Raw genomic sequence first — 288,358 nt, 5'->3', positions numbered from 1 at the left:
GTAATATGTTTAGAGACTTAAGTTTTGGAAACACAGACAAAAAGGGGGATATTTTCAAGGTTGTCTAGGACAGCCCTTCATGAGTTCCTTTGTTTTGTTTTTTTGTTTCCAGGAAACAGGTTTTCTTGTGGCATATTGACAGGCTGTTTTGTCTTTCCTCAGGCCTCTCATTATCAGACGTAGCTCTCTATTTCTCACTCACCTGCAGTGTGAATTATTATACTATGTAGAGTTGTGTAAGGATACTATCACCAGTCTGTCTTTAAGAGACTCTTGGCTTACAAGAAAAGGGAGGTAATGGATTGGCTGCTATATATACAAGTTTTAGACTGCTAGCTCCATTCCTGTATCTTTGGGCAGGTTTTGGCTCTGAATTAATAACCCTGCCCCCTTTTACACTATACCTACAACCCACTAAGGGAAACTGGTTACAACATGGTTTCTGTGTAGCTGGGTCCTAGCTGTGTCTCCGTAACCAGCTCAAGTCTTGGGCCGCACGTTTACAAAGCCATTGCTAGGTCCATCTACACTACAACATTTGTTTTCTCTGGGTCAGAGACAACTGTAAGTGTGCCCCCTTATTCACTTTGCTTAATAATTTCAAAGCCACCCTCAGCTGTTGACTGTGCCATATGTGTTTTTGATTAATAGTGTCAATAGAATTAATCTTTTCTCTGTTAACTGCAATTTTTTTTGTTACGACTAGGTTTGGAAACCTTTGCTTCCTTATTTGGATTCTGGGGGTAGAGGTGGGAGTTCTTCCACAAAGAAACACTTATGCTCCCCCAACATTTGTTGCATCTTGTCTTATACTTACCTTGTAAGTTCTTCAGAGCAGGGACTGTCTTTCTTCTGTACTTGTACCATGCCTAGCACATGTCATGGTACAGGTCTGGGGATCCTAGATGCTACTGCAGTCCATTTAATAATAAATGACTATCTTGGCTCTTGGATACCACAGTGATCAACAACCTTAAAAACTTGGATTGGTAGATGCATTAGTGTATTATTATACTTCTGAACTCCATATTAAATCACTGGGTATGACTCTCAGTTACAGTAAGGACTGCTCTGGCAGCATAAAGAGGTCTAACTGAAACTTAGGTGCATAATGAAGAGATTACTCCAATTCCTGAGCAGGGGTAGTGGGGAAAGAAGCCCACAGATGCTTCTACAAATGAGAACTGAGTGTCTAAGAGGATAAAAGTTAGTAACAAGCCTATACCCAAGTTTCAGTGGCTGGCTATCTAAAGGGGAGTGATTCATTATACATATATGCTGGGTGTTCACAGTGAAAAAGTTAATCACTTAAAAATTGGGTGGGTGATATAAGATTAATGCATAGATCCACCAGGCCCAGGCCTTCAATAACAATTCTTTTAAAAAATGAGAGATAAAAATCTTTATTTCCTGTCTAAAATAGAGTATTTCCACCCTTTCAGCCCCAGTTATCAATAGCAACAGTTGACCTCTCTAACACTGATCAGTTAAAGTGTGTTAGTCATCTGATGGACAGCCCATTAAGAGATTTCTAGGATTCTTACACACCAGCCCACACATGAGAAATTTGGACACACTTGAAAATATGGGCATCAATATAACAGAAAATTTCATTGGTCAACATGCTGACAATGCTTCAAACGTGAGTGGAAAATATTGCTGTCTCCAAGTATGGCTGAAGTACGATAAAGTGTCTGACTAAAGGCCCAATCCAAAGTCCATTGAAGTCCATGGAAAGACTGAGTTCCACTGAGTTCAATGGGCATTGGATTAGGTCCTAAGTGCTTCAGCCTAGTGATTACGAAATGTGGCGAATCATTGCACACAGAGGCAACATGTGACGGGGGCATGCAGGGTCATGTGCCCTCCACCAAATTGCTTCTTGGCTTGTACTGAGCATGCTCACACTGACTGAGTGTACCCATTAACATCTGCTGAAGCCATTGCCATCACTCTACCCCGCCCCCGCAACGGTCGACAGGTATGGGTCATCTCTGATTGCACTGCACAATGTTGTACTGTGGATTTTACGTACATAGTTTGACTCTGATCAAGACAGATACATTTTTCTGTCAGCATCCACTTACTATTGTGAAAGTTAAACAATGTTTTTTGTTGGAAGGAAATATTGTGCTTACCTTTCTTCAACCAGGTGGTTGGCAAGAGCAGATGCTGTTATGGCTCTTTACCACAGATATACAGGAATTAAAGAAGTTTTAATCAAATGTAGCCAAGATGAATCACTGCTTCCTGCAAGATTAGGAACTAACTGGTTAGCTCAAAAGCTGAGCTATTGGAAAAATGTGCTGACAATAACATGAGTTATGACAATTCATGAGTTAGAACTGCTTGTGGAAGGGAGTTCTAACATTGATTTCCATGGGAGTAGGAGCCGGCTTCATGTGAGGAAGGGTTTGTAGGATTGGGACCTAAGATTGTCTGTTTCCATTCTTATTCCTGTTCTTAAGATCTCTATATTTCATTGATTTTTATATCCCTCTTCTGACACGACAATTTATGCCAGATCGCTAAATCAAGAAGGAGAAAGTTGATTCTGTTATTCAGCTTGGACAACTGCGACAGGGTCATTCTTGCTGAAACATTGCCAGACAGTTTAGGCCAACTTTTGCCTTATTTAAAATTCTTATAATTAGTGGAAGTGGCATGTGGAGTCTAAATTCATATTTTCTGAAATATAAAAAATGTTCACTATTCCTGTCTTACTCATCTATTTCTAGATTTCATGGTATTGGCTTTTTCTTTTTTTTTCAAAATATTAACTGCACAAGAACACTGGCTTGGGGTTTTATGCAATCTCTGCTGATCCTGAAGTCCTATCTGAATAAGAAATACGCTGACTGACATCACAGGTGATTCTGATGCACAAGTGAAGAAAACACAGCCATATTGATTTTCTTCATTAATTTTGAACTGCATTATTCACATGGGTGAAATAATGTTTGTCAAATAGACAAAAACAGAGAAATTATATTTTAAAACCTCTAGAAGAGTATTTAAAAATGAGAAACAACAAAATATTTTCAGAAAAAGTATAAAGGGAGAAAGGGTAAAGGATACTGATAGTGGAATCTTGGACAAAGTTTGAACTACATAAAGGTTAAGCAGCAAATGAATAGGGCCAAATACTGAGGGCTCCTGAGTGCCTGATGTAAGAATACAAGCACCAAATACAGGTCCTTGTCCAAAGAGTTGGACCCCTGCTGATAAGATTTTATGATACTACAAAGATAGCTGCAAAATTCTGCTCACACCTGGATTAATTCCACTCACTTCAATTAAGTGATTGCTCCTGAGTGATACCAATATGACAGAGAATAGAATGAAGTGGGATTTTTAAAATATTTGGTGTGTTCATATAACAATATTATCTAATACTATTATACTTTGTTTACATAATATAAAATCTGTGCACTATGAGAAAATAAACAGCAAACCATATACACCCAACAAAAATAACTCAATTTAAGTCCATCTGCAGTAGTCACTAACTCCATTTTCAGCATCAGACTATCAACCATTTATTAAGGAAAAGCTATTCTGTATTTCACTTGTTCATATTGCTCAAAAAGACTGAAGTGTCAGAGTACATATCTAAAAATCCTGTATTTTTAGCTTCAAGCACCATTATGATACACCTATGTAGACAGGAAAATAAAACTGATTTTATAAATTACCAACTAAAAGAAAATTAATGAAAGCAAATTGCTTTTAACTCAAGGTGTTTCATAAATATAAAGGGAAGGGTAACCACCTTTCTGTATACAGTGCTATAAAATCCCCCCTGGCCAGAGGCAACATCCTGTTACCCATAAAGGGTTAAGAAGCTCAGCTAATCTGGCTGGCACCTGACCCAAAGGACAAATAAGGGAACAAGATACTTTCAAATCTTTGGGGGGGGAGAGGGGAAGGCTTTTGTTTGTGCTCTTTGTTTACGTGTTTGTTCTCTCTTGGGACTGACAGAGGCCAGACAGAAATCCATCTTCTCCAACCCATCCTAATCCAAGTCTCCAGTATTGCAACCAGTATAGGTAAGCCAGGCAAGATGGATTAGTTTCTTTTGTTTTATGTGAATTTTCCCTGTGTTAAGAGGGGGGCTTTATTCCTGTTTTCTGTAACTTTAAGGTTTTGTCCAGCAGGGGATCCTCTATGTTTTGAATCTGAATACCCTGTAAAGTATTTTCCATCCTGATTTTACAGAGATGATTTTTTACCTTTTTTTAATAAAATCCTTCTTTTAAGAACCTGACTGATTTTTCCATTGTTCCAAGATCCAGGGGTTTGGATTTTTGATTTTGTAACAAATTGGTTAGGATATTATTCTCAAGCCTCCCCATGAAAGGGTGTGTGTAGGGCTTGGGAGGATATTTTGCGGGAAGATATCTCCAACTGGTCTCTTTCCCTGTTCTTTGTTTAAAACACTTGGTGGTGGCAGCATACTGTTCAAGGATAAGGCAAAGTTTGTACCTTGTAAGTTTTTAACCTACGCTGGTAAGAATAAGCTTAGGGGGTCTTTCATGTGGGTCCCCACATCTGTACCCTAGAGTTCAGAGTGGGGAAGGAACCTTGACACAAGGTATACACGAATCCTTTAGATTTTATATCTCCAAGTCTGCCTGTCACTAATTCATTTGACATGCTTTGTGCTTTCACCAGTAATTTTTGTGGCTATCTACTCATCCTAGAGCTAGTGTCCCTTGCTAGAGTATTTTATGTGAAAGAGAGTAACTGCTTCTATTCTCCTGACTTTGGCAATTACTGTAGCATCCTCCTAAAAACAACAACAAAACACTTTTTTGCTCAGTGTCCTGGAAAGAATGTTCTTGTTCGTTTTTTTATTTTCATAAATAAAATAAATATTTCATTCTATTTTCATTCTTGACTTGTATATTAATTACTTGAAAATTCTTTGTTACTCAAAGAGATCCCAGTCCTGACATCAATGAGAGTTTTGAGTGAGTAAAGACTATAGGATGGGTCCCAAGGCTTTTCTGAGCAGGCAATAGGACTGTTTAATATAAATGGATTCATCTACATTTAACATCTGTAGGGCCCAATTTTCCTCTTTTTCAGTAGCCAGTGGCAGGCTCAGCAATCTTACATTTTCCCCATGGATTTGGATTTCTAAAGGCATCAGCCTTTATTAACAGTTGATCTCATTGTAATGATGTGACCCCAGCTACAGTTTTGTCAAATTTCTCCCCAGGAACAATACTTCATGTTCAAATTTGCTGTTTATGTCACAGAGTACTCCTGCAGAATCTGTGTGACCCACTCTTGATTTATTGCAGGTGCCTCCTGCCAGGAAGACTTGTTATATTTTGTAAATACTCATTTCTTTCTGATCTTTATAAATGAAACAATTTTCAATAAAAGTTTAAGAACATTTGCACTGCACCACTTTGACCAGAAATAGGAATATTGTGGATAAGATAGAAGTTCACTGGTCAATAACAAAATGTATTCCAGGAAACCACAGTGTTAAAAGATCAAAACTGCTAAAGAATTTTTTTTAATGCAAAAGTATAAACCTGTTAAAAAGATCATACTGAATGTAATTTCTTAAATGGCCACTATTGGGCTAGCTGTGAAAAAGATTTTTTTTTAGACAAAAGTCCCATTATAAACAATGAGAGCTGTACTCAAGTGAGGACTGTAAAATCTGACGTAAGGTCAATGTTGACCAATACCAGGGGTCTGGTGGTAAGCTTTTGTAGAACTAAAGGCATCCATGAAATATTTTTTTAAAATACCAGGGGAAGCTCTTTTTAAAAGACCACTGACAAATAGTTCGCAAACATTCCTTTGTAACACAAATGTTGCAGCATTGTGCTAGTTAATAAGAACCAACAGGTAACTTATTTTTTTAAAATCCAGATTTCAAAATCAAAAGTATATTAGTAACATAGCCAAGGGGATTTGGTTTTTAAAAATGTTTCTTTTTAACATGACAGTGTCACTTTAAATACAACCAAGATAGAGAGCATATTCCCCCAAGAAGCATTTAACCAAATGTGCTGTAAAAAGTTTGCTAGGCTAAACATACAAGTAGATTTAAGCTGCTACCAGTGAATACTGTATTACAGAATAAGGTTTTAATAATGCATTAGGGGCTTTGAAATGTATTCCAATGATATGAAAAACACACATTAGATCTCAAATATTAGTTTTAATAAATGAAGTGGCTATTAGGATTACAGACTCTGGCCCTTTTGCTTACTCACATTGAGTAGCATTAATGATGTGGGTCATCTCACCGCTTGTGTGAGCAAGTGCTACTCAGTGTGAGTAACGCTTGTAGGATCTGGCTCTAAATTAGGATGCATATTGCATCCTTGCCTCCAAAAGAGAAATGTCCTATTGATGCCAGCACTTATTGATAGGTCAGCACAGCTTAGAGACAGTGAATACTTGCTCTTGGAAATAACATAACGCTAAGTGAAGCAGCCCTTTGACCAAGGGGGGATTGATCGCCATCACAGCTGGAATGTACAGAGCTATATCTAACTCTTGTTTTTCCTTCATTTTCCAGAGGAAAAAGTACCTGATAGTGGACAAAAAAACAAAACAAAGAAAGCAACCCCAAAAACACAACAACCCCCCCCATCACAGTAAACATATATTGTGCTACAGCTGTCTCTTGTCCAGGGTTCCCTTTTCCCCCTCAAGTATTAACCTTTTATTTCTTTATTGTTAAAGAATTTTTCATAGGGATCAAAATATGTATTCTAGTTTAAAACATTCCTCACTGTAGCTTTCAGATCCTGTAGATCTCTTTTCTGACCTTGCTCATTCAAGGGCATTAGAGTTCAACGAATGACATGGGACTTTGCAAATGAGAACAGGAGTGGCTAGGGACATGTGTAAGGTAAGGCTATGCAGAACAGTGGTTTTTTTTCTTTAGGAAACACAAGTAACAGTGGCTGTGTCACAATATTTAGAACAGAATACCGTGTGGTGTCATAGAGTGTCATTAACATAATAGGTATCCCAAAGTTTCAGAAGCAACAAGTAAACCCCCAGCGGTCCCATGGCTGGGTAGGGAAACATGGTAAACTGTGATACACTCAAAAAACAAATACATATGCATGTGTTAACCGGGGGTTGGGCTCCTAAGGAAGGCCAGGGCTTTAAAAAGTCCGCTCCTAAGTGACCAGAGGAGCTAGGGAACAGGAGCAGCTAACGGGAGTTTTGCAAGGGAGTTTAGAGTGTGTGTGTGTTTGTGTGTGCTGGGGGCCGGGGGGGGGGGGGCGGCTAGATACACTTAACATTCTTTAAACTTAAAGCCAAAACTACCCCATGATAAAAACAAAACATCAACAAAGAAACCAGCTGCAGGAGTAAAAAGAGAATGCCGGCAGAAGTCCAGCAACAGAGTGGGGGCTATCCAGTTTATTGCCCCCAATGCAGCATGTATGATTACCTGCCCTATGGGCAGGTGGCATATGTGTGCATTCGATGCAAGGAGCTCCTGGCCCTCAGAAACCCTGTAGGGGCTTTGGATACCAGAGTAGCTGAACTGGAGGAGCTAAGGGAGACACACAGATGAGACTTTCTGGGACACAGTAGAATGGTCCCACCCTGGTCTCACAGCTTCTGTGCTGTTGAGGAGGATGAATGTTTCAGGGAAGAAGAACATTCAACTGGAGCAGAGGAAAATGATCTCATAGTTGGGACCCTCCTTCCAGATGATGGTGTGGTATTCTCTTACACTGAGGATACCTCTCCAGGGGAGGGAACTCCAGTTATTAGGAAGAGACAGGTACTAGTAATGGGCAATTCGATCATTAGAAACCTAGCTGGGTTTGCAATGACTGAGAGAACCACATGGTGACTTGCCTGCCTGGCGCAAAGGTTGTGGATCTCTCGAGACGTCTAGATAGACTTGAGTAAGTACTGGGGAGGAGTCAGTGGTCGTGGTACATGTAGGTACCACTGACCTAGGGAAGGATAGGAGAGAGGTCCTGGAGGCCAAATTTAAGCTTCTCTGTAAGAGATTGAAGTGCAGTGTATATGCCTGGTGGGGAGAAAGGGCCAGTTGGAATTGGGAGACCAGAAAGGAGTGGCTTGGGGTAAATCAGGAAGGGACAGAAGGAGAAAAGAATAGGTGGAAGAAGGAGGCAGAGTGTGAGGGAGCCAAGAAAGATGGCAGAGAGAGGAGGACAGAATGAGGGAATAATGTTTGGGTTTAAGACTGCTGCTAAGTCCTATGCCAAATAAGAGCTCATCCTTTGAGGCCCCTGCCTTACTCTTCTCAAAAGTGTTATGGGATCCAGTGCTGTCCAGCCAGAAGTTACCAGCAGAGGTGGGCAGACAGAACCTCGGTTTCATTACTTAACTGATCATAGAATCCTAGCAAAATGTCAGGTCTGGGCATAATCCCAAATCCTGGTACAGGTAATGGTCAACAACATTTAAATCCAACGTGCCACATTCGAAGAGTATAAAGCGTTGCAAAATCCAATAGCTAACATTGATACTTTTTCTGTGTGTGGGAGCTCCCACAGTAAAATCCTTGCTTTTTCAGCAGACAGGCTGTCTGCATGGGGTGTTTGGCCAACAGCTGAAAAAAAAAAAAAAAAAAAGAAAAGAAAATATGTAGAATAGATCTCTTGCCTTTCAGCATTATGGTCACTCAACACATCCCTTCAGCGCAAGCTCTTTTGGGTGTGTATATATATGTTTTCTTCTATCTCAGTAATTGAGTGACTGCCAGTGCAAGTGCCCACGTGTCCAGGGATGGTATCACTCAACAGTAGAGTGTGAATTATAGAGAGGAAATGTCAGTACATTTGACATTGGAACCAAGTACGTTTGGTATCATTATCTGGCATGTTTCAGAGTAGCAGCCGTGTTAGTCTGTATTCGCAAAAAGAAAAGGCGTACTTGTGGCATCTTAGAGACTAACCAATTTTTTGAGCATAAGCTTTCATGAGCTACAGCTCACTGCATCAGAACAGCATGTAAAGATTGGAAGAAATTGCTCCAATGAATGTCATCACTACCCAGTTGTCTTTGTGTTCAGAGTCTGCTGACTGCAGTCAGAAAAAACATGGTGTAAAATGCTTTTTAATCACGTTAGTACTGCAGACCCAACATAGGTATGGGAGAATGAGCTGTATTCTCGTGGTCTGATAGATCTTAAATAGAATAGTTAACTGTATTAAACTTTAACACAAGGGAGGGTGTTAGAATATAGATATTCAGGCATGCCTGTAAAGGCCTATACTTTAAGAACTTAAGTGTATTTTTATCACTTAGCTAATTATAAAGGTATAAAACAAAGAATCAAAATCCCAGTCCGCCTGTATATGGGCCTTCTCTCACTAGGATAGTCTGAGGCCTTGTTCTTAGGCTAAGGCCTTTGGCTAAATAGCAGAGGCAGCCTTAAACTAGGAAGTGTATGGTCACATCTTCACATCCCAAACCAGCCACACTGAAATAAGGTAGTATTGGGCTGTTAGGAAGATGATCCTGTCCTGATAGTGCCCATCACCACCAGATAAAGAAACCTATCCTGGAAAATGATCCCTCACTCTCACAGACCTTGGGAGACAGGCCAGTCCTCACTTACAGACAGCCCCCCAACCTGAAGCAAATACTCACCAGCAACTACACACCACACCACAGAAACACTAACCCAGGAACCAATCCCTGTCGCAAACGTCGCTGCCTACTCTGTCCCCATATCTACTCTAGCAACACCATCAGAGGACCCAACCGCATCAGCCACACCATCAGAGGCTCATTCACCTGCATGTCTACTAATGTTGTATATGCCATCATGTGCCAGCAATGCCCCTCTGCCATGTACATTGGCCAAACCGGACAGTCCCTACTTAAAAGAATAAATGGACACAAATGGGACATCAGGTATGGTAACTCCCACAAGCCAGTGGGAGAATACTTCAATCTTCCTGGACATTCTATAACAGATTTGAAAGTAGCTATACTTGAACAAAAAAACTTCAGAAACAGTCTTCAAAGAGAGACCAGAACTAAAACTCATTTGCAAATTTAACACCATTAATTTGGGCTTGAATCGGGACTGGGAGTGGCTGGCTCAGTGAGCTGTAGCTCACAAAAGCTTATGCTCAAATAAATTGGTTAATCTCTAAGGTGCCACAAATACTCCTTTTCTTTTTGCCTCATTACAGAAGCAGCTTTGACTCTCCTGGAATTGACACCTCCTTATCTGTTGTTGGGAGTGGACTACATCCACCCTGATCGTATTGGCCCTGTCAACACTGACTCTCCACTTGTGAGGTAACTCCCTTCTCTTCATGTGTCAGTATATTTATGTCCGCATCTGTAACTTTCACTCCATGCATCTGAAGAAGTGAGGATTTTACCCATGCAAGCTGATGCTCAAATAAATCTGTTAGTCTTTAAGGTGCCACCAGACTCCTTATTATATTGATAGACACCTATATACATAGTTCAATAATAGTTTTATTTTTTTCCCTGAAGCGCAAAGTTAACTTAACACAAGGGAAATTCTCTGTGAAGAGCTCTGTTCACTTAGATCCAGTGTTTTATTTGTTTTTGTTTTTAAAATAACAAACCCAAACGAATGAAATAATTCTGCTCTTATGTTAGAAATCTCGGTCTCTCATCTCACTGAAGTATCACAAGACAGAGCATCTTTATAGTATTGGAATTGATAATCCTACTGCAATGTTTTCTCTCATCATATGTCACAGATATGCAGCTTGGGAACAGAAAGCTTGCAAGGGTATGTGAGGACCTGAAACCCTAATGCACTCAGCTTACTATGGATGCACAAAATAACAAAACCATGCCCACCCCCCCAACCCTGGCTGTCTCAGAACAAAAGTGCAGCCAGAGAGATTTAGAAACTGAAGTATAAATACAAAACTGTTAGACAAAAACACAAAACAGAAGCATAAGCATCTTATTTAAATGCACATATTAAACAAAGCCAGATTGCAATCGGTGTCCTTCTCTACTGACTCATTTAACCTAAGTATTCAGGCAGACTAAATTACCATAAACAGAATACTGATTGCAAACATCTGTTACAAACATCTGTTATAAATGAAAAGCTGTAATAACTAACAATAGGGATTAAAAATTAGACTTGGTGCATAGTCCTAGTGCTGGCCTACTCTAGGGGGAATTTCACACCTTCTGAGCTCCTGTAGCTCCCACCACTGCAAGCAGAGTTGTGGGTACTTAGAATGTAGCTGAGAATGGTGCAAGTTAACAGAAAGAAAAGGAGTACTTGTGGCACCTTAGAGACTTTATTTGAGCATAAGCTTTCGTGAGCTACAGCTCACTTCATCGGATGCATACCGTGGAAACTGCAGCAGACTTTATATATACACAGAGAATATGAAACAATACCTCCTCCCACCCCACTGTCCTGCTGGTAATAGCTTATCTAAAGTGATCATCAGGTGGGCCATTTCCAGCACAAATCCAGGTTTTCTCACCCTCCACCCCCCCCCCCCAAATTCACTCTCCTGCTGGTGATAGCCCATCCAAAGTGACAACTCTTTACACAATGTGCATGACAATCAAGTTGGGCTATTTCCTGCACAAATCCAGGTTTTCTCACATCCCCCCCACCCCCATACACACACAAACTCACTCTCCTGCTGGTAATAGCTCATCCAAACTGACCACTCTCCAAGTTTAAATCCAAGTTAAACCAGAACATCTGGGGGGGGGGGGGTAGGAAAAAACAAGAGGACACAGGCTACCTTGCATAATGACTTAGCCATTCTCAGTCTCTATTTAAGCCTAAATTAATAGTATCCAATTTGCAAATAAATTCCAATTCAGCAGTTTCTCGTTGGAGTCTGGATTTGAAGTTTTTTTGTTTTAAGATAGCGACCTTCATGTCTGTGATTGCGTGACCAGAGAGATTGAAGTGTTCTCCGACTGGTTTATGAATGTTATAATTCTTGACATCTGATTTGTGTCCATTTATTCTTTTACGTAGAGACTGTCCAGTTTGACCAATGTACATGGCAGAGGGGCAGGACAGTGGGGTGGGAGGAGGTATTGTTTCATATTCTCTGTGTATATATAAAGTCTGCTGCAGTTTCCATGGTATGCATCCGATGAAGTGAGCTGTAGCTCACGAAAGCTTATGCTCAAATAAATTGGTTAGTCTCTAAGGTGCCACAAGTACTCCTTTTCTTTTTGCAAATACAGACTAACACGGCTGTTACTCTGAAACCTGTCATTATGCAAGTTAACAGAGTAGCTATATGTCTAACTACTCAGTTTACACGTGCAAATGATTGCACACAAAACCCAGCACAGGAAAGGCTGTTTTTGAAAATGTGGCCCTGTCATAAATATAAAGGGAAGGGTAAACCCCTTTGAAATCCCTCCTGGCCAGGGGAAAGCTCCTCTCACCTGTAAAGGGTTAAGAAGCTAAAGGTAACCTCGCTGGCACCTGACCAAAATGACCAATGAGGATACAAGATACTTTCAAAAGCTGGGAGGAGGGAGAGAAACAAAGGGTCTGTGTCTGTCTGTATGCTGCGTTAGTTTCAGTTTGGGGCTGGCTGGGACATGGAGTGAAGGGCAGACGGGGTTGTCTGGCTCACTGCCCCCCAAAATGGACCCAGCTGAGGGGTCCTGTTCTCTGTACCTACAGGCTCTGTGTTAGACCATGTTCCTGTCGTCTAATAAACCTTCTGTTTTCCTGGCAAACGCAGCATACAGACAGACACAGACCCTTTGTCTGAGAAAGCAGGCTGCTTCATAAAAACAGAAAGGTCCAATGCACCCTACCTTTCCCTAGGCTGGCTCAGATGACTCAGATCACACAAATTCCTCAGAGCTCCCTGCCACTTGCAAGCAGAACCAGAAAATCCTTCACACTTAACGTGATTGCTTGTCATTTTAAATACCATTTCGAATACACCACAGCACAGCTACAGCTGCTAGAGCAACGCTGGGGAATTTTTCTAATTTTTTTCAAGGCAAATGCAAGCTAACTGCTGAAATCCAATTGTTTTACCCAGGCTTTTAGGTAGAAAATAACAAACGTTTCAAATAATGTTTGAACAGAGGAAAAAGCCAGTGAAAAGTGGTGAGTTAAGAGAATTATCAGCTTGATCAAAAAGAAATAGTTCTATGATATTGCCGTTATGACACAGCTGCAGTGCAAATTATCTCTGCAAAAATAATCTGTCAACACATATACAAAAATGAATAGCCAGCAACCACAGTTATAAAACACTGCAGCTTAAAAACAGATATCTTTTAACAGTGTATTTTTCTGTTCAAACCAGCACCAGACACTGAGTCCAACTAAAATAGTCTGATTTCAATCTTGCAAATTACTTCGGAGAAACTCTGAACTTCAGAAAACCTTCCATAAAGAGCAAGTTTAATAACAGTATTTATTGTAAAAAGGGATCCTTATTATGTGGTATGGGAATAGCTTTTTTGCTACACTTAATTAGATCCTGTTTTTCTTCTTTTTTAAAAATTTGTCATAGATCCATTTTAATTTGAGCCTTTATTTACACTGATTTTAAAAATATGGGATTAAAGTGTCCTTTTCTTTATTTTTTATACGTCAGAAAAACACATGGGCAGCAGAAGCAGCATATATATATATATATAAAAGCACTATTCTTAGGGGTAATATGAGTTCCCCTTGGGCAGAACATTTTTCTACCATATAAACAAAATCTCTCTTGTTTGCAGTTCACTGGGATTGAAAGGTTATGGTTACATCCCAGGGGCTGTGATATAGGCAACTTGTAGTACTCAATAAGAGAGAAGATTTTGGATTTTTTTTTAGACACCTAAAAGCGGGCCCCCAGAATACTAGAAGGCCCTTAATACCATGACAATTAAGCATATACAGTATACTGATGCTGTTCTCACTGCAGGGGACCTGATGACCACCCTCTCCATCCCCTTTCTCAGACATATGCTTTTCTGTTCAACCCTGCTTCTCCCCATTTCAATATATTTAATCTAGAAGCTTAATTATATAATGCTACAGCATAACTTCACAGAAGTCAATGGATATTTTGCCCTACACTTTTTTCTATCATTTGTCTTTCATTTCTCTCTAACGAGAGCTTGTTATATGAACTGCATTTTCTTGTCCCTCCTCTGAGAACTTCTGTAGTGGAATGTTGATAGCACATCTGGGCTCAGCAGTTAGTCTGCTCTTGAAAGAACAAGTCTCCATGGTAGCATTTGCTTTTGTTAAGGCTACATGTAGATTTCTTTCTGTCCCCTCCCCTGGCTTCGTATATACTTATATCTATCTCAAAACATTCTTCTTTTGATTTGAAACTTTCTATATTTGAATGCTGGAAATTTGGAAGGATAATTTTTTTTAAATGAATGAATGAAATTCATGTGGGTGTTTTAAAGTTAACCAGGTGTGAGATTAATATGGCTTTAAAAGCAGCTGAAGGTGCGCCCCTCCCCATTTGTACATGGATAGCCTAAACTATGAACTTTAAAAGATGGAAATATCTGCTGGCTCTCAATGAGAGAGGATCTCTTGCATATTTGGGAAAAAAATTGCCACTAAGAGTTATTGTTTAGTTAAAATATCACTGTTTAGCATGTGCAGTATGGAATTAAGTTTAGCTATAAAACACAATAGGATTGGCTATAAACATATAACATGCCCTGCTCAATAGTTTTACAAAATTTTAATTTATATTTCCTTTTAGATTTAAATTTTAATTTCTGTACCCTTATCATTACCTTATGGTTTGGGGTAAGGACTGGGAAAATGCCTGTTATCAGAGATGGCAAACAGCTAACCAGAGCAGTTTAGATGAAACATTGTGTCCCAATAGCTGGGATGTCATATCAGGTAAATCCAAAGTCATGCGAAGATCCTACCTACTTTCCCAATGGGTCCATCTGCAGAGGGTGGAGAGGGAACAACTCAGTAGGAGAGCCAAAACTGTAGGAGGGCCTCCAGGACCAAATCTGGGGTGGGAGTGGGGTATTCATAGATCAAAATACAGTGATACCAACCCTTTAGAACACTAGAAAGCCAGAAACTGGAAAAGTCATCATCCTCTCATTAACTATTTATATTACAATTTTGTAGTTTAAAGTACACATTTAGGTCTTGATCCCAATCCCATCAGGACTTCTATTAATAATCCAGTAAATTACATTGGCCTGATCCTGAGCTATTCTGTTCCCAGGGTCTTCCCCAGTTAAGACTGCTGCCAGAGTTTTACAACAATTTCAGCTATGGCACAGTTTTGATTCACCCAGGACAGCGTGGAGGTTTTCTTAAGAGTAGTGTTTTGTATCTGTTACGGGATCCTCACTACTCTGAAACTCTGATGGTCTCTTTTCTAGAGATCATTACTGAATCTTGATGGTTTCATGCTGTCAAAAACATCAAGGAATTGTTCCGTTAAGTTGGTTAATATCACCCATCAGTGTTCCCCTTTTCATTTCTGACCAGATCAAATGCTGGTTAAGGCATTATTGCAATTTATAAATATAGCCAGAAATAGTCATTAAGGCTCTGATTCTACAAAGCGCGTAAGCACATGCCTAACTTTAAGCACAGGAGTAGTGCCATTGACTTCAGTAGGACTATGTAGGCTTCAAGTTAGCATGTGCTTAAGCATTTTGCTAAATCACAGAGGAAAGGCAAGAAATGTGAGGTGAAGAATGAGGCTTAATGTAGTGACACATAACTAGCCTTCTGTGTGCATTTGCTGCAAAGTTTATTATGCAGGGACCTGACAGTCTGGCCCATTAGCTTAACATGTTGATTATAAGTTTCCCGTACTTCTTGTTTCATGTGTCTTAAAAACAGCACTGTTAGATGTACAAGTCTAGGTTGGTGATCCATTTGACTGCTACAGGTGATGCGGAGTGGATGGCAGAGATTCCTCCAGGATATGATCATTTGGGACATCGACTGATGAGAAGTCCATTACTGAAGTCACACACAGGGTTGTGTCTCAATCCCCATTTATGAAATAGGGGCATCTACCAAAATGGACCATATTTTCCATGGGAGTGAAAAGTCATTGTGATCTCAGCGGGGTCTTTAAGGAGCTATTTATTCAGGACTTTGGCATCCTTTCACCTTGCTTGTCATTGATATTATGGGGGAAATCCCAAGTCTTTGAGTACTTGTGCTGCAAGCCAGAAAGGTTTCCGGGATTTGAGTCAGAGTCTTGGTATGTTATTTAGGTCTTCATGTATTGGAAGATCCTTGTTCTCTTGAATACGATGGATCTCCCAAGGGATTTGCATGTTTTGAAGAGTTTGGGTGGCTGTGCACCAGTATGGTTGTGGGGTTGATTTTACTGTGCTTGTAATGATCTGCACACTGTTATTAAGTTGAGAAATGACAAGTGTTGTATGGGAGCTATGTGTCCAGACAGGTGATCCTGTAGTATTCTGAGGTGTATTCTGTAATAGAGTATACTGGGGCCACTGGAATAGGGGGAGACTAGGGGGCCATGGCCCCATCACTTTTTACTCACTGTAAGGGCGAGTGACAATGGGGAGAGGGGGGAGTGGGGCTTTGGGGAAAGATGTGGTGTAGGAGCAGGGCTTTGGGGGGAATGGGAGGTCTGAGGGCAGGACCTCGGGGAGAAGGGGCAGTGCAGAGGGGCAGGGCCACTGTTCAGTCCCCGGTGGCCCCCCCCCCCCACTTTTGGGGGCTTCCACCACTCCTGGAGTATACAAGGACCAGTAAAGAGGTCTGTAGAGTTTTTACAGCAGCTCCCCAGGTCATTCCTTTGAGTTTCTGAATGAGATTTACATGCATCTTTATTCTGTCATGGGTATTTTTCAGGTGATGGTGGTATGTGATGTAAAGTCACACCAAGATATTTCAGGGTAGGAGCGTGTCTTAACTGCTGACCACAGAAATTCACATGCAGTTACTCCTCCTATGCTGACTTTACAGGTGCTTAATTTCAACTGTAACTCCAGTTACTGAAGGTACATCCACATGCATGTAGCCATGCCACAAATAATTAGTACAGTCAAGCTAAAATCTACAGTACGTTTGAAAGCATGCACATAAATAGCTATGGGCGATATTCGCATACACTTGTCCTTGATATGTGGTACCTTAACTTCACAAGTGACCCCCACTGATTTCTAGTGATGTAAGGGACTATTCATCCTGAGCAAGGGTATAAAAAAAATCTGGTTCTATATATAAACGAACCCTCTGCTAACCTGAACCCAGAAAGGTTCTGGGCAGTGAATAGGAAAATGTGTATTCAAGATTTCCGAATAAATATGTGAACGAATAGCACATTCATATATTACCATTGTTTTGTATTGGCCACAAAACTAAACTTCATAGATGAATCTTCTGAATAGCAGCACTCATTTCAAGGAAGCTTCTACAGGAAGGACAGGGTATCCTACCTTTCTTTCATCAGTGTGTCCTTTGTACTCATCCATTAGCCCGCTCACTGTTCTTGCCATTATTGTATGCAAAACACAGTATAAGATGGGTGGCACCTGAAGACCCAACAGTTACAGTGCAGCTGCTTGGTATTTTATGAATGAGCATAAAACAAAGCCCCCAGTACCGTTAGAATCTCCATTTCTCATGTTAGTATTTAACTCCAGTGACCATTAGATTCAAGTCACTCATTTTTGCTATGTCAGTCATGACTGTAGAGTGAGGGACTTGAAGGAGAGGGGTCATTTGCAACAAGGAAAGGGAGAATGTTTCAAATGTAAGGGGCAGCATGAAGGTACAACACCAAGACTGGAAGAAAGAGATGGGGTAAAAGGACTGGGAGGAATTGAGGGACTGAGAGAGGGAGAAAGCTCAGATGAGGGAGGGGGAAAATTATTTAACGCCTTGGAGGTAGTGTTGAGGAGCTTGAATTGCATGCAGTAAATAGGAATCCAGTAAGAGGTTTAAGAGCAAAGAATGAAGAAAATGATGTTAGTTTCAGTGTTTCGGATACACTGGAAGATGGAGAGGAAAAGGTGAGAGATGACTAAGAGCTTTAGCAGTGAAGATAGTGAGTAAAGGACAGATTCTGGTGATTTTAGAGAGGAAAAAGGGACTCATGAATATCCATGTCTTGCTTAAGATGTCACCAGAATGTGATAAGACCTACCCCAAGAAGGAGTCCTTGTGACCAGGAATGGTTACAAGCCAGGGACATATTTTGCACTCAGCTGGACTCTACTATAAAGATGCATTCAAAACACATGGAAATCTTGGTTCCTGTGAGCAGCTTAGAAGAAAGCTACACTGTAATGTAGGAATAGCTCAGCTGAGGGGTAGGCTTTCTGGTCACACAAGACAAACTTGTTGAAATGCCGTTCAAATATGAACTAGTTGGTGGTTTGTTTTAAATGCTAATATGAGGCTTCTGAAAAGATTCTGCCTGTTTGTTTAAATAAGGTAATGCATAATTAACTAGGAAGAGGAAGAGCAGCTGGAAAGTGTTTACAGTTGGGTTGAGCTCTTCTTCTCCCAGCCTGTAAATGGAATAATTTTGTCTTTAAAACAGACTTTTTGTCTGATGAAAGAGTTCATGTTCTCTTTAAAGAGATCTTACCTAATCCCATTTATATAATTTATTGATTTATATAGCATTAGTCGCATGCATTAAATACACTTTATAGTGATGCTGTTGGGTGCCCAAGAACTCAACTTTAAATTGTTTAAGCAGCTTTATGAGTTCCTCGTAGACCAGCCTTTCAAAACAATATGGGGCAGAGACCTAAAGTTTACAGTCTCATACACTCTATGAACTGTTTGGTTTTACTATTAAAAGATCCCCCCCTGGACTTTATACAACAGAAAATACCATCTCCATTGGCCTCCAACAAGAATGTTTAAGACCATTAAAGACACCAGTGCCAGCTGTTACTGTCAGATTCCAGGAGACACACTGATGAATGTGCTGTGGAAATACTGCATATGTAAAGGATTTTGGGAAATGTTTTCTAGGATTTCCCTCATTTTCCAAGTGTCTCATTCACTCCACAGTTATTGATATGGTGGGCAACCCTCTAAATCTCAAGGACTATCAAGAACACTGGCTTCTCCATGCCTCCCTAGAGCCTACAGAGATGGAAGACTTCAATAACCCTACCCATAGTGTACTGGATGTGTGAATTTCATGATTTGGCTTCCTTGGAAAGGAGTGCATACTAAATATTTAACTGATTCTATTTGAAAGCAGATTTTCTTTATTCCTCAGTATGGATGGTAATGATTCATTATATTGTAAACCCCAGCATCACACTTCAACCTTATGTGCTCTTCTGTCACTAAATCCTCTCACCCACCTTTCGTCTTTGCATCTTCCTTTCTTTCCCCCTTCAGTTCATTTTTTGGAAGAGCTACATATGCGCTTTGTTGGCTTGCTTATATAAAATGCAATAAAAACTTAAAATAAAAAAAATTACTTCAGTTTCTCAACTTCTTTGAAAATTTTTGCATCCTGTTTTCAATTAAAAAAAAAAATCCATGAGCACTTCTCCTCTGAGTCTTGATAAATGGAGACAGATTCATACACAGTTGCCCTCTCATTATTAATCTGACCTTTGTTTGCCAAAATGCCAGCGCTTCACCCTAGAGGGAAAGACTTGGCAGAGCAATGCTACATTTAAGTGAAATTCTCCCATCATGTTGCCTGGGACCTGGAAAGAAATAATGCTTGAAAGTTTGTAGTATGCTACTAAGAGGCTGTTCAACCACAGTATAGACATATTCTACTACAAAAATTAGACACAATTCAGAAAACATCATGCAACATCAGCTGCCACATATGTGGTGGTTTGGTGATAGATACAAACCAAGAGCTTAAATGATTGATTTGCCAGAATAGAAAAAGTCTGGGTTTCATCAGATTCATATCACAACCAGGGCAAACATTGATATTTATACAGAGGAGTGAGGAAGCTAAACTACACAACTGAGGCTCCGAATATCAGGGTTCTGTTTCCAGCTATGAAATTATACAAGAGATGAGCTGCAGCTGGTGGGGGTCTGCACAGAAACTTCTCTAGGTTGCTTAGCAAGGACAGGGCAGATCCTCAGCTGCTGTAAATTGACTTCATTGGCATGCAGAGTATTTTAACTTTTTGTTAATGTAGTGAATCGCAACACAAAGGGTTAATGTAGCTTTTTGCATGGAATATTCATTTATACAAAACCTAATTTCTAGCAGTGGTTTAGAGCTCCATGTGACCATTAGCTGGAAGCAGCAGCTGAGGAATGTATCATTCTCCCTGAAAGAAAAAAGGCTGCATAATTTAGCTCAGGTTTCTCAGCAAGAACAAGTCCAAGGAATGGTGAAATGAAGCTGAATACAGATCATTGTTGGAAAGAGCGAGACACTGAAAATGGGCTCTTTCCACTTGTGGACAGAAGCCGTGGAAGGATCCAAGAAACAGTCCTATGTTATTCTGAAGATTAAAGGACTTTTATTAACTGGGACAATTCTGGAAAATCAACCTAGCACACAATCTGTGCCTTCCTTGTTAAGTTTCCCAGGCCAGCAAAATTTATCTAAAGTTAGTGGAGAATGTCAAGTGTGTTTGGGGAGAGGCGAGGGGGGGAATTTAAGACAACAGTAAATAAATTAGGGCTAGATTATAGCCCCCTGTAACCAGCTGTGCAGTTAAGATGGGGCAGGAGAAAGGGAGGGAGCAAGGGGCATCCCACCCTTCTTGTGTGGCTCATATACTTGTGATCCAGAATTGCGGCGCCAGCAGTCAAGTCAGCACAAGACCGACTACGTACAAGAAAGGGAGCAGGGAGAAGGCAGAGCCATGGCTACACCTCCATGCACTTTGATGAGTATGTTGCATCTTTTAAAGCGATGTCATAGATTACCATCCCCCCTCCCACTGCTCCAGGGAGATGTGGAGGGTGTTCTATCTCTCTGGACTATGATGCCTCCCAATACAGCAGTACAGCTCTGCACTCCACCCAACACAGGTGCTGTGACTAAGAGGAACAATCTAGCCCTTCTTAGTTACACGACTAGTACTACAACTAGCCAAATTTTTTCAAACTGCCCAGAGCAAATGCTACTCATTATAGACAAGGGTTAGTCATTTTGTATGATTCGTACTCCCATGCCATTTAAAAATAAAAAGAACAATTCATTTGCTATGAAATAAATTCAGTTTACATCCTTTCACAATGAACATATAGCTGAAGAGATTTCACTGAGCCTTTCCAAAAATATTAACCTCTGAATAGAGATAAAGTGTAGGAAATTTCAGCCCTGTTGGTGAACTTTTCAGAAAGTTGGCAGTTTGAAACAGAAGGTGATAAGGTTGCAAATCAGCTTCCATTAACTAATGTGATGCCTGTTGGCAACCATTGTAATAACCAGCCAGGCACACCAGGAAGTACAGTTATTGCTGACAGGGCAAGAGCCCATAGATGGATTTTGTGATTAGGAGGATTGTGTCATCAAGGAGAGGTTTGAAGTATTGGGAATTTATTGTTGCTGGAGGGAACTGATAGGGATTTAATAACTTGAAAAGTGCCAGCTAGTATCACTGTCTGTACAGCTGAACCTGGTCACCCAAGCCACCTTTTACTGTACTCAATGTATTAAACTTGTGATGAAGTACAGCTTGTTGCTAAAACTGACTTGGTTAGCAGGATGTGAGTATGTATGGGAGAGTGTATTAGAGGTGGTTGGCTTTTTATAAAGGGGTTTGGAACAGGGGAAAATACTGGAAAGCGCAGGTGATAATGGTATAGTATACAGCTCCTTGGAAACCCTCTAAGTTTGACTTGAAGTTTTCTGGGGTTTATGTAGTTCCAAGGTCTCTGCTTTCTCTTCTGAAAAACCCCTGAGTGGACTGCCGATACCTAAACACTAATAAGGTGTGTGTCTATATTACTGAGTGACATTGCAGGCTGCTGTATACTCTTATGATCTGCCAAGAAAAGCAATAAAGAATTCAACATTTATTAAGATTTAGGAGCTGCTGGTTGGCTGAGCCTATTCAGAGTCAGCATGTACATATTTCAGGCAGGCCCCTCTGCTGATTCTTTTTTTTCCAGCTTCAATGTCTGCACAGGGTTAATCTAAAATAACTTTTAAAAATTATATTTTTATTCATTTTCTTCACCCTTGTTGTTGTTGTCCTGATTATTGTTGTCCATTTATGAAGTTAAATCAATCTGGAAAAGCCAGACTGAAGCAGCTACCAGGAACCAGGGGGAAGAGGACAGTGCTTTACCTGGTGATGTTGGAAGATAGTAGTAGCACAGTCTATTTGGAAAAAAAAAATGGGGAAATTCTGGATTATATTCTGCCCTCATTTATGTCCATGAAGCCACCTTGAAAGCAATGAAATTGCACTGGTCTAAGTCTGGACAGAATTTGGCCCTTAAAATTAACAACCTCACAAATAGCAAATGAAAAAAAGTTAGTATAACTTTCTTTAAATCTCAGCTATCAGTCCGAGATCCTACAAACACTTATGCATTAAGTAGTCCCATTGACTTCAGTAGTGCTGCTCGAGCAGGCAAAGTTAAGCATACAGGTAGGTGTTTGCTGTAACCATTGGTCTTCGAGATGTGATTGTAGAAGTGTATTAGGTGTACACGCATGCAGTGCGCTGGAGCCAGAGAACTTTACCTAGCAGTACCCGTGGGGTGGCACTCACACCTTGCAGCCCTAGCCCTTCCCCTGCCCATATAAGGGCAGCACCACACTGAACCCCTCCCACCAAAAACCAGAAATACAGACCTCACTGCAAAGGGGATGGAAGGTGCGTCCGAAATACACATCTGCATCACATCTCAAAGAACAACAGTTAGAGGTAGGCAACCATTATTTTCTTTTTCAAGTCGATGCAGCTGTGTATTCTACTGAGAGGACTCACAGACATTATTCAGAGGAGGTGGGATTTGGAGTCCATTCAAACAAAGACTCAGGATTGCCTTCCGAAAGTTTGCATCTGACCTGGATGCAGCAGTAATGGCACAGTGGTTTGTACAGAGGACCAAGTGGCAGCCCTGCAAATGTCCAATATAGGAATGTCACTTAGAAATGCCATCATCATCACCTGGGCTCTCATGGAATTAGCTTGCACCCTTTGAAGAGGTGTAGCCAGGGCTACTTTATATACTGTCATGATACAGATGCTATCCATCTGGAGACAGTTTGTGAAGAGACTGCGTGTCCCTTCATTTGGTCAGCATATGAAACAAACAAACAAGATGAGGAATGGAAAGGTTTGGTCCTATCCAGAATAAAACTAAACATCACCTGACATCCATCTTGTGAAGAGATTTACCCTCTAGGGTTGAATGCAGCAGACAGTTTGGTTCAAGAGAAACTGGGAAACCACTTTGGAGAAAAACCTAGAGTTTGGTGGCAAGGTTACTTTGTCTTTAGAAAATTGCATGGAAGTATCATTGCATCATTAAAGCCTGCAACTTATCCCTCTCCTTGCAGACGTTATCGCCCCAGGAAGGAAGTTTTCTGTCACAGAAGCAAGAAAAAAGAAGTTGGCAGAGGCCCTCGAAGAGCCACTAAGACACTATAAGGTCCCCACAAAGGAAATGGCTCTTTAACTTTCTTGAAAGTGACTCCTTTCAAAAACCTCAGTGCTTCAGAGTTTGAAAACACTGGATGGGCAGTTGAAATATCAAAATCGCTGCCAAGTGGACTCTCAATAAACTAAGTGCAAGACCAGAAGACTGAAGGTGTAACAGGTACTCCTAGATGTCTTGAATGAAAGCTAGTTTTGGTTGGACTCCCCAGGCTAATGACCATATCGCGAACCACTTCCACTTGGCTGTGAAAGACAGCATGGAGTCCAATGCAGTAAAAATCTTAAATGAATCAAACTACCATAGAATCTCTATGGGTAGAAATTCCATACTCAAATAATAAGAGTATAACAGTAGGAACATACTACCTACCAGGATGGTGATGGTGGTTGTGAAATGCTCAAGGAGATTAGAGAGGCTACAAAAAAAGAAAACTCAAGAATGGTGGATTTCAGCTATTCCCATATTGACTGGGTACATGTCACCTCAGGACGGGATGCAGAGATAAAATTTTTTGACACCATTAATGACTGCTTGTTGGAGTGGCCAGTCCCGGAACCCATAAGGGGAGAGGCAATTCTTGATTTAGTCCTAAGTGGTGCACAGAATCTGGTTCAAGAGGTGAATATAGCTGAACCACTCTGTAATAATGTAATTAAACTTAACATCCTTGTGCAAGGCTGGGGGAGGGGAAAAATCAAAGAAGCCTTTCCCAATAGCATTTAACTTCAAAAAGGGGAACTACACAAAAATGAGGAAGCTAGTTAAATGGAAATTAAAAGGAACAGTCACAAGAATGAAATGCCTGCAAGCTGCATGGAAACTTTTAAAAAACACCATAGCAGAAGCTCAAATTAAATGTATGCCCCAAATAAAAAAAACAGTAAGAGGACCAAAAAAAAATAAATAAATAAAAGCCACCATGACTAAACAACAGAATAAAAGAGGTGGTTAGAGGCAAAAAGGTATCATTTAAAATTTGATGTCAAATCCTACCAAGAAAAATAGAAAGGAACACAAACTGGCAAATCAAGTGTAAAAGTATAATTAGGCAGGCCAAAAAAGAATTTGAAGAGCAATTAGCAAAAGACAAAAAAACTAACGGCAACATTTTTTTTAAAGAGGATCAAAAGCAGGATGTCTGCCAAGCAATCAGTGGGGCCACTGGATGATCGAGGTACTAAAGGAGCACTCAAGTAAGACAAGCCATTGTATTGAAGCTAAATAAATTCTTTGCATCAGTCTTTACTACAGAGGACATGAGGGAGATTCTCTCACCAGAGCCATTCTTTTTAGGTGACAATTCTGAGGAACTGTCTCTGCTTGAGGGTCTATAGAGGAGGTTTTGGAACAAATCAATAAAATTAAACAGTAATAAGTCACCAGGACCACATGGTAATCAACCAAGAGTTCTGAAGGATCTCAGATATGAAATTGCAGATGAATAATTGTGGCATGTAACCTATCACTTAAATTAGTCTCTGTACCAGATGACTGGGGGGGGGTACCTAATGTCGATTTAAAAAAAAAAAAGGCTCCAGACGCAATCAGGTAAGCTTAACTTCAGTACTAGCAAACAGGTGCAGTGCTAACGCTCAGAGCACCACTGCCCCAGGGCTGACAGTTCTGGCTGTCATCCCCAGGGCGGCGGGCTCTGGCTGTCAGTGCCCCACTTAAATCAGTGCAAGTGCTCCTGGTGAGAATGTGCACCGCAGACAGAAAGAACCGAGTGTTGACAAAAAGAGCTGATTTAATTATTTTGGTGGTTGTAGATTGACTAACTTAAGTCAACTTAATTTTGTAGTGTAGACGTTGTCTGAGTAAATTCAAAGCAAAGTCTCTCTTACCACATGTTTCAGCAATCTTACTGGCTGAATTCCTTTCAGTCAGGATCCCTCTCCCAGTCCAATACTTCCTTTGTTGGGTCTGTTCAGCTTGGGAAAGAGATGACTAAGGAGGGATATGATAGAGGTCAGTTGAAAATTATTGGTCAATGAGCCCAGTCTATGATCCCAGCTGGCATTTCTTGTTATCTCTCAAGGTGAACAGGTCAATCATCAGGATGCCTCAAAGACTGCAAAAATGGTCTATAGGATGCTGGGTTTCACAGACCACTTGTGATTAATGGAGGAGTTTCTTCTGGAGTGATCCACCATGTGATTATGGATCCCAGGTAAGTTATCAGCCACAGGGATAATGTTTTCCCCAATGCAAAACTGCCAGAGCCTGATTACACCTGACACAGCAAGTTGGAATGTGCTCTCCATGGCATTGTCAGTGAGTATGAGAACTGCTGAGTCCCTGATGTGCTCTTCAAAGGTCTGACAGGCATTGTAGATGGCAGGAAGCGCCAAGACATTGATATGCAAAAAAGCTTGCTGTTCTGATCACAGGCCTTGAGCTTTCATTGATCCCAGATGAGCTCTCCAAACCCATCGGTGACTATAGTCCCGGTCAGTGGGGATTGAGTGAAAGGAATTTCCTGGGACACATTGTCCTGAATTGTCTACCACCAGAATGCATCCAGAATTAGTGGGGGGAGTTGGCCAACCTGTCCTAGGGATGAATTGAACAATAGATTAACTTCAGCCACCTCTGAAGAAGATACAGGAGCAGCCTGGCATACTGGACTACCTGTGTGGATGCAGCCATATGGCCTCGCAGCCTCAGGCTGTGGTTGAAAGTTGAAACTGCAGTTCCAGACAGAGGTGGCGAACCACCTGGAATCACTCGGTCAGCAGAAATGCTCTCAAACTTGCAGAGTTTAGCAGGACTCCAGTGAACTGAATTCTTTGAGTTGGAACCAACATTGACTTTCTGCTGTTTAGGATGAGACCTAGATGATTGAGTAGGTGTAGTGTGAAGCAAACATGAGAGAAGACTTCCTTTCTGGACTTGTCCCTCAATAACCAATCATCCAGATATGGTAAGATATCAATTCCCCTCTTCCTGAGGTATGCTGTTACCACAGTCATACACTTGGTAAAAAACTCAGGAAGTGGAAGACAGGCCAAAAGGTACGGGCCAGCTGCAACAAACCAGAGGAACCTCCTATGGTTCATAAAGATTGCTATCTGGACACAAGCATCCTGAAGGTTCAGGGCAGCAAACTAGTCACTGTGACTTAAAGCAGGGAGGATGGTTGCTCTGGTGACCATAGAGAATCTCACACATCTGATGTATTTGTTGAGATCGTGGAGGACAAGGTTAGGTCTCATCCCTCCCTTAGGTTTGGGGATCAGGAAATACAAGGAGTAGAACCCCTGTCTTCAGTGCTTTGTGGGGGAACCTTTTCTGTAGCCCATAGAGCCAGCGGAGATTCAACCCGCTGAAGGAGCAGTGTCTTGTGAGAGGGGTCCCTGGAGAGGGACGAGGTTGGGGGTGTGGAGGATAGGTGGAGAAGAACTATATAGCATAACCCAATCTAACAATGCTTAGTATCCAGTTATCTGTGGTAATTAAGTTCCAAACACTGTAAAAATGAGCCAGCTGGTTTCTGAACAGAGGGGATGTTACCCTAAGATTTTGACATCAATTATATTACCTACAAAATTGTCTAATTTTAACTAAAGGGTAAACAAGGGTGTGACCCGCCCTAAAGGAACTGCCAGAGTATTATCAGGGGGCTTGTCTCTGAACTGCATAGGGCTCCCCAGAGCAAGCTTGCCTTGCTAACCCCTGAAAGGACACGGATACAACTGTCCACTTAAGAATAGACACACAAGCAGCAATTCTTCGAAAACAAAAGAAATATTTATTTAAAAGAGATCAGAAGTTACAGGAAATTTAGTAAAGGAAGAAATAATGCATAGAACATAAGAAAACACAGTAGAATTACATGCAGTCGAATGGCACAGCAAAATAAAAGACACAGACTATGTACAGGAAATACAGTGATTTCAATGTAACAAGCATATAGAGGACCTGCATACAGAAAGGCTTTTAGTTCTAGTGATACAATCTAATCCTATACTTAACACAGTGTAACATGCTTGGCCTCTATACACACACACACAAGCACATTCACAATTTAAAACAAATACTTATTAACATTGATACTTAACATTTAATGCATTAGCTATTTACATTAATATTGACATTAAAATCCTGTGAGGTCTGATCAGGCTGTCACAGAATGGGTAGGGGAGATCTCTCATACACAGGCATCCAGCTTTATTGACAGGCAAAACCCATATGCTCTTTAACAATAAATAGGAGGAAAAAATCAGACTTACACTCTCTCAATCAAACTGATTCATCTGTTGGTCCTTTTGCTCTGTTAATGCTGCTGAGTTGGTGATCGCTGTGGTGATTGAGGCTGGGGTCTTCCCAGTTACTGCTGCTGCTGGTGGTTGCTGCTGGCTGGGCTGGTCTGGAAGCCATTGCCATGGTGACTTTAGAATGCTGCTACTGCTGCTGCTTGCGGGTAGCTGTTCTTCAGAACCTTCAGTTCTTCTCCTCAAGTGTCTTAAGGATCCCAAGCCCACAGCAAGTTCAGCCTGCTAGCTGTCAGCTTTATATACTGGTTGCTCACTCAGGCTCAGCCAATCAACTTCCAGCTCCTTCCCTATGATGTCATACCTATTTTAGGTAGGACAGCCTCACCCTTATGATGTCCTACCTATTCTTAGGTAGGAAAACACCACCTCTAGTGCCACCTTGGATTTTAGAAGATCCTGCTGAGTTATTCCCTATCAGTTAACAGAATTTTCCACTATTCCACTCAGTATCTTTCAGGGATGGAATCTTTCATTACATCATCCCTATATCCTCCATTTTGGCCAGCCATGTTGCTGTTGGATTTTCTAAATTTAAACTAACATTAATTTCTACTTAATTAGTTTGAAGATTAAGGTTCTAACTACTGTTTTATGCAAACTAACGTGTCTCAAGGCTGTCAACACTCTTTTTATGTCCAATTAAGAGAATTGTAATTTTACAATATTTAAACCCATTTCAAGGTTTTTCTGAAGACTTCAGTCAGGATGCTGCCGGGTATCCTAGATAGAAGTACCACCTTAAACCTTAGTTCCTCCTGTACTGCTGACATATCAGGCACTGCAGGTCCTCCACTGAGCATGGTCACTCTGGTGGTACTTTCCAGTTGATGCCAGCACATTCAATGTTCTGTGTTGCTATCTTCTGCCAGGTCTTCCTTGGCCTGCCTCAATTTCTCTGTCCTCTCTTGGGTACCCAATTCAATGCCTGCTTCCATACAGTGTACATGTCCCAACTACCTGAGCAGTCTTTCTTTGATGATATTTTATAAAATATCCTGTTCTGTTAGATCCCTTACTCTCACATTTATTATTTAGCCTTTCTATGAAATATGTAATATCTTCTATCACCATCTGTGCTGGGCAGCTTCCAGTCTTCGTTATCAACTGTCATTGGCCAAGTCGCTTCTCCAAACAGGAGTGTGCTCAGTACAGTTGAGTGGTATAATCTGACCTTTATTTTGGCATGGAGACCTCTGTTTGATCAGATGTTGTACATCCTGCCAAAAGTGATGTTTGCTTTTCCTAAACTTTAGCTTAGCCACCTTCAAATGTCATCACCCTCCCCAGATAGCTGAACTCTTCTGGCTGTTCAATTTCTCTTCCATCCATGTACATCTTTGCATCTGTTGTTCAGTTTCCAACCTTCATCATATTGGTGTTCTCTGCATTTACTTTCAATCCAGTATATCCCACTTCCTGTTCTACCTCTGATGTAAGGGCAGTCATGTCACACAATGTCATATTTAGTAAAAGAATGTCATTGACAAAGTCCTGGTTGTGTAACTTGTCTCCACTAACCCATTGTAAGCCACCCATAATGTATTTTGTTGCGAGAGATCTGGTGGAATATTGCTATAAGCTACTTGATACCAGACAAGCTAATCAACATAATAAGTTTATATAATGGAAGTAGAAGCACAGTAAGATTAGAGATAGGCTTTTGTGAGTGGCTCAATATTGTGAGTGGAGTTAGAAAAAAGTGTGTGTTTTCACCAATCGTCTTTTCATTAGCAATAGATTGCGTGATGGAGTGGGCAACAAAAGACACCAGGGATGGTGTAAAATGGGTTAGCAGCGATGAGTTACAGTGTTGAAGTATGATGAATGCTCTAAAATAATATTTTAGAATGCTACTTTTAAAATATGCTTTTCTTTTTCTCCTCACTTTCTATGGTAAGATAGATGCTCATTTATCCAGAATTACAGGTGATTTTCACCCTTTACAGCTACCAAAACTAAAATATTTCATCTGATATGTCACCTTCTGCCAGGGCAGGCTTATTCTGGAAAATAGGCATCAAATTAAAAAACTCTTTTGGGAGAACTTAGAGCTCCAGAAAAAATGATGTGATCTCACTGCTTGAACATTTCCTAACTTTTTTGGCTCACCATAACTCCAAAACAGCCCTGCATAGAAGCTCCAAATTGATACGTTGATTTATTCTGTTGGTCTTGGCCAGTACTGGTGATTTTGACTGGGCAATAGTTAAGCTGTTGGTGGAATTACTGAGTTGCTAAAAGCAGTTTCCATGTACTTATGGGCTATAAGAGCTCACAAACAAGGTCAGTATATCCATTGGTTATATAGTGATGGCTCCCCAAATAAACCCACTTTGATTACCCATCCCACATAGCACTCTCCTTGTGATGAGAAGAGTGGGAGGTAAGGGGCCAGGTGAAGATCAGAGGGTCCACTTTGGGGATCAGGAAGGAGGTTATCTGGGGAGAGATACGATGAGCAGTTTAATGTATCCTTAAGCAGCCTTCAGGCTACAGAGTTTCCTGGCACTGCACTATACCTAAACATATTTTTAAAATTGAATAAATTCCTGGGGGTCTGGGACAAAAGGCCCTTAGACAGTTACTTAAGGGGAAAAAAATCTTAAGAGCTCTATCTCTGTGGTTTTCTTTAAAACAGCAATTGTTAGAGAGACTGGCCATTCAAAGTTAAAGTTCCACTTAGAACTGGATAACCTAGTTTCAGTGAACAATTTTATTCAATGAATTTAGTCACTCATTCTATTTGTGAATTAACCAGACACTCATTTATATGAATTGTTTTTATTCAAAATTCTTCTGCAATTTTTTTTCTTTTTTCTGCTACTATTGCTTCCAGTGGACTTGGTGCTTCCACTATTTGCAATGGACTACTTATTGTGCCTCTTATCGCCTAACTATGTCATGTGCTCTTGTTTCTGCTTCCTGATTGGATGACTCCCAAACCCACAAAGAGCTTTCAAGCTAGCCATTGAACACTTCTGTCAGGAATGCAGTTGCAGATACAGCATGTCCTGAGTCTAAATATTTGCCAAAACTGAATAATGGGGGCTCACAGATGTCACAGAAGTGATGCTGATGTTTTTAATTTGAGCGTTTGTGAATAGTTATTTGTGATATTTGCCGTATTCTAGTTACACTTGGTGTACATCTGCACTACCAACTGTACACGTGCTCATGTGTGATTTTTTGCCATCACCCCTCCCCATTGTGCATACTGAACCCCTCCGAAGCATGGTCTCAAGGTGAATAGACAGCAAGCAAGCTAGCATGCCCGTGTGGGTAAGCACATATGGCAGTTGTGGCACAGCCCTGTATCCATGCCAGTGTGCAGCATGGACAGGGGCAAGGGGTGAGTACCAAGTCTCGAGTTTCAATAATCCTCTACCCCCAGTCCCTCGGTGCCCTGAACCCTTATCTTCCAGACCCTTACATAATCTCTAAGGGTCTCCCTGCTTGCTCTTTTCACCGGTAGTAGCATGCTACACTGAGCACAGCAGAACAACTTTCAGCGGCACACATGACAGATCAATACAGGTGACAATGGATCCAGTACCGAGAGCAGATGCTCAGCCTGCTGAGTACACCTGGGTGCTGATCATGACAGGGAGGTGAACATCAGCATCGTTCTATGCCAACGGGAGACCACAATAAAACTGCCTTCTTGAGTGGCAGAAGCTATGTCGGGGGGCAGGTGGGAAAAGGTTCTCCCACTGACCTAGCGCTGTGCACGCAAGCACTTATGTGGGTATAACATATGTTGCTCAGGGGTGTGTGGTTTATTCACACCGCTGAGTGACATAAGTTAGCCAACAGTCTGTAGTGAAAACACAGCCTAACAGTGTCTGGCCCTGGTCTCTGCCTTCTTCCCGCAGAGAGCCAGGAGGAGTAAACTGGGGGAGTGGGGAGAGAAGGAGTAAAAACTGTTTAGTGTCCCTCTCCAGTTGTGTTTAGCAAAGGCTTTTAGAGCTTTGCTTGGTCCCTGGGAACTTTCCAGAATTAGTGGTTGTCTCTGCTCTCTGGCCTATCCCCACAGAGAAACATGCTGCTAAAGTGGGGTGGGGGGAATGGGTCCAGTGCCAGTTATAGAAAATGCAGTGCTGTGTCCCCTTCCAGTTGTCTGAGGTGAAGACTTGTGCTGAGCTGGACTTTCAGGACACCTAAGAAAGTTGTGGTGTAGCTCTCCTTCCCTGTCCATTTCACCATCATTAGGCAGGCACAGGGGCAGGATTTTCTGGTGGAGGTAAGAGGGGGGGAGTCATGGGTCAGATCTCCTTTTGCATGAAGCATGCACATATGACATCCTTCATTTCCCTGGCCTGCTAGGACTTGTGTTCATGTGTGGGAGATCTGGCTGGCTGTCCAGCATTTCCAAACCAGATATGTCCTGAGCCCACTTGGGATGGAAATACTTTCTTTTTTTTCCCCTTCACCCTCACAAATGTTGTGCAGTGCACATCAGATGACAAACATATGAACTGCATTTGCCACCTTAGCATCAAGATGGGTGTGTATGTAGCACCAACAAGCCTTCAACCTATCAAACATGCATCCCACAACCATTCTTCAGCGACTTAGTTTTAAATCGAATGCCCTTTTCCCAGGACCCTTGATGCTGGGGTATGGTTTTGTAAGCCAACGCAGGAGTGAGAATGCAGGATTCCCTAAAATAACAATTGTCACAGCTCCATCATACGCTGCAAAATTGTTTCTGAGGAATAAGTCCCTTCTTCCCTCCCTTTAAGTACAGTTCTGATCTCCTCTGTATACTCGCATCATGAACCTTTCCAGTGTTCCCCACGTTAGTATACCTGAATCTGCCTCTGTGGTTCAGTAAGCCTTGCAGAATGATGGAATGGTAATCTTTTTGTTTCACATACTCACTTGGCCCTTGTGGTGGGCAAACCATTGGGACATGAGTGCCAGCAACAGCTCCTACACAGTACAGAAACCCCAATCTCTAAAAAACTGCAATTATTTCTATAACTTTTCATTTGCTAACCACCCATGAGTAAACCACAGTGTTGATTGCCTCAAACACCTGCACTGCCGCAGATCTAAAGTGCTTTGTCCTGCACCTACAGCTTCCACAGGGCAATCGCAACCTGCTTCTGAATCAGTATGGCTTTTATGAATCAAGTGTCCTGCCACTGGAGAGTTGGAGCAAGCGCCTCACAAAGCTTCATGAAGGTCTGTTTCCTCATGCTAGAATTATGAACCCACTGTTGGTCAATCCAGATTTCCAAGCCAGTGTGATCCCTCCACACTGTGCTGGTTCTCCTGCAACAGAAGTGACAGGCAACTAAAGGGCATACCATGTCAATGCCAGCATTCAACATTTGTGAACTGAATGAATTCTCATTGATTTGCAAAGGCCAACATTTCTGATGTGTCAGAAAATGCTTAACACATTCCACCCAGCATCTTGTCAAGAGCCTATGCCACTGCATAAACATTAGTCCTGCAATAATGAGCAGCAAGATCAGATCATTATACAACTGAGCCATGCGTTTGACTGAATTTTGCAGGGAACAAAAGTGAGGGAGTGACGTGATCAGGAAGTGCCATTAGTAAATGCACGGTAGCCAGGGAACAGTATCAACACCACACAACAAAATGGTTCCTAGAGCATCCCCCTTTATATGTTCTAAGGCATTTGAAAAGATGGCTGGCTGGCTGCTTGATTATAAATCCCAAATAAAGAATTTTACTAATCAATCAAATCTATAATATGAATGGTTAAGTATCTTAATACTGAAACCAAATTATTATTTAATGTCTGGAGCACAACCTCAGAACAAAGTATAAAGCTTCCTTCTTAGATTTTAATTCTTATGTGATGGCTCTCTCCAGTCTTCCCTCAACAGTGATATTACAATGCAGACTCTTGATAAGCTGAAGTTTGACAACTCTTATTAACCAGGAATTGTAGATGACAATCTCTCAGGACTTTTCGACACAGAACCCACTTAATTAATATCTTTATGAAACCATATTTAAGGCTGTTTAAACCTCAGGAACATTTCTTTCTGGCACCTTCCACATGACATGGACACACCACACTCTCTGGCACTCAGTAAAAAGGCTGGGGATACCTCCCAGTTAATAAAAAAACCCTAAGACGAGAGACGGGGAAAAGGAACAGTAAGGCTTTGGTTACACTGCAGAGCTTACAGCGGTGCAACTGAACTGATGCAACTGCGCCACTGTAGCACTGTTAGTGCAGCCTCTTTAAGCCGGCAGGAGAGAGATCTCCCATCAACTTAATTACTCCAGCCCCCTTGAGTGGCAGGTAGCTATGTCCACAGCGACGCTTAAGGCTGTGTAATTTATGTCACTCGGGGGTGGCTTATTCACACCTCTGAGCAACATAAACTTAGACCGCCATAAGCTGTGGTGCGTACGTAGCCTAAGATACTTAAGAAAATGAGGGGTTTGCAACTCTTCAGCTCTCACAGTCTTCTGGATGCCTGTGACGTAGGAACTGGACGTGCAGTCAAGGAACCACAAAGTGATGTTCTTCTTGTCAGTGCTTGATGTGCTTCTTGTCAGTGGGCCTCCTTCAGGTGCAGGGAGAGACTGGTTAAAGGCTGGAGTGGCCCAGTTTTTGATGTTGTGACTTCCTGGCCCCAAGTTGATCTGTTTTGGAGCTTCTGGAATGTTGGTGTCGGTCTTTCCTCAGGTGGTTTGTTGACAAGAAAGGTAATATGTCTTGGCCTTACCCTTGGTTCTTATGGTTTATGAATTTCTCTTCCTCTGCCTTGCAGCACCTCCCTTCAAGGTCTTGGGATAAATCAGATGCTGCTAATTTGGAGCAACGCAGCTTGGTCCAATCAGATTTGAATTAGATTATCATTAAAGCCAGTCATATTTAAGCCAGCAATTTAAATAATAGTCTGTGTTTTGCATATCAGAGCTCATTGGTCTGTGAACCCCCCATAATATCAAAATTCCACACACGACTTTGAGGACAATGGTGTGGTCTTATCTAGGTGAAAGGTTTTAAGATGATATTATGTCATCCATTTATGGAACATTTGATATAAAATCCCTATAGCAACAGCAACTAGGAAATACGATAGCACAACAAAACAAGTTTGGAACTGGACTAACAGGTCACAACTGTTTAACTTCTGAACTCTAAATCTTGTGCAGTCCTCAATGGAGGAAATGTCAAAAAGACAACCACACTGTGTCTGGAGGTGGTGTAGGGAGAGAACTACATGTGGAGAAGGCTGATCCAGGAGGCAATTATGTGAAAGGTCGGCAAGGGAGCAAGCAGCTTGTGTGATCTGAACTGTTCACTTGCCTGCGTTCTAGTGTTTGGGTATATAACTGTAACCTTAACTTTTAATTTTATGGCATTCTAATATTTGTCGGTTTTGAGAAAAGCGAAAAGCTCTCTGATAGTCTCCCCTGAACTCCAGCTTCATTCAGGTTTTTTCTTTTTGGCTGTGAATCAATGTATTTATTTTCGTACAAAAGTTGTGTTTAAGCCCCCTCCTCCCCCCAATATTGGTAACAAAGCAGTTTGGTCTCCTATCACTCACAAACACCAGACTTCATCCTGGAGATGTATGATTCAGGTGGTGGTCCCACATGTTCTAATTACAGTGGAGCCCATTTATATGTATAATACCAAGAGTGCATAAGTTTACCCAGTGAAATGTGCAGCCAACTCCTCTGATGTGGAGCAGAGACTCTTGGCTCCACAACAAATAAGATGATCTCTTTTCCAAACAACATTAAAAAACCCCAGATAAACAAAAGGGATCCTGTAATGTCTCAGACCGGTATAAAAGCCTTTATTTATGTATGTTTACACCATGTATTTAAAGGGTGAGAGCCTAGTTTAAAAGGCTATTGCCACAACTGATAGTTTCTGTTTGTAAAGTTCATGTTATAAATTTTTTTAAGAATCTTCTGATGGATCAAGTCAAAATATTCCCTGGTATGGCTGTTGATACTAGCATACTCTCCTGAAATCATTAGGGCAGAGTGGTGACTCATAACAAATGTATATTATTTTTTAAATAGACATTGCATTAGTTTTTTTAGGATTATTATTTTATTCTGCTTCTGCGTTTGTACTGTGATTTGAAGGAAACAAGATTTCCTCCTTGTTTTAAACTGTGGTGGATCCATTTTTGATGAGTGCCGACTAAAGATTTGTAAATGAGAAATTAAATCTGTGAGGAAAAAACAGTTAACTAGAGAACAAGCTGAGAGGGAAGGAATTAGGGCAGAAAATGAGAATGTGGTGGGGTGGCCTGCCTAGAGCAAATTCATAAGCAAAGGGTGGACACCCTCAGTACTAACAGAGGCTTTGTTTTAACCTGTTTTTTTAATTTAATTTCCTAGATGTCAGAAAATAAAGGTAACCAAATTAGGTGCAAAAGCTACAGCAGCAGATTATGAGTAATAAGTGTATACATGGGGTCATAGTATTTTGTTTTGTTTTTTTAATTTTAAAGACACTAGATTCTCTCTGGGATTGAATTAGCTTCCTTTCCACCAGTGTGGTCTTCTACACATGTCCAATACGACCTGAAGGCCAACAGCAGACACTCTGTTACTGTGGGCTGGGATTTTCAAAGGGGCCTAAAAAATTTAGGCTTTCAACTTCCTTAGGCCCCTTTAAAAATCTTGCCTCAAAGGCATTATCTCTGTATAGAAGTTGCCCCTGTTTAACAAAATTGATTTCTAAACTGATGTAGTTAAACCAGTGCAAATCCTTACTGTGGACACTCAAATTGGTATACTTTGCCTGTGTGCTGAATGATGCATAATGGGATTTTGGGCCCCTTTATTCTGTGCTATTTCTTTTACTCAGTATAAAGGGGCCAGAGTGAGGGTCAACATCTCACCCTGTGCACAGCTGTGCACCCACATTACATGAAGTGGGATTTTCAAAGGTGCTTAGTATTGGCTTATAGGCTTGTCTACATAGAGAGTTACAGCACAGCAAGCCAAGATGTGAATTGACAGCGCACCAGCTCGGTGTGCACTAACATCCTGTGTGGACACTACTACAGCTCACTGAGACTTACTGGGTACAGTTTAGCATACTATGCTTTCATGTACAGGATGCGAAGATACACTGTGGGACTTTCACTGAGCTGTAGCAGTGTCCACATGGATGTTACTGCCGGGCAAGCTGGCGGACTGTAGATTCACAGCCCAGTTTGCTGCATTGTAACTCACCGTATAACTATGGCCTAACTCTGCTCCCATTGAAATCAATTGTAAAACTCCACAATTAGCATCTGAAAAATAATTGGACATTCATCTACAGAACAAGGACATCCAGAGTAGTAAACGCTTAAAAAAAAGAAATTATTGTCGGGAGGGTTATAAAACCTTCATGCTTGAAGAATGAATCCCGCCTCTAACTACTGTGGATTAGCAGGAATTTTGTTTTAGGGGCAGGTTATCCTGTGAAATTTCTTATGCCTTCCTCCAAAGCATCATGTACTGGCTACTAGAGCCAGGCTACTGGACTAGATGAATCACTGGTCTGATTGAATATGGCAGTTCCTATTTCCTATGTTTCATTAACTTCAATGGGAGCAGACGTGAGCCAATGGTGAGCATTTTTGAAAATTCCACCCATAGTATCCAGTGTATGCATAGATATACACTTTTTTTAATTAAAACAACTAAGCCATCTGCAAATGCTTTGAGTTTTCCTTGCAAACATTTAGAACACTGTGAAACTGCATGACTAAGTGATGATGAAAAGAAATGCAAAACAGACATGAGATATACATAGTTTTAAAGATGTTACATAATTAAGGTTAGTAGGCCAAAAATGTAACCTGCTTTGACTGCGGAACCATCTGTAAAGCCATCACTGTAGGTGTCAGTCTTTGAGTTAAAAAGAAAAGGAGGACTTGTGGCACCCCAAATTTATTTGAAAATAAGCTTTCGTGAGCTACAGCTCACTTAAGTGGATTTCCACTGAATGCATCCGATGAAGTGAGCTGTAGCTCACGAAAGCTTATGCTCAAATAAATGTGTTAGTCTCTAAGGTGCCACAAGTACTCCTTTTCTTTTTGCGAATACAGACTAACACAGCTGCTACTCTGAAACCAGTCTTTGAGTTGTTTTCATAATTATTCCCAATAGTACGAATATATACTTTTAGGCTCAAGATTTAAAAAAATTGGTGCACTTGTTAATATACTTTAAATGTTGCTAAAATTTGTAATTAGACGTGGAATGAAATGACTTCCTAAAAGCAAGGGATCAGTTTATGGTGTATTTTATATTGACACACATGGTAAATATTATCAAAGTCAATATATATTCTGAAATTTTTATTTTCAGGATTTTTTGGCTAAATCTATTTGTCTAATTCATAATTTTCAGAACCTTTAAGTTTAGATTTTACTACATTTGAATTAAAGGAATAGTGTTCTTGTAGTCATTAACAAACCTACAGTATTGTGTTTAGGATTTCACATAAGTCGCTAAATGCCTTCACAAACACCCCTGTAAATTGAGGATAGGATTTTTCAGCAAGGTTCGGTATTTGGACATGTTTATCACTGTGACACAAATGGGTACTTTCACTCTCACACTGAAGAACTAGATCCACTGGGCCAACTGCAGGATAAGCTTGAAAGGGCTCTTTTACCAGGGACAAAAAAAATAAACAAACCTGCATCTCTACTCTTAAGCAATTTTTAGTAACTAGACACCTGCATTTTAAATATTATACAGAATATGCATTTGAATATTTATAAGCCAACTGCTGCTTAGCCTGGGTTGAGATTCCAAATAAGTTTTTTGGTTTCACCCTGCAAAAACACTAGTTGTGCAGAAGCGCTAGGGAGTAAAAATCCTCTTCCTCTCCCTCCCCTCATTTTGAGCTGTGATGAGTCACAAATCAGTAGAAATACTTCAGGTCTGGTCCACGGGGAGCAGGACAGGTTGTGGAAAAACCGCACATGAGGTCTTGGCAGCACTGCCATTAGGATGGCCTGTGGTCTCCGAACTGCATGGTGTTACCGCCCACGTGTAAGGAGGAAGAAGCTGCAGACACTTCTACAGACTACGGATTGCAGTAATGGCCACAAACTGGCCATACAAGTGCCCTGTGGCCTGGAGCCAGATTGAGCAGACCCCATCTGTATTTCCCCCAGGCAAAGCCCATTTGTTACCTTTTCCGTAACTGGTGTTCTTCGAGATGTGTTGCTCATGTCTATTCCACAATAGGTGTGCGTGCTCGCCACGTGCACCGGTGCTGGAAGTTTTTCCCCTACCAGTACCCATGGGGGGAGCATCTCCCGCGACCCCTGGAGTGGCGCCTGCCTGGTGCGGTATAAGGGGAGCTGTATGCTCCCCCCACCCTCAGTTCCTTCTTGCCAGACAACTCCGACAGAGGGGAAGGAGGGCGGGACGTGGAATAGACATGAGCAACACATCTCGAAGAACACCAGTTACAGAAAAAAAAGTAGCTGTCTTTTCTTCTTTGAGTGATTGCTCATGTGTGTTCCACAGTAGGTGATTCCAAGCTATATCTGTTGGAAGTGGGTAGGAGTTCACAAGTTCCCAGGACAAGGGACAGCCCTGCCAAACCCAGTGTCATCTGTGGTTTGGGGGACGATTGCATAGTGCGAGGTGAACATATGAACCAAAGACCATGTGGTGGCCCTACAAATGTCCTGAATGGGAATGTGGGCCACGAAGGCAGCCAATGAGGCCTGCGCCCAAGTCAAGTGTGCCCTCACAATGGGTGGCAGAGGGACACCTGCCAGCTCATAACAGGAGCAGATGCATGAAGTGATCCAATTGGAAAGCTGCTGAGTGGAAATCGGCTGGCCCCTCATGCACTCAGCTGAGGTGATGAAGAGTTGCGAGGACTTTCTTAACGGCTTGGTCTGCTCGAGGTAGAAAGCCAGAGCCTGCCGCACATCAAGCGTGTGGAGATTGCGCTCCTCACTGGACGTGTGAGGATTGGGGCAGAGGACAGGTAGAAAAATGTCCTGACCCATGTGGTAGGCAGAGCTCGCCTTCTGGAGGAACGTGGGGTGTGGGCGGAGCTGGACCTTGTCCTTATAGAATACTGTGTATGGTGGCTCAGAGGTCAGGGCCCTGAGCTCTGAGACTCACCTGGCTGATGTGATTAAAACCAGGAAGGCCAACTTCCATGAGAGGTGAGACCGGAAGCACGTGGCCAGTGGTTCAAACAGGGGCCCCGTGAGACGAGCCAACACCAGGTTTAGGTCCCACTGCAGGACTGGGGGTCTAGAATATGGAAAAAGACGGTCCAAACGTTTAAAGAACTGGCCAGTCATAGCATGGGAAAATACCGTGTGCCTTTGCACTGGCGGATGGAAGGCCGATATGGCTGCCAGGTGTACCGTGACTGACAAGGGCGCCAGGCCCTGGGCCCTCAGGTGGAGGAGGTAATCAAGGATAAGCTGGATAGGGGCGGCCACAGGAGAGACACCCTTGTCCACCTTCCACCGAGAGAACTGGGACCACTTCGCCAAATAAGCACGGCAAGTGGAGGGCTGTCTACTTTTGAGGAGAACACACTGAACCTGTTCTGAGCACGTCCTTTCCTTTCCACCTAACCACAGAGCTGCCATACCGTGAGGTGAAGAGCCACTAGGTTGGGATGGAGGAGGCGGTCCTGGTCCTGAGAGAGCAGGTTCAGGCAGAGCGGCAAGTCATTGGCGTAGCTACCGCCAGGCTTGTGAGGGACCAGTACCAATGCTGGGCCATGCTGGGGCAATCAGGAGGACCAGAGCCTTGTCCGTCTTTATCTTCTCCAGGACCCTGCTGATTAGAGGGAATAGGTCCACCTGGGGAGTTCCCCACCTTCAGAAGAGCCAGTGGGCCACTTTTGGGTGGAGGGGCCACTCCTCTTGCGAGGAAAAGTCCCTGCTCAAGCAACCCGCCCTCTCGTTCTGGGCGCCCGGTAGGTGGAAGGCCTGCAGATAGATGTCGTGGGCTAAATAGAAGTCCCACAGCCTGAGGGCTTCGTGGCAGAGGATTGGGCCCCACCTTGCCTGTTGATATAGAACATCAAGGCAGTGTTGTCCATGTGGATCCAGACTACCTTGCCCTCCAGGTGCAAGCGGAAGGCCATACACGCCAGCTGCACTGCCCTGAGCTCCTTGACGTTTATGTGTAGAGTCAGATCTTGAGCTGACCAGAGGCCTTGGGTCTGAAAGTTCCCCACATGGGCCCCCCAACCCAGGTCCGACGTACCGGATACCAGCTCCAGCGATAGGGCCCTGTCCCTGAACGGGACCACTTGAAGCATGTTGTTTGGGGTGGACCACCACCATAGGGAGGTGATCACAGAGTCTGGCATGGTGAGGACCTTGTCCATCCTGTCTGTGGCCTGGGAGAACTTTGAGGCCAACCAGAGATGGAGGGGCCTCATCCTGACTCTGGCGTGACAGACCATGTACATGCATGCCGACATGTGACCCAAGAGCTGCAGGCAAACCCTGGCTGTTGTCACTGGGAACCTTGTGACTGAGACAATGAGATCTTTCAGGGTCTCAAATCTGACCGGTGGGAGAGAGGCCCTGGCCGATACTGCATCCAGGAGTGCCCCAATAAACTCTATGCGTTGGACCGGGACTAAGTGGACTTGGTGTTGTTTACCAACAGGCAGGAGGAGCAGGGTGGACAGGAGGAGCATCACATGATCCCTCACCTGCAACCGGGAGGTGCCCTTGACAAGCCACTTGTCTAGATAGGGAAATATCTGGACCCCCCGCTATCTGACATAGGCCGCTACCACTGACATGCATCTTGTAAACACCCTGGTAGCAGTGGACAGACCAAACGGGAGGACCATGAATTAGTAATGATGCTGTCCCACCACAAAATGGAGGAAGCACCTGTGCCCCTCGAATATGTGGATGTGGAAGTACACATCCTATAGATCAAGGGCAGAGTACCAGTCCCCGGAATCCAGGGAGGGGATGATGGAGGCCACGGAAACCATGCAGAACTTGAGTTTCACCATGTACTGGTTCAGACCTCGCAGGTCCAGGATGGGCCTGAGCCTCACTTTGGCCTTCGGGATAAGGAAATAACGGGAGTAATACCCCTTGCCCATGAACTCCTCGGGCACCACCTCTATAGCTCCTAGTCCTAGGAGCCGCTCCACCTCCTGCTCGAGCAGAGCTTTGTGCGAGGGGTCTCCCAAGAGGGATGGGGGCGGAGGGGGAGGGGAGGAAGTAAACTGGAGGGTGTAACCGCGGGAGATGGTGTTGAGGACCCATTGGTCCGAGGTTAGCTGAGACCATTCTGGGAGGAAAGCACACAACCAGTTGGAGAAGAGGAGATTTATTGGGGGTGGATCCCTGAGGACGACCAGCAGGGTGCCCCTGAGCGTCCCGTCAAAAGCGCCTTTTCCCCGCCTGCTTGCCCTTGGAGGACCCAGGCTGGGGGGCAGGCAGAGACCGCCTCTGCGGGCGTCTCTTATAGTCCCGCTGCTTCTTATGGGTGGTCTCATATTTCAGGAGGGCGGCCTGGGTGGGAATCTGCTGCGGCTTGAACTTAGGTTTTCGCTGGCATCTCACCATCACGGGTGTGCCCATTGAGGCTGGGACATAGAGGCCCAGAGTCTGTAGGGTCATGCAGGAGTCTTTCATGCCGTGCAGCCTTGTATCTGTTTCTGCCACAAACGGATCTCCCGTTTGACGGAAAAACTCTTGCATGGAAGACTGAGCCTCGCTGGACAGCCCAGAGAGCAGGAGCCATGACGCCTGTCTCATGCATACCGCGGAGGCCATGGATTGTGCGGCCATGTCCGCAGCATCCGAGGCTGCCTGCAGGGACTCCCTAGCGGCTGCTGCCCCTTCCTTCACTAGTGCCTTGAACTCCTTCCTCTCATGCTCCTGGAGGGAGTCCAAACCTGGGCAGGGAGCCCCACAGATTGAATTCGTACCGGCCCAGGAGAGCCTGATGGTTTGCCACTTGTAACTGGAAGCTCGAAAACGAATAAATTTTCCTTCCGAAAGAGTCCAGCCTCTGAGAGTCTTAATTCTTTGGGGTCAGGGCTGGCTGACCCTGCCGTTCCCTGTGCTGGACCACTAGGGAGTTGGGCACCGGGTGGATATACAAGTACTCATGCCCTTTAGTGGGTACAAAGTACTTGTGTTCCGCCTTCTTAGAGACGGGGGCCAACGAGGCCTGTGTTTGCCACAAGGCATTTGAACTCTTAACCACCCCTTCATGGAGGGGCAAGGCCACCCTACCCGGTGCCGATGGGAACAGCACGTTAAACAGAGAGTCTGAGGGCTCCTCCATCACCTCTGCCTGGAGGTGAAGGCTTGCTGCCATCCTCTTTAAGAGTTCTTGATGGGCCCTGAAGTCCTACTGCGGGGCGGAGAGGGGCGGGGCCGCAATCACCTCCTCCGGGCGTGGCAAGGAGGCCAGTGCGGTGCTCTGGATATTGGCCGGCACCGTAGGGTCCACCACCTGGTCGGACTCCGGGCACGGTGCCGAGGATGTAAGGCCCACCGATTCCTTTCTCGGGGGTCTGGAGAGGGAGGCTGATGGTGCCTCCGAAGCGTCAGCCACCAAACGAGCTCCCACCAGAGGCCACAGTGCCCACTGGTACCATTGGGCCGGCCACGATGCTCGGTGCCACTGCACCTTCTGTGGCACTGGCGGGGTCGGCTGTTCGGGTGGCTGGCCTGGCCCATTGAAGGACTGCTACGCATGGAGACCGGGCTGGAGTAAGATCTGCTGCTGTCATAGAATCATAGAATATCAGGGTTGGAAGGGACCTGAGGAGGCCATCTAGTCCAACCCCCTGCTCAAAGCAGGACCAATCCCCAATTAAATCATCCCAGCCAGGGCTTTGTCAAGCCTGACCTTAAAAACTTCTAAGGAAGGAGATTCCACCACCTCCCTAAGTAACGCATTCCAGTGTTTCACCACCCTTCCTAGAGAAAAAGTTTTTCCTAATATCCAACCTAAACTTGAGACCATTACTCCTTGTCCTGTCCTCTTCTACCACTGAGAATAGTCTAGAACCATTTTCTCTGGAACCACCTCTCAGGTAGTTAAAAGCAGCTATCAAATCTCCCCTCATTCTTCTCTTCTGCAGACTAAACAATCCCAGTTCCCTCAGCCTCTCCTCATAAGTCATGTGTTCCAGACCCCTAATCATTTTTGTTGCCCTTCGCTGGACTCTCTCCAATTTATCCACATCCTTCTTGTAGCGTGGGGCCCAAAACTGGACACAGTACTCCAGATGAGGCCTCACCAATGTCGAATAGAGGGGGACAATCACGTCTCTCGATCTGCTCGCTATGCCCCTACTTATACATCCCAAAATGCCATTGGCCTTCTTGGCAACAAAGGCACACTGCTGACTCATATCCAGCTTCTCATCCACTGTCATCCCTAGGTCCTTTTCCGCAGAACTGCTGCCTAGCCATTCGGTCCCTAGTCTGTAGCAGTGCATTGGGTTCTTCTGTCCTAAGTGCAGGACCCTGCACTTATCCTTATTGAACCTCATCAGATTTTCTTTGGCCCAATGCTCCAATTTGTCTAGGTCCCTCTGTATCCTATCCCTGCCCTCCAGCGTATCTACCACTCCTCCCAGTTTAGTATCATCCACAAATTTGCTGAGAGTGCAATCCACACCATCCTCCAGATCATTTATGAAGATATTGAACAAAACCGGCCCCAGGACTGACCCCTGGGGCACTCCACTTGACACCGGCTGCCAACTAGACATGGAGCCATTGATCACTACCCGTTGAGCCCGACAATCTAGCCAACTTTCTACCCACCTTATAGTGCATTCATCCAGCCCATACTTCTTTAACTTGCTGACAATAATACTGTGGGAGACCGTGTCAAAAGCTTTGCTAAAGTCAAGAAACAATACATCCACTGCTTTCCCTTCATCCACAGAACCAGTAATCTCATCATAGAAGGTGATTAGATTAGTCAGGCATGACCTTCCCTTGGTGAATCCATGCTGACTGTTCCTGATCACTTTCCTCTCATGTAAGTGCTTCAGGATTGATTCTTTGAGGACCTGCACCACGATTTTTCCGGGGATTGAGGTGAGGCTGACTGGCCTGTAGTTCCCAGGATCCTCCTTCTTCCCTTTTTTAAAGATTGGCACTGCATTAGCCTTTTTCCAGTCATCTGGGACTTCCCCCGTTCGCCACGAGTTTTCAAAGATAATGGCCAATGGCTCTGCAATCACAGCCGCCAATTCCTTTAGCACTCTCGGATGCAACTCGTCCGGCCCCATGGACTTGTGCACGTCCAGCTTTTCTAAATAGTCCCTAACCACCTCTTTCTCCACAGAGGGCTGGTCATCTATTCCCCATGTTGTGATGCCCAGCGCAACAGTCTGGGAGCTGACCTTGTTTGTGAAGACAGAGGGAAAAAAAGCATTGAGTACATTAGCTTTTTCCACATCCTCTGTCACTAGGTTGCCTCCCTCATTCATTAAGGGGCCCACACTTTCCTTGGCTTTCTTCTTGTTGCCAACATACCTGAAGAAACCCTTCTTGTTACTCTTGACATCTCTCGCTAGCTGCAGCTCCAGGTGCGATTTGGCCCTCCTGATTTCATCCCTACATGCCCGAGCAATATTTTTGTACTCTTCCCTGGTCATATGTCCAACCTTGCACTCCTTGTAAGCTTCTTTTTTATGTTTAAGATCCACTAGGATTTCACCGTTAAGCCAAGCTGGTCGCCTGCCATATTTACTATTCTTTCGACACATCGGGATGGTTTGTCCCTGTAACCTCAACAGGGATTCCTTGAAATACTGCCAGCTCTCCTGGACTCCTTTCCCCTTCATGTTAGTCCCCCAGGGGATCCTACCCATCTGTTCCCTGAGGGAGTCGAAGTCTGCTTTCCTGAAGTCCAGGGTCCGTATCCTGCTGCTTACCTTTCTTCCCTGTGTCAGGATCCTGAACTCAACCAACTCATGGTCACTGCCTCCCAGATTCCCATCCACTTTTGCTTCCCCGACTAATTCTTCCTGGTTTGTGAGCAGCAGGTCAAGAAAAGCTCCCCCCCTAGTTGGCTCCTCTAGCACTTGCATCAGGAAATTGTCCCCTACGCTTTCCAAAAACTTCCTGGATTGTCTATGCACTGCTGTATTGCTCTCCCAGCAGATATCAGGAAAATTAAAGTCACCCATGAGAACCAGGGCGTGCTATCTAGTAGCTTCTGCGAGCTGCCGGAAGAAAGCCTCATCCACCTCATCCCCCTGGTCCGGTAGTCTATAGCAGACTCCCACCACTACATCACTCTTGTTGCTCACACTTCTAAACTTAATCCAGAGACACTCAGGTTTTTCTGCAGTTTCGTACCGGAGCTCTGAGCAGTCATACTGCTCCCTTACATACAGTGCTACTCCCCCACCTTTTCTGCCCTGCCTGTCCTTCCTGAACAGTTTATAACCATCCATGACAGTACTCCAGTCATGTGAGTTATCCCACCAAGTCTCTGTTATTCCAATCACATCATAATTCCTTGACATCACCAGGACCTCCAGTTCTCCCTGCTTGTTTCCAAGGCTTTGTGCATTTGTATATAAGCACTTGAGATAACCTGCTGATCGCCCCTCATTCTCAGTATGAGGCAGGAGCCCTCCCCTCACAGACATTCCTGCCTGTGCTTCCTCCCGGTATCCCGCTTTCCCACTCACCTCAGGGCTTTGGTCTCCTTCCCCCAGTGAACCTAGTTTAAAACCCTCCTCACTACATTAGCCAGCCTGCTCGCAAAGATACTCTTCCCGTTACTGGACCGGGAGGAGCGGCATTGACAGGATCTACGTTGGCCATGGGACAGCGATCTCGACGTGGAGGACCTGTACTGACGGTAACAGCCGCTTTGCAAATGGCCTCGATGGGTGGACCTGCGATGGCGAGACACCAGCAATCGATGCCCGGGGCTGCGGTGTCTTGGCGGAGACTTGGAGTGGGAGTTCGAGCGGGAATGGCGTCGACAACTGTGCTGTGACCGACTGCGGTACCCACTACGAGACAAGGACTGTTGGCGACACCTGCTGCGGTCCCATCAATATTCGCTCCTTGAGGACGAGCAGTGCTGAGAGAGGCCAGACAGTCTGGTCAGTGTCGAGGGTGGACTCTGGACTCTGCCCCCACATGGACTCTGCCCCCAATGGTCACTGGACAGTGAATGCATCGGGAATGTTCCCTCGTCCGAGACTGGTACCAGGCCAGAGGCGACTGCGGAGATCCCAGAGGCAACTTGCCTCTGGAGTGTGAGGCCAACATTGGTGGCGCTCCAGGCACCGGCATGGACATAACGTCCCAGGCCGCCTGGAGGGCTTCAGGTGTGGATGGCACCTGGACATCCAGAGAGGCCTGTTCCGAAGGGGCCGGGCTACTCCACTCAACATGAGTTGGAGGCCTGGGGCCCGGTGGGGATCAAGGACTGCCCAACATGGGTCTAGCCTCTGTCCCAGACTTCCCTCACTGCTGCTGCAAAGTGGGAGTCTTTGTGGCCCTCTTGGCATGCCCCGTGGACAGGGAATGGTGCCGATTGGTCGATAGCACCAGAGAGTCGCCGTGCACTGATGCCGTGGTGCTGGGTACTGGTTCGGAGCAGCGTGCTGGAGTCAGGGTCAGTGCCAACTCCATCAGGATGGCCTGGAGCCTAATGTCCCTTTCTCTTTTGGTCGGAGGCTTAAACGACTTGCAAATCTTGCACCCTTCGCTGATATGGGTCTCTCCTGAACAGCGCAAACAGTCTGCGGGCAGGTCACTTCTTGGCATAGAACGCCTACAAGAGCCACGCAACTTAAATCCCGGGATGCGGGGCATGCCCTGGCCTGGGCTCACTGACTAACTAAACAGCTAACTAACTACAGGTACTAACACTGAACGAACCAACGGATCTGGGGACGAGCGACAGCAAAGCTGGAACAGAGTAGTTTGGCAGCAAGAAGGAACGGAGGGTGGTGGGAGCACAGAGCTCCCCTTATACCGCGCCAGGCAGGCGCCACTCCAGGGGTCGCGTGGGGCACTTCCCCCCTACGGGTACTGCTAGGGGAAAAACTTCCAGCACCGGTGCATGTGGTGAGCATGCACTCCTATTGTGGAATACACATGAGCAATCACTCGAAGAAGAATTCAGTTAATCCAATGGCTTCATTTAACATACACAGATAAAGCAGATTTCCGCATTATGGACCATGCCACTGTGTTAGTACAAGCCTGTTTAAAATGAATTCTATCAAGAGGTCACCTCCAGTTCACAACATCATCATTCATCTCATGAAAGCAAGTCCAACAGGAAGCCCATTCAGACACCTGATTGTTGCAAAAATATTTTCGTAAAGCAAAAGCTTTTCTTCTGTGTCCTAGCAATGTTGGTTTTGAATTTAAGTGAAATACATTAGTTCGCTAAGGCTGCAGACCAATGTATGAAAACAGATAAGGCTAGCACTCTTTGTTCAGTCTGTAGAAATGAAGCATGTTTTGCTTTCGGAGGTTACCTTGGTTTTCCTTAAACAAAAAAGTCTTCAGCTACATATTTTAAGATCTGAAGTATATTTAAAAAATGATAATTTAACCAGTGTAGCCAAAATAGCTCTGTTCTGAAACAATTCACAGCATGATCTTTAGAGCAGAACACCCAGCTACTAAGCTGTTCAATGTCATCTCAAAACATTTGCTGAAAAACAAGCGTATAGTAGATGCATTGTTCTAGGATGAGGGTATGTGTTTTTTTTTCCTTCTTTTTTAAAAGGCTTGTTAAATAGCCTGTGCTTAATTCCAGAAGAATAGGGTCTTTTTCTCATTCCATAGGAGAAAGGTTTTCCCATGAAGGATATTGTAATTTTAGTGACACATCAGTCATTTACCTGCTGTTTGTGCTAACAATGGCAAACTCTACTGTGGCTACACAACTAGATTATCTGTATGCAAAATGCTAGGGAAAAACCTCACTACAACAGAAATTCAAACTAACAAATATGGGAATGCATTTCCTCAGCCATTATTTTTATTTCCTTCATCTGAAAATTCTAATAATCTCTATCCCAATTCTCACCCCTTCATTTCTGCCTGTGTCTAATATTGTCTCTTCTCCCTGGGGAAAAAAAAAAGCATCTCCTTTTCTTTCTACAACCTGTTTGCCGTTGTCCATTCTCTTGCAGTTCCCCCCGGTACACTCTGTCTGCACTTGTTTCCTCCCCACCTCCACTACTACTGCTTCTCTCTCTTCCCTTTGGCTCCCCCTGTAGCCTATTGTCCCCCCACAACCCTCGCCCATCTCTCTCACTAAATAATAAAATAAGTGATGCATTCCAAGCCAATTTGCTTCTCATACTAATGTGCTGCTCCCCCACCAGAGGGGCGCAAATTGGCTGTATAGTAGCAGAGAAGGTAGCTCAATTAATTAGTCTGTGAAACTGCTCTCATGTTCTCCTCCAAATAAAATAATAATAATAATAATAAATAATCAGAGTGATCATGGCCCTTGTATGGATCATGGACCCCAAAGGCTGAGGCAGGGATGCCTGCAACAGGTAGAGGTTTTTAGGAAAACTTAATGACAAAGTTTCAACCCAAGCAGTTGGTTTACACTTTCAATATAAATTACTTTATCTTTGCAATGATAGGGCTCAAAGCTTACTTGTCCAGAAATGGAAACTGAGATTAGCTTTGACATATTTAAAATAGCAAGTAGGGGTGCATCAAGGATGGGGGGCAGAGGGCCCAACCTCTCTTGGCCCCTGACTGGAGCTGGAAATTTGGCCCAGCTGCCCCTCCATCACGACGCTAAGTGGCATTACAACCCTGTGTTCCTGCTTGGCCCCTTACCTTTGCAGTCCTTCTGTCACTATGGGCACCAGACACCGCCATTTCTAGGGAGAAGCAGAGCAGGGGCACCAGGGAACTGTAGTCCCCAGAAGGGTGGGAGGATAGGATCCAGGCTTTTGGTACTTCCTGGGCAAGTGGAAATGCAGGAAGAGGTGAGGGTCTGGGGCTTGCAAAACTACTTGGCCCTTGGTAGTGATGGTGCTCTTCAGCCTGTCTGCCTCTTTGGGTAAGAGAGCTCAGGGCTGGGCGCAGGATGGGGAGACCACAGGGCTGGGTGAAGGGCGGAGAGCACAGATCTGTGTGCAGAGGTGATGGAGGGAGGCATATGTGGGGTTGCATGCAGGGCCGTGGAGGGACAGCTCTGGGCCTCCTCCTTAGGAAAATTCTTGTTGTGCACCAGGTAACAAACTACCTAAGAAGGAATGTCCCTGACCAGTGAGGCTAGTAAAATATGCTTTATTCCGCTGAAAATCTCCCTCTTGTGGAGTGGTACAAAGCGTGCATAGAGCTGTGGCAGTTTGGGAGACACTGGAACTGTCACTGGTCACTAGCATAGCTGGGCTTCTTTAGCACTAGTCTTAGGTCTTGTCTACACTACAGGGGGAGATCAATAAAAGTTATGCAACTTCAGCTATGTGAATAATGTAGCTGCAGTTGACGTACTTAGATCTACTTACCGCGGGGTCCACACTACGCAATGTCGACTGGAAATGCTCTCCCGTAGACTCCCTTTTTGCCTCTTGTTCAGGTGGAGTACAGGAGTCGACGGGAGAGTGATTTGCGGTAAATTTAGCGGGTCTTCACTAGACCTGCTAAATCGACCATTGATGCATTGATCGCTGCGCGTTGAACCCCGGTAAGCGTATACAAAGCCTTAGACTGTATACAATAAGAGCCTGGATTTTGGACCAGTATGTAATCAAGCTATATAGGGAAATAGAGTAAAACAGAAATAGAGTTGGGTCCATGTACAGGACGCATACATTGATATGCACAATTTGTCAGAAATAAACAAATACCTTCATTTTAGTAATGTGCTAATTTAATTTTAAAAAGAGAAAATAGGCAAAAACTAATCTCCGTGAACCAATTCTAAGTTTTGCTATGCTTTTTATAGTCATTGGGAAATTGTACATGAGAACACTCGTAAACATCTGTGAAATATTAGCAGACTGATGAGGACAAGAGACAATGGTTGTTTGCTGTGGCAATCTAATCTTCAGAGAAAAAAATAGTCCTTATTTCACCTTCTCCAGATCAAAATCAGCCAGATCCACTTTGTTTCCTTTGAATTGTTTTTACTCCAAAAGTGGTAAGTTGATTAGAAACAGGAGAACAAAATGCAGGGTTTGGATTGTCTCTGGGCACTGAATCCATGTCTAAGCCTGGTGTTTCAGCCTCAGGAACTTTGGACGCAAACTCTCTCTGTGGTTTTAGGAGGATAGCTGCCTCATTTCTTTGATTGAACATCTGTACTGGCATTTGTAGGGCTGAATCCTTGTCTCGGTTGAGACACTGGAAAAGGTTTCTGACGTCCTTACGGAATTTAGAGCTCATTCCCATGTAGATGAGTGGGTTGTAAAAACTGGCAGATTTGGCAAAAAGGCTGGCTAGGACATTGGTGAGTGCTGGCACTTGAAACCCACATGCTGACCACATAGAGATTACTGCATAAGGAGACCATGCCAGGAAAAAGGCAAAACAAATTACAAATGACACCTGAGAAGGAAAAATAACATGAGATCATCAAAACTGTAAACACCACATTTCTAATGTCACGATTCTAGAACTACTTCAGCTTTTGGAAGAGCGTCTGCATTTTGTAACTACTAAAAGAGCTACTCACCCAAAAGTCATTTTCACAAAGCTCTAGCCATTATCTACCAAAATTAAAGGAAAAGTCTTCCTCACTTTCTCGCAGCTAAATAGAATCAATTAAGAAGCTATGGAAGAGAGTCTGGGTCTCCTTCAAACACACTGGGACTATAATTTTGGTCATTCATTCATATTCTGATGGCTGGAAAATGGGTTTGGAAAAGGAGGACAATTTAAGTTTTAACTCCAGTGAATAAGGAAAAGCTTCCATCAGAATAATTTGCACTGTATGCATCAGTTAGATAGAACACCATTGACACTCTTATAAAGTACATTGATTTTGGTAGGCCAATGTGAATACTCAAATGTACAAGCTATTTTGTTTAAATGTACTATATTTCATAATCAAAATGATTTATCCTACAGGACTGGAAATAGTAAAACAAAATTTTACAGTGGAGACCTTTTGTTGTTGCCAGTAATGTTGTACGGCCAGCAAATTTTGCTGTCATTTAAGGAATGTTTCAGGAGATACATTAACATGCAATATGGTGGTTATAAGAGGAGAGCAAATCTTTAATCAAGTACAAAAAACATTGAAAAGTCTAATTTAAACCAGAAATGACTCTGAATGACCAGAAGTCCCTGCTTTGGCTGCTTCTGCTCCTATCCATTGGAGTCTTTGACTGGTTCCACTGCACTTTTTCCTCAAGGTCACCTGGAGTCAGGGAGGCACCAGCTGGATCCTGGTGCCCACAGAGCATGTGCGAGATCTCCCTTGAACAGTTCTGGGTCCAAGGTGGTGCTGAGAGAAGGGAGGAACCCCATTTTAATCCCTCCAACCAGTGCAACTATCCCTGCTTTGTCTGCTTCTATAGCTGCAACTACACGCTGGACTATCTGGCTGGTTCCTATTTGAAACACTCTGTGTAGTATCTTAAGAAAAGAATAGATCATAGTTAAGGCTACATTTTAGTCATGGGTATTTTTAGTAAAAGTCATGGACAGGTCACAGGCAGTAAACAAAAATTCATGTGACCTGTCCACAACTTGTACTATACCCCTGACTAAATTGGCAGTGCTCATGGGGACTGGGTTGGGGGGACGACTGTGCATGCTTGGGGGATGGCCTGGGGGGTGCCCCAAGTGCTGGGGGGGTGCCCTAGATGCACGGGGGTTACAGGCATTGCAGGGGTGGTCTGGTGCACACCGCAAGTGTTCAAAGGGGTGGTCCCGGGGGCACTGCAGGTGTGAGCCATCCGGGACCCATGCTGGTGCTACGGGGGTGGGGGTGGGGGTGGGGGTTGGTAGGCTCCCTACCCGGCTTCTTGGAAGCAGTGACATGTCCCTCCCTAAGCTCCTCGCTCCGTGCCGCGCACTGCTAGCCCTGCAACTCCCATTGGCCAGGAACAACGGCCACTGGGAGCTGTGGGGGGCAGTACCTGTGGGCAGAGGCAGCGTGTGGAGCTAGGAGCTGAGGAAAGGACATGTTGCCGCTTCCGGGGAACCCCCTCAAGGTAAGAGCTGCCCCTCCCACACCCCAACCTCCAGCTCCCCCACCCAAACTCCTCCTGCTGCTGGGGGAGAGGGGCAGTGATCTGAGACTGCCCCAGCAGTGGCAGGTACGACTGGCCCAGGGGGCTGCCCGAACTGCTCAGGGAGCTCCGGCACCAGCCACACCGGCTGTGACTTCCTTGACAAACTCGCAGCCTTAATTGTGGTATAGATCAAAAGAAGAGATAATGGCTGTCCTTCATACGGGGAATCAGAGATTAGAGACACATTAAACCATCCAGTTTATCCTCATGCAGTTAAAGGATTGTTCCGTGCATTTCAGGGTATGGCTATGCAGACGTCCGAGATGGGAGTGCAGCATACGTAGCTATACCCAAGCTAGCTTTGATCTAGCTAGCTCAAATAGCAGCAGTGAAACTGCAGAAGCACGGGCTGTATAGCCCCACCCAGGACTTTGGGGAGGTACTCAGTCATCTATTCCATGTTGTTATCCATGCTCCCATGGCTTCACTGCTCCTGTCATTTGAGCAAGCTGGATCAAAGCTATCTTAGCTCCGATACCCTTAATGTGCTTACTGTAGTTTGGTTAAAATTATGATTCAGGATAGAGGAGGGAGAGGAATATAATCATTTAAAAGTATTTGAAGAACATTAAGACCATGATAGCTCATGGTTCAAGGGGTTTACTATGGATAGGGTTGTTGAAGGGTCCAAACAATAGGAATAATGGTATCACACTTTAGTGAAGGAAAATTTAGGCTGAATACAGTTAGGAAGTTTTTCCTAATGTCCAACCTAAATCCCCTTGCTGCAATTTAAGCCTATCGCTTCTTGTTCTATCCTCAGAAGTTAAGAAGAACAATTTTTCTCCGTCCTACTTGTAACCACCTTTTATGTACTTGAAAACTGTTATGTCTCCTCTCAGTCTTCTCTTTTCCAGACTAAACAAACCCAGTTTTTTGTATCTTTCCTCATAGGTCTTGTTTCCTAAATCTTTAATAATTTTTGTTGCTCTTCTCCAGACTTTCTCTAATTTGTCCACATCTTTCCTGAAATGGGCACCCAGAACTAGACACAATACTCCAGTTCAGACCTAATCAGTGCGAAGTAGAGTGAAAGAATTACATCTCATGCCTTGCTTACAACACTCCTGCTAATATGGCCCAGAATGATGTTTGCTTTTTTTGCTTGTGATCTATTATGACCCCTAGAACCCTTTCTGCAGTACTCCTTCCTAGACAGTCATTTTTCATTTTGTATGTGTGCAATGATTATTCCTTCCTAAGTGGAGTACTTTGCATTTGTCCTTATGTAATTTCATCCTATTTACTTCAGACCATTTCTCCAGTTTCTCCAGATCATTTTGAATTTTAATCCTATCCTCCAAAGCACTTGCAACCCTTCCCAGCTTAGTATCGTCTGCAAACTTTATAAGTGTCCTCTCTATGCTATTACGTAAATCATTGATGAAGTTATTGAACAGAACTGGACCCAGGACCGATCTCTGACGTACCCCACTGGATATGCCCTTCCAGCTTGACTGGGAACTACTGATAACTACTCTTGGGAATGGTTTCCCAATCATTATGCAGCCATCTTATAGTAGCTTCATCTAGGTTGTATTTCCAAAGTTTATTTATGAGGCGGCCATGCGAGAGAGTATCAAAAGTCTTAGTAAAGTCAAAATATACCACATCTACTGCTTCCTCCCTATCCACAAGGCATATTACACTGTCAAAGAAAGCAATTAGGTTAGTCTGAATGATTTGTTCTTGACAAATCCATGCTGTTACTTATATTATTATCTTCTAGGTGTTTGCAAATTGATTGCTTAATTATTTGCTCCATTATCTTTCCAGGTACTGAAGTTAAGCTGACTGGCCTATAATTCCCCGGGTTGTCCTTATTTCCCTCTTTATAGATTGGCACTATATTTGCCCTTTTCCAGTCTTCTGGAATGTCTCCCGTCTTCCATGACTTTTCGAAGATAATTGCTAATGGCTCAGATATCTCCTCAATCAGCTCCTTGAGTATTCTAGGATGTATTTAATCACGCCATAGTGACTTTAAGACATCTATCTGGTCTAAGTAATTTTTAACTTGTTCTTTCCCTATTTTAGCTTCTGATCTTACCTCATTTTCACTGGCATTCCCTATGGTAAATGTCCAATTACCACTAACATTTTTGGTGAAAAACTGATATAAAAACGTCATTTAGCACGTCTGCCATTTCCCTATTTTCTGTTATTGTTTCCCCCCCTTCATTTAGTAATGGGCCTACCTGTCCTTGGTCATCTTCTTGCTTCTAGTGTGTTTGTAGAATGTTTTCTTGCTACCCTTTATATCTCTAGATAGTTTAATCGTTTTGTGCTTTGGCCTTTCTAATTTTGGCCCTACATACCTCTGTTATTTGTTTATATTCATCCTTTGTAATTTGACCTAGTTTCCACTTTTTGTAGGACACTTTTTGAGTTTCAGATAATTGAAGATTTCCTGATTAAGCCAAAGTGGTCTCTTGCCATACTTCCTATCTTTCCTATGCAGTGGCATAGTCTGCTCTTGTGCCCCTAATAATGTCTTTGAAAAACTGCCAGCGCTCTTGAACTTTTCCCCCCTCTGACTTGTTTCTGATGGGATCTTACCTACCAACTCATTGAGTTTGCTTAAGTCTGCCTTATTGAAATCCATTATCTTTATTGTGCTGTTTTCTCTCCTGCCATTCCTTCGAATCATGAACTCTACCATTCCATGATCAGTTTCACCTAAGTTGCCTTGCACTTTTAAATTCTCAACTAGTTCCTCCCTATTTGTTAAAATCAAATCTAAAACAGCCTCTGCCCTAGTAGTTCCACCTTCTGAAATAAAATATTGTCTCCAATACAATCCAAGTACGTGTTGGATAATTTGTGCCTTGCTGTATTACTTCCCCAACAGAAATCTGGATAGTTGAAGTCCCCCATCACCGCCAAGTCCTGTGCTTGGGATGATTTTGTTCGTTGTTTTAAAAAAGCATCATCCACCTCTTCTTCCTGGTGAGGTGGACTGTAGTAGACCCCTACCATGACATCACCCTCGTTTTTTACCCCTTTTATCCTTACCCAGAGATTTTCAACAAATCTTTCTTCTATTTCCATCTCAAACTCAGTCCAAGTGTATTTATTTTTTAATATATAAGATAAGGAAGACCTTATTTCATTTGTGTCATTTACAAACATTACAAATGTAAGGGATCAGATGGGTTAGCGGGTTTAGTAATAAGCCACCTTTCCTCTAGGTCACCAGTTCAAAACTGACCTGACTCAGTGGGGACCAGGGGTGTTCAATAGTCTAGATGAAATGAGGTGGTGGGTTTCAATTCAGGTCACAGACAGGACTCCACATCACAACTGGTGCTTATTAATATCCTTATTGGCAGGCTCAGGAGGATGGCTGAAGATGGAATGAGCAATGAGACCAAACTGTCCTCTCATCTCTAAAATGCTTAGGGTACGCTGGTAAGGAAACATGGGGGAAATTTTGCAATATCGGTGGTGTGCTTGTTCCAGGGATAACTAAAGGGATTTTCATTTTCTTTTCTCTCAAATCTAGCATTGTTCTAAGAGTTAAATTACATATATGTATATAACCTGCTATATTGTAGGCAAAGAATTGTCCGTTACCTGAGTAATATTTCGTTTCATGAGCCGCTGCCTTTGGCTAATTTTTTTACCTCTTGTGGTCTTGTGACTTGATTTAACAGTCTTTATTATGGACACGTAACAGAAAACCATGATGGAGACAGGAATAAAGAAGCCAAATATAAAGACTCCAATCACATAGGACTTATAGACAACAGAAAATGTTGCCTTGATCCAGTCTATTTCACATGTTCCATATTTGTGGTCTGGAAAAATTGAACAGATTAAGTATGAACAAATCCATTTATCCGAAACAGTTATGGATTGTATTAACTGATGTGCACTTTACAAAGTCTTTAGAGAGGTTTATACAAGAAAAATCTGCATTTCTCATCACTTCTATATCACCTATTTAAAACAAAATTGATTCCCCATTTAAGATGTACAGAAAATGTTATTTTCTACAATTGACAAATTGTTTGTAAAACAAAATTCTCATTTACGTGAAGGCTGTATTTACTCCACTCTAACAGTGTAACAAGGCCTTAAAGTAAGCATAAATTAAGTTTAAACTACCAGAGTGTTCTAGACGGGACTTCTTGCAAATGAGATTCAGACATTTCTGTCTTTATGTATAGAATATTATGTACAGAAATGTATATTAATTCCTTGTTTTGCCATTCATCAATCACATTACTCAACTATTAAAGGAATGTAGCATGCAGGAAATAAAGTAACTATTGGTTTCAGTATTATCTAGGTTACTCACTCTTACACTGTCCAGTAATATTCTGCAGAATTGCACAATGATTACTACTGTTTTTAATGGACACAGATGCTGGATAAGATTTTTCTCCATATAGGTAATTCTGTAGAAATGAACACTCACCTGTATAGCTACCCCACCCTAGAAGTGGTGCACTGGCCCAGAAAAGAGCAGTTGTCCATATCACAATCATGGTTAATGTAATATTTTTTCTATCAATTTTGTGAGCTGTAAGTAAAAGATAAAGATAACAAATTTGATCTCCAAAATAGATTAACAAGAAAGATTGTTTGCAGCTACACCTGAATTTTAGAAGAGAAAATGTTTAAAAAAATTAATGTTGTAAGAAAATAGGTATATTGATTGAATTGTGCAATCTAACAAATGTTAAGAGCTGACGGAAATATTTCTTCACTTAATAGATTATATGAAAAAGAGCAGTTCCATTAATGAAATACTGTTACCGCCTTTTTTGTAAATACAATAGTTCAGATCAATGTTCCCTCTAATTTTTTACATCTGTGTACAGAATGAATTTTGTTATGTGCACCAATATGGAGGTGATGTCTGGCAGGAGTGGGGCCGAGGGGTTTGGAGTGTGGGAGGAGGCTCAAGATGGGAGGGAAGAGGTTTGGGATTCAGAGGGGTGGGAGTGTGGGCTCTGGGGTGGGGCTGGGGATGAGGGGTTTGGGGTGCAGGCTGCCCCAAGGCTGCAGCAGGGAGAGAGGCCGCGACAGTTCCGGCGGGGCCGGGGAAGAGGCGCCTCTCCCCAACCATGGCAGTTCCGGCAAGGGCTGGGGGAGAGACACCTGTGCACTTGTGTGGCTCTTATATCCTGCTGCACGGCCACACGGCCTCTCAGTTTAGAGGAAATTTAGGTCCATATTCCCATTTACACTGAAGCCCCTCTACATTGCTTTGACAGTATAAAGAGGGCTTAATGTGGGGGTAAATTTACAATAAACATTTACAAATATTTGTTTCCTTTGCTTTACAAATAAATAAGTAAAAAGGAATTTTCTGACTGAACTTGCAAAGATTTACTTCTTAATACTGTTGCCTGATCTGTAGAATACGTATTAATTATATTGATTACTTAAGAATCCCCAGTTATCACTTTGAAAGGGTTGCCAGGTTCTTCCCCCGAGATAGTTGGGAACCCTGATGTGCACAGTTGTAACACTCACACTATAGGAACTCTTTTATATTTACAAATGTAGTTTATTAATACATTTAGCACAAACACCCCAAGTCAGTAAGGTAGATAGATATACTACAGAATATACACCTGCACACCCATATACTCACACCATCTCTTGTAGCACAACCTGAAATGTAGCCATCATCTTCCTCATCACCATCACCCATACCCGTCATTCTGGCACCTCCCAAGGACTACATCTCTCTCTTCTACCGCCCTAGGCTGGGATGCCACTTTTATATGTTACACTAGCACTGCTATGTTTGATGCATATTCAAGAGGGGATTTTCTCCCTTTTCCTTATTTGTATGCCCTTACCTTACTAATGTTGGAGTGTCTTTTTCCTATAGGTTAGTATATCAATGATCTCAACTTATCATCATATACGTCAGTTTGTTACCATGGCCCTTTTGTGATTAGGTATCACGTTTGTTATTTTTGTCCTAATTGGTTATTTCGGTTCTTTCCAAGTTCCAAGATGTGATGTACCTGTTAAGTTTAAAAGGGTATGCACTTAGGAAAGCCCCTGTGCCAACCTGCTTTAACGCATCTTCTATGTTAAAGGTTGCAGCCACACATGGACCTTATGCTTTAGCTCATTACCATGTATCTAGGTGAAAGATCCCAAACATATGTATGCTAACTTTGCCTTAGGTAACATACAGCATGTGGCCTGCAGGTTCCTTGTGTTAAAATATACTCTAATGTAAACTTGTAAATCTATTATAATAAAACAAATAATCAAATCCATAAGAAAATAAGGTAGTTATAAGAAAAGATGTATAGGGAAGTAAGCAGGCTACCCTTAGATGTATCTCATGTACCTATAGTCAGAACTTCCCCTTAAACTCTGTTTTTGGCTCCCCAAATATCTGGGTTTTTTTGTTAGACCGTTTATCTGTCCAAAGTTCATAGGCCTCAAGCCTTATGTTAACTTGCTGAAGTTAATGTCTTACAGGATACAGGCCTGTAAGTTTCTTGCATTACTGCTAAATATAATGTAAAACAGTAAATATAATAAAGGCAAGCTTGCCCACTGGCTACAGTAGCAGTGAATATGACAAAGGCAAATTAGCCCACTGGGCAACAGTACCTTTTGATATATTTAAATCTGGTATACTTGTTAGGTGGTGAGGTTGGCTGGTAGCAACCAGTGAATTTTAACTCATGCCAGCATAGCATTTAGGAGAAATTTTCTGGGAACTTGCTTGACAAAAGAGAGATTTGGCTTCATTTCCAGGTGTTATCAGTATCATTGACTACTTGAGGACCCTTTTCTTTTGAAAATGAAGGACATACTGTCTTTGTCATATATTGAATAGGAACCTTCTTGTGGTGGTGATGAGGACGAACTCAGGCTCCTAACTCTGGCAGGAAAGTATCAGAAAACTGCTTGACTCTATTTGAAAGAAAGAGTCCTCTTCTTCATTACTTCCTTTGGTAATGGATGATCGTGTAATGTTCCTCCCTCACATCTTTCCCTAAAAGCTTTACATCTTTCTCCTAGTTTTATGTCTCCATCTGTTCTCTTGTGTGCTTTCCATGGTTTCCTTGGTAACCCTGTGTGACAGAGAGGCACCTTGGCAATGGGTCCTCTGTTCTTTGTGAACAGGTTTCACCTCAGACCTGACAAACACATATCTTGCAGGGTATTTATCCATAAGGGATGTCATATGAGGTGTCTACAGAAAGCTCATTATTTGTCAAGACTCAAATCTTTTCAAGATGTGTGTATAGCTAACATCGAAGGAATAATGGGTTTATGTTGAAAGTATGCTTTATGGACTTGGAGTAGAAATTTATGACCAGGAGTTGATGTGCCTAGGGTAGGGGTAGGCAAACTACGGCCTGTGGGCTGGATTCGGCCTGCCAGCCATTTTAATCCAACCCTGAGCTCCTGCTGGGGAGTGGGGTCTGGGGCTTGCCTCACTCTGGCACTCCTTCTGGAGAGCAGGGTCAGGGGCTACTCCACACAGCTCCCGGAAGCAGTGGCATGGCCCAGCTCCAGCAAGGGAGCAGGGCTGGGGGCAGCTCCATTCAGCTCCTGGAAGCAACAGCATGCGCCCCCCCCCAGATCTTATGCATAGGGGCAGCCAGGAGACTCCGCTCTGCACTCTGCCTCCATCCCAAGTGCCAACCCCGCAGCTCCCATTTGCCAGGAACTGCAGCCAATGGGAGCTGCAGGAGTGGTGCCTGCGGATGGGGCAGTGTGCAGAGCCACTTGGCTGTGCTTCTGCATAGGAGCCAGAGAAGGGACATGCTACTGCTTTCAGGAGCTGCTGGAGGTAAGCGCTGCATGGAGCCTGCACCCCTGATCCTCCTCCTGCCCTCTGACCCCCTCAATCCCAGCCCTGATCCTCCTCCTGCAGCCCAAACCCCTCATCCCCCGCGCCCGCAATCCCAGCCGAAGCCTGCACCCCTGCCCCAGCCCTGATCCTGCTCCTGCCCTCTGAACCCCTCAATCCCAACCTGGAGCACCCTCATACATCCCAAACTCTTCATCTCCAGTTGCACCCACAGCTGGCGCCCTCACCTCCACCCCCGCTCCTCCCCAGCTGGAGGCCCCTCCCGCACCCTGAACTCTTCATTTCTGGCCCCAGCCCAGAGCCCACACCCCCAACCAGAGCCTTCACCCCCTTCCCCAACCCCAATTTTGTGAGCATTCATGGCCTGCCATACAATTTCTATTCCCAGATGTGGCCCTAGGGCCAAAAAGTTTGCCCACCCCTGGCCTGGGGGATGGCCCATGTAAGCAAGAGGGAGTTGTCACTCCTCCCTAATTAGGTGGCGAGCTAATGCAAGACTCAACTGACCAGCTTTGCTCCCTCCCAAAACTATCAATGGAAAACCATCATAGGCACCACCAAACAAATGAAGCCTCCTTGAGGTGAAAAAGGAATGTTACAACAGACAGAGTTTTGCCTTGGCTGTAATTAGAAAGTAAAGGCTGTTTTCAGTATAGCACAGAGAAGGGAGAAGCACTCTGGATCCACTTTTTGGAGGTTTTATGAACCTTGTGTTGCTTTCCTGATGTTTGGGCCCTGCTCCTTGTTAACCCAGCCAGCTCTGCAAAAGACTGAGCTTTTTCAGGAAAACCTATTTTATTACATAGACAAGGTAACTATTGATAAGTGTAGATCCAAGTTCAAGTTTTATGATTTTGTTTTGTGTTGTCATCAGTTGTTTCCATCTTTCTCTCATTTCTAGTTAAATCTTTATTCTTTCTTAAATAATCCTTTGTTTTAAAACATTTGTTTTATTGTAAGTGCTCACAAGTGCAGTTTAGTTTAGAGAAGTCGTGGCTAAAGATAAAACTGGGGTACACAGCAGCTCTGGATAGATGGTATCTGGAATTTCTGTGAGTAGCCAGTCTCAGGGTGTTGTCTGATATATTGATTATGTATTGTTATATCGATTACTTATAAACCCCAATTAACACTTTGAGGTTTGATAGGTTCTTTTCCCAAGATCGGGCCCAGTATTATTTGAATTACATTTTAGTTGGAAGCCCCTATGTGTATGGCAATGGCCACAACACCCAAACTCAGGGAAGGCCTTTTGAAATTGTAAAATGTTTATAATTACTATAACTAGTCTTTAAGTAAAACAATCCAAACAAATAAGGTGAAGTGATACAGGAATGTAATAATGCCCAGCACCATCACATATGCATACTCACTCTATCCTTGGGGAGGACTCGAAAGGTTGAGACAAATCCCAGTCTGAGTCAAGGGTCAATTCCAGTGGCCTAACCCATAACTGGATGTTTTATAGGTCTTGATGTTCATCATGCATATACATGAGAGGTTCCTCCCTCTTTTACCATATCACAACTTCCTCACCCTCATAATGTTGTGCTGTCTTATCCTATAGGTTAGTATATTCATTCATTTAAGCTTATTAGCATATGTCAGTTGGTTACTATGGTTACCTATGGTTGAAAATCTGCTGATGTTTTTCCCTCCAAAAATACCCCGAACTGGTACTGACTGACTTCTTGCAGTTATCAATCAGTAACTTTATGCTTAGTTTCAGCACTTTTGAATATTGCAAAACAAGCAAAACAATATCTTACACCATCTTGTGACTTAAGGACACTGCTGGCTTATGTATTTATGCTAATTCTATTAAACAGTGTACTTCTACTATGGCTATTGGGCCTTTCTGTTATGCTAAGTGCTTACGCTAATCTCTTATAGACTTGGTACTATAGGTTTCTTGTGTTTCTGCAATATTATTCCTATCTTTTACCATACCAGTATGTGGGCTACAGAGGCTGGATATCACAGGGGAATGATTCAAAGGGATTCAGGGATTGGGGTGCGTGACGGGATCCCCGGGGTGCAGTCTGGGACTGTGGCACTGCTGTGCACCCCTGAACTCTCTCCGGCCTGGGCTGTCTCTGACAATGTCTTGCTAGTGACCCTCCCCAGGTGCTGTTATCACTTAGCACAACCACACGTGGAGCCCCATACCCAGCTAGATTGCATGAATGCTCCCAGACCCACTCACGAATCACACAGGGAAAGGCATCAGCCAGATCCCCCCAACTCCCAGCACTGTACCCCAGGAATATACCATCTTGCACTGCTCAAAATGAGCACTGCAAATTTATTAATTGGTTCACCACTTCGTCAATGGAAAGTGGACATACACAAGCCTTTGTAAACCTGAGCAGTTTTGCTACACACTTCATACAAACTCACTGGTAAAGATAAACAGTAAAACAAATTTATTGACTACAAAAAGATAGATTTTAAGTGATAGGCAAAAAGTCCGAGTTAGTTACCAAAATAAAATAAATTATAAGCATGCAGTCTAAACTCTCCACCCTATTAGACTGGCCAAGATCTAGCTTAAGCAGTTTTTCTCACCCCACTTGATATTGCAGTTCATAGTATGCAGATTTCACCCTTGAAACCTGGGCCAGTCTCCTCTGCTTAAGTCTTCTAGTGACTTGTTGCTTGCAGCATGGGTGGGGGCAGGAGAAAGGTGAAGCATGGGCCTGCTCTGTTCGGTTTTATACCCCCAGTTTCATGTGCTTGGGGAACACACAAGTCCAGGAATGCCTGGTAGGCATTAGAGAGTCTCTAGGCAAGGTTGAGCAATTCCCCTGGTGTGGCCTCATGCAGATGAGTCATTGAATTATAACTCCCTGGCTGGACAATGGCTCTTGATGAGTTGTTTGATACCCCGCCCAGGCACTGGTTACTTTCCTTGCTGTTGCCTCTGGGGAACTAATATCTGGCGGACTCCCCAACTTACAGCATATTTTAGTGACCACCATGCAACACGATTCTCATAACTTCATATGCATTAACAATATACATATATGGATAGAAAAATCACTTTCAGCAGATCATAACCTTTTCCCTGATACCTCACACAGCCTGCTTTATATGCAAGATCACAATCATATATAAATGAGGAACATGGGGGTTACAGGGTGCTCCCCCAAAGTACAGAATGTCAGAGGGTGCACCTATTGTTAACCTGTAAGGTGAAGAAAGGGATGGTATTAGGCCAGAGGAGAATGTTTGAGTGGCTGAAGGGCTGGCAGCATCAGAGAGCGGAGACCCAGCTACCACAAGACAGACTCCCTTTTGCTAGAGGCAGGGAGTAACAAGGTGACTCTCAATTCTGGGTACCCTGAGAACCATCACACTCTCAAATTAGCCTGTACACTCTCAGGAGCAGAGACTAGGGGTTCAGATTCTGATTTCACGCTGCTATAAACTGGACTGAAATCAATACAGTTACTAACTCATAGCTTACACTAACGTCAATGGGATTAGAATCAAACTCCACATTGTATTCTGCATTTGTAAAACATCATGCACAGGTATAGTGCAATATAATTACATACCCAAAAGCCCTATGTTTAAATTATGTTATGAAAGTAGTAATATTCTAACTTTACAATGTTTGACTTTGCAACTCTAACAACAGTCTTTCAATATACAAAAATATATATATATAATTTCCCAAGTTTTTAAAAGAACATTCTGTTATGCACTTGACATACTCTGTCATAGGATCTCTTCATCGCAACCACAGATCAGCACAATTTGAACTCTGGACCTAGCAGCACTGCCGTTCAGACCTCTACCACTTGAGCTAAAAGACTATCTACAATAGATGGCAACATGAGTAGGCTGGTGTCCTATGTGGACAAGCCACTAGGAGGACAACACAACACACAACGGACTGAACGAGTAGCCCCATTTTACAGACACCAAGCATACTGCACACTGTCTGATAAGCCAGGCAGCAAACTTGATAAGACTTGTATATGATATATTAGAGACCTGGATTCTTTTTATTGACAGCTTCTATAACCTTGCACTGGAGTAGGAGACCTAGCTCAATAAATAAGGATTCTGAAGGACACAGAATTAGTAACACTGGTCAGTAGAAGAGGTGAGTCAAGAACTCATGGGATGGTGACTCCCAGCTCAGGGTTGCAAGGGTTGAAGGAATATTGTGTGTCCCCCATCTGGAGTTTCAGCTCAGGGGAGCTGCTTCAGAATGATTCAGGGAGTCACTGGGGAGCATGCTCAGTACCACTGGGGGGGGAAGTGTAGTGTAGGGAATGTTCAGAGATTTCAGCAGCAAGCCTACAATAAATTGTATTAATCTTAGGTAAATGAAGATTTTTAAACAGCTTATAACTTGGCCAAATTTGAACAGGTTTTCATAGACACAGCAAGAAGTCTCTGACGCCAGAACTATCTCCCTGGCAAATTTCGGATTCCTGTTTCAAAACAGAGGCACAAGAGCTCTTAAAAGTGGTTTGAAATTTTTTTTTAATGGGAAGTGTTAGGCGACCTTAATATATCAGTTGCTACCATAGGTCCTATAAAAAGTGTTTTTTGGGAGTGGGACAAATATTTAGATTTTCGTAAAAGAACAAAGCTTAGTATTGTATTCACAAGTGCACCTCTAATTATACTGGAAACATGAGTTTTAGTAAAGTAAAATAGACAATTGTTTGTATATTTTCTATCTAATTCTTTGGCTTGATTTTAAAGATTTCAAGTGTATAATATTGTCAACACATTTAATAAAATACCTTTGAGGTAGTGATTTGATGTTTGGCAAAGAAAGCAGACATACCTTGGTGGAGCTGGCATCCTTTAATGTATCTGATGACACTGATGGCTGTCAGGGTATTAATACTGATTAGACCAAAAAAGAGTATTATAAATCCATCCACCTGACAAGGAAAGAGTGGAGAGAAGAAGAAAAAAAATCCAAACTCTTGGTATAAAGGGCATATTTCAAAGGTAGAGAACACAGAAAAAACATGACATTTATTAATATTGAATATGTTTCTACTAAGTATTCTGAAAGAGTTCTCTTTAATATTTATTCACACTTTCAATTCTAGGCTGTGTTTGATCTTGCATGCACAGAAACAACTTAAGGACAGCAATTGAAAACGATTACTTTTTTTTTTGCAGAGGAAAAATCCAGGAGAAAGACTAAAACAAACCCAATGTCACAGGAATCTGTACATTCTCCTGTTACTAAATTAGGGTCTAAGTATTCAGAAAAAGATTAAGAATCTGGAATTGTAAATAATGCAGTTACCTTGCATGTCCATACTGAAGTGATTAGAAAGCCATCATCTCTAAGAACATTAAACAGCTCTAGAATGCCCCTTGAATAGCCGAAGAGGGAAATGCCTGCATCTGAGACAGCAAGATTGAAGGTGAGATAGTCCTGAGGGTCCAGGGAATGTCGTTGGTTGTACATGATGAAGATCACCCCTCCGTTGCCAAGCCAAGAAAGCCAACCTATGCAATTAAAGTCAGTGCTGTAGGACAACTGGAGAACAATTTGAAAGAAAAATACTAATTGGTATTTTGCACTTCCTCTTTTGCAGGACAAAATGGGTCATGCCATTGGCTCGCCACTTTCCATAAGTTGTGGCATTGACTGACACTGTCTTGGAGCCCCATCAATTTTGAACTACAGGATGATGGCTGTGACAGAAGAGGTTAGACAAATATATTGAGCAATAATGGGAGGAAATCTCAGAAGTCCGACAAGAGCATAGAGAGCCTCAGGTGGTTGCCATTATTAAAATTAAACTTTCATTGCAAATAATCTCCTAATTAATTCACAATTTGTGATGAACATTCAAAAGACAAGTTGACTGAATATGGAGAGACTGGGATAATCTCCCTAAGACCGCTGTCCTGTCAGGATTTTCCAGTAGTGCACACATCTCACCAGTAATACATGTGACCATTGTACATAACATATTTTCATAAGAATATTTTTGAATGAAGCTGGAACAGATCTGAATAGTTTATATTACATTGGACATTTCACAAAAGCGCCTGTTTTTCAGGTTCACATACAAAATAGCAGTTGATCAGACCTTGCCCAGGAATTAAGGAACAGAAAAAAATCAGAAAACTGCCATTGTCTTTCTGATTTCTGCCGTTTTGGGGCAGAGAATTCACTGCTACTAAAACAGCTCTTTTGTAACAATGAAATACTCAGAGAGGAGTTTCCAGTACTTAATGGGCTTTCCATAACCTGGAACTACCTGGAGACTCAGCACTGCAAAATACCCCGAATGGGCTTTCCACATATCTAACCTCAATGAAAGAATCAAAGCCACTTTAATCAGTTTATGAGGAATCTAGAAACAGCACAAGAAGCCTTTCCATCAGGCTGAAACATCTAGAATGGACCGTCACTCTCCCAAAATACAAAGAGAAAAGGGTTTCTAGAAGTTTGACCAAAATGAATTGGGCTTTTGAATACACAGAACAGGTTTTTACACTCTGACCCACAGCCAGAATTGCTATTGCACAACACCTGGAATGTTCCATGAGAATCTCAAAATATATTGCAACTTTGAGAGGTGGTTGTTTATATGAGAAAAGGGGGTCAACTTCTCAGCTCTTTGCAGTCCAGAAATAATGGGTAACCCCACATGATTTCTGGTGACCCATTTCTGGAGGGTAGGGATAGGATACAGAGGGACCTAGACAAATTGGAGGATTAGGCCAAAAGAAATCTGATGAGGTTCAACAAGGACAAGTGCAGAGTTCTGCACTTAGGACGGAAGAATCCAATGCACCGCTACAGACTAGGACAGAATGGCTAGGCAGCAGTTCTGCAGGGAAGGACCTAGGGGTGACAGTGGACGAGAAGCTGGATATGAGTCAACAGTGTGCCCTTGTTGCCAAGAAGGCCAAAGGCATTTTGGGGTGTATAAGTAGGGGCATTGCCAGCAGATCGAGGGACATGATTGTCCCCCTCTATTCGACACTGGTGAGGCCTCATCTGGAGTACTGTGTCCAGTTTTGGGCCCCACACTACAAGAAGGATGTGGAGAAATTGGAGAGAGTCCAGTGAAGGGCAACAAAAATGATTAGGGGACTGGAACACATGAGTTATGAGGAGAGGCTAAGGGAACTGGGATTGTTTAGTCTACGGAAGAGAAGAATGAGGGGGGATTTGATAGCTCCTTTCAACTACCTGAAAGGGGGTTCCAAAGAGGATGGCTCTAGACTATTCTCAGTGATAGCAGATGACAGGACAAGGAGTAATGATCTCAAGTTGCAGTGGGGGAGGTTTAGGTTGGATATTAGGAAAAACTTTTTCACTAGGAGGGTGGTGAAACACTGGAATGCGTTACCTAGGGAGGTGGTGGAATCCCCTTCCTTAGAAGTTTTTAAGGTCAGGCTTGACAAAGCCCTGGCTGGGATGATTTAGTTGGGATTGGTCCTGCTCTGGGCAGGGGGTTGGACTAGATGGCCTCCAGAGGTCCCTTCCAACTCTGTTATTCTGTGATTCTATGATTCTATATACCATATTCTAGCCGTGTCTGAAACTGTTGGGGTTTTAGGAAGGGTATATTTTTAGTCTTGCCTCATTATCAGCTGGCAGTTAAATCCAAATCTTTAGGCATGTATTATGTATTTTTGCAGAAGATACTGGCTTCCATAAACTGGAAATTGTCTGTTTGCTGTTGCTTGCAAAGTGTATTAAAGAATAATGGCCAAAGTATGATTCTCCCAAACCCGATCAAGTGACTGTCAAAACTGTTCCAGTTTTGGACTTCAAAAATTAATAAACTTCTTTAGAGATCATGTCCCTAGCATGACTCTGTTTAAGGAAACCAGTGAAGCCATATTAATAGCCTCGACACAAACCTTGGTCATGAAAACAGACTACAGTAAAAAAGTAAACATGGCTAGGCTAGGTAGAAGCAGCTCTAGGGAACATAAGTTATAGGCATAGAGTCTCCAGAATCAAAACAGGGCTGGTCAAAGTTAATTAAGATTCTAAAAGGCCTTCTCAAGGTTATTTCGAGTCCAACTCAGTCATATTTGGCCCGGGGGAGGCATGATGGAAAAAATGGCTTCACACATATTCCAGATGTGAAAGTATTTTTTTCACGAGTTAGACAATATCCTACAATTCCAATTCACTATTATAGACCATGTGAAGTTAAAATATAAAAGTAAACTAATTTGATAAAAAAAGTATGTCTAAAGACTATGAATAGATTTCTTCATTCAGTATATGAAGGAAGGAGACAGGGAGTTGTCCTGTGTATTATTCATAGTCTCAAAATCCTGTTAAATTTGCTGTGATTTTCACTCACTCCATGAATTAAAGTAGGTTTGTGTTTGCTATTTTATGAAACCATTCATGCACATAGCTATCATTTATTATATATAATTGAAACAGAATGTAAAAACTACTTAATTCAGCTTTAGTAGTAGGGCTTTCAGTATCAAAAATATTTGATTCATATCTATAACAATAAACAAAGATCTTTTTCCTTTTAACAGCGTTGTAAGTTTGCGGTTTGTATTTTGGACAAAAAAGAGCAGATGTTTTTGATAATCTACTCAGATTGTTACAAATAATGTGGAACAATTCCTGGAGTTGACATCTTCTAATTCTAAGGGAAAGAAAGAAATGTTGATTGTATCGTTGTGAATTCCTTAGGATGGTGTAGTACTATGCTATAAAGGGCATGTATGTAGAGAACTGGTCTTCACTTTTCATTTCCCACCCTACCCCAATTCCAGTTTCCATTTTACATTATTCAATTCATGTTTTAAATCTAGACTCTTTCTGAAAGCTACCAATTTCTCATTTATTTTTAGCTGGATTTTTATAATGATAAATTAACCTGAAATATCTTCAACAAAGTATAACAGCTGCAGCAGCAGCAACAAAAAGTAAATAAACGATCAGTGTCAAACTGTGAATTAGTCTTTGCATAACAAATATACAAGCATTATGGTAAGTAAAGTCCATTTCCTTTGTTTTTAAGTAACTGCAATTTCTAAACATACATAAGATTCAACTTTACCCTGGAGAAGACACAGGTATTCCGATTTTCCACACTCATGATGAGCCGACTGCACATCTCTCTTCAGAGCAAAGAACAGAAAATAAAATTTGAAACACAGCCTGAATTTGCTTTTCACTTACCTAGCGTGAGCAAGTAAACCCCAATGATGGTTTCCCAATCCTCTGAGACAGCAAAACCAGACTTGTTACTGTGCAATAAGCTGGAGCTGTCCATCAGCACCACTCTCTCACCTTCTGGAAAGTTCTGATTCAGAAAACACAGTCGTAGATGCAACTATTTCTCTGGCTCTCTTTTAAATAAGTGTCTCACAGAACGTCTTTGACTCTTCTTTAGCAAGACTAGGATACTTACTTCTTTAGTAAGACAGCAGGAGCGACTATGTGGGAAGTGCAAAAAAGGAAGCTGAGCAAGGAGGTAAGACAGTGCTCTACCATCTACTGAGCCTCAGCTGCCACTCAGCATCAGCATAATTAGCAGCATCAAAAGTGCTGGGATACTTGGTTTAAAGTCTCAGGGTCTGATCCACACATGGCCCAAATCTGTCTTTTACATAAAGGGCTTTGAGATTGTAAAGGACAAGGTCACTGGATGAAAACTGACTGACTTTGCCAAGGAGCTTGTGCTTTCTCTTAACCTCAATGGCCCCTAGAATGACAGAGGAGACAGTCCTGCTAAAGGTTTTCCTGCATGATCTCTTGCATTCCTTTTCTACTGCTGATCTCTTTTGGAGAAAGGCCACTTAACAGGAACATGTAATATTCCAGTGATGGTAGAAAGGACCAGTGAATGCTGTAGGAATTTTCACAAAGAGATGCCCCAGTGAAATACAGTAGAATCTCAGTGTTATGAACACCAGTGTTACGAATTGACCGGTCCTTTGGAGCTGGAAGTACACAATCAGGTAGCAACAGTCACGAAAACAAACAAACAAAAAGCAAATACTGTACAGTACTGTGCTAAACATAAACTACTAAAAAAAATATAAAGGAAAAGTTTAAAAAAGATTTGATAAGGTAAGAAAACTGTTTCAGTGCTTGTTTCATTTAAGTTAAGATGGTTAAAAGCTGCATTTTTCTTCTGCATAGTAAAGACTGAAAGCTGTATTAAGTCAATGTTCAGTTATAAACTTTTGAAAGAACCATAACATTTTGTTCAGTCATGAACATTTCAGAGTTATGAACGACCTCCATTCCTGATGTGTTTGTAATTCTGAGACTCTATTGTACTTTGTTTTGATGCTGACACAAAATATGAGGTATGGAATGTATCAAACATGAAAATCAAACTGTGTGTGTTGTGCGGGAGCTATACATTTATTTAGAAATATATTAAAGCTTTATTTAATAATAAAATATATGCACTGCTCAAGTAGCAAATGACGAAGTACATACAGCAAAGCTTTAAGGAGCCTCTAGATGCTTGGAAGATAGCAAATGAATTTTACTGAGTATTTGACAATATGTCCCATGTCTAAAGATTTAAACATTCTCCCTTTTTGAAACGTTGTTTATTATTATTATTATTATTATTATTTTACAAGCGAGAGAAACAAGTTAAGGAGAGAACAGATGACACAATAAGATATCCCATATGGTTGATTTCTATTAATCCCAGTGAGCAACCAAAGAGAAATCAGAATTTATAAGGTTGCATGAGAGATAAAAAGGTATGAGAGCAGTGGATGTAACAAGTGGAAGCACAACTATAATGCTTTATACAGTACTAGTCACTGCACTGTGGAAAGGACTTTGCAAAAATTGAAGAGGTGTAGCAGAGGGTAACCAGACTCAATTTGGCCTGCAAAAAGGGGTGGTAATTATAAGGAATGGTAAATTTGGTTGTGAAAGCTTGGTTAACTTGGTTAACCCAAGTTAACCAGAAAAAAATGACAATGTGAATCACACATGGAGCAATACATAACTCCAGAACATGTGAAATGGAACTAAATCTGCCTAAACTGTGCTTTAAATATTGAACAAACTTTGAAATCCGTAAGAAAAGCCACCTGGCACATATTAAAATTGAAAACAGTCTTAACCAGATTCAAGCCCATACATTTGACACTGAACCCAAGCAAACAGCAGAGTTTGTGCTGCTTGACAATGGAAGGCATTTTGCAGTAACAGTGCAGTGTCCTCTGAATATACACACCCACAATTGGTCAGTTCAGTCCACAGTTTAGGAGTACTCCTGGATTCCTTGCTGATGCTAAGTGCTCACATAACAGCATTCACGGATAATGCTCTTTGTCAGCCACATCACCCAGGCTCCATTATACACGTCCTGGCTTGAACACAACCACATCTACTTCTGCATGAAACCCTCAGCTATCAGGACACTCCAATTACTGTTGGATGCAGAAGCACATAGCCTCAGCAATCTGGGCTACAGTGAGCCTGAGTTATCCTCTGCTCATTACACTGTCTTCCTATAGAATAGTGTGTCCATTCAAGATGTTGGTCCTTTTTTCCTCAAGGTGCTCAGGATAGCTAAGAAATTGCCAAAAGAGCTGGGATGAAATATGTGGTCAACAACATTGCTTCTCAAGCACTCAAGTATTTCACCAGAAGGGCAAAGCTCACCTGTGCAGGAAATGGAGCTTTCTTAAAGGCTGGCCCAAGATTTTGGAACAAACTCCCACAGGAATTAAGAACTACCTCAGAACTCACTCCCTTCCATTCCAGGTGCCAGATGTACTACTTTGACCTCGTTTTCACTAATCTTCACTAGTATAAACACATAGCACAGCATAGATATAATTTATTAAAAACAGACGAACAAACAAAACCTGCACGTGCAATTTCCCCTCTGGATAGAGAATGAGAGCAAGGATGAGATACACATAACAGATGTTCCAGAGTAACAGCCGTGTTAGTCTGTATTCACAAAAAGAAAAGGAGGACTTGTGGCACCTTAGAGACTAATCAATTTATTTGAGCATAAGCTTTCGTGAGCTACAGCTCACTTCATCGGATGCATTTCATCGGATGTATTTTCCATAGTATGCATCCGATGAAGTGAGCTGTAGCTCACGAAAGCTTATGCTCAAATAAATTGGTTAGTCTCTAAGGTGCCACAAGTCCTCCTTTTCTTTTTATAACAGATGTTAGTCATGTTGCTCTATGCACTACTGGTGCTCATATACTTTAGGTGCCTAAGTAGAAACATAGAATATCAGGGTTGGAAGGGACCTCATGAGGTCATCTAGTCCAACCCCCTGCTCAGAGCAGGACCAATCCCCAAATTTTGCCCCAGATCCCTAAGTCGTCCCCTCAAGGATTGAACTCACAAGCCTGGGTTTAGCAGGCCAGTGCTCAAACCACTGAGCTATCCCTCACTTCGGATGAGGTTAGTATAAAAATTGGAATGAAACAGAGTTTTTTTTTAAGATGGGGAGTGCCAGTAGTTACCGGTACTAGACCAGAGGTGGGCAAACTACTGCTCGCAGGCCGCATCCGACCCGTGGGACCCTCCTGCCCGGCCCCTGAGCTCCTGGTCCCTCCCCCACTGTTCCTCCTCCCCCGCAGCCTCAGCGCGCCATGCTGCCAGTGTAGTGTACTAAACTGCTCCGTGTAGGAGTGTGCTATGGGTAGCAGTTACGGAGAACAATTTACTACACTACACCGCCCTGGGCGGCCGGGCAACACTCTGAGCCGTGCGGCTGTAGCACTGCCAGCCACCGGTGCTCTGTGCTGTGCAGTAAGGTGGCAGGGAGCGGGGGCGGGAGGGGGTTGGATAGAGGGCAGGGGAGTTTGGGATGGTGGTCAGGGGGCGGGGGTGTGGATGGGGTTGGAGCAGTCAGAGGACAGGGAGCTGGTGGGGTGAGAGGTTGAATGGGGGCAGGTGTCCCAGAGGGGCAGTCAGGAAGTGGGGGGGGTTGGATGGGGAAGTGGGGGGCAGTCAGGTGCAGGGGTTCCGGGGGCGGTCAGGGGACAGGGTGTGTGTGGATGGGGCAGGAGTCCTGGGGGGGCCTGTCGGGAGGGCAGATAGGGGGTGGGGGCACAGCTTCCCCTAACCGGCCCTCCATACAATTTCCAAAACCCGATGTGCCCTCAGGCCAAAAAGTTTGCCTGCCCCTGTACTAGACAGACTGCTGAGTTGAGAAAATGAAAGAGTGCATATGTTGATTTTTATTTCCAATATTTCCTATGGATAAAATGGCACTAAATGATGCATTTGTTTTCCTGTACTACTTTGTACTCATGTTTTAAGGAGTAGATGAAATGCATTACTTGTGTGGGGATTTCTAAGAATTCACTGGTATCAGAAAAGGATTTCCCTTTGAACAAAATTAATGTTACAAAAGAAGGTAGTTGAAAAATTCAAAGGTTGTGGGAAGAAGCACCCTGAAATATTCCAATCATTAAAGCAATGAATCACAGAATCTCATAGTTCTTAAATAAAAATATTAAAATATGTATGTGTGCACACACAACACACATGTGAGATAGTTGCTTCCTTTCCCCCAAAGAATTTCACTTTTTCAGGAAGTTAGAACCTCCCTTTTGGTATGTTGTGTAATTATTTCATTTGAAGAAATGTTCTCCTCTCAAACTGTACTGATTTGGTCAGAGAGCATTCATTTCTCTAAATAGGGCAGGCTGAGACTCACCTCCTGTAGAGGTATACTATTTTGGGGAAGTGGCAATATTAATCCAGCCATTACAGGGCTGCTCTAGTTAAGAAACTCCCCTGTGTACTCTCTGGCTAAGTCCACCTGAGAAATTTGCATTAAAAAAAATCCCCTGAACCAGCATCCATCATAAAGTGCTATAATTATAATGTATTTCAATTTTAGACTTACAAAGCAGTAAGAGCTGTACTGTGATTTTGTTTTAGTATTCATTTAGAAGTTACATTTGAAACAGTTTCTGCTACAATATCCCAAAAAAACAGTTACACATTTAATGATCATGCAAAAAAGATAAATGTGAGTTAAGAGGACCATGGATTCTACCAGTTTCATGCTGAAATTTTGACTGGGCAGGCAGATGAATGGGCAGGTTAACAGCTGTAAAAATTTTCAGAATCTTAAACAGCCAAGTGAACTGCAATGAAGGCTTCTGAAAAACTGATTAGTGAAGACCGTGCACAGACATAAAGAGACTTGTAGCTGGGGCTACTTACAAACAAGGAAATACAGGACTACCTGGCAAAGCAAAAGATGGAACAAAGGCACACTATAAACCCTGAAGATATCTGTGGGAAAAAAGAAATAAGCTTCTGCCTATAATGAAGGCTTCTGTAGATGGCAGATGGGAAGTAAGTAGGCACCCAAGAGGTCATGAATCTTATAAGAATGATTAGAAGCATGGGAAAGCGCCCATATGACAAGAAACTGAAAAGAGTGGGACTGCTTACCTTCCAGAAGGGACATCCTAAAATTATACAAAACAATGAATGGCCTAGAGACAGTAAATTGGTATTTTCCATTCATCCTCTCTCATAACACACGAAAAAGGGGACATTCAGTGAAACTGATGGGTGTCGTTAAAAAATGATAAAATGAAACATTTTTACTAGGGTTGTCAAGCAATTAAAAATCTCGATTAATCACACGATTAAAAATTAATCTTGATTAATCACGCTGTTAAACAATAACCAAATACCATTTATTTAAATACTTTTGGATGTTTTCTATATTTTCAAATACTTTGATTTCAATTACAGCAGAATACAAAGTGTACAGTGCTCATTTTATATTACAAATATTTGCTTTGTAAAACACAAATGAAATAGTATTTTTCAATTCACCTAATACAAATACAGTAGTGCAATCTTTATCATGAAAGTGGAATTTAAAATGTACAAAATTATGTACAAAATGTAATTATGTACAAAAAATAACTGCATTCAAAAATAAAATGATGGAAAACTTTAGAGCCTACAAGTCCACTCAGTCCTACTTCTTGTTCAGCCAATCGCTCAAATAAGTTTGTTTACATTTACAGGAGATAATGCTGCTCGCTTCTTGTTTACAATGTCACCTGAAAGCGAGAACAGGCATTCACTTGGGACGGTTGTAGCGGTGTCAGAAGATATTTAAGTGCCAGATGTGCTAAAGATTCATATGTCCCTTCATGCTTCAACCACCATTCCAGAGTACATGTGTCCATGCTGATGATGGGTTTTGCTCAATAACAATCCAAAGCAGTGCGGACCAATGCATGTTCATTTTCGTCATCTTAATCAGATGCCACCAGCAGAAGGTCCATTTTCATTTTTGGTGGTTCGGGTTCTGTAGTTTCCACATTGGAGTGTTGGTCCTTCAAGATTTCTGAAAGCATGCTCCACACCTCATCCTTCTCAGATTTTGGAAGGCACTTCAGATTCTTAAATCTTGGGTCGAGTGCTGTAGCTATCTTTAGAAATCTCATATTGGTACCTTCTTTGCATTTTGTCAAATCTGCAGTGAAAGTGTTCTTAAAATGAACAACGTATGCTGGGTCATCATCCGAGACTGTTATAACACGAAATAAACAGCAGACTGTGGGTAAAACAGAGCCAGAGACATACAATTCTCCCCCAAGGTGTGCAGTCACAAATTTAAATAACACATTTTCTTTTAATGAGCGTCATCAGCATGAAAGCATGTCCTCTGGAATGGTGGCCGAACGATGAGGGAAATATGAATGTTTAGCACATCTGGCAGGTAAATACCTTGCAAGTCTGGCTACAAAACTGCCACGTGAATGCCTGTTTTCATTTTCAGGTGACTTTGTAAATTTGAAGCGGGCAGCATTATCTCCTGTAAATGTAAACGAACTTGTTTGTCTTAGCGACTGGCTGAATAAGAAGTAGGACTGAGTAGACTTGTAGGTTCTAAAGTTTTACATTGTTTTGTTTTGGAGTGCAGTTAAGTAACAAAAAAAAATTTATATTTGTAAATTGCACTTTCACAAAAGAGAGACTGCAGTACAGTACTTGTATGAGGTGAACTGAAAAAAAACTCTTTCTGTTATTTTTACAGTGCAAATATTTGTAAGCAAATATAATAATATAAAATGAGCACTGTACACTTTGTATTCTGTGTTGTAATTGAAATCAATATATTTGAAAATGTAGAAAATTTTCCACAAATATTTAATAAATTTCAATCGGTACTCTATTGTTTAACAGTGCAATTAAAACTGTTTAATCATGATTAATTTTTTTAACTGCCATTAATTTTTTTGAGTTAATCACATGAGTTAACTGCAATTAATCAACAGCCCTATTTTTTATACAAGGCACAATTAACCAGCAGAACCCTTTGGTACAAAATATTGAGTCTAAAATTAAAAAAAAGAACTGGGTATTTATATGGATGACAAGAATATCTGAAGTTAGAAGAAGAAATATTACAGTTTTATAAATTCACATATTTCAGGGCACAAACTGATCTCTATCACAGGTTAGAAACACAAACTTTGTGTAGGGTAGATTTATGACATAACCATTTTCTGCAGAGCTTGTTGCACCTTCTTCTGAAATATCTGATTCAGGCCACTGTAGGAGAGGGAAGGTAGTCCAGATGGACCACTGATCTGATTCACTATGGCAATTCTTATGTTCTTATGAAATGCTTAAAAACATTTAAAACAATTATCATTTATAACTGGTTCTGAAAAATTAATTTGGGTTCTACAAAACATATCCATGAGGTTCTTATGATTTTTGCTATTTCCTAGTCTTGTGGCATTGTTACTGGAATTTTCCGCTGATAAGCATACAGGCCTAAAAATGCAGTTTTGTCTTCTTCCATTTTCTAACAAAGATAGTCTGGCTTTCAAGAGGAGAACATATTTCTATAAGTTAAAGCAATTTTCTCTTAATTTTTGAATTTTTGTTTAAAATGGTTGTGTCAATTACTGTAACAAGAACTAAGGAATACATATGGTACCTGATAAATACTATTATCTGCATGTAGGCCTTGCATATACTACACTTTCTACTGCACTGAAGTCCCAGACATACCACAATTACACACATTTGCAATCTGAAAATGTAAAATGCACCAACCACAGAAATGTAGCAGCAGACAGAATATAGATTAAGTTTTATTTTCTGAAATGTAATTTTGTTATTCGTATATACTATGTTAAGTACAGGCCTTCCTTCAAAATTATCAGATTAATGGAACGGTTTAAGTTTTAATGTTATAACAAGGTTATAGATATGAAGGTGTCAGCTGACTGTTGTCATGATGTTTTTCTTCACACTTCCAAATTGCCAGGTAGTTTCAAATAATGGTGTTTTTCAGTCCTATTTCTGCCCAAGTTGGGACAGCTAAATACAAAGAGAGACAAAAGAAAAAAAAATCACATTGCCAGTATTATTTTTTAGCCCAATAATTCAGTTTAAAGCGCAAATTTTTGGTTTTGTCACAATATTTGGTTGCTGTTTACAAATAAAAGCATGCTAGTTAAGAGAAAAATGTAAAGTATAAAAAGCATTGGTTTATTTTTTCCTGAAAGTACAATAAAAATGAATAGCTCTGGAATGTCTACTAAAAAAACCAATCTTTCATAAAAAGAAAAATCTATAGTCATACAGTTGAGTACAGAGCTGTCGGCTTAATAGTGTACACTAAGTACTCTCATCCCTATGCGGTAAGAATGTGCTTAGTTGTGCCAGATGTATTTAAATACCAATTGATTTGCTTTAACTACCATGAAATGACTAACAAAGGAAGAAATATAGGTGATGGGAGGCACTGAAGTGCTAAGAAATGCTCAACAATGTCAACTAGGCTGAGCAGTTGTACATCGTTGGAAAGGAGTGCGGAGAAATTGATATTATTGTTAATTAAGTCTCACTGTCATTTAAGGGCTTATTCCAAAAGGTATGGGGGACCTGCAACTCCCACTGCAGTTCATGGGTGTAGCACTCTCAAGGTCAGGCACGCTGCTGCGATTGATGCACTGGGAGTCAATTTAACAGGTCTAGTAAAGACCTGCTAAATCGACTGCAGAGCGCTCTCTGGTCAACTCTGGTACTCCACCGGAATGAGAAGAGTAAAGTAAGTTGATGGGAGAGCGTCTCCTGTCGACACAGCAAGGTATAGACACTGCGGTAAATCGAACTAAGCTATGTTGACTCCAGTTACGTTATTCACGTAGCTGGAGTAGTGTAACTTAGGTCGACTTACCCTGGTAGTATAGACAAAACCTAAATGTGCAAAGCTTAAGCCAAAGCTTTCAAAACAGTGTCAGATGAGGTGTTTACCCTCTTGGGGTATTTCAACAGATAATATGGATTGACATGCAAATTTGGAAGAGTTCTGTGAAATCAATCCCTCTTCTCCATAACAGTTTATGTTATTCAGAGACATTTAATTAAAGCATACTTAATTACAAACCATATTAATCTGTTATATGTGTACTTGCTAAATACACATTTACAACTCAGGCTTCTTAAATTTTATTAGAAGTTTTTTTTTACTTTTACCAGTTGATCTATATTTCAATTTGCGTTTAAGTGTTTAAAATAGTTCACTTTCTACAACTGAATCCAACAAAATCAGCAATGGGATATTAAGGCAATTAACTCAAAATACTGAAAATTTAAAATGATATTAGTGGTAACTTACCTGTTTTATAAACTGTGCAGCATTAAAAAGTTCACTGCAGCCATATAAGACATGTTTGCCTTGTTTGCCCTGTGCAAAGAAAAGATAAGGAGAGATCAGTTTTAATAAAACAACGTGGGTGATTAACTAGTTGTGTACAAAACAACAACTTTAGCAGTCAAAATCATTTGAGGAACTTGTTCTTCTAGTATAAAACATATGTTGCTGATCAAGGTAGGAAAAGTAAATGCCTCAAGAAAATAAACAATGCTGATTAAGTGGAAGAAATGCGGAAATGATGGGACAAAGTCAGAAAGCAGTGAAAAATGAGGCATTCTTCACACACGTAAATCAATAGAGGGCTGTCTAAACTGGGAAATTAATTTGGGTTAAGGTAGGGTGTGAATTTAAAGCACCCTAATTAATTAATCAGGACCAATTAATCAGGACCAGCCTCCCATACAGACGAGCTCAGAATCTAATTGCCACTCCTTTGTTACAACTTTTAAAAGGATATAAAATCTCCATCCGAAGGGCTTCCTCCCAAGCTCCCACAGAAAAAACATACATCCTTGTTTTATAATATTATAGGAATGGTAGCAATGCATTATTATTTGTATTACAGTACAGCCTAAAACCCCCAATCTACAGCCCATTGCATGACAGGGAAAAGTCTAATACCATAATACATTGACGATAAAATCCTTTACCCAAAACCAGAGGCACCACACTTATGCCAATCTACTACACAAGTCTTGCTCATTTAAATACAGTAACTTTGGATAAAAAATTTTCAAATTGCAGCGACTATAAATTGTTTTTGTTCCAGCAATATTTTCCTCATAGTTTCTAAGTCTGAAAAATCATCTGATTTTTTCACCTCCAAAATGCTAATATAAAACATATACGAAATATAGAAACAAAGAGAAAATATTTCCAGTATTAAACTGTTAACCAAATCCCTTCAAAAACTAGACCCACAAGTGCAGATTTGAGATCCTCCAGTATTTTTAAATAACTGTGTTGATGTTATTTTGCTTTTTCTCACTTTATATCCTATTTACAGTGACGAGGAGGAGGGGTTCACCTCAAAATGTTGTTTGCCACCTACGAAAACATGTAGGTCTACACTGGCTGTCTGAAGAAAGAGTGGTGTGCCAAACCTTAGGGAGGAGGCAGCCTGGCACCTTGCTAAAACATTTTATGTTTTTTTTAAAGACAGGGAGATAACAAAATATGTCTTCCAGAGAGAGTTAACTAGTTAAAGACACTGGGCATTCAATGTGTATTTGCATGTCTCTTTCTTTGGGGGTACTGCAAGTCTTATAGTAACGAATATAATGGAATGAAGAACCTTTTAAACTATGTCATTAGCTGAAATATAGCTCACTAGTCTGATCACTGACATTGTCATCAAATTTATTGTTATTTGAAAGCAGTTTGGTGGCTTTTTTGAGATGAGTTTGGGTCTCAACACGGTTCCTTATAGACATATGCCCACATCATAAACATTTCCAAAAAGGGCATTCTTACCAGAGAATAAAAGATTAATAGCTCTGGAGAACTGATTACTCCAGATATAGTCTCTAAGAAGGAAGAGTTGTGGATCATTGGTGAAGCACTGCAAGGAAATTTGCACGGCTTCTACCCTGTGTTGTTTCTGTTCCATAGAGAACTACAATACCTGTGAGTTTAGTGCTTTTGATCTAGCTTTCAAATAAAACGGCTACTTGTTGTAACTGCGGTTCTTTGAGATGTGATGTAGACGTGTATTCCAAGTAGGAGTGTGCGTGCGCCAGAGTCTTTTGCCTAGCAGTACCCATAGAAGGGTGGCACTCATGCCTGTAGCCCCTCCCCTGGCTATATGAGGCAGTGCCACGCTGACCCCCCCTCAGTTCCTTTGCACTGAATGTCCAGAGTCTACCTAAGCAAGGACTGCTCTTCTGATATTAGCGTCTGTTCTGGAAGAAGCAGTGATTGCATAATGGTCCATAAATGTGTGTACAGACAACCACGTGGCCACACTACAAATGTCCAATATGGAAATGCCATTAAGGAATGCCACAGATGTTGCTTGTGGTCTCATCAAATGCATCCGTATCCGCTGAAGAGGCATAGCCAAGGCCATCTCATATGTACACTTGATGCAAAACGTTGTCCATCTAGCGACGTTCTGCGCAGAGACCGCCTGTCCCTTTGTGTGGTCCGAATATGATATAAACAGATGAGGCATTAGGGGGAGATGGTTGGGAGATGTCCAGGTAATCTCCCCGCCAGAATTTAGCATTGAGAGGAAAGAAAATGAAGTAAGAGTAGATACAGCCGTGGTAGGAGGAAGGGCAGTGTAGATACAAGTCTAATAGGTTATACTGGTAATAAAATGACCGTGCCTAATAGGGTACAGAATGTGACTGAGGCCAAACAGCAAAAATTAAGATGTTTGTACACTAATGCGAGGAGCCTAGGTAACAAAATGGAGGAACTAGAGCTACTGGTGGAGGAAGTGAAACCAGACATTATAGGGATAACAGAAACATGGTGGAATAGTAGTCATGACTGGACTACAGGTATGGAAGGGTATGTGCTGTTTAGGAAAGACAGAAATAAAGGTAAAGGTGGTGGAGTAGCACTGTATATCAATGATGAGATAGAATGTAAAAAAATAAGAAGCGATGAAATGGATATGACTGAGTCCGTCTGGGCAAAAATTAAATTGGGGAAGAAAACTATTAGAGCCTCCCCTGGGATAGTGCTTGGGGTGTGCTATAGACCGCCGGGATCTAATTTGGATATGGGTAGAGCCCTCTTTAATGTTTTTAATGAAGTAAATACTAATGGAAACTGTGATCATGGGAGACTTTAACTTCCCAGATATAGACTGGAGGACGAGTGCTAGTAATAATAATAGGGCTCAGATTTTCCTAGATGCGATAGCTGATGGATTCCTTCACCAAGTAGTTGCTGAACCGACTAGAGGGGATGCCATTTTAGATTTGGTTTTGGTGAGTAGTGAGGACCTCATAGAAGAAATGGTTGTAGGGGATAATCTTGGCTCAAGTGATCATGAGCTAGTTCAGTTCAAACTGAATGGAAGGAGTAATAAAAATAAATCTGCAGCTAGGGTTTTTGATTTCAAAAGGGCTGACTTTCAAAAATTAAGGAAATTAGTTAGGGAAGTGGATTGGACTGAAGAATTTATGGATCTAAAGGTAGAGGAGGCCTGGGATTATTTTAAATCAAAGCTGCAGAAGCTATCGGAAGCCTGCATCCCAAGTAAGGGGAAAAAATTCATAGGCAGGAGTTGTAGATCAAGCTGGATGAGCAAGCATCTCAGAGAGGTGATTAAGAAAAAGCAGAAATCATATAGGGAGTGGAAGAAGGGAGGGATCAGCAAGGAAAGCTACCTTATTGAGGTCAGAACATGTAGGGATAAAGTGAGACAGGCTAAAAGTCAAGTAGAGTTGGACCTTGCAAAGGGAATTAAAACCAATAGTAAAAGGTTCTGTAGTCATATAAATAAGAAGAAAACAAAGAAAGAAGAAGTGGGACCGCTAAACACTGAGGATGGAGTGGAGGTCAAGGATAATTTAGGCATGGCCCAATATCTAAACAAATACTTTGCCTCAGTCTTTAATAAGACTAAAGAGGATCTTAGGGATAATGGTAGCATGATAAATGGGAATGAGGATATGGAGGTAGACATTACTATATTTGAGGTAGAAGCGAAACTCAAACAGCTTAATGGGACTAAATCGGGGGGCCCAGATAATCTTCATCCAAGAATATTAAAGGAATTGGCACAAGAAATTGCAAGCCCATTAGCAAGAATTTTTAATGAATCTGTAAACTCAGGGGTTGTACCGTATGATTGGAGAATTGCTAACATAGTTTCTATTTTTAAGAAAGGGAAAAAAGGTGATCCGGGTAATTATAGGCCTGTTAGTTTGACATCTGTAGTATGCAAGGTCTTGGAAAAAATTTTGAAGGAGAAGGTAGTTAAGGACATTGAAGTCAATGGTAAATGGGACAAAATACAACATGGTTTTACAAAAGGTAGATCGTGCCAAACCAACCTGATCTCCTTCCTTGAGAAAGTAATAGATTTTTTAGACAAAGGAAACGCAGTGGATCTAATTTACCTAGATTTTAGTAAGGCATTTGATACTGTGCCACATGGGGAATTATTAGTTAAATTGGATAAGATGGGGATCAATAGGAAAATTGAAAGGTGGATAAGGAATTGGTTAAAGGGGAGACTACAACGGGTCCTACTGAAAGGTGAACTGTCAGGCTGGAGGGAGGTTACCAGTGGAGTTCCTCAAGGATCGGTTTTGGGACCAATCTTATTTAATCTTTTTATTACTGACCTTGGCACAAAAAGTGGGAGTGTGCTAATAAAGTTTGTGGATGATACAAAGCTGGGAGGTATTGCCAATTTAGAGAAGGACAGGGATACCCTACAGGAGGATCTGGATGACCTTGTAAACTGGAGAAATAGTAATAGGATGAAATTTAATAGTGAGAAGTGTAAGGTCATGCATTTAGGGATTAATAACAAAATTGTAGTTATAAGCTAGGGACGCATCAATTAGAAGTAACGGAAGGGGAAAAGGACCTTGGAGTATTGGTTAATCATAGGATGACTATGAGCCGCCAATATGATATGGCTGTGAAAAAAGCTAATGCGGTCTTGGGATGCATCAGGAGAGGTATTTCCAGTAGGGATAAGGAGGTTTTAGTACCGTTATACAAGGCACTGGTGAGACCTCACCTGGAATACTATGTGCAGTTCTGGACTCCCATGTTTAAGAAGGATGAATTCAAACTGGAACAGGTACAGAGAAGGGCTACTAGGATGATCCGAGGAATGGAAAACTTGTCTTATGAAAGGAGACTCAGGGAGCTTGGCTTGTTTAGCCTAACTAAAAGAAGGTTGAGGGGAGATATGATTGCTCTCTATAAATATATCAGAGGGATAAATACCGGAGAGGGAGAGGAATTATTTAAGCTCAGTACCAATGTGGACACAAGAACAAATGGATATAAACTGGCCACTAGGAAATTTAGACTAGAAATTAGACGAAGGTTTTTAACCATCAGAGGAGTGAAGTTTTGGAATAGCCTTCCAAGGGAAGCAGTGGGGGCAAAAAATCTATCTGGCTTTAAGATTAAACTCGATAAGTTTATGGAGGAGATGGTATGATGGGATAACATGGTTTTGGTAATTAAATATTCATGGTAAATAGGCCCAATGGCCTGTGATGGGCTATTAGATGGGGTGAGATCCGAGTTACCCAGGAAAGAATTTTCTGTAGTATCTGGCTGATGAATCTTGCCCATATGCTCAGGGTTTAGCTGATCGCCATATTTGGGGTTGGGAAGGAATTTTCCTCCAGGGCAGATTGGAAGAGGCCCTGGAGGTTTTTCACCTTCCTCTGTAGCATGGGTCACTTGCTGGAGGATTCTCTGCTCCTTGAAGTCTTTAAACTACGATTTGAGGACTTCAATAGCACAGATATAGGTGTGAGGTTTTTTTTTGTAGGAGTGGTGGGTGAAATTCTGTGGCCTGCATTGTTCAGGAGGTCAGACTAGATGATCATAATGGTCCCTTCTGACCTAAATATGTCAGATAAATAAAAATATCTATGAGACGAAACATGAAACTGTTCAGATGCAAGGATAGACAGTATCTAACATCTAGCGTATGGAGGCCATTGGTGAGGCCTCATGTGGAGTACTGTGTCCAGTTTTGGGCCCCACACTACAAGAAGGATGTGGAAAAATTGGAAAGAGTCCAGCAGAGGGCAACAAAAATGATTAGGAGACTGGAACACATGAGTTATGAAGAGAGGCTGAGGGAACTGGGGATGTTTAGTCTACGGAAGAGAAGAATGAGGGGGGATTTGATAGCTGCTTTCAACTACCTGAAAGGGGGTTCCAAAGAGGATGGCTCTAGACTGTTCTCAGTGGTAGCGGATGACAGAACAAGGAGTAATGGTCTCAAGTTGCAGTGTGGGAGATTTAGGTTGGATATTAGGAAAACCTTTTTCACTAGGAGGGTGGTGAAACACTGGAATGCGTTACCTAGGGAGGTGGTGGAATCTCCTTCCTTAGAAGTTTTTAAGGTCAGGCTTGACAAAGCTCTGGATGGGATGATTTAATTGGGGATCCGTCCTGCTTTGAGCAGGGGGTTGGACTAGATGACCTCCTGAGGTCCTTTCCAACCCTGATATTCTATGATTCTAATGCAAATTGGGGAAAAATACTGGTAAATACATCACTTGGTTCAGGTGAACTGAGATACCACCTTGGATACAAACTTTGGTGTGGCTGAAGCATCACCTTGTCCCTGGAGAACTGCCCGACCATCAGGACCTACAACTCTTATACCCCCCTGGCAGAGGTAATAGCTATCAAGAATGCAGTCTTCTGAGACAAGAGGGGCAGCAGGCAGGAAGCAAGGGGCTCAAATGGAGGCCCCATTATAGCTGCTAAAACCATGTTCAGGTCCCACAAGGGGGGCAGCTTTCTGACTGGAGTAAGCAGGCGGAGGAGAGCTCTCAGGAATTTTGTCACCATTGCATTGGAGAAAACAGATTTCCCCTGGATACGGGGATGAAATGCCAATATTTGGCCCAATTCCTAAAGGTGCTACAGAATGTCCTGGATGGAAGTCTCCATTGGATGGGACTGATGGGCCAAGGACCATGCAGAAAATCTCTTCCACTTTGCCCTGTAGGTCATTCTAGTGGAAGGTTTCCTGCTGTTTAGTAGGACCTGTTGGACAGCCTCCAAACAACACCCTTCCTCCTCTCTAAGCCATGCAGCAGCCATGCCACAAGGTACAGAGAGCTGATCACTGGAGCAGGGTGCAGCCATGATCCTGTATGAGGCTACAAATTTGTGAGGTTGTAGCAACAGCCTCACAGAGCTCCGACTATACCTGACAGGAGGTAAGAAGGAACTGAGTGGGGTCGAGGCAGCGCTGCCTCTTATAGGCAAGCTACAAGCATGAGGTGTGAGTGCCTCACCTCTGCGGGTCCTGCTGGACAAAAGGCTCCAGCGTGCAAACATCTACTTCGAATACACGTCTGCATCTAGCCAAAGAACCACCTCAAAACACACTTGTTTAAAATTACGGTTGTCATGTTGCCAGTGGTGCCACAGTCCTGGGTTTGGGACATCAACATTTCTTCCGTGCTGATGAGTTCTGATTCTATAAATATTAGATTGAAGTATCAATGAATGACTCAGACAGAAGAGTAGAAGAAGAAAGTCTTAGAGAATAATACTTCCATTTACAAAGACAATTTGGAATGACTGGAAAGAAATAAATGGTATTTATGCAGGATTTGAATAGGATTCTAAGAAATAAATGGTATTTATGCAGGATTTGAATAACATTCTAACAAAATATTAGGGTCAAAATTTTCAAAACTGTAACAGCAAGTGTGACTATTTGAGGTCTAATTTGCATAGACACTAAACTGCTTGTGTAACTTCATTTGTTTTGCATTCAGAGAACCTTAAATAAGACATGTATACACATGGGTAATTGTGCAAGTGCAATTTGGAAAATTTACTCCTAATTTTGTTCAACTTGAGTCTGGCTGTAGTTCTTTAAACACACAATGTATTTAGCAATGCAACAGCTGTTTGAATGAACATACAGTAGAGCTAATCAGAATATTTTCAGCAAAATAAAGTTTTGTCGTACTGTATGCTGATCCATCAAAGCCGAAATTTTTCACACAGACATATCAGTTTTGATGAAGTTTTTGTTGGATAGGTAGAGATACAGAGGCCCATTCCATAGACTCATGTTTAGGGTACTAGCCTGGGATATGGGAGACCCTGTTCAAAGTCCCTGCTCTGTCTGATTAATCTAGGATGAAAAACCCTGAATCAGGCAGGTTCAGGGACTTAAACCTGAGTCTCCCACATCCCAAACCAGTGCCCTCAACACCAGACCTCATCCACACCTTACCAAACAGTTCATATTTTGACTGAGAAATGGACATTTCAACAATTCTGCTTTTTCAAAAACAAACAAAAGGCTTTGTTTTCATTCCAGTGCAGAATGAAACATTTCAAAACCTCCAAAGTTGCCATGAAACAGAACTGTCATCCTTCAGTTCTCCAACTACACTGGATCTAAATCTCCTGTGATACAGCATACTATTTGACAGAGTTAAGGACTTCAACTTAATGCCATTCAGTCTTGTAAACAGGGATACAGTACCTTAAAATGGCTTAAGACAAAGAGCTTTATTACTAATACCCAATGCACAAAATTTTGTCTTTTAAATAGATCATCAAGACTAGTGATCTGCAGAGCCTATGACCAGAAAGTTTTACAACAGAAAACACAAGTTGCCTTTTTATGGAGTTGAAAAAGATACTAGGGAAAATGCTGTGTTTATGCCTATTAACCTTATGCAACCTTTTCTTCCATTTCCATATATGCATCAGATTACTGTGATTCTCTTTAATCCCTGAGGGCTGATTTTAACCTTCTTTTGAAGCTTAGTAAATGCTGCTATAGGCAAATCAGAAGATGAGAGAGGCAAAGCTATCCTTTTCTGAGACAGGAACAATCCTTGTCTGGCTATGCTGAAGGGAGGACAGGAGACACTGGATGTGGTTTAATTCAGGGGCTCTCAACCTTTCCAGACTACCGTACCACTTTCAGGAGTCTGATTTGTCTTGTGTACAACTGTTTGAGAACCACTGGTTTAATTAGCCTGCAACTTTATTCCGACACGTCTGGGGGTACTCAACAGATAAATGTGTACAGTGCAGGTAATTCCAACATTGTCTTTTTTCTGGGGTACAGGATCTGTGGATTGATATACCAGCTGTGTATCTCTAAGAATCTACTCTATCTTTCAAGAAGCCTGATTGCTCTTTAACACATTTTCATTTGCTAACCATACAGAATAGTGTCTGAGAGCATTTGTGGTGATCTTCACTTGAGTTGGTTCCCCTTTAATGCTTTAAACTGAAGTGTCTAAAACTAAGTTTCTGCCAGCAGCCCAATCCTCTCACCAGACTAACTTAAGCATGGTTCCAAAGAAGCAACCTCTCAGGGAAGCAACTGCTCCCAAATCCTTCAAGTGATTGGCAGCAGTAGTTGGCCTGGCAGTTTTGGTATTAGCTGGGCTTCAGCAATCAGCTAAGAGGAAAATATACATAGTTCATTTTCTTTCAAAGCCTTCAGAGCAAAACCCCTATTTGTGGCACCTCCTCCCCTTGATTTGAGGTAAGTAGAAATGTATAGGAGAATCTCAGCTTTTATTTGAAAACTAGTTTCTAGCTTCTTTTTGAGAAGAAAGCCTTGAACACAGTGTTTTGGTAAACTAATCACTACTGTACTCTAGTTCTGCAGAAAGTGACTGGGCTGAGTCCTAAAGATCTGCTTTGCCAATTCAAGACATATTATGTAAAATGAGTCAGTTAAGTTTACATTATACCACAAAGAACCACCTTGCTAACCTTCTGAAGGAGTCCAGGCTCTTCACTGCAAAGATGAAGTATCCTCAAATAGCTTCATTTGCCATTTCTTATAATTATCGTTTACAGTATCCTGACATTCTTTTTAGTGTCTTCAAAATATTTCCTTTATTCACCTTATCTCCATTCACCACCAATTAGTTCACCAAAGATTAGCTGTTTTGGTGCTTGTTTCTCAACAACTTGTGGGACACAACTTGTCCATTTGAGATGCACATTCAACAGCATTGCCTGTATTCCAGCAAGTCCAACATGAACCAGTACTTTTACTTTTTTAAAAATTTCTCTTTTCCAACCTCAAGCAACTGGAAGCTAGTTCATGTCTTTGCAGCATATAGTACAGATGGAAAGCACTCCTATACTATACAGTTTGTTCTTTGGCAAAGCCAAATGTCATGTTGCTTGCACACAATCATACAAACAATCCAATAAAGCTTTCTAGGTAAATTACTTCAATACATTTTTTAGTGAAGACTCTTTCAAGGTGGGCTGTCACCACACTTACTGCTATACTGTTAATCCTCATGTGTATTTCAACAGCCTGTTTGGTGTTTGCAATATATTCAGCATTAGAAACTGTCACACCAAAATGAGGCTGTTGTAAAACAAGATGCCATTATCTGCAGACCCTGCTCTGAGTAGACTACAAGTGCAGAGCAGTTTGCTAATAAGAGCTTTTGATGCATGCAGATTAAAGTTAATGAAGAAGATTCCTGAGTAGCATCTAATCTTTACTCACAGGTGGCTACAACTGCTTTATTTAACTACTACCAATCCAAATTTATCAAACAATGTTGTGAAATAGCATCAAATGCGATGGGGATTGGATATGTCCTACACAGAGTATTCCAACCATATTATATGACGATTTCATATAATTCAGGAAAAAAGAAAAGGAGTACTTGTGGCACCTTAGAGACGAAACATATAATTCAGGGTCTTTTACCTAGATCTTCATATTTCCTAGTGACTAGCAAAGCTGACAGTATCAAAGCTATTTGACAGGGCAATACAGTTATGTATAAAGATCTCTGTTCCCTAAATATTTCTGACAATTACTAGGCCTCAAATATTATTTTAGTAGTGATGTATTGCAAATGAAAACTACACTGTGACTCAAAGCATCTGTGATGATGGTCAACAGTCAGCTGAGAAGAACTCTTGACAACATTGTCTGCAGTGTATATTTGAGTAATTCCTCTACAATTACAGGTTTCAGAGTAGCAGCCGTGTTAGTCTGTATTCGCAAAAAGAAAAGGAGGACTTGTGGCACCTTAGAGACTAACCAATTTATTAGAGCATAAGCTTTCGTGAGCTACAGCTCACTTCCTCAGATGCATATCGTGGAAACTGCAGCAGGCTTTATATATAAAGACTAACCAATTTATTACAGTTCAATTACAGTTACTCTTTGAGCCTTTTCAGCTGTAAAGAGTGATGAGGTCAACATTTTATCTAGAAAATACTTTTTCCTTGCTTCTGAACAGCAAAGAGAAATGAGGTTAATGATCAATTCATCTCATCTACATTTACAGATCTCAATTTCTCTATTATGTAAAACACTACTCTAAGGTGAAACAATGAGGAATGTAGAATGAGCTAATTCTCAGCTATACTGCAAGTTTAGTGGTAATAAAACTGCAGTCAGAGCTTATATGCATTCACCATTTCAAGACCAAAACCCAAATTTGCTATTGATATAATTTTTCTACATAATTTTTTTCACATCGTGTATAAACATAAGCATTCCAGGTGAACTTAATATAACAAACTCCTACAAGATTGAAAAGATAAGTTACATAGGCTAGAATTAATTAGAATCAATTAATTACAGGATATAATTGGCAAAATGTACTTAACCTTTATGTAGTCAACAAGATTTTGATATTCAATGTAGTTGCCTCCTCCAACTACAAAAACAATTGCCTAAAACACAAACACATAGAAGAGGAGATAATTAGAATATGCAATCAAATTCCTATATAGTATATGGAGTTTAATAAAAAAATGAGACATAAATCAGATTTATTAAACAGCACCCTTTTTTTACATGGAGATTTCAAAAGCAAACAAACAATGAAGCAATAAATAATTTGGGCAGCTTGTGAATCTTACAAACTGAATTCTGCTTAAAGGATCTATTACTAAGGATATTACTTGAATTACCAATACTGCAATTACTATAATTTAGGGGACAGAAAACTACTGGCTTAGAACACAAAACAGGGCTGTACAATTTTCCTTATCTAATTTAGCATTTCAGAAGCTTTTGACATTTCAAATAATTTCTTGATCGAAGAAAATGGAATACTCTGAGTCTATGAGTTACTAATTTTTACTGTTGGGCTGTTAGAAATACAATCCTGTCCTAATAATGCCTATCACCACCAGATAAAGATGGTAAAAGAAAACGTAGTTTAATAGCATCCTGTCTGGCAAGAAATCACTTCTCAATGGTTTTGTGGTTGTGAAACCCTCATTTCTGTATGTTTTATCTTTATGGCTCCCACTTTTCTATTGTTAATTTGTCTGGTTCTCTAATTGTTTCTGTCTGCTGTATAATTAATTTTGCTAGGTATAAGTTAATTAGGGTAGTGGGATATAATTGGTTAGAGACTTATGTTACAATATGTTAGGATTGGTTAGGTAAATTTCAGTAAAATGATTGGTTAAGGTATAGCTAAGAATATTACTATATAAATTAGGAACAAACAGGAAGTAAGTTGGGATTCGAAAATAAGGAAAAAGGAACTTGGATGTAAGCTTGCTGGAAGTTCACGCTGATAAACATCAAATTGTTTGCACTTTCGGACTTCAGGTATTGTTACTCTCTGTTCATGCGAGAAGGACCAGGGAAGTGAGAGGGTAAAGGAATAAGCCTTCTAACAACGATTAAAAATACTTCCACTAATGGTTAAGAATTAATTTGATAAAGACGCTCTATCTTCTAACACTGCTGTTACTATTAAGATATTTTAACCATTTTTTATTTTCTTTTAGATTCTCATTTAATATTAGTAGGTATAATAATCTAAGAACCACCTAAGAATAGCAACATTTTCTGGGCTGTGTTCAAGAACGCTGTAGAGGTGGATAAACTATGAGCCTCTTTTCCCCCACTATTCATCAATTATCCATGAACTGATTGATTTTTACTAATTTGTTCAATGTTCAAAATTATTTGAATACTTTCTGTGAACATATTTCAGTCTATAAGTTATTTGCAACATATTCACTTTGACTATTTGCTAGTTATGATGTATGGTTAGCCAAGTCACATGGTACTGTTTTTGGTCTCCAAGTGAATACAAACCAAAAGAGAAGGGAAACCAAAGACATTTCAAGATTGCTGTTCAAACATTTTCACCTCGAATCTTAGCATGAATGTGTTAAAATAAATAATCATGAGATTTTTTTTTTTTTTTTTTTAGCAAACATCACTGTGAAAATAAAACATCCCTACCACTTTCCACAAATGTTTGTGGAAAATGAATTAAAAAGGCAGCAAATGATTAAATTTGAGTTGTTATTGGAACTATTGCTTAAAAATACTGTTTTGCAGCATTCAGCTGTGTGTAAGGACTTATGGATGACTAAATTTAGAGAGGTAGTGTGTTCTAAAGGACTAAGTATAGGACTGGGAGTTTAAAACTGCTGTGGTCTAATTATGGCTCCTTCATTAAATCACTAATAATTACCTTGCAGGGGTATTGTAAGGAGTAGTTAATGCTTATACAACCCTTTGAAGATGAAAGGAGCTCTCCAGCACAACTGCTAAGTATAATTAATAATGAATATAATTAGACTAGTGATTTTGAAAACAGACTCTCCCATTTTCTGAAGTCATGACCATCAAATGACTGGAACTTTAAAAAATACTGATACTATAATACATAGACCCTGATTTGGAAAAAAATATGATTTCTACATGACTTACCTCCTGGAATGGATTTTTGTTTCTTGGAACTGAGCTGTAATAAAAATGAATTGCATTATAAATGGAATCATTATGGTTTTAACTACTGATATAAATATAAAAATATTAAACGAGTACATGTATACGCACAAAATTTGCAGGGTACATTCTGAAAGTTGGTGGTGTTTTGTTTTTTTACATATAGTTATAAAGACACTTTAAAAGTCATATTTCTCAAAAAAGATTTGATATAGAAATTTCATTCATTCAATTAGCTCAAATATATAAACCTTTTATTTCTTCAGTTTTGGAAGACAAGTGAATTTTGGATTTTTTTTTAGTGATGTGTGAACAGGTGAGAGCTCCATGGATTTTGTAAACTGTGATGCAGCTTGTGGAACTAATAAATTCTGTGACATAAATCACTAGTGTTCATAGAAATCAGTTAAATCTGTGACTGTTCGTCTCAGATGAACTGGGTTTCTGATTCACATTAGAAGGGTTAACAGGTTTTCCAGTCCATCAAAGGAAGATTTATGGGATAAATTAGACTGTCTCACACCAGAATAGCGGAAGATATTTCTGAATATTAGGAATAAGCTACAATGTGACCTCCGTATCACTGTAGATTGCTGCAAACTTGGATCACTGAGTCTCTGGAAATAAAGTCTAGATGTTGGTATCTCTGAAATGGGAAGGAGAACAGAGGAATAGAGTGTGGTTGAGTTGGTAGATCACACTTTTTGGGTAGTGGTTTATGAAGATTTATATATAGAAAATATACTTGGGCAGAGGTTGGGTGAATATAAGCAGGCTGATCAGTGCACAAAGGAGAATGTAACAGATAAAGGGATGGATTTTAAAACAGGAGGCTGCAACTTTATTAGTTTTCTAAACTTTACTATGTGTGTGAGTGTGAGAGACCAACCAACCCTCAGGCTTTACTTCAGTCCCAGTGTGTATGTTAAATGGCCTCCATGCCAAATAACCAATGTTAATGGCTGGCCCCCTTCAGCCTAATTCCTAGGATTCAGCTCACCTCATAATATTCTTGCCCTTTCTCCATAAAAGGGGATGGGGGTAAATATAAAGGGTACCTCATTCTGCAAAAAATACATGGTCTGCCCTTCTTCCTGCAGGCTAATAGGTCCTACAAGTTATTCCGAGTCTCTTGCTCAAGTTGATTTCTGGGAGTTGTCTCTTTGAGCCTCTTATCCACACCGGACACCAACTTCGCAAACTTATAAACTTCACTTATAAACTTACAACAATTCTTGTCCTTACTCTTTGTTAACCTGAAACCAGGCCTCCTGAATGCTGCAAGGAAGGCAAAAACAACTGCTAGGCATCTTGTCAATCTTGCCCTGGGGGAAAAAATTCACTCCTGATCCCTAAATCTGGTGATGTGGTCAGACTCTCAGCAAACTATATTTCCATTGCAGGACAGGGAAAGTAGGGCTGCTGCATGTCCAGAGAGCTTCAGGGACAGGGAAAGCACACAAAATAATCAACTAACTCCCCCAATTGCCTAGCCAATAGACAGCTGGGAAAGTGAAGAAATCTCTTCCTCCCCTAAACCCCCTTCCCTGTACATTGTAAGGGAAGGTGGAGGGAGGAAAGAGATGGCTCTGGAGCAGCACAGCCTACCCTACCTTTCCTCACTCTTATGTCCCCAGAGTTTAATCAAACATCCCCCTTTCTGGCTCATAGATAGGTTGTGATATGGGGTCAGAGTTTATGGAATGTTGGCCATATATTCAGTAACTATAGGCTTCTAATAATGTTCTGTATAAATGTCCTTTTTTACAACTGTACAGTAACCCTCTGTCTTTTGGTCTGGAAATATGCAAACACCACAGAAAGGAACAAGAGCCCTAACCAAAAACAGTGGAATAACAAGCATGCAGATAATGTAGTTTTCAGAATTTACAGTTTGCAAGTTATAATGATTCCAAGAGAGGTTTGAGGAAAGAAATATATGACAAAGCAAGAACAAATTAGGATAAAAGAAAAAAAGAGTGAATTGATTTCTCACTCTGTTTTTTCAGGAATTCTTCCCAAATCCCTCAAAATTGCCTAGCCAATAGGCAGCTGGGAAAGTGAAGAAATCTCTTCCTAGATAACAGTTCAATCAATATTGCCATTCCTCAGAAGAAGCTCATTCTCCTATACACTGGAATCTATCCTTTATTACAGGTGGACTGACATTCTGGCATGAATGCAGTAGTAGCCTCTTCATTTACAACGTTGCTAATATAGTTCTCCCTTATTTAAATATGATCTATAAATACACATATATTCAACTTCATCCTTTTGGACAAGTCTCACAAATACTGACAGAGGTATAACGTGGGAAGAAAAATTTAGCTTTGCTGTGACTGGATTAGGTTAACATAATTCCTGTATACTTTTAAAAGTAATAAGTAGAAACTCCAACAGTCCACAAAGCAAAAGGGTATGTTGGAATGAAATTAGTTTTGTGTTAAGGAATACCTGAAAGACAACTTAATAATGGCCTTTCAGTAATCATACTACTGAACATCAACATTTTAAAGTTGAGTTTTTGGCAACTAGCTGGACTAGTTTCTTGGATCATTTTCAGCTTCCATCCAGGACACACCACACGATCCACTGTCTACAGCCAAGCTCTAAGATACAACCGCATTTGCTCCAATCCCTCAGACAGAGACAAACACCTACAAGATCTCTATCAAGCATTCTTAAAACTACAATACCCACCTGCTGAAGTGAAAAAACAGATTGACAGAGCCAGAAGAGTACCCAGAAGTCACCTACTACAGGACAGGCCCAACAAAGAAAATAGCAGAATGCCACTTGCTGTCACCTTCAGCCCCCAACTAAAACCTCTCCACTGCATCATCAAAGATCTACAACCTATCCTGAAAAATGATCCCTCACTCTCACAGATCTTGGAGACAGACCAGTCCTCGCTTACAGACAGCCCCCCAACCTGAAGGAAATACTCTCCAGCAACCACACACCACACAACAAACACTAACCCAGGAACCTATCCTTGAAACAAAGCCCGATGCCAACTCTGTCCACATATTTATTCAAGTGACATCATCATAGGACCTAATCACATTAGCCACGCCATCAGGGGCTCGTTCACCTGCACATCTACCAATGTGATATATACCATCATGTGCCAGCAATGCCCCTCTACCATGTACATTGGCCAAACCGGACAGTCTCTATGCAAAAGAATAAATGGACACAAATCTGACATCAGGAATCATAACATTCAAAAACCAGTAGGAAAACACTTCAACCTCTCTGGCCACTCAGTAAAAGACTTAAGTGTGGTAATTTTGCAACAGAAAAGCTTCAAAAACAGACTCCAACGAGAAACTGCTGAGCTTGAATTAATATGCAAACTAGATACCATTAACTTGTGTTTGAATAGAGACTGGGAGTGGCTGGATCATTACACATATTGCATCTATTTCCCCATGTTAAGTATCCTCACACCTTCTTGTCAACTGTCTAAATGGGCCATCTTGATTATCACTACAAAAGTTTTTTTCTCCTGCTGATAATAGCTCATCTTAATTAATTAGCCTCTTACAGTTTGTATGGCAATTTCCACCTTCTCTGTATGTGAATATCTATCTATATCTATCTATCTATTTTCTTACTATATGTTCCATTCTATGCATCCAATGAAGTGGGCTGTAGCCCACGAAAGCTTATGCTCTAATAAATTTGTTAGTCTCTAAGGTGCCACAAGTACTCCTGTTCTTTTTGCAGATACAGATTAACACGGCTGCTACTTGGAAAGAATATTGTTTGATCTGCGTAGTACTGTTCAGAAGATAAGGATGACTACAGACAAAAGCCTGTACAGCCATATTTATTCTGCTGTCTCCTTCATCAGACTTGGTTTAAAATGAGTTGGAACCTTTAGTCACTTAAGAGTAAAATTTGCAGCCCCCTCTAGTCATATACACAACATGCTTAAGATTATTCCTACATGTTTTATGGGAGGAAGAAAGAGACAAGAAGTGGTCTCCAAGAACTAATTTTTTCTGAATTATGTGCACACAACCTTGCATCTGCACTGCATGTTCCAGTATGATGATGCATGAATATGATAACACATGAAAGCACATATCTTTACTAACAAATTGTAATATGAACACACAAACTGTGATACCTGTGGTAGCAAATTAGGTACTAAAATCAATGTATATTTTTGTAAGAGAAAAAAAAATCAAGTTTGGCTTGATTTTAATAAGTTAAACAATTTTCTGTTCTTAGACAAAACTGCACTAAAACGAGATGTTTCACAATAGCAGAATAAAACAGGCTGAAAGATGCTGCTATATTTAAAAAAGGAAAACATACAGCACTGCCAATTTTAACTTTGACAGCTTTCAGCACTCTTTTTTAATCCCTAAAGCTACTTTTGAAAGTGCACGTGCAATGTATAAAACAGATACTTATACTATGAAAATCATTTTTCATTATTGTAAATGTGCTCATCAGGAGTGAAGAACACTGGAAAGGGGACAGCTGAAATTCTTATTGAATGTAAATGGCCAAGGACAGTGTTGGCCCTGCCTTCCCCAATGATAAAGCCCACAAATCAAATGAACTTGCTGTTCTCCCAGAACTGAGTTGGATTTTATTAAAGTACATTAAAACCAAAGATCTTCTCTATTTCTAGAGAGTGCTATTGCTGAGATTATCAGCTACAGATATTATTAATAAAAGTAGCAGTTCAAGAAACACTTTATGACATTTTTGCTGTAAGCACTACAATTTCTTCCTTTTTCTTTTTGCAAAATGTCTAGATAATTCTCCATTTCACACTCAACAAACAAGAAATCTATATGTTACTACCACTGTAGTTTACAGAACTACTATACAATGACATCAAAATTTGAGGTTAAAAATGGATGAAAATATTTACTTCTTTAGTAATAGGTAGGGAAGTTTAAGTACATTGTTAATGACCTATGACTTTAAGAATTTAGAGTATGAAAAATTCTGAGATCAAACAGTATTTTTGTCAATGGTTCTAACACTCCAGAGTAAAAAAGTATCATGAGAAATCCTGCTGCTAAACATTAGGACCCATTCCTTTATCTGTGCTGACTATCTGTAAGGTATTAGCAGCATTCTCAGTCAGTGGAATGAGTGTATCAAACGCAGTATTACATAAATCCAGGGTGGATAAAAATCAATGATTAAAAAAAAAAAATAAAAAAACCCAGAGGTTTTTAATTTAAATTGGATTTTTTTTATAAAATGCTTTTGAGGAAAAAACCTATCTAAAGATAGTTTTAATTAAGATACATTATAGCTCAAAGATATCTCATCATGGAATAGGGATTATAAATTCTAATTCTATAGTATGAGACAATATATTCCTGTAATGTTTAAGAAAAATTTGGAAAATGAGTTCATATAGCTCATGGATTAGAGACCCAATCTTATGGGGTTCCAAGGGCTTCTGTATAGATTTAGGTTACTCTTTCTATCTACCCAATGGTGCTCAGTCTAGAAGATACCATCAGAGATGCTTAGTTTTGCAGTTCTCAAACTGGATTTGTGTCTCCAGAGATAACAGCAAAAATGTTTTTAAATAAATAAATACACAATATATAGAGGTGAGAAATAACAGACCTCAACCCTATTGTCCCTCTGCAAATTTTTGTACACAGAGTCAATCCCTTACCTCTCTGTAAAAGTGCAAAGTTTCAAAAAGTTCAATTAATTGTTGGGGGGCGGAATAGATCTGGACAAGGAGAAGTCTGGAGATAAATGTGAGAAGGGAGGGACAGGCAGTAGAAACAAAAGTGAAACTGTTTGAGCAGCATATTCCAGAAGTCTTGAGGTCTTTCTGAGTGTAGCCCTCATTGATTTGAGATCTACCATACCATTCTCTCACTAGCAGGGAAAACCTATAATGGCAGCAGGCCATAAAAAGAGACCCAGTTTGGGAATATTTTAATGAAGTTCCTCTACCTGTGGGCAAGACAGGTATGCGTGCAAAATGCAAACAGTGCAACAAAGAAATGCAAGGCCTGCTTGCCTGAATGAAACAACATCATGAGACATGTCCCTTCTCAGGAGGAAGCTACATTGAAGATGATGAAAGGAACATGTCTGAACATGCAGGATCTTCAGGTTGGTAAACTTTTTTATTTCATACTTCTTTCTTAAGGACTGCCTGTCTTCCTTCTGGACTATTCTTGAATTCTCATGTTTGAGCAAAAAATATAGTTGTTACTCTATGGTACTATCATTTAGATGTAGTTGCGATAAAAAATAAATAGCTGAAATAGGCAGATCTTCTTTTACAATTTCACCTTTAAAGTAGTACTGTGTCAGTGAATGCAATGAGTGAGTAATACTAAATGAGCAGTGTGGTAATAATACTTAAATAACTGCATTGGCTTATTTTGTTTAGGAGAATCCATCCTCAACATATCAGTGAATGCAATCAGTATATCAGTGAATGCAATGAGTGAGTAATACTAAATGAGCAGTGTGGTAATAATACTTAAATAACTGCATTGGCTTCTTTTGTTTAGGAGAATCCATCCTCAACATACAGGATTCTGAAGACCATCCACCTTCAAGTCTCCATAATTTTCTATAGTTTCAGAGTTATCTGCCAATGATAAGTGTTTCAGTCACATCATATATGTCACATAGCCACAGTATATCACTTGTAGCAAAAAGAAAAAAAATCTCCATCATCCAGAAACAACCATAGATAAGTTTGTGATAAGAACCAGCAGATTACAAAAAGAGGTAATTGATGAAAAAATTGCCTGGTTTGCTATGCAAGAAACTCTCCTTTCCGTATGATTGAGAACCCACACTTCATTAACATGGTTCAGTCATTAAGACCTGGATACAGTCCACCCAACAGAGCAGATGTCGCAGGCAAATTGCTGGATAAAGTGTATGAAAGAGAAATGGAGCAGTGTGCAAAAGGTCTAGAGGGTGAAATTGTTAACCTGAGTCTTGATGGATTGAGCAATGTCCACAATGATCCTGTTGTACGTGTCTGTGAGACAACAGAAGAAGGGAATGTCTTCCTTAAAGAAACAACTGATACATCAGGAAATGTACACACAGCAGAATACTTACAAGTAGCAGTAAAAGCTATAACAAACTGAAAAAAAATTCAACTGTCTAGTATGCAGCTTGGTCACAGACAATGCTGTAAATGAATCCAAGATAAGAAGAAATTATTTAGAAGAGAATCCCAAGCTAATAACATACGGTTGAGGTGCTCATTTGAGGCACCTCCTAGCCAAAGACTTCAGTGTTCCAGAAGTAAAGGCTAATGTTGTTGAAATTTCAAAATACTTCAGTAACAACCACTTTGCAGCAGCAGCTCTGAAAAAAGTGGGAGGAACCAAGCTAACGCTCCCACAAGACTTGCGATGGAACTCAGTAGTGGACTGCTTTGGGCACTATATCAAGAACTGGCCTAATCTGATGACAGTTTGTGAACAAAACTGTGAAAAAATAGATGGCACTGTCACAGCCAAAGTTCTCAACATCGGGCTTAAGAGAAATGTTGAACACATGCTGAGTACCCTGAAGCCTATTTCTGTAGCCTTGAACAAAATGCAGGGAAATAGCTGTTTTACTGCTGGCACTGTTGAAATTTGGAAGGAACTGAGTGAGATCTTAAAAAGAGAAATATGCAATGACAGAGTTAAATTACAAGCATTAAATAAATAAATGGGACAAGCACTATCTCCAGCTCATTTTCTTGCAAATGTTCTCAATACTCGGTACCAGGGTCAGACCTTAATTGCTGAAGAAGAGGAATTGGCTATGTCATGGATATCCAACAATCACCCCTCCATAATGCCAAGTATAATAAACTTGAGAGCTAAGGGTGAATCATTCAAGAAATATATGTTTGCTGATGATGTTTTAAAGAAAGTCACACAAGTGAACTCGTGGAAGTCACTTAAGCACTTGGATTTAGAGACTGTTGAAGTGACAATCTCACTTTTAACAGCAGTAGCTTCTTCCTGGTATAGAAAGAATATTTTCTTCCTTTGGACTAATTCATTCCAAACTGAGAAATCGTTTGGGACCTGAAAAAGCAGGAAAGCTTGTTTTTCTTGTCCAGATTATGAACAAACAGGAAAATGAAAGTGAAGATGAGTGAGTTAGCTGCTGAAGCCAATATTTTAAGTTTCTCAGGTTGACCTGACTGACATAGTCAATTTAATTTTTGATTTTTTTTAAAAATATTGCATTTAAAAACAATTTTAACAAAAACAAACCTGATTTTAAAAAACGTGAATGTTTAACTAAATTCAAAAATTCACATGCTTGTTTTGTTAAAATACTACAGGTTTGCTGTTGAATAAAAAAAATCCAGACTACATAACATTGTTGTTTTAGTTAATTAAAACAATTTAAATGTTTGTCTGCTGATGTTCTCCTCCTAACACAGCATGGCAAGAAAATCCTCCAAATATTAATGATTAACCTGTTAAATTGGAGATAGTTTACCTCCCAATAACTGCATAAATACCTGCTTCAGTTACCTTTGGTAAATGAAATAACCAAACCATCATTCATTTTCTGATATAGCTGTAAAACTAATCTGAAAAGTTTTCAAAATAAATCACTTTAAAAATGTATAATGTGTACTTTCTAAAAATCAAACCTATATCTATCTCTGAGTTGTGAAGAATATGTATTAAGGTTATAACAACCATCAAGAATGCACCTTTATGTAGAAATCCATGATTAAATTGAGTCTTCCTGGCTAGTGATTTAAATCAAATGCACCCTGCAGAAATCTCTCTGGGGAGTCCAGACTCCAGGGAATTGTTTTTGGCTGCAAATTCCTCTAATATCAGCTGTCTGACTTAGAGGTTCTGACTATCATTTCAAGCAATTAATAAGAAGGGAAAAGTTGAATTTAAAAGACAAAAAAAGTGTGCCAAACAATAAAACTTATGGTGAGCAAAACACCCCAAAATAATTTTAAAATGCATGCCTTCCTTCTAAAAAAAAGTATACTTGTGATTTAAAGCACCATGTAAGTGCACAAAACTACAGAAAGTAGCTGCAAAAGATTCTGCAGAAAGTACTCTTGTAAGAGAATATTTTCTATAAAATAATGGAACTAATGCAGTTATGTTATGATCCAAATTAAGTTAAAAATTCTTACAGTAGCTGCTCCAATATATAGAAAGTAAAAAAGAAAAAAATCATGGTAAACTCACCTGTCACTGCCTCGCAACATCTTGGGGTCAAAATACCTGTAGTCATCTGTCTCCTATTAAAAAGAAGGATTGTTCAAATCAGTACATTTTTATCTTAAACACTGTAACTTTGTTTGTGATTTTTTTGGGTAAAATTTTTCATTACACCATTTTCAAATCAATGTATTTTTACATTTAGAAGCTACATTATATAAAGTAATAAAAATTATGGGACCCATGTATATTTGCAATGTTTGTATTTCATTGAAAAAGGACTGAGAAATACTCATTCTCCCACAGCAATAAAGATGCTATGAAAAGGTGCTATTGAGCTGAGTTTTTGTTTTTGGTTCATTTGAAATTCATTGCAACCAAACTATTCAAAATACACTAGTTGCTTAATATATCCCAACAGCAAAAGCAATATGCAAAAAGAAAAACGAAGGTGTCACTAGCTTTAGGGGTAAATACTGTAGTTTGTTCCAGAAGTTAAAATTTTTCCAGGTCACAATAAGACCTACTATCTATTTATAACAAAAAAACCTTGTGGCACTGAATACTAAAATAGAGCACAGATCAAATCATCAAGTTTCCACTTGTACAATTTCATGTCATGATTTATGTCTCCTATTAAAACAAAAAGTTTGGGTACAAATGAGAGGAGTTATACAAAGGCTTGAAAAGTTTTGACTGGTTGAAGTTATTATAGGAAAGGATTTTTTCTTCATTCAAAGCATTTCCAAGACATATCCAATATTTTCATTGGCAGTGAGCAAGACTTTTGTCAAATACCGCAGGGGAAAAAAGGAAAAAACGCAAAAATTCTACTTAACTGTTTCTGACAGTTAATTGGCCTTCAACAATTTCCACACTAACTTTCATACTCATACTGCAAGGCGTAACGTGTGGATGGATAACTGTGCCCAGGCAGGACCCCATTAAACTTCACTGAGATTACATGCAGCTATAGCAGTCTACTCATGTGGTGGTATACATTGCAGGATTGGGGTCTCTGTGTCTTGTTGATTCACTATAGCATAGCAACTCCAGACCTTTACCCCCAATGATAACACAATATTTTATATACATATGCACAGAAGATATTTTAAAAATTTTCTTATTTTCTTTAAGGATCACAGAATAATTACATGAGCTTAAAAAACAGTATTTTACCCTAAAAATTAGGGCTTTCAAAACTCAATTTAGATCTAGTGTCACCCTGAGTCTCTGTATAGAGGTTTAATATATTCTACTGGGAATTTCAGCAGCACGTGCGAGGTCTCGCAAGATTCATGATTTTGGCAGGCTCATATATGCAGGTGGTATACCAACTTCAAAGTAACAACATAGTCTAGTAATATCTGTCAATGCCAAACTCTAAAATTGAGAAGAATTTATGACACTTTAACCTTGACAAAGAATTTCAGGTTTCCTGCTAATTGGAACTCATTACAGATTAATGCTAGGTAAAAAGCATACTTAAAAATCAATGCTATAAACAGTCCCAATGAGAATATTATTGTTGTATGTTCAGTGTAGCGTTCAAAGAGAAAATTGCTGATTCAAAGTCAAACATGAAAAGCAGATCAGTGGACTAGAAAACTGGCTGGCTAAATAGTTTAAATATTTACTTGAATGCTGCAGAAATCAGATCTTAGTCTGAGGAAAAAAGGTTACTCACCCTGTACCCTAACTGATGTGATGTGTGTTCCTACAGGTGCTCCACTGTAGGTGCAGTAGCGGCCCCTGCACCTAGGATTGGAGATCTTCGGTAGCCCTGCCCATTGGGCCGCACATGTGCTCCTCCCCATCTCGTGCTGTGACGTCCAACCGACCTCAGTTCCTTCTCCACATTTGAACTCCAAAGCAGAGGGGATGAGAGCAGGTAATGGAGCACCAATAGGGACACACATCTCAAAGAGCCTTAGTTACTGCAGAGGGTGAGTAACCTTCTCTTCTCCTTTGAGTAGTGTCCCTGCAGGTGACTGTACAGCAGTGCCCCTAGAGGGAAGGCTGGGGCTTCAGAGTGATGTGTACCAAGGACGATAGGACAGCATGTCCTAGTTGGGCACATGATGCCTCATCATGGGTAATGGCATAGTGTTGGCTAAAAGTGTCTGTGGATGCCTGGGTGGCCACTTTGCAAATATTAGTAATCAACACATTGTTTAGAAAGGCAACTGAATGGACAGCGAGTGAGTGGAATGTGTTCAACTTCCATGTGGGGGTCACAATTTGTGTCATTAGTAGCAAAGGTAGACGCACTCTGAGATCCATTTGGAAGGTGTTGTTTGACTACGGCTGCCCCTTTGATCTTTCAGCAATAGAGGAATAAGCGTGGTGAATGCCTGAAAGATTTAGTTCTGTCAAGGTAAAAGGCTAATGGTTGTCTGACATCCAAGATGTGTAATGTGTTGGTTGCCATGTGGCTTTGGGAAGGAGGAGGGAAGGTGGACGGGTTGGTTTTGATGGAAAGAGGAGGGCACCTTAGGTAGGAATTTCGGGTTTGGTCATAACGTGACCTTGTCTTTGTGAAAGATTATGTATGGCGGTTATGCCAGGAGAGCACCCATTTCTCCTACCCATTGGGTGGATGTGATGGTGATGAGAGATGCTCTTTTCATGGATAGGTATATGTAGGAGTACGTTGCCATGCTCAAACTGGGGGGCCAGTGAGACAGTGCAAAACTAGGTTGGAATCCCAAGGTGGGGTGAGGTCTTGTATTTGAGGATACAGGTTTTGAAGGCCCTTAAGGAATCTTTCTGTTACTGTGTGGATAAATATGGAATAACTTATCTTGGGGTGCAAAGCAGTGATGGTGGCCAGGTGTATGCGAACGGAGCTTGTGGAGAGTCCTGATCTTTTAAGTTCTACCTTGTAGTCTAGAATGAGAGGCAAAGGAGCACTCATTGCAGGGACATGTTTGGTGTCACATCAAGTTCAGAATCTTTTCCATGTATAGAGGTAAGTAAGGTGAGTTACTTACCTCTATAAAAGACAAGAGAACTATTAAACACTTTTGGTACAGTGAGTACATTATATATATATATATATATATTTAGCTCCTTTGGCAGCTGATTTTAAGTAAAGGAAGGAAATGGATAAGAAGGAATTAATGTTCATCCCCCTTGACCATGGGATACATGATTCAGACTTTAGTTATCTAATCAATTGGATAAGATATGAACGATTCACTATAAGATTTCTGCAAGATAGGAAAACTTGATTTTGGATTTAAAGTCCAGGCTTCTCTGTAGAGCTTCAAAAGCACAGCTTTTAAAACTGTTAAAAATTCCTAGAAAAGCTAACTAAACACTCCCCTTCTCCCCCACTCCCAGTTACAAGATACTTCTAGAGGAGAGGTCCCATGAGTCATAAATACTGAATGAGTGCCAGTTGCCTACTAAAAGTAGGGCTGAATCCAACTTTGAGCAACTCAAAATACAAATTAAGATTTAAAAGTAAGAATATAACACCTCAGTTTTCAAGATGTAAAAGTTTTAGTTTAACAGCACACACATTCTTCCATTCCAGATTTAAAAGATTTTTCTAGACAAGCGATTGTAAAAGCTAACATTACTAATTTGATACAAATAAGCTCTCTGTTTTAAAAATAATTATTTTAATATACATAAGATAGATATGTATATGTCACAGAAGATGCATAATAAACCTGAAAGATATCACATTCATTGCAAGGGATAATATTTCTTCAAAGTCATATTCTTGAATACATCCCATTCAGGTATATCACTGCTTTAAAAAGCCTTCATTTTAACTATGTGGGAAATCAGAAATGCAAATAAATACAGGTTGAACCTCTCTAGACTGGCACTCTCTGGTCCGGCGTGATTTTAGTTAACCAGATGTCCGCTTATCACGGGAAATTTATCACCAAGTTTCCCGTGGTCCGGCAAAGTCCCGCCAGTCCTGGCTCTCAATGTTCTGTGCTGTTATTTAGCTCTAATTTACCCCTAAATGTGTCTTCTAAGAGACCAGCAAGCAGTGGAAGTGTTGGTAATTCTGCTAAGTGTAAGCATGTGTCAATATCCATACAGCAAAAAATGGAATTGCTGCAGAAATTAGAAAAGCTCACATCGGTACGTGCCTTGTGTGAGTTTTACAATGTAGGGTCACCTGCAGTGTATGATTTGAAGAAGCAAAAGAATCAAAACCTTAAGTTTTTTGCTGAAAGTGACAGTAAAAAAGTATTAGTGTTCATAAGACATTGAAGGAGGGGAAAAGCAGCGATTTAGATAGTGTGTTTATACATTGGTTCAAGCTTCGTAGGAACGAAGGTGTTAGCATTTCAGGCGAGATGATGATGGCACAAGCAAAAATATTCCACAAAGAACTTAACCTGCAACATGAGCGTAACTATTCACAAGGAGGGCTTCAGAAATTTAAAAACAGGAATGGTATTAGTCTACATCGTGTGTGCGGTGAAAAAAGAAGTGCAGATTCAGAAGCTGACACTAAGTACGTTGAAGAATTTGCACAGTTAGTTGCAAATGAGAAGTTATCCCCACAGCAGGTATACAATGCCAATGAAACTGCGCTCTATTGGTTTGTATGCCTAAAAAACCGTCGGCTACTGATGCAGAGGGGCCACCATCTAGTATGAAGGAGTCGAAGGAGAGGGTAACTGTCCTTGGTTGTAGCAAAGCAGCAGGCACACACAAATGCAAGCTCATGGTTATTGGGAAAAGTGTGAACCCAAGGGCATTCAAAGGGGAGGCGGATTAAGGGCTGAAAACTTTCTTCTCTTTGACAGTATAACATGTTATAACCATATTACCTTTTCTTAAGATGAATATTTTAACAAACTTTATAACATTGATTAAACTTGCAAACATTTAAGCAAGTTATCCCTAAACAACACAATTAATTTCTCCGCACTAAGATTTATGAGTTAATTATCAAGAATTCTCTTAAAAAACAAAATCCTGAAGTTGTGACTTTTTATTTACACCAATATCTAGGACAGTGGTTTTCAAACTGCAGGTCGTGACCCATTACTGGGTCGCGGTGGCTCTGGTCAGCACTGCCGACTGGGCCGTTAAAAGTTCTGTCGGCGGTGCTGCCCGGCTAAGGCAGGCTAGTCCCTACCTATTCTGACACCACACTGTGCCCCAGAAGTGTCCAGCAGAAGGTCTGGCTCCTAGGCAGGGAGGGGGGGCCACAGAGCTCCGCGTGCTGCCCCCTCCCTGAGCACCAGCCAAGCCAATGGAAGCTGGGGGTGGGGGGGTGCAGTGCCTGTGGGTGAGAGCCTTGCAGAGCTGCTGGCATGCCTCCACCTAGGAGCTGGGCGCAGCACGGTTTGCGGTGCCAGGACAGGCAGGAAGCCTGCCATAGCACCCCTGCTGTGCCACTGACCAGGAGTCGCCTGAGGTAAGCCTGCACCCCAACCCCAGGCCCCAATCCTCTGCCCCAGCCCTGAGCCCCCCGAAACCTGGAGCCCCTTCCTGCACCCCGAGCCCCTCATCCCCGGCCCCACCCCAGAGCCTGCATCCCCAGCCCAGAGCCCTGACCCCCTCCCACACCCCACACATCCCCTGCCCCAGCCAGAGCCCCCTCCCACTCTCTGAACCCCTCATTCCTGGCCTCACCTGGCAGCCCTCACCCCCGCACCCCAAGCCTCTGCCCCAGCCCTGAGCCCCTCCCACACCCCAAACCCCTCTGCCCCAGCTCTGTTGGGTCGTGGGCATCAACAAATTTTCTTCAACTGGGTCACCAGAAAAAAAGTTTGAAAACCACTGATCTAGGAAATATATGGTAAGGCCCAAGACAACAGAACAAATCACTCTAAAGTCATCAACAAACGACGTTACTGAACTAATGTGTTAAAATATTCTAAGAAAAAAGTGCCATTATAGTCAACCAACGCAGGCATAAGTTAAAAATATTAGAGGGTAGTGTTACTGCCCCTAAGAACTACTCTTAAGTTCCTGTTTCCGTTGAAAGGATCAGAAACCATAGGTATGGGGCTCATTTCTCCTTCCTGGTAGCTGTCCCTTTGGGAGAGGACAATCAGCAGGGAGGAGAGTATTTGAGAAACACACAATACCATATTTGAGGAGGATTTAAGAGAACTCTATATCTGTTTTGCTCGGCAGAGTTCTGAAAGTCCACATGGCAAAAAAAACACTGCACTCTGAAATGTATTCCAGAATAATTTAAAATTACAATTGACAAAGTAATATTTGTGGACACTGATAGTAAAAAAGCTTTTACATTTCACATTACTTTAATGTAGCATTTTATATTTAGCATGTGATTTGAATGTAGCTATATAATTCACAATGATTAATGTATCATTTCTATGTAGATAGTATTTTATCTAGTTTCTATGCAAGACGGACATTTATATCTTATATGTTTCACACATCTACTACGGAACCTAGCAGGTAAGAGTCCAATGCATTAAATGGAGATTTCCTCAAGTTCTGTGGAAAAAGTCAGCTTTTCAGCTTTCGTTTCTGTATCTTATCTTTTGCCAGCAGGAGAAGTGGCTATTTTTGCCTGTTTTGGGGATGGGAAGGACCCTATGCATTAGAACATGAACAAAGGTCACACTAGTGTAATTCCATGTGTCATTAATTTTTCCTTCCAGATACAGTTTTACTTTTCTACAATTGATGCTCCTATTGCAAGCCCAGATATATGACATCCCCCAAAGGCTACTTCATGCTTCTCTTTTAATCAGCCCAAAGGGAGTACTTGTTCAGCAAACTACTGGCAGCCTTTCACATAGAGGTTAAAAGAGTTGCTTTTTGGGGCTTGTCTGGTCTCCATTGGTTTGGAGAATGGGATTCCTGATTTTGGTCCTGAACCCTAGTCTCCAACATGGAAGCAGCTCATGTAAATCTCCACGGGATTGAATCAATAGTCCCCATGTTTTAATATGATCTAGTGAGGTCAACATGAAATTATCTAAGTGATCTTTGCTATTCTCATGTCAGTACAATGTGAAAATACCAAGCCAGCAAAAATAAAGTATATGAAATGCGACCTTTTCCAGACCAGTTCTTAAACTTGTAGACCGAGGAAGCTGAATGTTTATTCAAAACTTTCCATTTTTCGTTTTAACTCACTTGTCTGTGATTTCTTAATTTTGGTTTTCCACTTTAATGCTCTGAGTGACACCTACTGGTAGATTATAGAAATATTCTATGAAGCATCTTGCCTTTAGAAGTTACTACAAGGTCACCCTATACCTTTCCTGAGACACAACCTCCTTTCTTGGTTTCTTTCATTGACTGTGTTAGCCAGAGAATTTGTTTTTATTGTTTGTGATTTAGCAGTCAATTACATTTACAACAGGCTAGTTTGTGTGTTCAATTATTTCTTGGCACTTGTTTTAGTTATTCCCTGCACATCCCCACATGACTGATATTTGGGTGTGGGGAAGGGCTTCAGAAAAGCAAAATGATGTTGTTTTCCTGGGTTTGCCCAGCTCACCACTCTGTGCAAGAGGTGGAGATGGAATGGTGGGTGAAAGTGGCCCAGTTGTGAGCATCCCCAAAAGTGTCAACTAACTAATAGAGGGGGATAAAGTTCCTGCAAAGGGTGTAGTAATATTCTACCTTGTATTTTTTAAAGCACACAGTTCTTTGGGGAATCTGGTGGATTCAATTTACAAAAATTTGCTCAGATGATCCTTAGAGAGGATGATTTAGCAACATCCAGAGGAGATGAAGTCTATCACAGGCAAGGAAATCCCCCATATCTCCTCATCAGCTTGAACAATGGTTTTTGTGAGATATTACATTTGTATTTCTGGCTATTTCTCTTTTTCGGTATGAAATCCCACCTGGATTATAGACAGAAAAAGAAGTAGAAATACAAATAAATTTGAAAACACTAGAATTTCCTGAAGTAGTTGCCTGTAAAAACATGTGGTATATATAGAAGAGAATGGTGTGGTACAGAAGTTCAATTAGCATTTGTGAGTAATATGGGGATATGTCAAACTCATGCTGACAAAACCTAGAAGTTGAATCATACAACACTATCACATGTTCGTTATATACAATAATGGCAGATTCCAGATTATAGAATTTTTTAAAGCAAATATTTTCTGTAGCGAGGGTCATTCTGGGAAGAGCAAGGCAAAGAGGCAAATCTTGCATTGCCCTTTGAACATTGTCATATATGGGTTTGTTCTAATTTTTTCCAGTACAGAACGTGTTTGATGTTTTTCTCCTTCCCTTTCTTCCTTTCATTTTTGTTTGATTGTCAGCCTTGGTTTTTTTACCTCAGTCTCTCTCAGCATCTCTCTTTACTTCTCTCTAACCACTCCATATTTACCTTTACTTTTCCATTCCTTCCTTCTATCACCTTTCCCTCCAGTCTATTGCATCATCATGTCATCTTTTCCCCAAACTCTCCAATTATCCCCACTGCCAATCAAGAAAAGGGTTGCTGGTGGCAAGAAGCTATGGTGGCCTGGACTGGATTCCAACAGGAAAGAGGCAGTCCTAACCTGAACACTGTTCTTAGACTTGGAAAGGTCAGGAATTCCAATCCCCATCAGAGGAAAGGAATGAAATAGAACCACAGAAATATACTCTCTCTTTCAAGGATGAAGGGAGTTAGGTGGTGAACCATCTGGCTCTTTCCCTTTCCTCTTACACCTTGTTAATATGTTGTCTCTCCCCTCCCCCCGCCCAGCGGGCCCCTGCATCTTCCTTTTCCTTGTAACAGTGTGTGTATTTGGGGAAGCTTTAGGCCCAGACACCTGTGTACCAACGCAACATAGAAGTCTGGACTTGCCAAATTTGTAGATATGGTTACAGTTAGATCGATGAATGGAAAAAAGTTTGTTATACTATTACATGCAAAAAAACTATGGTAAAGAACATTAAGGTTGCAAAAATCAAGCACTCAAAAGTTAGCAAATGCCAGAATTAAAGTTACCTGTGAAACCTTAATTTGGATCCCTTATGAAGATGCATTGTAATACAGTCTTTAAATACATCATAAACTACTGAATGTGATCAAATTATTTTTGACTCGGGACCCCTATAGAAATAATACAATAACTGTGAAAACTGTTATAGTTTAAATCAAAATACAGGGAGACCAGAATTAATTGTTACTACATTAACAACAGCGTGGCAGCCATATTATGTGTACCACAATTGAAAAGATCTGGTTTTCCATTTCTCTCTGCCTAAAATGAATATAATTATACTCACAGGATTTGACTTCATCTCCATAAGGTTGTCGAGGATACGTGTGACTGGCAGATTCTGTGGAAGAGAATTTGAAACTTGAGTTGCAAAAATATTTACTAAGAAATACGCAGAAGCTGTTCTGCAGCCCAACTATATTATATGGACTGTTGAATTTTGTAATTTATAGCACACTCAAATTTGTTACTTTGAGCTGCTTTACTGTAATGTTCTGCAGGGAAAATAACTGTTCTAGGTTATTTTCTGTACAGAATAGTTAATAGGTCCAGAAATTTTAAAGTAACAAATAAAATACCAATGATTTTTTAAAAGGAGTAGGTAAAATTGCTTTTTAAATAGTAACCATATACTTGCCATATAAATGACTTATTTTATATTAAAATAAAATGAAACAATGAAGAACTATACTAAAATCTCCATGGAAGAGCACAGTGCATCTCCCAGAGCAAGACTACATTTGAGAAACATGCTCCTTCCCTTTCTTTTGCTATTCTTCCCTGGTCAAATAAGCAGCTGCCTCCAGAAAACAACAGATTTAAATTTCAATGTATTTCACAACCCCCACCACCCAAATCATAACAATTACGCAAGTACATGTACCACATGCTTGAAATGGTTTGCCATACCATAGGCCTAGTGAGGTTGGTCTTATTTAGCAGTTTTCAAGCAGTGCAAGGACATGCTTTAAAAACTTGATTTGTTTAAAAAATCTGCAGTTTGCTTCTTTAGACATACAGCAATTCTTTTTTCCAAAGATTGTGGCTGAATCCTTAGCTGCACTCAGTAAGCTGAGGCAGGAGACACAAAGGAGCCATTTACAACTTCTGAATCCTAGGGCCTGTTCTATCCACTGCACGGTTTAGGACAATCCTAGCTTATTTTGGCTTGTAACAGTCCCTAGAGATTGATATGAGGGTCGAGGATGGCAACAACCCCCCTCCAATCTGGTGCAACCAGAATTTTCCTGAGGAGGGGGCCCAGAGCTCTCCCTCTACTGCACCTGCACCCAGCCCTGAGCTCTCCCCTGCCACTTCCCCATTCCCCGGTCTGAACTCTCTCATGATGCCTCTGCAAGCAAAACTGTGCTCTCCCCACTGCACCCAGCTCCCTCCTGCTGCCTCTCACTCTTCCCCACACATTGCCCAGTACCCAGCCCCAAGCTCTTACCCAGATAGGTGGTCATGTTGAAGAGCACCCTACCCACTAGGGGTCAGGCAGTTCTGAGAGCCCCAGACCCTATACTCTTTCTAGATCTCTGTTGCCCCAGGAAGCACCAAAAGCCTGCATCCAGTCCTCCCACCCTCCTGGTGCCCCCTGGTCTGCTTCTCCCTGGGGGTGCCCAATGTCCATAGGTGCTGAAAGGAGTATAAGAGTGGGGGGTGGGACGCACACCAAGCAGGTGCATGAGGTTGCAGTGACATTCAAATTTAGCCTGGTTCCCCCTCTGTCATGATAGAGGTATGGCCAGGCAAAATTTGAACAAGTGGCTTTCAGACCTGGTGCAAAGGTTTGCAACACCACTCAAATTTGAACCGGCTGCCATTCCGTCATGCCAACAGGGATGTTATTACACCCCTCATCTCCAGTTGGCGTCTCCTTGCCTTCCTCCTCCCCTCCTCTGGTTGCATCCCTGCTCCATGGGGTTAAGGAGGCTGGGAGACAGTGGAACAGAGCATCTCCTCATGACAGACAAATCCTCACCTGCCACCTTAGTATAGCCACGGGACAAGGAAAAGGCCAAAATTTTCTGTTAGGAATTACAAAAGTTAACAAAATATACTATCAAGTTTATGAAAGACATTTATTTGTTAATATCAGGTTCTTTCATCATTCATGCCACAGATGTTCTCTGCATAAAGAGCAAACAGAAGTTCCATGTAAATTTGCAACACTGGCAGAAGATATAACAACCAAGTGAAGACAATGCTGATACAATAAATGGTTAACACTTTTATAGAATGCGTGCTGCTGTTGAGCTTCTCCTGTAAGCCAAACTAGTTGAATTTCAGGAAATGTGTTCAGCCAGCTGAAGGATCTGATATCCAAGTGTATTTACAAAGTTCTTTTCTAATGGCCAACACAAATATAAGCCTTGAGCAGAACTCAACTGAGTAGCTTTAATTCTATTTGCCTGGGATTAGCTAAGAAATCAGCCTGCAAAATAAAATCCCCCAAATTCTCTTGATAGACCATTATCTTTGGTCCTAATTCTATTTCAATATCAGTGCAATATATAATGAGCTGTGTGTGTTTATTCAAATATTAATTTTTTATCTAAGTCATTTGTTAAAAAGCAATCTACTGAACTTTTTACTATTACTCTGCTACTGCTTCATTGTCTTTACCGTATCAAGTGAAAAGCTCTCAGTGAAAGCCAGAGGAGTTTTTTTTGTTTTTTTTTTAATTATTATTATTACAGTACAATATACCCAAATGAAAAGCCAACTCAACAATGTAGGATGGGATTCTCAGTGAAATCTATGATCTTTATCCATTCAATATTAAATATGCCTTATAATTCAAGTTTTAGCTGTACCTACTTTTTGTACTCCTAATTTGCCATAAACACACCACCTACAGGTGGCAATATATATGTGCCATATAAAATGTACCACATGGTTCTGCACTTTATCATACAATTTTGATTGCCTCATCTGCATTCTGCTCACTAATCCATAAAACTGAAGTATAACAAATGAAACAGAAGAGGCAATGAGAAAGCCAGGAGCAAGTGACACAGGACAAAAGATTTTTTCTTTAAGCTAAATAGAATGCAGTTTGAGACCATTCATCACTACAATGTTATAGCATCAGGAAAACAGTGAGTCTCAAGGTTAAAGATAGCAACAAGGTTCTTTCCAGATTGTTTTAACTCATTTTTTATCATGAACCTCAAAATTTGGAGAACCACTGATCTGAAGGCATGAAAAAGATGTGAACAAAGTGGTAAGATTTTAAGTAGGAGATGGGAAATCTGGAGATGCTAGATGCTTGCTCTGTAAATGAACAACAACATAAAAAAGACAAACTAAGATTAAAAGGCTAGGAATATGGTAAAACAAGCACAAAAATGTAGCCTTGTACTGTTAAAGGGTGAAAAACCAAACTAAATGCATCCAAAGATATTGTGCTGGAAAGGAGGCAATAATTCCCCTTGGAGATTTGCTGAGAGAAGGAAGGTCAGAGAGGAAGGACAGTCCAATGGCTAGGGCACTAGCCTACGACTTTGAAAACCTGGATTCAATTCCCTGCTCCACTAGAGACTCCTGTGTGATGCTGTGTGTCACTTAGCTTCTCTGTACCTCACTTCCTCATCCAGAAAATGGGGATAATAGCACTTCCCTACCCCACAGGGAAGTTGTGAAGATAAATACATTAGGTGCTTAATGACTTTGTTTCGGTTTTCACCAAGAAGGTTGGTGGCGATTGGATGTCTAACATAGTAAATACCAGTGAAAATGAGGTAGGATCAGAGGCTAAAATAGGGAAAGAACAAGTCAAAAATTACTTAGAAAAGTTAGATTTTTCAAGTCACCAGTGCCTGATGAAATGCATCCTAGAATACTCAAGGAGCTAACTGAGGAGATATCTGAGTCATTAGCGATTATCTTTGAAATGTCATGGAAGACGGGAGAGATTCCAGAAGACTGGAAAAGGGCAAATATAGTGCCAATCTATAAAAAGGGAAATAAGGACAACTTGGGGAATTACAGACTAGTCAGCTTAACTTCTGTACCCGGAAAATAATTAAGTAATCAATTTGCAAACATCTAGAAGATAGTAAGGTGATAAGTAACAGTCAGCATGGATTTGTCAAGAATAAATCATGTCAAACCAACCTGATAGCTTTCTTTGATAGGGTGACAAGCCTTGTGGATGGGGGGAAGCAGCAGACGTGGTATATCTTGACTTTAGTAAAGCTTTTGATACTGACAGGTTTCAGAGTAACAGCCGTGTTAGTCTGTATTCGCAAAAAGAAAAGGAGTACTTGTGGCACCTTAGAGACTAACCAATTTATTTGAGCATAAGCTTTCGTGAGCTACAGCTCACTCATGAAGTGAGCTGTAGCTCACGAAAGCTTATGCTCAAATAAATTGGTTAGTCTCTAAGGTGCCACAAGTACTCCTTTTCCTTTTGAAACTGTCTCACATGACCTTCTCATAAACAAACTAGGGAAATGCAACGTAGATGGAGCTACTATAGGGTGGATGCATAACTGGAAAACCGTTCCCAAAGAGCAGTTATTAGTGCTTCAAGGGCATAACGAGTAGGGTCCCACAGGGATCAGTTCTGGGTTCAGTTCTGTTCAACATCTTCATCAATGATTTAGATAATGGTATAGAAACTAAACTTATAAAGTCTGCGAATGATACTAAGATGGGAGGGGTAGTAAGTGCTTTGGAGGACAGGATTATAATTCAAAATGATCTGGACAAACTGGTGAAATGGTCTGAAGTAAATAGGATGAAATTCAATAAGCACAAATGCAAAATACTCCATTTAGGAAGGAATAATCAGTTGCACATGTACAAAATGGGAAATGACTGCCTAGGAAGGAGTACTGCGGAAAGGGATCTGAGGATCATAGTGGACCATGTGCTAAATAAGAGTCAACAGTGTAATACTGTTGCAAAAAAAACCAAACAAAAAACCAAACATCATTCTGGGATATATTAGTAGGAGTGTTGTAAGCAAGACACGAGAAGAAATTCTTCTACTCTACTCTGCGCTAATTAGGCCTCAACTAGAGTATTGTGTCTAGTTCTGGGCACTACATTTCAGGAAAGATGGGGAGAAATTGGAGAAAGTCCAGAGAAGAGCAACAAAAATTATTAGAGGTCGAGAAAACAAGACCTATGAGGGAAGATTGAAAAAACTGGGTTTGTTTAGTCTGCAAAAAAGAAGACTGAGAGGGAACATAACAGTTTTCAAGTACATAAAAAGTCATTACAAGGAGGAGGGAGAAAAATTGTTCTTCTTAAACTCTTAGGACAGGACAAGAAGCAAGGGCTTAAACTGCAGCAAGGGAGGTTTAGGTTGGCTATTAGGAAAAACTTCCTGTCAGGGTGGTTAAGCACTGGAATAAATTGCCTAGGGAGACTGTGGAATCTCCATCACTGGAGATTTTTAAGAACAGGTTAGAGAAACACTTGTCAGGGATGGTCTAGATAATACTTAGTCCCACCATGAGTGCAGGGGATTGAACTAGATGACTTCTCCAGTGCTATGATTCTATGATTAAAACTATGAGGGGGCCATATAAATAGCTGGATAGCTTCCCCACTAGAATGAGGAAGGAATGGTAGAAAAATGTTTGAGGGAGAAAGAAAAAGAGCCAACAGAGTTGGAATGGATTGATAAGGATCCTGATAGAAAACAAACATAAGGAGGTAAAAGACTTAAATTGAGTTTAGGGTGCTTTCTCTCTGCGAGGAGATGTATTCTGCATAACTCACATGAAAATGTTTGATTTTGATGTAACTTAAATAAGATCGTTTGACAACACTCAAATTCCTCAAACTCTGAGGGAAATGTTTGGGATTATAGGTGCTGGAACTAGGTTTCAAGTGGTTTCCATCATATACAGGGTTTACAGTTTTGTAAATGGCTATCAGCATCCCCACTATCAAAATTGTTCCAGCACCCTACAGTTGGGATAAAAGAAATCTAAAGTGGTTATAACAGGGGTCTTGATATCTGGGTTCTGTTCCCAGCTTTGCCACTGATTTTCTGCGGGTTTTTTTTGTTTTTGTTTTGCTTTTAGCACCTTACCAAATCTTTCTGTTCCTCTCTAACTATTTGTATAACCTTTTCTCATTTTCTTAATTTTAACCCTGGTTTGTTTTTATTATATATGCATCATTATGAGTTTCAGATAAAAATATCTGAAGTTAAATTTTACATAAATATAAAACTAGTACCAAAAATGTAAAATTGACTACTAATTAGCAAGTTGAAATTTATATGGAAAAACTGCTTCTTTTCAAATTCCTTAATGGGGTAAAAATATACAATATCACCATCAACTAGAAGGCAACTGGTTAGCATTTACAAAGGTATTATTGTTTTCTAGTTCTTCGGACACTTTTGTTTTAAAAAAGTATTAAAATTAAACAGGAAAAATACAATGATTAAACAAATAGAAAATAACCTAACTATACTAATATAACTTCAATAAAAGTGACTTCTTTTTAAAAGAATAGATATGAATGATGACAGGAACAAGCAAAATGTTAATTTTACTATCACCATATACTTTGATTTATGTTTTAAAAGCACACATCTAGAAAAGTGAAATGATTGGTAACATTTGTATGTCTTATTCAGTTATGAAAGGAAAGGATATTATTTCTTATTTATATTATTTTCTATTATTCTTTGTTTTACGTGAATTAGAAACATAACACAAGTATTAATTTTTATAAGTACCCAGTATAAAAGAAGTTTGAGAATAAAAGACTTAATTATTCACTTTCCTTACATTAACCTTACGTGAATTTTTTGTGTTATTTTAGCTGAATGTTATTTAACTGGCACTAAAGATGTTAACACTAAAGTTGTAATGAAATTTCTGCTTATGACACTAGCCAGCCTTCAAAGTTAACTGTAACTGTTAAGTGAGGTAATTTTATTAACTCATGTTTACATTTGATTACATTTACACTTGTTGTGCTTAAATTGTTTGTGAAGCTAATTTTTCACCACTGAATAGTACTGATGAATTAAATCTTGTATTTTACTTTTAGCAGCCTTAACCCATAGTCTTATCTTGAACACCGTAAGTAAAAGTGGACTTTTCGTTATTATTATTTAATATTTATAATCCAGTAGTATCCAGAAGTTGTGGTCAAAATCAGGTGCCAGGATTAGTGCAAATGAAGATAGACATGAGGGCCTGCTCTTAAGAACCTGCAGTCTAAGAAGGCAAGTAGCATATTAATCTTGGGATAAAGGGAGGCAAATATACACAATCTATGGCAGTTGCAGCCAGAGATTAAAAAACCCCCACTCATTTGTTATTTTACTTTTTTTTGTTTTACAATTATTTAAATATCAACCAACTGCCCCTGGTCCTATTCATTCCAAGTGGCTGATTTCTCGTATGTGTTGTGGCAGAAATAGGTTTCGAGTAGAGAACTGAGGGAAGAAAGGACAATAGCCTTACAGGTCAGTTCAAGGGTGATAATTATTAGTAAACATTTATATTATGTTTAATATAATTGTCCAATCCCCACTGCACTGGGAACTCTCTGGACACAAGTACGAGATCATGCCTGCCCTGGTGGGCCCTCAATCTAGAACACCCCAAAACACACATATATGTTGATGAATTGGCATAGCTTCGTTAGTTATGTTTTGTTGTTTTTATTTTACTTTTCAATTTTTTAAATTGGAAGTGGAGGTGGAGGGAATGGCAGGAATGGGGAAGTTAATAGGAGTAAGGGAGCAGGAAAAGGAAGGAAAGGGAAGAGGGACAGTCACAGCTTATCACCTGCCTAGCTATAACTGGACATCACAGCAGAAATGAGGGATTTGAAAGAGTATATGGTAAGCAGCTGTATAGATTATATCATGGAGCTTTCCATGCAAAAGGGGCATATGGAAGTAAGTGTGGAGATGTTTATGGGAGGTGCAGACAGGGCTGGCATCACTGATGGAGCAAGAAGTTGGGGTATGAGAAAGAAGCATAATACAAAAACAGGAATGAAAAAGTATGGGGCAGAATTCAAGGGTGTGCAGATACTATTGTGATGATCAGGATATAAGACCCTAAATAGAATGGAATGCTTTGAAGGTTAGGACAAGAAGCATGAATTTGATTTGGTGGAAGAATGAAAGCCAGTGTTGGAATTCTAAAAGGGAAGCAATGTTGTCAAAATCATAGACAAGGAAAATGATCTTAGCAACTTTGTTTGGGTAGACTGGAGGGTAGTGATGTGGTTGTAAGGGAGAAGCGGTTGTAGTAATCAGGATGAGGGCCTGAGCAAGAGTTACAATAAGCTTGAGGAGAATTTAGATAATGACTGAATTGACAATGTCTTGCTGAAAGAATATACATCAGAAAAGGAAATTCCAAAGTATAAGTTAGATACCAATTAAATTGAAAAAGATGTTGAACAAAAAAGAACATAAACCCCTGCCTGAGTGCTGCCCCAGAAAAAAAAAGGCTAACATTAAAACAAATGCCCCCCCCCCACAAAAAAAAAACAACCTTGCAGCATGCTTAAAAATCATGCAAAAAGGCATCTTATTTGGCTATCCCAAGGAGTCTTAACATATACAATACTGGGCACAAGAGTTAAAAGCCAGATCAGAAACCTTATAAACCTGCATTTTACAGCTTCTCAATCAGTCAATGAATCTCCAAAACAAAAAAGTCAGACAGTAAGTTCTGTTTCAACTTGTTGTCAACTAAGCTATTAGGTTTTAAAGCCAGGTATGTGTAAAAGCTTTTGTAATTTCCCTCAACAAGAGTCAGTCACAGTGGGTCTCATATGAAATATCACTATTAGACATTGTTGCAAGAAATAAATGTTTTAAACAGGTCTTTGGCAAACAATGTAAAAGCAGCACTTTTAAATTATTTTCTTAACTTATAAATATTTCATTATGTCTTACTGATCCTAACTGTATAATCTAATGCATAACCTCTATTCACAATCATATTCCTGTAGAATTAGCCTCACAAATTGCCTTATAAAAGCTATGGAAACCAGTTAAAAAGCTTTTTGTGACAGTTAATATTTTTGATGCACAAAAGATATTCTGATCATAAAGCAATAGAGTGAAAAAATACTTAAGATCAGAAGAAAAATCAAATTGATTTTTTTTTCTTTTGGCTTTTGCTCAGCTACTAGATCAGCCTATACTAAGACCTTCTATTTGGAAAAAAAAAGTTTTAATTTTATTTAGTTCTTAGGTTGCAGAACCAAGGCTATTTAAAACAAAAATAAATGAGAAATTCAATGTATTAAAATCTGTTTATTCCATTCATTCTTCTATGGCCCATCATTTTAATGGCATTACTGCAACATTTTCATCATAGGTTTCAGAGTAACAGCCGTGTTAGTCTGTATTCGCAAAAAGAAAAGGAGTACTTGTGGCACCTTAGAGACTAACCAATTTATTTGAGCATAAGCTTTCGTGAGCTACAGCCGATGAAGTGAGCTGTAGCTCAAATAAACTGGTTAGTCTCTAAGGTGCCACAAGTACTCCTTTTCTATTTTCATCATACAATGTTCAGGAAATTCAAATGAATGTTTCCTATAACAATTTAGCCAATCTAAATCCCCCCAGGAGTTGACTTTTAACTTATGATAACCATAACCTGAGTTTAAGATTTCAACCACAAGACTGAATTTACATATAAACTGTATAAAGGAGTGATGATATTTTTGAGACAACTCATGATTGGCAGAGTTACAAGTGAGTTATACTATGACATATTTTTCTTAAGTGAAGCTAAATGTCATAAGAGAAGGCAATGTGGCCTAGTCGATAGCACACTAGACTGGCACTGAGACAACCTGACTTCTATTTCCAGCTCTGCTGCTGGTCTGTTGGGTGACCTTGGACAAATCATTTCATCTCTGTGTGACTCGGTTTCTCCACCTGTAAAATATGGATAATGATATTTGACCTCCTTTATAAAGTTCTTTGAGATCTACTGTTGAAAACTGCTATATAAGACCTAGGTATTATTATTAGACTTGTTACTCTTTTCCATGCTACAGTTCTTCAAGGCTGAGGTTGTTTTATATTTTAGATGTGCTAAATTAGAAGTGCCTGATATGTGAATGAACAGAAGGATCAAAATAGTATTAGACTTTCAATAATTTTGGAATGGTTACTGACAAAATATGAGATAATCTAAGGAAAAACAGCACATGTCCACATATTCTGTGTTTATGAAGGTTATGGGTATTTATTAAAAAATACCTAAAGATGCATATTTACTCCTTTCATGGTGTTGAAATTAGTTTGCAGAGGGAACTGGTGGACCTAAGACATTTATTACACTTTTTGGGAGCAAATGCCCCTTGAGCATAGGGCCTCACAGGGATAATTTAGGATATTATTCATGGACGATAAGCTTCTCAACAGTGAAAAATAATCTGTTTACAAATTAAAAGCTATAATCGAAATATAAAAAACAAATAATGTATTTATACTATATGCATAACAAGTCTTAGAGAAGGTCTGTTATGCTTAATTTTGTATCCTTAGCACCATTCATTTTAATAAAATGTATTATATGGATAAACTATGGTCAAATATTTGTCTGAAATGTGCCATCAAAGCAGTCTAAAAATATCATTTGTTGTTTTCCATTCTTAAACTCACTTGTTGTTTCAATACCAAATTCTTCACTCCTTCCATCACAAACTGTGAGCCCGTATTCATAACACGTGAAAACAGACTGAAAAACAAAGACAACACAATATATGAATTTGACAAGTCTGCAGAACTTTCATATAATTTTAACCTGCTATCCATTAAACAAAATGGTATGCTGTAGTAAAACTGTGCCCTCAACCATTATATTAAGTTTTTTTCTTGTTGGCAGACTGAACAAAACCAGCAGTTTTTAATATTAACTTTGTGTTTTCTCAGATGCTACTCCATATGCACATCCCCAAAGCCACTTCTTTGTCCTTACAGCTCTCCTCTGCCAAGTGCTCTACAAAAAACTTGACAATAGTTAGACAGCCAGTGTGCTGCGACCATCGCTTTTCATGATGTTCAGTTTGGTCTCATTGTTACCTTTTGCTCCACCTGTCTGCTGTATCTTGTCTTAGACTGTAAGCTCTTCAGAGCAGGGATCTTCTTTTTTGTTATGTATGTGAGCAGCATCTAGCACAGAGAGACCCTGATCCATGACTGGGTCCCCCAAGGTACCACAATAAATAAATAAATAATAAATAAAACAAACAAATAAAAATAATCGGCTGATATGACTCAATGACAAGGATAAGTTCGAGGTACGTTACAGATTGTTGTAATAAGCCACAAATTCAGTGTCTCTGTTCACCCTGTGGGTGAACACTTTTTACAAAGCAATCTCTCTGTATCTGACCTATTAGTCGTTATCCTTAAAGGAAATCTGCACAAACACTTTCAAAAGATGAGCCTGGGAGCTTAAATTCATAAGTCTGCTAGACACTAAAAATCATGGACTGGCCATAAATCCAGTATCTCCATTCAGTCCATGATTTTTAGTGTCTAGATGGTAGAGCTGAGTGGAGGACTGCTTCCCCAAAGGAAGCATCAGCAGAGGAGTCCTGCACCGAGGTATAATGTCTTACAGACATGTGAGCAAAGCTCCACATGACCGCTTTACAGGTATCAAGGAGAGGCACCTCCTGAAGTGATGCCATAGTTGTTGCTTGTGCTCTTGTGAAATGAGCTTTTACCCCCTGGGACAGCTGATAGCGGAGTAGAATGCAGCCAGAGAGCCATTTGGAGACTCTCCGAGTGGCGATGGCATGCCCCCTGATTCTTTCTGTTATAGTGACGAATAGTCTCAGGGACTTCCTGATTGGTTTTGTTCTTTACAGGTAAAAGACCAAGGCCCACCAAATATTGAGGGAATGGAGTCTTCATTCCTCTGAGGAAGCATGCAGTTTTGGGAGAACACAGGTAAGTGAATCGATTGGGTGTGAATTTGGGGTATAGATGCAAAGAATCCTTATCCTTATGGAATATAGTGTAAGGAGGATATGCCATCACCGATCCAAGCTCGCCAAACCTTCTAGCTGAGGTAATGGCTACGGGGAAAGTGACCTTCATGGAAAGGAAAGACATGGAGCAAGAAACTAAAGATTCAAAGGGGGGACTTGTAAGTACAGAGAGAACAAGGTTCAGGTTCCACTAGGGAGCAGGCTTCTGAACAGGCGCGAAGGTTCTGATTAGGCATTTCCAGAATCTAGTGGTCACTGGATGTGTGAAGATCGAGTAGCCCTGAGAAAGTGGATAGTATGCACTGATTGCTGCCAAGTGGACTTGCAAGGAGCTAATGGACAGGCCTGATATCTTCAGAGAAAGGATATAATCCAAGATGAGAGGATTATCTGCAGTTTCTAGGAGAATGCTATTTTGATGTGCCAAGAAGAAAAGCACCTCCATTTAGCAAGGTAACAACTTCTAGTAGAGTCCTTCCTACTATAAGAAAGGATGTCTCGCACAGCTGTGGAGCATGAACATCCTAAGGATGACGCCCAACCAAATATCAAGCCCTGAGAGGTGGAGCAAATGCAGACCAGGGTGCTTGATCCTGGTGTTCCACTGGGTCAGGAGCTCGGCAAACATTGGGAAGATGACTGGTAGTCGGGATGCCATTAATAGGAGGTTGGGACACCAAAACTGTCTGGGCCAGTAGGAGGTGATCAGGATGACCCAGGCCCTGTGCTGCCAGATTTGTGTAGAACTCATGGCAGGAGCTGTAGTGGAGGGAAGGCATAGTTAAACTAGTCCGACCAGGGAAGCAGCAGAGCATCACCCTGGGAGTGGTGACCGTGGCCCCTCTGGAGCTATATGTTATGCATTTTCTCTTCATCTGAGTGGCAAAGAGATCCCTGGTTGGGGTTCCCATAGAGCGAAAATATTGTGCAGGACCAAGTTGTGGTGCTCCCACCCATGGTTGACTGCAAAATGTCTGTGATGGAGCCTGGAAGCACATTTTGCTTCCCCGGAAGGTAGGCTGCTGATAGGTGATTCAACAGCTCACACACCAGCTCTATAAGCTGACTGCTTCTGTACACAAGGAGATGGTGTTATCTCTCTGGAGATGGAGGGGCCCAATGAAGGAGGGAATTCCAGATCTGGGAAAGTGAAAATGTCCTGTGGAGTTGCAACAGATTCAGATCTCCCGGGTGTGAAAGGGATTTTACTTGTTCAAGCCATTGGAGCTGGGGCAGACTGTGTAGCTACCAAGGCAGAAGGTGCTGTGGTTAGGTGAAACTCACGATGATTGGTCTTTGTTGGTGCTGGCAGATCCCGGGGTTTGGGAGGTACTGACAATGATGGTATTGATGGTTCATTACTGATGTAGCCCAATGCTTATGGGCTTTCTCGTCATGACTCTGGGACTTAGTACATCCTAAGTTTTCAGGGCTCTGAGCTGATGGGTGTGCTCAGAGCCTAATCTGACTTCCTTGAAGTGGATTTAGAGGAAGAATTAGTCTCATGCTTATGAGAGTGTTTCCTGGATTCTTACCGAGATCCCCCTAGCGGGTCTGTGGGGGCAGGTTCTCCTGCACCAGGGTCAGACTTCACAGTAGAAGGCACACTCCTTGCTGAATCAGGCTGATGTATGAGGGGAGAGGCGTGTCCCTGGTCTGGGTCCAATTGAGGCCTCATGACCTTCTCCATGAGGTATTTCTGGAGACAAAGTTCCTTCTCTTCTCGGATATGGCTGGGGAACAATTGGCAGATACTGCATCTTGCTGTGATGTAGACTTCCCCAAAGCAGGACAGGCAATGCTGGTGGGCGTCGCTGACTGAGAAGGATATTGGGCAGGAAGCACAGTTTGAAGCATGGAGTCCTGGGCATAGGCTGGTACTTGAAGGGGGTACGCCGGGGAGGAGGGGTGTCCCCCGAAAAGACTAAATGTAAACTGTAAGAAGTCTATAAAATAGCAAATTGCAATCTGTAAAAACTGTACAAGATGTTAAAACTATGTACAAAACTCAATCTCATTTTGTAAGATGAAGCCAAAGCTATGAAGAACTGGAAGTTCCAACCCAGACCATGCAGCAGTGAGAAGGAACCGGAGAGAAAGTCGTTTTGCCTAGCTCTTTATCCCCTCCGGCGGAGGTACAAGGTAAACCAGGGCGCATGCGCAGAACAACAGACGCTAATTTCAAATTCTTTGGCTCGGGGTACATGCGTACACCCATGCTGAAATACAATAGGAACCATCACTCAAAGGAGAACTAAAAGATTGAGCTCATTTTTTTTTAAACTACACATAGCTAAATTTATTTCAACTGTAGTTTCAGCTTTATTATGTGGAATCTAATAAAAAACAGTCATTTTAAAGGTTATTTATTACTGAATGCTCTCAGTGCTTATAAAATAAATTAATAAATAATACAAGATTTACTAGGAATTTTGGTAAATGAATTAAAAAACTTACCCCAATGGTTTAGCTGTAGCATTTCCATAGCTGGTAGGAGCTGAAGCCATCTTGGCAAAAGCCCTATTAAAGAAATGTTATAATCAAGTGCTGAATTTGTTTTCACCGTTATACTACTACATCTTCTCTTTCTATGAAGACCATTGTGGAAGACCTCCTGGCCATCTGAGAATGGAAATGGCTCTGCCTCTAAAATCTGTCATTGGATAATTGAGCAAATTACAAACATCTCTCTCCTTTTATTAAAAACTGAATGCATCCCTTTCATAATAGCTTTTGCCATTCTCAAGCTTATAGCTATAATGAGATATAGTTAGAAACCCAAAGAAATTAGAGTATAGTACCTAGAATTAGAATTAGAATTCAGGATGAGGATGGATGAAAGATAGATTTCTCCTTTTATAAGATCTAATATTTCATACATAGATAAGCAGGATGGCCCACAAGACTGAACCAAGGATCAGAAAGCCAGGAATTCTGAATTTAAACTAGGCTCTGCTACGGAGTCACTCAGTTGCCTTCAGCAAATTACTCATTTGTGTCAAGAAAAACATATCAAGTGTATTGTTCAAAATCAAGTTTAATACCATTCTCACGTATGTTAGAGTTCGATTTAGAAGTGTTCACATGTATTGTAAAACAAGTGACAGCAAAATTATGTAAGAACCACAATTCATTAGACATTAAAATTAATACACAATTTGCACAAATCCTGGCTGCAGTAGTTTATGTATCTGTTTTCAACTTCCCCACAATTATCTGCAGTTTTATGAAGAAGAAAAATTTAACTTACTTCCATTGTTTTATATAGTTCAAGGGAGTAAGATTACATCCTGCGTCCATCAATGCTTTTTTGTATTGCTCCAAATCAGCCTGAAATCATACATAGGAGAATTACAACTGCTTTCCACTATTCTAAATCAAACTGTCCTTGCATAGACAGATGACAAAATATGTAGATATTTTTCTTCCCTAAACATGTTAAATAAGCAGTATAAATGCAACTTATTTTGCTTTTGAAAAGAAAATTTAAAAAATTCGAACTAACTTTAGGAGCTGGCAAATAAAAACTACGTTTAGAGATAGTTAAGATTATGGCAGGACACATCCTTCAGATTTTCACTTCCATCTCCAAGGGACACCCAAAATCAATATGTACTCAACTTGCTTGAAATGTAAATCCTTCACAGTGAGTGACCTCATATGTTTTTCTATCAGTTAGATCAAGGAGCATGTGACTAACACATTCAATGCATTTGCGACGTTATTTGGTGTCAGGTAACTATTACGGTTTTGAACTAGAGTGCAAGTTGTATGGGAATCTTATGCAACTACTGTACCATTTCCCCACACAGACCAGAACCCCCTAATCTTCATATTCCTAGCATAAGCCCTTACTATTTGAACAACTGGAGTAACTGCTAGCTCTTTTGTTGACCAGCCAGTGGAGGAAGACTAGCCATACGCTTTCCCAATGGGTTACACAATTGCTTGCCAGTATTCTATTCCTGACTCATAATCTTGGATTCTATCCATGGATCGTGGAGAGGAGTGTAGTTTATAGTGGTTAGAGATAGGATAACCACAAGTAATTTAGTGACTGACAGGCAGTGCGGCATACTGGATAAGATAAGGGTTGGTAATGTTCGAGACCTGAGTTCTGCACGTTCAGTGACCTTGCAAAAGCTCTCTGTTAACTTATTTAAAAGATGGTGAGAGGAGACAGGGCTCAGCAGCTCTTCTATAACTGTCACTTAGATTAGGGTTCATGGCTGTGTGTCATAAATATAAAGGGAAGGGGTTAAGATGCTCTGATACAGTACTATAAAATCGTCTTACCTGTAAAGGGTTAAGAAGCTCAAGTAACCTGGCTGGCACCTGACCAAAATGACCAATAAGGAGACAAGATATTTTCAAATGGGGAGGGGGGGAAGAGGGTGAGGCTTTGTTTGTCTCTGTGATACCTCTACCCGGAGACAGATCAAAAAAGCAAGCAATCCAAATCCTATAGAGTTAGTAAGTAATCTAACTAGAAAATGCGTTAGATTTTATTTTATTTTTGGCTTGTGAAATTCGCTGTGCTGGAGGGAATGTGTGTTCCTGTTTTTGTGTCTTTTTGTAACTTAAGGTTTTGCCTAGAGGGATTCTCTATGTGTTGAATCTGACTGCCTGTGAGATCATCCATTCTAATTTCACAGAGGTGCTTCTTTTACCTTTTTTCTTTCTAATAAAGTTCTGTTTCTTTTAAGAGCCTAACTGATTTCTCTATGATCCTAAGACCCTGGGGTTTGGGTCTGTGATCACTTTGTAACCAATTGGTTAGGATATTATTCTCAAGCCACCCCAGGAAACAGGGTGTAAGGCTTGGGGGAATAGGAACTCCAAGTGGTCCTTTCACAGATTCTTTGTTAAATCACTTGGTGGTGGCAGCATACTGTCCAAGGGCAAAAAGTTTGTGCCTTGGGGAAATTTTACCCTAAGCTGGTAGAAATAAGCTTAGGGGGTCTTTCATGCGGGTCCCCACATCTGTACCCTGGAGTTCAGAGTGGGGAGGGAACCCTGACACTGTGGTTAATAAGCGCAGTAAATTGCTGGCTAACAGTTGAAGCTAGACAAATTCAGACTGGAAATAAGGCATACATTTTTAAGGGTTGGAGTTATTAACCATTTTAACACTGTACCAAGGGTCATGGTGGATTCTCCATCACTGACCATTTTTAAGTCACATTGGATGATGTTCTAAAAGATATGCTCTAGGAATTATTTTGGAGAAGTTCTGTGCCCTGTTTCTATACAGAAAGTCAGACTAGATGATCACAATGGTCAGCCTTCTGTCCTTAAAATCTGTGAAAGTTGCACTGGTCTTTACTTTTCTCTGAAATCTGGGGGAAAGCAGAGACCAGGAGTTCAAGTCTTACCTCTAAGTGTTTTTTAAATTCACATGCAATTTACTGAGCTGTAGCTCATGAAAGCTTATGCTCAAATAAATTGGTTAGTCTCTAAGGTGCCTCAAGTACTCCTTTTCTTTTTGCGAACTGTTAGCCATTGGATCATGTTATAGCTTTCTCTGCTAAATTGAAAAGCCCATTAAATATTTGTTCCTCATGTAGATACTTGTAGACTGTAATCAAGTCACCCCTTAACCTTCTTTTTGTCAAGCGAGATGGACTGAGCTCCTTGAGTATCACTAAGGCAGGCTTTCTAATCCTTTAATCATCCTTGGGGCTCTTCTCTGTACCCTCTCTAATTTATCAACATTCTTGACATAGTCTTCCAGCAGCAGTTGCACCAGTGACAAATACAAAGGTAAAATAATGTCTCTACCCCTACTTGAGATTCCTGTTTACACATCTCAGGATTGCATCAGCTATTTTGGCCACTGCATCAAATTGGGAGCTCATGTTCAGCTGATTATCACCCCCACCCCTAAATCTATTTCAAAGTCACTGCTTCCCAGGACAGTCTCCCATCTGTAAGTATGGAGTATGTTCTTTGTTCCCAGATGTACACATTTAGCCTTAATTCAGCCCTCCTGGACATATATATGATGGTCTTTAATTACATGATCATATACTAATTGGTCCAGAGGACCCCTGCCTCATTCAAAGCCACAGAAAAGACAATGCTCACTTAATGGTCAGCTATTCAATATTTTGTTTTTTCCTCATTATTCCAGTTGTGGCCTATGCCTTATTTACTGCACACTATTCAAAACCTGCTCTGAAGACAGAATTATTAATTTCCTCATGGGCTTTTCTATGGCGCTCATCACTACAGCATCTAAGTGCTTCATAAACATTAATTTATGTTTATGACAACTATGTGAAATGAGGTAGCATTATCACGCCCATTTTGCAGATGGGGAACTAATGCACTGAGAAGATTTGTCAGTCCCATCTGTAAAAACTGCCTCCAACTACTGTCTATCTCTTCACCCATTCTCTATAGCTAGAGTGGATTAATTCACCACTAACCCACAGACTTCCTTTATCCCAAATGCTACTTTCTTCTACCATGAATCCTGGCGTTGAGGGGTAAAAAATTGCAGGTAATTACACAGTAATTATCCTGGGTCTTGCTTTGTACATTCTTACCACACCTCCCACACAGCTAGGGGATTGAAATTGCACTTGGGGCTTTGTGTCTTGGGTAGGTGGCACAAAAAAATCTTAGACCTATCAGACCCCCACCATAAAGTGTAAATGAACTTATGAATATTTGAAAGCAAATAAAGTTAACAGACTGTTTTCGGTGAAATCTAAATCTAAATCCTCAGTCTCTTCCACATCTGCCAAAGAAAAGCCATCTTCACACAATTACTCATGATCAGAATAGCCGGTAATAAAAGTAGCATATTTTATTGTGTTCATACTAAAACCAAAGCACATTCAGAAAATCAAAATCATATTTATTTTTCTTTTGTGCAGAATAAACTGATTCTTGTTATGTAAAAAAGAGCAACCAGACTTAAAACACTGGCAGAGAGTAGTTTCCATCAAGAATATAATTTATAGGATTACATTCTAAAAGTCACTGTATAACATTCAAGTGATGTTACTGAAATATAAATTACTTTCATACTAGGTAAATATCTAGCACGTGACAGCCTATTTGTCACTTGCAGGATTGTTGATAGGAGAAAGGAGAGGACAATCACCTTGTGCAGCAACTGGAGTTTTTTGAGATGTGTACCCCTATGGGTGCTCCATTTCAGGTGTGCATGCGCCTCATGTGCCTTTGATCAGAGACTTTCAGTAGCAGTGCCCATTTGGCCCACGCACAAGCTCCAAACATACTCATGGCTCACACAGAGGATATACGTAGCTGCGTGGGTGAACCACCCTCCCTACCATAAAGTCCCACAAGATGAAATGCTGAAGCAGAAGGGAAGGGGGGTGTGTAACTGAACACCCATTGAGACACACATCTTAGAGAACTCCAGTAATTGCACAAAGTGACTAACCTCTCCTTCTTCGAGAAGTGTTCCTATGGGTGCTCCACTTCAGGTGACTTCTGAGGATTAGCCACTAAAGGAAGAGGGGGCTTTGGAACTGGATCCAACACTAAGCCCTGGTCTACACTAGGACTTTAGGTCGAATTTAGCAATGTTAAATCGATTTAAACCTGCACCCGTCCACACAGTGAAGCCCTTTATTTCGACTTAAAGGGCTCTTAAAATCGATTTCCTTACTCCACCCCTGACAAGTGGATTAGCGCTTAAATCGACGTTCCCAGCTCGAATTTGGGGTACTGTGGACACAATTCGATGGTATTGGCCTCCGGGAGCTATCCCAGAGTGCTCCATTCTGACCGCTCTGGACAGCACTCTCAACTCAGATGCACTGGCCAGGTAGACAGGAAAAGAACCGCGAACTTTTGAATCTCATTTCCTGTTTGGCCAGCGTGGCAAGCTGCAGGTGACCATGCAGAGCTCATCAGCACAGGTGACCATGATGGAGTCCCAGAATCGCAAAAGAGCTCCAGCATGGACCGAACGGGAGGTACGGGATCTGATTGCTGTTTGGGGAGAGGAATCCGTGCTATCAGAACTCCGTTCCAGTTTTCGAAATGCCAAAACCTTTGTGAAAATCTCCCAGGGCATGAAGGACAGAGGCCATAACAGGGACCCGAAGCAGTGCCGCGTGAAACTGAAGGAGCTGAGGCAAGCCTACCAGAAAACCAGAGAGGCGAACAGCCGCTCTGGGTCAGAGCCCCAAACATGCCGCTTCTATGATGAGCTGCATGCCATTTTAGGGGGTTCAGCCACCACTACCCCAGCCGTGTTGTTTGACTCCTTCAATGGAGATGGAGGCAATACGGAAGCAGGTTTTGGGGACGAAGAAGATGAGGAGGAGGAGGAGGTTGTAGATAGCTCACAGCAAGCAAGCGGAGAAACCGGTTTTCCCGACAGCCAGGAACTGTTTCTCACCCTAGACCTGGAGCCAGTACCCCCCGAACCCACCCAAGGCTGCCTCCTGGACCCAGCAGGCGGAGAAGGGACCTCTGGTGAGTGTACCTTTTAAAATGCTATACATGGTTTAAAAGCAAGCATGTGAAAGGATTACTTTGCCCTGGCATTTGCGGTTCTCCTAGATGTAGTCCTAAAGCCTTTGCAAAAGGTTTCTGGGGAGGGCAGCCTTATTTCGTCCTTCATGGTAGGACACTTTATCACTCCAGGCCAGTAACACATACTCGGGAATCACTGTAGAACAAAGCATTGCAGTGTATGTTTGCTGGCATTCAACCAAAATCCGTTCTTTCTCTCTCTGTGTTATCCTCAGGAGAGTGAGATATAATTCATGGTCACCTGGTTGAAATAGGGTGCTTTTCTTCAGGGACACTCAGTATAGCCCATTCCTGCTGGGCTGTTTGCCTGTGGCTGAACAGAAATGTTCCCCGCTGTTAGCCACAGGGAGGGGGGAAGGTTGAGGGGGTAGTCACGCGGTGGGAGGAGGCAAAATGCGACCTTGTAACGAAAGCACATGTGCTATGTATGTAATGTTAACAGCAAGGTTTACCCTGAAAGAGTGTAGCGACTGTTTTATAAAATGTGTCTTTTTAAATACCGCTGTCCCTTTTTTTTTCTCCACCAGCTGCATGTGTTTCAATGATCACAGGATCTTCTCCTTCCCAGAGGCTAGTGAAGCTTAGAAAGAAAAAAAAACGCACTCGAGATGAAATGTTCTCCGAGCTAATGCTGTCCTCCCACACTGACAGAGCACAGACGAATGCGTGGAGGCAAATAATGTCAGAGTGCAGGAAAGCACAAAATGACCGGGAGGAGAGGTGGAGGGCTGAAGAGAGTAAGTGGCGGGCTGAAGAGAGTAAGTGGCGGGCTGAAGACAGGGCTGAAGCTCAAATGTGGCGGCAGCGTGATGAGAGGAGGCAGGATTCAATGCTGAGGCTGCTGCAGGACCAAACCAGAATGCTCCAGTGTATGGTTGAGCTGCAGCAAAGGCAGCTGGAGCACAGACTGCCACTGCTGCCCCTCTGTAACCAACGGCCCTCCTCCCCAAGTTCCATAGCCTCCACACCCAGACGCCCAAGAACGCGGTGGGGGGGGCTCCGGCCAACCAGCCACTCCACAACAGAGGATTGCCCAAAAAAAAGAAGGCTGTCATTCAATAAATTTTAAAGTTGTAAACTTTTAAAGTGCTGTGCTTAAAGTGCTGTGTGGCATTTTCCTTCCCTCCTCCACCACCCCTCCTGGGATACCTTGGTAGTCATCTCCCTATTTGTGTGATGAATGAATAACGAATGCATGACTGTGAAGCAGCAATGACTTTATTGCCTCTGCAAGCGGTGATTAAAGGGAGGAGGGGAGGGTGGTTAGCTTACAGGGAAGTAGAGTGAACCAAGGGGCGGGGGGTTTCATCAAGGAGAAACAAACAACTTTCACACTGTAGCCTGGCCAGTCATGAAACTGGTTTTCAAAGCTTCTCTGATGCGTACCGCGCCCTCCTGAGCTCTTCTAACCGCCCTGGTGTCTGGCTGCGCGTAACCAGCAGCCAGGCGATTTGCCTCAATCTCCCACCCCGCCATAAACGTCTCCCCCTTACTCTCACAGATATTGTGGAGCACACAGCAAGCAGTAATAACAGTGGGAATATTGGTTTCGCTGAGGTCTAAGCGAGTCAGTAAACTGCGCCAGCGCGCCTTTAAACGTCCAAATGCACATTCTACCACCATTCTGCACTTGCTCAGCCTGTAGTTGAACAGCTCCTGACCACTGTCCAGGCTGCCTGTGTACGGCTTCATGAGCCATGGCATTAAGGGGTAGGCTGGGTCCCCAAGGATACATATAGGCATTTCAACATCCCCAACAGTTATTTTCTGGTCTGGGAAGAAAGTCCCTTCCTGCAGCTTTTGAAACAGACCAGAGTTCCTGAAGATGCGAGCGTCATGCACCTTTCCCGGCCATCCCACGTTGATGTTGGTGAAACATCCCTTGTGATCCACCAGAGCTTGCAGCACTATCGAAAAGTACCCCTTGCGGATTATGTACTCGCCGGCTTGGTGCTCTGGTGCCAAGATAGGGATATGGGTTCCGTCTATAGCCCCACCACAGTTAGGGAATCCCATTGCAGCAAAGCCATCCACTATGACCTGCACATTTCCCAGGGTCACTACCCTTGATATCAGCAGATCTTTGATTGCGTGAGCTACTTGCATCACAGCAGCCCCCACAGTAGATTTGCCCACTCCAAATTGATTCCCAACTGACCGGTAGCTGTCTGGCGTTGCAAGCTTCCACAGGGCTATCGCCACTCGCTTCTCAACTGTGAGGGCTGCTCTCATCCTGGTATTCATGCGCTTCAGGGCAGGGGAAAGCAAGTCACAAAGTTCCATGAAAGTGCCCTTACGCATGCGAATGTTTCGCAGCCACTGGGAATCGTCCCAGACCTGCAACACTATGCGGTCCCACCAGTCTGTGCTTGTTTCCCGAGCCCAGAATCGGCGTTCCACAGCATGAACCTGCCCCATTAGCACCATGATGCATGCATTGGCAGGGCCCATGCTTTCAGAGAAATCTGTGTCCATGTCCTGATCACTCACGGGACCGCGCTGACGTCGCTTCCTCGCCCGGTATTGCGTTGCCATGTTCTGGTGCTGCATATACTGCTGGATAATGCGTGTGGTGGTTGATGTGCTCCTAATTGCCAAAATGAGCTCAGCGGCCTCCATGCTTGCCTTGGTATGGCGTCCGCACAGAAAAAAGGCGCGGAACGATTGTCTGCCGTTGCTCTGACGGAGGGAGGGGCGACTGACGACACGGCTTACAGGGTTGGCTTCAGGGAGCTAAAATCAACAAAGGGTGTGCCTGTACATCAAGGAGTATTTCAGGCAGGACTGCACGGAGGGTTCCAATAAGAAATGGTGCACCAAAGTTATCGTTGTTATTGGAACAAGGAGGTTAGCCTGGCCTCTGATTGATACATGGCTAGATTAACCTCGCTGCGCCTTCTCTGTGACTGACTGCAGTGTGATCTAGACAGGGGAGGAGGAAAATGAGTACAAAACAAATCTGGTCTATTTCTTGTTCTGACCCACTCCATCTATCCTTTACATCTTTGGCTGGCAGCAGACAAAAAAGGCGCGAAATGATTGTCTGCCCTTGCTTTCACGGGGGGAGGGAGGGTGGGAACGGGGTCCTGACGATATGTACCCAGAACCACCCGTGACAATGTTTTAGCCCCATCAGGCATTGGGATATCAACCCAGAATTCCAATGGGCAGCGGAGACTGCGGGAACTGTGGGATAGCTACCCACAGTGCAACGCTCCAGAAGTCGACGCTTGCCTCGGTACTGTGGAAGCGCTCCGCCGAGTTAATGCACTTAGAGCATTTTCTGTGGGGACACACACACTCGAATATATAAAACCGATTTCAAAAAAACCGACTTCTATAAATTCGACCTAATTTCGTAGTGTAGACATACCCTAAAGAAAGGACTGCATACCAACAGCAGTGTCTGATCTACACGTGTATACCAGGATGTAGTGTTTGGGAAAAAAGTGTGCAGTGATGCCCAGACTGCTGCTTTGCAAATAGCAGCAACTGAAACATTTTGTAATAGTGCCATGAAGGCTGCCTAAGACCTTGCAGAATGGGCTATTATTCTGGTTGGGAGGGAGGGTGGGGCCGAACATTAGCAGCCTGGTAACAAATAAGAATACAACTAGAAACCCACTTTGAAAGTCTTTGGGTGGAGACTGTGGATCTGTTGGACCTGTTTGCAATTGGTATAAAAGCTCTAGGAGACTTTCTAAATGGATTGGTTCTGTACCAATAGAAGGCTAATGCCTTTCTAATGTCCAAGATATGGAGAGCATCTTCCTGGTGTGGCTTTGGGAAAAAAAACACAGGAAGGCAAATAACTTTGTCAATGTGACAGGTTTCAGAGTAACAGCCGTGTTAGTCTGTATTCTCAAAAAGAAAAGGAGTACTTGTGGCACCTTAGAGACTAACCAATTTATTTGAGCATAAGCTTTCGTGAGCTACAGCTCACGGAGGTTACTTACCTATAACTGGAGGTTCTTCAAGATGCGTGGTCCCTATTTGTATTACAAACATGGGTGCACATATGCACAATACGTCGGAAGATTTCTGTAGCAGTATCTGTTGACCCACACATATGTCATACGTAGCCTTGTGTTCCAGGAGAAGTTATGAGGGTGTGCGGGATGGCGCCCCCTCAGCCACCCTCTTAACATTGAGCAGTATGGTCTGCAGCAGAGGGGATGGAGGGTGGGTATTGGAATACAAATAGGGACCACACATCTCAAAGAATCTCAGTTACAGATAAGTAACCTCCTCCTCTTTGAGTGAGGGTCCCTATACGTATTCCAAATGCGGGTGAGTATTACGCAGTGATCAGTGTGGACGAAGGGGTGCAAGGATGCAAGAGGTATTGCAGTCTGCGCGATGGCATGGCTCACAGCTGCAAATTATGCTGCCCTCTGGGTTGAGTAATGGGTGGTTAAGGTATGCATTGAATGCCACGTTGCTGCTCGGCAGATGTTGTGCCAGGGAGGCAGATGTGACCACTTGCACCTGTGTAGAATGTTCCATAATCCTGCCAGGCAGTGGAGTGTTAGCCATGTATAGCACACTTGGATGCATGCAGAAACCCACTTTGAGATGCACTGAGAATATAGGGCTTATCCCTGGGGTCTGTCCACAATGGCCATGAACAGGCATGAGTTCTGTTGAGGAAGAATGTAAGCACATAGCAGACGTCATAAGTACATATGAACGGCCATACTGGGTCAGACCAATGGTCCATCTAGCCTAGTATCCTCTCTTCTGACAGTGGCCAAAGCCAGATGCCCCAGAAGGAATGAACAGAACAGATAATCACCAAGTGATCCATCCCTCGTTGCCCATTCCCAGCTTCTGGCAAACAGAGGCTAGGGACCCCATTCCTGCCCATCCTGGCTAATAGCCATAGATGGATCTATCCTCCATGAACTTATCTTGTTCTTTTTGGAACTCTGTTATAGTCTTGGCCTTCACAACATCCTCTGGCAAAGAGTTCCACAGGTTGACTGTGCGTTGTGTGAAAAAATACTTCCTTTTGTTTGTTTAAAACCTGCTAATAATTTCATTTGGGACCCCTAGTTCTTGTGTTATGAGAAGGAATAAATAACACTTCCTTATTTACTTTCTCCACACCAGTCATGATTTTATAGACCTCTATCATATCCCCTCTTAGTTGTCTCTTTTCCAAACTGAAAAATCCAAGTCTTATTAATCTCTCCTCATATGGAAGCTGTTCCATACCCCAGTAATTTCTGTTGCCCTTTTCTGTACCTCTTCCAATTCCAATATATATTTTTTGAGATGGGGCAACCAGATCTGCACACAGTATTCAAGATGAGGGCGTACCATTGTTTTGTATAAAGGCAATATATTTTCTGTCTTCTTATCTCTCTCTTTCTTAATGATTCCCAACATTCTGTTAGCTTTTTTGACTGCCGCTGCACATTGAGTGGATGTTTTCAGAGAACTATTCACAATGACTCCAAGATCTCTTTCTTGAGTGGTAATAGCTAATTTAGACCCCATCATTTAAAATGTACAGTTGGGATTATGTTTTCCAATGTGCATTACTTTGCATTTATTAACACTGAATTTCATCTGCCATTTTGTTGCCCAGTCACCCAGTCTTGTGAGGTCCTTTTGTAGCTCTTCACAGTCTGCTTTGTACTTAACTGAGTAGTTTTGTATCATCTGCAAATTTTGCCACCTGTTTACTTCTTTTCCATATGATTTATAAATATGTTGAAAAGTACTGGTCCCAGTACAGACTCCTGGGGACACCACTATTTACCTCTATCCATTCTGAAAACTGACCATTTATTCCCGAGTGAGTGCAGGGACCTATCCACAAGAGTGGCAAGCGGCTTAAGACGGAAGACTGGGAAGTGAATCGATTTGTTGAGGTGGAACTCAGAGACCATCCTCAGAAGGAATTTGGGTTGAAGGGTGTAAGGAAATCTTGTCTTTATGAAAAACCACATGTGGGGGGCATGCACAGTTGGCCATCATAGCTGCTAATTTGCTGACTCGCCTAGCAGAAATGATAGCCATGAGGAAGATGACCTTCATGGAGAAGTGGGAGAGGGAGCAAGTGGTCAGATGCTCAAAGGGGGGGCCCGGTGAGGGCGGAGACCACAAAATTGAGTTTTCTGGGTGGGGGGGAAGGGGTTTGAGCACAGGCGGGAAGCTGTTCAGCACCTTTCAAGGTGCCTTTCAAGAAGTGGGTGGTGGTGGGATGAGTAAATACCACGCACCAATCCACAGGTGGACCCGGACAGGCCTGAGAGGAAGGCCTGATGTCTTCAGTTCCAGGAGGTAGTCCAGGACAGTAGGGATCGAGATGGTGTTGAGGTGACGGCACTGAGCCCAGGAAGTGAAACATTTCCATTTTGCCAAGTGGAGACATTTTTCAGCTTCCAGTTCTAATGGTGGTACTATCGGAGCCAATGGAAGAGTGTAAAGCATCGGTGCGAAGGGTGAGGGAACCCTTATTGGAAGCAGTCTCTTGGTGGAGATATAATCACTGTAGAAGTGGACTGGCCTGATGGAGGGGGAGATTCTGGATCCAGGAAGGTCTGGGTCCAGCTACGGTTTCGGATCTCCCTGGTGAGAGGCACTCTCTTTCCCAATTATTGGTATCAGCACTGTGATCTTTCCTGGTGAGAGACGGTCTTATGTCTTGTGGGGTTCCAGAAATGGTGGTACCAAGCGTTGGTGTCCAGAACCTCTGGGTTCTATTGTTTATGTGTTTTTCTCTCATGCCTGTGGGACTCAGAACGTTCTCTGTGTCCTTGGGCCGAGTGGGTGGAAGGAGAATCCATCTTCTTTGATTTGGACAAAGATTTAGTCCCATGCTTATGGGAGTGTTTCCTTATCTCCCAACTAGAGATGAGGACACAGAGTTCTGATCCAGACCATGTGCAGTGTGAGAAGGAACTAAAGACTTGGTCAGTCTGCCCGACCCTTTATCGCCTTGGATGGAAGCACAGGACAAGCGAGGGCATATGAATGGACCAATGGACACTATTTTCAAATTTTCCAAATCTGGATGCATGGTGAACATGCATAAACCTTGTGGAATACAATAGGGACCATCACTTGAAGAAGAATAAGAACTTATAAATAAAAACAAGTGACCATGATCACCACATGCCAGTGAAGAAGTCCTATTCACACTGAATTAACTTTTGTAAAGTGTTATATTACAGTTATCACTACAAAAAGAAACAACAACATTCTATCACACTCTTCATGGTGACTTATTTTGTTCAAATATTTATTCTACTTTTCTCTATCTGAATTTATCAGAATTGTTTCAATAACAGCTTCTAGAATCACCTGATATATTGTAATGAATTTTAACACTGGATTATTTTCAGTATTGACAAAAATTATTTCTGTATATTCTACTTACCATATTAAAACATTAAGTGGAATTAGATATATAGTTTAAATAAAATAACAGCAAAAAGTGAAGACAGATTTTAGAAAAATCTAGGCTGCTTCTGAGATAGCCAAATCTTTCTAAACTTTTCAAGCAGATGTTCAAGCAGTTACATTTATTTGAAAATTGTAAAACATGACAGTACAGAACACATTGCAGAACTATCTGCATTAAAATTTTTTCCCTGCAGCTGCTGGCATTGTTAAATGAGCTATTCTTTATGATAAGCTAATTATTTAAGATATCAACAAATCCCAAGCTACAGTTTTGGTAGGTAAGAAAATAAGGAAATTATTTCCAACTATTATGATTTCTAACAATGCTTGAGAGCTTCACCTCCATTTGTTCCCTTCATTTCACATAAAAGGGCAAAAGCAGCATAAAGAGACCCTAAAAGCCCTGAATCTGGCTTGGGGAGATGTCCCCTGTAGCACACTCTGATGAACATAGCTGTAAACCTGCCTCCTAAAGATTCCTTTGCAAGCCCCAGTGAAGGATGTATGCTGGGAGATGCAGCACTCAGCACTGCAGAGATTTGGGCAGTGCTACTGCCTGTCGGGTAACTCAGACAGGGTTGTCTAAGTTATGCTGGAGATCTGGTCAGTCCCTGGAGCAACCCAGGATCAGAAGGGCATAAGACTGCTTAAAACCACCATATGCCTCCACACTCCCTGAGCTGTGAGTTCTGTGCTGAGCCTCTTAGCCACAACATAAGAGCATAGGACTTAAAATGTCTTAAAAAATAAGTTGGGATTTTCAAAGAAGCTTAAGGGAGGCAGGCATTGAAATGGCAATGAACTTCAAGGTGCCTAACTACCGTAAGCTGTTTTGAAAAACCCCAACTTTAGTTATTACGTTATTTAATGTTGTAAATAATTCACACAATTAAAACATCACCAAAATATGATTTGTAATTCAGGCTGGATCTATTTTAAAACCTAGTTTACATTATACTGGAATTTGACACAGTAGAGTTTAATTAAATGTATTTAACAGGAGCCATATGGTTAAATCCTGTGCACTAAGAATTAGTGAATGTGTCAGATTAACATTTAATAATTACACAGCATGGTACCGCTTGTGTCTTGTGGGGTGCCAGAAATGGTGGTACCAACACACTGGTGTCCAGAACCTCGGGTTCTATTGTTTATGTGTTTTTCTCTCATGCCTGTGGCACAAAAACAAACAATAATAATCTGACACAGATTAGTTTCAGAAGAAATATACGCAAAAAATGCTTTCTGGGTTACTAAGGGATCAAAGCATTAGAAACCATTTTAGTGCACAGTCCCAAGAAATATATTTGTTGTTCAGTAAATGCAACTCTTTCTGGATAGTCACGGATGGAGTAAAAAGTGGAAAGTGTTTTGTAATGTCCATCTCAACTGAATAATGTACCCCAATAGCAGAAACTGTACCAAATTTTGCTGGTGTAAACTTGATTTAAATATTTTAAAAAGTGACATTCTTACTATTTGAATCATAGCCACATTATAATGATCCAAGTGTTTAGCTATATTTTATAACTGTGCAGTAATATCCCTGGTGGTAATAAATACGTCTGTAAAACTTTGACTGTAAATAGATTCAATCCTACAAGACTGTACTATATTTTTCTTGAGAAGAAAAAATAGGTGTTTGGCATAGGCATTCATTTCATTCCTTATGAAATACCAATTTAGCACAAATTTTCCCAATTATTTTTGTTTTATTAAGATACAAAGAACATACCTCTGACGGTGCCTGCACTGAGTTTATGTAATAGATAAGAAACAATCGCATCTTGTCTTCTGGAGTTCCAGCTATGGAAGAAAACAAGGGTTTCTTTTTTTCAAATCAAGTTATAAACTATTTTACTATGTAGTATACTATTCTGTATTACATATATTGAGCCCTTGGATCATAACAAAAATTGTAATGAGTTTAGAAAAGGTTATACAACAAAAAATGTTTATGTTGTCTATAAAGTGATAAATACCCACTCAACAACTTTACTGAAAAACTGCCTTAGAATAGCTCAAAACCTCTGAAGAGTAGTTATGTAACTACTGGCTTAACTGGCTTCCCCGTGCACCTCTTCTGACCCAAATGACCTCAGTCTTAGTCAGACTCATTTTTATTCCATGCCTACTTAGTTGTTCATACCACTGGTTTACTATTTTCTCTATATCTTCTTTTGATGATGCCCTCATTACTTTGTCATCTCCATGTAGCAGCATCTCACCTTTTCTTTTCTCATTGGAATCTTCCTGCTGATTAGGTCCATCAATAGGATAAACAGCAGCAGGTTTAGGGCCAACTTCTGGTGCAATCTGACTTTCACTTCAAAGGAGCTTTCTGTTTCAAAACATTTTTGCATCACTATATATATAGCATTCACTATAGTTATTAAATCTTCAGACACAATCGATTTTCTCAGCACCACCGTGAGCATCCTTCTGCCCACTTTATTGTATGCCTTTTCTAGGTCTGTAAAAGCCCAGAAGCTATCCTGCTGGTGCTCTAGCCACTTCTTTATCACTTGCCAGATTACAAACATGGAATCTGTGGTTCCTCGTTCTTTTCTAAAGTCAAACTGTTCTTGCTCAAGGAGGGGTCCCACCATCCACCTAATCTTAGCATCTAACATGTATTCCATAATCTTCAGCCCGTATGACAGTAACTTTATCCCTCAATAGTTTCTGCTTACATGGATGCTTCCGTTCTTACGTATTAGGACCAAAATAGGCTTGTGATTGATCTTTGGGAATGCTTTTGTCTTTCCATAAGGCTTTAACCACTATGCTCATCCATTTTATTCTTCTCTTGCCCAGGACTTTTACCAGATCCACTGTCATGTCATCACATCCAGCTGCTGTAACAGTCTTCGTTATCTGGTCATCTTTTACAAATAGTGTTGCAATAGCACCGTCCTTCCCTTCACATCTCTTTGCAATGCTATCCGTCCTTTTGCCAGTTACAGGTCATTTACAAGGTAGCTGCACAGGTTATCTAGAGCATTCTCTTTGACCTCCTTCACTTCTTGCTTGGCAGCTCACTTTGCTTCTTTGTATTCACTTTAATTTATGCTCCATGAATTTATTTATTTTTCTTTACATGCCATTTTCTTGTTTTGGATTGTCACCTGCACTTCAGTCTACCATCGTTCCTCTGTTTTCCCTATCCGTACTGTCCACAAGCCTCTTCCACAGCCACAACCAGCTTTCCTCTTCAACAGATACCAAATTTATTTCCCAGTATTTATCCTGTACTGCTTGCATGAGCTTCTTTGCTGGTCTTTTCCCTTAACAAGCCCTTCTATAATCTTTTTTCTTTCATGAACAGAAATTGGTCTCATGAAAGGTATCTCACCCACCTTGTCTCCCCAATATCCTGGGATGGACAAGGCTATAACAACACTACATACTTTAATCCTGTTTCTTTTGAGCTTAGTTCCTTCCTTACCAGGTGCTGAACTGCAGTCTTTGCCACAAGAGGCTTGTGCTGATTTCTCACTAGTTATCACTTTGCAGTCCATAACTCCACTCCGCTGAGATTTCCTCACTAACCTCTTATCGATCTGGCTTTTGTTTGCACCACTGACGTACAGAACCACATGATTCATCCCCTTTTGGAACCATGTATTGGTTATCATCCACTGGTTGGCAATATATAATATCTAGTATCACTTTCCCTTCCTCATTCATAGTGCCTAAGTTGCATTTTCCTAAACATGTTTCGTTTTTTTGGCTGTGCAGGACACTGCTTTTCGCCTCACTCTGTTCTAACCACTGGTCTCCAACTCTTTAGAGGACAGTTCAGACGTCAGCTGCTAGGCTTGATGGTGGCAAACTTCTGGCACAGGAGTGAGATGTCCTCCCACTGTTAGCAGTAGTGGCTGGCAGGCATACAGGCCAGACTCACTCCCACTTATCACCAGTATCGACTATTCCCCTTAGACAACTTGCCAAAAAGAAAAAAAAAACTGCTTGCACTGTCATAGTCACCTTGCACCAAACCTCTATAGTGTATCAGTTGGCATCCCTGACAGAGTGCATTATAAAGCAGCCTTTTCCCAGCTGAACTTAGAGCTTGACTATGCTACAAAGTTAAGTCGACATAGGCAGCTTACATCGACCTAACTATGGAGGTATACACAGTGCAATGCTCCTCCCACTGGTTTAACTCTCCTGCTACGCCAACATAATAAAACCACTTTGAGGAGGCATAGAGCTTAAGGTGATGTAGTTAGAAAGACACAGCATCAGTGTAAATGCTGCATTGCTTATGTCACCCTAAGTAGCCTCCAGGAGGTATCCCACAATGCCCACCGTGATCGCTCTGGTCACCGTTTTGAACTCTGTTGCCCTCCAGCCGGGTACCTAGGCATGCGCCCCTCCCCTTTTAAAGCCCCAGGAAGTTTTGAAATTGCTCTGTTTGCTTGCTGTGGAGAGCTCACATAGCAATCATCCAGCCGAGCATGCCAGCTCCATACAACTCCTGCCTGGAGTGTATGGGAGGTGCTGGATCTCCTGGGTCTGTGGGGAGATGAGGCTGTGGGTCTGTGGCTAGAAATCACAGTAGGGAGGCAGAGGGAGAGAATCGCAAGGACTTCCCTACATCCCACCTCCCATTCCACGTATCTTCTGGGGCCACAGCAGTACCCAAGGCACTACACCCCACAGAAGATTAAATATGACAGCCGCATGTGCACTCAGCTGTGAGAGCCTCATTGGTATACATGCTTGTGAATTCCCTGTTCCATCCCCTTTAAAGATACTCTCCCCTGTATGTATGAAGTTTACCTCAGCATTATATAGGTATGTTTGCATGGGTGTGGAATAAAAATCTACTTACAGAAACTGAATTTATTGTTATTATTCATCATCACATGGTGACTGCTGCTAACATTCAAGACAACAGTAATAGGTGTATGTGCATTGTTACAGTTGGGCACATACAGCAATCATTACAAGGTTCATAGCACGGTGCAAACAAGCAATGCCAGGCTCAGCACACTACTGTAAAACATATTACTGTGACTCATTGGTAACATACTCCTTCAAGGCCTCCCTCAGCTCAGTAGTTCCCCCGCTGGACTCCTCTTATAGCCTTGTGTTTATAAGGCACAGTACAATACTGAAGAGCAATTGAGGATCCATGCTTTCTGACAGAGATAGTTGGCTTGCAGGTTACCAGGGCAGGTTACCAGTTGAAAGGCATCTGGAAACCTAGTAGGATGCCCATGGAATGATGGGATGGAGCATCATGTGATGCTGAACCTGCTCCTATGAGGCATTGCAAACCCTTCCCAAAACATTCTCCTAACTTCTCTTTAACCAAGCTTATCTCTTAACCTCTCCATCCTTCACCCACTCCCAATATAGTGCCTTCTTTCATGCCCCAAATATGCTTTGAACAGACTCCAAATTAAAGTACTACAAGCACAGTTTTAGTTACTTCAAATATTGTTTAAACACACCTCTTTTGCAAAACATATTATTTTATGTTGTACTGCATTTTAGCAAGTAAGCTCTTTTGAGATTTTGTGGCACAGTTAGTTATCTCCAGTGCCATATATACTGAGAGTACAATGTAATCATAAATATTAATTGTGGGTAAAATTCAATGTCAAAAATATTTACTTGACCCAATAAGCTTTGATCCACGGTAACTGTCTTTATGAGACTATTTTATAGATTATATATTGATAATTACTTACGTTCACAGCTATCAATAGTGATATATTCATGTTCAGTCATGAATAAATTGTTACTATTTCCAGTCTTTACCCAGCATAATTTTCTGTAAAGCTTTTGCACAGACCTCTTACCAGTCAGCTACTGACTTATTTTTCTTGCATGGCTTTCTGCCTTTTCTCTTAGTATTGTCACTTGACAAGCTCTTTTGGTGCGAGAGCCAGAAAAGGTTTTGTAGGAGTGGCAAAATTCCTGTCATGATTTTGGATTTAGTCTAAAGAGTGACTTTCCTAGCTGTTTTAAAAACCTCTTCTCATTACAAGTCTAGTGTATTGTATATGCACTCCACTAATCTGACTGATCAAGTGAGATGGAAAATTACAGAGTCAATGGGCCCCTACTTGATTCTCCATCAAAAACAGAGAAAATTGGTTTATACCGAATTCAGATTTTCAGTACTTACCATCAGGGTCAGAAATCATGTCCAAGAGAGATTTATCGAGAGTGGACTTGCTCATTATTTTTTCCTCATACTCAAAATACACATCCAGTTTCCGTGCCTGTTCAAGAATAAATGTTAAAATTAAAATGATTACATTGTGAAAATATACTTCCCTATTTTAACATGTAGATAAATTAGTTGATCACAGATACTTTCAAATTATTCACTTTTCCTACTTACTGAAGGGAAAAAAAATAAATCACTCAGCATGACAATCACTCAGTTTTTCATTATGATGTTAACACAAAAATACTTCTGTGCCTCCTTAGTGCAGAAAATCAATCAATCCTCTGAATAATTTTGTTCAATATCAGTAGTACTCCTTTGAATCAATATATTAGGGTGCAGCACAAAAAAATCTTAAAAACAAACAAATGACCAAAAACTTATGGGTTGGGGAAAAGCCAGACATAAACTGAGTTTTGAGCTGGACAACAGGCAGCATTGTATCGTTACCTATGGTGCTGTATCACAATTGCCCAAGCAGCCCTATCAGAATGTTGCAATAAATCATTGTGAAAGCTTAGGTTAAATCTACAGCATATTTTAAATAAGTCTGTCAACAAAGCAATTAGCAAATGTGCTATCCAGATAAACATAGCAGGTCCCCAGACATAGGAAGACATGATTCCAGAGAAAAAGTCTGCAGTCTTCCATACAAATGATGAAGGCTAGCATTAAGATCACTATGCCATCTGACAGTATACCAAGAATTCATTAATATTAAGGCAGAAGACTTTGGAATAAGGTCATTTGGCTTAAGTTGGAAAAGATGTCTCTCTATTTCAACACCAAGTTTTTACATAATCACTAGGCCAAATTCTGGAGACCCTTTCTTAGGGGAAACTGGGCATCCATCACTTGCACTGAGCAAGTGGATGACCTGTGGATAAAATGGTATGTTATGTGATCATGTAATTAAAGACAGTATCATAATGCCTATGCACAAGAGGGCCAAGTTAAGGATGAATAGGCAACCATACAACCAGCATTTTCTATCTTTCAAGTGCTTGATTTTGTAAACTAAGTAAGGTAATCAGGCATCCCAAATCCAGCAGTAGTGGCTGGGTAGCTCTGACTACGTAAGTAGGGTTAGAGCTGATCCCTACTTGATAGGAAACCTATCTAGCTACTGCAAGAAGTGGTGATGACAGCTGCGTAAGATGAGCTTTTTTTAATTTTCTTTTCCTTTCTTTTTTGCCAGAAGGGCAACAGGGGATGAATCACTTGATGATGACCTGTTCTGTTCATTCCCTCTGGGATACCTGGCATTGGCCACTGTCGGAAGACAGGATACTGGGCTAGATGGACCTTTGGTCTGATCCAGTATGGCTGTTCTTATGCTTTGAACTTAATTTTCGAATTATTTTAGGAAAGAAAAATGTAAAAAATTCTATTATGTGCAACTGAAACCCTCATCATGTGTCATTAAGGTTTACAACCTTTAGCTTTGCAACAGACTGCTACCACTTGAGTTACAAGACCAAATACATTGGCTGGCAACAGGAAAAAGCTGTTATTCCAGAGAAGGGATGGATTGCTGAGTCCAGGTGCTGAGTTCTAGGGGTCGTTGGTGTTGGGGGAGCCCAGCCAGGTAGATCCAGTATGTGTGTGCACGTGTGCACACATGAGAGACACTTTATCACTCTCTTCACCCTCCTGCCTTGGGAGTTGGGGGAGCTCCTACCCCACAGATACCACATGGGACTGCAGAGCACTTATGGGGGAGGCTGGCCCAGTTTTTTCTTCACGTGGGTATGGGTCACTGGAATCATGTGCTGGCACCTTCAAGGCTCTCCAAGTACGGTAACTGCTACTGCTGCTTTGGTGATGGCAACATGAACCCAACCTTAGGAAGTCAGTGTTAACAAGTTTTGGCATACTGCCAAAACTTTCATGAAGACTGCAAGTGAAAGAAAGAAAAAGGCGACTTCTCGTAGTTTGTATCTCAGTGAAGCTGAACTAAACTTCATAGGACAAAAAGGCACTTCTCTAGTCCAAAGGCATTTCTCTTGCTGAATATCAAAGATTTGCTGCAAACAACAGGTACGAGAACTACCCAAAAGAAAAGGCTGCAAGAATCCTTTATAATGGAAAGTGTTAGGCAACCTAAATACAGGCATTGTTACTAGTTCCCCCTATAATATACAAGCACTAGCAATAATCCTCACTAGCTTCCACCAAGCCTTCATTTATTTAGGAAAACAACTATTTCCAGAACAGCAAGCCCAATTAAAGTCCCTGTGCAGCTGAATTTCCACAGTTATTGGAAATACCCATTTCTGTAAAAATCAGTCTCTGACCATTGTTATGTCCAACTATATTCACTTGTTCTCAAGGCTCTAAGCTGTGGCCCTCAAGGGCAACTGTTCTAAAAAAAAATAAAAAAAAATGGGTATTTGACTACAAATTGAAAATGTATCTTCTGAGCCATGCTGTGTATTTTTAAAATAGAAGTGTTTGAATCAGACCCATCACTACAGAGAGAAGGTAGACTGCACCATCTTCTGTCACTTTTCTCTGCAGCCCGAGGAGTAGTTCTGGTATGAACTGGGAGTTCTCTGAAGAGCAGCTGTGCCTTCCCTGATGAAGCTGCTCAGCAGCTCCCCTGCTGGCTGGCTGCTCCATTGCAAGGCAGGGAAGAGAAAGCAGCTCTGGTTTCTCCTTTGTCTGCTTTCCTGCGGAGCGGTAGGAACCTGAGGAAGAGTAGGACAGGTGCTCAACTAGCTTTGCCTAAGCCTACGGAAGCACCACGTAACAAAGGATGTCTCCCTTCCCTCCCACAGTCTCATACAGCAGCCCAGGAGAAGAGAAAAAAGAGAAGCTGAGAACCCAACAACCAGTTAAAGCTCCCAGACTCTCTACCCTGGCCCAGGTTAGGGGCTGCTTGAATTTGCACCAGATAGCAATGGTTTCTTAAGGAACTATATGACAACTAGGGCTAGCTAGAGTGCAACATGCTCCACCCACTCTCCCTTTCTCTGTATCCAGAGCGAAAAGGGCACAGGAGGAATATTTCTGTAAATTCATGCACATAAATCCTGAGGCAAATTTTGCCCTCAGTTATATCACTGTAAATCTGACATAATTCCACTGAAGTTATTGTCAATTACTCAGGATTAACTCTAGTGTAACAGAGCAGAATTTGACTGCTGGCTTTTAACCTCTTGATCCTTACTGCAGTTCCAACCTAATATCCTAAATGAAAAATGTGCTGAGTCAGAACACACAAATATAATTTAAGAAATCATAGAAATACAATTCTACATCATCCCATTATACTCCTTGATAGTCTCCCATGAAATCTTCCAATTTATGTGGCGACATGAAAAACAATTATCTTAGACATTTGCAGCTTTTCTAGTCTACCCTGTATGTTAACTTTGTCGTCATATGTTTGACTACATTTCTCTCTGTGGCATCTAAATTCCACACACCTTTAAAAATGCAATTTCCCCCCACTAACAGAAGGTGTCTGGTAAGCAAAAGAATTTTGAATAAGACATGAAACCTTTATCTAATTAAAAAAATGCTTTAGTGTTGAATTTGGCATCAAGAATAATGTGTTAGCTGGCATCCCAGCTGAGACTGATTTGTATCATTGTAGTATGTCAAAAATGAACAGAATAACCCATTAAGAGTATTTGGTTGATGCTCAACTTTACTTTTTTTTTAAATAAAATGATATTCATCGTTTCAAGGATCAGATGGCATATACACGCACACTTATCAATCATAAAAATATGGTCACAGTTCTCAACTCATTTTAAACTCACACTGAACACAAGTTCTTCTTTCAATCCATGAGTAGTTTTAAACTGTTTGGCAAGGTGACTGATCGAAATAGGTTACTACAATAAAGCAAACCCACTAGTAGTGACTTAAATATACCTTTTAGACTCCAAAAATGTAACATCAGCAGCAATGGTACAGGGACATATACTCCCTTCAAAAGCTTAAGCTAAGGATTTTTAAATGTGAATTTGATGCTAATGAAAGAAGTCAGATTGAAACCCTGGTGAAGGAAGTTCTTGATTGATGCACGCAACAGGTCTATAGCCTGAGTAGCAGCAGTGCAAACTTCCCTACACTGCTAATGTGTCAACTTCCGGCCAATATGTCCCAACCTTGAACCTAGAAGGGGGTCAAAAATCTAGGGGTGAAAGAGTAGTTAAATCTCCATGCATTCTCAACGGCTGGCCTGTCAAGACTGCCATTACAAGGGTGTCAAGTAGTGTAGTGTTTTTTGTGATGCTGATGCTTGTTCACTTGGAACTGGAATGAAATCAAATTAAATTTCATAAACTTCTGGATAACTACAGATGCTACTAACCACCCTGTGACATATGTTGTAGATATGCCTTATCAATCCCTCAAGACATCCACTTCCCCATGAACTGACAGTTCTCAGAAGTGCTGATATAAAGCAGATAGTGCTTACTTCATTTAAGCATAACAGCTGCTCATTCGTTTGGATGCATGCAGACACACTAGAGGGCAGGAGTAATCTTCTGGACTCTGACAACAGGCAGAGACAAAGGAGAGATCCTGATGTGCAGTGGGACTAACAGTCAGGATGAGGCAAGAAATGACTGGCCAGGGCCCTCTGGTAACTTAAAATTATGGATTTCAGCTTTCTGATCTATTTAATTATTGTAATTTATATGCTATCATTGATAGGAATGCATCCGATGAAGTGAGCTATAGCTCATGAAAGTTTATGCTCAAATAAATTGATTAGTCTCTAAGGTGCCACTAGTACTCCTTTTCTTTTTGTCATTGATAACATAAATAATTTTAAATTTTGTTTTCCTTTTCTCTTCCTGGGAGAGGCCTGGACCCTGGTTCCGCATCAGTATGGCAGAAGCTGTGCTACTTGAATATCACTCTGAGTTGCCATTTACACAGCGGTCTTTAAATTATGACTCTAGGGAACAACCAAAGATGACTTTGAGCAGTATTGCACCACCACTTGGTAAAACAAGACATTTTTCTCTTTACATTTATCATCTTTGCATACAGCACTGTCTATACTTTTAATGGAAACTTTCCCAATGTATACTTAAGCTATTTTTTTATTTCCAATAGAAGGAGTTTAGATGTTATTCCAACAGCAAACTGTGGAATAACAAGTTTCACTTTTGTTACTTATTCATTCTTTAGAGTATACTGATAATGGTATTTGTGTTTTCAATTCATTGTTTTTCCAGGTTCTTGTATAATCAAGAAGAAGAAAAAACACACCAGCAAGTCCTGACACAAATCACAGAGCAAGAGACTAGTTATATAGGAGAAGCACTGAAATAATCAAGTATCAGGGGGTAGCCGTGTTAGTCTGTACCCACAAAAACAACAAGGAGTCCGGTAGCACCTTAAAGACTAACATTTATTTGGGCATAAGCTTTCGTGGGTAAAAAACCACTTCTTCAGATGCAATAACTGAAATAATGATACAAGTAACAAAGTGGGTGGTATATATTTTGTATGAATTCTGTACCGTTAAGGTGTTGCCATGCAGTTAAATATACTACATAGATGTCTTTTTGATGCTTATAATTTTCCTTAACTAAGTTTTCACAAATTATTTATTGCTGGAGATACTTGTAGAAATTTTTCCACTATGAATTATAATGCTTGCTTTGAGAAATACTCAGTGATAAAGAAGGGCATAATACGGTACACAGTACATTGTATCAGAGACCAATAAAACCAGTACTGGTGCTAGATTATGTTGAAAATAAGAAAGCAGTGATGAGCAATTTGATTTCCAATAATGTTTATGTGGATAGTTCCAAAAAAGTTATTAACATCTCCACTTCCACCACATCATTACCAATAAAGGTTAGAATCAGCTATACGCAATATTTAGAGTAGTGGATGTAAGTAACGCAGTGTTTACACAGACACTGCGTCACCCTAACTATACCGACATAAGCCTTATGCCTCTTGTGTAGGAGGAGTTATTACGTTGGTGTAGTAGGGCACTTACATTGTGGGAGAAAGGCTGTAGCATAGACAATGACATAATTAGGTCAACATAAGCTGCCTTATGTTGACCTGTATAGTGTAGACCAGCCCTAAGATTCTGTATCAAGGTATGAATCACCAGCAGAGGTGAAGAAGTCAGTTTTCTTTGAGACTACAGATATTTATTCACCTCTCTGTCAGATATAAATTAAGCATTGTAAGCTAACACAGTGAATGCCAATTTACATGCAAAGTCATCGAAGAGATGTGAAGTGAACAGGGAAGTAGTGCACAGGAAAAAATAAGCCATGGGTGTCTATCTTCAGTGATGGAGAATTCACACAACTCTCGGTAAAATTGTTGTGATGGTTAACTACTTTCACTATTAAAAATGTATGTCTTATTTCCAGTGTGAATTTGTTTTCTAGCTTCAACTTCCAGCCACTGCTAGGCTGGAAAACTCATTATTAATATTTGTTCCCACGTAGGTATTTGTACTTAATTTACCTCTAGCACTAATCAATTTCTCATAAGGACAGTTTCTTCCTCTTCCTCTAGTTTAAATAAAATGTTTCAAGATTAAATATCTCCTATTGGAGTGGGTTTTTTTCTGTTCATAAGATGTTTTATTGTAAGAGATTTATAAAGAAATAAGATAGTCCTTGGTCACACCCATTAAGGTTTTCCACTGACTGCCCTGCAAAGTTTGGGGTAATTTGTGTTCAAAATATGAATGATGTTTATAACTTTCTACCCGTAACTTGTGTTCAAGTCTTAGATTTACTGATACTTGAATATTTACTGGAGTGTGGTCAGACCAAATTTAGGACCTAATTTAACTTATGGGACTGACGAAGAATTTGAGACTATTCTTTTGAGTAGAGATAATAGTAATGGAATGTAAAATAAGAAGTACACTCTTTGGCACTTGAGGAAATTTCTCCAAAGCATCCAAAGAGAAATTAACCCCCTCTAAAAAGAGGAGCATGAAGAGAGCAACTGAAATCTGTTTCGGGAAAGTTTGCCAGCAGGCTTAAACTCTTACCCCTAGAAGTGCGGGGGAAAGTTGGACAAGATCCCTATATAAGCATTAGTCATTTCAGGATTCTGGAGTCCAGCCAATGTTTACATGTAAACCACTTAAACCATTCAGAAACATGCACAGAGCCAGTTGGGAGTGAGTTGTGGGGCATATTAATTGAAGAAAACTATTTTTTAAATTTTTCATTAATTCCTTTCTCATAACAGAGAACAACTAAAACTATTAGTTACTTTTGTGGTGAAAGTTGTTGGATGGGATTGTTCACATGGTTTTTGTACATGAAGAAACCTTTAGCTTTTATAAATTTCATTCATTATAAGAGAAATTTTTCTTCATAGATTTACCCGTGAACAAGCAGGTTACAATAAGGCATAGCAGACTTCATAGCTTAGTAGTTTACTGTCAGCTTCCCACAGAGGCTTCCATTTTCTAGCAAGAGAAATCCTGAAATAGGAGAGTTCTTTTCTCTCTTTGGAGGTGGGTCCCCCCCCACACCATGAAAGCTGAGGTACTTCAATAGGATTGGCTTGAGTCTGTCTCCCAGTTAGGACTTTCTCAGCCCTTATCCATTATCAGAGACGAAGAGAAGCTAAGGTTTCTTTAACATAACAAAATATATTGCACCTCATTTATTTACCTGTATGTATATCCAACAATACGCACACTGGAACAGTGGTAAAAATTTTCAAGATCATAAATTCTATTTTGCAGTAACTTTTTTCTCTTCTCTCTCATGCAGTAAAGTATTGATGCAGTTTAGAAGCAGCTTCTGGTTGTCAATTCAGATATTGGCTTTGTACTGAAATTATATCTGCACACTTTATGTTATTGTGCCTTTTTTCTGTATTTAAAAATCTTGGAAATTTTAACAAATTATCTCTAAGAGTAGGCTGCCATGAGCTGGAACTACTTTTCTGTGACTGATATTGGGGGAAACTTTTGGTGCTAATGCAACCTATCCTACACTGCACTCCCAAACACCTGCAAAATTCCCTCGAGTGTGGAAGCTGGAGCAGGAGCCATTTGATTTTGCCAGTGGGGCCACTCAATTCATTAAAAGGACTGGGATCTACCATTTGACTAGGGGAATTGCCAACTCTCTTCAAAAAACTTCCATGAAGAACCTCTCCCTTCTGGAGAAAGGGCACACTGGAGGAGAAAAGGAGAAAATTTTCAATGAGAAAAGAAAACTAACTGGAATAAATTTCCCAGGGGAAAAAAGTCCTTGCTAAAGACTAACAGAAAGCAATAGGAAATAACAGCTCCCTTCATGAAGTCAAAGACAGTGAAGAGGGGGTGGTCAGTTCTGCAAACATGCCTGCAGGAGGAATTTTTCTTGATGGAGGAGACAGACAGACAAAAGATTCTGCCTCTGTTCTCCTGAGTCGTACAGAAAGATCCATGACTAATGATATATGTTAAGTACAGTGGATTAATCCCAAGAAAAGCTGTGATTTTAAGGAAGTAAATCAGCTGGGAATGATCAATATCTTCTATATAGAAATAGCCAGTTATGATTACTAATAATTTTAAGGGGTTTTAGCGATTGTACTTTTTCGGCTGGTAAGGTAAAAATTTTTTTTACTTGTCTTAGAATAGTGAAATAGCTTTATTTTGTATAGTGGAGTAAGAAAGGAGTTAGAATAGTTTTACAAGCTAAGGGCCACATTCTACTATCAATCCATACACAAACTCTCCCACTGAAGTTAACATATAGAGATTGATACTAAGATATGACCTCACATTAACACATTAGTAAAACATCATGGGTGGGTACATTTTGTTTCCAAGTGGTAATTTAATACATTCTAGTATTCAGAATAAAAATACATTAATATTGTCAAACATAGGTATAAAATAAAGCTTTAAATAAAATTCCCAGAATACTATGTAAGAGCAAATCCATAATTTTATTCTTAACACTATTAACTTCAGGCTACATTTCTTAGGTCACCAGCCTCCTAAAAGCAAAAACAGTGTAAAACAAGTCTTCATTTGTTCAAAGCTTCAGTGATAAATATTTGCTAGTCTACTTTGTGAAGAACTGGTGCATTCTTTCCAACTTTACACTAAACAGATATACCAGAAAACTACCAGGACCCTACAGCTGGTGATTAATTTCTGGTTTCCTCTTGGTGTGTCTTAGAAAATGATCCAAGGCAATGCGGAAAGCAGCTGTAACTGGACATCAAAATCATGAACACTAAAAATAAAAATTAAACTCCTGAAGTATACTAGCAAACAAAATGTGAGCTACACATTTCTGACAGTACAATAGTTACTAAGGAATTTTCACACTCATTTTCATAAGAGATAAAAATATTTAAATAAATATTTATAGTAGATTGAAGCTGAAACAAACTCTAATGTACAAAATGGACAAATGTATCTATTTTTAAAATGTAAATATTCTTGTAGCTCATTTAAAAAGTGAATTTGCAGAATAAATTGAGTAGAGCACAGATATATGTGCTGAATTGCCTAAATAACCTGTACATTCACCATTCTGCCCTGTTCTGAAATCTTTGGTACTTCCTGGTTTATTATTTTATTTATTATAATTTATACAGAGCCCATTACCACAGTATCTAGGTGCACTGGGAATTTTATTAAAGTCAAAACATTTCCAAGGGGGCTAATACCCTACCACCCCCACCTTTATGTACCATAACTTTAAAAGGACAGAGACTAGAAAGGCCTTGTCCATAGAAAAATGACTAGGAAAAACAACTCGCAGTTACAGAAATGCCATATATCAATCTTTATGTCACCAGACTTAGATTTAGGTAATTCCAGAGACCAAGCTCTATCACCTGCATCTTATTTAGATTGGGTTTAAGATACTCAAACTTAACCCAGGCCTTTATCAATGCCAATTATTTGGAGAGCAAGGAAATGGCTCCTTCTGGATCTAACAAAAAGGACACACACAAAGAAGTGTTGTTAGCAGATTGATGATATTGCATGTCTTTTGTTTCATGATTTGCTCCAGCAGCTGCACATACACAATAAGGTGGTAAGAATATTGAGCTTCTTGAAACCCCACATCTGAGAACCATCTAAGAGGAAAATAAATCATCCTTCATCAATCTCTGGGAACTTTCCAATAGGAGGAGAGAGGGGGACCAACCTAAGGTAATTCCTGCCACTCCTGATAAGTCACACAAGTGAGTCAATGGCACCTAATGGAAAATTAGCAAGAACATATGACTTCTATCCATTTCCATGAGGGGAAAGTCAACAGAGACTAATGTTACTTCCATTCTACATCCCCCTCTGAAAGCTGGCTTATGTCCAAAGAAGTAGAAGATGTAAGATGCTGCTGGAGCTGGCTTGCCACCACCTTCTCAATTATCTTTCCAAGAAAAGGGAGGTTACTGACAAGACTATCATATAAAAAGTCGACACTGCCAACTGTCGTTTTCTATGAAACTACTGTACTGCCTTTCAATTACTGAGTGTGAAAGCTGGCATGCCCGACTCCATGCCAACTATTACAAGAAAACATACTACAGGTCACCTGGTAGCTGAACCAAATTCAAAGAAACATTAACATTCAAAACAAAAATCAACGTAGTGATAACTCATTCATAGACATGATGTTTAAAATAACTTGAATATCATCTTGCACTGAAGAGCTCAAAACACTTGACAAATGTTAGTGGAATTAAGCCTCAAAACATCCTACCCCTTGTGAGGCAGGTAAGTAGTATTGAGTAAAATTTTCTGAAGTGCTTAAGAAACTGCTGCATCCACATGGAACCTTACTGACTTCAATCGGACTCCATGCAGACACAAGGGTCTGCCCAGTCAGATGTCATAGGATCAGGAACCAAGTGATTCATTCAGCAAGTCTTCTGCAGAAACAGGAATAAAACCAGTTTCCTGATGCCCTGGTCTACACCTTAACCACAAAAGACCATCCTTCCTTACCCCCTCCCTATGTGGTTTACCATATAGTCATGAACTTCTTTCATATCAGCACTTTCAGATTACTAATACAAGTCCATTATATAAAATGTTTTGAGAAAAACCATTAACTAATGACCTAATCTTAGCCTAACTAAAGCACAGCAAAAATATGCTTTAAAATATCATTGTAACAGGCTTCACCCCACATTAAAATTTTAACACTAGAATTTAGCCATCACAGATAAATGAACTAAATTTGTGAGCAATTTTGACCCAAGATTGTCATAATACATTTATTTCACCCTGTTGTGCATACACACTGAAATTAAAGTTCCTCCCATGGTTTTATCTTGCAAGACCAAATGATGTCATACAATGTGTAACTCTTTCCAAGGTATTATTTTTGAAAAGACATGCGATTCTGATCTATTTCTCCAGTTTTAAGTAATGTCAACCGTATTGTGGTTTGACAGAGATAAGATGATTTATAAAGGAGTTCTATATTTTTTTAACAGACAGTAGGGATACCTTTATATGCTCCAAAACAGCAGTTGCAACGTTTGTATGAAGATCGATGAGCCTTTTCTTTTCAAGTAGTTCTGGAAGAGAGCTGAAAAAATTAAATATAAAGTAAAACACTGAGTTGCACATTCTAGTGGAATTGTTCATTCACTATAATAAATGCATAAAATTATGAGAAGCAATGGTGAAGGTTACAAACTGAAAAACAAAGGAGTCAGGAAATACAAGAGTTAAGGTTCTCATAGAAACATTTACAGTATATTCAATGTGGGTAATTTAAGTAGCTGTAGTTTAGTGATAGAAAACAACTAATGTATATACAGTATGGGGAAAGTAATGCACCTAAATGTAAATGTATACAACTAGGAACAAAGAATACAGACCATACTAATAAGATGGGGGGACACTAGTCCGAGAAGCAGTTACTCTGAAAAAGACTTTTGGGCACAGGATAATCAGCTGAACATGAGATTCCAGTGTGATGCTATGGCCAAAAGGGCTAAAGGCTTCCTCGGATGCATAACTAGGGGTATCTCAAGTAGGCGTAGAGAGATCGTATAACCTCTGTATTTGGCACTGATGCAACCACTGCTAGAGTACTGTGTCTAGTTCTGGGGTATGCAATTCAAGAAGGATTGATCAGATACACTGTACTGGTGACTCATAGCCCCATAGAAGGTGCTCGGCACTGTGGCATCTGAATAATCACTTATTAGTGATTATCCTTGATCACAGGGATAACTAATAGAGGTCAGGACCTAATTTATCAATAGGAAGTGGGAAGAGTGTGCAGCCTAGCCACAGGCATAAATTTAGAGGCCTCCTGCAAGTTGAGTGAGCTGCCAACATAAGGAAAGTTTGGCTGCAAAGAGAGAAGGCCAAGGGATAACAATTAGAAAGGCACCAAGTCCCCAAGAAAAGTAACTGACAGAAGAAACAGAAAAAAACCCAATACACCTAACAAACATACCCTAAATGTAGGCTATATAAAAAAAAGCCACAAGAGTAAAAAAACAAAAAACAAAACCAAATAAAACACCATAGGTAGAAGATCAGCAGCAGAGTGGGGGCTACCCATTTTAGAGCACTTAGTGCAACATGTATGACTACTTGCCTTGGGAGCAGGTGGTGTATGTACACATGCGGTGCGAGCAATTCACATCCATCAGAGACAGAGTATGGGCTCTTGAGGCCAGAGTGGCTGAACTGGAGGACAATGAGAGACGGTGGGGTATACAGAAGAGACTTTTAGAGACAAAGTAGGGTGGTCCCACCTCCTGTCCAACAGCCCCTATGCTGTTAAGGAGGATGAAAATCTTGGGGCAGGAGAGCATCAAGCTGGAGTAGAAGGAAACAGTCCCATAGTTGGGACCCACCTTCCAGATGATGTCATGATATCCTCTTGCACTGAGGATATCCCTCCGGGGGGCAGGGGCTTACTAGGAAGAGACAGGCAATTGTAGTGGGGATTTGATTACTAGAAACAGATTATGATAACCAGGAGAACTGCATGGTAAATTGCCAGCTGGATGTAAAGATAGCAGATCTCACGAGATATTAAGACGGCCCTGTAGGTAGTGCTGGGGATCAACTGGTGGTTGTGCTACATGTAAGTATCAATGAATTGGGAAAGGTAGGAGAGAGGTACTGGAGGGCAAATTTAGGCTGCTAGGTAACAGATCAAAGTCCAGGACCACCATGGTGGCATTTTCTGAATTACTTACATTTCCACATGCAGGGCCAGTAAGACAGGCAGGACTGCAAGGTCTCAATGCATGAATGAGATGATGGTACAAGGAGGAGGGATTTAGGTTTATTAAGAACTGGGGAACATTTGGGTAAGGAGTAGCCTATACAGGAGAGATTGGCTCCACATAAAAAACAAAAAACGGAACCAGACTGCTGGCATGTAAAACTAAAAAGGCTGTAGTGGATTTTTTAAACCAAGGGATGGGGGAAAGCTGACACGTGCATAGTAGTACACTGTTCAGGCAGACAGTGGAGTGGACGAAGATCTAACTCTGAAAGGAGAAAGCAGTAAAGAAAGATTTTCTAGATGGGAGCCCAAAATGGCCAAGATTGCATGCTATAATAGTACAGGGCTGGAGGACATGGGGATAGAAACCAAAAAGAATGTTTCCCACAGGAACCCTGACATGTGCTTGGAAAGATGATCTGGGCTCCCTATCAGATCATACAACTCCCAAGAGAACAAAGTATATGGGTGGCAGATATCTTCCAACTATGTTTTGAAGAGATGGAAGAAAATGAACACTCAAATAACGAAGTCACACTATTCGGGTGTTTTAGGGCCCTCCCGAAATCCAGTCACAGTTTCAATTCCAGAACTCATCGGTCCAGAGGCAGAAGCACTTAAAATGGCAGATAAGGATAGCAGGGGTGACTCTAGCTGTGTCATCACCATAAGATGACTCAGTGCAGGATACATCTTCAGTATTGAGAAAGTCTGCACCAGAGACATCTGAACCATGAAGGTCGGTGGCCAAGTCATGGGCTCAGAGATGATTGCTAGCAAGTGTTACAGTATTGACACTAGTACTGAGGAGTTATTACTGGGGAAAATATGGTCCATCGGTACTCTGTGACCAGTTAATACATCACAGGGATCCAGTCAGGGCTGCAAACTGCTTTTCCATTGAGGGGCATGAGCCAACAGAGAGACATGGCTCATCTTACTAGGCACTAGGGAGGGTGACCTTTGTCTATGCTTACCCTGGGAACTCTGTTCCTTCCCACCCCTTCCTGACAACAACTGGGCGTAGACTCAGTGACCTAGGGGTTCAATGTCTTTGATGAAGAATGAACACAGAGACTTGGTGTACGGCTGCATCTCACCAGAACATTAGCCAAGAGCAAATGAGCCAGTTTGACAGGATTTTTAGCTTCAGACTCTGAAGAGGCCCTTTTTGATAGCTCCAGAAGAAAGCTTGAAAAGGGCTATCAGGCCTTTCTGCATTCTTTTGGAAAAGGAGAGACAGATTAAACATTTGTCAGAGATGTGTCCCTCACTGAGACAAAACAGACACCTGGAGTATTCACCATGGTGTAAGTATGGACCACAGTTTCAGGTGGTACCTGTGGGTACTTGGTGACCAGCCATTGCACGAGAGGGACACAATATGGGCCATAAGGCCATATACCAGCCTTGCAAGAGGGATATGTTTAAAATGTCAGGGTTTTGGCTCAGCCATACTGGGTCAGACCAATGGTCCATCTAGCCCACTATCCTGTCTTCCGACAGTGGCCAATGCCAGAAGTTTCAGAGGGAATGAAAAGAACAGGGCAATCACCAAGTGATCCATCCCCTGTTGTCCACTCCCAGCATCTGACAGTCAGAGGCTTAATGACAGCCAGAGCATGGGGTTGTATCCCTGACCATCTTGGCTAATAATAGTCATTGATGGACCTATCATCCCATGACCTTAACTAATTCTTTTATTAAACCAGTTATAGTTTGACCTTTACAACATCCCACTGCAGTGAGTTCCATAGATTAGCTGTGCATTGTGTGGAAAAAGTACTTCCTCATGTTTGTATTAAACCTGCTGCCTATTAATTTCACTGGGTGACCTCTGGTTCTTACATTACATGAAGGAGTAAATAATCCCTTATTCACTTTCTTCACGCCATTCATGATTTCATAGACCTCTGTCATATCCCTCCTTAGTCATCTCGTTTCCAAACTGAATAGTGCTAGTCATTTTAATCTCTCTTCAGATGGAAGCTGTTCCCATACCCTTAATCATTTTTGTTGCACGTCTTGGTAACTCTTCCATTTCTAATATATATTTTTTGAGATGGGGTGACCCAAATTGCATACAGTATTCAAGGTGTGGACGTACCATGGATTTCTAAAATGGCATTATGACATTTACTGTCTTATCTATCCCTTTCCTAATGGCTCCTAAAATTGTTAGCTTTTTTGACTGCTGCTGCACACTGAGTGGATGTTTTCAGAAAACTATCCACAAGGACTCCAAAATCTCTTTCTTGAGTGGTAACAGATAATTTAGATCCCATAATTTTGTATGCATAGTTGGGATTATACTTACTTTGCATTTGTCAACATTCAATTTCAATTGCCATTTTGTTGCTCATTCAAGTAATTTTGTGAGCTCCCTTTGTATCTCTTTGTCTCAGCTTTGGACGTAACTATCTTGTGTACTTTTGTATTGTCTGCAAACTTTGCCACCTCACTGTTTAGCCCTTTTTCCAGATCATTTATGAATGTATTGAACAGCAATGGGCCCAGTACAGATCCATGGAGGACAGAGCTATTTACCTCTCTCCCCTCTGAAAACTGGCCATTTATTCCAACCCTTAGTTTCTTGTCTTTTAACCAATTACTGATCCATGACAGGACCGTCCCTCTTATCCCATGACTGCTTACTTTGTTTAAGAGCCTTTGGTGAGGGACCTTGTCAAAGTTAGTATTTTTGCAATTTCGTATTTGAGTTCCTTCAAAACTCTTGGGTGAATACCATCTGGTTTTGGTGACTTATTACTGTTTAATATATCAATTTGTTCCCAAACTTCCTCTACAGACACCTCAATCTGGAATAGCCTCTCAGATCTGTCACCTAAAAAGAATGTCTCAGCGGTGGGAAACTACCTCACATCCTCTGCAGTGAAGACTGATTCATTTAAAAAGAATTCATTTAACTTCTCTGCAATGGCCTTGTCTTCCTTGAGTGCTCCTTTAGCATCTTGATTACCCATTGGCCCTACTGATTGTTTGGCGGGTTTCCTGTTTCTGATGTACTTAAAACGTATTTTGCTGTTAGTTTTTGAGTCTTTTTCCTAGCTGCTCTTCAAATTCTTTTTTTGGCCTGCCTAATTATACTTTTACACTTGACTTACCAGAGTTTATTCTTCTGTTTTCCTCAGTAGGATTTGACTTCCAATTTTTATATGCCTTTTTGCCTCTAACTGCTTCTTTTACTCTGTTGTTGAGCCATGGTGGCATTTTTTGGGTCCTCTTACGATTCTTTTTAATTTGGGGTATACATTTAGTTTCAGCCTCTGTTATGGTGGTTTTTAAAAAGTTTCTATGCAGCTTGCAGGCATTTCACTCGTGACTGTTCCTTTTAATTCCTGTTTAACTATCTTCCTCACGTTTGTGTAGTTCCCCTTTCTGAAGTTAAATGCTACTATGGTAGGCTTTTTGGTTTTCTCCCTAACCCACAAGGATGTTAAAATTAATTATATTATGGTAGCTACCAAGAAGTTCAGCTATATTCATCTCCTGGACCAGATCCTGTGCACCACTTAGGATTAAATCAAAAATTGTCTCTCCCCTTGGGGGTTCCAGGTCTAGCTGCATCAACAAGCAGTCATTAATGGTATCTAGAATCCTTATTTCTGCATCCCTTCCCGAGGTGACATGTACACAGTCGATTTGGGGTAGTTGAAATCCCCCATTATTGTTGAGTCCTCTATTTTTATACCTCTCTAGCCTTCCTGAGCGTCTAAGTACCCGTTACATGGGGTAACTTCACACCTAAACGGAATTCCTAGTGATTAATCTTATCATTTTGCCAATGAGTGTTAAACTACAACAACTGTAAATTAATGCTAACTACACCAATTATTCAAGTATAATAAACTAGCCTAACAACTAGTTTCACAGTGTGAAGAGTAAAGTGCGTGGTTCGGTGTCACCCCCATAGGTGGTAAAAAGGAAGTTAAGGAACTGAGGGGCAGTTGGGCCCACTCCACACCTTTAGTCCTTGGATGGGGGTGTGGCATGTGACGACATCTAATCCCAATGGGTTCTGCTGGCCAGTAGAATCCAATCTCACACGAACGGACTGCATGTGCACCAGAAGCAGAATCCAAGCAGATAATCACTGAAAGAACAATCTCCTCCAAAGTCTATTTTTTGAGGTTTTGCCATACCGGGCAACAAACATCTAAATTCTTGCTTAACATTCCAATTGATATTTTGAAAGTTGGTAAAATCATCAGGAGATATTAAAATCAGAACAGCGGAAAATATACCTAATGGAAAGCTATTTTATCTACACTACTAGTGCTTTATTAATTACTTACCTAACAGCTGAAGTTAGCTTAGCTGTATTATCAGAAAGCATACTTATTGCTCCTTCATCCTCCCCTTCAATTCCCTGTGGAAAGAGTTTCATTAAGGTACATCCATGTATACTGGAGACACAAAACCATATTTGTAAATATGTTAATTTATTTCTTCTCTATTTTCTCACACTGACAGTGTCGGGAGAATAATACTTCTACTACGCACATCCATAAAGAACTTATTGGCCAAAAAATTTTAATTAAAATTATAAATGAAAAAGTCTAGGAGTTAGAAAAACCACATTGTACAGATGTCATTCGAAACAAAGAGGAAGGTGGGCTTCCTAAAGGCCATAATCCATTTTAGATAATAATTTGAAGAATTTCACAGATCATGGAGAAGTCCCTGACCACTTTGGATATGGTGGTACAGAAAGAACATTATCAAGGTGTTTGGATCAAGACCAAAGTCTATTACCACCTTACAACTAATTTAGGAGGGGCTGTTTTCAACATGTTTGTCTTCAAACCCGACTCAGATTAAAATTGCTGTGCATTTTTGGAGTGGCTGTTAACATATGAACCTGGTTACCCCACATTACAATTTTTTTCAAATACTTAAATAATTAAGTCTCTTATACATATTAAGAGATCAGTGTTGTTAAACTGATTATTTACAACAGCAGTCCTGTAACTCTGTGAGTCACTGAATACTTTTATGAACATATCCTTCTGAGTCTCATTTGGACATGCTGCATTATCATCACAATAAATTCAGGCACATAATCATGTTTACGTATTTACAATAGTGCATTCACTTCAAAGGATGAAGTGATATTTCACAATGGCTTGAAGTCTTCCACATGCATGATCTTCTTTTATTAATATAAGTTTTCTAAAAACCTGTTTTTAAAGTATACTTTATCTGGCTGCATGCTAAAATGTTCATTTTCCCCCAAATTCATGGCACCCTTTGCCCTATCATCATTTTACATCCAAAGTGCTTCCCTTCCCAGAATGTGACGGTCAAGATAGTGAGAACTGGCATAAGCTAAAGGAGAGGGGGTTACTTACTATAATTGGAAGTTCTTCAGAATGCGTGGTCCCTATGTGGATTCCAGCGTGGGTGCGCATGTGTGCCACGTGCTGAAGCCGGAATTGTTCATAGTAGCATCCATTGAGCTGCGCGTGCATAGTGCATCGCCGTGTGGTGTGTCAGAGGCTTTAGGAGGCTGCGTGGGTTGACGCAGAGAAGCCCGGAGCAGAGGGGAAGGAGGGCAGGATTGGAATCCAGATAGACCACACATCTCAAAGAACCTCCAGTTACAGTAAGTAACCTCTTCTTCTTCGAGTGATGGTCCCTATTTGGATTTCAAGCATCAGAGAGTAGCGAGCAGCGCTCAGGTAGGAGGCCGGCGCAAGTGCTCGAAGAAGTGCGGAGAACAGCATGGCCCACTGCAGCATCCATTGATGTGGTAGAAGCAATGGCATAATGGGTGGTAAAGGTGTCAACCGAGGCCCATGTGGTTGCTCTGCAGATGTCATGTCATGGGACGTCTGCCAGGAAGATGGATGTAGCAACGTGAGCCCACATGGAGTACAGGAGAGCATGTAGCAGTCCGTGATGCAATAAGGGAAGCGTTGCGACGAAAGGGCGCAGCCACGGCAACGCTCCGCAATGGCAATAAAAAGCCAGGGGAAGGCCCGGAAGTCATGGGTGTGCTGGAAGTAAAAGGCCAATGCTCAGTGAACATCTAGGATGTGAAAAGCACATTCCTGGGAGAGGCATGTGACTTAAGGTAGAAGATAAGGAGGTGCATACACTGATTGAGGTGAAATGGAGAGGCGATTTCGGGGAGGAATTTGGGATGGAGATGTGGGAAGACCGTGTCCTGGTGAAAGACTGTAAAGGGGGGCTCCGCCATCATGGCCACCAGTTCACTAACTCATCTTGCAGAGGTGATGGCCACCAAAAAGATCACCTTCATGGAAAGATAGGCAAGGGAGCAGCTTGCGAGTGGCTCAAATGGCAGTTTGGTGAGGGTTGAGAGGACGAGGTTACAGTCTCAGGAAGTAGTAGGCTTCCAGACGGTGGGAAAGGCACTGAGAAAGCCGTGAAGGAAACGGGAGGTAATCGGGTGAGTGAAGATGGAGAAAGCATCCACAGGAGGAAGGAAAGCACTGAGCACTGCCAGGTGGATGTGGACAGAGGAGTGGGCAAGACCTGACTGCCAAAGATGGAGGAAGTAATCCAGAATGGTGGGAATGGAAACAGAGTCCAACTAGAGCTGGTGGTGCTGTACCCAGGCAGTAAAATGGTGCCATCTGGCTTGATAGATGGACTAGATACAGATCCTAGTGGATGGACGGTGACTATGCGTAAGGATGTCACGAATAGGAGAGGAGCATATGTTGTCTATGCGTGAGCCCCATCCAAATACCAGGCCATGAGATGGAGAGGACTCAGGATGGGATGATGCAGATGGCCGTGTGCTTGTGTGAGGAGATCTGGAACGTCTGGGAGATGGATTAGAGGACGAACAGAGAGATGGAGGAGATCCGTGTACCAATACTGGTCAGGACAGAAGGGGGCTATAAGAAGATGATTCGCGTGATCGTGCTGCACTTTGCGGAGGACTTGGGGAAGCAGAGGAATAGGCAGGAAGTCATAGTGTAGCCCGGGGTCCAGGGATTGAGGAGGGCATTGCCCTGGGAGCTGAGGCCGAGGGCTCCCCAGAGCAAAAGAGGGGAAGCTTGTGGATCTCCGGTGTGGCGAAAAGGTCCCAACTTGGCATGCCCCACGGGCGGAAGAGGGACCAAAGAGTGGGGTAGTGAAGTTCCCACTTATGATTGGCATGGAAGGAGTGGCTGAGCACGTCAGCCAGGGAGTTGCTGCTGCTGGGGTGGTGAACAGGTCTTCAGCGTGATGTTGTGCCGAGGCACCAGTTCCACAGGAGGATGGCCTCTGTAGAAAGGACTGGGCTCCGCCTTGTCTGTTGATGTAAACAACTGCTGTCATGTTGTCTGACAAAAGTTGCACATGGCGAGATCGAAGGAGGGGCAAGAAAGCCCAGCAGGCAAAGTGGACGACCTGCAGTTGTAAGTTGCTGATATGCATCTGCACCTGCCTGGGTGACCAGAGGCCCTGAGCCATGTGGTTGGCCAGATGAGTGCCCCATCCGATGAGTGAGGCATCTGTCATGACGGTAAAGGGAACGGTGGCTAAGACTGTGGATGGGTTGCACCACCAGGTGAGAACTGGTGGGGGAATGAGGACCTGTTTGTTGAACTGCGGGTTGTAGACAGAGTGGAGCCACAGTTGGAGGCAGCGCAGATCGAGATGGGCGTAGTGTGAAAGACGTGCAGGCCGCCATATTGTCCAGAAGGGAGAGGCCGTGACGGATGCATGTGCGAGGGCGGTGGCAGAACTGTGCGATAAGGGCGGGGAGACCAGTGAAGCAATCGGAGGGAAGGAAAGGGCAGGCCACGACAGAGTCCAGGCGAGCACCTACAAAGGTGAGAGAGCGGTTGGGGCGATGATCGTCTTCTCCCCGTTGATGAAAATTCCTAGGGTGTCAAGGACGGCACACAGGATATGAAGAGTGGTAAGAAGATGGAATAGGAATGATGCTGCGAGGAGCCAATAGTCTAGGTACGGAAACACCGAGTGACCTAGGTGGCGCATGTAAGCTGCCATGACAGCAAAGACCTTTGTGAAGATGCAGGGGGCAGTAGCAATCCCGAAGGGCAGAACCCGGAACTGGTAGTGAGAACAGTTGACCGTGAAGCAGAGGAATTTGCAATGAGCAGGCTGGATGTCAATATGGAAATTGTATCAAGAGCTGTGAACCAGGCTCCATGGGAAAGGGAGGGGATAATGAAAGGGAGGGTGACCACCCGAAAATGGAACTTGCAAATAAATTTGTTCAGAGGTCCAAGATAGGGCAAAAGCCATCCCCTTTCTTTGACATGAGGAAATAGGAGGAATACAAGCCGTGGCCATGGCAGCACTGTGGAATGAGTTCTATAGTGCCCTTCTGGATGAGGGCATCCGCTTCCTCTCAGAGGAAGTTAGAGTGTGATAACATGGCAGGGTGCTCCTGAGGTGGGCAGCGAGGCGGGAAGGAGAGAAATTAGATGACGTATCCCTGGTAGACAATGTCCAGCACCCAGCCGTTGGTGGTAATCTTTCCCCAGTTGCGAGTGATGAGGCCAAGGTGACCCCCGAAAACTACCCGTGGAGTAGTGAGCAGAGATGGGGGAGGTTCGTGGGTCTTGGGGAAGGAGGCAAAAGGGCTGCTTGAAGGAACCTTGAGGCAGCGTGGAAGTAGAAGGAGTAGCAGTAGTAGAGTAGCGAGGTAATTGGGAACACAGACGATGTTGAGAAGAATATGGTGGGTGCTGGTGGTACGGGCTGGTACGTGGCATAAGGTGGTACTAGAGTCCTTGAGGGAATGGAAGGACTCGTCAGTTTTGTTTCTAAACTTGTGGTTGTTGAAGGGGAGGTTCTCAAGGGTGGTTTGGACCTCTTTTGGGAAGCCACTAGATTGGAGCCAGGAGTCCTGGCAAAGTATGAGCCCAGATGCCAGAGAGCGGGACGCAGTATAGGCAGCATTGACCATGTCCTGGAGAGTGACCTTGGCCACTAACTTGCCTTCATCCAGTTGACGTTGGAAGTCCTGCTGCCTCTCTGGAGGGAGGAAGGCCTGGAAGTCCATGAGTTTGGAGTATGAAAAGAAGTCATACTTGGCCAGGATGGCCTGGTAGCTGGCAATGTGGAATTGGAGGCCAGCAGAAAAGTAGATCTGGTGTCCCGTTCTTGGCGGCCTGACCAGGGGGCTTAGATCGTAGGTGTTGCTGGCGGGTGTGCTTGGTCACGGCTTGGACCACCAGGGAGTTGGGGGGCATGTGGGTGAAAGGAAAGTCTGTGCCCTTAGAGGGCATGAAGTACTGGTGTTCTGCCTGTTTCGGTGTTGGGGCACAGGAGGCTGGGGTGTGCCAGATGGTCTGGGCCGGTTGTAGAAGGGTGTTGTGAACAGGGAGTGTGGTACACGAGGGTCCAGAAGATTGTAAGATGTCTAGGAATTCGACAGCAGACTGAGGGATGTGGCCATTGACCAAAGTAAGTCCTGGTACGGCATGAGGTTGGCAGGAGGTGAGAGAGAGGAGAAAATGATAGCATCGTCCCAGAGACGAGGAGGCGCCCATATGGACTGGTGCTGGCGAAGGTGCCTGCTGGTGCCACCAGAGCGGAGATGGCTGAAGGGTCCTCGAAGACAAAGGGAGGGGCTGTGTGCATCAGGGACAGCCAGTGCCATGAGTGAGATGGCATTCCATGCTCATGATAGGGCTTCCAGGCAGCCCAATAGAGCCAGGCATAGGGGTCACCAGGCAGTGGTGGTGACAAGGTGTAGGGGTACCACGGGTCGGCTGGTGGGGCGTATATTGGAGGGTACAGTTGGCACCAAGGGTCCAGACTGAAGGACCGCATGGGTGAGAACGTGGGGTCTGGGTAGGAGGATCTTAAACTTAAACTTAGCCATCAGTGTGTGTGTGGGGGGGTGTAGCGGGGTGGTCACCTGCTCCAGCCTTAGAGGGCTGTGGCTGGGAGCAAGCAGTTCCCAGGCTGATTGGGGAAGCAGGCTCAGCTGTGGCCACGCCCCAATCAGGGCCCAGCCGGTCCTTATAAGAGGGCACTGGGCCAGGAGCATATGTCTAGGGAGATGGGCCTGGCTGCTGGGGAACTTGAGAAGGTACCTGGAGTGGGGCAGGGCTGGGGAAAGCCAGAGGAGCTGGGAGGCTCCAGACTGGAAAAGCCCCAGGCTGCAGGCCTGGCAGACGGCCTAAGACAAGATACTGGGGTTGCAACAGAGCAGCCCACGGGTAGGCCAAGGCAGCAGGTCCAAACCCCTCTTGCCTGTGATGATTGGCTTATACATTGCAGTCCGCCCCAGTGTGCGGGGGCTCAATGTTGACTGGCAGTAGCCAAAACCTGAGGCAAGGTGGGGATAGCAGGTGGGGGTTCCCTGGGGAGGGGAGACCCAGAGACTGTGGGGGTACTGCCAGGGGGCAGCACCCTGGGTAAAAGAGGTCTGGGGGTCCGGGAGGGACACGGGGCCAGCGGCAAGTGGGACACCGGCCTGCAGAGGGCGCTCTGGAGGCTGGAAGAGCTAATTCCCTGAGAGACCAGCAGGAGGCGCCACAGGGGTGAGTCCCGCACCGTGACAGTGGGGGGACAAAAGTCCTGGCATGCACGGCACCAGGCAGGCAAGTCCAGACAGGGCCGGTGGAGTGGACGGAACTGGGGGCACCGGCGGTGAGCCAGTCACTGGGGCTGGCACCAGCACAGCTTGGACTTGTGCTCGGAGCGGGACTTCTTCAGAGCGGGAGTGTCCAAGTTGGCGCGCGACTTCTTACCCAATCTGGCATGGCTTGAGGAGGCAACACTGAGCTTGGGGGCTGTCCCCGTTGGGGAGCCACCCTTGTGCCCATGGATGCGCTTTATGTGCACACGGTGGGCTTTTGGTGGGTGCACCAGTGCTGGGTGGGAAGACCCCAGAGAGGTGCTCACGCCGGTGTCGAATGCCATTCCAGTGGATCCATGGGTCCTGGATATGGGCATGCACTTGGGCGCATTATCTCTTCCATGAGGTGTTTGCGGAGGCAGAGTTCTCTAGCCTCCCGGGTGCATGGTGGGAATAATTGGCAGATGGAGCAATGGGCAGCAATGTGAGCCTTGCCAAGGCAATAAAGACAAAATTGGTGCTCATTGCTCACAGAGAAGGAGCACGGGCATGAGGCGCAGTATTTAAACCCGGCTTACCAGAGTACAGTCCCAGAGCTGGGGGGGGAGGGGGGAAGTCCCCAGAGAGAAGTCCAACGGAAAGTAACCAGCCAATTAATTAATAATGAACAGACCACTACTAAACTAAAGAAAAACTATGTAGAATGGACAAAAGCAGTTCTTTTATCAAGCTAAGAGCACCGAGGAAGAGAGATTCCAACTCTGGCCATGCAGTGGTAAAAGGGAACTGGAGCAGCGTTGACCTGCACAGCCTCTTAAAGCCTTGGACGTGCCACGTAGCTGATGCACATGCGGATCAATGGATATTACTAGCAATAGTTCCGGCTCCGGCGCATGGCACCCATGCACACCCATGCTTGGAATCCATGTAGGGACCATCACTCAAAGAACAACATTTGTTGATGCTGATGTTTCCAAAGCATGGAACAAAGCCCTATACAAGTATTCTCATAATTTATATAAAAACAAAATATGTTAAACAAAAAATATGTACGTTAAACCTTACCATAATACTTTTAAGCCTTTTGACCTCATCTTCTTGAGCTCTGTAGGATTCCAGCTCTTGCTGAACAGACTCTGCTACCTCTGGGAAAGGACTAAAGCAATATTACATATCAGGTTCTGTTAAACAGTCAAATTTAAGCAGAACCACCATATGGTTTGTATGATCAAAATAACGGTTGAAATGCCTTTCAGATAGGTTTATGAAATACCAATTCACTACTATAATAATGAAGCATCAAACATACAGAAAATAACGAATATATGAAATTAATCAAACATATGCTTAAGCTTTCAGTACAAATATCCATTACTTTTTATATGCTTTATTAAATCCACTTATAAAAATTAATACATAGTGATGGCACCATAGATGCATACTCTCTACATAATAAAAAAAACCCCCCCAAAGCAGATGAATACGAAGAGGTAAAATTACTATCCCAGCAGATCCACTAACATCAGTGTTTCAAATTGCTGTAGACATTATCTGTATTTCCACAAAACCCTAAAAGTAAAGCTACTGCAATAGGTAAGGATTAGTAATAAAGCAATTCCTCAACTATTTTACCTGAAGGAATTAAATCTACTAGTCATGAGGTCTCTATCGTAAGTAATTTCATTTTCATAAACATTCGGAACAGTAAAATACTGGGATATCCAAATGGATCAGATTGACATCTTTCTTTAAATCTAATAATGTGACCAGACCACACTACACAGCAGAGTTTCAGTTTCCATTTTTTTATAGCTTTAGTCACATAAAACTTTCTTAGCATATCCAGTGCACTCTACTACCTTGTTTATGAATCATAAGAATTAAGTGATTATGTTTAATTTAGCATTTTCCGTATTATCAAAGAACTCCATTTCTCCCTATAGATCCAATCTGATTTTCCCCCTGAATTGGGAACACATTTCAAAGCTTTTTCACAAATCAAATCTTACTCCACAGGTACATGAGAAACTGGGCTAACAGTACCTTTAGAATTAAATAGAAAGCATCTACTCAATTTGCAAACAGATTTGTCACTTGTACGCTTTATTCAAAAGAACATTTAAACATTCCTAAACTAAGTAAAACTGCTAGTGAATTCCTTAAAATGAGATTAATTCCTCTACGCTATTTACATAGATTGCACTATACCAGACATACCTAATTTTATGAAATTACACAAAGTTCTTTGGGTAGAGTAATGTGGCTTATGACCCTCATTTGCACAGATATGACCCTCTATCAAGCTTCCTCAAAGATATGGAAAAAATATTATGAAATTACACAAAGTTCTTTGGGTAGAGTAATGTGGCTTATGACCCTCATTTGCACAGATATGACCCTCTATCAAGCTTCCTCAAAGATATGGAAAAAATATTAGTATGTTAAGGGTAATTCTTCATTAGAAGTTGACTAATTTAAATATAAAATCTGGAATTGTTCCGCTCACCTGCCTTTATGCTTTTGCCAAAATTTATCAGCTGGAGTTAAGTCATATGATTTTTTATTCTTTTTCTTTGGTCTAGCCCCTGCTGGAGAATTTTCCATTCCTGAAGATTCCTCTAGATTAACTCTGTTCAAATGGAAATCCTAGAAAAGAATAATCTTAATTAAACATCCACAATTTCAATCCAAAACTGAGAATCAAAAATATTCTTATCATGAATCAAAATAACTAGAAGACCTCTATATGTTTATTTTGATGAAATCCTATGATAGATCTTCCAAATGAAATGGACAATTCAAATTATTAGCGGGCTTATTCCTTCACCCACTTACTTCCCTGGTCCTTCTCGCATGAACAGAGAGCAACAATACCCGAAGTCCAAAGGTGCAAACAATTTGATGTTTATTGGGGTGAACTTCCAGCAAGCATGATTCCAGTTTCCTTCCTTAGTGTCCCCCTTCCCAGCTCTGACACCACAGAGCCTTACACCTGTGTCCCTGTTCCCATTCCTGCCCTTAGCCAAACATGATTCCAATTTCCCCACCCCCATTCCCTGTTCCCATTTCCCCCACACACCCACTCACTTCCTGATTGACTGCAGACTATATAGTAAAACTTGAGTTCTGCTTAGCTATACTTTAACCAATCGTTTTCCTGAAATTTAACTAACCAATCCTAACATATTGTAACATGATCATACCCAATTATATCCCACCACCTTAATTAGTTTATACCCAGCAAAATTAATTATACAGCAGACAGAAACAATCACAGAACCAGACAGAGATTATACAGACAAACAATAGGGAAATGGGGACTACAGTGACAGAACAACAAAGACATGAGGATTTCACATCCCAGCTATTGATAAGTGAGTTCTTGCCAGACAGGATGCTATCAAACTAAGTTTCCTTTTACATTTTCTAGGCACTTCCCTTTCTCTGGAGGTGACAGGCATTATCAGGACAGGAGTGTATTCCTAACAGCCCAATAGCACCTTCTTTCAATGTGACTAGTTTGGAATGTGAGGATGTGACCAGTCGCTTCCCAGCTTATGGCTGCCTCTGTTGCTTAGCCGAAGATCTTAGCCTAAGCCCTGGTCTACACTAGGACTTTAGGTCGAATTTAGCAGCGTTAAATCGATTTAAACCTGCACCCGTCCACACAGTGAAGCCCTTTAATTCGACTTAAAGGGCTCTTAAAATCGATTTCCTTACTCCACCCCTGACAAGTGGATTAGCGCTTAAATCGACGTTCCCAGCTCGAATTTGGGGTACTGTGGACACAATTCGATGGTATTGGCCTCCGGGAGCTATCCCAGAGTGCTCCATTCTGACCGCTCTGGACAGCACTCTCAACTCAGATGCACTGGCCAGGTAGACAGGAAAAGAACCGCGAACTTTTGAATCTCATTTCCTGTTTGGCCAGCGTGGCAAGCTGCAGGTGACCATGCAGAGCTCATCAGCACAGGTGACCATGATGGAGTCCCAGAATCGCAAAAGAGCTCCAGCATGGACCGAACGGGAGGTACGGGATCTGATCGCTGTTTGGGGAGAGGAATCCGTGCTATCAGAACTCCGTTCCAGTTTTCGAAATGCCAAAACCTTTGTGAAAATCTCCCAGGGCATGAAGGACAGAGGCCATAACAGGGACCCGAAGCAGTGCCGCGTGAAACTGAAGGAGCTGAGGCAAGCCTACCAGAAAACCAGAGAGGCGAACAGCCGCTCTGGGTCAGAGCCCCAAACATGCCGCTTCTATGATGAGCTGCATGCCATTTTAGGGGGTTCAGCCACCACTACCCCAGCCGTGTTGTTTGACTCCTTCAATGGAGATGGAGGCAATACGGAAGCAGGTTTTGGGGACGAAGAAGATGAGGAGGAGGAGGAGGAGGTTGTAGATGGCTCACAGCAAGCAAGCGGAGAAACCGGTTTTCCCGACAGCCAGGAACTGTTTCTCACCCTAGACCTGGAGCCAGTACCCCCCGAACCCACCCAAGGCTGCCTCCTGGACCCAGCAGGCGGAGAAGGGACCTCTGGTGAGTGTACCTTTTAAAATGCTATACATGGTTTAAAAGCAAGCATGTGAAAGGATTACTTTGCCCTGGCATTTGCGGTTCTCCTAGATGTAGTCCTAAAGCCTTTGCAAAAGGTTTCTGGGGAGGGCAGCCTTATTTCGTCCTTCATGGTAGGACACTTTTATCACTCCAGGCCAGTAACACATACTCGGGAATCACTGTAGAACAAAGCATTGCAGTGTATGTTTGCTGGCATTCAACCAAAATCCATTCTTTCTCTCTCTGTGTTATCCTCAGGAGAGTGAGATATAATTCATGGTCACCTGGTTGAAATAGGGTGCTTTTCTTCAGGGACACATTCCTGCTGGGCTGTTTGCCTGTGGCTGAACAGAAATGTTCCCCGCTGTTAGCCACGGGGAGGGGGGAGGGTTGAGGGGGTAGTCACGCGGTGGGAGGAGGCAAAATGCGACCTTGTAACGAAAGCACATGTGCTATGTATGTAATGTTAACAGCAAGGTTTACCCTGAAAGAGTGTAGCCACTGTTTTATAAAATGTGTGTTTTTAAATACCGCTGTCCCTTTTTTTTTCTCCACCAGCTGGATGTGTTTCAATGATCACAGGATCTTCTCCTTCCCAGAGGCTAGTGAAGCTTAGAAAGAAAAAAAAACGCACTCGAGATGAAATGTTCTCCGAGCTAATGCTGTCCTCCCACACTGACAGAGCACAGACGAATGCGTGGAGGCAAATAATGTCAGAGTGCAGGAAAGCACAAAATGACCGGGAGGAGAGGTGGAGGGCTGAAGAGAGTAAGTGGCGGGCAGAAGACAGGGCTGAAGCTCAAATGTCGCGGCAGCGTGATGAGAGAAGGCAGGATTCAATGCTGAGGCTGCTGCAGGACCAAACCAGAATGCTCCAGTGTATGGTTGAGCTGCAGCAAAGGCAGCTGGAGCACAGACTGCCACTGCTGCCCCTCTGTAACCAACCGCCTTTCTCCCCAAGTTCCATAGCCTCCACACCCAGACGCCCAAGAACGCGGTGGGGGGGCCTCCGGCCAACCAGCCACTCCACAACAGAGGATTGCCCAAAAAAAAGAAGGCTGTCATTCAATAAATTTTAAAGTTGTAAACTTTTGAAGTGCTGTGCTTAAAGTGCTGTGTGGCATTTTCCTTCCCTCCTCCACCACCCTTCCTGGGATACCTTGGTAGTCATCTCCCTATTTGTGTGATGAATGAATAACGAATGCATGACTGTGAAGCAGCAATGACTTTATTGCCTCTGCAAGCGGTGATTAAAGGGAGGAGGGGAGGGTGGTTAGCTTACAGGGAAGTAGAGTGAACCAAGGGGCGGGGGGTTTCATCAAGGAGAAACAAACAGAACTTTCACACTGTAGCCTGGCCAGTCATGAAACTGGTTTTCAAAGCTTCTCTGATGCGTACCGCGCCCTCCTGAGCTCTTCTAACCGCCCTGGTGTCTGGCTGCGCGTAACCAGCAGCTAGGCGATTTGCCTCAGCCTCCCACCCCGCCATAAACGTCTCCCCCTTACTCTCACAGATATTGTGGAGCACACAGCAAGCAGTAATAACAGTGGGAATATTGGTTTCGTTGAGGTCTAAGCGAGTCAGTAAACTGCGCCAGCGCGCCTTTAAACGTCCAAATGCACATTCTACCACCATTCTGCACTTGCTCAGCCTGTAGTTAAACAGCTCCTGACCACTGTCCAGGCTGCCTGTGTACGGCTTCATGAGCCATGGCATTAAGGGGTAGGCTGGGTCCCCAAGGATACATATAGGCATTTCAACATCCCCAACAGTTATTTTCTGGTCTGGGAAGAAAGTCCCTTCCTGCAGCTTTTGAAACAGACCAGAGTTCCTGAAGATGCGAGCATCATGCACCTTTCCCGGCCATCCCACGTTGATGTTGGTGAAACGTCCCTTGTGATCCACCAGAGCTTGCAGCACTATCGAAAAGTACCCCTTGCGGTTTATGTACTCGCCGGCTTGGTGCTCTGGTGCCAAGATAGGGATATGGGTTCCGTCTATAGCCCCACCACAGTTAGGGAATCCCATTGCAGCAAAGCCATTCACTATGACCTGCACATTTCCCAGGGTCACTACCCTTGATATCAGCAGATCTTTGATTGCGTGAGCTACTTGCATCACAGCAGCCCCCACAGTAGATTTGCCCACTCCAAATTGATTCCCAACTGACCGGTAGCTGTCTGGCGTTGCAAGCTTCCACAGGGCTATCGCCACTCGCTTCTCAACTGTGAGGGCTGCTCTCATCCTGGTATTCATGCGCTTCAGGGCAGGGGAAAGCAAGTCACAAAGTTCCATGAAAGTGCCCTTACGCATGCGAAAGTTTCGCAGCCACTGGGAATCGTCCCAGACCTGCAACACTATGCGGTCCCACCAGTCTGTGCTTGTTTCCCGAGCCCAGAATCGGCGTTCCACAGCATGAACCTGCCCCATTAGCACCATGATGCATGCATTGGCAGGGCCCATGCTTTCAGAGAAATCTGTGTCCATGTCCTGATCACTCACGGGACCGCGCTGACGTCGCCTCCTCGCCCGGTATCGCGTTGCCATGTTCTGGTGCTGCATATACTGCTGGATAATGCGTGTGGTGGTTGATGTGCTCCTAATTGCCAAAATGAGCTCAGCGGCCTCCATGCTTGCCTTGGTATGGCGTCCGCACAGAAAAAAGGCGCGGAACGATTGTCTGCCGTTGCTCTGACGGAGGGAGGGGCGACTGACGACACCGCTTACAGGGTTGGCTTCAGGGAGCTAAAATCAACAAAGGGTGTGCCTGTACATCAAGGAGTATTTCAGGCAGGACTGCACGGAGGGTTCCAATAAGAAATGGTGCACCAAAGTTATCGTTGTTATTGGAACAAGGAGGTTAGCCTGGCCTCTGATTGATACATGGCTAGATTAACCTCGCTGTGCCTTCTCTGTGACTGACTGCAGTGTGATCTAGACAGGGGAGGAGGAAAATGAGTACAAAACAAATCTGGTCTATTTCTTGTTCTGACCCACTCCATCTATCCTTTACATCTTTGGCTGGCAGCAGACAAAAAAGGCGCGAAATGATTGTCTGCCCTTGCTTTCACGGGGGGTGGGAGGGTGGGAACGGGGTCCTGACGATATGTACCCAGAACCACCCGCGACAATGTTTTAGCCCCATCAGGCATTGGGATATCAACCCAGAATTCCAATGGGCAGCGGAGACTGCGGGAACTGTGGGATAGCTACCCACAGTGCAACGCTCCGGAAGTCGACGCTTGCCTCGGTACTGTGGAAGCGCTCCGCCGAGTTAATGCACTTAATGCACTTAGAGCATTTTCTGTGGGGACACACACACTCGAATATATAAAACCGATTTCAAAAAAACCGACTTCTATAAATTCGACCTAATTTCGTAGTGTAGACATACCCTAAGAACAGAACCTCACACTGTCACAGTAAGAGAAGGACCTTACACTGGCAGACAGTGATTTTGATTCTTTCTTTTATACCTTTAACTAGCCAAGTGTTAAGAATACACCTAAATTCTTAAAGTATAGGCCTTTAGAGACAGGCCTGAATATCTATATCCTAACACAAATCCTCTCTAAAAATCTCTAGGCTGTATGTATAATCTTTCTTCCTTAATGTTTTAAAATAGACTATTTTGCCACCAGTCTTTTCCATTGAGCAAATGTTTTATTTTACTATTTATTCTAGGGTAACCAAAAGCACCTATTTTTGTTAAATATCTGTGCACCAGCCCGAAGAAGTTTACTAACCAACCTAAGATAACATAAGCAGAGTTAGGAGCCTGGTGTAGTTTATTCAAAGTCAAAGTAATTTAAAGCTATAATAGAAAAAGAATTTCCAGTGAGTGCAAGCATATTTGTCCTGTCCAATTCACATTCAAGAGCACACACAGAGATTTCCTAAGTAGACATGATAACCTACTTTGCTTTCTGTATGTAAACTGGAGTTGTCTGACTTAAAATGATTCTATAAATGCACTGTAGAAGGTGCACAGGTTTTCATATGGGATTTGTACAGGCAATTCAGTAATTTAGAACGTATTTGTACAGGGCTGCCTTAGGTTTCCTCAGTGTTGTAGAGAAATGTTGTAGTCTAATGATGATGATCCAATTACACCAAAATTGTGGATGCAGTACTGAGAGACCAAGTTTTTCCCTGCTGCAAAAACCTGAACAAGATGGACCTGGTGGAGATCACCGAGAGGAAAATTCTATGGTTATACTCAGTATTTTCAACAGATGATTCTGTCTGAAGAATCCACATGGAAACAGGCGAGATTCTGACCCCAGAAACTACAGATCTCATTCAGAAGACATGGCTGTCTGAATGTTTCCAAAAAGCCTCTTGTAACCCTCTCCCCATTCCCTTGTCAGTATGGCATCTCTACATTGACTATAATGATTGAATGGATTCCCCTTGGTTGTGGAAGTAAAAAATGTAGGTGAGCAAATGAGTCACACTCACTCCCTACAAACAGATCTCCAATCCTGAACACCATCTGGAGATAGGGCCGCAATGGTGACACTCCCCCACTCCACTCACCATGTATGGTGAATCCCTTCCTCACAGAGTTTTGAGATTAATTCATTCATGCTGAATGATTAATTATTCCTCTCTCCCCCCGCCCTCATTTTGAGTGATTGGGGAGGGGAAAATTCTCTTTTAGACAAAATTTTAAATTCTACACATGTCCTCTGCTCAGCCTTCATAACTTTAGAGGAAAATGGGTCACCTTTGGGTTTCATAAGATTAAACAAACACCTTCTTTAAAAATATGAAAGGGGCTTGTAGGGTTGCCAGGTGTCTGGTTTTCGACCGGAAAGCCCAGTCGAAAAGGGACCCTCGGGCTCCAGTGAGCACCACTGACTGGGCCGTTAAAAGTCCGGTCCGCTGTGCATCGGGGCTAAGGCAGGCTCTGTGCCTGCCATGGCTCCGCGCGGCTCCCAGAAGCAGCAGCAAGTCCCCCCTCCAGCTCTTATGCCCTGGGCAGCCATGGGGCTCTGCGTGCTGCCCCATCTGCAGGTGCTGTCTTCGTAATTCCCACTGTCCAGGAACTGGGGCCAATGAGCTGTAGGGGCAGTGCCTGTGGATGGGCAGTGTGCGGAGCTGCCTGGCCGTGCCTTCACGTAGGAGCAGGAAGGGGGACATGCCGTTGCTTCCGGGAGCTGCTTGAGGTAAGTGCCGCCCGGAGCCTGCCCCCCCGCCGCACCCAAACCCCTGCCCCAGCCCTGATCCCTCTCCCACCCTCCGAACGCCTTGATCCCAGCCCGGAGCCCCCTACTGCACCCCAAACACCTCATCCCCAGCCCCACTCCAGAGCCTGCACCCCGAGACGGAGACCTCACACTCCCCCCGTGCCCCAACCCTGATCTCTCTCCCGCCCTCCAAACCCCTCTGTCCCAGCTTTGCACCCTCCTATACCCCAAATCCCTCATCCCCAACCCCACACCAGAGCCCGCTCCCCCAGTCAGAGTCCTCATCCCCTCCAGCACTCCGAACCCCTCGGCCCCAGTCCAGAGCCTCCTCCCGCATTCTGAACCACTCAGCCCCAGCCCAGAGCTCCCTCCCACACTCCAAACCCCTCATTTCTGGTCCCACCCCAGAACCCATGCCCCCAGCTCAGAGCCCATACCCCCCCACCCCCTCGGCCTCAGCTCGGAGCCCCCTCCCGCATTCTGAACCTCTCAGTCCCAACCTGGAGGCCTCTCCCACACTCCAAACCTCTTGGCCCCAGCTTGTAGCTCCCTCCCACATTCCGAACCCCTTTGCCCCACCTCTGAATCCGCATCCCCACCTCAGCCCGGAGCCCCCTCCCATACTTCGAGCCCCTCAGTTCCACCTCCCAGCCCAGAGCACCCTCCTACACCCCAAACCTCTTATCCCTGGCCCCACCCCAGAGCCCGCACCCTCAGTCGGAGTCCTCACCCCTCTCCCGCATACCAATCCCCTGCCTAGTGAAAATGAGTGAATGAGTGAGAGTGGAGAGAGCGAACAACAGAGGGAGGGGTGGGTTATGACAGTTGGCAGTTTGGTGAAAGGTCCCACACTCACCTGCGGTGGGAAACGGAGTGCTGCGGCTGGGAGCTGGCGGAGTGGAGCGGGCTGGGCTGCTCCGCTTCCGCCACTGCCGGTGAATGCGGGGGGGAATCCCTTCCCCCAAACCACCTCCCCTGAGCGACACGGCTGGGGCTGGGGCCAGGGCAGCAGAGTGGGCTGCTCCTGGCCCCCTGCTAATCCCCCGGGCCACTCTGGGACTGTGGGGCCCCCAAAAGTGCCCCCACACAGCTCCTGTCTCCCAGACCTGGGGGAAAGGGGAGCCCCTGATCACCCCGAGACCCTTTGCCCCTTATCCAACCCCTGGGCACCGGCCCGGCACCCTTAACACGCTGGTTGGAGCTTTACCACATTGTATGCGAACCAGCATTATACTGGGTCACGTTATATAGGGGTAGAGGTGTACTTATAAATGTCTATAAATCTGGCCCTAGGTTTTTTGTTTTTTAAACTTTTTCAAAATACATGATGATTCTGAAACAGTGCAGGAATTGCAAACTTCACCCAAAAAGTACTAGAAATGGTTTTAACACAAACCATATCTTTAAATCCTTTCATATTGGAACTTGGATTTTTCCTGGCTTAAAGGTGACTGCAGGCAATGGTGCCCCTAAGCCACAGGCCCCGTGGAGTTGAACTTGGCAAGACATCAGATGTAAACAAATTACAACATGCAAAGAAATGGGAAATGGTGAAGATGCTTTCACATACATTTTCATAAAGGTTACTCCATTCAGGAAGGATATAAACAGATTATCTTAATGACATTGTGTACAAGATATTTGGAAACTAAATACTAGAAAATCTGATGACTTTTGCTGGAGAGTGATGTCACTGTCACCTAATCATCACCTTGGTAACTATTTTCCTATTACAATTTAGAACCCTGTCAACAAAGTCATTCAAGCCATTTCATAAAATGTTGTGCTCATTCAGTGAAGAGCCTGGCATGATTTTTTTTTTCAACTGGATACTGCGCCTGCTTTTGAAATTAAATTTTTCCCCTTGATACTAAACTAGAGATCACTCATGTTTCCAAGGGGTGTACAAACTTTGCTAACAGGTTGAACTAGACATTTTAAGAACAAAACATGCATATTCAACAAATGTTGACTTTACAAACAATCTTACAGCCTCAAAAAGGCAGTGACTTTCCATCAGCTGAAAAGTGTAAATGCAAAATACACACCACATGCACAATTTCTATAAAAAGAATTCTATAAAACCCCACAAGAGATTAAAAAAATGTCACCTCAGTGATGCAACAGTTTTCAGACAACTCTATGTGCCCGTACATAACTCACAGTAACTGAGCATGTAGGAATGTATATTGCACTTTTAGCATGAACTACAGATTGTGGATGTATATCACAACCTCAGCAACAAATACAAAACACTAACTCAGAGAAGTTACATTAGTAGGTCACGTGACATTCATTTTAATATATGTTAAAGAGAACTAATATCCTTCCTGATTTTTTCTATGCAGTTAAATAAAAATTTTATTAGCATATTTTTACATTAGGTTTTTATAGTTATGTATTTTACATATATATAAATAAATTTCTCCAGTTAAGTAACAAGATTTCCTTCCATTAAAATAAATTTCCAATATAACATGCAGCTGAATTAGGAATTAGGTTGCATATCCTTTTCACCATTAACAATGGAGCTCTAAGACATATTAGGTCAGCCAGACATTTATAGAACTATGTTAAAAAAAAAAAAAAAAAGCCTTTAATTGCAAGTTGTTTTATAAAATCAGCTCTGGAAGATGTAAATGTTCTAAGCTCCATGCGACTTCCAAAACAAAATAAATATTTATGAAAGTTCTTTCAGCAAGTTCATTTACCAGCTGGTATTTCTCTATATAGAACATCTATATAGGATCTGGATGACCTTGTAAACTGGAGTAATAGGAATAGGATGAAATTTAATAGTGAGAAGTGTAAGGTCATGCATTTAGGGATTAATAACAAGAATTTTAGTTATAAGCTAGGGACGCATCAACTAGAAGTAACGGAGGAGGAAAAGGACCTTGGAGTATTGGTTGATCATAGGTTGACTATGAGCTGCCAATGTGATATGGCTGTGAAAAAAGCTAATGTCGTCTTGGGATGCATCAGGAGAGGTATTTCCAGTAGGGATAAGGAGGTTTTAGTACCGTTATATAAGGCACTGGTGAGACCTCACCTGGAATACTGTGTGCAGTTCTGGTCTCCCATGTTTAAGAAGGATGAATTCAAACTGGAACAGGTACAGAGAAGGGCTACTAGGATGATCCGAGGAATGGAAAACTTGTCTTATGAAAGGAGACTCAGGGAGCTTGGCTTGTTTAGCCTAACTAAAAGAAGGTTGAGGGGAGATATGATTGCTCTCTATAAATATATCAGAGGGATAAATACCAGAGAGGGAGAGGAATTATTTAAACTCAATACCAATGTGGACACAAGAACAAATGGATATAAACTGGCCACTAGGAAATTTAGATTAGAAATTAGACGAAGGTTTCTAACCATCAGAGGAGTGAAGTTTTGGAATAGCCTTCCGAGGGAAGTAGTGGGGGCAAAAGATCTATCTTGCTTTAAGATTAAACTCGATAAGTTTATGGAGGAGATGGTATGATGGGATAACATGGTTTTGGTAATTAAATATTCATGGTAAATAGGCCCAATGGCCTGTGATGGGTTTTTAGATGGGGTAAGATCCAAGTTACCCGGGAAAGAATTTTCTGTAGTATCTGGCTGATGAATCTTGCCCATATGCTCAGGGTTTAGCTGATCGCCATATTTGGGGTCGGGAAGGAATTTTCCTCCAGGGCAGATTGGAAGGCCCTGGAGGTTTTTCGCCTTCCTCTGTAGCATGGGGCACGGGTCACTTGCTGGAGGATTCTCTGCTCCTTGAGGTCTTCAAACTACAATTTGAGGACTTCAATAGCACAGATATAGGTGTGAGGTCTTTTTTAGGAGTGGTGGGTGAAATTCTGTGGCCTGCATTGTGCAGGAGGTCAGACTAGATGATCATAATGGTCCCTTCTGACCTAAATATCTATGAATCTATGAATCTACACCATCTTGTGGAGAAGAAAGGTAAAGTAAGAAATCTCTAAAAACTCAAACTGATACCAAGAGCTGTTTTAAAACTTACTAAAACAATACAAAATATTTACATTTCAGAATAGATAGAATTAAACCATTATAATCTGTACATTTCATAAAACATCCAAAAAGCAAGCTAACAGCAACCTCCCATCATGACAATTTAGTGTCATAAGCATTTGTCTTTGTAGATGGGGAATGAGAGAACACAAGATTTGTATAGGATAGCTGCAGAACAAACCTCAAGTCTTCTTATCTTAGAAAATGACAAACATGAAAATCAGTGACAAAACTTAGATCTAACTGATTTAAGACAAATTTTTGCATTAAGAGAAATAAAGCTAACACAAAAAGTATGACTCCAAACTTCTGAAAAACAGCCCTGCATAACTGAATTACCAGTATCTTAATAACTACAGCAACATTTTAAATAGTAAATGTTTTAAGAAGGTACTGCAATGTCAAAACTCCCAACCCTTTACAATAAACCTTCCAGATTTGTTTTAGATGAAATAGCTTCCAAATAAATTCAATATATAAAATACGATTTTGATTAAGGGCTGTTACTATAAGGGCTGTTACTATATTTAAGAGTAAACTGAAAATGCAACTGTACTTTCAATAATAAAAATGAAGTTTATTCTCCTACCAGTACGTCATGCACTAAGGCCTGGTATGTCCAAGTATGGTGTAGAGGAGTTGCTAAATCTATGTTTCTGTCAACAAGGACTAACAAAGGCCTTTGGAAGCTGTAAATAAAAGACATTTTGTCAGTAACTCTTTATACATATTTGGAGGAGTCTCTCAGTCTCTTCAGAAATATCACAGATATTCTTTGCAGTTTTTCTGTACACTGCCAATCTCTTTAAAATCAGTGACCTCACACCTTAGTGATTCAGGGGCCAAATTAGCAATCAGCATTACCCAAAAGAGTAACAGTATTGTGAATTCATTGTTTCATTTACTATGGTACTACATATTCATATTTAAACAATATGACAGGGGAAATATTTTGTTTATATATATTATTCTCACAGCAAAATGACTGACCAAATATTATTTTATCAACTACAATTGGTTAATAACACAGTAAAAGCATCCTGATTGGTTAATAATTTAGACTGGTTAATAATTAAATCACAGTGTTTTAATACCATGTGCTGCAAAGAGCCACAGGAGACACACTGAACAGCCACTTACAACTCGGGAGCCTGAGTCTGAGTATCACTGCTTTAAATATTATTCTGCAAATTGTATGTACTACCATGCTGAATTTACAACTTTAGGGAGTTTGCCTTGGGACATAATTAACTGAGAGAATTCACAAAGATAAGATTGAGACCAAGAAATCAGCAATATTAAAAAAAAGACTGAAAGTTACATTAAATTCTCATCATCCATATAAAAGCCCAAAGACATATAAACCTTCATATTTCAGGGCAAAAGCCAAATCCTAATTGGCAGGTATTAGAAAGAAACTTCCTGTTTAGGCAGATTATTCCATAATTTTCTGTTACAGAGTTTGTTTCACCTTCCTCTGAAGCATGTTGGAGATGGCCACTGCCAAAAATGGGATACTGATTAGATAGACATGGGTCTGATGTGATAAGGCAACTCTCACGCTTCTGTTATAACTAAAGAGCTACCACACACAATTTTAAATCCAAGTCAAATAACCAACACCGACCAGCCTTCTTAGTTAATAGCTTAGTTACACAGATTCATGACTGATTATTGAATAGAGACTGTATTAGTATCAATGGGTGATAATCACCTTCTAGCAATGGACATTAATAAAATATTCAGGATGATTAGATTAGATTTGTCAGCAGCTTATGAAATTATTGACTCGTCCACGGAAAGTGGTGAGGTGGACGGATGAAATAGTTTGGGTGGGTTTGGTTCTTCTGAAAAAGATTCTAGGAGTAGTACTGAATCACTGCTTGTGCCCCATGCCCCAAAAGGAACCTCACATCTGCAGTCTCTCTCTCGGGGGCCCATCATGCCACCTCTCCTGTTTGATTTGTACGTGAAGCCACAAAGAGCTTATGGCTTACATTGTCATCAACATGCTGATACTCAACTCCGAGTAAAATTTTCAAAAGTGCCTAAGTAGATTAGGAAAAATCAGTGAGATTTAAACTCCTAAAAGGGTGTTTTTTCCTACTTCTGAAAAGGGGACTGTCACGGTTCCTCCCCCACTCTGAACTCTAGGGTACAGATGTGGGGACCTGCATGAAAAACCTCCTAAGCTTATCTTTACCAGCTTAGGTCAAAACTTCCCCAAGGTACAAAATATTACACCTTGGACTGGCCGCTACCACCACCAAACTAATACTGGTTACTGGGGAAGAGCTGTTTGGACGCGTCCTTCCCCCCAAAATACTTCCCAAAACCTTGCACCCCACTTCCTGGACAAGGTTTGGTAAAAAGCCTCACCAATTTGCCTAGGTGACTACAGACCCAGACCCTTGGATCTTAAGAATAATGAACAATCCTCCCAACACTTGCACCCCCCCTTTCCTGGGAAATGTTGGATAAAAAGCCTCACCAATTTGCATAGGTGACCACAGACCCAAACCCTTGGATCTGAGAACAATGAAAAAGCATTCAGTGTTTTACAAGAAGACTTTTAATAAAAAATAGAAGTAAATAGAAATAAAGAAATCCCCCCTGTAAAATCAGGATGGTAGATATCTTACAGGGTAATTAGATTCAAAAACATAGAGAACCCCTCTAGGCAAAACCTTAAGTTACAAAAAAGATACACAGACAGAAGTAGTTATTCTATTCAGCACAATTCTTTTCTCAGCCATTTAAAGAAATCATAATCTAACACATACCTAGCTAGATTACTTACTAAAAGTTCTAAGACTCCATTCCTGTTCTGTCCCTGGCCAAGACGACTACAGACAGACCCAGACCCTTTGTTTCTCTCCCTCCTCCCAGCTTTTGAAAGTATCTTGTCTCCTCATTGGTCATTTTGGTCAGGTGCCAGCGAGGTTACCTTTAGCTTCTTAACCCTTTACAGGTGAGAGGAGCTTTCCCCTGGCCAGGAGGGATTTCAAAGGGGTTTACCCTTCCCTTTATATTTATGACAGGGACTTCAGCACTTTTTGAACGTTTTATCCCATCTCCTTTTCAATGAACCCAAATACTATCATTTCATTACTCTCCAAGGGTCTGAAGACTAAGCTACAAACTCTGCCACGTCACTGTTTACTCTTTTCCCATCTCATTTATGAATATTTCTTCCATGTTAAAATGAATTACGTATTTGAGGGCCAGATCCTGCACAAATTTGTGTGCTGTATAAGCCAGTGCATAGTGGATTTGCAAGCCACATACAAGAGAACAGGCTTCTACAAAGGCATAGCCTATATCACAATGCACTCCAGCTTATCCCCTACATATCATGCCGTTGTTTCCCAGCACATAAAAAGATACAGTGTGTGCACTGTGACTAGATTAACATATCAGTAATTCACATCCTTGTCAATAAGGTAAGAGGTGTAACAACCATCATCAATCAAAAGCAGTTAATACAACTGCTGTATTAGGGACAGGAGAATGAGGAGCCAGGGCAGACAGGTCAGAGTAGACCAGTGGACCCAGAGCAATGTGCCACTACGAGCAATAAGCCTACCTAACTGAAAGACAGTTATTGTTCTGTTAGTAAGAGGTATCTTATGTCTGTGAAAGGCAATGCAAGATGCTTTGTATCACCAGCCCAATGATACATACAGTATGAGGGCACCAAACAGAAGCAGCCTCACCACACAGTCCCAGAAGGTCATAGGGATAAACAGACATGGAAAGTGGTGATCCTCACAGTCCCACAGGGGTAGGTAAAAGAGTAGTGGAAGAGAATGGTAGTTGCCAAACCCCCTCCCGGCCCTCCAACGAACGTAAATTCACGTTGTTGGTAATGATCTTTAAAGGCTTTAATAATCCTGGACTGGGATATTAGAGAGACCGTTTCACTCCATACCTGCCCTGTGGCAATTAGGATTAGCTGGGAAGAACTTGCTGTTTGTTTGTGAGGCTGAAGTAACCAAGACCAATGGCAGGACTCTCTGAGAGAGTTAGTCTGCCTTTTTTATTACCGACTAAATAAAAGGAAGGTTTTGAATATGTCTGAAAGCAACACACCATTCATTCTCATTCTGTAAGTTGATATAGTAGATATTTTTGCAGTATATTTGATTTTTCTGGGTCTACAGTTGAACAAAATGTTTGTCTTCTTTAATTATAAGAAAGTTTTTAGCTCAGGATCTGAGGGCTACATTCTGTCTACCCATAGTGTTTAATCTGATGGGGGTTTTGTTCTATTAATATGAACTGACATTTATTTTCCTTAATATTTCTGAAGACTTCATAAAAGCAAGTTACTCTCAGGCATGAACCACGTCTTTGCCTGTGTCTGTACAATGTCTAGCTCAAGAGTCCAAGCCAAATGGGGCCTTTTAGTGTTACTGCAACAAATATATAAAAATAATGCAAAATAACTGTAGCACACTACCTGAATTGTCCAGCCCCAAGTGTGTCACCTGTGAAAAGACTGTTTCTGGCATCTCTGAGGTTCTCTCGGAGTTTCTTATCTAGTTTCTAAAAAGCAAAGCATCTTTTTACACATCGGTGAGGTTAGCGATTCTCTCAACCAGTTTGTACAATGGACAAAGTTTAAGACAGATGAGCTTTTGCTGATGTCAAGACAACAATTTTCCAAATTTTAGTTTTTCTAATAGTCATGCTACTGCTTAAGTCACACTAACTTACTTTGGACACAGTTTCTCTTACTTGCCATATTGCTATCTTGACAGTTCTGGGCAAATTCCTGATTTTCCAGACAATCCAAGTCCATCTTTAGTGGAGTGTCTGTCTCTCTCTCTCTAAGCACATATTAGTTAGATTAAAAAAAAAAAATTAAGAGAATCATGCAAGTTTCAAAGTCAGGCACTTGAAAGATAGACAATGCTGGATTTATGGTTACTCATGTGAACTGAGTTCTGCCTCCTTTGTGTCCAGCTTGTGCACTGAATGAGGCAAGGGTCCAGTGGAAAAAATGTGATTATGTAATTAAAGCCTGTATCATAATGCATATGCACAAGGGGAAGAATTAAGGCTGTACTGACAACTGTAAATATGGCATTTCCCAGCTTTCAAATGCCAGGTGTTCCCACTACAGTCTGCTACATTGTTATTGTTTTGCATTCTGCCAAAAGTTTTCCTAAGGACTGGAAGCGAGAGAAGGGAAATGATGATTTTAAAAAGAAAAGGAGGACTTGTGGCACCTTAGAGACTAACAAATTTATTTGAGCATAAGCTTTCGTGAGCTACAGCTCTCTTCATCGGATACATTCAGTGGAAAAACTAGTTCAGTTACCATTAAATTTTATATTCTATGAAAAAAATCACATCTCTAATCTGATGTCATTAAAGAGGTAAAAAATTGTAACTGTAGTCTTGTAAAACATTTCAGATGTGCTATTGACTAAGTAACTAAAAACAACAGTGTTTTGTTTTGTTGTCTTTCCAGCAGTCTCTAAACTGGAGTCAGAAATTCTACAACACTCCCTTTGTTGTTTTGGGAGTTATTTGGATCTCTCCCTTTTCCCATCCCTCCCCCCCATTTGTTTTTGTTTCATTTTTTTAAAAAGGAGGAGACAGACATAAGCAGTCAAGTAACCTAGGTTCCCATTCATAGACCTGAGGGGAAGACTGCTGCAGTGAGGCGTTAGATATCTGGGGCCAGCTCCAGGAGGAAGCTTGCAGAGGTGGCTTCAGCTGTCAAGGAGGTAATGAGGGAAAAGGTCTGGCCAAAGGAAAGGAGAGACTAAAAGACCCATTCATCTTCTTTATATGTACAGGATATGGGAAACCCAAAGAATTCAGCATAGGCCACTGCAGCTGCTTCATCACTCACGGTTGTCAAACTAAGGAAGAGTGAATCCTATAAGTCTGACAGCATACCATAACAATTCTCACTATGCCAGCATTTGCTGCATTGGCACATTTGGTGAGTCATATTTTAAGGTTGAAGCTGCTATTATTTCCATTCACATGGGAAAGATTCCTATTGCCCTGTCTTAGCAGGATTTTGAAAGGCTGTTTTAGTCATTTATTCTCCATAGACTTTTCATAGCCAAATGCAGATAAAATATTTTTTCTACATAATTTTAACATTATTTATAATAATGTGTCTAATTAGGTCATATAAGCCATATTTAGATAAGGATAATTGTAGCTGAAATTAAAATTATATCAGCTTAAAGGGACAAATCTTTCCCATTACTAAGCAATATTGCAGTAAGTAAAGGAGACTTTCTCTAAACATTTATTAACAAAGCAATTATCTACTGTACTCATTCTCCAATTACCTTTGCTTACTATTAGCACATTCCCAATTTACATACACCAAAATACTTCGTTCTACGATCATTGCACAAATTCTGATGGGATCCAGAGATCCAAACAAGCACATAAAAACTACAACCATTAACTAAAAAGTACGACTACAATTATTTACACAAGCATTTTACACAATGCTAACTACCATCTGACAGAGCAGGCAGGGACACGTTCCTAGGGTGCTATGTCTAGTGGAAAAGGAGAAGATGAGGGACATTTTGCGCTGGAGAGACATGTGCACCTCCACCCATTGGAGTCTGCTTTCTAAAGATTCTGTGTCTGTGTGACTAGTCACACAACTTCTACAATGAGGCTCTGTGGAAGCAATGTCAGGAAGGAGAACCGTGGCCATTTTCTTTCAGTTTTCCTCTCTGATGTTAAATGTTCAGGGTTGTAAAAAATAAAAATAAAATGCTATTAGGACATTTATTTGAAACAATCATATATTTAGTCTTACCACTGCCACCATTTCTGCTGCAGTTCCTCTTGAGCATCTGATTATAGGAATAGCTCCTATTAAAAGATACATTGACCTCTATTTACATTATAATTTCCAGGTCATAAATAATTATACTGCCAAGTTGTGATTTTTATTTTTTAAAGTAAATGATTTGGGGTGCCAAATTTTCAAAACACGCTTCTAAACTGTATATAAAGTATGGCTCTAGTAGTCACTAACCATGAGATCACAAAAAATGGTTTATATCAATACATTTAAACAAAGTATTATAAAAACATAGTAAGAATGATAAATACTTAAAATCATGTTATAAATATATATTAGCAGTACATTGAGAGTTACAGGAATTGCCAGCTAAAATAGTCAAAAAACCCCTGTTCTCTTACCTATCCCACATGCAAATATTAAAAGTTGGGGTGCCAAGCTATTAAAAATATTAATCACACGATTAATCGCACTGTTAAAGAATAATAGAATACCATTTATTTAAATGTTTTTGGGTGTTTTATACATTTTCAAATATATTGATTTCAATTACCACACAGAATACAAAGTGTACAGTGTTCACTTTATATTATTTTTTATTACAAATATTTGCACAGTAAAAAACAAAAGAAATGGTATTTTTCAATTAACCTAATACAAATAATGTAGTGCAATCTCTTTAACATAAAAGTTGAACTTTCAAATGTAGAATTATGTACAAAAATATAACTGCACTCAAAAATAAAACATTGTAAAACTTTAGAGCCTACAAGTCCACTCAGTCCTAGGTCTTGTTCAGCCAATCACTCAGACAAATGAGTTTGTTTACATTTGCAGGAGATAATGCTGCTTGCTTCTTGTTTACAATGTCACCTGAAAGTGACAACAGGTGTTTGCATGGCACTGTTGTAGCCGGCGCCACAAGATATTTACGTGCCAGATCCATTAAAGATTCATACGTCCCTGCATGCTTCAACCACCCTTGCAGAGGACATGCGTCCATGCTATGATGGGTTCTGCTCGATAGCGATCCAAAGCAGTGCAGACTGATGCATATTCATTTTCAACATATGAGTCAGATGCCACCAACAGAAGGTTGATTTTCTTTTTTGGTGGTTCAGTTCTGTAGTTTCCACATCGGAGTGTTGCTCTTTTAAGACTTCTGAAAACATGCTCCATACCTCATCCCTCTCAGATTCTTAAATCTTGGGTCGAGTGCTGTAGCTATCTTTAGAAATCTCACATTGGTACCTTCTTTGAGTTTTGTCAAATCTGCAGTGAAAGTGTTCTTAAAACGAACAACATATGCTGGGTCATCGTCCAAGATTGCTATAACATGAAATATATTGCAGAATGTGGGTAAAACAGAGCAGAAGACATACAATTCTCTCCCAAGGAGTTCAGTCACAAATTTAATTAACATATTATTTTTTTAACAAGTGTCATCAGCATAGACGCATGCCCTCTGGAATGGTGGCCAAAGCATAAAGGGGCATACAAATGTTTAGCGTATCTGGCACTTAAATACCTTGCAATGATGGCTACAAAACTGCCATGTGAACAACTGTTCTCACTTCCAGGTGACATTGTAAATAAGAAGCGTAAATAAGAATTATGTCCTGTAAATGTAAACAGACATATTTGTCTTCGCGACTGGCTGAACAAGAACTAGGACTGAGTGGACTTGTAGGTGCTGAAATTTTACATTGCACTCAAAAAACAAAACAGTTACATAACAAAAAAAAAATCTACATTTGTAAGTTGCACTTTCATGATAAATAGATTGCACTACATTACTTGTATGAGGTGAATTGAAAAATACTATTTCTTTGCTTATCATTTTTACAGTGCAAATATTTGTAATAAAAATAATAATAATAATAATAAAATAATAATAAAAATAATAATAATATGAAGTGAGAACTATACACTTTGTATTCTGTGTTGTAATTGAAATCAACATATTTGAAAATGAAGAAAAACATCCAAAAATATAATAAACTTCAATTGGTATTAACAGTGCAATTAAAAGTGCGATTAATCGCAATTTTTTTACTCAGGATTACTTTTTTTTGAGTTATCGCATGAGTTAACTGCAATTAATCAACAGCCCTAATTCAAAGTTAAGAAATTTTAAAATATAATTTACATTATTTATGCTGTTTATTTACTTTTTCATTTCTCGCTGATTAGACAATCAAATAGATTAATCAAGTTTGCTTTTGCTTGGTTGTTTTTGCTTTTGATGCTCAGGGTCTCTTCCATTATGACAATACTGCTAGATCTGGGTTGCAAATCATTGCAGGGGAATATTTATTTATTAAAATAAATTTTTCATTGGAATTTCAGGCTTCACCTGTCATATACTGAATTTTTAAATACATGTAATTTGAAACGCTGAAGATTCAAGGGGCTCTGTAAGATACATTTTACTTCTTGCCACAGAAACTAAGGCATTCAACAGGTTCTAAGGATCCTTCTAATTCTCTGAGTGCCCTGGGGGCTGCTAAACTCTCCTCCTCAAGAAGTTACAATTTTAGGCACTGAAAAGGGAAGTAAATCTGAGAGCTGTCAATTAGCACTTCAGTGCTTATAATTTTAAGCATGTTAAATTTTACTCACTTAGTTGCTATTAAAATGGACATGTACACTTTTCAATAATTTCTCTGACAGTTATCCAACCATTAATGAAAAACATTGATAATATCTTGTATGCTATCTAACAAAAACTTGTTTATCAGCAAAAACCCTGACAATCTCTCAAAATCTCAGAATAAGAGACATTTTATTTTGTTGGTTGTCATCAAGATTGGTTGTTTGTCATGGCAAAAAATGACAGCAATTTTATTGTAAGAAAAGGAGAAGTAATGGAACAACATATCCTTTATTTTACAATATGAATTATTTAATATTTTCATAAAATTAAAAACACTCCATGACCAAGCTAGTTATGGTGTTACTGACCATGAACTTTTATGAAAAATATTAAGGGTGGGAATTTCAAAATTATTCAGCATTCACTCAGCTCTGTTCCTAATTAAGCAGTTTTCAGCATGAAGCACTGAAGCAGGAGCATTTTTACCACTGACTTAAACAGCAGCAGACTTATGCCAACAATAAGCACTTTTGAAAAGCCCACCTTAAAAGTCATGGTTTGTGTTACAGATGTCATGACTGTGACAAACAGAGAGGTTTAGAAACAGTTTTAAAAATCTACAGTAGACTATGAAATCCTCTTCTATCACCTTTACAATCACAAACTCTGTGTAGGACATGACTGAAATAATAAGGTAAAGGTTGTTGTGAACTATGAGTTTGAGTTAAAAGAATATCCAGTTTTCAGTGAAAAATATTAAACTAACACCTTGCACTTCCTATAGCACCTTTCATCCAAGGATCTCAAGACAAAATTTTTCAGACACTAAGACTCCACTCTTATAATGGGAATTACTGCCTATTCAACAGTGTTTTCAGAGCAAAACCCAGGCCTAGTGACTGGCCAAAACTTACATATCAAACAGAATCCAGGGGTCTTGCATTGACCCTACTTCCTCTCACAGGCTGCATATGTGGAAGTTTAGAGACTTACAATATGTAATTAAAAATGCAGATCTCTTAGAAGGAACAGCGCATTGAGAAATATACCGGAACTTGTAAACTTACCAAGTGTAACAAAAAAGCAGAAGAGACTATCAACCACAGTGTCCATAATGGCCTCCATTTCAGTGTCCATTATATCTGGTCTGTTAATGGCTAAAACATTGTAAAATAAAGAAAAAAAAGTGGAGTTACAGTCTAAAACTAATATAAAACACAGTGAGGAAATCTCCTACAGCAGCCAAGCAGTGACTCTCAGTCATCAACACTGAAGAAGTGACCAAAGTAAGAAAGCTGTGATGAAGGCCCCACTTAATGCTTCCACTCCTGTTCCCAATTAATTTTTTAAAGTCACGAATAATGGAAAAACATGAAGAAGAAATTAGTTTTACTGATTAGAGCAAAACCAACACTGTGCAATCTTCTTCCACATATCTTACAATACATGTCAACCCTGACCTTACCCTATTACTACCGCAGCTATGGGTGGAGATGGAGAATCAAGACAATGCGTGTGGTGATTTTGGACTAACATCCACTTGGAAACCAGCTTCCTGAGGTGGAACACACTGTGCTATCTAGAGAATAAAAATTCTGTATCTGTACAGATATTACAATATGTTATTTTATATATTAAGAAAGTTCCAAACTCAATGATCTGTAACATATATAATAATTACTCCATTAATGGTTTAAAAAATATTTTGCTATCAATGACAACCTGCATGCAAATCTTCTGATCCAGGAATAATTCCAAAGTATTTTATAATATAGATAGGGAGATACACAGAGTTTGTGTGTGTAAAACCTTCCCTATAGCTGCTCTACTATAGCGTAATACATTTTATCTTTAACTAATATTTCTGATTCTAATAAAACAGTATTAGACAAGCTTGGCTATCAACTTCTGTTTATTTAGAACATTGTGGTAACAATCATCATTTTACACAACAAACCTAAGTTGGTTACGTATACACTTTTTTTTTCTTTTTGGTGGGGCAGGAAAAGATTGTGAAGTTAGTTTACTCTAGGTTCATCATATCTTAATTGAAATCTACAGAATATTACAGCATTTGAATTTTGAAAAATGAATTTGTTTAGAAAGGAAGCAAAAAATTGGGTGGACCCATTCTAACAAGTTGATAGGGGAAAGTATTTAATGACTGGTTATTGCTTAGAAGACTGGTAATTGCTGTCATAATTAGAAAACTATCCTCTCTCTGATCTCCCAGCCTCCTTAGTAGATCGCTGGTAAAATAAAAAAGGCAGGGATCAAACATCTGCACCTCAGATTTTTAGGTGCTTCTGTTCAAGAAGTTATGTTCTCCATGGCTAATACTTGAATAAATATGCAGCATGCACCCATGTACAAAACTAATGAAGAGTGACTCTAAAAACTGACAGGTTTCAGAGTAGCAGCCATGTTAGTCTGTATCCGCAAAAAGAAAAGGAGTACTTGTGCACCTTAGAGACTAACCAATTTATTTGAGCATAAGCTTTCGAGAGCTACAGCTCACTTCATTGGATGCATTCAGTGGAAAATACAGTGAAACTCATCACTTCATCGGATGCATGCTTATGCTCAAATAAATTTGTTAGTCTCTAAGGTGCCATAAGTACTCCTTTTCTTTCTAAAGACTGACTTGTTAGCCAATTTCTATTCTGGTTCCAACTCACTACATTCTGGAATAAGAACGTCTATACAAGGAGTTATTCAAGAATACCTGTTCCTGAATAACTCCATGTGTAAATAAGCCCTGTGAGTGTGTACAAACCTATAGTAGTAGGTTTTTCTATTTGGAGCACTAATTTCAATTTTTTTTTTTTTAGAACTGTACAATATTCTTAAAAATGTTTACGTTTAAGACAGTACTCTTCCGCCACTAAAAAAACATATACAGTAACTCCTCACTTAAAGTTGTTCCAGTTAATGTTGTTTCATTGCTGATCAATTAGAGAACATGCTCGTTTAAAGTTGTGCAATGCTCCCTTATAAGGTTGTTTGGCTGCCGCCTGCTTTGTCTACTGCTTTCAGGAAGAGCAGCCCATTGGAGCTACCTGGTGGGGGTTTGGAACCAGGGTGGACGGGCAGCCCTCCTACCAGCTCCCTCTCCCCTAAGTTCCCTGTATCGCAGCCACCCAGCAGGCTATCAATGGCTGGGCAGCTCAGCTGTCCCTCCCCTCACTGCCGTGTGCTGCTCCTGCCCTCTGCCTTGGAGCTGCTCCCGGGAGCCTCCTGCTTGCTGTGTGGGGTGAGGGGAGGGTAAAGAGGGGTGCTAATGTCAGGGTGTTCCCTCCCCCCCACGCCTTTACCCCATTTCCACAGAGCGGGGTTGGGTGGGGTGTCGACGGACACAGGACAGGGCTCAGGATGGAGGGAGCTTGCTGATCTACTTTAAAAGGCAATGTACTTAGAGTGGCGTCAACATACTTAAAGAGGCAATACGGGTCTCTCTCTCTCTCTCACACGGTGTGTGTCTCTGTCTCTCCTCCCCCCATTCGTGCTGCCTTGTAGAATGTGAAGCTACATTAACAACATGTTAACCTTTGAGGGCTCAGCCAAGTGCTAGTTCATCATTTAGCAGTAAGGCATTCCCTGGGAAATGTTCCACCTTCTGACTCCATCACCTCAACCAAGCTTCACAATCATCATTACTGTGTACAGTATTAAATTGTTTGTTCAGAACTTATACTGTGTATGTGTGTGTGTAAATATATAAAATATAGTCTTTTGTTTGGTGAAAAAAATTTCCTTGGACCCGAACCCCCACTATTTACATTAATTCTTATAGGGAAATTGAATTCACTTAACATTGTTTCACTTAAAGTAGCATTTTTCAGGAACACAACTGCAACATTAAGCGAGGAGTTACTGTATTTTCACTCAAGATCAGAATAACCAAGTGGTCAAGGCATTGGATTTTAAGATCCTATTAACATGTATCTGCATGGTTTTGAACCTCATTTCTAGTAAATTCTTGTGAAGTCAGATTAACTCATCACAGAGACCTCTTCTGGCCTTAAAACAGAAAAAGATTTTAGATTTATATATCTGCTAAATTGGAAATCCTCAATTACAGAACAGAACTCATTTAAGATCATTATTAGATATTGTTTTGACTTCAGAGTAAGCTTACATTTTAGATATTCAATGGTAACAAATGTTATACAAATAAAATTTTACCTACCACGATATGAGATGAGCTCCTTATTTTGATTACACAATACAAACATATCATCTTCCAAAGTAATAAAATTGAGATACTGATCAAAGACCTACAAATTAAGGGACAAAAAAAGAATTAGTTTAGTTCCACCAATGGCTGTTAGCCAAGATGGCCAGGGATGCAACCCTATGCTTGGGATGACCCTAAATCTTTGACAAGCAAGGGGAAGACAGAGGAGGATCACTCCAACTGCCCTGTTCTGTACACTCCTCTGAAGCTCTGGTACTGGCGACTATCGGAGACTGGATACTGGGCTAGATGGACCATTGGTCTGACCCAGAATGGCAGTTCTTATGACTAAGACTGCGATTTAGCCACGGAGGTCATGGAATCTGTGACTTCCAAAAAGCGCCAGCAGGGTCCCCTGTCACCTGCGGAGGCAGGGAGCTGTGGGGTAGCCCTACTGCCCCAGGTGGCTGGAGGGACCCTCCACTGCTCCCACCCTCCCTGGGAGGGATCTCAGAGCTCCTGGCCACTGATGGTGGCAGGGGGAACCCCCACAGCTCAGAGCCCTCAGCAGAGGGGGACCCTGGAGCTCTGAGATGCTACGGGTGATGGGGGCCCCTAGAGCTCCCAGCCATGCACAGCTGCCCAGGCTCCCCATTTTGTCACGGATAGTTTTAGTAAAAGTCAGGGACAGGTCACGGGCTTCCATGAATTTTTCATTACTGCCCGTGACCTGTCCGTGACTTTAACTAAAAATATCTGTGACAAAATCTTAGCCTGAAGGATGACAATCATTACAATATGCTAAGAATAAAGTGTGAAACTGTCTTGTCTTAAACATATATTCATGACTTGTTAAGCTTTAATCTGAAACTGAACAATACCAGATATCCATCTATAGTAACTACAGCATAATTTATAAGGTCTGACATTCAAATAAAGAAACTGAATAAGATACAACTACAGCTGAAATATCTTAGAGAGTGCTGCTCAGAACTATTAAGAAGAAACAAATATTAAATGTTTCCAGGGCACTAATCTACTAATAAAAGCTAGAATATAAAAATTAGACTTTGCCTTTTGTTGAGATGTTTAGCACTCAATCTGGCTGCGTTGAAAGATGTTCATCTTCACAAAACGATGAAATAATTTCAACACTATCATGAGTGTGCTGTATAACACCTTTTGTTTATTCATATGTTCAGAAAAATAATAATGGAAAATACAAATATCTGGGTAATGCGTAAAAGGGAAGAAACAGATGTCTGAGCACTGAAGCCAATGTAGATATACCAAATTACACAAACTGAGGATGTGACCATGAGAGTTTAATAGTAGTTCTTGTTTGAGCTGAATTAAAAATTTGGTAACCGCTCCTCTCTCCCCAATTGTAAACTATAAAAATGAGGAGAGAAAGTGAATAATGTGATCTGAAATATGAAGAGATTTCTTCAGAAATATACATCTTTGATATGTCTGCTGCATGTCAATCTTTACTCTAAGTTTCCTCGTTTTTTAATAATTTAGCGGATAATTTTAAATATAATTTGTGCATGGATTGTCTGTCCATTCCAGTTGTACATTCTCAATTTCCAACAAAGATTGCAATCACAAATTATTTATGTCAGTTTGGGAGCAGAAAAATGAAGCTAAAAGGATATATGGAATTAGGTCAGCCCAAATGAAATGAACATTTATATTTAATTAATATTTTAATACTAAATGCTTTGTGAAACATTAAAAAAATGCAGAGTTTTTAAAAGTGAAGGTCCTTTAATATCACAGCCTGCACAATTTCTTACCTTTGCTACTTGTGTTACTGCACTAGCCCCTAAAGCAGCATTTGCAATATCTTCCAGTTTACTTCTTGAAATGGCAGAAATAAAATTTAAATAATATGATTCATAAAGCTGATTTCGAAGATCCTGAAAGCAAAAATTAATAGCTTTTACTCTCAATAGGTACTACAGAGCAACTAGCTAAAAATGAAGATACTTCTTAAAAATTCAATAATCTTTATTACCTAGTGTTCTAGTTATCATTGAAATGAAATTATTCTGTTGTGCTCAGCTGACTGTTGATACATAAAAACACTATACTGGAGGTTGCTAGATGTAGGGATAGTTATGAAATTAAAGAAGTTATCTTAAGTTTCGTTAAGAAAATAATGTATTTGCGGGTATGTCAGAAAAGGCCCTAATCATCAAATAAAGGAAGCTGGTGAGAATAAGAAGTTATAAGACCAGAATGTAACGTGCAAAGAATGCATGGTTCAAAAAATAATTAATAAAATAAAAGGCTGCAGTAACAAAACAAAGAAATACGGTCTGAAAAGAAGCAAGCACAAACTTTCCCATTGTTCTGCAGGTAAGCAAGGAAAGGGAGGAGGAAGGACTGGGTTTTTGCTCAAGCTAGCAAGTTAGCTGAAGCATACAAAGGGCCATGAATCTGAAGGTTCTTTATCAGAACCATTCCAACCATGCTGAGACAAACAGGATGAAAGGACTATTCTCTGGTCTGGTCTATCTGTGAGTATAATTGATCATATGCTTACAGATGTGTGTTACTGTATTGGGTATAGTACATTGCTTATTATTTACGGTTTTTTAGGCACATTTAAAGCAATCGCACAACTATCATCTGGCCTTTGGACTTAATAAAGGAATTTATGGGGCAATGTCTGGTGGTGCCCTGTCTTATTAATATTCATAAATAATAATTCCAACACTGGACACATAACATACCTAACACAAAACATCAAAAGCAAGGAAATGAAACTTAAGCTATTTAACAGTGCATACGTCTCTACTTTTCCACCCAAATACAGACTACACCATGGAGCATAACCAGCAAGGATGCCTATGTTCAAATCACCCTCTTCCCACAACTACATAGCCCCTCCTGGCTATTGCTCTCTCTTAAAGTTCTGGGAAACATCAGCTTCACAAATTACAGTCTGGATACAGAAGTAGTTTTATAACAGAATTTCTTTTTGTGGCAAATATAGATTAATACATTCAGTATGTTAAAATTTGATAAAAGATGCACTCAATCTCATATGAATTAGTTATGGACTCCTATTTCAAACATTAAGTGTGCAAAGTAGTTACCTGGCACATTCTGTCAATATTTTCTTCTGTTGGCATTACAAAGTATACTGCTGGAACATCTGGAATAGGATCTCGATCAGAATGCAAAAGCCTAAGGGAAAATCAAAACTAAGTTACCTTTCCAATTACTGTTGTTTCTCTTATTATTCATTTAACACCATGAACATCAGAAAATAAAATGTTTAGTTTTATAAGGATGATCCAATTTTGTAGAATTCCTCTTTATGTCTTATGAAGCTTGATTTCAGCAATATCACCACACACACAATGGTCAATTATTTCAAAAATTAAAAAAAAATTACTTGCTAGACGAACACTAACCCTAAATTAACAGTTGAGAGCTCCAGGATAGCAGGCAGACATAGCTAAGTTCTGTCTCTGTTATGAAGAGTAAGAAGGAACAGAGAGGTGGTTGGGTCTATTCAGCCCTTTATGGGGGCCAGAAGGAAATGCAAGGGCACATAGGATGCACATACATCCTCAACATTCACTTGACAAAAAAATCCTCTCTGACGAACATGCAAACTCACAGTTGGATCAACGTGGATAAATACTTGAAGAAGAATACTGGGTTATTTTATTTTTATTTATTCATTTGAGAGGGAGTCCCTCATCTTCCACTGCGTAGGAAATGCTTCTGACTAGTTTGATAACTTTACCCATCCTTTAGCCACAGTATTCCTACTGGATTTGGGCAGGGGTAAGAACAGAATCTTCAGTTAAATTTTTAAAAGCGCCTTTGGACTCTTTGTACTGATTCAATAGACTTTGTATGTGATTTTTTAAGAATATAAACAACTGGAGTCTTTGATACATGGTTTGAAGAATAAGTAAACAGATATAACTAACAAATGTACACACAAAGTACTCACAGATGCAAGGTGATGCCCATGTCTCTCAGCTCTTTCACTGACAGCAAAGGAGAGATGATATCTTGGCCAAATCTGTCATAAATGAGAACCTATAAAACACAGAATGAAAATGTTAAAATATTTATTAATATGAAAATTTTATTAAATTTTGTAAGTTCTTTCATTCCTATCATTACTGTTTACTAAGAGAAAATAAAGCAGGAAAAAAAAACAAATGAGCAACAAAAAAGAAAGATGGGGAAATCTTGCCAGAATCAGTGCTTTTTGTCAGTCAAACAAGAAGCTCTGCATCCAGAAAAGTAATTATTGTGAAGTGCACAAGTATCACACAAGGCCAACTCCTCTGACCTGAAAAAGAGAAAACTGATAGTACAGGACTGAGTGGAAGAAGAGAAGGAAAATATCATTTGGGGGGAATTAAAATCATTCCAGAATGCCATATTGAAAAAATAGTAATGAAGGAATCTTTGGCTCTGCTTGCCCTAGATTTACTACTTTAAAAATTCAGTTTCTTCCTTTGAGTTCCCTTCTCTTTCCCATTTCTACCTATTTCATTCTGAATTTTTGCCAGTGCTTACCCCCATGTTACAAATGAGTCTTTGCCACTGGACTCCAATAGGTCCTAAGTTTCTTCCACTAGTTTCTTCTCAGGTTCTCACTTAAAATATATAATAAGTTTTCCTAGAACTTCAGTTTGGCATTGCTTCCTTAAGATGCTGTACTTTTAAACATGTATCTTTTCCATCAACCAGAATGTGCAATACATAGGATAAAAACCCTTACAAAGTAAAAGAATTTAAGTTCAAGAACAGAACAAACACTATTGACAACACAAAGGAGAAAAGACTAGGCCAGTGGCTCTGAAACTTTTTTACTGGTGACCCCTTTCACACAGCAAGCCTCTAAGTTCGACCCCCCCTTACAAATTAAAAACACTTTTTATATATTTAATACCACTATAAATGCTGGAGGCAAAGCAGGGTTTGGGGTGAAGGTTGAGCGCTTATGACCCCCCATGTAATAACCTTGTGACCCCCTTGGGGGTCCTAAGCCCCAGTTTGAGAACCTCTGGGCTAGGCATAATTACGCAGTCTCCTATGGGTGTTCAGTATTTCCTGTGCACAATGGCTAAATGCATCACATCATAATTAAGTTGTAGGTATGTCATTGGAAACTTGGCCTGAAAAAGGTGAATTTTTCATGACAAATTTTCAGAAGATAATTGGTGAAAGTAATCAAACTGTACGCAACCAAGCATCTAGATTAAAACTAAAACTTTTAAAAGGGAAACTTATACACCTTCAATGATTTGTTACTACCTCATACCCAATTCTATTCTTTTGCTCCAATACTATAGTTTGTTTTCTAATGTAAAGAAATTAAACTATTTTAATAATTAAAAAAGCATCAGCCCAATGGAAAGATAAAGTGCCTATAAAATGTCAATTTTCTCAAAACATGACAAATTGTCAGAAATTGCGGGTTACTACTATAATATACCAGAAACACTTGGTCTGATTCTACCTTACGGTTGCCAGATTTTTACCTCCAATTGGTTAAAAACTGATAATCTAAACTTTTGGACATGCTGTAAGGTTGCCTTTTAGAGTAAGTCAAGTAGTTTCTCTTACCTTCCATACAGGTTCTCCTGTGCTGTTTTTAATAGGAGGAACATTAAAATTCAGCATACGCTTCAAGGCCACTGAAAAATAGTGAGATCAAAACATCCAATTACTATTATGTTAGTTTTACTTTTTTCCTTGATAACCGTTGAGACCAAATATGTTTCCAAGGACAAAAGATGCTTTTGTGAGTTAGTTCAGTATTGGTTTTTTCCAAAGGTCCAAAGCAAGAAGACAATTTTAAATTCCTTTTTTCCATAGACTTACAGACTTTAAGGTCATAAAGGACCATCACGATCATCTAGTATGACCTCCTGTACATTACAGGCCACAGAACCTCACCCACCCACTTCTGGCTGAGTTACTGAAGTCCTCAAATCATGATTTAAAAACTTCCACTTACAGAGAATCCACCATTTACACTAATTTAAACCTGGAAGTGACCCATACCCCTATGCTGCAGAGGAAGGCAAAAACAAAAACAAACAAAAAAACCCCCAAGGGTATCTGCCAATCTGAGCTGGGGGAAAATTCCTTCCAAATCCCAGATACAGCAATCAGTTAGACCCTGAGCGCACGAGCAAGACCTACCAGAAAGACACCTGGGAAAGAATTCTCTGTAGTACCTCAGAGACCTCCCCATCAAGTGTCCCATCACCAGCCATATAATCTTTGAGTTAAGTCAAGAACAATAGATCTCAACATGAATTTATGAAGTTCAACTAACTATTGCTGACAGAAAGGAAAAAGTCTTTAAACCTGAAGACAGAATCTCTTCTTCCTATCACTGGAACAAATTGTAGCCAAATGAGAATTTTGTTAATAAGAACAGGTGCCAGAAGAGGTCACACAACTCAGCTCAGCTCAGCTCTGTCCATTAGATCTATGACTTCCCCAATCTCTTAGCAAGTTTGAATCTTTTAACAAGGAAAGTTACCTTTCTAGCATTTTCTATAGCAGAAAGAACACAAAACATAATGGCCAAAAAGTTTCTTAAGACAATCAAGGCAGACTATAGTAACTCATAAACAGATGGTGGGCACCGACATATTGAAAAGTGCACATTCTAGCGTGTGCACCTTTAAAGAAAAAGTAGTAATGGTTAAGTTATGGGAGGTAAACTCAGAACTAATAAAAAGGAAATATTTCACAAAGCATGCAGTCTGGAATTCACTCTACAGGTGGTGAGCAAGTTAAATACTGTGAATGGATTTTAGAAGATGGAAGATTAGATAGTCATAAATTACTAAAGTTTAGAATTAAAATACATTTATGTATTGAAAAATGCTTAATTTTTGACTCAAGCAACAAATCACATTTTAATATGTGATATGTCATTCCAACAAGTGTATGCTAAAATAAATCTGAAAATACGAAAAGAATGCTGAAAATTATGTGGGCAGAGGCACTCTTTTTACCTTTTCTGGTGGAGCCATACAAACATGCGGACAGAAAAATAAAAAAAAATAAATATTACTACCTCAGCAGCCCCAGAGCTTCCTGCAGCCACAGGTTGCTGGATATGGGTCTGATCTCCCCACGAGAGTGGCCATGCAGGGGAAGAATAAGTCTGTCCCTCCCCACCCTGGCTAGGACTACCAGCCAGGAGCCCCGGGCTAGGCTCCCAGCAGCACAGGAGAAATAAGACCCACCTCCAGGAACCTCCTGTGGCTGCAGGAAGTTCCGAGGATGCTGCCTTCAGATCCCAGCTCTGAAAGCAGCGCAGAAGTGAGAGTGGTAATCCCATGAGCCCCCCTACAACAGCTTTGCAACATCCCCCCCGTCCCACAACCTGCACACAACACCAAGAAATGGGTCAGAACCTGCACACAACACCAAGAAATTTCAGATGTAAACATCTGCAAACATGAAATTGACTAATTTTCAAATCCTATGGCCACGAAATTGACCAGAATGGACCCTGAATTTAATAGGGCCCTATTAATAAGTTACAGATAACTGCTCTGAGGAGTCTACAATCTAAATTAAGACTGACCACATTGTGAAATATCAAACAGTAGGCAGCAATACTGGGAGATGAAGATTACATCAGTCAAAATTCATAAAGTGTACTCAGTACTCTGATGTATCTTTTTTAGTTGATCTGGACTTTTAAAATAAGTTAGAGGATTCATGGATTGTGCCCAGAACAGAAGAAAAAGTGGAGTTTAGTGATAGCGACTGAAATAAATGAGTAATGAGGATAAATGTGGAAGGAGGAGGAGGTGGTTGTACAGAAGAAAGGATCAAGGATAACTAGATAAAGGGCAGCATCGAAGGATGGAATTGCTTGTAGTTTAAGGAAATTAAAGGAATATCAAACTGCACTATTATTGCAAAGACTAAGTACTGGTTGAAGAGATAAAATAGGAGAAGATGAGATTAAGGCACAGAAAGGGAATAACAAGGACTGAAGGAGATACTGTAGCTTACACAGGAACTCAAGAAGTAGGTTGAGATGGTTAACACAGAAAACAAGGAAGATGATTTTAGAACAGAGGTAGGCAAACTACGGCCCGCGGGACCCTCCTGCCCAGCCCCTGAGCTCCTGGCCCAGGAGGCTAGCCCCCAGCCCCTCCCCCACTGTTCCTCCTCCCCCGCAGCCTCAGTGTGCCATGCTGCCGGTGTAGTGTATTAAACTGCTCCACGTAGGAATGTGCTACTGATAGCAATTACAGAGAGCAATTTACTACACTACACCGGCGCAATGCTCTGGGCAGCCAGGCAACACTCTGGGCAGTGTGGCTGTAGCATTGCCAGCCACTGGTGCTCTGTGCTGCATGGTAAGGGGGCGGGGGGGGTTGGATAGCGGGCAGGGGTCCTGGGGGGGCTGAATGGGGACAGGGGTCCCGGGGGGGACAGTCAGGAAGGAGGGGGGGTTGGATGGGGCAGTAGAGCGCAGTCAGGGGTAAGGGTTCCAGGGGCAGTCAGGGGACAGGGAGCGGGGAGGGGGGAGTGGATTGTGGCAGGGGTCCTGAGGAACAGTTGGGGTTGGATGGGGCAGGAGTCCTGGGGGGGTCACCAGGAGGTGAGAAGCAAGTGGGGGCAGATAGGGGGTGAGGGCACAGCCTGCCACAGCCTCCCCTAACCGGCCCTCCATACAATTTCCGAAACCCGATGTGGCCCTCAGGTTAAAAAGTTTGCCCGCCCCTGTTTTAGAAACAATGTGTTGAATAAACTTGCAGGGCACAACGTGAGTCCAAGACGCCTGAAAAGCAATTATTGCAATAGTCAAGATAAGAGATGACCAGAAGATGAACCAAGGTTTTGGTGAAACCACAAGCAAGGAAAAGAAATAAACAGGATTATGATGCAATATGCTTCCCATTCTAACAGTATGCTCCAACAGATGGCTCAAGGCTCCACAAAGCTGGATTACTCATTCAAGTTTCCCTCATTTATATATATGGCTAAATGACAACGGATGATTGAAACTTCAGTATTATTACTGCTGCTCAGTTTTGAAAAGTTACAGAATGAAAATTGACTAAAAAGTCTTGTTGACGAATTAAGACCAGAAAAAAGGAAAATGCACAAGGGTAAAGTGTAGAAGAGGCACATCTCAGAGACATTAATGTCTAAGGCTACGTTTTCACTACCCGCCGGATCAGCCGGTAGTGATCTATCCCTGAATCGACGCCTGTACTCCACCTCAGCAGGAGGAATAAGCGGAGCCGACAGGGAGTTGCTGCGGTTGACTCGCTGCCGTGAGGACGGCCAGGTAAATCGAACTAAGATACTTCGACTTTGCGCAGCTGAAGTTGCGTATCTTAGTTCGAACCCCTCCCCTAGTGTAGCCCAGGCCTAAGAAAAGGTTGATTAATTAGCCCTATTATCAATAGTAGTCCCCTCTAATGTTCACCCTAGTTTTAAGAGTCAAATCCATCCTAGTTTCTACCTCCTTGACTCTCATGCCTCCTATGTCTTTTGTTTAATCCTAACAGCAAAGTCACGTAAGAAAGATGTGTTCTTCTGTCTTCAAATCATATTTTATGTCTGCTCCGGTTAGGGGGACTAGATGTCCTGATTTTATAGGGACAGTCCCGATTTTTGAGTCTTTTTCTTATATAAGCTCCTATTACCACCCCCCCACACACACTCCCTGTCCCAATTTTTCACATTTGCTGTCTGGTCACCCTAGCTCCGGTCACATATAATCACAACAAACAGAAATTGTTTCCAGAGACAGCAAACGTAACCTACTAATCACCTTCTTTCCCATAATTTGTGTCATCTCACTAGGGTGACCAGATGTCCCTATTTTATAGGGACAGTCTTGATATTTGGGGCCGTGTCTTATATGGGCGCCTATTACCGCGACCCAGATTTTTCACACTTGCTGTCTAGTCACCTGACATTGATCATGTAGGCAGCGATTGATCCAGTAGGGATCGATTTATCGGGTCTAGTACAGATGCGATAAATTGACCCCCCGAGCGCTCTCCGATCGACTCCTGTACTCCAGCTCCGCAAGAGGTGCAGGCGGAGTTGATAGGGCAGCACTCGACTCACTGTGGGTGAAGACACCACGGTAAGGATATGTCTACACTACCCGCCAGATCGGTAGTGATTGATCTATCGGGGATCGATTTATCGTGTCTAGTGTATATGCAATAAATTTATCCCCGATAGATCGCTCTGCTGTCGACTCCTGTACTCCACCACCGAGAGAGGCAGAGTCGACATGGGAGTGGAGGCAGTCAACCCCGCGCCGTGAGGACATGAAGTAAGTCAACCTAAGATATGTCGATTCAGCTACGCTATTCACATAGTTGAAGTTGCATAACTTAGATCAATCCCCCCACCAGTGTAGACCAGGGCTTAGTCTGCAACAGCAAGACCAAAGCCCAGCGATTTTGGTGCCCGTGGCTCTATGCAGTTATGATTTTATTTATATTTCAGAAAAGTCTCTGCAATATGCAATATAGTCTTCTTCTGTCACATTAACAGTCCAGGAAAGCTCATTCTCAACCATTTCCATCCGCCCTACTCGCTGGGAACTAACAGTACCACCGAGCTGGCAGAGTTGGGGCCACTCTTGGGACAGCGGATCTGGGAGAGGCCGAGCTCCGTGGTGCGCTGGGGTAACGGGAACTGAGCAGGCTGCGGACAGCAGAGGGGCGGTAGCGGGGACCCCTGGGCGAGGTCAGGCGAGAGACTCCCCCCCCGCCCCCGAAGCCAGCGTTACACAGCTGGCAGGGCAGCGGCCCCCGGGGGGCGCCAGGCTTCACAGCCCCACCTAAAAACAACACACGCACCCGGGGGCGGGCCCCGCGCTGCCACCCCTTTGCCCGCGGGAGGGGTGTGTGAATCCCCCGCTCCCCCAGCCACGGCCACTGCCGGCCGCTCCACGGCTCCTTACAGCCACGGCTACCGGCCGGGCGGGGTCCACACGTCCCCTGCTCGCGCCGCCAGACGGGAAAGGCCACGGCCCTAGGCCGAGCCCTCGGGTGCCCGGCAGGGGCTAGAAGGGAAAGCGCCTCACCCGTCTGCTTCTCCCGAATACCGGCCGCCATCTTCACGGCCAGCCCCGCCCACCTCCGCGTACGCACCAGGCAAGCGACGTGGCGCGCCGGCGCACTCGGAAGCGGGTCGGGAGGGGGCGGAGCCTCAGTGACCTCCGCCTGGCCCCGCCCTCACCGGCTGGCCACGCCCCCGAGCTCTGGTCAGGGTGGCGGGGTGGAGATGGGGAGCGGAGCCGGGGGAGGCGCCTGAGGGGGCCGACCCACAGCCCGTGTGCGGGGGACTTGTTTGTTTCACCTCCCAGACGCGGAGAGCTGCCCGCTCTCAGGCGTCCTGGCTCCGAGCCCGGATCCGCGTATTCTAATGAAAAGAAATCGCGCCTGCTGCCCTCAGCGTAGAGCGGAGAGCCTCGCATGCCAGCCTGCACCTCTTGAGTAAAGGCGGATAGTGTAAGAACCGGTGTGAAATGAAGTCATGAATAGAAATTACCAGTTCCAGGGTGCAGTACTCCATCCTGGTTAGGGGGGAGCAGTAAATTTAGGGACAATAGCATGTATACGGAAACATAGCCTAGGATCGGGTAGGAAGAGGATAAGATACACCATGGACAAAAGGAAAGCGGTTAGGGGAACACATCTTAAGTACCACCTCTTCCTATCTTTGATTCTGCAACCAGAATGCTCATAGACTCATAGAATATCAGGGTTCGAGGGGACCTCTGGAGGTCATCCAGTCCAACCCCCTGCTCAAAGCAGGACCAATCCCCAACTAAATCATCCCAGCCAGGACTTTATCATGCCTGACCTTAAAAATATCTAACAAAGGAGATTCCACCACCACCCTAGGTAACGCATTCCAGTGCCTTACCACTCTCCTACTGAAAAAGTTTTTTCTACTATCCAACCTAAACCTCCCCCACTGCAACTTGAGACCATTACTCCTTGTTCTGTCACCAGCTACCATGGAGAACAGTCTAGATCCATCCTCTTTGGAACCCCCTTTCAGGTAGTTGAAAGCAGCTATCAAATCCCCCCTCATTCTTCTCTTCCACAGACTAAACAATCCCAGTTCCCTCAGCCTCTCCTCATAAGTCATGTGTTCCAGTCCCCTAATCATTTTTGTTGCTCTCCACTGGACTCTTTCCAATGTTTCCACATCCTTCTTGTAGTGTGGGGCCCAAAACTGGACACAATACTCCAGATGAGGCCTCACCAGTGTCGAATAGAAGGGAACGATCACGTCCCTCGATCTGCTGGCAATGCCCCTACTTATACATCCCAAAATGCCACTGGCCTTCTTGGCAACAAGGGCACACTAGCTCATATCCAGCTTCTTGTCCACTGTAACCCCTAGGTCCTTTTCTGCAGAACTACTGCCTAGCCATTCGGTCCCTAGTCTGTAGCGGTGCACGGGATTCTTCCGTCTTAAGTGCAGGACTCTGCACTTGTCCTTGTTGAACCTCATCAGATTGCTTTTGGCCCAATCCTCTAATTTGTCTAGGTCCCTCTGTATCCTATCCCTACCCTCCAGCGTATCTACCTCTCCTCCCAGTTTAGTGTCATCTGCAAACTTGCTGAGGGTGCAATCCACACCATCCTCCAGATCATTTATGAAGATGTTGAACAAAACCAGCCTTGGGTCACTCCACTTGATACCGGCTGCCACCTAGACATGGAGCCATTGATCACTACCTGTTGAGCCAACAATCTAGCCAGCTTTCTATCCACCTTATAGTCCATTCATCCAGCCCATACTTCTTTAACTTGCTGGCAAGAATACTGTGGGAGACCATGTCAAAAGTTTTGCTTAAGTCAAGGAACAACACGTCCACTGCTTTCCCCTCATCTACAGAGCCAGTTATCTCGTCATAGAAGGCAATTAGATTAGTCAGGCATGACTTGCCCTTGGTGAATCTATGCTGACTGTTCCTGATCACTTTCCTCTTCTCTAAGAGCTTCAGAATTGATTCCTTGAGGACCTGCTCTGTGACTTTTCCAGGGACTGAGGTGAGGCTGACTGGCCTGTAGTTCCCAGGATCCTCCTTCTTCCCTTTTTTAAAAGATGGGCACTACATTAGTCCTATAAGAAAAGGGGAAGAGTCAATAGAGACTACACCAAATATGAGTCCCAGGAGGATACAGGATGGGTTGAAGAGGATTACAAGGGAGAATAGGAATAGAAAGAACTTGCAGGCAGAGGGAACAGGGGATAGACTGGAGAATAGCACAGTCACCAGGAATAGGCAGGTCTACGTGATCGGGGATTCTTTACTGAGAAGAATAGACAGGCCTGTAACGAGAGCTGATCGGGAGAATATAAGGGTGTGCTGTCTTCCAGGTGCTAAGATACGGGATGTAGACCTGAGGTTGAAAAGGATCCTAAAGGGAGTGGGAAAGAATCCCCTAATTATCCTTCATGTGGGAACAAATGATACCGGTAGATTCTCGCTGGAACGTATCAAGGGAGACTATGCTAGGCTGGGGAAGACGCTTAAGGCAATCGAAGCTCAGGTGATCTTTAGTGGGTTTCTGCCTGTTCCTAGAGAAGGGCAACAAAGGTGTGACAAGATTATGACCATCAATAGATGGCGTAGGCAGTGGTGCTATAAGGAGGGCTTCGGGATGTATGGCCACTGGGAGGCACTCATGGACAGAGGAGAGTTCTCTCGGGATGGACTTCATCTGAGTAGGGAAGGAAATAGACTTCTAGGATGGAGGCTGGCACAACTGATTGAGAGCTTTAAACTAGGAATTTGGGGAAGACGGTTAGGAGATGTCCAGGTAATCTCCACGCCGGATTTTAGCATTGAGAGGGAAGAAAACAAAGTAAGAAAGGATACAGCCGTGGGTAGGAGAATGGATATAAGGCGGAAGGGCAGTGTGCATACCAGTCTAATAGGTTATACTGGCTGTAGAATGACCGTGCCTAATCGGGTACAGAACGTGAGCGAGGCCAAACAGCAAAAATTAAGATGTTTGTACACCAATGTGAGGAGCCTAGGTAACAAAATGGAGGAACTAGAGCTACTGGCGCAGGAAGTGAAACCAGATATTACAGGGATAACAGAAACATGGTGGAATAGTAGTCATGACTGGACTACAGGTATTGAAGGGTATGTGCTGTTTAGGAAAGACAGAAATAAAGGTAAAGGTGGTGGAGTAGCATTGCATATCAGTGATAAGGTAGAATGTAAAGAAATCAGAAGCGATGGAATGGATAAGACAGAGTCTGTCTGGGCAAAAATCACATTGGTGAAGAAAACTACTAGAGCCTCCCCTGGGATAGTGCTTGGGGTGTGCTATAGACCGCCGGGATCTAATTTGGATATGGGTAGAGCCCTCTTTAATGTTTTTAATGAAGTAAATACTAATGGAAACTGCTTCAAAATTGATTCCTTGAGGACCTGCTCTTTTAACATTTTACTTTTCACCCATAGCTACTGTCCGTAGTGCATGTAGGATGGTACTCTCCAATATGCAGCACTGGCAAGAGCTTTTTAGGGGGTACAGGGTACCAGAAAGACTTGGGGTAGAACAGGGTTAGGGAGGGCATTCATTCTTTATAGAGCTTTAACAGCACAATGCATATGCTTTGTTTAAGTTTGTTAGCGTATGTATGCGTTGTGCTGCTAAATTGGCCAGGAGTCCTCGAAGGGGGAGGGGGGGAAGAGAGACAGGACAGAAGGTGTTTAAACAATGGTTTTGATTCTGTTTCTTCCCATTGATCTGAATTATCAATGACATTCATACTGCATCACATCATGTCCAAATTATTAGAGGAATGCCTCTGCTTGCACTGACCAGAGGATGTTTAGATTTTAGATGTGAGCCCCGTTCTGCAGCCTGACAGGTATCAGGTGTTGTCCCCAGTGTACAGAAAATTCTTCTTTGCAGCCTGTCAGGGTTCCTTCCCCACTCTGAACTCTAGGGTACAGATGTGGGGACCTGCATAAAAGACCCCCTAAGCTTATTCTTACCAGCTTAGGTTAAAACTTCCCCAAGGTACAAACTTTTACCTTTTGTCCTTGGACCTTATGCTGACACCACCAAGCATGTTAAACAAAGAACAGGGAAAGAGCCCACTTGGAGACGTCTTCCCCCCAAAATATCCCAAGCCTTACACCCCCTTTCCTGGGGAAGGCTTGATAAAAATCCTCACCCATTTGCATAGGTGAACACAGACCCAAACTCTTGGATCTTAAGAACAATGAAAAAGCAATCAGGCTTCTTAAAAAGAATTTTAATTAAAGAAAAAGTAAAAGAATCACCTATGTAATCAGGATGGTGAATACCTTACAGGGTAATTGGATTCAAAACATAGAGATTCCCTCTAAGCAAAACCTTAAGTTACAAAAAGACACAAAAACAGGAATATACATCCCATTTAGCACAGCTATTTTACCAGCCATTTAAACAAAACAGAAATCTAACGCATATCTAGCTAGATTACTTACTAAATTCTAAGACTCCCTGACTTTTTGGTTCCCAGCAAAAGCATCACACAGACAGACAGAGCCTTTGTCTCTCCCACCCCCTCCCCACAGCTTTGAAAATAACTTGTCTCCTCATTGGTCATTTTGGTCAGGTGCCAGCGAGGTTATCCTAACTTCTTAACCCTTTACAGGTGAAAGGATTCTGCCTCTGGCCAGGAGGAATTTTATAGTTCTGTATACAGAAAGGTGGTTACCCTTCCCTTTATATTTATGACACAGCCAAATTAGTCTAACAGATTCCTGAAACTCTTACTATTTGCATGTCTTATGCACCACTTTTGTGGTAAGAGTTTCAGTAGTCTGTTCTGTTCCTATAAAGGAAGTTGAATCTCCCATTGAAATGCAATGTTTGGGTATAATACCATAATGCAGTTTAGGATACTGTTCTACTTAAAAATTGTCTTTTAATAAGTCATACATATGCTGAAATGGCTCCTCACCCAACTCCCATATTCCCTATAAACAGACTACATATTTTGGGGGAAAGTGAGTAGTTAAGTATGTTGATGTTTGTATATATAAATACCCATTTCATCACTGTACTGGAAAATATAGCTGAACTGAATTTTCTATGGGATTTTAAGAAAGTTTAACAGCCCCAATTGTTTTCTGTGTTAATCAGTGTGAACATGAAAAAATTATATGCCTTCTAAGAGAAAAAAATCAGTACACACTTACTGAAAAAAAAAATCCTTCCAACTGGTGCTCAGAAGAGTGCTACATGACACATATATAACCTCCTGAGCAAAGGGCGGAGAGGATACCCTCCCACGATATGACCAGCAATAAATAAATAAATAAATAATAAAATCTCAGAGGCAGATTTGCAAACTAAAAACCTGTGTTGTGCTTTAAACCACCTCAGCACATAACTTTTTAATGTTCATAAACCTGGTAACTGCAAAGAAACACTAAAGCCCATTAACCGGAATGTGTGCCAGCTAGTATGCCCTCAATGACTAACGGTGCAGTCACACCAGAACAACTAAAAATTAACCTTGCCCTTTTATGCTAAACGGAGTCATGTCACTGGCTCCATCTCTGTTGTTACATAACAGATAACAAAACTCCAGCGGGGCATGGTGCTGTCACATAGGGTCTCAGGTATGTGGTGTGATTTTTCAGAATCGCTTTTGGGAATAGTCATGTAGGTGAAATAGCTGGTACTTATGATTATGCTATTTCTTTGCATGTTTTTTCATCTCTCTATCTGGAGTTATGAATATTAGCTATGTTTGCTCCTGTGGTAATGCCCACAAGGCATTTAGCCAGCACATGAAGGGACAAGTCAAATTGAAGGCCCATTAAGGAACACTTAGCTCACAATGGACCCTGGAAAATGCCTGTCTACACTTAATGGACTTTTTGTGAATGTTCTAACTAGAATATGGGTGGGAGTGATGGACATGTAACTTGCCCATGTGACTCCAAACACCATCTTTCACAGTAAGTACAGATTTCCCTGTACTTGGCAGAAGCTAAAAAGCCCTGGCAGTTGTAAAATTTTACACAGGAAAGGAGGAGGGTGTCACAGGGGATGGGAAGAGCGTGGGGACTCCAGGCTGGGAGGAGTCACATGGAGGGTCATGTGCCCTCCCTTGTGTGCAGTACCAGCAAGAAATGATTTCTACTTGCACCACTGGCTACTGTGAAATTAGTAGTTAGCCTAGCTATATAAGGAAAGCAGTCTGCAAGACTCCTGTAGCTGCCCTCTTTTGTAAGAGTCATCTCAGTATCTCCAAATGCACAAAGTACAATTCTGCTTCATATTTATTAGAACATCACCTTGGTTAAGCAATAACTTTTCAGTCCATTGGACAGTTGCTTATGTCTATGTCTATTTAGGCTGACATACTTTATCAGCAGCTATAAAAACGCTATTAGCACTGGACACAACTGACAACCAACAAAGAAAGCTTCAAACACTCAAATACATGGTTCTGTCAAACCTATTTTTATGCAAATTAAGTCAGATGAGCAAGCATACCTTCAAGGTAGTGCATTTCTTGAATGGTTTGTCACCTTTCCTTTTGATCTACTAATTAAACAGTAGTTAATTTTTCATTCATGAAATTAAATGTATTCAATGACTATTAGCCAGGATGGGCAGGGATGGTGTCACTTTATGATTACCAGTTCTATTCCATTACCTCTGGGTCACCTGGCATTGGCCGCTGTCAGAAGACAAAAAGAAAAGGAGTACTTGTGGCACCTTAGAGACTAACCAATTTATTTGAGCATGAGCTTTCGTGAGCTACAGCTCACTTCATCGGATGCATACCGTGGAAACTGCAGAAGACATTATATACACACAGAGACCATGAAACAATACCTCCTCCCACCCCACTGTCCTGCTGGTAATAGCTTATCTAAAGTGATCATCAAGTTGGGCCATTTGCAGCACAAATCCAGGTTTTCTCACCCTCCGCCCCTCCCACCCCCCACAAACTCACTCTCCTGCTGGTAATAGCCCATCCAAAGTGACCACTCTCTTCACAATGTGTGTGATAATCAAGGTGGGCCATTTCCTGCACAAATCGAGGTTCTCTCACTCCCTCACCCCCCTCCAAAAACCACACACACAAACTCACTCTCCTGCTGGTAATAGCTTATCCAAAGTGACCACTCTCCCTACAATGTGCATGATAATCAAGGTGGGCCATTCTCACCCCCCCACCCCACCAAACACACACACACACACACAAACTCACTCTCCTGCTGGCAATAGCTCATCCAAACTGACCACTCTCCAAGTTTAAATCCAAGTTTAACCAGGATGTCGGGGGGGGGGGGTAGGAAAAAACAGGGGGAAATAGGCTACCTTGCATAATGACTTAGCCACTCCCAGTCTCTATTTAAGCCTAAATTAATAGTATCCAATTCGCAAATGAATTCCAATTCAGCAGTTTCTCGCTGGAGTCTGGATTTGAAGTTTTTTTGTTGTAAGATAGCAACCTTCATGTCTGTAATTGCGTGACCAGAGAGATTGAAGTGTTCTCCGACTGGTTTATGAATGTTATAATTCTTGACATCTGATTTGTGTCCATTTATTCTTTTACGTAGAGACTGTCCAGTTTGACCAATGTAAATGGCAGAGGGGCTGGTGGATGTGCAGGTGAACGAGCCTCTGATAGTGTGGCTGATGTTATGTTATCAGCCACACTATCAGAGGCTCGTTCACCTGCACATCCACCAATGTGATATATGCCATCACATGCCAGCAATGCCCCTCTGCCATTTACATTGGTCAAACTGGACAGTCTCTACGTAAAAGAATAAATGGACACAAATCAGATGTCAAGAATTATAACATTCATAAACCAGTCGGAGAACACTTCAATCTCTCTGGTCACGCAATTACAGACATGAAGGTCGCTATCTTACAACAAAAAAACTTCAAATCCAGACTCCAGCGAGAAACTGCTGAATTGGAATTCATTTGCAAATTGGATACTATTAATTTAGGCTTAAATAGAGACTGGGAGTGGCTAAGTCATTATGCAAGGTAGCCTATTTCCCCCTGTTTTTTCCTACCCCCCCCCAGACGTTCTGGTTAAACTTGGATTTAAACTTAGAGAGTGGTCAGTTTGGATGAGCTATTGCCAGCAGGAGAGTGAGTTTGTTTGTGTGTGTGTGTGTGTGTTTCCGGGGGGGGGCGGGAGGGAGTGAGAGAGCCTGGATTTGTGCTGGAAATGACCCACCTTGATTATCACACACATTGTGAAGAGAGTGGTCACTTTGGATGGGCTATTACCAGCAGGAGAGTGAGTTTGTGTGTGTGTGTGGGGGGGGGGGGGGGCGGAGGGTGAGAAAACCTGGATTTGTGCTGGAAATGGCCCAACTTGATGATCACTTTAGATAAGCTATTACCCGCAGGACAGTGGGGTGGGAGGAGGTATTGTTTCATGGTCTCTGTGTGTATATAATGTCTTCTGCAGTTTCCACGGTATGCATCCGATGAAGTGAGCTGTAGCTCACGAAAGCTCATGCTCAAATAAATTGGTTAGTCTTCTAAGGTGCCACAAGTACTCCTTTTCTTTTTGCGAAGACAGACTAACATGACTGTTACTCTGAAACCTGTCAGAAGACAGTATACTGGGCTAGATGCACCTTTGGTCTGACCCAGTATGGCCGTTTTTATGTTCACTGAATACTTAAAATCAATGGCATGTTGGAGGAAATGGGGAGAAAGCGAGTCTGAATGGCACAGGGATGTAACAAAGGAAGATACCCTGGTCAGGTCAGGGAATGTGGGTGGATATTAAAAAGCCTACGTGACTTAAGCACTGCCAGATAATGGAACTTGTGCTCAATGGGAGTTAGGTGCCTACGTACCTTTGAACATCTAGGCCTTAGGCACTTTCAGAAATTCCACCCTGTGCCTATTAGTATGGTACTTATTATGTGATGGATGCTACATAAATGCCACAACCAAGACATTTTCAAAATGAAAAAATGAAGTTAAACTGCTTTTGAAGAAAATACATATTTAATACAACTGCTTACTAACTGATTCATTAGTTACTTTATTGCACTTCAAACATTTTATACACATGACAGTTGTCTCCCACAATTAATGTATTTACTTCATGGAGCAACACTGACATATTATAGCTGTTAAGTATGTTACTTGAAGCTGCAACAGATTTCAGGCACTGTATCCCACAGCTATGGCAAAAACCAAAGCCAAAAATATTTATAAAATTGCAAGTTCCATAATGCATATTATTATACATAACGGATGTTAGTTTTTCTAAACATTCGCTTTGTGTTACATAAAATGCTAAGTACTACACTTTTTACCAGAGAACATTAATATTTCCACAATTCAGATATTTATTCATTTTTGTTAGCAAACCAAAATATATAACATGCTTCTTTTCATAAACTAGTTTTTGATTCCCATTTTGCTATTATGGAATTGGCAACTCCCTTATGTTAAACCAACAACATAATACCACAACTTTAAATCATTAACTATATAGCTGATAGAGGGAAACAAAGCTACTCTAAAATAATATATATTTTGCAGCTTCTGGAGTTTATTTAATTTATTGCTTCCCTATTTGAGGAAAAAATACTAGTTTATATCAATTGGCACTTTAAAAAAAGTATAAACCACAGAATTGGAGGAGGTGGATTAATGACCCTATTTAGGACAATTTTCCATTTTCTGCTGTGCATATTTTGAACACTCCTCTTTAAATACTAAACTCTGTGTATGTATATCCAAGTGTGAGGAAGCTATTTAATGAGGAACTGTAAACCTAGTTTGTTAAAGATTTGCATTGCATTTAATGCTGTAGAGCCTGAAGTAGAACATAAGCTTGGTTACTTCTCACTCTTAATATATTTAGCTAATAACAATAAAAAAAAGACACCAGACAGATTTTTTGGCAAGACTTCCTCTCAGCCATCTTATTTAACTTTGACTATTCCTAGTTTCAAAAATGTAGATCCACAAACTTCAAAAGACTAATATTAGATTTTTAAAATATTGTAATCTAAGATTATTTGTAATAAAGTTTCCAAGAAAAACAAATAATAAATTGTTTATAAAATATGGCAGACCTCAAACAGAAGTTATGAGCGTGACACAGAAATTACTGGGTGAGGTTCTATGGCCTCTGTATGAGGGTAAGACTAGATGACCATGATGGTCTCTCTTCTGACCTTAACCACGAATCTTATCAAAGGTATGCTTATTATACAAATTGTGTAGTAAGTAGCCATTATATTGTATGTATAACAGATAACACACTGTTAATACTGGAGATTAAAATAAGCAGCTTTCCTAACTCCTAGTTTTGCTTCAATTGAATATTTATTTTTTGTAAAATGGCAAATTACCTGAGCATATTCAATTTTAAATGTGTTATATAAATTAAAAATTTAATTCTAGCAGTTCCTTGACATAGTAATATAAGTTGCTCACTATTTCTACACCTCAACTTTCTAATGAAAGAGGTTTGTGCTTCAGGAAGATAACAAACACACTACAAGAAAAGAGATATTCTTTACCAACTTTGCGAAGTCATAGTTCAGGAATGAGAACACAAACCACTATGAGACTTTCAAAACTAAAGAAGTTAAGATCTTTCAAAGCTATATTCAGGGCCCTGAGTATTCTAAAGTTGTAGAATTCTCTAAAGATTCCACCTTTTGCCACACAATTATGCAGCAGAATCTAAACTTAAACCATAATGAAAATGTCCTGCTTTTTTAGTTGTCAAGATAGCCTTCTAAATGTTACCCAGAAATAAATAAATTAACTGTTGTCTTAAATCAGCAGAAAACTTGAAACAATAGCACCCAAAAAGATCAGATGTGTACTGTTTCCATTCATCTCAATTTGAGATCTATCCAAAATCTAACATTTAAATGTCAATATTGATTTTACACTTCCTGTGCCTTCTCAAGTGCTTAATGCCCAACAGTTGTTCTTTTGCCAAAAGCACCAGCTCTCCCCCTCATTACATCCACAAGTTACATACTTCTTGTCAAAAAAAATATGCAGCACACCACAAAATAAGTGAAACCTCAAATTAAGCAACAACAAACAAGGAATATTGCACTAGCTGCTGCATTAATTTTCTTGTTTAGTTCAATGTAAGTATAGTCTGCTGCAGAATTCTGAGCAATGGAGCACCACAGAAAACAGAAACCTTTGCCATGAAAGTTAGGTAAAACTTGCCAGAGCACATAGGTCTTCACTATAATGGTAGTAGACATTTCTGAAGTCAAGCAATAGTATAAAAAGTAGAGCTGAGATCCTCAGAATAATGGAGAGAAAGAACACATGGAACAGTTCCTTGAGAAAAAACAAGAATTAAAATCAAGAACATTGCGTGTACAATAGCAGAACAAATGGAATAACATTTTCTAATAACTAGTCAGTGGAACTCGGAGATACAATCAGTTTTGTTTCAAAAAGAGAGGCTACCAGACTTTTGGCCCACAACTAGAGTAAGATCCTGACCTACTTCAGTATGCTTTTTAAATGTTGAAGAAAGGGAGACTACTTTCAAAGTAGTTAAAGAAATAATGGCATGGAAGAATACAAATAAATGTCTATACTTCAGACATTTTCAGAGATTCTAAGATGTAAAATCAAAAACTACACACCCTCCAGACATTTCCTGACAGATACGGTTTGTAGTTTTAACAATGGAAAAAAACAATTCAGGGAGAAATGCTTGAAAAAAACAATGTAGTAGTTGCAAGAATCTGAAGAAAAGGTTTTTTTGGCTTAACAGATAAATTGTACCAGTCATTAAAATAGTTTTTAGCTATCTTAAATGTTTAAATAAGCCAATCTGAGCCTGAGTCTGAGAATTCTCCAAGTTTTTCATAATGTGCCAAATTTTAACAGAGTGTCTCATGGACCACCTCAAATTCCATTCATACTTGTAGACCATTTCAGTGGCAGCTAGAATAGTTTACATGAACTAACTAAAGATAGTTACAAAGTATTATACATTTTAATATAGTTTAGTAGCTGAAAACAGAGAAAGCATGCAACTAATCTGCTCCCATTTAAAAAAAAAAAGTCTTCAGCCAGTCAGTTTGAAAAAACTGCATTAGCTGAGATTTCTTTAAAATGGATTCATCCATTGCATCACTAACAGGATTTTCTTTCCCACAAAGAGTTCCTTTGGACTATATTGGTATTTGTGCAGGATTTTTTGGGGGGGAGGGAGGGTGTATTGGGTTTTATTTTGTTTGTTTTTAAACACAAAGTGGTGAATCTTGCCTGTAAGCCATTAGTAAGCTTGCTTCTAAGTGAATAATATATATATATATACATATATTTTAATCTTTCAAGGAATCTGAATAGTTAAGAGTCAATGTGGAATTATAAATAAGATGGTCTTTGTTTGAGATATAGAGTAGATAACCAGATTAATAGGAAAAAATGATGTCTAAAAGTAACAAAAAGCAATTGAATAAGAATAAGCTCAATCTACAATTGAATACTAAGAAAACAGCTTTTAAGAGAAATATCAAAAGTGTAAAACAATCAACTAACAAAGTATACAATCTTATTTCTCTCCAACAGGAGATTTCTGTATAAATACATAATCAAGTTACTCATCTCCATCCCCCTCCTAATTAAAAAAAATCTTTAAAATTAACAACATCAAAATGTTTCCTGTACTACTTTAATTATGAATGAGCGACAGTGCACCTCAATAAAAACTAAACAATTGATCCAGATATCCATGGCCACTGCAGTATCTTTGAAAAGAGAATGGTACCACAATTACTATAGAATTGCAAATATTAAGTTTGTTAAATGTACCTACTGTAGCTGATGCTGTTCAAAAGGCAGTAACAATTGAGAAAAAAAACAGTGTTTAGCATAAGGGCATAAAAAGGAAGTGCTGGACCTTGATTGCAATGGAATTTTGGGACAAGGATCAGGATAAATGATAATAAGCAATTATAGTGCAAGCTATTATCAAAATTACTCTCAATTCAGTGTACGTAAAATGTGAACATCCTGTTCTAACTAGCATAGTGGGAATAAACTATAGAAATATCTGTAAGGCTAACAATTTCATGTTTAGTTTTTAAACACTTATTAGAGTCACACTTTCAGATCTTTTACTTCTGAATTTTATTTATTCCTTTGACTCTGTATAACAATTTATAGTGTAACACTGATATATAAAAATCCATGTGAAAATGACAAAGATTTGATTTAAATCCCGAAGAATCAAGAAATTTAGAGTAAAAGCAAATTTAGTTCTCAAACTTCATTATTTTCCTCGGTCTCCCCTGAACTGTGGTTGATTTCTCCAAGGACACAGTGTAATAGCCTTAAACTCCAAATTTTCTGTCTTTTGTGGATTGAACACATCATTAATATTTAAAAAGGAAAAAATATTTACTGAATGTCATTAAACTGAAAAAACACCCACAGAAGAACTGATGCAGTGCCCTATCACCGCTATTTCAAAGACATTATAAAAATCTAGAACTGATCACCCTTAAAATGTGCCTGCTTTGACTTTGATAAATCATGTTACCTCAATGTGTAGAGCATTACCTATACTTACTGATAGGGAACAGCATGCTGAAAATACTTATAACCTTGCATATTTATCTATAGCAAAATTGGCAGTTTAAGTGTGATGCTGACAGTTCCCCTTGAAATCAAGGGGAAAACTCTGACTTCAACAAGAACATGATTCAATAGATATTAAAAATATTACATACCCAATTTGAGCCTGAAAATGTCTTTTATATCAATTTTAATTTCTATAACTTGTAGTATAATCTTCAAAAGTTCAGAACCCAAGTACACTAACTACTGACTTTCCAAATTTAAATGTATTTTTAGCCTATTGGTCTAGTGACTATATTGTGACTTGTCCATTTATATTTTTCCACTTGAAAAAACTCCAAACAAGTCTGACTTGTGAGCATATGCATTAAACCAATATAACTTTTTAAAACAGCTTTGTAATTTAAAATGACTGATTACAAAAATCCTATTTGGGCTGAGACTATCTGGTAAATTCCAAACCAGAGCAATATTATGGACAAACAACAAAAGCAATTTTTGTAAACCAGTGGGGGAAAACTGAGATGGGAAAAAAGGGTGTCAATGCTCGGAAATGTAATAGCAGCTCACAAGAAGGAACATCCCACAAACAGAAAAATTGAATTTGCAACATAGACTTTAGTAGCAAAAAAAATTTATTCTACTTCTAGTCTTAGTGCGCTGCTGATGGCAAAGTCCATTTTGTTTTTAAACTGTTCATATGTCTTTGTTATTGGAACTTCTATGCAGTTAAGTTGTCTGTTTCCAACAGGGTATTTTATATGCAGAAATTTAACTGAGGGGTCAGGCTCAAAACCAATGGGTGGGATAGAACTGGTACCAGTTGCAAAGACAAGAATATCTTCCAGTGTTGCTGCAGACTCACCACCTAAAAGAAAAAAGTTTAACGTTATACAGTTACTCATCAGTTATCCCGAATAGGCATTTCAGGGAAGAACACTGATTAACAGCCTTTTGCATATCCATAACCTGAGTATACTTGCAATAAGAAACAAAACTACATTAGAAAAAGTTTTCACTAAGATGCAAAGAAAAACGTTGGGTTAATTGAGGGAAATCTAAGGTGGTGATGCAGAGGAGGGATTGAACCAAAAAACCCACTCCTGAGGCTAACTGAACTAAGTAATGAGGAAAAACAGAGTTCACTCACCTTCCACATCTTGTAAATAACCCATCCAGAAATCAACACCTTTGACTTTGTTTACACCTGATAAACAGTGGATTGTAAAGAGATCACCAAGAATTCTTGCTGAAAGTCTCTCGGGTTTGTGACACAATATGCTAGAGAACGCATCAGGATGCATCTGTATTTTTTCCAGTACACCAAGAGTTTTCAAACCTTGCCTAAAGCTGGAATTATAAAAAGAGGTGGCATTAGAAAGTCACCAAAGAACTAATTTTGCCATAAAATGTTTCACAATACATTTTGTTTTATGAAAGCTGGTACATATAAGTTTTCTATAATTATGAGAGTCCTGCCTATGAGAAGTATTTCCCTACTTTACATTTACAGTATTCATTTAATTTTTTTTTAACCTATGTTACCAACACCAGTTGAGATTGTTAAAAATGTAACAGTTTTGAAAATCCAGTTACAAGTAGTTGGTTTACACTATAAAAAACACAATTAAATCTGCCACTTTCAGGTTCTTTGACTGCCTGGGAATGTTTGTTTTTAAAAAATTTACTTTATTTTTTTCAAAAATTGAGGAGACATCTGTTAATCTTAGGTTTTATAAAAAATATTTTTATAAAATTTATAATTTGGGTTTTTGTCCTTTTAGGACTAAAGTATAAAATTCTTAAATATTGAACTTCCTTGATTTCCTCCATAGGGGTTTCTCTTGGCTTCTTTGTAGATACTAAAGGATATTATAAGTTTATAATGACTGACAGGTTTACAGATCTGAATTCTCTACTATATGCTAACAGATTATGTGTTTCAAACTTTAGTTTTGACTAAATGTGATAGTTATATTAAAATCTAAAGTAAACTTAAAGGGAGGGGAGACAGGTGGGTAGGAATCCAACATAATTTTAACTGTATTTGGCTATCCAAAACAACTTCAGAAAAATGTATAATGCAGTACAAGACCTGGTTTGTAGAATTCAGTGTGCATGATCCCATGCCCAAAAATGTACATGCAACTGTGTACAAAATTTGCATGCACAATTACTATAGCCTCTCCCACATTGAGTAGTACCTTATTCCACAACTAGTCGTAAGCAATTTCAATGCTTCTCCATATTTTAATAAGTAAAAATAAATACTTTAAACTTTCACAACCAAACAAACCTTTCAAAAGGTGAATGAACTCGCTTAATTACATGATAGATCAGTAAGTCGTTCACCAACATATCCTTATCACATAGAGTTGTCATAGGTCTTAAACATCCAGCAATAGTAAGATATTCATAGCAGTCACTTATTGTAGATTTTAAGCTGGCCAAAGTTCTTGATGATTTTATCTACAGCAGGAAATAAAACATTTACTAGGTCTTTGTTTGCTTCATATATGTTCCATCAATAAATATAAAATTTAGAAGTCTGGAATCAGTAATCTCTTCCTAGCAAGTACTTCTATGACCCCCATAATCTTAGTATCTGAGCAGCTTTGGCTGAGGCATATGTATTGCCAATAGGATGGGGAGTATGTTAAAAGGACAACAGTCATACATTGAATGTGATCAATCATATACTATTCCTCAATACTTGCCAGAAACATGCCTATCACAAAGTCTAATCTCAAATCTAGCATTTCAAGGCTCCAAAGCCATTGGGTGGGGCACTTTATTTACCATTTTTATTGTTTGTGCTACATCAAAATCTGCAACATCTTCCACTTTTGGTTTCACATTCTCTGGTCCATAAACAAGACAGTTAAACAGAGTTTTGGAAAAGAAACTGGGAGGTACACCAACGTGAACCAAAGAAACTGCAATCATTTTGCCAGCTTCATAGTATAAATTCTCTTTTATAGCTGCAAATAAAGAAAGTATAGTTGAATTAATAATGAACTATGATCTGCAACAGTTATCACTACTCTCTCATATTAATATGCATACAAGACAAACTCTTAAGGCTGAGACAATAACACTGACAAAAGTTCATGGATATGACCAAGAGAAGGAGCAACTTGCTCTCTGCTCCATCCTTCCACCCCTCCTCAAGCCAAGCCCAATCACAGTGGAGCTCCCCCCGCCCCCATCCTACACAGCACTCAGCTTTGAGGCATAGAAATAGCACTTCAAGCAGCTCTGGAGAAGTAATAAATACAGTGGAGTGGAGGAGATAGATAAGAAGAAATAGAGGGAAGAGAAAGTGAAAAGAAGAAAAGGTACCCTTTCTGAGAAAAGATAAACTGAGTGTTTCCTGTTTCAACTTATTTAGGTCCAGAGATCAAGAGTTCCAAGTTTGATTGCAAGTCTACATCCATATAGTAATGTTACTATCAAGTATTCCAACCACACCAAATAATAGAATCATAGACTATCAGGGTTGGAAGGGACCTCAGGAGGTCATCTAGTCCAACCCCCTGGCTCAAAGCAGGACCAATCCCCAATTTTTGCCCCAGATCCCTAAATGGCCCCCTCAAGGATTGAACTCACAACCCTGGGTTTAGCAGGCCAATGCTCAAACCACTGAGCTATCCCTCCCCCCCAGCAGTAAAGAACTTAGACAACTTACTCATTGCCCAATTCTTACCCCAAAAACTCACTTTTTAAAAATAGTAAAAGGAAAAATTAGTTTGGTACACATCTACTTCTATTTTGTGGGGCTCCCGGTCATTTTATCTTGTTATCAGAATTAACAGGGCTGTTCCCCCCCACAGGTGTCTATTATACTGAAAATTACTTTTGACAGACTGTTTACTATAAAATTTATGCTGTATTTACCTTGAGAATCAAGAGATAAGTTCTTTGAGGAAGAGCCCTCAAATAGTGATGAGTTCTGAAGATGAAGCATTAATAATCGGAAAAACTCATGCTTTGATCCATGAAAAGCATCTGTCTCTACTCTACCCTTGCAATTTGTGAACTTCACTTCCATAGTGTTTGCAGGATTGAAGTTTCGCCCTCTGAATCCTTTTAAGGCACTATTCCAGATATTGTCTCTGTTGATGTTCAGTCTTGTGGTTTTTGTATTAACCTGTAACTTTAATTCCCTCAGTATATTAGAAGCTTCTCTTTTTTGTATTTTTAGTTGCCTACAAGACACAAACGAGCACATTTCTGAATGAAACAGGATATATGGTTATTGAAAATTACAGTATAAGGAATCGTAGATCAACTTTTCTGAATCAGAAAGTCTATCCTTCTGCCACCCCATCTGCGGCTACTGAAATTTTAGCAAGTTCCTATCAGTTACTGCAAGCCAATGGGCAGACTCACCAGCTGGAATAGTCAAAATAAAGCCTAAACTTTCAAGTTCAGTGCCATGTCCATTTTCTCAGGGCTGGTTTTATTAATTAACAAAAGATACAAGAGTCTCAAAATAAAACAAGACACTGGGTAATGGAGGCTTGTCCCACTTCCCACCAAAAATGTAGTGAGAGGATACATCCTTCCTCTTGGTAGTCTTTCCTGGCAATCCCCTAGGATTTCTCTCAAGGTATTTTCTCAACTCTTGTTCTCCTGAGAATAAGCCAAGAACTTTCCTTTAAATACTCTCCAACAAGTAGTCACGTGATGCTTGACTGACTGAGAGACCCCTTGCCATCACTTGCACTGCCTGGAGACAACAATTCCTTAACCTTAAAAGCTAGTGTTGCCCTCTCTGCAGTACAAAAAGAAGAAAAAAAAAAGGGGGATAACATCTGAGATGAGCCTGAGCCCATAAAACTGGACAGCTTGCCAGGTGTACAGAGCACACTTAGAAATTTCTCAAGTTACTTATCTCAAAAAAGGGATGATCCTGGGGAAAACCTAGACAAGTGGCAACCCTATAAAGGACCACAGACTGTAACAAGTACATTGGAACATACTGCCCTGATGGAGTTACATGAACATTCTGGACGCTAGTAAAGATAAACACTCAAAAGCCAAATACTTAGTCTGATGTAAAATCTCTAACTTAAGAAATGAACACAATTTCAATAATTTCTGAGATATACTAATAAATGATTTCAAATAGAACACTGTTGGAACCATATATTTTAAAGTAACAAAAAATTAGTTACAAAGTTACAATCAAGTTCCATTAGAATTGATAAACTGCCTTAGCTTCACTGTATTTATTACTTCTTGCAGTAAAATTCTCACCTGAGCCAAACTATCACTATATTATTTGAGCAATGTTCAAATAAGTGATAAAGTATATGAAAACATTTGAAAAGTTTGTAATTTGAGAGTCTGATCAAGACAAATTTATAACGAAGTTAACATTCACTCTTTAAAAAGTGTCATATATCAGCCGTTCACTAACACTGTTCTTTTTATCACTGTAGAATCAAGAAACATATTTAAAAGCAAGAAAATAAAGATGACACATCATCTATAAAAAATCCAAACACCAATCAAAACGAGACTCCTTATCCATTTCTTACCCCCAACCAAATGCATTTTTAATTTGTGCATCCTGTTGGATGGCTTTTTTGAACATTTCCCTAACTCCTGTCGGAATTCTTTTTACCTCACAAAAAATGTATCTGAACTCAGGATGAAAAATGAGCAAGAAGGAAAAAAGAGAAAAATCAAAATTTGTGTAATTACACAAAAACCTTCATGAAAAAGGTTATAATTGTGACAAACTGCTAAAAGCAATTAAACACAAAATTCAAGGGGAAATCTTTTTTTTTTTAAACATAAGTTCAATAAGGTAAATTAAATCTGGAACATGTAAAAAAAAAATAATGTGGTGTCTTGGCACTGGGTTGGTTTCTAAGTTTGTAGAAGTGCAAATGTACAGTGCACAAAAAAGAATACAGGTTTATTTTCAGATTGAGTTTTTAGTGCTGGTTGTTTTGTGTGTGTAAACTGAGGAAGTTAAATACAGAAATCATGGAAGAGTAAAGATAATTTTTCCAGTAATTTCTGTACTAGATATGCTTTAATAAGTACATATGTATATTTTCTGGCTACGTTTGTTTTTTTCCCCCTCAAAAAACATTAATACTTGACAGGTTTCAGAGTATCAGCCGTGTTAGTCTGTATTCGCAAAAAGAAAAAGGAGGACTTGTGGCACCTTAGAGACTAACAATTTGAGCATAAGCTTTCGTGAGCTACAGCTTACTTCATCAGATGCATTCAGTGGAAAATACAGTGGGAAGATTTATATACAGAGAGAACATGAAACAATGGGTGTTACCATACACACTGTAACGAGTGTGATCAGGTAAGGTGATCTATTTCCCCATGTTTAAATCCCCCGCCCCGGCTGTTCCTCAGACATTCTTGTCAACTGCTGGAAATGGCCCACCTTCATTATCACTACAAACCCCCACTCTCCTGCTGGTCATAGCTCACCTTACCTGATCATTCTCATTACAGTGTGTATGGTAACATGCATTGTTTCATGTTCTCTGTGTATATAAATCTCCCCACTGTATTTTCCACTGAATGCATCTGATGAAGTGAGCTATAGCTCATGAAAGCTTATGCTCAAATAAATTTGTTAGTCTCTAAGGTGCCACAAGTCCTCCTTTTTATTAACACTTGACTAAATGCCCAGAGGAAAAAATGGTTACCTACCTTTTATAACTGTTGTTCTTCAAGATGTATTGCCCATGTCCATTCCATTCTAGGTGTGTGTGCAACCACGTACGCAGTTGTCGGAGACTTTTGCCTTAGCAGTATCTGTAGGGCTAGCTGTGGCGCCCTCTGGAGTGCTCCGCTCATGCGGCGATAGAGCAGGTGCCGCCAGCCCAATGCCCTCTCAGTTCCTTCTTGCTGGTAACTCGAACAGAGGTGTAGGAGGGCAGGTAATGGAATGGGCGTGAGCAACACATGTCAAAGAACAACAGTTACAAAAGGTAGGTAAACGTTTTTGATTCTTCGAGTGCTTGCTCATGTTGATTCCATTCTAGGTGGCTCACAAGCAGTATCTATGGAGGTGGGCTTGGAGTTCACCGCTTGGCAGCTTGCCGTACTGCACTACCGAAGCCAGCATCGTCCCAGGCCTGCTGGGAAAGCACATAGTGGGACGTGAAGGTATGGACCAATGACCAGGTGGCAGCCCTGAATAGACACTTGGGCCAAAAAGACTGCCGAAGAGGCCTGCACCCTGGTAGAGTGGGCAGTGATGATTGCTGGGAGGCCATACCTTTGCTTGACAATAGTAGAAGCGAATACAGGCTGTGATACAGGAGGAAATTCTCTGAGTGGAAACAGGGTGACTTTTCAGCCTGTCGGCCACAGAGACAAATAATTGCGTCAACTTACAGAATGGTTTGGTCCTGTCAATATAGAATTAGAGAGGCTAATATAGAGGCTGGAGCCCTCTGGACGTCCAGGGCATGCAGCCTGCACTCTTCCTCAGACTTGCGGCTTTGGAAAAAAGACCGGTAAGTAAATGTTTTGGCTAAAATGAAACTGAGAAACTACCTTGGGAAGGAAGGTGTGGTCTTAGCTGGACATTGTCCTTGTAGAAGACCATGTAAGATGGTTCTGAGGTGAGTGCCCAAATCTCAGATACCCGGCAGGCCAACATCACCGCGACCAGAAATGTCACCTTCCAGGAGAGGAGAAGGAGAGCAGGAAGTCAGAGGCTCGAAGGGGGGACCTGTAAGCCGTGGCAGACCAGATTCAAGTCCCACAGAGGAACAGGATCCCTGACATGCAGGTAGAGGTGCTCCAGGCCCTTAAGGAATCCAGCTGTGATATCCTGAGAGAAAACCGACCTGCCTTCGAGGGGTGGGTGGAAGGCTGAGATGGCTGCTAGATGGATTTTGACGGATGAGAGTGACAAGCCCTGGAACCTGGAGGTGCAAGAGGTAGTCTAGAATGAGCTGCAACGGGGCTCGCTCAGGACAGACCCCCTTATTCGCCATCCAGCATGTGAATCGCTTCCATTTGGCCAGGTAGGTGGCCCTGGTGGAGGGCTTTCTACTGCCCAGCAGGACTCACTGGACCTCGGAAAAGCACTGCCATTCTTGCACATGAAGCGCCACCCGGTGCAGGGGCAGGAGACTGCCATGATTCTGGGACAACAGGTCTGTCCTGAGAGGCATCCGGAAGAGGATTGCCACCGAGAGATCCAGCAGGGTGCTGAACCAGTGTGGTGTGGCCACGCCGGCATTATGAGGATGACCTCGTCCCTGTCCTCGTCCCTGTCCTGTTTGATCTTCATGAGGACTTGGAGCAATGGCACGGGAGGGAAGGAGTACATCAGAGCCCCCAACCACAGGATGAGGAAGGCGTCTGACAGTGATTCCCTGTCCTTGCCCTGGAATGAGCAGCAGATGTGGCATTTTCTGTTCTGCCTGGACACAAATAGGTCCATCTGGGGAGTTCCCCACCTGTGGAAGATAGAGCTGACCACCTCCAGGTGAAGGGACCACTTGTGGCAAGACGAGAATGTCCTGCCGAGGCGGACCACCCAAGTGTTCCTGGTCCCTGGGAGGTGAGCAGCCACAAGATGGATGTTGTGCTGCAGACAGAAATCCTAGAGCCGAAGCGCTTCCTGGCAGAGGGCAGATGACCTGGCACCCCGTCTGTTGATATAGAAGATCATGGCTGTGTTGTTGTCCGTTAGGACCTGAACCGCCCAGCCTTGTATGTGAGTTCGAAAAGCTTGCCAGGCTAGGCGAACCGTCGAGTTCCCTGACGTCGATGTGCAGGCCCAACTGAGAATGGACCACTGGCCCTGAATACTGAGATCACCCAGGTGGGCTCCCCAAAGCGTGAGAGATGACCGTCACCGACAAGACTGGGGCTGTGAATTGGGACTCCCTCCAACACCGACGCGGGATCTTGCCACAAGGTAAGGGACGACAACACACTATCTGGAATCCTGAGCACCCGGTCCATACTGTGCCGATTGGGTACATAGAACAAAACCAGCCACACCTGTAGGGACCTAAGGCAGAGTCGCGCATGCTGAACCATGTAAATGCATGCTGCCAAGTGACCCAGCAGTCTCAGGCACATGTGGGTGGTGGTGAATGGATGGGCACGCAGAGACGAGATGAGGTCCACCATGGCTCAGAACCGAATCTCGGGAAAGAAGGCTTTGGCCTGAGTGGAATCGGGTACTGCCCCAATTTTATGCATTGCACTGGAGTGAGGGTTGACTTTTTGTTGTTGAAAATTAGGCCCAAGTCGCAACAGGTGGAATAGACCAGAGCGAGATGCCTCCGCACTTGATCCGAGGACTGGCCCCTTATCAACCAGTTGTTGATGTTTGGGTAGATTTGGACCCCCCCAGACGTCACAGGTAAGTGGTCAATGGTGCTATACACTTGGTGAACACTCTCGGAGCTGACGAGAAACCAAAGGGCATCGCCATGAACTGGAAATTGTGCTGGCCCAAGGTGAAACGGAGGAAACACCAGTGCCCCGGGAATATATGGAAATATGCGTCCTTTAAATCGAGGGTGGCGTACAAGTGTCCTGTATCCAGAGATGAGAGGATGGAGGCCAAGGAGACCATAAGAAACTTCAACATTTTGAGAGAGATGTTGAGGAGACACAGGTCTAGAATAGGTCCGAGGCCCCCTTTTGCCTTCAAAATGAGGAAGTAGCGGGAGTAAAATCCTCTTCCTTCCACGCCTTGCAGAACCTCTTCCACTTCCCCTAGGCACAGAAGGTTTTCGACCTCACGAATGAGGAGCTGCTCGTGAGAAGGGTCCCTGAAGAGGGATGGGGAAGGGGGATGGAAGGGTTGGTTGGCTACAAACTGCAGGGTATAGCCCAACAAGATAGTGTTGAGCACCGAGCGGTCCAAAGTGATATGGGACCAGGCCAACTGGAAAGGGCGGAGGGGGTTGAGGAAAATGGGGAACGAATCTGGTACAGTGACTAGGGCATTGTCCTCGTGAGCACCCTCAAAATGACTGCTTTTGGCTGCCTTTGTCCCTGGAAGGACCAGGCTCGGCAGGTGGAGGAGACAACGACTGGTGGAGTCGCTTAAAACACATCTTTGTCCTTCTTTTTGTAGGAGTCGGATCGAGGGGTACCCCAAGACCTTGATGACGGTGGAGGAGGAATGGCTTTCTGGCCTGCTGAGGAGTATGTAGACCCCGGCTGGGCTAAGGGGTCTGATCAGAGATACCCCTGAGAGCCTCTGTTGCTGGCACAAGGCCTAACTGAGGTCCTCTTCCCAACCTTATGCGGTGCCTGCGATGAACTGCTTCTTCGGTACTGGCAAGGGGGAATGGTGCGGGGCAGAAGCCGGTACCAGTGGTGCACTGTGTACCAATGCCGAAGTACCAGACATGGAGTCTGAGTGTGAGGGCTCCGATGCCGGGCGCAGAGTAGCCTCCATGACGAGGACCCTTAATCAAATGTCCTGCTCTTTTTGAGTTTGGGGGTGAAAGATTTTGCAGATCTGCCACTTGTCTTTTCTATGGGACTCCCCCAGGCACTTCAGACATCTCTCGTGTGGGTTGCTGATGAGCATTGGCCAGCTGCACTCAGAACGTGTCTTGAAGCCTGGGGAGCACGGCATGCCCGCTCCAGGACAAAGTCCCAGCCCAGGCTCTAACTACTAAACTACTACTAAAACACTTAACGGCTCACTAATCACTGACTAAATAACAAAGGGAGAACGACCTGAACAGTGAAGAACCGCTAATGCTCTTGCTAAGCGAGACCAGACGCTACAACGAACCGTCCCGGGCGGTAAGAAGGAACGGAGAGGGTGTAGGGCTAGCGGTGCCTGATATATCGCAGCATGAGTGTGGCACTCCAGAGGGTGCCACAGCCAGCCCTATGGATACTGCTAATGCAAAAGTCTCTGACGACTGTGAATGTGGGCACGCACACACCTAGAATGGAATCGAAGAACTTCATAAATCAGGATTTTCAGCAAGTTCTTAGGGTAAGCATTCTATTTTGCACTTTCTATATAGATAGATATGGATATATATCCATATCCATCCTGGAGGAAATACATTTCATTTTATACAATCTAGAGTAGACCCGGACTGCCAGATGCTTTTAAACAGAACACTTTTCATTTACTTATTATCACTATTATTGCAGTGTGAAATACATTTCTCTGGAGTCTGGATCTTGACCAAGAAATTTGAGCCTTGATAAAAAAATAATTGACTACCCCGATCTAGAGAGCCTTGTTCGATATGAAAGAAATATTAACTTACATTCTTCTTACTGACAGATTCCTTGATGAAGAATTGATCAGCGGGGATATGGACATAACCATTTTATTAGATGCTGGAAGGTCTAATAATGTACAAGGAGTCAAGCTATTCTGGCACAACATCTTTGGTGACCTGGAAGGGGAAAAGCTATTACAAAATTAATTTCTCATTCTGAACTTTATGTAAACATTCATTTGAAAGTAACAGTAGATCTGTTTATCTCAAATGTGATTTAATGAACCCTACATTACTATAAAGCCATGGACTCAATCTGTTTCTTTACCACAATTTTCAACATATAATTGATTGCCCCAACGACTAGAAGACACTGAAGTAAATTTTGTCATCAATAATTTACCTTGCATTCCTCAGACCCAACTCTATTTTATATAATCTAATAGTTTCTGAACCATAGAAATGCTGACATTACCACCACCATTCAGTACTAGAAATGGAATAAATTCTGTCTTTGGAAATATTGTAACTTCCATTTTTTCAGTGCATAATTGTTCTATGGTTTTCTACAGTGTTATATCCCAGATAGGACACACTGAAATTTGAGAATCCTTGAGATCCATTAAGTAATGATAAAAAATGAAGTTATGTTACTCCCATAGGTAGACTGCATTGTATGATCCAGCGCTGGTATTAGTTGGCACCAGCTCAACACACACTACCGAAATAACTTGCTGCAATTTTTATCTCGCCTTTTAATTACTAAGTAATGTTGTAAGTTCCTGTTAAGTCTTCTAGAGTTACACATATTCTGATTTTGTTTAGCTCCAAAGATGGCAAAATTCCTATATTTACATGCAAAAAAAATTAAAGCAATGTTAAGGTTGCAAAATTAAGCACTCAAGAACTAGGAAAGAAAGAGGAATGCTGCATGTACAATTTCTGTGCACAACAGTCATCAGTTATTTGATCTCTTATATGCCCCAGAGGGACAGTTAAACTTGCATGTACCCTCAAAAGAAAAATAAAATAAAATAAAATAAAAAAGTAAAGTTTCCTGGCATTTGAGCCCTTAGCACTGAAACTTTAACTTTCCAGAGTCTGCAGTTCAGAGGTGATAAATCGCACTGCCATCTCCCGCCACATACATGTGTGTTCTTGTATTGCGGAAACCAAGGGAAGGAATGCCAGCTGATTAGTACATATGGAATGAGGGCAGTAGTCCCACAGGAGCCTTCAAAAATGTAACTTAACCTTAACTACAGTAGGTGTGTTACCACACCATGATAAACAACGGTTACTTATCTTACAGTAACTCGGGTTCTTTGAGATATCAGTTTGGGTCCCACTGTAGGTGCACATGCACCTCAAGTGTGCAGTATCAGATTCTTTAAAATAGTGACAGGTATTTTCCACTGATTGCATCTGATGAAGTGAGCTGTAGCTCACGAAAGCTCATGCTCAAATAAATTGGTTAGTCTCTAAGGTGCCACTAGTACTCCTTTTCTTTTTAAAATAGTGGTGTTTCTTTGGGCAGTGCATGCACCCTGTGCCTTATCATGCTCCTGGACTTGTTAGGGCATAAAGGGCAGAGCAACTGTGATCCTCCCTCAGTTCCCTCACGATTCAAAGCCCACATTAGGTGTGACTCATAAACTGGGGATAGAGTGCAGGTTGTGAGAGCCCACATTGACGACAACATCTGAAAACCCCCCCATAATTACTGTAGGGTATGTAACCATTCTCCCTTCTTCGAGTAAATGTCAGTGTGGATCCTACGGTAGGTAACTGGCAAGCAGTAACCCCTCTGGATGGTGGGATGAGACATATCAGCTGCATCAGTCAAACAAATTGTAGTACTGCTCTAATAAACATGGCATCTGCCCTGACAGCTAAATCAAGTGTACGCTGCTTCACAAAATGTAACGGGTGCCTTGTGAATCTCAAAAACTGGCTCATTTCTGAAGCTGGCAGAGAATGACACTTGAGTTCTTGTGTAGTAAGCATTCTTGTTCAGTGGAAGAGGTACATCACCCAACTGGTAACACAGCAAGATACACTGTATTATCCACTTAGATATTCTTTGTGATGAGATGGCCTGGCCTTTGGAATGGCTGGGTACAGCCAGAAACAACCAGGGAGATGCCTGAACAGTTTGGTTCTGTCAGTGAGTAAAATAAGGCTTTGGAGATACCCCGCATAGGTAAATTCCCCCTGATGTAGCATTGGGCTTTGGGAATAGGTTGGTTCAGATGGAAATCTGAAACCACCTTGGGATGCACTTGGAGTAAGGTTTCACCACCACTTTGTCCTATGAAATGTTATGAAAGGAAGAAAGGTCAGCCATAAATACTTGGAGCTCACTCATTTTCATACTAGGAAGAGCACCGAGAAAACAGTCTTCTCAGGCACATCACTAGACACTTTGTGAAGATTCTTAGTGCTGTGAAGAATCTGAATGTCGGTACCTTATACTGAGAGTTATTTGCTCCTCCCTCCTCACCATGAATCTCAAGTACTTCCTGTAGGCCAAGAGGATATCTAAATCAAGAGCCATGAACCCATCATGAGGATGGAGATGGTTGAAGCACGCGTTACTCAGATGGCATATGTATTTGTTCAGTCTCTTCAGGTCTAGGGTAGGATAAAGATACCCCCCTCTTCCCTTTCTTCTTTGGGATACGGAAATATTGGGAGTAGAAGCCTCTCCCCTGTGCTCTTGAGGTATCTCCTCTATAGCTCCCAGACAAAACAAAAAGACCCTTCTTTTTGTAATGGCCTCACAGGAGAAGGGTCCCTGAAGAGGAATGGGAAAGTAGTTTGTGTGTGGAAATGAGCATAGCAACTGTGGGAGATGACACCCAACACCCACTTGTCTGTTGTGATAGTAACCACGCCTGGTGGAAAGGGGCAAAGTGATCCCCAAAAACAGAGACAGGCTTTTCACACGGACACATACTCAAAGAAAAATAATTAGTCCTCCAGCCCATCTTTCTGATATTTATGAATGTTTTCATTAACTGTTTAGATGACAAGCAGACAAAGTATCATGAGATACTGCAGGCAAGAAATTCTTGGAATTGCCTCAAAAGCAAATGAAAGAACTTTATAAATACAAGAGTAATAAAGGCAGGCTCATATTTTTGAACTGCAAGCCCTTATAAATTAATATTTCAATTGCTATGAGAACCTTATCAGCTGCATTTGTTTTAATTTCAAAACTGAACTACAAAATATTAAAACTGCAGTTAAGATATACTTTATTACTAGAGAAAAGAAATTTGGTATACATTTTAAAAGCTAATTTTCCACTGCAGCATTAAAATTAAGCTAAAAATGGCCTAACTTTAAATATTCAAGTTTCTTTTAATATAGCTTTTGTAAGGGCACTTAATATAGTGCTCAACTGAAGGATTATTAATTCAATAGACTGGTTTGCATATCAGTCTCTGGTTAGTGAGTTAAAACTAGAAGTTTATGCCCAACTCACGAAACATGTACCACAAGTGACTACTTCACTCATAAATATGGATGCCTGGGAGCCTAGTTCTGCAATTCAGTAAATGAAGTATTTGACGTAGGATGAAAATAAGTGTGGTGTTCTCACATCTAAATTTCATAAAACAAATATTTTCTTCTATTTCATATAATAATTTCTTCTGTATTTTTTTCAAGCAGTTGCTTCCATCCCATGCAAAATTACACACCTGAGAAGAAAGCCATGCTGGGATCCAGGTGACTGTCTGGGACACTTGGGAGAGGGCTCTTCCAACAAATGACCAGTAACGTCTATTTTTTCTGAGGTAGCCAACGAGCGTTTTTTCTGATTTTGGTAATTCCCTGTACAATTAAAACCTGATTATTCTTCTGAAAAATATACTGGTGTCAAGTTAACCCAAAACAAACATAAAAAACACGAGGCCTGTTGATTAATTGCTATTAACTCACATGATTAACTCAAAAAATTTAACTGCGATTAAAAACAACAGAACACTAACTGAAATTTATTAAATACTTTTGGATGTTTTTCTACATTTTCAAATATACTGATTTCTATTACAGAATACAAAGTTTACAGTGCTCACTTTATATTATATTTTATTACAAATATTTGCACTGTAAAAATGATAAAGAAAAATATTTTTCAATTCACCTCATACAAGTACTGTAGTGCAATCTCTTTATTGTGAAAGTTTAACCTACAAATGTTGATTTTTTTTACCTAACTGCACTCAAAAACAAAACAATGTAAAACTTTAGAGCCTAAAACTCCATTCAGTCCTACTTCTTCTTCAGCCAATTGCTAAGACAAACAAGTTTGTTTACATTTACAGGAGATACTGGTAACTGCTTCTTATTTACAATGTCACCTGAAAGTGAGAACAGGCGTTCACATGGCACTTTTGTAGCTGGTGTTGCCAGATATGCAAAACATTCATATGCCCCGTCATGCTTTGGCCACCATTCCAGAGGTCATGCTTCCATACTGATGAGGCTCGTTAAAAAAATAACACGTTAATTAAATTTGTGACTGAACTCCTTGGGGGAGAATTGTATGTCTCCTGTTCTGTTTTACTCACATTCTGCCATTAAAGCAGTCTCGGATGATGACCCACTACAGGTTCGTTTTAAGAACACTTTCACTGCAGATTTGACAAAACGCAAAGAGGGTACCAATGTGAGATTTCTAAGGGTAGATACAGCACTCGACTCAAGAGTTAAGAATCTGAAGTACCTTCCAAAATCTGAGAGGGATGAGGTGTGGAGAATGCTTTCAGATGTCTTAAAAGAGCAACACTCCGATGTGGAAACTTCAGAACCTGAACCACCAAAAAAGAAAATCAATCTTCTGCTGGTGGCCTTTGACTCAGATGATGAAAATGAACATCATGAACAAATAAGCATCAGTCCGCTCTGCTTTGGATCATTATTGAGCAGAACCCATCATCAGCATGGACACATGTTTTCTGGAATAGTGGTTGAAGCATGAAGAGACATATGAATCTTTAGTGCATCTGGCATGTAAATATCTTGTGACGCCAGCTACAATAATGCCTTGCAAACGCCTGTTCTCACTTTCAGTTGACTTTGTAAACAAGATGTGGGCAGCATTATTCCCTGCAAATTGTAACCAAACTTGTTTGTCTGAGTGATTGGCTGAAGTAGGACTGAGTAGACTTATAGGTTCTAAAGTTTTACATTGTTTTATTTTTGAATGCAGTTATTTTTTGTACATAATTCTACATTTGTAAGTTCAACTTTCATGATAAAGAGATTGTATTACAGTACTTGTATTAGGTGAATTGAAATATACTATTTCTTTTGGTTTTTACTGTGCAAATATTTGTAATAAAAAATAAATATAAAGTGAGCACTGTACACTTTGTATTCTGTGCTGTAATTGAAATCAATACATTTGAAAATGTAGAAAACACCCAAAAATATTTAAATAAATGGTATTCTATTGTTTAACAGTGCGATTAATCGAGACTAATTTTTTTAATTGCTTGACAGCCCTAAAAAAACCCAAACATCAAACTATGTCCCAGCATTTCATAATATTACCTGACTTAGCGAAGATACTTCTGCATTCTAGACATTCCCAGTTTTCCTCCCATGACTGTATTGGGGAACAGGCCAAATGAGTTCCACGGGAACCACAACACTGACAGCATTTGATTTCCCATTTACTAAAAGAAAAAACACACTGTACTTAGAATTAACAGAGGAAACGACAGAAGTCAAAACAAAGGCTGTTGGGCTGTAAATCCAATCCACCTACCCTTATAGGATAGCCACAAATCCCTTATTATTTACCAAACTCTAGTTAAATTATATATAGTTAGCCCCTTGGGTTGCACAGTATCCTCTTTCAAAGAGGGTGCACTCCCAATTCACACTAAGGGTATGTCTACACTAAAAACTCAAGTTAACCTATATTAGGTCATCTTACAGCCATCACAGGAGCACTTCCACTGACCTAAGAGGGGCAGTGTGGGGAGCTGTAAGCCGAGGCTCCCGGCTCTGCTGGCAGCTCCCTGCCAGGAGCCCAGCTGCCCCACAGAATCCTGGTGGACTGTGCTCCCCCTCCGTCTCCCCGTTAACCACTGGGAGAGGGGGAAGCCGCGCAGGTCTTCTTGTCTCCACGTTCCCCACTGGTGGGCAGGAGGACAGAGCTGCCCAGGGCTTCTTGCCCCCAGGAAGCGAGGTTCAGCTGCCCTGCCTTCTTGGCCCCCATCCTGCACCAGGAAGCCTTGTAAATTGACAAGACAGCCAACATTCCCTGGTGAGGGGTTGGGAAGGAGCCTCCCAGGGCTTCTCACCTTCCCATTCCCCACCAGGAGTGGGGTCCAGCTGCCCGGGCTTCTTGCCCTGGCTGCGAGCCGAGAGTGGGATCCAGCCACGTGGACTTCTCACCCCAGCTCCCTGCAGAGAGCAGGATCTAGCCGCACACAGCTCCCTGCCTGGAGTGGGGTCCCGCTCTCCAGGGGCACCTGGGCTCTAGCTGCCCGGCTTTCTTGTCAATTTCACAGCTAACAGCTGACATAAGCAACACAGCGGATGCAAGTAACACAGTATCTACACATATGTGTAGCCCTAACTACACTGTCATAAGCCCTATGCCTCTCATGGAGGTGGAGTTATTATATCAGTGTAGTAGGGCACTTACACTAGCAGGACAAGGCTGTAGTGTAGACACTAACATAATTAGGTTGATGTAAGGCAGCTTACATTGACCTAACTGTGTAGTGTAGACCAGGCCTAAATCTGAATGCAATGATTAGAATGCTAGTCAGTTTTGAAGAATATCCAGTTTTAAAGAGGCTATGGAGCAGTTAGTGTACCCTTTTTAAGCCAACACATTTGCACAGCCAGTTACTTTCCCCTTCACTACTTTGTGGGATCCACAGCCCAACTTTTTCAAAGTCCCCTGGCTGTTTTTTCCAAATAGCATTTTGTATGATACAGTATTTGATAACCTAACAACTTTCCAAAAGCTGGGACTGTTCTGTAAGAGACATTTAAACTTTTTTTTTTATTAAAGTATTTGCCTAGATCTTTATATTATATATTTGCTTGCAGTAGCGCCCACAATGTACTAGGTGCTTCCCATACAGAAAGCAAAAAGGCATGATCCCTGCTCAACGGAGCTCACAAACTAAGACAATTATGAGGCAGTGTACACATAATTAGAATGGGCCATCATGGTGTTTGGCCAAAACTTTATAATCTTGTCAATTTAAGCCAGCAAGATTTCCGATAGGCAGTACAACAGAAATGGTTTTCAAGAGGGACTTATACATGGAGAGGTTAGGGGCCTTGTTGATGAGCTCAGAAAGCTCCACACTGATGGGAACTGTGGAAGAGAATACTGAGACATTTATGAAAGAAGCCAACAAGGTGACAAAATAAGGCAAAGCAGAAGGGATGCGGCTGGTGATGAAAAACAGTGCAGGAATTTGAAGGTGGTGACCAGAAGCTTGGATATTGTTGACAGTGATGGAGACAAAGTGAATTGGAGAGGACTTGGGAGGGAAGATATGGAGTTCAATTTTAGGGATGTTAAATTAGAACTGAAGATGAGACATCAAAGAGAAGATAAAAGTGAAAAGTGTAAAGCAAAGAGAATAAAGAAGAGGACAAATTCCTGGGGATATCCAGAGGGAAAGGAGAAGGAAAACCCATTGAAATAGATATTGAAAAAATGGTCAGAGAGGTAGGAAGAAAACTAGGAGAGGAGAGTATTTTGCAAACCCTGTGGAAGAAAAGATGTCAAGAAGGAAGATGATCAACAGTGCTGAAAAGATCAGGCAGGTCAAGGAGGATGGACAAAATGAAGAGCCTGAGATCTGAGCTGGAAGAGGTCATTAGAGATCCTATTGTGATTGGTTTCAGTAGACTGGAGAGGATTGAAGCTTGTTTGGAAATTGGAGGAGGATTAATAACAGCCATTGTAAATGACTATTCAATGAGTTTAGAGGTGAAGGGAAGGAAGGAAATGAGATCAAAGTAAGGTTTTGGGAAAGTTCAGAGTATACTTGTAAAGTGAGAGGAAGGAGTCAAAGGACAGTAAGAAGCATAGGTTCCCCCTATTAACTAAAAATCCCAGCACCTGGGTGTTTCTCATAAACTTTCTAATCAGATAGCTGGATCAACTGGAACTAGTCAATTTTGCGATATGTCCAATACTTTAGCCAGGTACTTTCAAAGATACCTATTTTAGATATTCTAATACACTTGATATTTTAGCAGCTAAGCATAAATAAAAAATAATTTGTCTTAGTAGTTTGCTACCTCTCTTTGATTTTTAAAGGATGCTGATGATGGTATTACTTCTTTTGCTGCTTTATTTGTGTTGGAGAAGAGATAGAATATGGAAGATAAATCCTGTTGTCTAACTCTCTTGGCTCTTATACTCTGGGTACACTAAGTCTTATTGGTCAATCACTTTTCAAAATAAGATGCATGTTGTAAAATATTGATAAGATAAATATGTCCAGCTTGCGATAAATTATTTGAAACTGCCGTAGCTTTCATTATTTACTTTTTAAAAACCTCTTCAACATTCTATCTGCGACAGATGCCTGTAACATACCATACCCATCCCATTATTTTAAACATATTGGTCTTCAAAATCTCTGTGTGTATATTAATACCTATCAGGTTTACTATAGTCTCTCCCATTCCTGCACAGACATCTTCTAGCGTCACAGTGTTGGTAACGCTGCAGAAGATCTTGATACGCATTCTCCTCGAGTTCCCAGGATGCATCTCTGTAAATATTGCAGACATGGATTAAAAAACATTTTAGTGCTATAATTTTAGCTTTATGTACTGAAATAACTTTATTTTCCTTTGCCACGCATTAAAATTGGAGCTCCCAGAGCATGTAAATATGATTGATAATAATGGCATAATTTGAGATAATGCAACCATTTAGCAGTGTAATAACAATAAGATAACAGGAGAGAAAGGACCTATTTGGATAAACAGTCCATCTTTATGCAAGATTGTCCTCTGAACTAAATCCATAAGTGTTTTATATAGTTTGACAACTCTAGAGAAAATATCTGAATGTTTTCTTGATAAGATGTTGGAATAATCTATCAACCTTAAAGTTGGAACCTTTTGTTCCCAATGTCTATATTTTCCTTTCTGGGTTTATGTGGAAGAAATTCAGACACTATAGCAATAAGCAGCAGTAAAAAATAATAAAATAGATTAATCCATATACCCTAGGAAATCATCCTTAGGCATTACAAATACTTTTTCTCAATTCTGGAAGTAGAACTGACAATGTTTGTAGTAGTACTCTTAAGGGTTAATTAAGGGAGGAAGGGAGGAAAAAGAAAGATGAAGAAGAGAGAAGTCCTGAGCAGATCCTAGAGAAAGAAATGAAGACAGCTAGGACTTGACTACAGTAGAAGCTCAGAGTTATGAGCACTTCAGGAATGGGGGTTGTTCATAACTCTGAAATGTTTTTAGCTCTGAACAATATGCTATAGTTGTTCTTTCAAAGTTTACAACTGAATATTGACTTAATACAGCTTTGAAACTTTACTATGCAGAAGAAAATGCTGATTTTAACCATCTTAATTTAAAAGAAACAAGCACAGAAACGGTTTCCTTACCTTGTCAAATCATTTTTTTTAAACTCTCCCCCGCCTTTTTTTTTTTTTTAGTAGTTCATGTTTAACACAGTACTGTACTGTATTTGGTTTGTTTTTGTTTTGGTCTCGGCTGCTGCCTGATTGTGTACTTCCAGTTCCAAATGTGGTGTATGGTTGACTGGTCCGTTCGTAACTTTGGTGTTCAGACCTCTGAGGTTCTACTGTATAAAGGGGGTGATAGCACACGTTGGCCAGACAAAGAAAGTGAAGAAAATACAGTGTGGAGAGGATGAGAGAGCAGTTGCTGGGAAATGCACCTGCTTTCCCATATTAAATTAAACTGTCCATAATTTAAAAATACTCTGGCCATATTTAAAAATGAACTGCCCATATTTAAAAATACTAGAATTTTTAAAAATTCTAATACATTGCATTTATATATATAGAATATTATCTCTAAAATGTAGATTAGTAGTAATATATCTCTATCCTACTCTACACATTTGCAGCTTCTCTTAATTTAGTATTCTGCAAATCTGAGGAACGTTCTGAAAAGAAGCAAATTGCACCTAACACAAAAATAAACTGCTCTCATTGCTAGTAGATACCCAGGAAATCCCAATGATAATTCAATTTTTAGTTATATTGCATAAACAAGTACATGGTTTTGGATTTATCATCCTACTTAGAGTTCTATATAGAATATGGATTATTTGTGAAATTATTGTTAGTTACTTACTTTTCTGGAATGTGTATTCCCATTCTCAACATTTCATTCTGAAATTTGTCTTTATTATTGCACACTGTGCACCTAAAGAAAAATACCCCAGCACTCAGAGCTTGATACTGTATCAGAAAACAGAAGAGAAAATTAATTGAACTATTCACATTTACTCTGTTTCCATCCTTTTGTATCCAATAAGTTCATGGTACCCTGAAGATGGGTATTATACTCATGGATTCTTTTCTGGCACTGACTTGTTCAGTGCAAGGATCATCTTAGATTTATCACTTAGAAGCTAAAGGTGGCCCATTCTATCTTTTCACAAGGGAAATTGCTGACCCAGGGGCTGGGCTTGTAAGATCATCTCCAGGAGGAAAGCATGTGCTTTCCTTTCAATGACCTCCCGTCTCCCGCCCCCCAATTCACTCCGCATCTGAAGAGATTCCTACACCCATGTCGAGCCATGAGAATGAAGGAACAGAAGTAACTAAGGTCACATCACCCTTTTATGATATAGGCTCTAAATGTTCAGGGCTGCAAGAGGGCATTTATGAAGTCCCAACAGACTTTCTTTCTGTAGAAGCTTCCTGAAGACAACCTGAAGTGTGAAGATCTCAAAGAACATCTTTAAAAAGGAATCTTCCCAATCTTGCAGTCCCTAAGAGTGTATTTTAAAGTTGCTGGTCTGATAACATGGACAAACCAGTTAGTTTTTTCCCAGACCTATAATCAACAGAATCGCTAGATGAAGAAGTTAGTTATAGTCTTATATTTTTGATGTGGCTTTATTACATTTATTGAATATGAAAATAAGAATGTAAACATTAATTTGTTCTATTATTCTAAGTACAAAACAAAATGTTGTGAGCATCACAGAATAAAAGGTTGTCTTACCTGCAAGCAGTCTCTATGAAACCAAGCATTTTTACAGCAAGGACTTTTCAGTATATTGTACATTGGAAAGTGCTCAACAAATTCCAAGCATATTGTGCACTGTGAAGAGCCTCTAGATTCATCAGATGGAAGTTTCTGAACTGGCCGGTGCTCCCAACAATATGACCTTAAAGAGAAAATTAAAGCTCTGCTTAATGACACTAAACTTCAAAAACAATTAAACTATTGTTTTTAATACTAAAGAGAGTAACACTATAACCTGTATCATAACTGCAGACTTTACTAATTTTAATTTTTCACATATGTAGTTTAGAAATAAATCATTTTAGAACAGGTTAAAAAACATATATTCAATATGCAAAAATGTTCACAAACAAATTAATATAAAATAGCAAGAAAACGGATTCTCTGATTCCCGATCAGTTGTTCAAAAAGATTACTAAAAACACCAAAGGTTTTGTATTGGTCTAGCAAAGCATTTCTGGTCCTTAAAACAAAAGTGTCGCCTAATTAAAATAACAATACATTACTTTGGTGTTATCAGATTTTAATTTTTAAAATCTCTCAATAATTCCACAAAGCCCACACAACAGCCAAAGAAACTAAGATTTAATTGAGACTTTGAAAAAGCATGTGTTAGACTGAGAAAATATCAGTAATTTAAAGTGAGGTTCTACTCTAAAAATAAACTTTGGGTTTATATTTATTGTATCTCACTGGTTCCATATAAAACGTGTTCAGTTTACCAGTTAAATTATTCTTCATCCCCCATTGCCAACCCTGCAAACTCAACCTGGGATAAGAAGAATCAACTGTTCTTTTTATGCTCACACACTATCGGCAGGAGCCTGGATACAACTGAACAGTAGATGTAGTTTCAGTGCAACCAAGGGGAGGGGGCTTTTTGTTGTTGGGGCTTTTTTTGTGATGATGCATTGAAGGATAATTCCGCTTGACTTTCAGGTCCCAGGATGAAGTTGAAGGACTGGCAGTTAAAAAAAGAATATTTTTCATTTGTAAATTGAGCAAATTTGATCTGAAGTCAAACAACAAAAATGGAATCATTATTATAATTACTTTTCAGAGTTTAAACCTGATACTTAAGCTGAAGTCCAACTTCACAATTTTATGTAGAACATTAAAATGTGTGCTAATATTAAGAGTTAACATTTAGTTGCATCCTAAAAATACTGAAAAACTATTTCACAAATATTATATGTATGCTGTAGTAATGGCATGGCTATCAGATGATCCATTCGCTGCTTCTTGGTTCAGACAGGAGCATTTCATCCCCCTCGGGCCCAAGTGGAAAATGTGAGGAAAATTTAACCAGAAGACAATATACCTCAAAATATGATTCTCTAAACTGTAAGAAAAATGATAGATTTTCTTTCTTCTATTAAATAGATAATTAGGAGGCCATTTATAATGCCCACACCCGCTTCTTGTAGGAAAAAGAAGAGCAAGTGTATTTCAAAAAGAAGCACCTCTCATTCAGTAAGGAGTGTAATTATACCTGACAATAAAACACTTACCCAAAGTGTTCCATGAATTGGAAAATGCATTCCCTTTGAACCCCACAAGGGAAATGATAACTTCGTTTGCATTTGGGTGCTACACATCCAATCGAAGCACCTTTTTTCTTACAGATATTACATTTCTAAGAGAAAGTTTTAGAAATGAAAGCCCATTAAAACTTAAGTCCAATTAAAACTGCTGGAATTATAACATTAACAAAAGAAATCTGACATAAGGAGTATAGAAAAGGAAATGGCGCTATACTGAACTGTTCCAGAGGATAATCTAGCTAGACTGAATGCATCCGATGAAGTGAGCTGTAGCTCACGAAAGCTTATGCTCAAATAAATTTGTTAGTCTCTAAGGTGCCACAAGTTCTCCTTTTCTTTTTGTGAATACAGACTAACACAGCTACTACTCTGAAACCTAGCTAGAATTGTAGCATTACTAATTTACTTCTGTTTTATGTACTTTTCAAAGACTTAAATAAACTGACAAATAAGTTGGCATTCCGTATTTTAATCATGGTATCCAAGGTTGGTGTACAAGTGCAGCCATTGTTAAAATATGTTAATTCTATCAATAAAAATATACAAACAGTTTGGGGCTCAACAGATGATATAGAGGCAATCTGGATATTTTAGACAACCTGCTCTCTTAACTGGTTCCTGCTCAGCTATTCGAGTTAGACTTATCAAAAACATTAAATGTTTTTGTTTCATCCTGAAAATGTAAGGGTCTACCCACACCATCTGTTTTATAGTCCTTTGTGTTTTGTCCCAAAGACTCTAATTAATTTGACACCCAATCTGTTGGGCAGGTGAAAATGACATTTTCCTCATTGGGTTTTAATCACTGTCTCTTCTGTAACAAATATCAGCCAACTTCCATTGTCAATATTTACTATATATGTGTATACTGTGTGTGTGTGTATATATATACACACACACACACACACTTGCCAATATACACAATCATTTAAAAATAAGAATTCAGACTCTTGAAAGTAGGATATACCTCCCCATAAAATGAATCAAATATGACACATAGTACAGTACGTACTTATGAAAAATGCAACGGTCAATATTTCCCATTTGTAAAGAAAAATCATTCTTTAATTTAAAAAAAAAAATCTAAAGATTCATTACAAACCAGATTTGTTATTCAGTTTAAAGTGCAAAAATGATGAAACAAAGATTAACAGTGATAATACTGGAGCTTGATTCTTACCAGTTTTGCAGCTCTGTTTACTTCTTTCCTAATGTCTTTGATTAAAAACCCATAAACTCCTTCATCTTCTTCACCCCTCTGCCAAATTCCACTTGACATCAACTATAAATACAGTTAAAATTAGTAAGAAATTCCAATACACTAAACCATTTTTTAATCAACTTTAATGTCTAGGACTGGACTATAAGATCTGTTGGTATCAATATGGAAAACTCTAATAGACTGATTTAACAAAATGTTTAAGACAGTGATTCTTTTATTGCAGAGGCATAATAGTCTTTCCCTTCCTCCCAGCATACTGCTGCTAAGAAACTGCAGGAATCTATTTGACTAATTCCTAGGACCAAACTTAATATATTCTAGGGTCCAGGAGACAGTGGCTGCGGACGTTGCAGAACAAGCAACACTAATTTAGGAAAGTTTTAGAACACATGGATGTGCCCAGAATGAGAAAAGCAATCTTATCCTAGTCACTTTAAAAAAAAAACAAAACAAAAACCTTCAGCAATTGACTAGTCTAACTTCCACCTAAACAAGAAGAGCATTTTCACACACCGACTCACCAACCTAGCGAGGAGGGCTTTAAACTAGGTTCAAGGGATGCAGGTGACTAAAGCCCATATTTAAAAAGGTGACCTAAACAGAGGGCTACATATTGGGGGGAGAGGAGCGGCAGGGAATGGAAAATTATAGTAGGGTCATGGGAACAACAACAACAAGAGGGAAAACAGAGGGGAAATTTGCCTTAGATGTCTGTACAAAAATACAAGTAATATGGGGGACAAACAGGAAGAACTGGTAGTATTAGTCCATAAGCTAAATTATGACTTAATTCGCTTTAGAGAGACTTGATTGGATAAATCTCATGACTGTAATATTGGTATAGAGGGATACAGTTTTTCAGGGAACATGGACAGGGGAAAAAGGTAGGAGGTGCTGCATTATACATCAAAAATACGTACACTTGTTATGAGGTCCAGAAAAAGGCGAAAGGGAAGCTAGTTGAAAGTCTCTGTGTAAATAAAAGGGGGCCGGGGGAGGGAGAGGCCGGGGGAGGGAGAGAACAGGGGTGATACACAACCGATCTTCTCACCAAATCAGGAGGAAGTTGTGAATGAGGCATTTCTAAAACAAACAACAGAAATATTCAAAACACAAGACCTGGTAGTAATGGGGGACTTTAACTATGCAGACATCTCTTGGAAGGGTAATGCAGCAACGCCCAAAATGTCCAACAACTTCTTGAAATGTATTGATGACAATCTTTTGTTTCAGAAGTGGGAGGAAGTTACCAGGGGAGTCAGTCATTTTAGACTCGATTATAACAGGATTATGAATCTGAAAGTTGAAAGCAATTTGGGTAAAAGTGATCATGAAAAGCTAGGTTTCATTATTCTAAGGAAATGAAGGAGCATGAGTAGGGTGAGCAGATAGCATGTGTGAAAAATCAGGACCAGTGGGGGTAGGAAGAAATAGTTGCCTATATAAGACAAAGCCCCTAATATCGGGACATCTAGTCATTTTAAGCGTGAGCAAAAGAATAAGCACAATGGATTACAAAAAGGCAGACGAACTCAGAACTGGTAGTAAGGTCCCATGGGAAGAAGAGCTAAGGGAAAAAGGAATTCAGGAGAGCTGGCAGTTTCTCAAACAGACAATACTGAAGACACAACAAGCTAATCTGATGAGAAGGAAAAATAGAAGAATCAGAGGCCAATATGGCTCTTTAATCACCTGAACATCAAAAAAGAATCAGACCAAAAGTAGAAACATGGAGAAATTGCCAAGGATGAGTGCAAAAGATTAGCACAAGCATACAGGGACAGAATCAATAAGGGTAAGGCACAAAATGAATAACACCTAGCAGTGATCATAAAAGGCAATAAGAAGAGATTCTATGTAAACACATTAGAAGCAAAAGAAAGACAAAGGAAGGAGGGTTACTCACATTCTGCAAAAAGTAAAGGAGTACTTGTGGCACCTTAGAGACAAACAAATTTATTTGAGCGTAAGCTACAGCTCACTTCATCGGATGCATTCTGCAGTAACTGAGATTCTTCAAGAATTGGAGATTTTGGGTAGCAGTGCCCATTTAGGCCGCACATGCAACCAAACTGCCCTCAGGTCCTTATCTACTGCAGAGTCTATGTCTAAAATCTGAAGTAGAGGAGACAGGGCTCGTAGTGGAGCACCCAAAGGGACACACATCTTGAAGAACTTGTTACTGCACAAGGTGAGTAACCCTCTCTTCTTCTTCGAGAAGTATCCCTATGGGGGCTCCACTTTAAGTTGCTGCAAAGCAGTGCCCCGTGTTGGGCGGATGGGGCTTCAGAGTTGGATTCTTTATGGATGATAATACAGTTAGTCCCAATAGCGCATCAGATGCTGAGTCTTGAGTGACTGCATAATGTTCTGTAAACATGTGAGCAGATGCCCAGCTTGCAGCTCTACAAATGTCTGTGATGAGAACATTGTTGAAGAAAGCTATAGAGGTCAAAAGTGATGTTGCAGAGTGTGTTCCAGTCCCTGGTGGGGGTTGAAAGTCTTGTTACTGACAGCAATAGTTAATACAATTGGAAATCCATTTTGAGAGTCTTTGTTTAGATATGGATAAGCATTTATATCTCCCCACAACTGAAAGGAATAGTCTAGGTGATTTTCTGAAGGGTTTTGTCCTTTCCAGGTAGTAGGCTCCTAATGTCTATTGTGTGGAACATTGCCTCCCTTTTATTCCTGTGTGGTTTGGGGAAGAACGATGGAAGATGAATAGGCTGATTCAAGTGGAAGGATGAAGGTATTTTAGGTACAAAATTGGGTGTGGTCTCAAAGTAACTTTATCTTTGAAGAAAACTGTAAAGGGGTGGGGGCTAATCCATGAGAGCTCTTATTTCCACCACTCTTATAGAATCATAGAATATCAGGGTTGGAAGGGACCCCAGAAGGTCATCTAGTCCAACCCCCTGCTCAAAGCAGGACCAGTTCCCAGTTAAATCATCCCAGCCAGGGCTTTGTCAAGCCTGACCTTAAAAACCTCTAAGGAAGGAGATTCTACCACCTCCCTAGGTAACGCATTCCAGTGTTTCACCACCCTCTTAGTGAAAAAGTTTTTCCTAATATCCAATCTAAACCTCCCCCACTGCAACTTGAGACCATTACTCCTCGTTCTGTCATCTGCTACCATTGAGAACAGTCTAGAGCCATCCTCTTTGGAACCCCCTTTCAGGTAGTTGAAAGCAGCTATCAAATCCCCCCTCATTCTTCTCTTCTGCAGGCTAAACAATCCCAGCTCCCTCAGCCTCTCCTCATAACTCATGTGTTCCAGTCCCCTAATCATTTTTGTTGCCCTTCACTGGACTCTCTCCAATTTATCCACATCCTTCTTGAATTGTGGGGCCCAAAACTGGACACAGTACTCCAGATGAGGCCTCACCAATGTCGAATAGAGGGGAATGATCACGTCCCTCGATCTGCTCGCTATGCCCCTACTTATACATCCCAAAATGCCATTGGCCTTCTTGGCAACAAGGGCACACTGCTGACTCATATCCAGCTTCTCGTCCACTGTCACCCCAGGTCCTTTTCCGCAGAACTGCTGCCTAGCCATTCGGTCCCTAGTCTGTAGCTGTGCATTGGGTTCTTCCGTCCTAAGTGCAGGACCCTGCACTTATCCTTATTGAACCTCATCAGATTTCTTTTGGCCCAATCCTCCAATTTGTCTAGGTCTTTCTGTATCCTATCCCTCCCCTCCAGCGTATCTACCACTCCTCCCAGTTTAGTATCATCCGCAAATTTGCTGAGAGTGCAATCCACACCATCCTCCAGATCATTTATGAAGATATTGAACAAAACTGGCCCCAGGACCGACCCTTGGGGTACTCCACTTGATACCGGCTGCCAACTAGATATGGAGCCATTGATCACTACCCGTTGAGCCCGACAATCTAGCCAGCTTTCTACCCACCTTGTAGTGCATTCATCCAGCCCATACTTCCTTAACTTGCTGACAAGAATACTGTGGGAGACCGTGTCAAAAGCTTTGCTAAAGTCAAGAAACAATGCATCCACTGCTTTCCCTTCATCCACAGAACCAGTAATCTCATCATAAAAGGCGATTAGATTAGTCAGGCATGACCTTCCCTTGGTGAATCCATGCTGACTGTTCCTGATCACTTTCCTCCCATGTAAGTGCTTCAGGATTGATTCTTTGAGGACCTGCTCCATGATTTTTCCAGGGACTGAAGTGAGGCTGACTGGCCTGTAGTTCCCAGGATCCTCCTCCTTCCCTTTTTTAAAGATTGGCACTACATTAGCCTTTTTCCAGTCATCCGGGACTTCCCCGGTTCGCCACGAGTTTTCAAAGATAATGGCCAATGGCTCTGCAATCACAGCCGCCAATTCCTTCAGCACTCTCGGATGCAACTCATCCGGCCCCATGGACTTGTGCACGCCCAGCTTTTCTAAATAGTCCCTAACCACCTCTATCTCCACAGAGGGCTGGCCATCTCTTCCCCATTTTGTGATGCCCAGCGCAGCAGTCTGGATCCACTCTTTGTGTGGATGTGATGGCCATGAGAAAGGCAGTCTTCACAGAGAGATGTATGAGTGAGCAGGTCACCATGGGCTCAAGTGGGGCACCAGTGAGGCATCTTAGAACTAAGTTAAGGTCCCAAGGTGGTGTAGCATCTCAAATTTATGGGTAGAGGTTCCAAATACTTCTAAGAAAACTTTTTGTTGTGCGATGCGTGAACACCTGTTGATCTTATCATGGAAGGCTGAAATTGCCATGAGATGTTCCCTCAGAGAACTTGATGATAGTCCTGATATTTTTAGTCCTAGGATATAGTCCAGCACCAACATCAAGGGAGAGAATATAGCTGTGATGTATATATTGTCACACCAGATTCAGAATCTCTTTAATTTCTGAAGGTAAGTAGAACGTATGGTGGTTTTTCTGCTATTTAACAATATCTTTTTCACGTCTTCAGAACAATTCATTCGACATCTTGGAACCATCAAAGAGCCATGATTTCACATAGAGAACTTCTAAATTTGCGTGGCAAATCTGGCCTGCATCCTGACACAGGAAGTGTGAAATCGGATGAAGAGTGATTGGTGGGCACATCGTCATTCATAAAAGGTAAGGGAATCATGTTTGTCTGGACCCATGTTGGGGATATCAAAATGATCATGGCCTTTTCTTCCTTTATTTTGTGTATTACTTTCGGTATTAATGGGAAAGAGGATAGGCGTATAGAAGGAAAAGGCATCCCCCAGAAATTGATGATCCAGTCCTGCTTTTGAGCAGAATTGTGGGCACTTGCTGTTTCTGGCCATGGCAGAAAGATCTATGCTTGGGAATCCTCAACGCCTGAATATTTTGTGTAGGACCATGGTATCTAGTTCCCACTCATGTTCTTGTGAGAATTTCCTGCTGAGCGTGTCCTGCTGTCATGTTGGAGCAAGACGGGGAGAGCATGTGCGGACCAAATGGGCACTGCTATCAAAAATATCTGATCCTAGGCGCAGGGATGCAGACACACTCAAGTGGAGCACCCATAGGGGCACTACTCGAAGACGATGTGTAGGTTCATACTTAGCAGGGAAGGAGCACTAATAACAGATGATATCAAGAAGGCTGAGGTGTTTAATGCCCATTTTGCATCAGTCTTCACTAAAAAGGTTAATGGTGATGAGATACTTAACCCAATTAATATTAACAACAACGAGGAAGGAACACAAGCCAGAATAGGAAAAGAAAAGGTTAAAGAATATTTAGAGAAGTTAGATGTAGCCAAGTTGGCTGGCCATGATGAAATGCACCCTAGGTACTTAAGGAACTAGCTGAAACAATCTTGGAACCATTAGCGATTATCTTGGAGAACTCATGGAGGATAGTTGAGGTCTCAGAGGACTTGAGAAAAGCAATCATAGTACCAATCTTTAAAAATGTGAACTAAGAGAACCTGGGGAATTCTAGACCAATCACAGCCTAACTTTGATATCTGGAAAGATATTGGAACAAATTATTAAACAATCAATAGGTAAGCACCTAGAGGATAATAGGGTTAAAATGAATAGCAAGCATGGATTTGTCAAGAAAAGATTATGCCAAATAAACCTAATTTTCTTCTTTGAGAGTGTTATTGGCCTAATGGATAGGGGAAGCAGTAGATGTGATTGATATATATATACAATGATTTTATTAAAGCTTTTTACACAGTGCCACATGACAAATAAGCCAATTGGGGAAATATGGTCTGGATTAAGCTTCTGTTAGGTAAATGCATAACTGACTGAAAGACCATACTCAAAGGATAGTTATCAATGAGTTATCAATGATTCGCTGTCAAACTGGGAAGGTATATCTAATGGAGTCCCACGGGGTCTGCTCTAGATCTGGTACTATTCAATATTTTAATTAATGACTTGGAATAATGGAGAGGAGAGAATGCTTATAAATTCTGTGAATGACACCAAGCTGGAAGCAGCTGCTAGCACTTGAGGATAGGTTTAGAATTCAAAATGACCGTGACCAACTGAAGAATTGGTCTGAAATCAACAAATGAAATTCAATAGAGAAAAGTGCAAAGTACTACCCTTAGAAATTGCAAAAAAGTCAAATGCATAACTACCAAATGGGGAATAACTGAATGGATGGTAGTACTGTTGAAAAGGATTATGGGGTTACAGTGGATCACAAAATGAATGAGTCAATAGTGATGCAGCTGTGAAAAAGATGAATATTTTGAAGTGTATTAACAAGAGAGTTATATGTAAGACACTGTTCTGCTCTGTTCGGTACTGGCGAGACCAGTACTCAGCTGGAGTACTGTGCCTAGTTTTGGTCACCACACTTTAAGAAAGATGTGGACAAATTGGAGAAAGTCCAGAGGAGAGCAACAAAAATTGGTCAGGTTTTCCAAACCTTTTATCGTCAGGAAAGGTTAAATAAACTTGGCAAGTTTAGTCTTGAGAGAAGATTTAGGGGAGAACCTGATGTCAGTCTTCAAATATGTTAAAGGCTATTATAAAGAGGACAGCAATCAATTGTTCTCCATGTCCTCTGAAGGTAGGACAAGCAATGGGCTTAATCTTCAGCAAGGGAGGATTCGGTTAGATAGTAGGAAAAGCTTTCTAACTATAAAAATAATTAAGTACTGGAATATGAAGGGAGTTTGTGGACTCCCCACCACTGGAGCTTTTTAAGAACAAGTTGAACAAATGCCTGTCTGGGATGGTGGTCTAGGTTTACTTCATCCTACTTCAGTGTAGGGGGCTGGACTAGATGACCTCTCGAGGTTTCTTCCAGGCCTACATTTCTATGAGTTCTTAACAAAAACCCAGATTACAATTTATTTGAAAGCACAAGGAACAGGTGAATCTACTGAGTAACGCCAACAAGGATTTTAGAAACAGATCATACCAAAATAATCTGATGGCCCTTTGATACTGTTACATATTGAGTGGACAAGTTAAGTATTCAAGATATTTTATTTGTATTTTAGCAAGGCTTTTTACACATTACCAGACTGGAAGCTCATTAAAGAAATTGGAAGAGTATTGTCTGAATATTAAAATAAACAGCAAAAATTCATCAGAATAACTTGGAACTCTTGTTTGACAGGTGGAAAATGAGATAACACAGAAGTGTACAATGATCTATGTTGAGAGAAAAAACACCAGGAACACAAATGTGACAGTTACCTGTAAGAATCATAAATACAGATTTTTATGAAATATCTGAAACTGTGATAATAGAAAAAAAATATCAAGGAAATAATTCACCTTGTGTCCTTTTTATTTCTTAAGGAGCCTATAGCTCTTAGTACATCCACAGGACTTAAGTAAAAACCATAATTGGTTTAAAGACACTAACACAGTGGTGGGCAACCTTAGGCCCACCAGGGTAATCTGATTGCGGGCCATAATACATTTTGTTGAAGTTGACCCTCTGCAGGCACGGCCCCTGCAGCTCCCAGTGGCCACAGTTTGCTGTTCCCGGCCAATGGGAGCTGTGGGAAGCAGCGGCCAGCATGTGCCTGAGAACCGCGACCACTGGGAGCTGCGGGGGGCCGTGCCTGCGGACAGTCAGTGTCAGCAAACGTCTCGCGGCCTGCAATCAGATTACCCTGATGGACCGCCTGCAGGCCGCAGGTTGCCCAACACTGCACTAACACGACTCATGTGGATAATTCACTATGCAGCAACGATAGGCTATGTTTTATGTTGTTTCCTCAGAGGCACTCAGAACTGAAGGCGCTCCCCAGAGCAAGAAGGTCAATGGCCAAAATGGCCCCTGCAGTAAAGAAGCTGTCACTTACAGTAGCGTTACCCAACTGGCTTTGCAGCCCAGAATCTCTGAAGCACTTAGTGCTACAAGCATGCCCCTTCCCACTCTCCACACAGAGATCTGTGAAAGGGGACTGCACAGGGCCTCTTACATCAGCCCTATGCTGATTCTGCATCAGGAAATTCTCCCATAGCCTCCTTACATGGCCAAACCAGTGAATAGGGGCTTCAGTGAGAGCCAGAATCTATCCCAATACCTTAAAAGTAATCTACAACGAAAAACTATGGGCTTTCACCTTTTTGCATCTTCATAAGCTGTAATAGCAGCCTGCAACCATGTGCACACACACAAGTGTGTGTACATTTAGTAGTTTATTCCCCCCCAGATTTTTACATTGGAACTTCAGGTCTTGTCTGTCCAGGAAACCTGATGACAACTAAAGAATTAGTAAAACAATAATACCATAAGAAATAGCAAAAGAAATTTTAGTGGGACTGTTTAAAATTTTGTTTAACTTTATAACTTCAATGACGATTAAATTTATTTTAGAAACAGGATATCTTTGTTAAAGGTTCAAAACCCAACCCATTCTATCAATGCAATTAATGGAGACATCTATGAGTTCCTCCAGCAAGAACAGGGAACACTAGACTTGATATTCCTGACACTTCTACATTAAAAAACAAACAGAAAAATAGATGTAAGACTTTCAGGTTTTATTTATCCATAGAGAATAAACAGGGTACCCCACCAGCTTTTAAAAACCATTTGCAGATCATCTTTAAGCCTCGAGTTAAACAATCATCATGGTCCCTTCTGACCTTAAAGTCTATGAGTCTAAATGAAATATTAATTCTGGAAAGTAACAATTGTAGCTGATGTTGTCACAGCGAAAAACATTAAAATCTCGTTAGCTTGTATCCATAGCTGTTCTCAGTTTAAGTTTTATTATTAAAATGGCTGCATTACTGGACCTGTGACCTGATAAGACTCAAACTTACTAAGCTGAAACAAGGACTATTTTTCTAGTGCAGAGGTTCTCAACCTTCATTGCACCGCAACCCCTTCTGACAACAAAAATTACTACATGACCCCACTACCAAAGCTTGAGCCCACCCACGCCCCACTGCCCTGGGCGGGGGGAGGCAAAGCCAAAGCCCCAGCACCCAGAGCTGAAGCCCTTGGGCTTCGGCCCCGGGCGGAGGGGCTCAGGCTTTGTCGGTGAGGTTCAGGCTTCAAGCCAGCTGTAATGTAGTATCTGGACTTGATATTCCTGATATTTCTACATTAAAAAACAAAACAGAAAAATAGATACAAGACTGTCAGGCTTTATTTATATAGAGAGAACAAACAGGATACTCCACCAGCTAACGCCAGCCGTGGTGACTCCATTACAATGGGGTCCTGACCCACAGTTTGAGAACCGCTGCTAGTGCTATAATGAAGCCAGATAATGCAGAGTGCGGAACACCACATAACAAACCAATAATTACATGTATGCTGCTAAAAACAGAATTATACTGAAAGGGGTAGGGGAAATATTTTAATGAAGGCTTGAGTTCTTAGATCCTAAAATTCTGAAACTAAATCTTCATTTAAATGAAGAGTCAGATGGGATAAAATGGATCCATTACCACCAATTTTTAAAAACGCTTTCAAATTTTTCAGAGTGGTAGCCGTGTCAGTCTGTATCAGCAAAAAGAACGAGGAGTACTTGTGGCACCTTAGAGACTAACAAATTTATTTGAGCATAAGCTTTCGGGGGCTAAATCTGATGAATTGGACTTTAGCCCACGAAAGCTTATGCTCAAATAAATTTGTTAGTCTCTAAGGTGCCACAAGTACTCCTCGTTCTTTTTACCAAGTTTTTATGATTTGGGAATGTGCTAATTGCTAATGTGACTATTCAACAGTGAGTAACAACCTATTATGGTGTGTTTTCTTTTTGCTGCTGTATCTTTAAAATAACTGAAAAAGCTCAATAAATCTCCCCAAAAGCAAATAATTTGGAAATTAGAAGAGAGATCTTGGAATTTTGCAGACAAAGAGTTGCAGGTTCACTGCTGTTTAGTTTACCAATTCTCATCAGAAAAATAGATAACTTCCTAGAATTCGGTTCAGGATCAATATGAAATACTTACCAAGCAGTAGTAATGAACAGTGAGACTGTATTCCTTGTAAGTTCTCTTTTCTCCATATTTTTCGGGACAGTCATCAGTTCGTTGACAGAGGACACAGGCTAAAATAGTAAAACACCATTTAGAAACACTTAATGGAAATGGTCCATTAACAGAAGATGCTGGTTTCTAACCCTTAAATAAATTAAGTATGAGGTAGGCTACTGGATAAGTGTAGTAAAGCCGGTACCACCCATCTGATATTCACCAGATGGAATTCAATGTTGTGTTTGTTTACCACACTCCACTTAAATTAAGTGGCTGATGTTTCTCTCCACTTTTTGTAGGTGCTTTCCACTTCCATCCCCTAGCCTTCCTTCTTTTTTCATGGGTAGGCTTGGAAGTGCAGAGCAGAAAGAGCAAGAGAGGAGAGATTGCAGCTTGCGCCTTCCCTGGCTCCCGCTGGATCCTAGTGAACAAGGGATTTTGCTGACCCAGCAGGCGCCTCTCAGAACCTATCAGCAAGCCACACACCACCAGTTGAAATGCCCTGTTTTAAAGGCCAGCTAAGGTGGTATCTTCAATATTGTGTCAATTGAATGCCTAAACACTATGGTGAGCGGTACATTATAAATGTGTAGAGTAACTGGTATCTGAATATAAACAGATTGTACTCAACTTTTTTTGTAGAAATATAATGGATATATTGATGATCTCAATAACATAATAAGATCAATGCAAAGAATCATACTTACCTGTTAGTCACTGTGGTTCTTGGAAATGTTCTGCACATGTAGATCCAGCTTATGGTGTCCATGTGCCCCAGCAAAGGAGTTCAGAACATTTTCACTAGAAGTGTCCAACAGGGATCATACATGCTCTGAGGGCATAAAGGGCACAGCAACCCCAACTGCCACTCAGTTCCTTCATCACCCAGAATCCTCATTTGTGGGACTCTGAACTGCCAGTATGGAGGGCAAGTCATGGGATCTTCATGTAAAGAACATCTCGAAGAACCCCGGTTACCCAGATTAAGTAACTGCTCTTGAAGGAGGTGGAAACTAGAAGTTATCTGTAAAGAGACTGCAAAATAGCTCTTCCAAAAATGGGCATCAGATCTTGAAACTGTGACTTAATAATGTTTTGTAAGCATATGAGCTGAAGACCAGGTAACTGCTCTACGTACTTCTGATATTGAAACCCAACTTCAGCATGCTATTGAGGCTGTTTGCACTCTGGTGGAGTGAGTTTGCATGTTTGATGGAGGACTCTTATTAATATCATAAGCAGTTCTAATACCATCCATACCCATTCTAGCCATCCCTTTTGATTTGTTATCATAAACAAAGAAAAGTCTTGGCATTTTAACAAAAGATCTAGTGCTACCTAGGTAATAGAACGGTGATCTCACATTTAATGTATGTAATTTTGAAGGTGAAGAATGAGGTTTTGGAGAAAAGCTGGAAAATTACTGCATCAGTAGATATGAAAATTTGAGTACGTCAGGAATAAAAAAAGATGGATGTGGTCTCACAGTTACTCTATCCATCTAAAAAACTGTATGGAAGATTTATCATTAGGGGCTGTAAATTTGCTTATTCTACATTTTGATGTAATTGCCACCAGGAATGCCACCTTCACTGACGGTAGATGAATTGGACAATTTGATAGCGGTTCAAGGCGCTCAGGTGCGAGTGGTCCACAAGTGAAGAAAGCACTAAATCTGAAGTCCCATGCTGGAGCAATCTTTCTCACAGGAGGAAAAATGTGGGGGAAAAAATTTCATAAATCTATTCACTGATTGATAAAGTTGCACCTCCCTCTTCTGGAGGATGAAATGCGGATATCATTACCAAATAGACTTTGATTGAAGAGATATATTTAAAGCACTTGGGACTATCTAAGAGGTAATCTATTATTGGACCAGAACTCTGACATGGAGCATAACGTTAAGACTTTCCTCATAAAGAAAAGTATTTCCATTTGGCCGTACAAACAATCCGAGCAGATAATTATCTACTCTGAAGAAGAATACTCTGCTCCTCTGAAGAGCACTCTGTCTGTTGAGGACATCCAGATATCATCCAAGTCATGACATGCAGAGAGGCTAGATTTGGGTGGAGAATCAGACTGTGCTATCAAGTCTTCATCAACTTATGCTCCAAGTTCAAGATCTGACAGTAGTATTAGATCTGAGAACCAAAACTGGCAAGGCCAAGCAGTAGTCAATGTATAATTCAAGCCTTTTCTTGCCTTATTTTCCGTAACACTATTGGAATCAATGCAAATGGAGAGAAAGCACACATCAAACTGTAGGAGTAGATTTTCCAGCCTGTTTTGATTGTTCATTAGTTGCAACAACCATCAGTGACAATGGTGTTGAACGAGTATAAAAATACTCAAATCCTTTAGATGGCACCTGACATTTATGATCAATAGCTGATCTTTCTGCAGTAGCTGAAATGGAAGCAGGAGTAGCCCAGAGATCTTCTGCCAGATCCAATATTCCTTCGTTAATAGGTAACACAACCCTGCTCTGGGATGCTGGCTGTAGAATATCAAAAGGTTTATATATGCTTTTTCCTGAACTGTCTCCAAAGGAACTTCAATAATTCCTGAAAATTTTTTAAATCATCAGCTGAAAGAGGTGTAGCCGGAGACATGGTTCCATCAGGTAAGGAAGAAGAACCAAGTATAGCATCAGATGGATTGTCCTGATGGGCTGGTATTTCACCATTACTTAAAATTTGCTATTCCTCTGTATCTTGAACTCGATGAAGACAGTGATCAGACTTATAAGAGTTTTCAGCAGGTGATTGTCTATTGTAGGAATATTGTTCCTGAAATTGCGGATATCGAGGGCATAAGAACCAATATGGCCACCTGGGAAAGGGACATTGTGGCCCTTTCAGAGGGAACCAAGGTGCATAGTGAGAATTAGCATCTCATAGACTTTAAAATCAGAAGGGAACATCATGATAATCTAGTCAGATCTCCTGTACATTGCAGGCCACAAAACCTTACTCACCCACTCCTGTAATAGACCCACTATGTCTGGCTGAGTTACTGAAGTCCTCAATTCATGATTTAAAGACTTCAAGTTACAGAGAATCCACAATTTACACTAGTTTAAACCTGCAAGTGACCTGTGCCCCATGCTGCAGAGGAAGGCAAACCCCCCACCCCGCAGAGTCTCTGGCAATCTGACCTGGGAGAAAATTCCTTCCTGACCCCCAAAATAGTGATCAGTTGGGTTCTGAGCATGTGGTCAAGACCCACCAGCCAGACACCTGGGAAAGAATTCTCTGTAGTAACTCAGCCCTCCTCATCTAGTGTCCCATCAACAACCATTGGAGATAGTTGCTGCTAGTGGCTACATGCTTGTAAGGAGTCCCATCATACCATCCCCTCCATAAACTTATCAATTTCATCAAGCTCAGTCTTGAAGGCAGTTAGATTTTTTGCCCCCTCTGCTCCCTTGGAAGGCAGTTCCAGAACTTCACTCCTCTAATGGTTAGAATCCTTCACCTAATTTCAAGCCTAAAATTGTTGATGGCCAGTTTATATCCATTTGTCCTTGTGTCCACATTGGCGCTTAACTTAAATAACTCCTCTCCCTCCCTGGTATTTATCCCTCTGATATATTTACAGAGAGCAGTCATATCTCCTGTCAGCCTTCTTTTGGTTAGGCTAAACAAAACAAGTCTTTGAGTCTCCTCTCATAAGGTAGGTTTTCCATTTCTCAGATCATCGTAGAAGCCCTTCTCTGCATCTGTTCCAGTCTGAATTCATCTTTCCTAAACATGGGACAACAGAATTGCACAGTATTCCATATGAGGTCTCACCCAGTGCCTTATATAATGGTACTAACACTTCCCTGTCTTTACAGGAAATATCTCATCTGATGCATCCTAAGACTGCATTAGCCTCTCTCACAGCTGCATCATATTAGTGGCTCATAGTCATCCTGTGATCAACCAAAACACCCAGATATTTCTCTTCCTCTGTCACTTCCAACTGTAAGTCCCCAGCTTGTAGCAAAAATTCTTGTTGTTAGTCCTTAAGTGCATGACCCTGCACTTTGCACTATTAAATTCATCCCATTTCTATTACTCCAGTTTTCAAGGTCCTCCAGATCTTCTTGCATGATATTCCGGTCCTCCTCTGTATTGGCAATACCTCCCAACTTCGTGTCATCCACAAATTTTATTAGCACACTCCCACTTTTTGTGCCATGGTCATTAATAAAAATGTTAAATAAGATTGACCATCCCTGAGAAACTCCACTAGTAACCTCCCTCCAGCCTGACAGTTCACCTTTCAGTATGACCCCTTGTAGTATCCCCTTTAACAATTTTCTTACCCACCTTTCAATTCTCATATTAATCCCTATCTTTTACAATTTAACTAATAATTTCCCATGTGGAACTGTATCAATAGCCTTCTTGAAATCCAGGTAGATTAGATGTACTGCATTCCCTTGGTATAAAAAAAATAAATAAAAAAAATCAGTTATCTTCTCAAAGATTGGCACCATCTTCCTTTTGTAAAACCATGTTGTATTTTAACCCAATTACTGTTTGCCTCTGTGTCCTCAACTATTTTCTCTTTCAAAATTTGTTCTAAGACCTTGCATACAATTGAAAACAAACTAACAGGCATCTTTAGGTCTATTAGGAGGCTCTTGTCCATATGCCACCCTAAACTTATTTTCTTTCTGTCCGTGTGACTTTCTCTTTGAGGGAGGACTCCTGCTAGAGTCTATAGAGGAATGAGAAGCCATGACAGGAGACTGAAGGATTTGAGTGGGTGTTAAATCCTTGATTGTATTGACATACTGGTTCAAAGATATTTTCATTAGAGGCACCCTAGTTTTCTTTTTGAGGAGGGGCTCTGTCTGGTATTGAGATCAGGAAAAGCACCAGGACTGGTGACTCAGGTGCTGGAGTGACCCTAAGGTCTAGTGAAGACACAAAAGAAGCTTTTGGAGCTGCAAATTTAGTTATAAAAGGTCCCTGCAAGGAGGATGCTATAGATGTCCCTCTGCTTTGAAGCTTCCTCTGCAGTTAAAACAATTGGTGCACAGCAGGCTTTGATCAAAGCTGCCAGTGCTGACAAGGAAAGCATTGCAGAAGACTGTCCGGGGCACTCAGTCCTCGAACAATAAGGGTCTCTGACTACTCCAATGGACCCGAATCTTTTTAAATTGCTCCTGAATTAGGTGTCACGTTTCTGGTGACAGAAGCCTTGGAGAGATGAGCTGGGAAAACAGAAGCCTCTATATCAGGTCTGTGCTGAGTCAGACATAACTCTCATGGACCTTTCCCTAAGATAAAGCTTCAGTTTGGACTACCACTCCTAGTGTGCGCACTTCTTGAAGGACTTGCAAACTTCACACTTAGCCATGACAGATTCCTCACCCAGACAGTAAAGGCATCTATTGCGATCTCCCCACAAGAGGACACGGCTTGAAGCCTTGGCTCTGCCATAAGCTGCTGCCTTTTTTTTTTTTTAAACCTACTAAGAACATGCTAATTGAAACAGTAACAAGTAAATTAGCTACTAAGCATAAACAAATTATTAAGTAACAAGATTACTACAAAGGGACAGTATGTTGTTCTGACTTTGCCTCATGGGAAGAAGGAACTTAGTGGTGGTTGCTGTACCCTTTAAGCCCTGGGGGAAGGGGACACAAGTCACAAAGGGCATATGTGTGACCCCTATTGGCAATGGTAGAGTATGAAACATTTTCACCTGTGATTGGGCACATGGACACCAGAAATGGGATCCGCCTGTGCAGTAACTTGAAGAACTGTGTTACTACTTTTTAGTCCATTGCTTTTTCATATGTATGTGTGGCAACCATTTGGCAATACATGATTCAGTGAAGGGGTTCCATTGACTGCATTAAGTCACATATTAGAAATGCCCGTACAATGTACAATAGTGTTTCAAAACAGATCCATTAGCAAATTCGAGAACACCTTGGATTTAACAAATTTAAAACACAAAAACAAACTATTAAGGTTACCAAGAAATTCAGAAAATGAACAAAAACTAAAAGCTAGAAACAGATAAATTAATTTCAGATATCTTAATTTTGACCCGCAGTAGAAATAAATTAAAGTTTTTCTTCAATTTACTGATACTTCCATTAATCTAAAGGTACCATTAGCATTAAATGAATATGGTTAACAGTCACAACAGAGAAAGAAAACAGTGCTATTTTAAACTCTTCTATTTTCAGAAAAGTGAAGTCTCAACTTAATAGATATGTCTCACACACAGCTAAGTTTAACCCAGCAGTTGCACTTCCAAAGTGATTTTTTTAAAGCATTTATTTGCTTTAAAAAACGATCAAAATATGTTTTAAGCATAAACATAATTACGGGAAGCCTTTAACAAAATTAGGAAAATCAGTCATCAAGAATATCATGCCACCTTGAACTCACCCTGAAGTGAATCATGTTTCAACACACAATTTTACTATTGAAATTTCACCCATTCTTTTAAACCATTGCATTACCAAGCCACATGCTGGAGCCATACTGTTGAATTGAAATTGAAATCCTACATTAAAATTATTGCCTTTGTATTGCAGCATCTACAAGTTCTGTAAACATTTAAATACAGTAAGTTAGCTAAATCAGTCTCTCTCAATCAGGGATACATGTACCCCTGGGGGGTACGCAGAGGTCTTCCAGGGGAGGGTTACCAGACAGCAAGTGAAAAATTGGGACGGGGATGGGGAGTAATAGGAGCCTGTATAAGAAAAAGACTCAAAAATCGGGACTGTCCCTATAAAATCGGGATATCTGGTCACCCTATCCAGGGCATACATCAACTCATCTAGATGTTTGCCTAGTTTTGCAACAGGCTACATAAAAAGCACTAGTAAAGTCAGTACAAACCAAAATTTCATACAGGGAATGACTTGTTTATACTGTTCTATATACTATACATAGAAATGTAAGTACAGTATTTCTATTCCAATTGATTTATTTTATATTTACATGGTAAAAATGAGAAAGTAAGAAATTATTCAGTAATAGTGAGCTGTGACACTTTTGTATTTTTATGTTTGATTTTGTAAGCACGTAGTTTTTTAGTGAGGTGAAACTTGGGGGTACGCAAGACAAATCAGACCACTGAAATTGGTACAGTAGTCTGGAAAGGTTGAGAGCCACTGTGCTAAATCATTTAAATAGCCTTACTTACCTGGGCTTTGGAAGCGGAAGAGGGTATTTTCATTCATTCTAGTACCTTTCTTCTAGCTGTTTACTATGGAAATTAAAACAAGATGTCAAAAGTATTCAGTTTGTTGAGGATGGTATGCTGCATTTTACTGTATTTAATTCAATTTTCTTTTAAACTCTAGTCTTAAAAGACTAAGTAACCTACTTCTACATTTTTCCTTTTACAATGCTTCCCAGATGACCTCAAAGTCCTAACAAATTAAAATTCAGCTTTCACTCTGAAAGGTAAAAGTTGAAAAGAATAAAGGCTGAAAAGGTGAAATCTGATCTCCCCTTTGAAATCTGATCTTTTCTGTACTTTTATGCTATACTATACAGCGTTTCTCAAACTGGGGATCCCAACTCAAAAGGGAGTCGCAAGGTTATTACAGGGGGGTTGCAGTATTGCCAACCTTACTTCTGTGTTGCCTTCAGAGCTGGGCAGTCAGAGAGCGGCGGCTGCTGGCCAGGCACCCAGCTCTGAAGGTAGCACCGCCAGCAGCAGCACAGAAGTCAGGGTGACATGGTATGGTATTGCCACCCTTACTTCTGCGCTGCTGATGGCAGTGGCACTTCCTTCAGAATTGGATGGCCCGAGGGAGGTGGCAGCTGGCTGAGCACCCAGCTCTGAAGCCAGTGCCACCACCAGCAGCAGCATAGAAGTAAGTGTGGCATGGAATGTGGGGGCCGGAGGTTGTCACTTTTTGGTGGTGGGGGGAGGGGTCATCATAAGCTTTACAAGTTTGTATTTTGCCATTTTCAAATACATATTCATGCTTTGTTACAACACCAAGAAATTTAAGATTTAAATATCTGAAACCATGAAATTCAAGATTTTTAAAATGCTATGACCATTACATTTATGAAAATAGACTGTGAATTTGGTAGTGCTCTAACAATAAGCCTTTCATTAATGCAATTTGCCTCTGACTTCCGCAGCATTTGGGAACCAAATCATGAACAACAAATTTTATGTCCACTTTCCAAAAGATGCTTTTGCAAATACACTGGCAAAGAACTTGCAGTTTGCCTATCAAATTAGTAAACTATGCATTTATTTAAATGCAAATTTGTTCTCAATCAACTGACAAGATTTCAGTTTCTGCAAAAAAATACCCCACGACACAGTGGGCCACACTTTTCCCTGATATAATTCACTGGACTTTAGTGGAGTTACACCAGGAAGAAATCTGATCCATTTTGTTAATTGTTCTCCAGAACTTTTAGCTATTATGCTTATGCAGAAAACTTGATCCAAGTATAACTGATGCAGTGGTGTTTCCCTGAAGTTGCAGACAGTGTAGATTAGATTTAAGGTATGAACTATCCCAATCATTTAAATGATTAAAACATGTGACAAAGTTGAGGAATATCATATTATGAAGATCTACAGAGAGTGACCGATTATTCTGGATAGACCTGTTCACATTTAACACCACAGTAGGGCTAAAGGTAGTTGACTTCATCTTCCTTACTAAGGGCTCAGCTTCCAAAAATATGGGAAACACTGCTTGACTAAACAAGAAACATGCAACAAATCTTAAAACTATAGCCACTCTTCAAGGAGCTGCTGGCAATGCACATGGGAAGAAAACTGTAACATTTCTAGGAATCAGAAGACAGACATAGAAGAGACCTATTGGGTCATGTAATCCATCTGCTGGTGCAGGAATATCTATAGAAGTGAAGGCTTGTGATTGGAATAATCTGAAATCACTAGTTATACAATTTAATGCATCAACCTTTTTATTCAATCTCATTTTGTTTTAATACTTTTGGACAATTTTAACTTCAGGTTATATACCTACATAATGTAGATCACATTTATTATGCCCTTACACTGCCAAACAAATCAGCTAATCAAGATGGTCACTTAATGCCATTTCTGCCAATTTAACTGAATCTGATAAGCTACAAAGAAGTTATTTTTCCACCCTTCTTTAGTGAGGGAGTCAAGAACAGAGTTTAAAACAGTATCTTACCTCTTTGGAACTCCCCGTGAAAGATGTTTTTTTCCTCACTCAGCAATGGCCACTGGCACCCTCAAGGTCTTCAGTCTTTTAGGGCACTCGAACAGAGGGACCATCTGTATAGGCAAAGAGGATCCAAGACATCAGTACCCTATGGCTTAATTAAATGGTGAAAAATCCTGATAGATAGGGGGAACTTAGGTTTGGTTGGCAATGAGAAGCACAAATGTCAGAACCTAACATTTCATTCTCTCTTTTGGGTTTTGGGGAGAAGAAAGAGGAACTGTTACTAAAAGCAGTGCGTTGCTCTCTTATCTCAGTGTGGTGTGCCCTGGAGTTTTTAATTCACAAATTAAGGATCTGTGAGAGCAAAACTTTGCTTGCGCACAAAACCCCCAACTCCAGCGAGGTTCCATACAAATGCAAAGGTTGTCCTGCATGGATCCAGTTGCAGGATTCGGGCTAAATCATTGCTCACTGGGTACAAAAGTGAGACAATAGTCAACTATTTTGCCTGAATTATTGTTTCCTCAAGTCTGCCACTAATTTTGAAATCAAGTATTTAGTCAACAGCTGAAGTGTATAAGAAATGGGGACTTGCAGGCAATAGGTAAGATGACTCCGAAGGACTGTAGTACATTTAATACAGAAACAAAAGTTGTTTTAAAAATGAAATTTGTTTACAATACCTTGCAATTGGACTATGTTTACTTGGGGGGAAAAACAGAGTAAACCTAAGGAAATGCTAGGCAAGTTAGTCCATAATAAGTGATTTAACTTGTTTTTGTGCTACTGGCCTAGACAATATTTTAGTGTCATGTCTATTTACAATTAGTGTATACCAAACCTCAGAAACAATCCATATGGCATCTCTCTAACTCTACTACATCGTTCTCCAGAATCTAAGCTATCAGTTTCAAAATAAAGGGCAAGCCCACATTACAAAACTAAGTTGACAGAAGTTAATAACTGCGACAGATGTACGTTTATGTAAGTTGCTTTTGCATGGCCACCCTAAACTTGTGTCAGCAGTGTGTCCTCACTAGCAGCGCTTGCACTGATGCAGAGCAGTCCACTGTGGGTAGCTATCACACTGTGCAACTCGCCATCATCTAATGCAGGGTGTTTTGGGAAAGGTTTCTGATGTCTCATGGAAGCAAACAAGTCACACAGGGGTGCCTGGGAACATGGTTTCAACATCACATGATGCAGTTTTCTCCAGCTCGTAATTTTATCTGCATCCCATAAAGTTTTGGCCTCTTTTCAAAAGCCCTGCAAACCCACATGTCAGCCATCTCTGTGAAAAGCATGGATCCTGAACAGCTCTGCACTACTGTGATGAGCACTGAGCGTACAATGCGCCTGATCCCGCACACGGAGTCACAGGCAACATGACAATTTCTTGGAGGCTAGCTTGCTGTGGGATATAGAAACAACTCAAGTTATTGTTGGCATTCACAGAGCAGCTGCAGATGGAGGAGCACCAGTTCTGGGCCCGGGACTGGTGGGATCAAATCATTATGCAGGTATGGGATGATGAGCAGTGGCTGTAAAATTTTGAATGTGCAATGCCACATTCCTGAAGTGCGTGCAGAGCTCACCCCAGTCCTCTGGCAGTGACACCGAACTGAGAGCAGCCTGACAGTGGAGAAGTCAGTGGCAATCGCTGTGTGGAAGCTTGCAATGCCAGATTGGTATCAATCAGTCGGGAATCAATTTTGAGTTGGGAAATCCACCATGAAGGCTACTATGATGCAAGTGTGCAAGGCCATTAATTGCATCCTACTACGAAGGACTATGAATCTGGGCAATGTGCAGGACATAGTGGATGGTTTTGCAGCAGTGGGGTTTCCGAACTGCAGTGGGGCAACAGATGGCACACATATCCCTATTTTGGCTCTAGACCATCTTGCCACAGAGTACATCAACAGAAACAGCTACTTTTCTATGGTATTGCACGCTCTGTTGGATCACTGGGGGCATTTTATTGACATCAGTGTGGGATGGTCAGGGAGGGTGCATGATGCACACATCTTTAAGAACACAGGCTTCTACAGAAGGCTGCAAGCAGGGACTTTCCAAACCAGAATATAACCATTGAGGATGTTGAAATGCCAGTAGTGATCCTTGGAGACTCAGTCTACCCCGTTACTCACATGGCTCATGAAGCCATACATCAGCCACCTCAACAGCAGCAAGGAACGCTTCAACTAAAGGCTCTACAGGTGCAGAATGACATTTTAATGTGCCTTTGGCCATCTGAAAGGCCAGTGGTGCTGTCTACTTATGAGATTAGATCTCCGTGAAAACAAAATATCGCAAAGGTTATAGCTACCTGCTGTGTGCTTCATAATATTTGTGAAGCTAAGGGGAAAAGTTTCTGCCAGGGGGGAGGTGGAAAAGCTGTCTGCTGATTCTGAGCAGGCAGATACTAGGGCTATAAGAAGAGCTCAACATGGAGCTATATGGCTCAGGGAGGCTTTGAAAGACCATTTTAGTAGTGCAGAATGTGCATTGCTGTAGTGTGCTCTGCCTGGCTTTGGTTTTTTGCACCCCAGTGTGAACCTTATAATGAGTGCAGTGTATGTAGTAATATCAATAGAGGCATCTGCAATGCTGTATTATCTGTGAATGTCAGCCCCAGCCAGCATATGTTGTGAATAAAGATTAATTAAATTTCTACAAATAGACTTTTATTGCAAACCCAGACAGACATATAATTTAATGAAACTTTATAAACACAGGGAAAAGGAACCTTTGAAGGGAAATAACGGCCATTTTCATTTCACAAACACATACACCAATCATCTCTCTCAGACGTCAGCATATGCATGGCTGTGATTGTCTGTACTCTCCCCAAGGGTGAAGTGGGAGGGGTCCTGCAGCAGCCCCAGGAGCCACATAGAATTTGGGGAGGGTGGGGTGTAGGGAGATGTGGGATGCAGTTGTCCATGGGCTGCAGAGAGGCAAGAACAGGTCTGTTGAACCTGAAGGTCAACAAGAGTCACCAGCATGTCTGTTTGCTGCTTGAGAAGCACTAGCATCTCCTGTTGCACATCTCTCTCCTTTTCCTGTGCTTTTCTCTTCTCCTCTTTATCCCCGTCCAGTCTGTCTGCGAGGGTGATCCTTTAAGCCCTGTCCTTGATAGGCAAAGCAACAGAGGCCTGCAGGATCTCTTGAAACATGTCATCACGCTTCCTCTTCCTTCTTCTTATCTGGCTGAGCTGCTCCGCTGGTGTGGATGGAGAGCCCCTCAAGGCCACATTTCAAGCTGCAAAAGATACAATAGTACCTCTGTGTGTTGACTATATTCACAAGATAAATGGAAACTTGGTATACCGAACTTACTCCTCCTGATCCACACAAATTACAAGCACTACATTCTTACTTCTTCTTGGGATTCATAGAGCACGACAGCAGTCCCAGCCATGGTGAGTACAGCTCGGGGATGAGTTGGGACAATGGGATTGGGGGGCTAGCTCTGGGGTATGAATATATGCAGATAGGGCAACTGAACATTAGCATGATTTTCCATAGGCAGTGGGGATTTTTGCTGATATCTCACTCCTGAGGGTAACGGAGGCTGAAAGGGAATAGTTCCTACATGTGTGTGACTGCAAATCAGGGTTCCTATGCTGCTAGCCTGTGTGCTGCAATGGTGCCTGCTGAATTAATTCCTGAGTGGTGTTGGAAAGTGTCCTGCCACAGAAGAAATAAGACAGCCCTCCCTAGAAACCTTTAGCAGGGGATTGCAGACTACCTCCAAGCAAGTTTTCTTGAGATTTCTATGTAGGATTCACGGGACATCCAAGTGCACATAAAGAAACTGTTCTGCAGGGCGCCCTCTGCCTAACTGTACAGGGAAATGAGAAGCAGATAGTGAAATAACCAATAGAGGTAGAATTGCTGTCTCTTCTAGCATGATTAAAAAAAGAGTAAATGAATAAATAGATGTGTTCCTGCAATATCAAAGCAAACTACATACTTACCAGAGGTTCCTTCCCCTGCATCAGGCTTGCCTATGCTGGACTCTAGGGACTGGCTCAACTGCGTCACTGGATCCCCCGATGGCCTGTTCCCCATACTCCTCCTCCTCACTGTTCATTCCGGAGGCCTGTGACTCCAACTCCCTCGAAGTATCCCCCGGGCCCTTGGGGTGGTGGAGGGGTCTCTGCCGAGGATGGCACGCAGCTCTCTGTAAAAGTGGCTCTGCACCAGTGCAACTGTTAGACTCCCTTGCCTTCTGGTACGCCTGTCGCAGTTCCTTGGCTCTCTCATAGCATCGTTGAGGGACCCTCTTGTAGCCCTTCTCCCCCATGCCCTGAGCAATCTTCTCATAGATATTGACATTTCTTCAGCTGGAATGGAGCTGTGCCTGCACAGCCTCTTCTCCCCACAGACCCAGGAGAATCCACCACATCCTGTGTACTCCAGGCAGGAGCACGTTTGCCGCATGGAGCGGGTTACTAAGTCAGCTCCCCAGGTAGTGCGAACAGGAAATGGAATTTCAAAAATTCACAGGGCTTTAAAAGTGGAGGGACGTGTACACGTATACCTGGCCGCCCAGCAGCCAAGTTCAAAACTGTGACCAGAGCAGTCACAGTGGGGCATAGCAGGATGCCTCCTGGAGGCCACTAAAGTTGATGAAAGTACTGCGTCACCCTAAGCATTATACCTCTTGCGCAGGTAGAGTTAAGTCAGTATAGCGGGCGAGTTACATCAGCAGGAGCAATATTTTAGTGTAGATGCTTACAGAGTTAGGTTGATGCAAGGCAGCTTATGTCGACCTAACTCTGTAGTGTAGGTCAGTGGTTCTCAACAGGGGGTCCGAGAACTCTCTCAGGGGGGTTGCGGGTCCCCACGGCTAAAACCCAGAGCCCAATCCTCAGCACCCCCCCTGGGGCTCGAGTTGGGAGCAGCGGGGCTGAATTCCAGAGCCCCGGTGCTCCCCAAGGGGCAGAAGCCCTGAGCCCATGGGCATAGATGGGGGAGACATGGGGGTGTTGCACTCCCCCCCTGCCCCGCCAAAACTACAGTGCAAGAGCAGGGCAGTCCCGGGAAAGCTCCACACACCCACTCCACCTCCTTCTCTCCCCGCTCCCTGGCCATGTCAGAGGTGGGAAGCCAGAACCAGGCAGTGAGGGACAGTTGCTGCTCTGGCTGGTGCCATGGACCAGGCAGCCGCAGCGTTCCCTTGTTTCCTGCTGTTGCAGGGGTTTGAAACTGCTCCTCAGCTCCCAGCCCCATTTGCTCACGCAGCCAATAAAAGCCGCCTGGGTGGGGGACCCGGCTTCATGGCTGGCAGAGCCCTCAGGGAACAGGGACTGCAGGGGAGCCCTCTGGGCACACAGTTATGAACCCCCCCTCCCTGCACCCTGAGCTACACACCTCCCTGCACCCTGAGCTACCCCATGTGTGCACATGGCCCCTAGCTACCCCTGCGTGCACCCTGACTTATTCCCCTCCCTGCACACAGCCCTTAGCTCAAAATGTTTGAAAATCGCTCAGGGAGAGGGTAGCAAAGCCCCTCCCCCTTTGAGTTATCATTTTTGGTTGTGCCCCCCCGCCCCAAACCCAACAGGATGGGTGGCCTACTGAGGTGAGTCAGGGAGTGTAGGTGGTGCTCCCTCCCCAGACCCTACTGTGCGGAGCTAGCTCAAGCCTCGCTGGCCCCTGCCTACCCAAAATAGAAGTCAAACTACACCTATGCCCCCACCCCAGAATCCCTCCTCCCTCACTGGGCCCTGGAGTTTTTATAGCATGTTGTGGGGGGCCTCAGAAAGAAAAAGGTTGAGAACCCCTGGCATAGACATGGCAGGAGAGCCAACAAACAACAAGTACACTGCACGACTTTTAGCGGCACGGCAGTAGCAACACAGCCATATCGCTAAAAGCTGTGTAGTGTAGACACAGCCTGAATCAAGAAGGAGCCAAGCCCAAAGAGCCTAGTTTAGCCCACTAGCATATTCTAGCACCATATAACCTTATTTTCAATATTTGCACAGCCTATTGTGAGTGGCACCTCATGTTGACAATTCCAATGGGTAAACCTTAGTTTCTAAGAAGAGACTGGAAGAGTACGGCCACTTTGTGCCCCGCAAACTGCTCTGCACCCCCCCGCCCCAGCATCTTACAGCTGTGTGAAAAGCAGGGGTATTATTGAAGTGACATCATATCTGTATTAAAAGCAGCTTCTGCTCAAGACACCTACTGCACCTACTCTTGGGGGGAAACACTCATTCAAAATAAGGCTAAATTGATCTTTTGCAAACTGGCAAAGTTTGTTCTTTAATTTCTGAAGTCTTTATGATTTTAAAGTAAAAGAAATGTCAATAAATGAACAAAGGGAAGATGCTTTCAGGTGCATGCTTTCCATGCTGTTCAAACAACAAAGTGCTATATGTGGCTTTCACCGGTGCTATTTCAGTTCACACTGTGCCCCCTTAATTTAAATATGAAAGGATCTTAGGTTCACATTGTGGTGTGTGACAACATAATGACAGGTCCTGCAAGAAAGCCACTGGGCTATTTGTTCAGCAAACGATACTCAGACTTCAGCAGAAACGTCCATGGAGCATTTTGAAGATTAACAAGAGCTCCTCCGACATCATTCAGTCCAAGCTAACAGACCTTAAGATGCTTGAGCCTAAAGAGCATCTTTTAAAAGTTTAACATAAAATAAAATCTTTACTCCATACAGCATATTCCCTGCAAGGTTCAGTCCTCTCAGAGATGCTTCAGTTAGCTTACACAGGGAAAAGGGGGAATTACTTCCACTGGGGGTGCATTATGCCTTTACAATCTCTCTCTCTCTCTGAGGGGCTCCGTTCTGCCTCTGGGGAGGAGAATGTTGGACTTCTCCCTTCTGGGGACGGGATTTGGTTGTCTCTTCTGCCCCGTGTTCCCTATTGAGACAGGAGAGGGGGCTGGGGTCCTATTCTGCACGTTAAACCCCCTCCCCAGCCCATGAGACGAGGAAGATCTTGATCTGTATCAGCGTACGGGTGGGAGTGCCATGGGCCGGAGAACACGAGGTCGATGGGGCAACCCCCCCGGAATAGAGTCGGAAAAGGGGGGAGGTGTCGGAGGCAAAGCCGCACCCCGCGATAAAATCGGAGGAAGAGGGGTCCCGGAAGGAGAGCTGCCCCCGCACCCCGGGGACAGGGTCAGAGGAGAAGGGGCCGGAGGGAGCGCGCCCCGGGGCTGCAGACGGAAGGCGGGGGGGGGGGGGTCCCGGCGTGAAGCGGGGGGTCAGGGCAGGCCCAGCGGGAACCCTGTTCTCGTTGGCACCAGCCTGCGGGACACGCAGCGCAGGGGAAGAGGGCCCGTTACTCACACGGCAGCTCCGCAAGCAGCATCGCCAGCTCCGAGCCTCACGGCGAAGGCTCAGCAGTGTCATAACCGACACCCGATTCAAACCCCAACATCCGCTGGCGTCCCGGAAGCGAGGCGCCAAAGCCCGCCCCAAACCTGGCAGGCTGTCTCGGCCGTCGGCTATTTGCGCTTGGCTGGTGATCGGCGCTCGGCTGTTGCTGCCTAGCAGCTGAGCGCTGTGGCGCGCGCTCCCTCGAGGCAGATTCCGAGGAGCCTGGCGCGGGGGCGTGTCGGGCTGCGGCCCTGGAGGCAGAGCCGCGCTGGGGGGGCGAGGGGCGAGGCATGGCCTACGGAACCCCAGCAGAGGCAGGGTGTAGTGAGCTGCGGAGCGCCCTGTACCACCACTCCCCTGGCCCAGGCGTGGGACTGGCCTGGGGCTGGGAGTTACCTACATCCTCCTTGGATAAGTGCACAGCCCCAACCGGTACTGATGGGACTGCCCGTGTGCAAACTGCAGAGCTCACATTGGTCATCACCAAGGCTAAGATTTTGTCGCACATATTTTTAGTAAAAGTCACGGACAGGTCACGGGCAATAAAGACAAATTCACGGAAGCCCATGGCGTATCTGGGACTTTTACTAAAAATGTGCATGACAAAACAGGGAGCTACAGGCTCCCCACCCCACCGGAGCCTAGCTCAGAGCTGCAGGGTTCCCCCACCGCCCGCAGTGGCTCGGAGCTCCAGGGCACCCCAGCTGCCCACAGCAGCTCCATGCTCCGGGGCTCCCACGGCAGCCGGGAGCTGCGGAGCACTCCCGCCGCCCACGGTGGCCAGGATCTCACAGGGGCCCTGCCACCCACGGGGACCGGGAGCTCGGGGTCTCCCTGCTGTCCACAGTGGCCAGGAACTCGGGTTCTCACCCCTGCTGCTTTCTGCGGCTGGGAGCTTGGCCCCACAGTTCTCAGGGGCCAGCGGTGACAGGGGGACCCTACAACTCCCAGGTGCTGGGGGCTCAAGTCATGGAGGTCTCCGTCATGCTTGTGCCCCTGCCCGGCAGTTGCTGTGGTCAACACAGGATCCGTACATTGGTATACCAGTAGCACAGTGCTTTGGACTGTGCGGAATGTCCATCTCATGTGATGTACATATCTGTTGGTTGTATGCAGTTTAGCTGTATCAGTCCCAGGATATTAGCAAGACATAGTGGGTGAGGTAATATCTCTCTATCAATGAGGTATCTGTTTACATTCTTGTTTTGTTTCAATGAGTGGTTTTGCCCTGCTGAAGGATCTGTATGTGCTGGGCAAGGGATGTGCCTTGTTACATACTCTGACACTGTCAATCAGGTGGAGAACCATCGGTCTCATCCTGAGTTGCTACCAACTATACAGGGCTTGGAGATGCTATTGTGCCAAGCACTTTAGCATGAGCCTGAGGAGGAAAGGAGATTGAGTCTGTTATTTCCATTAATTTATTAAATATTTTTACATTTCAGTTTTGTTTAATTTTCTGTCAATTTTTGCTGTGTTTTGTAGCTGAAAATCTATATATTTATCAATTAAATAAAAAAGATATGTAAAATGTATTTTATAAGCTTTGGGAATTCTTGGTAAGGCTGTGCCTCACTTGCCTGGGCTGATGGGCCGCCTCTGGTAATACCACTTCCTTCCTCCTTGCTACTCCCTATTTTTATCTATCTATATGGGTCATATTAGTTTTTCTTAGCCACAGCATCACAGTTGGAGCTGATTTGGTTACCCATTGTGTATCCTAAATTCTTGTCAGGAGACCTGTAAATATACAGTCTTTGTTCCCAGACCTGTAAATATACAGTCTTTGTTCCCAGACATATGACTTTCATTTGGCTGTGTTAAAATGCATGTTGTTTGACTGCAATCGGTTTACCAAGTGATCCAGATTACTCTGTAAAACTGACCTGTCATTATTATTTAGTACTCCACCAACCTTTGTGTCATATTCAAACTTTACTAGTAATTATTTTATATTTTCTTCAAGATCATTAGTAAGGATATTGATTAGCATTGGACCAAGAATGAATTCCTTGTGGAACTCTATTAGAAAGAACCACATTTGAGGGGGATTCTTCATTAATAATTACATTTTGAGATCTATCAGTTAACCTGTTTAAAATCCATTTAAGGCTAAACCAAACCTCTTATGGCCAGATTTTTGAAGGTATTTAGGGACCTAGCTCCCATTAGGTCTCTGCTCCCTACCCCGCTTTCTCTCCTTGCTACCTCTTTTCTTTATCACTGTGGACACCACCACCACCCTACCAGTCACTCAGGTCTGTTACCTGGGCATTAACTTTGACTCAGACCTCTCTCTAGGTACTCAAATCCAGGCTATGTCTAAATCTTGCTGACTCTTTCTGCATAATATATCTAAGATACGGTGTGATAGGGCGTTCAGAGGGCTGAGCAGCGTAGTGGTTAGCGCACACAACTTTCACCCTTTTGTCTCTCTGTCAGGGTGGTAGAGGTACCTATCCTTAGCTGGGGATCTTCTGTTCTCAACTTACATCTGGGCCTCAGCCCATAAAGGGGTGGGTAGAGGGACTCGGGCCCACCCTTTCCACTGCACCCAGACCAGGGCCCTGCGGGAAACAACACCAGCAGGGTCCTCCCTGCAGCAAGTCTAAGTCCGTTGCCCTGGGCTACTTCCTACCTATCTGTCCCTTCAATCTGGGGCATGGCCCCTATAGTTCAAACAGTCACTCATTTCACACAAAGAGTCCTATGGTGAAGAGCCCTGAAAGACCTGATGGTTCTCAAAGGGAAGGTTGGTGCCAGAAGGCACTGTCTGAGAGCCTTATCCGCTCTGTGGTGCCCACTCAAGCTCAGCCCTTCATCTGACTTCCTGGAGAAAGATTCCTCTCTCCTGCAGCCTGTCCAACCCTCTTTGCCTGGGCTTCTGAGCTCTTTCTAACCCGCTTCTGCAGTTGGAGCATTCTCGGCAGCTCGGGGGGGGGGGGGGAGGGGCGGCGGTTATCTGGGCCCAGGATTGTCTTTTAACCCCTTCAGGCTCAATGTGGGATTTGTATACCCCACCACATACAGCCTTTCCTGTCCATTTGCATAGCTAAAACTATCATCCAGACTCTTATCTCATGGATGACATCACTGTAATGTCAGTGTCTGTGACCTCAACAAATGTGATCTCGCCCCACTAATACCTGGTTCAGATGGCTGATGCAAAGATAATTTTCCTAGCCCCTTGCTTGAACCATGTCATCTCTCTCTTTGCATCCCATTTCTCTATCACATCAAACATAAGTTTACTTGTCTTCACTTTCAAGGCCCTTCACCACCTATCCCCTCCATACCTATCATCTCTCATTCAATATCAAAAGATCAACTAACACCTCTTTTTGGCCCATGATGCCAGCCTCCATCACCCCCTTGTTATTTTTTTAAAGGAGCAGTTTCATACTTTCTCCCATACTGTCCCTCATACTTGTGAGGAGCTCCCCATAAAAAGCTGCAAAACTAATGCATTATCATCCTTCAAAACGCTACTTTACCATGATGACTACAAAAAACTTGACAACGGTTAGGCTGCTGATGTTCTGAGACCACTGCCTATCATGCTGACCAGTATTGTCTCATTGCTTCCTTGTGCTCACCCATTGGTTTCTCTGTATTCATCTGTTGTCTCTTGTCTTATACTTAGATTGTGAGCTCTTTGGGGCAGGGACTGTCTTTTTGTTCTATGTTTGTCTAGCAGTTAGCACAGTGTGGTCCTGGTCCATGACTGGGGCTTCTAGGTGCTACAATAATACAAATTATTATTATTATTTTATTTAACCTGCCACACTGATTTTGTAAAGTAATTTTTTAATTAGAATGTCATGCAATAATAAGTCAAATGCCATACAGAAATCCACGTGCATTGTATCAACACAGTTATCTTTATCAACCCAAATTGTAATCTCATAAAAAAAAATGATAGCAAGTTTGTTTGACAAGACCAGTCCTCCATTCCACCACATTGATTGACATTCATTATGTTACCACTATTTAATTCTGTATGGATTGAATCTCGTATCAGACATTCGTGATTACTGAGGCAGTGCATGAAGAAACTGCTGTAGAAACTCCCAACGAAATACATGCATTGTGTGAGGTGCTTATGCGTGTGCCCATATATGTGTTTAGCCAGCCTTACTTTTTGTCCTTTGTGGGTTTGGGCTTTTCTGTAAAGCAGGTGAAACCCTACAGGAGACAACTGTGGGTTTTTTTCATAGTTTGTAAAATTTGAATGTTTAAAAAAAGTCTGTTTCTGTGTCCTCCTTTGCTGCTCTGGGGATTTGAAATTAGCCCTGTAGAAGGGACTGGGAAGACTACTTGAGTATACTTTGGCTGTTCTTGGGCCTGTCCTGAATAGAGGGGCCTTAGGGGCTAAGCAGAGCATGACTAATCAAGAACCACCTTAGCATCTCTGAGACCTGTATCCAAACAGCTTGACAGGGGACATAGTTAGTTCACTGAGCGGTCAAAACTGCCATTGAAAGGGCAAGAGTATCATGGGATTGCAGCGTAAGGAGTAATTGTTCTGTTGCCTCTGCTGTACTAGTGCTGGCTGTGTACAGTCACTACTACTATGCAGGTCAACACAATGGAGAATGACTAGTTAGGCTTTCTCAGAACAAGTGCATTCCCAAAAGTGGTGTGAAGGCCTCTACACCAGCGGCAGAGGCTGTATGTGTGTTTGTAGATGTGCTGGGGGATTGTAGCAACATTTGCAATATCAAAATTCTATTGAGGTAGCCCATTTCTATTACAAAATGTCAAACCTGTGCAGCTACAATGGTCACAGTTCACTCAGAGGAAGAAGAAGGTGCTACCTTTGGGTGCTACTAAGTAGGACGCAGAGGGAAATAAAAGCCCCAACAAGACAGGTTAGGATCCCAACCTAAGGCTTAATAGACATTGCAATGAGCCCCATGAAGAGTTGTCAGCAGAGGCTGAAATTAGAACTTTCAGCACCAAAAGCACAGGTGTCTACTACTTGAACTAAAAGAAAAGGGGTCAAATTCTCTGCTTCTGTAAACTGAAGTCTGTGGAACTATACCAGTTTACAGTAGCAGAGAATTTTACCCTGACTCTTTTAGCTGGTAGCATTAATAGGATCTTATCCTCTAGATAAACAAACAATCTACTACCTGGGAACATGAGACAGTGTTTTCCACTTATTTAAAGCAGAGCCGTGGTAGTTTTGTGAGAGAAATTCAGACAGACAATTTCACCCTTGATTATATTAAAAATTGTGACTAATAAATACTAATCTCCTCTATAGACCCTACGCACATCTTGCTGCAAAAAACTCCAAACTGTATACCATACTGCTTTACATTGGCTCAAACTAGGTTTTTCTGGACTCATCATAATAGTAGTGTATTACATCCACTCTGCACTGGTGTAAATGACTACAAGGCAGGGCAACAGTGAGTCAGGTCTGTAGTCTTGATTTAACCTTTAAGAGGAAAGGTAGAAAGTTAGGTCAACTCACCCTTCCATCCTATTTACCACTAACTTTCACAGTTGCTAACTTTGTCCACCACCCTTTGAAAAGTATCTGCTTGCTGTTTATCACAATACATAACTTTTTCTAATTCTCTTTCATTATCTCTTACATCTTTGTTTGAGTTTTTTTATCTAAAATTTCTCCTGACTGTGCTGGGCGACTTCTAAATTCAAACACACCACCTTCTTGGCAGTGGGAATTTCCTCACAAAATAGCAATATCAGGTCTCTTGTTACAGGTTGTTCAGATAATAAATAGATACGTGAGCAGCAGTGTTTGGGAATGATATTTCTCCTACTGTGTGACCGTGTGGTTTCACCAAGGAGAGCTCAGATGTTGCCTGAACGTTTGCGTTACTAGGTTCTCATGTGGATCACAAGTATAATGTGTTTATATGAATGCAGCACCACTCTGCCACATTCCTAGGTCTGTCAAACAGGGCACAGGCTAAATTGCTTTTCATTTCTTCCTCCTTTGTTCCTAGGTTTTAATGGTGCTTTTTCACTGGTACCTTTGAACATCATGAATTTTCAGATTGATCAGTAGCTCCATTAAATGCAAGCCAGTTGGTTCCAGTAGATACTTATATGCATCTGGAGCTGTGGGAAATAAATCACAATATTGATGCAAAAGTGGTTAGCGATAAAATATCATTTTTATAATTTCAGGTTATCATCATTCCTTTTGCCTTTACTAAATTTTAGGAGATATCATCTGTATGAAAGTAACTGTAGATACACAGAGAATACTTGCTCACATTTATGTTTCTGGTTGCTTATTTTTTTTAATAAAATATTCATTCTAATTCAAGATATTCCTAGGAAATCTCTGCTTTTTTCCATTAAATGACAGGCCATGGAAAGTTTTCAAGAGAAAAACTAAGTTATAAATCTGTGCTTATCACTTCCAACTCTGATTGTGTAGACTCTGGAATGCCCCTGTATAATTTCAATTTTGTTTTAATAGTCTCTAGAATTGATTTTGTGATACCTTGGGAAGATATATCTAAATGTTAGTTTTTACTTTGCATGTAGTGTTTGGTAGGAGTTTAACTGCAAACTGTAGGTGAAGCTACTGTCGGTTGAAATCTTGAGAACTGTTGGTTAAGGAATGTGAAGATATTCTTATTCTGTGATCTCAAAGAGAATTGATGTGTAGTACCTGGTTTATCAGTTTCACAAAAGCTAAGCCAAGAGCCTCTCACCGCTCCTTCTCCCGTTTCTTCCACAAAAGAGTAAATCTTAGTTTTAAATCTACATAAAGAATTCTGGAAGTTTTCTCATTAAAATGATTTCTCTCATAAGCACTCTAATGTCTTCATTCATTTAACTTTAAGGAAAACACGTATAATGGGGAATAGTTTTGGCTAGTTGTGGCCCAATCTTTCCCCTTAAAGGTGAAAACCTTTGTTTCTTCCTTAAACCCTTAACATGGTTCTTTTGTGATGTTCATTTGCAAATGTTTTGTACCTACATGCAAACATCTAATATAATAATTGTGATACTGTTATTACATGAGAAGTAAGATGTTTTATCAAGCAATATGGAATACAATTATCTTGGATAACTGGTTGATAATATAAGAAGCCATTGGAGTGTAAAATATTTATATTAATTTGGGAAATATTTAGTTATCTGGCAATGCTTAAGCAACTCCCTTACCAAACTCAGAAAAACAAGAACCACCTCTCCAAAGGTTGTTAGGAAGAGAAGACAAGAAAAGAGAATTTCAACTTCAATTAAACCTTAGAATTAAAAGGAATATCTCAGAAAATGAACTGAATAAAAGAATTAAAACTCTAAAAATGTTCTGAGAATCTCCTCCTACACAAAGAGCAAATAACCTTAACATTGAAGATTTAGAACCCTGCTGCATATGCATTAGCAGATTGCATGTTCATGAGCTGAAGATTCTACCAAGACCATCAGATAAAGGTGTTCAGCCAATGAAAAGATGACATTGTCTGATATTTGGATCCAGCCGTGCTCGTGAAAGAGGTAAGTAAGTAAGTCTCACCTTCAGTAAGTCTATGGAAAGAGAAGAGTATAAATATCTCTGAAATGAGATAGCTACTCTCATAGCTCATCCTGTTCATCTCAGCTCATCCAAGCAAGCAAAGAAGACAACAAAGAAGCCACAATGCTTCATCAAGAAGAAGCAACTTTCCAATTCAGATATACTTCTGCAACATGATATTATCACAAGATTTACAACATATTTTGTGAGATGATGTTTGTAAAAGTACTGCCAAGGGATTGCAAAAATAAAATAATTTTAATGGGATATGGAAACGCTACTATAATTTGAAGTATTAACAGTTTCTCCTGTTAAACACCAGATTATTTAGATTCTGTACTCCTGGAGACAAAGCATAAATGAATCATGGCCAACAGAGAGAAATATGGGATTTAATTTCAATTTAAGATTCTTAATATTAATTTGCCTGTGTTAAGACTGTTTCTTAAGGTGAGTTGGTGGGTTTATAAGAAACGTTGCCATTTCAGTTGAGTAACTCTTAGATAGCTTCTTTTAAGAAACTGACAACCAGACCTTGACTGGTCTTAGAACTTTATTAAACACCTTTTTGTGGGATGAGGAGTGCATGAACACCTCAAGGAGGCAGCAGGAGAGGAAGAAGATCTATGTTTCTCACTCAAAACCAGCTTCAGATCCATGCCACGGAGGGGTACTCCCTGTGGAGGAACATTCCACTCTCTCATGGTCAGGGTCAGGCTCTGGAGAAGTAGACATTGTGTTTTTGAGAAGATGAACTTTAAAGGTGGAAATCCCTCTGGTTCTTCATCCTGATGGGGAACAAGATACAGATAGGATAGGGATGTCCCGTCCCTAAGAAAATTAGGCAACTTTTGTGTCTATCAGTTACAGGGATAAAAGCCCTGCATGTGGCACATTGTTTAAATCCATAGGATTGCTGCATGGCAACTTCCTCCCATTCCAACCCCGCCCCCAGCTATTAACTAATTGTACTAAAGTGAACAATAACTATGTATAAAGGAGAAAATCTGTTTCTAATATATATACAACTGAAGCTGAAGAGCATTGGGGAGCTCCAACAGTGAGAAGCGGCAGTCAAGCCCCTTTTATGCCCTCAGCTCCACACACAAGGATGATAGGGACCTAGTGGTATTGCTTGCAAAACTTTGACTTGAGTGCAGTGGGGGTATACACATCTGCAGTGGAATGTATATGTTCACAATCACTTGACGGAGAACTTCTTTGTGACATGCCGGGGTACAGTTCAGACCAGTGAGGGGCTGTGTCATCCTGGCTACGCAACCAGGGGTGCCTTACTGAAGTAGATCCCACCTGCGCCATTCACAAACAGCAAGCTACACCCTGAGTGTTTCCGTAAGTGCCGCTTGCCATTTATACCATGTCTCTCTCCAGCCTTGCTTATACTGCAACACACTCCCAGTCCCAGATTTTTCCCTGAAATGTATATCATGTACTACCCAGCCCTCTCCTGTGTAGTACAAATATTTTAAGTCTGTTATTCCTTTAAGAAAATAATATGTCATCTTATTATCTTAAATAGATTTACTGAGACACTTCAACTTAGATTAGATAAAAGAATAAAACCAGTTGATTAACTACAAAGAGAGAAATTTTAAGTGAGTACAAGTAATGAGGCATAAAAGTTAGAAATGGTTACAAGAAAAATAAAGATAAAACAGTTACTAGTGACTAACTTAACAAATTATTTTAGATTCAAACAAAATTCCTTACCACCTTCTTCCAGCAAGGTTACTGACCAAACTTTCAGGTCAGGATTCCTCCCCCCAGAGACTTATGGCTGTTTCCTGTTGTCTTCTCAGGTGTGGAGAATGAGGTGGGCAGGGAAAGAGAGGGGGTCCTTTATGGTGTTTGTCCCTCTTTTTTATAGCTCAGTCCCCCTCTTGAAAAACATTTCCAGCTGAGAACCAGGAGACAGAGTCTATGTGGAAGGATATTCCCTGCTGGATTTTGTCACCTGTTTGAACTTCTTTGTTTTCCCTTCAGGCTTGATGACTTACTACTTAAATGCAAATTAAGGCAAACACATTTCTTTGTTTTGGACAGACCTATTTTCTGATGTCTGCTTGGGCAGAGGTGTGGGGTTTGGAACATGCGTTAATAACATCATACAGGGGACTCTTCTAATTTCTCATACAAAGTTGCCACACATTTTATCAGGACAATACTGACCAAAAAGTATGACTTTTCAAAGGCTACCTTACAAGACATAACTTGTCCAAAGATTATTACAATAGTGCATAGGGAGTGAATGCAGGGGTGTATTCCATCACATGCTTGAAACTAAACATAGAACATGTGAAGAATTTAGTAGGATTATGGTTCAGCAAGAAGTACATAAAATCTATTAATGTACTATCAGTGGTCTTCTCAATGTTTCAGATGCAGCAAAACTCTCTCTCTCAAAAACAATCATCAAATTCCGTGTCTTCTCCAGTTATAAAATTAAGGTTACAAAATCCTGATTATTCCTGTTAGTAATAAGCCTTGTGTAGAAAATAATAGATTGGTTAATGTCTTCCCTGGTCATCTTTTTTTTTACATGACTTGAAAGAATTTCAAAGATAAAGGAGTAGGATTCTAAATTTTCTTTATATGCGACTGATGATCCAGTTTGTAACTACAGAGAAAGAAATTTTGGTCTTAGTTTGCTATAATATTTTGTTGGAAACATAAAGAGCCATACCGTAACATAAAATACTTATTGCTGCTGAAGCAGGAAGGTGGGGTTAAATTTCCATCTATCAAATGCCTAAACTGCCCCTTAAATCTTAAATGTATTAATGACTATGTTATATTGTAACCATAAGCTTAGCTGTTAATGGAAGGCCGACAGGCCCCAGTCATAGCTGGGCAGGATTGAACCTGGGAACCTCTGAAGCTAAATGCAGTAGAGGCTCATGCATGAGCTAAAAGCCTATTGCCTCTTAGGTAAGACTGTAGAGCAGACTCATTACTCTCTCTTTAAGTGGTCTTGGTGCTACTAGATGGGATAGAACACCACATCCAGGAGGTGTGGTTACATAAACATTAAAGCAAGTATTTCACTGTCTAATTTTCCATTTCTTCTTTTATTATAATGGGGTCATGAAATAGACATAAGTAAATAGGATGGCTGAGATGTAATACCATTAAATGTTGGAGACAAATGATATAATTGCAAAGATTTAGACCAGAAGTTCACAAACCCAATTCATAGTCACCCACATCTTCTACACATTACAAATTACCTCACCACCAAAAATTGGATAGACAAGGGTTAAAAATAACCGGAGATTTTTATTTTGGTTCTCAAGTACATTCTCTTGGATCACAGATGAGGGAATACTGCATTCATCCTTGTCAAACATTCAAATGCTTACCAATAAATCGCTTTGTATTTTAAGATATAGGCCATGTCTACACTAGAGACTTTACAGCGGCATAGCTGTACCAATGCAGCTGCACCACTGTAAGATCTCCCCTGTAGCTAGTCTATGCCAACTGGAGAGTGCTCTCCTTTCGACATAATTAAACTACCCCCAATGAGCTATGTAACTGTCCACAGCAGTGTTGCTGTCAGTGTAAACTTATGTTGCTCAGAGGGGTGTTTTCACACCCCCCGAGCAACATAAATTATACAGACAAAAGTGTTAGTGTAGACAAAGGCTTATTTTATAACAAGCCTCAAAAATGCTATGTATCAAAATGGCTCTTAAATAGTTTAGGCATTTTTCCCAAAGTTTTTCATTCTATGATCTCTGTGATATGAGTGGAACTGGAGAATGAGGATCAGATTTCAGGAGGGGGATGTGTTATCGTGAGATTATAGGATCAGGAATACATGCCTCAGGGCTTGCTCTTGGTAGTGGCTTGAAAACAAACAGAAAAACTTCAACCTGCAATGCTGGCCTTTTTAGTGTGCAAAATAAAACACTGTATCTTACAACATTATCTGCATCACTTGTTGCAATGAAACAATCGCTCCTATTTTAGGTTCTGAATTTCATAGGTTTATAGTAATGCACATTAAAAATAAATGGTAAGCTGATCTACATATTAGTGATGACACTGGTTAAAGAAGATATATAGCTGAAGTACTTTCTCCTCTCAAAATGCAGAATATGTAGATTACAATACAAGTGGGTTTCTAGACTAGATATGTAACTTTATATATCTGCAATAATGAATCCTCTTTTAGACTAGAGGATTAGTGTTTCCGTGGTCCTCCCTCCGAGACAGAGGGATTCTGTGGAATTCCAGAATACTTTGAGGGCATTTCCTACTCAGCTATTAAGTTACGCTCTCAGTGTCTAGTGGAACATTTAACAAACTGGTATCCATCCGCAGCCATTGATAATAGTGGCACTTAGATGCCTCCTCCCTCACATTGTGCTCACAGGCCACCATGGAAAAGATACCTCAACAAATAAAAAGTGATATGGGAGGAAGACAGAATGCTAGTGGCAGAAGACTTTCTGCTAGTCCAGTAATTTTGTACTAGTGAACTTTATACATGCCTTTTTAAAAGCAAGGACAGTTTTGGGTATCTAGGCTATTAGATCTGCAAAGTTTATGAGACAGTCCTGTGGCCTGTACAGCACCCCTGCACAGACAATTGACTGAGACATTTCCATGTCAGTATAATACTTCATGGACAGGAGGCATCCTCAAGTGAGCATCTATGCATAAACCTGGATATAGCTCAAAATCGTTGTAGGTGGATTTAATGCTTGAGAAAGGTGACAGACTTGAGTTCCCAGAGCTACAAATCCTCTCTTCTCTACAGGATAGATGGGGCCTGGGCAGTAGGAGTGCAAGTTTCTCTCTATGGCTCTGCCATTTTGACTCAATCCTATCCTAGAAGTGAGGGGATAGGTAGTTCAAGTTCTCTGATCCGCTCGGTGTTTGTGTTATCTTTTAAGACGGTCAACTATTATAGGTATTTGTGACAGATATGAGGGTGGTTTTTGTGATGAACTAGAGTCACCATTTCATTTCACACATTATGTTAAGGAGTTTCAGTTATACCATATTAGTCTGGAGTTGAACCAATGACCCCAGCCTGAGGAGAAAGCCTCCATCTCCTTATTACCAGCTCCCTGATCAATTCAGTTATTTCTCAGATGTAGTCTATAGAAAATTAAAATTTAATAGTTAAAAGTAACCATATTTTTCATGCTATCAAAAGGTATAAAACAGCAGTTCATACATCACTCCAGTTAATTGCTGTTATCCATTATTGTTTCCTCAAACATAACAAATTAGAACTAAAGCCTGGAATATAGCTCATGAAGTAAGTGAAAATTATACATGATTACCACTAGATGGCGCTAGTGATTTTCTAAATTATTCTAGATAGATACATTATACAGAATTGCAAAATGATTATGATCACTGTTGCAGTTGTTAAGTGGAATGTGATCATTTAAACAAATCACCTGTCTCTTGTATGATCACATCTATTCTTTTGATTTTTATTTTTTTTTTTTACAATTTTATTAAACTTTTTCCCTCATGAAAATTACACAATTTAATAGAAACTATTAAAAATATTACAATAATGCCTAAGAACCAACCAAGAGTGGGGCCACATTGTGCTAGTTGCTGTACAAAACACAGAGTAGCTGACAATCTCTGCCCCAAAGAGTTTACAGCCTAAACTTACAAGACAAATCCCAGAGTGGGGGAAGGAATATATTACACAAACAGAGTTAACAATATGGTGGAAGCAAAGGGCATATTATTTCCATGGGGGTGGGGGAGGGGGAAAGAGAAGAGGATAAGCTAAATGGAAAGAAAATTGAAGGGAGAAAGGACTTTGAAGGACAGGAAGGTGAGGAGGACAGGGCAGGGCAGATTTAGGTAAAAGGGGCAGGGCAGGTATGGATTGAAGATATGAGAGAGAGACTGACTGTGAGGGATGAGTAGGTGGAGTGTTAGAGCAAACACCCAGTCAGCACAGGGCAGAGGAAGTCTGTCATTTCTACAGAATTTGTAAACACACCTATAAAATTCTATATCCTCCATTCACTTCTATAGTGAATAGACAATTATATCTAAATTCATTATTTTTAAATATAGAAGTTGTCATTTTTAGAAGAGTAGTTTCAGTAGAATGCTATTGCTTTCATCCTTATTAAATTCTGAAGGATTTTTCCTTGAGGGAATTACAATGTGAAACATGAAATTAAAAATATAGCCACAATCATACATTTTAAAAAGGGGTGTTATACGCTGGTCTGAAAGCGACTTGCAATTATGGGGCTCCATGATTGCCAATAACTTTGAGATAGAATGTGGTCAGCATAGAAGTAAAAAGATGCCATCAAGCCCTACAAGCTTCGTCTGAGATCTTAAAGTCAGGCTGCATCATTTTCAGCTAGCGCATCACGCTTAATAGAAGATTTTGCGCCTGAAACTTAGTTTTGCTGATGCACTAACCAGAAGAGAAGCCGGCTTGTTCTCCTAGGGCATTGCCTGAAGTAATAATGGGTATAAAAAAAAAAGAGCTTATTGCTGTCAAAAGCCATCATCCAATGTGATGTGTATGCTGACCTATGTCCTCTTCATGGGCAGTGTTCTCTGGCCCTCTGCTACCAGACCCAGCTCAGCAGCATGTATCTGGGATGCAGTCCCTGAACCCTTGTCATAGTGGTTGGACTCAGTATGCTGCAGATATATTATGGTTTCCTTTTGTACATGAGCGGTAAAGGAAAGGAAGGAGCTCCCTTTACACACTCCCCCTATTAGCTCAGACTTAGTTTGGCTTAGAGTTTGTAGGAGAAAACCAGTTCAGTTCTGAGTGAATGAAGTTGTACCAGGTGAAAGAGTTCCCTTTTCAACATGTTGTAAGTGTCACCACTAGTGGACAAATCTATTGACAACACTGAATTTTTCTTAATTAGCTCTTCATCATGCTATTGTTTCATCTTCTCTAAGAATAATTAATAGTAAAATCCAGTCAGTCATTCTTGATGTTCCTGTTTCCAGGCCAACTGTTAAGTTTTAAAAGTAGTAATTTTATACTGCAGTTTTGACCATTTATTTTAATACAGCAGAACTCTAACATTACTCTTACTGTAATGTAAATAAAATGTAATTTTGGGATTTGTCTTATTTAAGATTTAATAAAAACTACAACACTCTTTGGAACAATTAATAGCTTAATTAATACCAGGAAAATAAGATAAAGTTGAGGAAAATACAGCTTGAAAGTCTATTAGTGAACATGACAAATGTGTTTTTGTATTGCTATTGAACAAATACAATACCATAACATTTATCTTTAATTATCCCTAGTAAAAAACTGATTATAACTTTTCCTTTATTTAAATCTCATTTTTTTTGCTTTTCTTCATCTTTTATATCTGCAAAAAGAAATTTAACCAAAAAAATCAGCAAATAAAAGCAGAATAGAAACAGATTTTTCTTGAGTCAAAGAGTCTACACTTTATTACATGTCTAAAATCCTGGGTATATTATTCTTATAAAATAGTCTCAGACATTCCAAATGTTCATTTCAAACCTATTTATACCCAGTGAAGTGTATGATTTTTCTATTCAGGGTTGCTGAAACCCACATTGATAAATTATCTAAATTCAGCTAATTATGTTTGGTCAAGTATTGTCTTAGGCACAATTATTCTGCAGACTCTAAATTCATGTTCTTTTAAATAACTATTGCTGCAGGGCTTTAGGTTTAAAAATCCACTTTAATACACACTGATGTAGCTAAGACCATAATAGTTTGTGGTGTCTCTTCACATCTAAATAAATAGATGGGTTTATGCAACAATTCTATCCTAAAGAGGTAAAACATGAACAAACAAAGTGGAACATTTCAGAATCAGTAACTTGTATGTCAGTGCAATT

The 288,358-nt window shown here is 41.3% G+C and overlaps 4 protein-coding genes and 1 long non-coding RNA gene across 5 annotated transcripts; 2 read left to right on the top strand and 3 right to left on the bottom strand.

Annotated features, from left to right (window-relative positions):
* Window positions 1-50,778: 50,778 nt before the first annotated feature.
* On the bottom strand, window positions 50,779-66,324 carry LOC311522888 (opsin-5-like). Its single transcript, XM_084632446.1, has 5 exons — window positions 66,136-66,324; window positions 65,659-65,758; window positions 57,465-57,569; window positions 56,618-56,841; window positions 50,779-51,347 (listed from the first exon to the last, which is right to left on the bottom strand). The coding sequence occupies exons 1-5, from the start codon at window positions 66,298-66,300 to the stop codon at window positions 50,892-50,894; spliced, it is 1,050 nt and encodes a 349-aa protein (XP_084488572.1). The 5' UTR covers window positions 66,301-66,324; the 3' UTR covers window positions 50,779-50,891.
* An 11,609-nt stretch (window positions 66,325-77,933) lies between these two features.
* SCFD1 (sec1 family domain containing 1) lies at window positions 77,934-207,365 on the bottom strand. Its single transcript, XM_084631464.1, has 25 exons — window positions 207,263-207,365; window positions 201,787-201,857; window positions 200,156-200,244; window positions 199,284-199,374; window positions 197,976-198,098; window positions 196,189-196,276; window positions 193,067-193,156; window positions 189,416-189,471; window positions 187,070-187,155; window positions 183,197-183,296; window positions 171,349-171,488; window positions 169,908-169,998; window positions 162,616-162,689; window positions 156,550-156,631; window positions 145,062-145,158; window positions 140,652-140,722; window positions 126,228-126,307; window positions 125,435-125,497; window positions 121,641-121,716; window positions 111,300-111,353; window positions 102,120-102,172; window positions 92,899-92,932; window positions 90,822-90,887; window positions 79,470-79,538; window positions 77,934-78,166 (listed from the first exon to the last, which is right to left on the bottom strand). The coding sequence occupies exons 1-25, from the start codon at window positions 207,291-207,293 to the stop codon at window positions 78,143-78,145; spliced, it is 1,899 nt and encodes a 632-aa protein (XP_084487590.1). The 5' UTR covers window positions 207,294-207,365; the 3' UTR covers window positions 77,934-78,142.
* LOC311522591 (uncharacterized protein) lies at window positions 172,632-177,637 on the top strand (the record flags this gene model as incomplete). The annotated part of the gene is made up of 3 exons (XM_084632064.1): window positions 172,632-173,380; window positions 173,957-174,395; window positions 177,529-177,637. The coding sequence occupies exons 1-3, from the start codon at window positions 172,795-172,797 to the stop codon at window positions 177,635-177,637; spliced, it is 1,134 nt and encodes a 377-aa protein (XP_084488190.1). The 5' UTR covers window positions 172,632-172,794.
* Window positions 207,366-216,234: 8,869 nt separating the features above from the next.
* On the bottom strand, window positions 216,235-273,081 carry G2E3 (G2/M-phase specific E3 ubiquitin protein ligase). The gene is made up of 17 exons (XM_084631463.1): window positions 272,944-273,081; window positions 265,620-265,723; window positions 263,621-263,683; window positions 256,427-256,524; window positions 245,996-246,097; window positions 244,783-244,907; window positions 243,248-243,413; window positions 242,369-242,475; window positions 240,676-240,792; window positions 237,584-237,708; window positions 235,726-235,858; window positions 232,064-232,195; window positions 224,700-225,010; window positions 223,602-223,783; window positions 223,099-223,271; window positions 221,953-222,152; window positions 216,235-221,670 (listed from the first exon to the last, which is right to left on the bottom strand). The coding sequence occupies exons 3-17, from the start codon at window positions 263,655-263,657 to the stop codon at window positions 221,438-221,440; spliced, it is 2,241 nt and encodes a 746-aa protein (XP_084487589.1). The 5' UTR covers window positions 263,658-263,683; window positions 265,620-265,723; window positions 272,944-273,081; the 3' UTR covers window positions 216,235-221,437.
* On the top strand, window positions 229,484-232,202 carry LOC311522303. Its single transcript, XR_014712094.1, has 3 exons — window positions 229,484-230,175; window positions 230,899-231,780; window positions 232,081-232,202. It is a non-coding gene; the product is annotated as an uncharacterized lncRNA (long non-coding RNA).
* Window positions 273,082-288,358: the final 15,277 nt, after the last annotated feature.

The sequence above is a fragment of the Lepidochelys olivacea genome, assembly GCF_965140295.1.
Source record: "Lepidochelys olivacea isolate rLepOli2 genome assembly, chromosome: 6".
NCBI lineage: Eukaryota > Metazoa > Chordata > Testudines > Cheloniidae > Lepidochelys > Lepidochelys olivacea.
The sequence above is the reverse complement of the archived record's forward strand: the minus strand, read 5'-3'. Positions and strand labels throughout refer to the sequence as shown.

Coding starts and splice junctions, on each gene's coding strand:
- LOC311522888 (XM_084632446.1), bottom strand. CDS start 66,300: ATGTACAACCAACGACATTCCCTGGACCCTCAGGACTATCTCACCTTC. Junction 65,759..66,135: donor CTTCAGTATGGACATGCAAG/GTAACTGCATTA, acceptor TTTCCTTGTCAG/GTGGATGGATTTATAATACT. Junction 51,348..56,617: donor TGAAACGAAATATTACTCAG/GTAACGGACAAT, acceptor TTTCCTTCTCAG/GTGTCATTTGTAATTTGTTT.
- G2E3 (XM_084631463.1), bottom strand. CDS start 263,657: ATGAATGAAAATACCCTCTTCCGCTTCCAAAGCCCAG. Junction 246,098..256,426: donor CTGTTCATTACTACTGCTTG/GTAAGTATTTCA, acceptor CTGTATTTATAG/TTGATGTCAAGTGGAATTTG. Junction 242,476..243,247: donor TTCATAGAGACTGCTTGCAG/GTAAGACAACCT, acceptor TTTCTGATACAG/TATCAAGCTCTGAGTGCTGG.
- SCFD1 (XM_084631464.1), bottom strand. CDS start 207,293: ATGGCGGCCGGTATTCGGGAGAAGCAGACGG. Junction 200,245..201,786: donor CAGGAGAACCTGTATGGAAG/GTAAGAGAAACT, acceptor TGTGTTTTATAG/GTTCTCATTTATGACAGATT. Junction 126,308..140,651: donor CAGTGCAGGCACCGTCAGAG/GTATGTTCTTTG, acceptor GTATGATTTCAG/GCTGATTTGGAGCAATACAA.